The sequence below is a fragment of the Crinia signifera genome, chromosome 6 (assembly GCF_055691185.1).
Source record: "Crinia signifera chromosome 6, ASM5569118v1, whole genome shotgun sequence".
Lineage (NCBI taxonomy): Eukaryota > Metazoa > Chordata > Amphibia > Anura > Myobatrachidae > Crinia > Crinia signifera.
The window spans coordinates 39,189,030-39,477,387 of NC_139222.1; the positions used below are offsets into that span (position 1 = coordinate 39,189,030).

The 288,358-nt window shown below is 45.9% G+C and overlaps 5 protein-coding genes, 1 long non-coding RNA gene and 1 pseudogene across 7 annotated transcripts in view; 2 read left to right on the forward strand and 5 right to left on the reverse strand.

Annotated features, from left to right (window-relative positions):
* The window catches only part of LOC146006925 (uncharacterized), a 48,219-nt gene extending 39,382 nt beyond the window's left edge, over positions 1–8,837 (reverse strand). Inside the window, exon 1 of the long non-coding RNA XR_014444128.1 lies at positions 7,717–8,837. This is a non-coding gene — a long non-coding RNA (uncharacterized LOC146006925). The remainder of the gene's footprint in view (positions 1–7,716) is intronic.
* Positions 8,838–28,951: 20,114 nt separating this feature from the next.
* Positions 28,952–112,955, reverse strand: ANTXRL (ANTXR like). The gene is made up of 18 exons (XM_083146041.1): positions 112,761–112,955; positions 90,399–90,470; positions 89,068–89,139; positions 85,471–85,552; positions 80,988–81,021; positions 79,631–79,710; positions 76,202–76,270; positions 71,227–71,307; positions 67,059–67,119; positions 54,641–54,739; positions 54,345–54,414; positions 53,131–53,209; positions 51,363–51,458; positions 50,623–50,661; positions 41,003–41,101; positions 37,717–37,884; positions 37,368–37,448; positions 28,952–29,508 (listed from the first exon to the last, which is right to left on the reverse strand). The coding sequence occupies exons 1-18, from the start codon at positions 112,880–112,882 to the stop codon at positions 29,269–29,271; spliced, it is 1,644 nt and encodes a 547-aa protein (XP_083002167.1). The 5' UTR covers positions 112,883–112,955; the 3' UTR covers positions 28,952–29,268.
* On the forward strand, positions 32,543–32,662 carry LOC146011782 (5S ribosomal RNA; annotated as a pseudogene).
* Positions 88,159–161,346, forward strand: ZNF488 (zinc finger protein 488). 2 transcript variants are annotated; one of them, XM_083146043.1, is made up of 3 exons: positions 88,159–88,209; positions 159,985–160,191; positions 160,272–161,346. In XM_083146043.1, exons 2-3 carry the CDS (start codon positions 160,077–160,079, stop codon positions 161,006–161,008), a joined length of 852 nt encoding a protein of 283 aa, XP_083002169.1. In that variant the 5' UTR covers positions 88,159–88,209; positions 159,985–160,076; the 3' UTR covers positions 161,009–161,346. The 2 variants fall into 2 exon arrangements, with proteins under 2 accessions (XP_083002169.1, XP_083002168.1); XM_083146042.1 differs by lacking the exon at positions 88,159–88,209 and adding an exon at positions 146,315–146,391.
* A 16,856-nt stretch (positions 161,347–178,202) lies between these two features.
* RBP3 (retinol binding protein 3) lies at positions 178,203–204,229 on the reverse strand. The gene is made up of 4 exons (XM_083146045.1): positions 201,168–204,229; positions 193,604–193,794; positions 189,546–189,688; positions 178,203–179,092 (listed from the first exon to the last, which is right to left on the reverse strand). The coding sequence occupies exons 1-4, from the start codon at positions 204,168–204,170 to the stop codon at positions 178,764–178,766; spliced, it is 3,666 nt and encodes a 1,221-aa protein (XP_083002171.1). The 5' UTR covers positions 204,171–204,229; the 3' UTR covers positions 178,203–178,763.
* Positions 204,230–220,342: 16,113 nt separating this feature from the next.
* On the reverse strand, positions 220,343–239,951 carry LOC146007581 (dorsalin-1-like). The gene is made up of 2 exons (XM_083146046.1): positions 239,455–239,951; positions 220,343–223,770 (listed from the first exon to the last, which is right to left on the reverse strand). Exons 1-2 carry the CDS (start codon positions 239,774–239,776, stop codon positions 222,857–222,859), a joined length of 1,236 nt encoding a protein of 411 aa, XP_083002172.1. The 5' UTR covers positions 239,777–239,951; the 3' UTR covers positions 220,343–222,856.
* Positions 239,952–259,699: 19,748 nt separating this feature from the next.
* On the reverse strand, positions 259,700–277,255 carry GDF10 (growth differentiation factor 10). The gene is made up of 3 exons (XM_083145361.1): positions 276,485–277,255; positions 270,760–271,667; positions 259,700–260,840 (listed from the first exon to the last, which is right to left on the reverse strand). Exons 1-3 carry the CDS (start codon positions 276,735–276,737, stop codon positions 260,649–260,651), a joined length of 1,353 nt encoding a protein of 450 aa, XP_083001487.1. The 5' UTR covers positions 276,738–277,255; the 3' UTR covers positions 259,700–260,648.
* Between the last annotated feature and the right edge of the window lie 11,103 nt (positions 277,256–288,358).

Below are 288,358 nucleotides of genomic sequence, written 5' to 3' on the forward strand. Positions count from 1 at the left end.
CAGGTTATCAGACCTCGGGACTTGTGTTCAGAGCACAGTGTTCTGGGAATGTGTGACCGCATCCTCTTCAATGGAGATGTTCTGATAACTGAACAATTCATCTTCATCAGCTATCTCTGCTACTAATTTCAATCATAACCGAGTCTTCCCTTAATGAATGTGCAGTTAAACGCATGGGTGGTTAATATGTTTCCCTGGAGCGAGCGATTTCGAAGTCATTAAAGTGTTCTGGACAATGTAACCATTTGAGGATATGCAACATCTGCTCCAGCACAATAACCTTATCTGTAAATGTGTCCACCTGCACAATATGGCCTACTCCAGCGGTAATAAAATCTCCAGAAATTCACTCAATGACTTTATTCCTGAACCGGTTTCATTTACATGATTTATTTTAAACCAAAGGATTCAGAATTTTTCGGAATTTTTTTTTAAACAATAAATATTCGTTTGCGGTGTTAAGTGAAACATTTTTAATTTGAATTTGCTGTTTAAAAATAATAATAATAATAATAATAATGTAACCCTTTGTGTGCCAACATCTCTGTGAAAAAAAATGCCAGCGTCGCTCACATTTGTTATATAAATTCAAATAAAAAATGTTGTGTAAAAAAAGATTGTGGGTGAGATGCCTGAGTTCAGCGGCAGTGCGAAATGTCGGTTGTTTTTTTTAAAGTGGAATTAGCTTACAAGGCAAAACCATCCCTTGTAAGTTAATTCCCCTTTATAAAACGTCAGAGTCCGGCGGACATCTTGCACTGCCGCTGAACTCAGACGGCATTAAATCTCGCCCCATATTTCCTATATACTATAATGTAAACATTACAGGTCATTGTATTGAATAACAATGTTTGCTTGGCAATTTTCTTACCTATTTAAATGTTGCTGGAAGATGCATGTTGGTTACTGACACTCATGACTACTGTTGTATTCTGTAAGGTGCTCTGTATGTAAATAAACACAGTACGCTGCAGCATACAGTACCTCACCATGGGCGGGATTCTCTAATCGAAATATGCATGGTCTTATTTACGTGACCCACACCGCCCTGCACTGACCCATGCCGACATCCCCCCCCCCCCACCTGTGTCCTGGAACTGTGACCTCCTCCGCCCAGCACTGTAAATCCTCTGCCGGGTGCAGGGAGGAGGAGGAGAGCCCGTCTGCAGCAGGAGCACATAAGCCGGGTAATGGAGGGAGGGGAGAGCCGTCGGCACCCGCTGCACATCGCATCTCACCGCAAAGGCCAGTTTTTAACGCAAGAGCTGTCCTTTGACATAATTATTGCATATATTAGTGCATATGCGATAATTATGTCTGCGGTAGCCGGTGATGTTAGAGCATCCTGCCCATTGTGAGGAGAATGAGGGGCTTTCATCAGAAAAGGGGGTGAGGCCTCCTGCAAATGGTGCATAGACTAACGTGGGAGCGCGTGGTCTTAGAGCATGTCCACCACTCTCTGTACAACATGAATTAATAAAACATATTGCTAGGACAGAGGGTGCTGGGAAATGCTAAGATGAATCTCCTGTCACATATTCCTGCTATTACTGCCCCATACCTCCCAACTGTCCAGCTTATCGCGGGAACGTCCCGATATTTTGGGACATTCCCACGTCCCTCCCGCCGGCAGTGTCCCGCGGCGGGGGGGGGGGGGGCAGTTGGGAGTGTGCCTGGTATGCTGAGGCATCAGATTTCCCTTTACTGGAGATAAGGGGCCTAGCCTTAAGAATCAGCCCCATACCATTACGCTTAATGTGTATCTACCAAATAGAGAAGCGTGATTCGTCACACCACAGAACATGTTTCCACTGCTCCACAGTCCAGTGATGGTGCTTTACACCACTCCGTCCGACACTTGGCATTGGACTTGGTTATGTGAGGCTTGCATGCAGCTTCTCAGCCATGGAAACCCATGACACTAAGCTCCAGCCACACAGTTTGTGTGCTTACATTAATGCCAGTGGAATTTTGGCACTCTTCAGCTATGGAATCAGCAGAGCGTTGGTGATACCATGCACCTTAGCAGTCGTTGACGCTGCTCTGTGATTGTATGTGGTCTTACAGCTGAGTTGCTGTTTTTCCAAAACACTTTTTTATTTTCAATAATATCATTTATGTGACTGTGGTATATCCAGCAGGTATGTAATATCACAAAAGAGAGGGGGGGGGGGGGGGGGGGCAGCGCTCTTTTAATGATTCAAACAATATATTGTACAATACATATTTATTAATAGTGAAATGTAATAAAAAACAGCAATAAAAATACAGTGTGGTAATTTATGATTAAAAACAGTATGAAATATGGACCTGCCAAGAATAATAAATTGTATAACCTGCTCTGGTCACTCAAAAGTCCCAGCACAATTGGAGAGAGATAAAGTAGGAGTCCAATTGGTATAATCCTTATGTGCTGCTGGAGGTGTCCCGGTCCTTTAGGAAGGACTGTATTGGCTTGTGGGGATCCTCCCTACAGTGCGGCTGTGCTTGTTAGGAAAGGGTCCTCCAATCTGCAATCTCCATACGTTTTCTGGAGGTGTCCCGGTCCGTCAGGACTTCATTGGTATGGGGGTCCTCTCTAAAGTGCGGCTGTGCTTGGGGTGAGAGTTGTCCCAAAGGAAGGGATTAAAGTGCAAGTCCAGATAATTGGGCAGGAAGAGAAATGGCAGGTCTCAGTCAGGTCCTGGGAAAACACCAACGCGTTTCACTGTACAAGGACAGCTTTATCAAGGATGTAATATGACAAACTGTCTTATTGCAAAGGTGGCATCCTATCACAGCACCACACAAAGGTGGCATCCTATCACAGTACCACACACATGTGGCATCCTATCACAGCACCACACAAAGGTGGCATCCTATCACAGTACCAAACACATGTGGCATCCTATCACAGCACCACACAAAGGTGGCATCCTATCACAGTACCAAACACATGTGGCATCCTATCACAGCACCACACAAAGGTGGCATCCTATCACAGCACCACACAAAGGTGGCATCCTATCACAGCACCACACAAAGGTGGCATCCTATCACAGCACCACACACATGTGGCATCCTATCACAGCACCACACAAAGGTGGCATCCTATCACAGCACCACACAAAGGTGGCATCCTATCACAGCACCACACACAGGTGGCATCCTATCACAGCACCACACAAAGGTAGCATCCTATCACAGCACCACACAAAGGTGGCATCCTATCACAGCACCACACAAAGGTGGCATCCTATCACAGCACCACACAAAGGTGGCATCCTATCACAGCACCACACAAAGGTGGCATCCTATCACAGTACCACACACATGTGGCATCCTATTACAGCACCACACAAAGGTGGCATCCTATCACAGCACCACACACATGTGGCATCCTATCACAGCACCACACAAAGGTGGCATCCTATCACAGTACCACACACATGTGGCATCCTATCACAGCACCACACAAAGGTGGCATCCTATCACAGTACCAAACACATGTGGCATCCTATCACAGCACCACACAAAGGTGGCATCCTATCACAGTACCAAACACATGTGGCATCCTATCACAGCACCACACAAAGGTGGCATCCTATCACAGCACCACACAAAGGTGGCATCCTATCACAGCACCACACAAAGGTGGCATCCTATCACAGCACCACACACATGTGGCATCCTATCACAGCACCACACAAAGGTGGCATCCTATCACAGCACCACACAAAGGTGGCATCCTATCACAGCACCACACACAGGTGGCATCCTATCACAGCACCACACAAAGGTAGCATCCTATCACAGCACCACACAAAGGTGGCATCCTATCACAGCACCACACAAAGGTGGCATCCTATCACAGCACCACACAAAGGTGGCATCCTATCACAGCACCACACAAAGGTGGCATCCTATCACAGTACCACACACATGTGGCATCCTATCACAGCACCACACAAAGGTGGCATCCTATCACAGCACCACACACATGTGGCATCCTATCACAGCACCACACAAAGGTGGCATCCTATCACAGTACCACACACATGTGGCATCCTATCACAGCACCACACACATGTGGCATCCTATCACAGCACCACACACAGATGGCATCCTATCACAGCACCACACAAAGGTGGCATCCTATCACAGCACCACACACATGTGTCATCCTATCACAGTACCACACACATGTGTCATCCTATCACAGTACCACACACATGTGGCATCCTATCACAGCACCACACACATGTGGCATCCTATCACAGCACCACACAAAGGTGGCATCCTATCACAGCACCACACAAAGGTGGCATCCTATCACAGCACCACACACAGGTGGCATCCTATCACAGCACCACACAAAGGTAGCATCCTATCACAGCACCACACAAAGGTGGCATCCTATCACAGCACCACACAAAGGTGGCATCCTATCACAGCACCACACAAAGGTGGCATCCTATCACAGCACCACACAAAGGTGGCATCCTATCACAGTACCACACACATGTGGCATCCTATTACAGCACCACACAAAGGTGGCATCCTATCACAGCACCACACACATGTGGCATCCTATCACAGCACCACACAAAGGTGGCATCCTATCACAGTACCACACACATGTGGCATCCTATCACAGCACCACACACATGTGGCATCCTATCACAGCACCACACACAGATGGCATCCTATCACAGCACCACACAAAGGTGGCATCCTATCACAGCACCACACACATGTGTCATCCTATCACAGTACCACACACATGTGTCATCCTATCACAGTACCACACACATGTGGCATCCTATCACAGTACCACACACATGTGTCATCCTATCACAGCACCACACACATGTGTCATCCTATCACAGCACCACACACATGTGGCATCCTATCACAGCACCACACACATGTGGCATCCTATCACAGCACCACACACAGGTGGCATCCTATCACAGCACCACACAAAGGTGGCATCCTATCACAGCACCACACAAAGGTGGCATCCTATCACAGCACCACACACAGGTGGCATCCTATCACAGTACCACACAAAGGTGGCATCCTATCACAGTACCACACAAAGGTGGCATCCTATCACAGCACCACACACATGTGGCATCCTATCACAGCACCACACAAAGGTGGCATCCTATCACAGCACCACACACAGGTGGCATCCTATCACAGCACCACACAAAGGTGGCATCCTATCACAGTACCACACAAAGGTGGCATCCTATCACAGTACCCCACAGAGGTGGCATCCTATCACAGCGCCACACAAAGGTAGCATCCTATCACAGCACCACACAAAGGTGGCATCCTATCACAGCACCACACAAAGGTGGCATCCTATCACAGCACCACACAAAGGTGGCATCCTATCACAGTACCACACACATGTGGCTTCCTATCACAGCGCCACACAAAGGTAGCATCCTATCACAGCACCACACAAAGGTGGCATCCTATCACAGCACCACACAAAGGTGGCATCCTATCACAGCACCACACAAAGGTGGCATCCTAACACAGCCCCAAGTTAGAAGTCACTGAGCTCTTCAGAACGATCCATTTTGTATCACAAATTTTAGAAAATGGAGACAGCATGGCTGGTTACTTGAAGGTTATATTCCTGTGGCCACGGGTCTGATGGAAACACAAAACTTCCATAATTAACAAGTGTGACCAAATATGTTTGCAATATACTGTAGTGTATGTCAGGGTATAATCCCACCCAAACCTCCATAAAATGTACAGCTGCCTCAAATCATCTATGTAACCATAGCCAGGATAAGCTGCCGAACATTCTCTGCTCCTCTCACTGTATTTATGTTTAATGTGTACAAATGAAGCTGTCTAACCAATGTAATTAGCAGCCTCCAAATGAAGCCGTAATGATGTTTCACATCATTCCAGGAGTATGCCATACGCCCCTCATTTTCCTCATTACAGGATAGGGATAAATTGAACTAATTAAGAGACATTAAGATGACAGATTGGGAGTGTGTGGTATAGACTGTACCTTAAAACTTCTGTCTTTTGTTAAAGAAAATTACATTTGTGAGTAGATAATAATAGGGCAGAAAAAATTAACCATAGACTAAAAGTAAATTATATCCTTCATTGTACATTTGTTTTTACTACTGTATTTTGCACTGTATACTTAAAACATGTCACATAGAGAAATAGGCTTACCCAACTTGCAGCCAATCAGACACTTATCCAACTTCCAGCCAATCAGACACTTAGCCAACTTTCAGCCAATCAGACACTTTTCCTGCTGGTATAACGGCAGCTTTGCAGTAATTTCAGGATAGGAATAATCCTCCTGTAAAATTAGGGTCCAAACTCCAGCAGTAGAACAGTCTTTCAGTATCGTCCAGATAAGTAAGGCTCCCAGTCAAGGGCGTAACTACCATAGGTGCAGGGGGTGCAGTTGCTATGGGGCCCAGAGCTGAGAGGGGCCCACTTTGCCTGTCAAAGTATCATGTGTTGTATACATTTTTCAGCCTTAGGTGATAAATAGGGGCCCTTACAAACTTTTGCTATAGGGCCCACATGTATCTAGTTACGGCACTGCTCCCAGTAGTGCAATACATCACATATAGATCAAGGTTGCCAACTTTCTGGCTGCCCTCTCCAGGAGAGGGTAGCCAGCTCAGTAAGGCAGGGGGGCGGGGCCATTGCCGGGAGCAAAAAGGGGTGGTGTTGGGACGGAGCCACGGCTGGCTTGATGTGTGGTGAGGGCGTGGCTAGAGTGATCGTGTCATTTTAGCCACGCCCCCGCCGTACAATGCGGTATTTTATGCATTGCACTGCGATTGCGTCATTTGACCCACGGACCCCCCTGACGAGGGGCAGCTTGATGGAGATGGAGGGCAATGTGGGAGGGTTGTCCCCCTTTCCGTTGGGGGCGGGAGGGGGACCCGATTTCCGGGACCCTCGTGGCCATTCCGGGAGGGTAGGCAACGCTTATATAGATGCTCACGCTGGGTTTGACGGAAATGCATGTTACTGCTTTATTTAACTTTGCTGAAACAAAGGGCCTGATTCAGACTTGTTTGCTATTCTGTGAACACTCGCAGCCTAGGGAACAGGTCAGCGCTGCACCGCCGCTCCGCCGAACACCCGCAACCCGCATCCCATCTCTAACATGCGAGGGGTCATGTACAAGAACACATCCCCTCGCAGGCGGACGAAGGAGAGATGAATCCTCCATCAAATAAGTTTTCTCCCCTTGAATATAAAGCAGAGAACGGAGGCAGAGGTGTCAGGGTAGAACAGTTCAGTATAGTATATAGTATGGCGGCATCCGGATGATAAGTTGACAGTCAATAGGTCGGCCATGAAAAGTCTACACAGGCAATAGGTTAGAATTGGCAATATTCGATGCATTTAAAAGGTCGACATGAATTTTTCACAATTGTTTTCTTTCTTTGGATCCACTGGACTGCCAATGGGAACGGTAAAGTTTCCTGAGCGCAGCGAGGCGCCTTGCCCAAAACCAGTGGCGTAACTATAAATTTTGCTCCCCCCAGCCAAAATAATTTCTGGCGCCCCCCCCCCCTTAATACAATTGAAAGTTGTTTCAATTGTATTAAGAAAGCATGTGCATAACAAGTCGATGTTTCAGGACGCAGCTGTCCCTTTATAAAGACTGTTCATGTTATATCAGATACAAAATATAAATAAAAAATAAGTGTAAATGTCTACCTTAGAGAGGAACAGTCGTGGGAGCTGCAGGCTGGGGTAGGTCGGACACCCTGGGGGAGACTTCCATGTTCTCCCGCAGACTCTCCTCTGTGCAGATGATGACAGTAATCCAGTGTCAGGTTGAGGCCTTAATGATAAAGATGCTGCGATGGTGATGCTGCATCTGTCTCTAGAAAGTCTATTATTAATAGGGCCCATCAAATAAGCTATAGCTCACACATCCAGAAATATGCACGAGTAAGTATAAACTCCACACAGAGTTACTAAACTGCTGTGCGACTGCAGAGGACTCCATGCTGGGTAATTAGGATACTGGACCAGAAGCCAGTTTAACAGGGGGATTTAACAGGAGTAACCAGAGCTGAGGGAAGCATATCTGGTAAAAAGGGTCATTTTAGCAACAATGCAAGGCTGTGTAAAAGCTAAAAAGATAGGGCCAGAACTAGGGGAGTCACAGAAATGGAACAATGGAAACTTTATATACATGTACAGAAGCCCCTCTATTATTAGGCAGAGCAGAGTAGTCTGCCATGCTTTAAAAATTATCTTTGAGTCACTCTTCTCTTCCACTGGAAAACTTCAGTACCCGCGATTCGCGGGTCTTCGGTAAAGGGGCGGGGCAAAATATCAGGGGGAGGGGCTTAAATCCCGGCCGCAGCAGGTGTCTTAATTAATTTTTTTTTTTTTTTAATTGTCCATCAGGCTGCCTGCGCCACGGCCACTGCACTAACAACTACTGTGCTCGAGGTTGCTGGGTGCTGCTGCCTGTCAGGCACTGAAATGTAGAGCAGCAGCCGGCTGTAAAGCAGGGAGAGTGCTTCCCTGCACAATCACTGCATCGTGCATCCTCGCTAGTGCTGACTCCTCCCTATTCCAAGGCCCATGCTGGGCTTATTAGCAGTGGAGGAGAGCCGGAGCTGAGCTCAGCATAGAGGCAGGGGTGGAAGGGACTGCCAGGAAAAAGCGCTGGGGCGCTGGTTGGTCCTCACTAGCAGCTGGCTATTAAACAACAGGCTGCCGCTGAATTAATAAGATGGGGAGGAGAGGCAGACAGACGGAGCACGCAGGCATGGGTATGGAAGCCGCTGAGCAGCGTCAGCATGTCTGTGCACGGGGCGGGTGCCGGCGCCCACACAGACCCCGCTGCTGCTTGCTTTTCCAGGCAGCAGCGGGATCTGCCTTAGTAGTTACGCCACTGTCACACGCATAGGTGATACTACTGAGGCAGAGACAGAGTAACCAGCAGTCACTGCTACTGCCTTACCCTGTCACTCCGTGCCAGGTCACACCCCCGCCTGCCCACCCGCCCTCTCATTCGACAGCGGCACGCCCGCCTACCCTCCCATTGGACAGCCGCACGCCCATCAAGGCTAATGTGACAGTCTGACACTGAGTCTGTCAGACTGTCATGGCTGCGCCCGTGCCGCGGCCGACTCTCCTGTGCAGGAGCGGCAGGCGACGCACGGTCACCAGCAGCACATAATGTCAGTCTGACTGACACAAACCAGCAGCTCGCCTCACACAATGCGCCGGGCGGGAGCCAGCGCCCACGCAGCCCCCGCTCCCCCAAGCAGTGGCGGGGGCTGCCTTGCGCAATTTACGCCACTGCGGCCAAAACATAAGAGGGTACGTGTTACACTAATTGTGGGCCCAATGTCGACATTGACATTAAAAACTGTCAAAACTCATGTTGACCTTTTCATGTGCTGATCATTCCGATGTCGACCTATTGCTTGCGGTAACCGTTTGGCAATGTCAGCATAGGGCATGTCGACCAGTTTCACATGTCAACTTTGCACCTCTCGACCCTATAATCCACATCCAGTAGGACTGCCAGTGACACATTGACAAAAGGACGGCCAGGAGGGTTGCCCACAGGCCCATTCACATGAGGCGGCCCCTACACACAGGGGCCCAATTCATACCCATTCTTTCTGGTTTGGATTCGGTCCCTTTCCCTATAGTGGGGGGTCTGCACATGTGCATGCGCAAATATACGCATGGGCAGACCCTCGGCAGGGCGGCGCTGGCCTGTTAGCTGGGCTGCGAATATACGCAGCCAGGCCCCTAGATACAGCATAATATGAACTGGGGGCACTACCGTGTGTTGTAAACATGTGTGGTGCTGGCACTAGCTGCACATTCTACTCTTTAATATATTTAATATAATAATAAAACATTTTTGCAACTGTGATGCTAGGGGCCCAAACAAGTTACATATGGGCTACATATGTTTAGGTCGCTATCACTTGTGAATTTTAACCATTTGATACAGAACAGCAATTGGATGATTGTTTTTTTTATCTATTTTTAGATATTTCGCATATGTCTGTCTTATGCAGTAACATCCGCAGCCCCTCTCCGGCAAACACATCTCCGTCTATCGCATAGATCAGGCCTGTCCAAACGATGGCCCTCCAGCTGTTGTGAAACTACACATCCCAGCATGCCTTGCCATAGATCTAACATTCTCTAATAGGAAAACTGTGGCAAGGCATGTTGGGACTTGTAGTTTCACAGCAGCTGGAAGGCCATAGTTTGGACATGTATGGCATAGATAATAATCACATATGTACTAACATATGTGATTATTATCACAAAGGACAGCTCTTGCGTTAAGAGCTTCCATTTGCAATGTGCCTGGTAATGTGTGAGCAGTCCCCGGTGGCTCCCCCATAGTTACCTCCCCTCCTGCATTCTGCAGGAGACTCCCTGAAATAGCAGCAATCTCCCTCTCTCCCTCATCAGTCTAGCAATCTCCCTCATGTCACCTAGCCCACATTACACTGTTACATCATAGTTACCTCCCCTCCTGCATTCTGCAGGAGACTCCCTGAAATAGCATCAATCTCCCTCTATCCCTCATCAGTCTAGCAATCTCCCTCATGTCACCTAGCCCACATTACACTGTTACATCATAGTTGCCTCCCCTCCTGCATTCTGCAGGAGACTCCCTGAAATAGCAGCAATCTCCCTCTCTCCCTCATCAGTCTAGCAATCTCCCTCATGTCACCTAGCCCACATTACACTGTTACATCATAGTTGCCTCCCCTCCTGCATTCTGCAGGAGACTCCCTGAAATAGCATTAATCTCCCTCTCTCCCTCATCAGTCTAGCAATCTCCCTCATGTCACCTTGCCCACATTACACTTACATCATAGTTAGCTACCCTCCTGCATTCTGCAGGAGACTCCCTAAAATAGCAGCAATCTCCCTCTCTCCCTCATCAGTCTAGCAATCTCCCTCATTTCACATAGCCCACATTACACTGTTACATTTTTTGGGAAAAAAGGAATGAGAGACAAATACATTTACATTGAATCATCAGCACCATTTCCCAGCACTTTACCAGGTATAGTAGCTCTTACTAACTGCTTTGGGGCTCATCTACATTTGGATATAAATCATTTAAAAACATTCCTCTCAGATGTAGCAGTACACACCCACGCTTCTAGGTGCCACAGTAGGAATCTCTTTTCACAATCTTTCCCTATCTGGAACTAGACACGCCCTTTGGGTGGAGCATGACACGCCCCCTCAATGGGGTGCTGTGCAAAATTTTAATACCAACTATAATCTCCCTGAAACTAGATTTTCAAAAGTAGGCAAGTATGCTTCCCCACTTCCTCCTGCTCGGCAGCCCCCTGCTCAGAGGTTCTGCAGGGGCTGTTGGGCTCCGCCTCCTCCCTGCAAGAATTGTATGATTGTCAAAACAGTCGCACAAAAGACCAATCACCATCACACATTAGCACTTGCAAATCCAATCCATTGCAGATTGCCCTCAATCACTTTTTGATTGCAATCGTCAGTTGGGGAAGCTCAGACATCAGCAATGGTTTACTGGTGTATGGCCAGTGGTTGAGAGCTAGTAATTGTCCCTTTCTCACTGCCACCTGCCACAAGTGGATAACAATCTTCTCAATAATGGAATCCTTTGAATTCCCTGCACAAATATGTATTATCTCCATTCAGAGGCAGAACTCTGGGAGGCAATGCTGGACTCCTGCTCCCAAGGGGGCACCTCTCCTCCCCTGTAAATTTGAATCAGTTAATTGAATGCCGTCAATATCACTTCTGTGGCTGACACCCCTCCTAACAACATTTTTGCAAGTGTCACCCTGTATTATAACCCATTATCTGTCTTACTGGAGACAGACACCTTACTGATTGAACTATTGGGGGGACCAATATTTATCTTGCCTCCGGGCAACTGAGACGAACTTACGCCACTGTCTCCATTTCATTATTAGTTGCTACGGCTTATTAATATGTTTTGCTCTAACTTTTGGTTTTCTTATGTGCATTGATATTGCTTACATTCTAGTGAGTTTAGCACCATCTAGTGGTGGTTTGTTTTATTGCATCGATGATAGGGCGCTCTCTATGCACAGTAGGCACAATTCAGACCTACAAATTCCCACGGCGCCCGATTATTGTTACACTGCGCATGTGTATGGTTTGCCGGCATCCTGCGACCAAATCCTGCAAATATTTCTATATGCACGCAGTTCACAAGGTGATTGACAGGACGTAGGCATCTGGAGTTTGAAACCGGCCGTTCAGTGGGAGTGCTAAGAAAATCGCAGGCGTGCCAAAGAAAATGCCTGGGAAAATGCTAGATGTACCTGAGCATTTTAGGGGAAGTGTGCCGTCAGCTCCAGGCCGGATATGTCTTTTTCCGTCGCAACGCTGTGTAAGTCCACTTTTTGAAGCTTGATACATCTGACCCTAACTCAGGTGTGCATTAAAGGGTCAATGATATTCAGGTCAACAGTCAATAGGATCAGCACCAAACGGTCGACAGGAACAAGGTCTACCCTGACAAAAGCTCAATATGGAAAAGGTTGACATTGACAAAAGGTAGACACATGCATAAGGTCGACAGAAAATGTTGACACATGAAAAGTTTGACCTCAGTTTTTCACGGTTTATGATGGTGGGGGCGAGACATCACATAGGAGGAAGTACAGGTGGCTTGGCAGATGTGATAGTGTCATTGTTTCCATGTCCAACAGTGCACGGCTAAGACAATGAGCTTCAGCACAAATCAACAGGCTCCTGAAACGCTCGCTTCATTCAGTAAGTGGGCAGCTGGATAGCGGGTAGCGGACAGCCACAGGAGACTTGCCCGCTGTTCAGGGCGGCCTGGAGCACCATGGGATTATCAGTAGTCTCCTGATTGTTCTGTGAGAGTAGGCAACTATGTTTTGTCTCCACTCCCGAGACGGTCCTGCTTATATACATTGGAACATTTCGAATAGTGGCTGAAGAATTGGCATTTACTGCAGTTTAGTAGCTTGACTCTATTCTTGAGGATAGTCTCTTTTATGCTCTTCACAATAGTCACCTGCTTGTATCACCTCACGTCACACGCAGTTTTTAGAGTATATATATATATATATATATATATATATATATTGTGTAGTACAAGATCGCACTCCATCCACCATAATGCAACTCCTAGGGTGTCATCCAGAATTGGCAAGCAAATTCGTATGTATAGACGAAAAAAAGGACGCACTCTCCAGGTTTTTTTAAATGCAAGATAAAATCAGCTGTGTATTTGATAAATCATCAGGAATAAAGTATCATGGTATACTCAACGTTACGTAGCGTTTCAGTCCATCTAGGGACCTTCATCAGGAGCTGATCAACATGGGCATCCAATAGTAAGGCACAGCATAGACCACACAGCAGGTTCCTACAGCAAGGATATATATATATATATATATATATATATATATATAAATAACACCCACTTATGGTATGGCGCCTATTAAAAACGGAAAACCGTCCATAAATATGTAGATCCAATGTCAAGTGAAGCCAACAACGTGTATTCATCCAGAACTTGTTTATTAATCTTCAAGTTGTCACTGGAAACATGTTATACATCCCAACGCGTTTCGTCAATCAAGACTTCATCAGGGGAAACAATGTATAAGTCTTCAATGGGTAAATTGTGTATGCCAGATGCTTCTGGACAAAAGGTTGATGTCACCTATTGTTTATTAGGAGGTGATCCAATATCGTGTGTAGTGAATTATTTTGTGTAGTAGTCGATGTGCATTCGATCATATGTTGATACGATACCAATAAAGAATTAGGGACTGCTTATCCTCCCCTGTAGTTCTATCCCAAATGTGACCAATGGAAATGATGTGGTGATCACTCTTCAGAACAAAACCACTGGCATCAATATCTCTCACTCTGATGTTTTTCTCCAACTGGGGAAGGCAAACCCACCCCCCCCCCGCACGACCCCCCTCCAGCAATTCGCGGCAACCCCCCCCCCCCCCGCGACCCCCCCCTCCCGCGATTCGCGGCAAAAAAAAAACCCCCCTGCGACCCCCCTCCCGCGATTCACGGCAAAAACACCCCCACTCTCCCGTGACCCCCCGCTCCCGTGGCAAAAACACCCCCCCGTGACCCCCCCTCCCGCGATTTGCGGCAAAAAGACCCCCCCCGCGACCCCCCCTGCGCGATTCGCGGCACCCCCCACGACCCCCCTCTCGCGATTCACGGCACCCCCCCCGCAATTCGCAGCAGCCCCAGGATAAAATGGCACATGCAAAACACTGACATGGCTATGGTCGACAATGAAAAAGGTTGACATGAGTTTTTGAAAATTTATTTTTCATTTTTTTAAATGTTTTCATATTCATTGTCATGTGTCGACATGGACACCAATGAAGTGCCACACTTATGTCAACATTTACATGTGTTGACCTTTCTGTGTTGGTTTATTCTTGTGGCGATTCGCGTCACACCCCCCGCAACCCCCCTCTCGCGTTTCGCGGCACCCCGCAACCCCCCCTCCCACAATTCGCAGCAACCCCCCCACCGGAACCCCTGTGAACCCCGCCCTCCCGCGATTGGCGGCACCCACCCCCCGCGACCCCCCCTCCCGCAATTCGCGGCTCCCCCCCCCCCGTGATTCGCGGCAGCCCCAGGATTAAATGGCACATGCAAAACACTGACATGGCTATGGTTGACAATGAAAAAGGTTGACATGAATTTTTGAAGATTTATTTTAAATTTTTTAATGTTTTCATATTCATTCTCATGTGTCGACATGGATACCAATGAAGTGCCACACTTATGTCAACATTTACATGTGTTGACCTTTCTGTGTTGATTTTTTCTTGTGGCGATTCGCATCACCCCCCCGCAACCCCCACTCCTGCGATTCACGGCACACACACACACCCCCACGCGTCCCCCCTCCCGCGATTCCCGGCACCCCACCCCGTGCCCCCCCACCCGCGATTCACGGCACACCTTCCGCGAGCCCCCCCCTCCCACGATTCGCCACAACCCCTGCCCCAGCAACCCCCCTCCCGCAATTTGCGGCAACCCCCCCCCCCGCCACCCCCCTCCCGCGATTCTCTGCAACCCCTCCCGCGATTCGCAGCAACCACCCCCTGCAACCCCCCCTCCCGCAATTCGCGGCACCCCCCGCGACCCCCCCTCCCGCATTTTGTGGACACCCAAGTTGCAATACAGGCATCTTTCATAAATTCTAACCATATTTCTCATATACAAACGTTCACAAATTAAGGGGGCGCAGCCCCTTACGATGGTGTGAAGAGCGCCCGTAGGGCGCAATGAATCACCTAGTATATATATATATATATATATATATATATATATATACACACACCAAACAGGTGACAATGATGATCATTTTTTATATGTAGGTTGAAACACAGTCATTAACTGAAACAGAAACAGCTGTGTAGGAGTCTTGGGAACTTGGGAGGGTTATTGGGATCTGAAGGCTGTTCTGCTAAATTGCAAAGCCATCAGGTATCCGCCACCCAGCTAGAGTGAAATCCCACCCCGTCCAAGCCTATGAATTGCTGGATCCATGTGCAAGCTGCTCACCATCTCTCCAGTGTGTACAGTCTGGGCGTAGCCCAAGACTTACTCAGCACCGGCGGCTGTAATAGAAACAGGCTGACCAGGGCCAGAGCCGACGTCACATGACTTCCCCTCAAACGCCCGGGCACGCCTGCATTTTCCATGTCACTCCCACAAAACGGATGGTTACTACCCCCAGACGCCGGCTTCATGCCAATAATCTTGCTTACGGCCAGCGACTAAAAAGTATCAGGATTTTTCGGCAGGATGGCATTGTGCATGCATAGTATGAGCCGTCCGCATGCACAGTCTACTGATTACCGCGTGGCCTGCGATTTCGCAGCTGTGCGATCAGGTCGGAGTAACCCCCAGGGTGAGTAACAGCCAAACTCTGATACAAAGGTGAGGGAATGAGAATAGTGAGTTCGGGTGTGCACCCCATTGCTAGGATTTCTGTATGTGTGTAGCTTATGTATTTTATCTGTTGGCATGGGCACAGCGTCTATTCATGCCACCAAAGTGGTGAAACCGGGGTGTGGCCTCGAGGGAGCTTCACGAGTATAGGCCACGCCCTTCCCACTAGGCCACACCCCCCAACAAATTGGTCCCTCCTCCTCACTCTGCAAGGCTGGGAGGCATGGTGATAGCAGTTGCCAGGTCTGCAATACTCAGGGTGGTAGGGTGAGGACTTGCAGGAAAATGCAGCTTAAATACAATGATCACTTAATGAACCAATGGCACGATTCAGAACGGGTTCAATAGGCTGCATATACTTGCAGCCTAGCGAATAGGTTAGCGCCGCCCTGCCAAATGCCCGTCCCCCACCGCCTGCAAGGGGAGAAAAATCAGCATGAAAAACCACCTTTAAAAAAACATGAAAAACTCATGCATGTCTACCTTTTTCATGTGTCGAACTATTGACTGTCAACCTATCGATTGCATCCTATAAGTACCATATTTTATGCTATTATCCAACAAGTATCTGTGTTTCTGCCTAACTTCAATAAGATGATGTTAAAAACAAAAAAAATGGTTGCAATTAGTCTTTTCACCGGCTGTAATCTCTTTCTGGCCAGCAGGTGGCTGTATAACACAGCAAAATTGTTATGTTTATTAAACCCATTAGCAACTTAAGCTGGCCATACATCTACAGATCGATTGTCAGATTGGGCTGGTCGGAACAAAAAGCTGGTAATGGATGAGAGTAAATGACGGTTGACCATTTGCTTTGAAATGCTGGAAAACTGCCAAAAACTGTCATTCAGATATTACCAGGTTTTTGTTCCAACCGGCCCAATCTGACAATCGATCTGTAGATGTATGGGCACCTTTACTCACTATGTGCAGTCTGTGAGAAATACCCCTTTCACACAGCAAAATAACCTGGGTCCGCCCCGGGTCACTGCGTGGTGTGAAAGGGCCCTTCGAAAAATCCTGGGTCCAGCAACCCGGCAAGCTGACCCGGGTTAAAAGAAGTGTTTTACCCGGTCAGACCCAGGCTGCTGGACAATGTGAACGAGTTTCTCGGGTCCCGTTTACTTCTGTGGAGGAGGCAGCAGCATTACCTGAGTGCTACCTCCTCCCCCACCACCGCCTGACGTGCCGCCGATCTGCCCAGACCCCGGATGACATCAGCGACCTGGCAATAAGCTGGGTTTCTGTGATCCGCAGTTAGCGCAAATGCCGGGAGGGACCCATGATCAAATCCCGGGTACGGCGCGGCATTTGCGAGGTGAAAGCGCTATCACTCTAACTCTTCAACAACTCTGCAATAGAAACAGGCTGATTGAGGCCGTAGCTGATGTCACACACCCTCCATGAAAACGCCTGGGCACGATCGTTTTTTTCCTGGCATCCACAGAAAGTGTCCGAATACCACCTACAAACTGCGACTTTCTGTCAATCAAACTGTGGCCGGGTTGTTAATAAATGAAATTACTGATTTTTGTCACTGGTGTTGCGAATGCGTACCTTGATTCGTATACATGCGCAGTCATTCCATATTCAGTCACCGTGCAAATTCATACAATAGTGATCAGCGCTGCTTAACCCCAATATACAGTAAATTCAGTTGACTTATTGTGTGAAATTCACCTTATGCCACCCAGACTGAGCTAAGTAGCACATTATACCACCCGGATTGAGCAAAAATTCACATTATGCCACAGAGACATGTCAAGGACTCAGGGACAGAGATGGCGGGACGCAGAGACAGAGAAAGCAGGAATTCATTTACAGTGTCAGTGGGGATGCAGGGGCACTGGCTGCGATGTCCACGGGGTCCCAGGAAGGGGTGTGGATTGTATGGTCAACCTGAAGATGGTCGACAGTCATTAGGTCGACACCACTAGGTCGACATACTGCAAGGTTGACAGGGGACAAGGTCAACATGGCACAAGGTCGACAGGTCGTGAGGTCGACACAAGCATTAGGTTGACATGGTCTATGTCAACAGTCAAAAGGTCGACATGGGTTTTTCACAGTTTTTTACCCAAATGTCGACACAGTCGACATGGACACAGTTTTAAGTGCATCGCGTCCCCTCGTCATTCTTCGGGCACAGTGCCCCGCTACGCTCGGCACACTATTTTATTCTCACACCACGCCCTAGTGGATGGTAGGGCATGAAATACTGCCTGTCGGCACATGTCGGCTCAAAAAACAGTGAAAAACCCCATGTCGACCTTTTGACTGTTGACCTAGACCATGTCGACCTAATGCTCGTGTTGACCTAACGACCTGTCGACCTAGACCCCTGTCGACGGTGCATTATTTCGACCTAGAGGTGTCAACCTAATGACTGTCGACCATCATTCGGTAGAGGGAGACGCTGCCCTGGCAATTAGCTGCCGCGGTGAAGGGAACAGGTGCCACACTGGGGGAGCTGCACATTCCAGGCTGCGGCTTCTGGGATGGAAATGGCCGTGGGACCCCAGCTATCCAGAAAGGAGGGAAACAAATATGCCAGCAGCGGTGCCTTGTAGTCCGCGGTCATGGGGCCCATAGAGGGGGGGGGCATCCCCCTATTCTCGACTACGGTGGAGGCGTGAGATGCCGTGGGGGGGGGGGGGGGGGGGTTAATGTTAGAGTGACCAGATAGAGAGGGAGAGTGTTGGGGCCCCTAATGTGTTAGGGCCCTGGGATGACCGCTACTGATTCTTAGATATGGGTCTGACTACTACTAATAATAATAGTGATATTTAATAATAAGAACTGTCCCCATGGTCACCGGTCTCTCTAATGTTCCAGCACAGTAACTGAAGCTGCAGTGTGGAGGAAGGTATGAGCGGCCCGTGCACTGTGCACAACCTCACCCTTGTCTTGAGACGCTCCATAAAACACTGGCTGTAAGTCATCTCTAAAATTGGTCTTCTGAGGCGAAAGAAGCCATCGCAATGACAAAGACAGGAGCAGGGCCGTCACTGACAAATGCTATGTGGCAGGCGGGTGGCCCGCGGTTACAGGGGTTGGTGAAAAGTCAGCCAGTGTTTGTGTTATTCCACAGTGACAGGAGAACAGTCCGCGTCCTTCTCTTCACATGACGCTTTCAATAAAATGTCACTCTGGCGATGGCCATTTCTTAGCAGCCGTTCCTGGGATGCAATCAGCCATCCAAATAGTATTAGCAAGTAAGTGGCTGTCCCTTCATTCCAGACAGTCTCCTATCAGGCTTCCACCCAATCGCTTAATGCAGATTCATGACTGCAGCTCATGCTAAAAATAAAGAGATTGGAGACTGATACGCCACATTACAGTTATAGCATCAAACTTTCCTAAACAAAGGGGTTATTCACTAAGACGGGAGGTCAATTTCAGATGGGATGTTGCTAAGGGCAACCAATCAGATTGTATCTATTGTCTTCTAGACGGTGCTAAATAGAAGCTTCCGATTGGTTGTCGATAGCAACATCCTATCGGAAATAAAACTCCAATCTTAGTAAATAAACCCCTACCAAACCCATGCACATAGAGGGGTTATTCTACTTTACTCAGTCCCCTGCTGGTTCGCACGGGGAGCTGATGTTTTCTTAATCTACATGTGCATATGCTGGGCGTTCCCATGGAAATTGAGCAGTGGCGCTGGTGCCAGGGGCGGGCAGCTGGCATCACCGGATTCCTGTTCCCGAACAGGGAATGCGCAAAACTAAGGCACCTAAGTAGGGATGCCAATCCCGGGGCTTTTTTTCAATCCCGGGATTCGGGGTTGAAAAATGCCTAATCCCGGGATACCCGGGATTGAGTTTGTCAATATAATGACGAACTTTAGTCCCCCCAAACCCAGTCTAACTCACCCGGCCATTGCTGCGGGAGCTGGGCAGTGGTGTTCAGAGGCCGGCGGCTTTGATTGGGGGCTGTGTGGGGGTGGTCTGGAGGCGGGCAGATGTGCGGGAGCCGGGCAGCGGTGGTCTGGAGGCGGACTTCAGAGTAGCCGGGCGGCAGTGATGGCTCGGGTACCAGGCGGTGGGCAGGCATGGAGCTGCAGACAGGCTGCGCAGCGTGACCTCTGACATCAGGCCACGCTGCACGCAGCCATAGAGCAGCGCTCCAGGTTTTGGGAGCAGACGGGCAGCGTCTGAGCTGGTCGCAGCGCTGCCTGACATTAGATCCACACATGCGCAGGACAATCCCGGAATCCCGGGATTGGAAGCTCCAATCCCGGGATTCAAATAGTTTTTAGGGCCAAATCCCGGGATCCCGCCGATCCCGATCCGAATATCAGGGGAGAAGAGACGCAGAAGGATTGGAATCCAAAAGCATATGAGGTGACAGTCAGTCCTAAACCGTATCTGTGAAGAGAAATCTGCCTCAGAAATTAGCACATTTTTGGCGTAATTCAGGAATAAATGTAATTATGTGCGCAGGGGAATATTAGCTGCTGCAACGGCAATTAAATGCAGGCAATAGCCTGGGTTTAAAGTGATCCTGGAGAGGTAGATGCACTGTTTTTATGCCACCTACCTCCGCCCTTTCCAGAGCCTATGCTGCCTACCTATTCTATAAAGGTGCAATCCAAAAAATGGGTTTGATATCACAAGAAAGGAGCATGGCCATATGATAGTACCCCCAGTAGAAATTCCGCCACAGATTAAACAATCTTTTTCACATTACACCACACGTAGAGTCCCTTATTCACATTACACCACACGTAGTGTCCCTTATTTACATTACACCACACGTAGTGTCCCTTATTTACATTACACCACACGTAGTGTCCCTTATTTACATTACACCACATGTAGTGTCCCTTATTTACATTACACCACACGTAGTGTCCCTTATTTACATTACACCACACGTAGTGTCCCTTATTTACATTACACCACATGTAGAGTCCCTTATTTACATTACACCACACGTAGTGTCCCTTATTTACATTACACCACACGTAGTGTCCCTTATTTACATTACACCACACGTAGTGTCCCTTATTTACATTACACCACACGTAGTGTCCCTTATTTACATTACACCACACGTAGTGTCCCTTATTTACATTACACCACACGTAGTGTCCCTTATTTACATTACACCACACGTAGTGTCCCTCAATTACGTTAGGAAACATCAGTGTTCCACATTAGTGCCCCTTATATGTCCACAGTAGTAGTGCCCATTACAAATAATAACAACAAAAATAAAGAGAGCGCACTGTGTTGATCTTGGTTATTAATTTTTACTTAGTAATTATTTTTAATACATTAAATGCACATTAAAGTACAAAATTATAAATACATACATATACACATTTAAAAATGAATAAAATTATATTCCGACTAACACCACTTTTGGCCCATATTATTATTAAATTGCCAACCATATAGAGTGTACCCAAATAAGATTTGGTAAAGTAGATGTCACTTTCAATTAGGGTTATTGTAGTAATCCGGTTTATTTAGGAAGCAATGTTTGTATATATATATACTGTATTTGCTGGCGTATAAGACTACTTTTTTCCCCTGAAAAACATGCCTCTAAGTGGGAGGGTCGTCTTATACGCCGGGTGCACTTATATAACAAACTCTATATTTTGAGTGGAAATGTTGGGGGTCGTCTTATACGCCCAGTCGTCTTATATGCCGGCAAATACGGTATGATATACCTCTCCAGGAGCAAGGGGCTGAAGGCGGGTGATGTCTGGTCTGCTCACTACCAGCGTAGCCCCGAGATGGAAGGAGCCGGCGCTGGGAGCTGACACAGGTAAAAATGCCCTGGTATCTGCGGTGGAAGGAGCACCTCTATGGCGTAGGTGTGCCGCTGTGGATCGATCAGCTGAGCGGTGGAATAGTTCAGTCCGGCCGGATGGAAACTGGGCAGCAGTTGAATTACGATTATTGCTGGAAACCGTCAAAACTAACAGACGGAGAAACGCGTCAAGACTATCTTTATTATTCCGACTCCCACTATTAGGAACAGCAATAATCGTAATTAAACTGCTGCCCAGTTTCCAACCGGCCGGACTGAACTATTCCACCGCTCAGCTGATCGATCCACAGCGGCACACCTACGCCATAGAGGTGCTCCTTCCACCGCAGATACCAGGGCGTTTTTACCTGTGTCAGCTCCCAGCGCTGGCTCCTTCCATCTCTTGGCTACGCTGGTAGTGAGCAGACCAGATACCACCCGCCTTCAGCCGCTTGCTCCTGGAGAGGTATATCATTTACATCTGTGTCAGCTCCCAGCGCCGGCTCCCCCAACATCGGGGCTACGCTGGTTGTCAGCAGACCAGCCTTCACCTGCTTCAGGAGTGTCTGCTCCCGGTATCGGCTCCCAGTCCATCGGAGCAACACCGGTGGTAGTGGACATGCAGCTGCCTGATCTCTGCCGCCCTCATCATCCAAACATCAGCTGGTAATATATATTTATACAAACATTGCTTCCTAAATAAACCGGATTACTACAATAACCCTAATTGAAAGTGACATCTACTTTACCAAATCTTATTTGGGAACACTCTATATGGTTGGCAATTTAATAATAATATGGGCCAAAAGTGGTGTTAGTCGGAATATAATTTTATTCATTTTTAAATGTGTATATGTATGTATTTATAATTTTGTATTTTAATGTGCATTTAATGTATTAAAAATAATTACTAAGTAAAAATTAATAACCAAGATCAACACAGTGCGCTCTCTTTATTTTTGTTGTAATTTGCTTCGCCAGAAAGACTTATTAGCCTTTTTTTTGGGAGCAGCACTTAAGCTGTGGATTGGAGTTATATTTTTTTGGTATAAATGACCCATTTGCATATATAAGCAAAACTGCGCCTGATTCACCCATCTGGGTAATCCTTTTCCATTACAAATAATGCCTGCAGTACAGTCGCATACACATCTGATTCTCCATGCAGGATTGCCTCAGTTTGATATAATACAAACATGCCCTTAGGGCTATTTCACACGCTCCGGCTCCTGCCGGGCGGCAAAACCCCACACAGCCAAGAAGCCGTGCTGCACTCAGAAGTTTTCAATGGTGGGGATGGTCACAGCCCGGCAGCCATCCCTTCCAGTGGTGGGATCCGGCTGCAACCGGGCGGCCGGGATGCGGTCTCATAAGAAAAACGGGAGCCCAGATATTACATAAGTACCGCCACTTGTTCTGACAGAAAACTTTGTACAAATTGAGGGGCAAGGCACTACCATGGTGCACTTGATAAATGAATGAATAGTAGGGTGTGTAGTGGTTGCAAAGGGATATAGGGTGTATTTGGGGGGACTATGGTATGCGCGTTGTGGGGGGATTAAGGTACAATAGGTGCATGTGGGTGTGTGGGAGTTGATAAGGGGAGTCGATTGTGTGGTATTATGTGTATTAGTTGGCACTACTATTGAATGATGATGGTCTTATTCTGCTGAGCTCATACGTTATTCTCAGAAGATAATCACGTTTGTGTTTATTTGGACATCCTAAATCTGGATTGTATTGAATACACTTTTCTGGATGTCATTTTTGGATAAACCTATAGTTACTGTATATCGGTTGCACTGTTGCTACCTGATGAAGTCATGGTTATGACGAAATGCGTTGGGATTTTTACTTTGACCGAATCTAACAATTCACCAGAGTTGTCATTGTATTGACTTATTATCAATAATGCACATGTAAAATTTTGTGTAAATCTGTTTACCCAAAAGGGAGATTTTTTATGTCATTTTTATCAATTTTAGGGATATTTCGGATAGGGGATAATTCTGTATTTCGGAATATCTTTTGTATTTTCATACTCACCTGGTCCCCAGGTTCCCCCGGCATCCACTGCTTCTATCATGTCCATCTTTTGAGACATCCCCAGTATCAATGATGCAATGCGGGGGTGCACGGGTGACGTCATTGACACACCCGCACGAAAGCATCATTGGGACAGGGATTGCCTCCAATGAGAGAAACCATGGACGCAGGTGGACCAGGTGAGTATGAAAAACAAAAAATCTAGGTGCGTGGGGTTAAAAGAAAACAAAAACAAGATATTCGGAATATTTTGGTTTATAAATAACCTGGAAGGACACATTTGCTGAGGCAGAACTGACGTATGTGCCATGTATCCACAAATGAATCATTTTCCTTTAGTATAAGAACAAGTGTGGCTCAGTAGTGTGTCAGTTCCCCGCTCAGATACAGATGCCTGATAATGAACGAGGACCAGATAATGCCAGTGATCATCAGCAAACACAAGAAGGACGTAAAAACGGCCATTTTTATTGACACCTTTTATTGACTGTCAGATAGGAAAGGATTATACCACGACTTTATAAAGCTTGTATACACATGTACCTGAATGTGTGTCACAGAGTATGCTATAAACATTGACTTACAGAAACGATAACACTACATGTAAATGCTGCCTTCCTGATAACTCCCTCCTGGTAACCTCGTGAAACCTGCAGCATAGGTAAGACAGGAACAAGCGGATGTAATAACAGGGCACAAGTCACAGAAACATGCAGCCATCATATATTACAAGAGATTCATTAGCTCTAGGCTAACGAGCACAACCTAATAAAGGGTTGACGGGCTTACCGTACGTTTGTGCTATTTGCTGCGGGTTATTGAAAAAGTCAAAAGACAGAAACAAGTGTTATCAAAAACATAACGGTCAATTGAATTTTATCACAGACAATGGGCCAGATGCGCTAAGCTTCAAAAGTGATAAAATGGAGACTGATAAACAACCAACCAATCAGCTGCTCCCTGACATTTTTCAAACACAGTCTGTGACATGGCAGGTAGGAGCTGATTGGCTGACTGTTTATCACTTTTTGAAGCTTTTAGTGCATCTGGCCCCCAATGAGAGCTATGAAAATGAATTTTACAGCAATTTTGACAAAAAAAAAATAGATATAGCGGCTAAGAGGCTCATTTACCAACTTATAAATGATAAATCTTGCTGCATATAGTAAATAGTGCTCCAGCCAATCAGCTCTCAGCTGACATGTGCTCTGCTCCTAGCTGTCACATGTTAAAAAAATGACAGGAGCGGATTGGCTGGAGCACCATTTATCACACACGATGAGTTTTATCGCTCAGAAGGAGTTTTATCGCTCTTTGATAAATGGGCCCCTGTGATGCAAAAATCTCATTGCTGCCCACAACTCGCAGGCTATTCTCTGTGGGCCCAGGCTGTGAATTGACGCTGGTGATAATCTGAGCAAGTTATGGTTGTTTGGTTATTTTGGGCAAATTTTCCAGTTTACAAAACAAAAAAGTGAAGGGCTGAAGCAGGAAAACAGCGATTCTACATACAAAAAGCATTATGGGTAATTTGGAAGCAAGCAAGACATATACTGCTGCATAGGAAGGGGTGAGTGATGGGAAGGGAAGACGTTTTGAACACCTTGGAAGGGCTTTTGTAAAGATAATAATAAAGTACATCTTACATAAAGAGAGCACATAAAATATCGAGGGACCCCCATAGGAGACTTTATGTCAAGCAGTATATTAACAAGTCGCTTGAGATAACCTAAAAGCACCTGAAAAGGTAACAAAACCTGCATTTCAGATCCCAACGCTAGTCTGTGGGTAGAAATAGTGCAGCCATGAACCTCATTGCCTAACAGAGCCAGCATCACACTGCTCTGCTTATATTGTATGTCCACCAGCCGGAAGCCTTCCCTCGGAGTGTCAAAAGAAATGTGGCATCTGATTGGATGGCCATGGTACCCGCCCCAAATATTTAAGATAGGTTGTCAGATCTCTAGACAGATAAGATATGGGTGGGTGATCTATGTTAATCTAATATCTATGGATAGAGAAGAGGGTCATGGGAGGAATTTGTGGATCTCTCCTCAAATTTGACTCCCCTCTCCCCCCCATATCAGACTTCCTGTCATTCTTTTTTGTATTGTAATACCTGAATTATCAAAATAGACAAAAAAAATATAATTTAGTACAAAATCCCTTCATTTCTAAATATCAGAAAAAAATCAACGTAAAATATTTACGCTACAGGAAGATGTAAGTATATATATGTATGTATACACCTATTATAGTATATATACCATATATATATATTGAATAACATCCACTAGACAAGATTGCTTCCTTGCCAGCTTTGTTTACATGTTGTGGAGATGTTTCCTGATTCCCAAAAAGAAAAAAAGTTTAAGGCTTTTTAGAAAATTGTATAAACTATAAGAAAGCTCTGAAGGTACTGGGAGTCCATTCTTTGTTCAATGATTTAAGCCAGGGGTCCTCCAACTATTTTGCTCTGGGACCCAATCAGACAATAAAAATAATGACAGGACCCCAGCAAGTTACTGCAGAAGGTCATCACATCACATGTGTGGTCAGCAGACAGCACATACATGGCAGCATTGTGGAGGCACGAAATGATGGGAGGAGTCTAAAATAACTGACAACTCAACAGATTTATCAGACTCCCTGAATCACTGACTGAGATTTGAAAAGTCATCCGCCTGATGGTCAGCAACATGGAGTCACGACCCCATGCTGAGAAGGTTGGGACCCAATTTGGGGTCAGGACCCACAGTTTGAGAACCGCTGGTCTGGTCTAACCACTTCCTTTCATATACTCTCATCTGTCATCATGAGTATGGGTCATAGGGTCGATTGCAAGAAGGATGACATGCAATACGTCGACCACTGAACATCGACATGGCTAAGGTTGACAGGGTTGGAAGGTCGACAAATGGGAAGGTCGACAGTCAAAATGTTCACATGAGTTTTTCATGTTTTTGTTGTCCTGAATGTCCACATGTACAGCGTCACTCTCAGTGTGACGCGTCCCCTCGCATGGCTTGGTGCGGCACATGTCGGCAAAATGAAAACTTTCCAGTGGCGACCTACTGTTTCCACCTTCCGACCTTAGCCATGTCGACCTATGAGGTGGCAACTTAAGCTTTGTTGACCTTAACGCATGTCGCCCTTAATAAAGTCGACCTAGTGACCGTGTCCCGCCATCATACCGTGGATTCATCAGTCTATTCTCAGTGGATGGGGGTCCCCCGCTGTTCTATACGTCACCTACTAATAACACTGACCCTGCAACTCCTCATTTCCCTTTCATTATAATCCCCTATTTTCAGAGCATTGTTTAGCAAAGACCCATGGACAAGGGCGTATTGGAAACTAAAAGTGGCCCCTTGTAGAAGTGGCCCCACAGAACATGCCATGGCATCACCACTAGATGGCAGAATTACTGTATTGCAGAGATGGAGTAACAGAATGAATGGGAAGTAATGAATACGCCGGTGGGGCCAAAGGTCAGCAAGCCAAACGAGCATTGCAGATATGCCGGCCCACTGGGAATCTTCCCAGGTCAGCCGTATGACCAATCCACCCCTGCCCATGGATTACAAATAAACCATTCTGAATTGCTTTTTAGAACTACCATCAACGCACATTGTAAATGCCTTTTTTAAATGATACATAAAATAAGAATTTCAATGATCTCATTACAAATTGCAGCGTACTATTATAGTTTTCCATTATAGTATTCTTCCTTGCATCCTCAAGCCTACTAAAGTGCATCTTTTGTTCTCCTGTCTTATTAAACCAGAACATTTCCGCTTCTCGATCATACGTCACTGATAATATAATGCAAACAAGGCACTGATACAGTGTATGAGCTTCCCCACTACCTCCCAGTCTAATCTAATCTGTTCCTGAATGCAGGGGTAAAAGTACAGTCTGTTCCCATCATATCTGAACATATCGGCCTTTCAGCGTGTATCAATCTAACCTCGCATTTCCTTTTTTGTACAGTGGTCTCTTCCATCTGTTATATTAATATTTTTTGATTAATAACCCCAGTAAAGATCTGAAGAGATTATGACCTGTGTCATTCCTCCCATCACATACAAAGCACGGCTTTCCTCTAGCGTAAGAAATAAGAGTTGACCTCCCTAATCCATCGTGACTTCCAGCTATACTGGTAATGAGGTCGAAAACAATTGTCAGTACATCTTATAAATTATTCAAACTGCCCAGCAGTGCCACATGCTCTTAATGTTAGGTTCTGTACAGAAGTAATAGAAAGAAAAGCAGTCATTCAGTATTTCCCTGTCTGCAATCTCTATAGATGCAGAAAGACCAGTCCATAGGCAAATCGTAGGCTCGGTAACCTCAGCAGAGGCAGAGCTACCATTGGTGCAGCAGGTGCAATGCACCGAGGCCCCTGAGGACTAAAGGGCCCACTGCTACCCTGTATTTTTCCCTGTCACCCTCTACCTCCCCCTGTCACCCACTCCCGTGTTGCAAATTGTGACCTTGGGTTGGGGCCGGGGAGGGGGGCCCAAATTTTTGCACAAGTTCCACCATTGAACCATTGAACCTAAACAACGTAAACTAGGTGTAGCTTGTCTATAAGAGGGCTCCACCCTGTACCTCTCCTGCACTGATAAGACACAGGTACTTTACATGGATCATTACATGGGAACCTGTGCAAGCATTGCTGCAATCTAACCAACTGAGCAATGTACTGAATGGGCCGACATGGCCACGAGGGGTAGCCTGCGGAGATGTCCCCAACACCTCGACAGCCAGTTCAGCTGCATTGATGGCATCTAGTTTGAAATGACTCTGAAAATGCCAAAGGTCAAGGGGTTGGAAGCGGAATACGGAAACAGGAAGTGTATACAACATACATTACACCGGGTTAGAGCAGAGATGGCGATTGTGGAATGTACATAGGTCAGGTTGTCATTTGAGCACAAATGGAGCAGATCTTGCTGGCCAGCAACAATCTCCATTTGTCTATCCTTTAAAAAAAAAATACAGAATAAATAGACTGGGTACATATAACCCTTTGGTTGCCAGACCAACATGGCATTTCTAACTTACTGTAGTATAAGGATACTCTGGCAGCCAAAGAGTTAAAGGCAGCTGCACGGTCAGGGAATAAAGAAGTGGGTCATCTGTGTCGTTTTTTTATTTACTTTTTCAGGGGGCGGGAGCGGCGAGGTGGGAGGGAACACATCCACAACCAATTAGGATGTATCCAATGAAATGACTGTTAATAAGCCATTTAAAAAAAAAATAAAATTATTCCAATGCATTCTATATTCTATAACGGAACACATTTGTTTTCAGAATGAGCAATTATGCCAGTGCCCATTGGCAGGACGCATCGGGCACCTGATATATGGGGTTTCTGGGTGTTCCTGTGCTGCCGCCGTGCAGTTGCTATAATAAAGTCAGTCAGTCCAGCATACAGAAGCCCGGGGCATGGGCTCAATTCATGGGCTGCGGGGGAGGACGAGCAGGAGGAGGTCCTGGAGGCATCCGCGGAGGAGGAGGGCCAGGTGGGGGCTGCCGCTGCGGAGGCTGGTTTGGTGGCTGGCTCGGTGGCTGGCTCGGTGGCTGGCTCGGTGGATGGCTCGGTGGATGGTTCATTGGAGCATTGTTAGCAGGAGGCTTATAGATAGTATGACTCCCATCAGCCTTCACCCTTGTGAAATTAATACAGCGTCCCTGAAAAAAAAAAAAGAAACATTAAGTAAATATTATGAATAAAATCGAATATACGCAGCTTAGCGAACAGGTCCAAAATGGGACCTCTGTCTACACAGCTCCCTCTCTCCATATTCAGGAAGTTTGAAACATATCATTTGGGTTTCACTTTCTGTTAAGGAGTAATTTGGTCCGTCAAGTGGCCTCTAGTGGTCACCGGCGGTACTTCACCTAAGAAAGGTGAGGAGGCTTTAGTTATTTATATATCGTGATAGTTGAGATGGAAATCTCCCACTGACATCATTTGGACAACATATTGGGGGACATTTACTAAAATAGGAGTTCTAGTTCACATGAGATGTTGCTCTGGGCAACCAATCATATACGATCTATTATCTTCTAGGACAGTAAATAAGATTTTAAAATTGCCAAGAGATCCCCACAGGGCAAAACACATTGGCCCCCACAGGAAAATAAAACCAAACCTATTGGCCCCCATACACAAAAAACAATCACACTGGTCCCCACAGGTAACACAAACACAATACATTGGCCCTTTACATGAGAAGAAGAGACCAGTTAATAACAGTTGAACTGGTGGTGGCTGTAAACTGGTTTGGGCATCTCTAGATCTGGAGGCACACTTTAGAACAGCTCAATGCACACTAGTGTGACACGACACAGTGGTTGTAAAACACTGGTCTAGGAGGTGCTATATAAATAAGAAGCACATTTTGATTGATTGCCCATGGCAACATTGCATGGGAAATAAAACTCCCATCTTAGTAAATTTCTCCCATTGTCTACTGACAAGCCATAGGTATTCCATCACCCTTATACTTCAGAAAACACAGCAGGTTGGTAACACCAGAACATACATATCCACTAGCACCTCGTATACCTCGTATGGTCTGGGGGAGATGCACCACACCTTGGAGAGATAATGTACAGGACATTTATCTAGTGCAGCCTTTGAAATGAAAGTGGCTGATTAGTTGCTTTGTGCAATTTCTCCACTTAATCTCTCTCCAAGGCTAATAATGATAATAATTATAACAATTGATTGATATCTGTAAAATATTTATAATCCCTATAATTAGCGACTATGGGGGAAATTTAATAGAATGAGAGATTTAGAAAGTGAGAGGTCTGGGAAGAAATCTCCAGTTTTTTTTTAAAGCGGCAATCATTCACACTTCAAAATCAAACTAGATTTGCAGTGTAAATGATTGCCGCTTTAAAAAAACCCTGGAGATTTCTTCCCAGATCTCTCACTTTCTAAATCTGTCATTCTATTAAATTTCACCCAATATCTCATGACTCTGCACACATTGCTGGATATACCTTAATAGAAGTTAAGCCACTTAATTTAGCCACTCAGTTTAATCGTCTGACCGGCTTTCAGTGTGTACGGGGCAGCGGTGAGCCCAGTGTGACTGTGTATGGACCTTTAGTGCCAGAGGCTGCGTTGATTGCATGCAGCCTGCTGACACACACATGTACTGAAAGATCTATTCTGGTGAACAGAAATATTTGTTTGGTACTCATTGGGCGGTATTCAATGTGAATACCGGCGATGTGCAGCGAATTCTGTTTAGGATTCGCTGCACATTCGCCACTGGTCGCCGCGTTCCGGAGCCTCGCCGGCTCCGGTATTCAACGAGTCAGGGGCTCGCTGCCCCTGACCGGTGAATATGAGCTCCTGCGGGAGCCTGAGGACGGTGGCAGGCAGAGAGATGGAAGTCTCCCTGCCTGCCCCACAACGTTTGTGGGGGGGAGGTGGGCTCCCCGGGTGCCAGGCAGAACAGGCTGCCCCCCCGGGGGTGCCAGCAGGGGACCGGGCATATTCACTACACCCGATCATGAATATGTAATGATCGGGTGAAGTGAATATATGAATATCTAATGAGCGGCTCGGCTCCGGCCCCCTGCTGGCTGGTCTGTGTAAAAAAAAAAAAAATAATTAAAATTAAATATATATTCATGTGCTTACATCACATGAATAAAAATAGCATGCCCCTCCTCAGAATAAAATTCCTGATTTTTTTGACACCAATTGTAAAAAACAAAACACTTTATTTTAAAAGTTCACCTTCCACTTCTCCATAAAAAGATAGCGATTGCTACTCTGTGAATCATGGCGATAAAAACCTTGAAATATATTCGCCATCTGGTCATTGAATAGGGTGATTCACCGTTTTAGTCAGAAATTCGCCATACAGCACAAAATCGCCATAAAAACCTGGCGAATCAGCCTCTTTGAATACCTCCCTATGTCTATGCTACGAGCAGCGCCTGATCGCTCCACACCTGCGCAGCCTAATTTATATGTAGTTCCATTCAAATGTCTGAGGAATACTCACAACCTCTATGATCAGCAACTGTATCTTATGACTTTGTACACACTGCTGAAATAGTATCAGAAGATTTGATACAAAATATCATTGGAAGTGTTTTTCTAGTGTCTACACCACAATAAATATCATAGACTATGGAGGTCATTTTGGTTGACACGGTAAGCTGTGAAACTACCCCCTCCATCCCTCCCATGCAGCACACACCTACAGCTTCTCACTCACAACTTTTGTTTTGGGGGCGTGACCTAATTGTGCATGGTGGCCACGCCTCCCGTGATTAGGCCACACCCCAAATTTTTACTGGGGCCCGCTATACCTCTCGGCTGCCCTGGCGAGCACCACGGAAACTATGATTTATAGTATAGCAATGCAATTAGACCCTGCACTGCAGTAGCATCAGGGCAATTTTCTTTCAGCTGAAAGGGCATTTTCTGACACCCTCCCCCCCCCCCCGCTTACTTTTATACCCAAATCGGCATATCCACTCTCTCATTTTTGTATGCCATACCTACTGACATGAGCGAAAAAAGCAGAAGTGGAGAACTTGCAGTAAACGACAAGGGTGCGTTTCTCTTATACCATAGCGATTGTTACAAAAAGGCCATCAAGGTGTGCAATAATATTATTTTTCTTCCATGATTGTTCCCTATAAGTGCTTACAAGTTGTATTGAAGCAGCTTAACCTGGGGTAATATATTTTATACTGTCCTACCACACTGGATACACCCAAATTCTTATGACCTTGGAAGCTAAGCAGTATTGGGCCTGGTCAGTACCTGTGTGGGAGACCACCAGGGAAGACTTAGGTACCGTATTATACTAAAACCCTATTTCTGTCTGCCAAACAATATCCAAAAAAGCCCTCAGAGGAACACAAGAGAGATACTATATTATTCCCATGATGGGCCAATGATTCCACTGTTTTCGTACAAAAATGCAGGGATGAGGCAGAATGTATGATGTTATTTCCATCTTTCCATATAATATTCTTATGTGCTGTGATGTTATAAATTGATTGTTGATATTTAATTGACATAACCCTAAAACATATTCGCATATGCTATTTAAGTAACAGCCTCAAAGGGGTTGGGATCATTTGGTCTACAGCAGTGGTTCCCAACCCTGGTCCTAAAGTACCCCCAACAGTGCACGTTTTCCAGGTCTCCACACAGAATCACAGGCAACATAATCAGCTCCTCCTGTGGATATTTTAAAATGTGACTGAATAATGACTGCACCTGCTGGGTGACCTGGAAAATGTGCACTGTTGGGGGTACTTGAGGACCAGGGTTGGGAACTACTGGTCTAAAGCATGATGGTTGACAGTCATTAGGTCAACACCATTAGGTCGACATGGGAAAAGGTCGACATGGGAAAAGGTCGAAAGGTCATTAGTTTGACAGGTCCTTAGTTCGACAGTCAAAAGGTCAACATGGGGTTTTTCACTGTTTTTTTTTTACCTGAATGTCAACACAGTCGACATGGACACAGTTTAAAGTGTACCGTATCCCCTCGCATCACTCGTTGCGCTCGGCACACTATTTTATTCTCCCACGGTAGGGCATGAAATACCGCCTGTCGGCACATGTCGGCTCAAAAAACTGTGAAAAAAAACCATGTCGACCTTTTGACTGTCATCCTAGACACTGTCGAACTATTGACCTATTGAACTAATGACCTGTCGAACTAATGACCTTTCGACCTAAAACCATGTAGACATTTTCCATGTCGACTTAATGGTGTCGACCTAATGACTGTAAACCGTCATGCTGTAGACCAAATGACCGCATCCCCCTCAAAGACTTTTCTTCTAATTATTTTAATGTAATAAATAGTTCTTTTTATACAGCTATTGGAAAGCCATTGTTCTCCTGCTAAGTGTTCTCCCACACAAGAGTTTGCTTTTCTCTACATACAAATATACCTACTCTTGGCAGTACCCCTGACTGCTGCCGTATAGGCACCAATAATGCCAACTGAGGGTTGCTAGACGACACACTTTTTTGCTCTACTTTTTAGTAATTAGAAATCCTGTAAGTCAGTACAGACCAGGACACTTTACTCTTTTCATCAGAGGAAATGAATGGAGTTCGGGGGCAGAGAGCTTAGCCTCGCCTACGCCCCCGGTCCCGCTGAGAATATTTATTATTTACAGTATCTTATATAGCACAGCAAATTCTGTTGCACTTTACACTTGGAAACAGTGATAACACAAACTGGGTAGTAACAATGGACTTCGCATGAGCAAGTCTGGAATTAACAGAGGCGGGGCTTGAAAGGGAGGCTGGTAGGGCTATGTGCGAACGAACGTTGCATGATACATTGGTTCCTAGAGAACCAAACCCACCCGAACTTCCCTGCTCTGAGGCCGGCTCGCAGGGCTCAATCCTTGGGGTGCTGCCCTATGTGCCATATCAGTCTAGGAGTACTGCTAAATTTGCCATATCAGTCCAGGGGTGCTGCTAAGTCTGCCGTATCAGTCCAGGGGTGCCGCTGTCTGCTGTATCAGTCCAGGGGTGTTTCTAAGTCTGCCATATCATTCTAGGGGTGCATCAAAGTCTGCTGTATCAATACAGGGGTGCTGCCCTTTCAGTCATATAAGTCCAGGGGTGCTGTTGTGTGTGCAAAATAAGTCCAGGGGTGCTGCCCTGTATGCCATATCTGTCGATATGGCATACAGGGCATTAGTATTAGTACAGGCATTGGTATTAGATGTGCGACCAGTACCGCCATTAATGGAGTGGGTTTTAGTGTGAGATGTAGTAAGCTGAAAATTCGGTAAAACTTCTGTTTTACCGCATTTTCCTATTTATTAAAACCCGGCCGCACCGATACCGCATAGTAGGGTATCGCCACCATTGGATGGCGATACCTTATAAAAGCCTATGGGCTTCTTTTTGCTGCCTCCGCCGCAACCCCGCCGACCCCCCTCTCCCCCTCACTCCAGCTTACCTTCTTGCAGGTCCTCCTGGACCCCGGAAGGTAAACCCCTCCTCCCCCTAGCAAGGCAGCCGGACGTCCTTCTGGCTGCAGGGGGGTGGAGGAGGTGCCGGGGACAGCCACGCTGAGCTGTCCCGGCTGCAGGGGAGCAGTAGGCGGCTGGGAGGTGACAGAGACCCCCGCACACCACAGTTCAGGTATCAGGGGGGCCTCCGTCACCGCACCGAAATGCCAGCCGCATATGTTAGTACATATGCGCTGGCATTGCAAGTGGAATAGCCTCCCATCAGAGGTGGTAGACGCAAATACAGTAGTACAATTTAAACATGCTTGGGATAAGCATATTGATATCCTTACAAAGCAATAAGGCTCAAATATGGTTTGAGGTAACATGTTTAAAAAAAGGGGCAGCCAAGTGGTTCTTATTTACCGTCAAATTCTATGTTTCTATTGCGGTGGGGGCGTGGCGAAGGGCGGCGATGTATATGAATACATCCTGCCCTTAAACTGTTAATTGAGGTGCTGTGTCCCCGCTACTAAATATCATCTAGATGGTAGAATATGAGAAGAAATAACCTACACAATGATGGGTGTGAGGAATCGGAGGATGATGATGATATTTTGCCTACAGTATGTAGAGCCGGTTTGTGCAGGGAGAGATCATTGGCAGCTTGTATTGTGGGAGCCCAAACAAACCAATAATTTCAGTCACAAGTGTGGCAGTCCCTGTTGCTGAAATGATTGGTTTGTTAAACTGTGCATGTCCTGTTTATACAAGGGTGGGTGAGAAGGCCCAAGGACAATTCCATCTTGCACCTATTTTTGCATTATGTGCTCTTTGGAGCATTTTTTCTCATAGTTTATACAACTGCCATCCTGTCTGCCGCTGCAGTGCCACTCCTAGATGTGCCACATGTTTGTGCCACCCACTTCTGTTACTTAGCTTAGTCATCCAGCTACCTCTGGCCTAAAAACAATATTGGGAGCTGTGGGGTGTTCAGAATAGACTGGAAATGTGTGGAAATTAATGTTATAGAGGGTAATAATAGCGTAGGAAGAAAAACACCCCCACATTCCGTAATTTTAGCACTTTTTTATTTAAAAAAATAAATAAATACAGATCCAAAACAAAAACCACAAAGGTGGTTTGGGCAAAAACTGGCCTGGTGTACACCCCTAAAATATACACATACCCACACTGTGGAAGGAGAGTTGTGGCCATTGGGGGCAGTGGCGTAGGGTGCAGCCAGGGCACCCGGAGCAAGCCCGCACTCCCACCCCCACATTTGAATGGCTGAGGTTTCATACCTGAAACCCCTCATTGTGCTGCCAACAAGCCCGCTGTTACCTGGAGGGGGGTTCCCTTTTGTCCCTTTATTCTGTCGGCAGCTCTGCCTCCTCCTCAACCCCCCAGAGCCGAGTTCAGAGGTGTGCAACAGACAGGCAGGCGGGTGGGCACGGCAGGTGATATACGGTCCGGAGTGACTGTGAGCAGGACACAGAAGGGGGGCGCCCTGCAAACCTTTGGCGCCCGGAGCATGAGCTCCACCGGCACCACCCTAGCTACACCTCTGGGAGGGGGGGGCTGAGAGAGCTTGTGGCCAGGTGCTCCAACTCCCCACCTTCATCAGCCCGAGCACACAAGCACAGGGCGCTGCGGTATGCTGTAGCCTCTCTGGGCCCGATTACAGGGATCAGCGTGCCCTCCAGCTACTGATCCCATGTATACCTCTCAGGACACAGATACAGAGAATGGAATTTGACCAAATCATTTGGAGGCTATTGTTTGTTCCTGTCCGGATGAACCATTGGCCTACATGTACATGTAATGAGCCGATACGTTAATGTCAGCAACTACTATTCAGTGCGTAAAGGGAGAGGGCTGCCTTTAGGTCAAGGAGGATAAATATAGAGAAATCACTGAGTGCCGTAGGGGAGGAAGATAAGATCAGTATGTGCTAGGCTACTCCTCTGCCCACCCTCTTCCACACCACAAGTGGTCCCTCCGGCCCCCTCTCACCAAACCCCATGCTGCCGAATGCGTTCCCTCCGCCCCCTACGTGTGAATTGCATTAGAACGATCGCTCGTGCAATTCGATAGATATTATGTGCAGCACATACTATCTATCGACTCGACATTGGATGGCGCGCCCGCGCATTGCGCCGAATGGTCCCTTAAAAATGAATACAATCATTTGATTTATCGGCCAGATGTGGCCGAAATTGAATGATTGCATGCAATATCTCACAAGTGTATGGGCAGCATTACACAGGTTTTCTTTTCCTTCTCATGGCCTAGTGCCCATTCATTTCTGTGGACCTATTTATTTCATCGGTTTTATATACTTTGTGGATACATCGGAACCATTGAAATCAATGGACAATGCACTATACATAAATAAATGGTTTTATGTGGGGTTTTTTTTATCTCACTGGTTTTGACGCAATCTTGCTTCCAAAGCAATTTATCTGTTATGTGATTATGAATGGGTGATAGAAGTGACTAGTCCCTGGTATAAGAAGACATGTGACATGTTTATGTGTAATGACAGTTATATTCAGTGTGCATCTGCAGTCTCTTACCTTGTCTCCTGCCTGCGGCCTCATCAAAGACACCTGGTCATATCCTCTCCTCAGTAGAGCCCAAATTGCATCCAATTTACCCTGCAATACAACATACAGTCAGGCTGTTCCCATAGAGCTCAGCGTCATTATGAGAAGGTATTACGATTAGCCGTGGCATAACTATATATCTGTAGGCCCCATAGGAAAAATTTGTAAGGGCCCCTATGTACCACCCAGTGGTGAAAAAATATATATAGCACATGTTACTTCAACTGGAAAGGTGGGCCCATATCAGCTCTGGGCCCCATAGCAGCTGCACTCCCTGCACCCACTGTAGTTACGCCATAGATGTCTATCTGCACAGTACCTTGATTGGGCTGTACCATTTCCTTTCCTGCGGACCCCGTCGATGTGAGTTTTTCTTCGGTTTGGGCTCCCAGGGCTCGAACTCCTGTTCCGGTAGCTTAATAATGGCATTTTTGGGTTTCTCTAGCTTTGCTCCTTCTTCTGTGGAGCCTTTACCTCCCCACCTCACCTGCAACAAAAATAACATGTACACTCAACAAGATAGCATCAACACTGTAATGTATACTTCCCAACTGTGCTGATTTTAGGGGTTTTGCAGTACCAAACGAGGGTCACAGTGTCACACAGTGGGGAGGGGGAGTTGGGAGGCCACTTCTTACTAGCTGGGAATAGCAGCTGTACACAGCATCTATTCACTGGGAGAGAGGGAGTGTGGGACTTGGCCAGCAGCTCAGAGAGTGGGCATGCCCCACAGTGACACAAATAAAAGGGACATGGCTAATGCTTATGTCTTTTCCTTATTGCTAGGCTGATTGGGAGTGTTAAGGCCCCCATACACTAGACTGACTGTCTTAAGGACGTCGGATCCAATTTCCCCTGAGCCCCCCCCCCCCCCCCTCCCCCTATGGAGAGCTCACTTATGATTTGGCAGATGATGTACCAGTTTTACATGCGATAAATGAAATGCAATTTATCGCATGTAAAGCCTGCGGGGGGGGGGGGGGGGGGAGGGGAAGGAGATTTTTTTTTAAACCAGGTGAGTGGCGGGGTGGGCAGTGGTAGATGCCGGGAAGCGACGAGCGGCAGGTGCTGGGTGGCCAGTGGCAGCCAAATTTAAAAAAAAAATTCAAAAGTCAGGCTAGCCTTTGATTGGCTGAGAGTGCTTCCCGGAACCCTCCACTGCCCGGCACCCACCGCTGCCCGGCACCCACCGCTGCCCAGCACCCGCCACTCAACCCTGTCAGCCCCGCCGCATATACCTGCACAAAGTTGTGTGCCAGCGGTGCTTCAACCCTGGCACACTCCTACGGAATTGGACCTATATGCGATCGGGGCTTTTTTTTTATCACATGTAAAAAAATGGCACATCAAGTGCTAAATCTAGTGAGCTCTCCCGGGGAGCTGCCGTGGGAGCTTAGGAGAGCTCGGGCTGACTTGTCCTTAGGACAAGTGGGCCTAATGTAGAGGCCTTAAGTCAGATCAGGCAGAGGAATTTGCAAAGCTCCAATGTGATCCCAGGACCTATCATGCACATGTGTAGAATGGGTCCTGCGCTTGCCAATTCAGTCCTGAATTACACCATTTACTGTATCTCTTCGGAAGGCTTTAGTAAATACACCCTACATTCCTGTGTCAGACATGTAATCTCATTAAATAATGAAACAGATTTCTAAGCACCAATACAAGGATAAAAGGGGGTTTGTTAAGTCTGGAAAAAAGAGAATCATTGCCTTTAGAGAAGGCTCTGTCATCAGCAGCACAGAAAGGGGCCATTGTAAGGGTATATTGAGGCTATATACCAAGGAGATGGTGTTCCAGAGTTGTATACTGTAAGTCAGAGGTTCCCCAACGCGGAACTAAAGGCATCCCTCTTATCAGAGGAGCTTTCATTTGCATTCATAATCGCATATGTTAGTACATATGCGATTACTAAAAATGAGATACCCCGCGATGTCTGGCGGGATGCACCAGTGGAGGTTAGTGCATCCCGCCCAGAATCTGGAAGCTGTAAACACCAAGTAGATAAATTATTTGGGGCCATAAGTGGAATGTAATAAAAATTCATCCTGGCGGATATTTATCAGACTAGCCCGTGGGGTTGTTGTTACTTTCCATTGGTTGAGCCCAGGAACTGTACATGGAGAGCTGAAACACCTCTGTTTGTATCCCCTCCTTCTTTGCTGAGTCTGAACACCAGAGGGCTCCGGAAAAATGTCACGATGGCCATTTTTCCTGCAACTCCAGAGGGGAAAGTATTGGGACTTAGGTATATATAGGTATGAAGCCTCTGAGAAAGTAGAAAGTTGCTGAAAACCCCTATTTTAAGGTAAAAGTATTGGGACACATGAAGGTTTTTAATTTTTCTAAAAATGATGAAATTTTGGGGTGATTTTGGGGTGATATTCTTGAAAATTCCGAGAAATGGGTTATAACACGTACGTGATAAGTCAAACATGTACCATGCAAAGAACTGACCCAGTAATGTTACGCTATGAGATGTAGCCATTTAGAGTTAGGAGCACAGCTGCATGTTTGCGTCAACCATTGATGATTCATAATTATCACTGGTTAATGGTTGAAGCAGAATATTTTTGCCAGCGATGGTTTCCATACATCGATAGCACAGCATAACTGAATATTTTTTCATTTCCCAGAGGTGCTGGGACATGGAACATAGCTCCGCCTCATGACCCATTAAGCCCCACCCCCAGGTTCTGATTGGCCAACAGGCCAGTTAGTCAAGGAAAAGGGATGTCCATCGATAAGTGGAAACAGGGATGGTCATCTATTGAATATTATGCTGCCATTGTTTTTGGCCACTTGTACTATCAACATTGATGTCAACCATCGATGGCGAACACAACGATAGCCATGGAGAGCTGTAATGGGTGGGCTATCAAAAGGCTTCTGGTGTATGTTCATGCAAGGAGAGCAGTACAGCCAAGAACAGGATGGCTGGCTAAATAGGAGGAGGTCAATTTTTCTTCCCAGACTGCTCGTGTTACAACTGTTTTCCTGTGTGTGCACCTCTTACCATTTACACATATACTATAAAGCCAAAGGAAGGCCTGACCATGTAATTTGAAATTCCACAACACCCCGGGCCAATATGAATGACATGAGACTGCGGGATTGAAACTCTAATTGTCACAATGGGCACCTGATCTGCCTGTACACTTTAGAACAGGGGTGCCCTCGATCTACCAACAGTTCAGGCCACCTGTTGTATGTATAGTAGGAATGAATGCAGCAGGTTTGAAAATGTGACAGTTAGTAATGACTACAGCTGTGCGCCAGCTAGGTGATTTGGAAAATGTGGACCGTTGGTAGATCTCCAGGACCTTCCCCTGCTTTGGAAGGTTTTATACATGTCTCATGAATGAGACTGCTTGGGATTGGGTACAGAATAAGGGGTGGGGACAGGGACTTTCTGAATGATCAGATTTAAGGAATGTACTAAGCCATGGAAAGGGATCAGCTCCTTAATGCCATGTTACAGACTGTTTAAAAAATGACAGGAGCTGGTTGGTTGGTATTTTACCTCTCTACAATGCTTAGTACATTAGCTATAATTGGTACTTAGTACATTAGCTCTAGTTGGTGTATGCAACAATCCTTCACTTTACCTCCATCCTTTTTATACCCCCAACTCCTCTTCCTCCATAGTAAGACGCATCCACAGTTGGCCATTTCTTCTTTGGTAAACCGTCCTCATCATCAGATTCCTGGGATAAAAACAGGCAGAGAGAAAGTATATGATACGTTTCTTTTCCTACACCCTTACCAAAGGAATTCTTACTACTACTATGTAATATACACTAAAAGCCACTGTTGATTTGCAGTGCCATATAAAATCCCAAAGCTACAAGCTGGCCGCCATCATAAAGTTCAAATAACTCTGAGGTGAAGTACCACCAGTGACCACTAGAGGCCACTCAACAGACCAAATTACTTTTCAACAGAAAGGGAAAGCAATTTTTGCAGGGACATTGATCGGTTTCAAACTTGCTTGATATGAAGACAGGGAGCTGTGAGGACAGAGGTTGGAGGTAGGAGCAGATAGGGACTGGGGGGGGGGGGGGGGGGGAGAGTTTGTGGGCTAAAAAACGCTTAGGAAAGTACATTGCAGAAGCCACCATTTTTTATATGACTTTCTGGGAAGCACAGATGGTGTAATGGTTAGCATTACTGCCTCACAGCACTGAGGACATGGGTTAGATTCCCACCATGGTACTAACTGTGTTGAGTTTATCTCCCCGTACATGTGTGAGTTTCTTGTGGGGGGTACCCTTGTTTACTCCCACCAGGCTTGCCTACCCTCCCGGAATGGCCGGGAGCCTCCCGGAAATCGTGTCCTTCTCCCGGTCCCCCGGGAAGGTGGGCAAGTCTCCCGCATTCTGGAGATAGCCCCCGCTCCCCCCTTGCCCGCTGGTCTAATTACCTGAAATCGCGGGTCCGTGGAGAGGGGGTGGGGCTAAAATGACGTGATCGCGGCATTCAGTGTAATTTAAGTCCCGCCTCCTCTCCACGGCCTGTGAATCACAGAGTTTTTCGGCGTGGGGGGCGGGGCCAAGTGATGTCAGCCTTGCTCCCGCCCCCCTGACGTGTTGCCTCTCCGGGCTTCTCCCGGAGAGGTGAAATGGAAAGTAGGCAAGTAATTCTCCCACACTCCCAAACTATACTGTTAGGTAAATTGGTCCTAGTGTGTCTATGTAAAATGTACATGGGCCAAGTGGCACTTATTTGCTAATTCATCGCTGGTACACACCTACTGATTTGCTCAGGACTTGTATTAACGATATATCGGCCAGTGTGTGAACCCAACATAAAACTTCAAATTATACTTAATTTAAAAAATACGGATAAATAAAAAGGTTTTTCAGTATGGTATCTTGGTATCTTTTTAAAGATTCTGTCCATTATTTCTCTATAGCATCAAGGAAATTAATAGACAAAATCTTATTGGTTGCTATGGGTAACCACACCTCTTTTTTTCATTTTTAGAAGCTGTAGTTGATTGCATTTTCTCAAGTAGGTAAAAAAGAATAATAAAAGATTCTACATGAGTAGACATTCACACAAAGAAAACAAGAAGTTTCAATGATCCATCACGGAAATCCTAGAAGAACACTTCGATCTTTGCCCTGATAATACAACGGTTCTTTAGAACAGCAACCGAGAGCCATTAATCACTTCCACCATTCCCTTTATGTACTGGCCTGCAGCTGGGAACGTCTAATAAATACCCTCTTGTGTGTTCTACATCATGGGGACGCAGCCTGACATTCATGCCCAGGACAGCCAGAAATATTCCAGGCATTTACAAAACAGAAATGATCAAGTCTACAAATGACTATTTATTTCTCAGCAAAGATGACAGGAAGATGGTCAAACATTTCTTTGCAGCCATGGTACCAAAACACAACACAGATAAGTATCTCCGTAATGCAAAACCTGACATATTACATTTTGATCTGTATAGGAAATAGAAGAAGACTCTTTCTCTGGGGTGCTCTTTAGTAAACCAATTTACAATAGAGTACCCCAGAAAAAGAGTTGACTTCTCTTTCATATACAGAGGGAATTGTTCCTTTGACTCCTGGGTGCACCGCCAACTTCCAATTATTGGGAAGATTTGAGTTCAGCGGCTGCGGCCAAGTTCAAAGGCCCAGTAATTACCCAATACAGCATTGACCCAGCCGGACTCATTAGGGATGGCCATTGGTGGGCTCACATTAGTGGATGTTTTTTCTCTCCCATCGATGGCAAAAGCATTCCACATCAGTCATAAACCATCAATAATTGTGAATCACCGATGGACAATGGCCCTCTCTAGACCCCACTGCCTGCTGCAGCTACCACCGCCAAGTTCCTTCTCTGGGACTCATGGGTGATAAAGGGAGGGGAAGTGAGTCAGAGGAGAAGTGGCCCATGGAAACCAATCAGCACTGAAGTATCATCTATAATTTGCATAATATACAATTATACAGAGCAACTGATTGGATTCCATGGGCCACTATTCCCTTTTCATCGCTTCATACATCTACCCCTTAGACTCTGAGTCTTGGGAGCCATCTGAGTCTTGGTGCCCAGGATAGCAGTCCCCTTTGTCCCCTCCTGTCGCCAGGCCTTCCTATTGAAGCCTATCGGCATCTTAATGCAGAGTTCCCCGGAGACAAATGGCCATGCCAACGCTAAGAGACCTATTTACTGATTAATAAATTGAATTTCTTTTTGCGGCTGTTCTGGCAGTCAGAAATTAATTTGCACCAAGATGTATTAAAAATCATAACCAGGGACAGACACGCCAATAACAGCCCATCCCAGCAATGTGTAAACTAAAGTATTCACAACAAGGATCACTTTTCTTCATGGACGGTCATTACGCAGCGTATATGCTAGTGGCTGTTTCCAAGGAGGGACCTAAACAATCCCTCTCCCGCTAAATTGTGCAAGATGTAGCCTATAGACTACTGTGGCTGAGTAGGGCCTTGGAGGCAGGAGAAGGGCTTTGGAGAGGGAGGAAGTGGAGCAGCCAGATAGAGCATTATCCTTGCACTGTTCATATTTACTGTAGATGGCAGCCACACTGTGCCCGTTACACAGTAATTTGGAAAGTGTAGGGGGGGTGGGGTAAGCCGCCCCCAGCCCCAGTGCCTATTAAACACATACAGTTGATTATCTGTGTGGATGCACCAGGGTATGTATTGTATCAGTGGTTGTATACTGTTTATCAATGTTTGCTGCACTCTAGATATAGCCACGCAGCCACAAAGATGACGGTGGCTACATCTGTATATTGCGGTTCTGTTTGTAGATAGAATTATTTGACACTGTTGGAGATACAAATGTAAGCGGTTACTGAACCATGGTGACAATACATACAGTATATCTTATAATTATTACTGGGGCTCCCTGGGATATTACTGTCAGAGATGGAGGTAGTGCTGAAACAATGTATGTATTACTTATTTAAAAATTATTTCACTAATTTCTTGAACCCAAATTTTTCAAGGATTAAGGTACCCATACGGTTATGGTATTTGGCCTACTTTCATCAGATTCGTGTGGACTGAGTCGATATATCGGATGAAATCGTAACAAATCCGAAGCGTTTCACAGCAGGTCGGATCTGATGCGTGTTCCTGTGCGCATTGGATCCTGTAGATCATACGTGCAGCACTATCGGATCGGACCCATTATTGGCACATCGCAATGTATCACATCCAATCACTGTGGTACAGATGAAGCGTCCCTTGTTCTTGCTCAGCGCCCGCCAGAACGCCCCCTCTGGCGATCGCCGGCAGACAGGGACTCCATTAAACTGGGATCTCACGCGCACGCGCGTCACAGACTCTCGGCGGCTGGGCGCCGGGACCCTGCCCGTCTCCGCTTCAGGGAGATGGGCAGGGTTAGGGGGGGTGCGGGGAGGTGGGGGGAAGCGACAGAACAGGGAGTCGAGGCGGCGGGGACCCGGGGTGAGCTCCGTCGACACGGGGCGCGCAAACTTCGCCTGTGCGCGCGCCCCCTGGCAGGAGCTGGCGGCTGGCGGGGCTGCACTACTGGCACACACTTATAGCTGGACGCAGCATTTCAAAAAGAAACAAGAAAAAGGATTGTCCCTGGTGTGGTGCACCTATTACAGAAATAATCAAACAATAAAATGTAACCTTTATTTGTTAATTTAAAACTTGCGAAATATAAAACACACATGAAACAGTCCTGTGCAAGTGACAAATACTCCTGTCTCTACACACCTATAGCTGCAGAGCGGAGAAGCGCCAGACAGGAGAGGCTCTCTCCCTGCTCTGTGCCCCCAATCCTCCCCCTGCTGCTGACAGGAGTGCAACTGGAGAGAGAGGCTGTGGTAGCTATGCGGGGGCAGGAGATTCAAAACTACTATTTAAATTAATAGGCAGCCGCTGAGAGAGCTCTCTCAGCCAATCATCAGCAGCCCATTCATTTGAATAGGAGTTTTAAAATCTCCTGCTCCCCATCGCTACCGCAGCCTGTTTCCCGCTGGCAGATCCCAGGGAGTCATTTACATGCGATGTGATTTATCGTATGTGATTTATCACATGGCATGTGATTTATCGCATGTAAAAAATGGTACATCTAGTGCCGAATCTTATGCAGCCCTCCCAAAAATCTGCCGGGCAGGTTGATCGGAAATCAAGTCGGACCTGTGTATAGGGGCCCTTACAAATCAATTGCAAAAGATACAGTATGTTGTTGCTTTGATATTACAAATCATAGCAACTGTGCTTTAGTGCATATAGCTCAATGGAACAGAGAGTACAGTATCTGAGGAGTTAACACATAAGGGGGTGAATGAAAGGAAGCCTGTGTATACCGAGCCACAGTGTCCAGCTGTATCCTGATGGAAGAAGGGGCTCAAATGTATGGAGGCATGAATGAGGGGTTTGTTAGATGGGCCATGAACAGCGGGAGGGTAGGATAAAGGTTAACCCCTTACGCTCCAACACGGACACTTCTCAATGGTTCAAACCTTTTTTGTCCATTACAGGTACAGTATGCAGGTCTTTGAGCAAGTAACTTGCACTGTTTTAAATAACTATATATATTTATATATTGATATGCTGCGGATATTATTCCTAAAATAAGAGTATGAGGTCAGGGTAAACACTGGGCCCCAGGTATAACTTATGCTCTCGGATCCGAGGGCTTCCTGTTAGGCCTGTGCCAGTATTGTAAGCTACATTAGTGTATGTGTGTAGCCTTCCTGTGGGGGATATCATCATTACAGATGGAAGCGCCATCAGCCAGCCTGCTCAAATCCCTGTCAACATTAGGCTGACAGGAATTTGGTTACACATGAAATAGGTTGACACGCCTAAGGTCGACAGGGTCAGACGGTTGACAACGGGAAGATCAACAGTCAAAAGGTTTTTATGGTTTTTTTTTTCAAAACCAGGCGGTATTTTTGGCGTGGAGGAAGAATAGAATAGTGTGCCTAGCGCAGCGAGCGATGCGCGGTACACTGACACGGTGCCCATGTCGACATAGACATTCGGGACAACCCCCCCTGAAAAACTCATGTCGACATTTTCACTATCGACCTTCCCTATGTCGACCTAATGTTGTTTCAACCATCCGACCCTGTCAATCTTAGCCCTGTCGACCTATTTGATGAGTCGACCTAAGCTCTGTTGACCTTTAGTAGTCAACCTAATGTATGTCGACCATACTGTCGACTCTATGAGGAGAGTGATAAAGTGGTAAGAAATAAAGTACCAATGTGCCAGAGTCTAATTGTCATTTTGCAGCCTGTTTTTGAAAAATAATGGGAGCGGATTGGTTGGTACTTTGGGCCCAATTCAGACCTGATCGCTGCTGTGAGGCCACTCAGAGCTTGTGGTCACTGGTGACCAGTGGGGAATGATTTCCCCACTGGTCACCACTGATTGCAGGCTCTGAGTACCCGTGGACTTTCTTGGTGGCTGGAATGAAATCAGCCTAATCGGGGCTGGACTTGACGTCACACGCACCCTTCCCTCGTCACACCTGTGCTTATTCTGGAACTCCCATGTAACGGCCAGTTACCACCCCCAAATGCTGACTTCCTGTCAATCACCCTGTGAACGGCTAGCAAAGGAAAAAAGAAGCAGATTTCATTGCTGCATGGCGTGTATTGTGGCCTAGAGCCATGTGCAGTCTATTGATAATCGGCTGCTGTACAAACTCACACAGCAGCGATAGGGTCTGAATTGGACCCTTTATCTCTCTAGAATAGGCATGACCAAGCTGTAGCCCTCCAGCTGTTGTGACGTCCCATCATGCCTTGCCACAGTTTTGCTATTAGGGAATGCTAAAACTATGGCAAGGCATGCTGGGATGTGTAGTTTAACAACAGCTGGAGGGCCACAGTTTGGTCATGCATGCAGGCCCATAATACACAGAACCAACTTCACTGTAATGTTCTATTTCTTATTCACATATAACGGCAGTCACACACTGAATAGACAGTAACGTATTGTTTTAATCAGCAGAAGCTGCTTGTGCATCCTATTTTTGCAGTTTTTCAAACAACACACATTTTCACACAAAAAGTCACAAAAAAAATGCCCAGCACTAGAGTCACATGGTATGTGGACACATCTGTATGGTATTTATAATCCATTTAATTGCACAATATACAAATGCACAATAGATGACTTCAAGTAGCAACCACAAGAAAGTAAATAGCATGCTGATTCTTTTAATGCTGTGTACACACTGATACAATCTGCATAAGATCCAGATAAGATTTTGACTATATAGTCAAAATCGTATCTGGATCTCATGCAGATTGTATGGGTTTTATCCCAAGCGATCCAGATGCGTTCAAGATGCGCGCTCCCATATCTTAACCAGAAAGTCTTGGCTGCCCTGTCTATATAGTGCAGATCTGCACTATATAGTCTAAATTGAATGCAGATAGTGTAAATTGTATGCAGATAGTCTAAATTGTAATCGCATCTGGATCTTATGCAGATTGTACTAGTGTGTACACAGCATAAGTTTGAACTAAGAACGTTGTATATGTGCATTATATAGACATATTACTTAGGAGTAATATGCTTTATAGTGTTTTTAGGGGTATTCACTGCTAGCGGTGTAACTAGAAGCCAACGGACACTGGTGTCTGGAGCAATGACCGATGCAGGGACAGTAGTAATTGCTTATGGAACATGACTCCACTTCCTGGCTGTAACCCTGTAGTGATGCAAGACCCATAAGCACACTGTACACACAGACACCCTTGTCTTTGTGACCTCTACAACCTTGAAAGTTATTCCGATGGGTCCCATCATTGTTTATGATGACATATCCCGTTACAGCACTAATGTATGGATGAAACTAGTTTCTAGATGAAATGTCATAAAGCTTTACCCTGACTAATACCCCTTTCACATCGCACTTATAACCCGGGTTATTGCCGGGTTGACCCAGATCGAGGTGCAGTGTGAGCATGCAGGAGGTTTGCCCACGTTTCTGGGGGGCCAGGAGGGGGACCCGATTTCCAGGAGGGTAAGCAAGTATGATATATTATATCAGTGGCATAAGTTTGTCCTAGTTGCCCGGAGGCAAGATAAATAGTGGTATCCCCCTCCACACGAACACACCACCTTAAATAAATATATGTACTGTATACATGTGTGTATGTATGTACAGTATGTATGTATGTATGTTATGTACATTATGTTTAAAATAAAGAAAGTGTGGTGTCTATGGCAGGGTTGCCGACTTTCTTATTCAGTAGCCGCTCAGGGGGCGGGACATCCCTAAGCCCCGCCCCCATGCTGGTAAACCAGCGAATTCAGGGATCTCTGTGGAGGGGGCGGGGCTAAAATGACGCGATTGTGTCATTTTAGCTCCGCCCCCTCCTCTGAGACCCGAGGATTGCGGCATTTTAATGCCGCGATCCGGGGGACAGCGGGGGTCCCCCTGAATCCGGGAGGGTTGCCCACCCTATCGGGGGGCCAGGAGGGGGCCCCGATTTTCGGGAGACTCCCGGAAATTCCGGGAGGGTCGGCAACCCTGGTCTATGGTCCTGCTAGGAGTGGGAGTCAGCCACAGAAGCGATATTGACAGCTTTCCATTAACGGATTCAAACTTGCAGGGGAGGAGAGGTGCCCTCTTGGGAGCAGGAGCCCGGCGGCAGGTGACTCCATTGGCTCCCAGAGTTACGCTTCTGTAGTATATTCTGTACAGAATTATATATACCCTATAATTTATTCCGATCATTTGCTAAGCGGTAAAAATAAATAATATTTTAATCTCCCTTCAGACAGTGGTCACTGCTTTCTGATTATAACAGTCATTGAGGTATAGAATACATAATAGATTGTATATTGATATGACAGCATCAATTGGTGCAATTTTAAAATAAATAAAAAAAATGGTAACAAGTTTTCAGTCAGATTTAGTACAGGCCGGGGTCCCATTACAGTTCCTGCTGCCCAACCCTGAATGCGGCGCTCCCTGCTCAGCATGTGCTCAAGTTACTGTATCACTGATGTCATCAGAAGTCTCAGAGCCAACTGTGTACAGCAGCGGTTACAGCTTGTATTACCTCAGACAGGCTGAAAAGCCACTTTGGCTTATTACAGTATAACAGTGTACTGTATATTATTAAGGAAAAACAGAAATGGTGGAGGCATATTTATCAATGGTTTCAGACGCAAATACCATACCTCCCAACTGTCCACTGTTTTCATGGGACAGTCCAATTTTTGGGAGAAATGTCCCGCTGAACCACCCGTGGTCAGCAGTGTTCCACAGTGGTGGTAGTGGGACAGATGGGCCCTGCCACTTGCTGCAGCGGTGAAATAGATGCTGTGTTGTCTATTCACGGCAGACAGAGGGAATGGGGGCATGCTAGCAGCTCACTGAGCGCAGGTCAAGGCCCCTATAGTGACAAAAGCATTCCTGTGAGGCCACGCCCAATTTTGTAGAGGCCACGCCCCCTTATTGGGAGCATGCCGGAGTCCCGCTTCTCCTATTCAGAATGTTGGCAGGTATGCAATACAATGACAACAATTGTAAATAATTAATGATAATAATTGTAATTTCTTAATTTCATATCGCTGCTATTTGTGGCAATACAGAGTATATACCACCCGGATGTGTTAATTACTGTACCACATGTATGTACAGATGCTCAGGGCCAGATCTATCAAGCTTCAAAAATGGAGAGTGATAAACAACCAGCCAATCAGCTCCGAATTGTCATGTCACAGGCTGGGTTTGAAAAATGACAGGCAATCAATCAATTCCTCAGGGAATCTTGCACTTGCGCCATCTACTTACTATACTGTATATGTGCAGCGACCATAGCCGAGGTGGAGGGTGTTATTTGCAATGTGTAGCCCATAGGCAAAAGCGGATAACGCCATCTTCAGATGGCGGCCAGATGAGCGGATACCAGCAGATGAGCGGCCGGGACATAGATGATGTGGGAGCGCGCAAAAGGGATCCCGGCTTATTGCTGCCCCATACACACTGGGCAGCTTTCAATCTGAAAATGTCCCAGTGTGTATGGGCCTTAACAGTGTAGAGTTTGTATAATCTCCCCAAGTGTGTGCATTTACATGTGTGTGGGGCAGACTACATGGGCCAAGTGTTTTTTATCTTACTTTAAAATTCTAAATATCAAGATATCTACTGTAAGGACATATTTTTGGATATTTGGGGCATTCACGGGGGATACAGGATTAGGAGATAAGAACGTCTGTATACTTACTGGCTCCGGAGGCGGAGGTGGTGGTGGCTCTTTGATCACCTATCAAGAAATAAATAAAACACCTTAGTAAAACAATATAATGAGTTTGTATGTTAGCAATAATACTATGTTAAAAAAAAAATAATAAAAAATAAAAAGAATTGCTGGTTTTTTTTTTTTTATTTTCTTTTCCATCCATACATTATTCGACTTTTTTTTACATTTTTATATTTTTTTTTCTTTTAAGAAATTAAATTAATTAGCAGAGTTAGTATGTTCCCACAGTATTATACATATAAGTATGTAATACTATATATGTTTAATGCAGATTCCTAGGTTTTCTCCATCATTTGGAATGTTGAATACACACATTTTTTATATTATAATAAAACAGGGCTGTGGTGAGGGGTGGGTGGTTGTTACCTCGATGGCACCCAGCCACCCTGTTCTCCTGTGCGGGGGGGGGGGGGTTAAGCACCGCTAGGTGCGTACGGAATGGCTAGTCCGCCGCGCCCGCTCGCTCTGAGCTTCTGTACATGCGCAGACACTCGCCACCGCTCCCCTGCGCGAACATGCAGGGGAGCGAGGCAATCACAACAGGGGCCTATATTTCAATAACTAGTCCACAACCCAAGTTTACCATTTTCTATACATCTTTCTGTATTACCCTACCATGAGTTAATAATCCTACCTAGCTAAACCCCATCAGTAAATATAGACACCCTATTGTTTAGGTCTTTAGTTGTACTCGCAGTACTCACCACTGTGCAACAAAGGGGCCAAAACCACCAGAGTAGTGCGAGGAGCAGTAGAAGAAACAGTATCAGCAAGGCGATGAACAGGATTATCCCAGTGGGCTGTGGAATACAATGAACCACATCATTACAGTAGAAATAGGTATAGGGGAGAAAAGGCATTGTTTCATTCTGTAACTGGGAAGGATGTACTAAAGCAGGCATGTCCGACCTTGGCCCTCCGGCTGTTTTGAAACTACACTTCCCAGCATGCCTTGCAATAGTTTTAGCATTCCCTAATAGCAAAACGTTGGCAAGGCATGATGGCACGTGTAGTTTCACAACACTTGGAGGGCCAAGGTTGGACATGCCTGTACTAAAGGAACCATTTTGGGGTTTTAATACATATCCTTATGTACTAAGCACAGCAATGATGGGCTTCTGTGCAGTGTGTAATGCCAGCTTTTGCTGCCATTATCCTGTAGAAGCCTATGAGCTTCTTTCTTCATTCTTACAGAGAGGGATCTGATTGGATCCCTCCCAGAACCCCCTGTGGCCACCCGCGTCAATCTGCAGATGCGCAGACAGACTCCTGGGTCATAATCAGTGACAAAGGACAGCTCTTATCGGAAGCAGTACTAATCGCATATGTTAGTACATTTTAGGGATGACCATTGATGATTTGAAATCGGTTTATGACCGATGTAGAATAGTTTTGCCATCAATTGGAGAGAACCAGATGGTTTTCCTCCATCGATGTCAGGCATAAACAAATTGTTTTTTTTTTGTTTTTTTCACAGAGCACCAGTGATGCCCCGCCCCCATGTTTTCATTGCCCCACAGGCCAATCAGTCAAAGAAAATGGATGACCATCGATAGGTGAACACATTGATAGTCATCCATTGCTTAGTGTGCCACTATCGATGGCCAATGTACTATTGCCATTGATGGCAACCATTGATGGCAATGGCAACCATGGCCATCCCTATTACATATGTGACTAGTAACAATGTCGGTATGTAGCTGAATGTATCAGGGATGCTTAGTTCTGCCCTCTGCCGCTATTGACTTCAACAGCTGCAGGGTGGCAATACCTTATCCGATGTCCCTTCCTGTTCCCCCTCCTTGATGAGGTGAAACAGGAAGTGATCACGCCTGTTCCTCCTCCTTGATGAGGTGAAACAGGAAGTGATCGCGCCGCTATAATGCATCTACCCCATTGACTAAAATGACAGATGTTGACTGGATGGTACTTTATACAAGTCTGTTTGACCTCTCTCCAAGCTATTACAAATGCCCCTTTCCCATGTGCTGCACTAAGCTTCTATATTACTCATTACTAATATAGCACCAGCATATTCCTTGGAGATTTACAATTGGCAACTGGGAACAACACAGGAATGGAATGGTAATACAAGACCAGTGGTGGAACTTTTGAGTGGCGGGCCAGGGCGCAAAAATATAATTTGGGCCCCCTCCTCTACCCAACCCAAGAAGTCATTTCTGGTCTGGGCAGCAATGGCCTCCTAGACCTCAGGGACCTCAGCGCAGTGCACCGGCTGCACCAATGGTAGTTCCGCCTCTGTAGAAGACTGTGTAATAACTAACTGTGCAGACTTCTGATGTTGAGAGGTCTGCTAACACCAAGACACAAATGCCTCCAAGTGCCCAGAGACACATTATATATGGCCCAATGCTTCTGGGCATGTGCAGAGCGATTCCACGCTAGATTCACCCCTGGCCTAGTAGGACTCACTCTGCATCTGTCCCTCGGGGGGGCTGGCGAGATACTTACACAGTGTGTGCTGGTGATGCTCACTGAGCTGGAGATGTAGGTAAGACCCATGTTCATGCTAACCTGTAGATACACCACCCTGGGGAAGCAACACAAAAGGGAATTAGAAACAAATTATATTTTTTTCATCTGTTTTGTTCTCCAACACTAGGAGCCAATGTCTTTTGTCAGTAATGCGTGAAAGAAGAACATTGTCCTGGAAGACCCCCCAGAATGGCCCCCAGGAACCAGAGAGTGCTCATGCATACTGTACCATTACACACGAGTTCAAAATAGCCACTAATAAATGGCCACTACTGTGTCGGTTTCCACAAGAACACTACATACTGTAGGAAGGCCCGTGCACTTGCATATTATGTGACAGCAGCTGCTCATAAACCTCCAATCACAGAGCAGAATGCAGCCCAGCACCATGGTATGAAGACTGGACAGTGGAACAATGGCGGCAAGTGACGAATCACAATTTACACTTTTCGGGTCAGATGGACGTGTTTGGGTTTGTCAATAGCCAAAGCGTTCACTACCTACAGTACAGCAAGGGGGTGTTGGCTTTTTTTTTGAGCCGATGTGTGCCAACAGGCGGTATTTCATGCCCTACCATCCACTAGGGCAGGGCTGGGCAACACTGGCCCTCCAGATGTTGATGAACTACACATCCCAGCATGCCTTGCATCAGTTTCAGCATGGCCACATAGCAAAACTAATGCAAAGCATCCTGGGATGTGTAGTTCATTAACATCTGGAGGGCCGGTGTTGTCCAGCCCTGCACTAGGGCATGGTGGGAGAATAGAATAGTGCGAGGGGACGCGGTGCTATGTTTCAGTGCCCATGTCGACTGTGTCGACATTCGGGACAAAAAAAGGGGGGAAACCCATGTCGACCTTTTGACTGTCGACCTAATGCTTGTGTCGACCAAATGACCCTGTCGATCTAACCTATGTCGACATTCAGTCATGTCGACCTTCAGTCATGTCGACCTAGTTCATGTCAATCCAATGATCCATACAGGTCTGAATCGCAGCCTATGTTTGGTAGTGCCCCCAATTGTGATAGTCATCAGGAGCTTCATAGTCATGCGAACCAGTCCTATTTATGGCATATTGGCGCGTAAACACTTGGAACTCAGCTGCTACCTCCAGTGGAGTGCCCTACACATATTCTAAGTACATTGTACATTCCAAAGCGCAGATACAAGATTAAAAAAGAAAACATACTGTCCAACTTCTTCAATGACAGGGGCCGGGCACAGCAGGTAGGTGTCTTGTAAGTCGGACGGCTTTTCATCTGGAAGACAGTAAAACGGAACGGAGATAACAGACAACTCTCTAACAGGCGAATGAAAGGGATTGAACAAGGTGAAAGACAAGTAGGCTTCCAAAACAGCGCTCCAAACACACGTAGCACTGCTGTCCAGTGTTAGCGAATAATACTTATTGGGAACATCGAGTTATATACGTTACTGCAGTGTATATGATAAGTTACGATAAACAATCCTTTTAATTGATCTTACTTATAGTGATGCTATCATTCACTTTGAAGCTGCACAGCACTTGGTTAATATTTCGGGCATGGTAGAAGCCGTTTCCTCGCACCACTACCTGGAAGGACTCTGAAATAAGACAATAATAGACAGAGGCGTAACTTGTAAATGGTCATTAATACTCAATACATTGGCAGCAAGTACACAAATAAGGGGGTTTACATCAATAAAATCATTTCACTTCATGAGGCTCCAAGCATCGATATAGACAAGGGATCAAATGCAAAAGTACAAATAATGTTGCAAAAGTGACACATCAAGCATATGTGCCTACTGAAATGATTGGGGGACACCTCCGTATATGTCTCAGGGAACCTCAAAAAGTAGACAAGTGATTTAAAGAAAGTATATGTGGTCGATTCACTTAGAAATGAGTTGGGTCATCTATCTATCTATCTATCTATCTATCTATCTATCTATAAAAAGCTAACTACTCCTCGCCGCTATAAACTGAAGTACCACCATTGACCACTGGGGGCCACTCGATGGACCAGATTCACAGCTTAAAGTGACAGTACATTGCAGAAGCTGTCATTTTGATAGGCTTTTAACTAGTACTACTGTATATATGTACATATATATACATATATATATATAAACATATATATGTACATGTACATATAAATAAACATATATATGTATATATATATATATATATATGTATATATATATATATATATATATATATATATATATATATATATATATATATACGGCTAATGCTGCTACTCGCCTCTGCAGTGCAGGTGCTATGGCATAATGAGTATGGGGCAGAATTACTGTGTGGGGCATAATAGGGTGACAGGGGCATAACTGTATATATATTTTATGATTTTCATCTGTTGTCGCCACCTTAAGGTGCATACACACTGGGCGATTTTGCCCAGGGTGTATGGACAGCAATGATGCAATATTGCTGCCCTGTATATCGCTCAGCGCATACACACTGAGCGATTTTCCCCTGACCAGTGATTTTCACATGCGGTGAACGGCTTTCCATAGCGTCTGTCTGACCAGCTGGCGAATGTCGGCTGCCGGCGAGAGTGCGGGAGCGCGGAATCAGCCTTCACATACACACTGGGCGGCTTTTGAGCTGAAAGTAGTGCAAACGACAGAACTGAGCTGCTTTCAGCTCAAAATTGCCCTCGAACTACAAATTTGTTCTCAAAATGGGCACAACCATGTGCACTGCAGGTGGGGCAGATGTAACGTGCAGAGAGATAGTTAAATTTGGGTGGGTTGTGTTGAAATTGAAATCTACATTGCAGTGTAAAAATAATGCAGCCAGTATTTACCCTGCACAGAAACAAAATAACTCGCACAAATCTACCTCTCTCTGCACATGTTACATCTGCCCCACCTGCAGTGCACATGGTTTCGCCCATTTTGAGAACAAATTTGTCCTGCGATCTGGTCTGAATAAGGGACAGTGTGTATGGGCCTTTAGAAAGTTTTGGATGAGGATAACAGAACTGGTAATTGTGCTTGTTTTGGTGACAATGACGCCTTTCACCATTAAATAACAGCCCTTATGTGCTGCAGATTACAAGTTTTCTTGCCACGACTTCCAATCTGTTTTTTGCAGTTATAAGCGAGGCTCCCACACTCGTTTCCCCGGTACTGTCCCTGCTTCCCGGCCAGCCGGCTGTGACACATTGAGAACCTAGGAACAGGATTTAAACCTTTCTTTGTCCTACTCGGGAACAGCGGGAGGTGATGCACGGTCTATTTACAAACACCACATACTCACTGGAGGAATGTGAAACTCACCACAACTTCCTCAACATCATACAAAGACGCAGAGCTGGCATAACAGTAAAACAGCGCAGTCAGCAGCAAAGGAAAACAGCCTGATCCTACCAGAGGATGCTGCCCATACCTTTCTTATGATTATATGACCACAGGGTGCTCATAACTCATACGTTGGATTATACAAACATCCTTAATAGGCCCCTGTCCTTGTATAGAAGCATATCTGTGTTTTTATAAGCCGGAGCCATTTAACACGCCAGATATTTGCAGATTGAAAACTCTGCGAAGTTCATTGTTTTGTTTAATGAGGCGCTTGAAGGAAATGATTGTAAATGTCAACACAGGTAAAAGACGTCTTGGGGAGTTTTTAGCTTTTTTTCCACTTATTGGGGGTCCACTTGGTCAAATGTACATCAAAAAAACTCGCCTCCACACTACCCATGCCACCATTTTTTATACCTCCCAACTGTCCCGCTTATCGCGGGAACGTCCCCTTATTTTGGGACATTCCCGCATCCCTCCCGGGGCCGGCCGTGTCCCGCAGCGGGGAGGGGGGTGGGGAAGTTGTGAGTCCCCCCCTGTCACCCTGAATAGACGCTGTGCGCATTCCTGCTGACAGAGGGGCAGGGGGCAATGGCAGCAGCTCACGGAGATGCTGGCCATGCCCCCACAGCAGCGAAAACGGGATGTGGCCTCGCACGGGAGCCGCGGGTATAGACCACACCCCCTCTCGGTAGGCCACGCCGCCTATTTCTTTTGCCGTGCCTTCAGCGCGCATGTGAATGTCCCTCTTCCTCCTCGCCAAAAGTTGGGAGGTATGATTTTTCCATCACTGTTGGGGGCATGACCAGCGCTCTGTGACCTGCTGGCCATGCCTTCTGCCCCTCACTCTCCTGTGAATGGATAAAGTTAATGACTGTAGGACTCCCAATTGCCCCCCACCCCAAGCGGGTCTCAATAACCGCCTATATCTGACAGCTGTACATTACCACCAAGCAAATACAACTATTCACTAGAACAGACGGAGGCACCTGCACCAAGTGTCTGAAGGCAATTCTGTTCTTTGCCTCCTACACCCCCAGGGCTGGATGGCACCCAATGACAGCAATCTAAAGCACTGCGATGGGCTGTGCCAAAACGGAGTATGTTTGGTCTACATTTATCATATCAAAATGCATCAGGTTAAACTGAGAATGTCGACAAGGTGAAGATGTCGACATACAGCAGGTATACATTTTTAGCATAATGGCAGTGACCATGTTGGCATTCATCATGTCTACACGTCAACTACAGCATTTAGCGGGTGCGGGATGACTCGCGAAAGGATGGGCAGTATACTGACGCAAAATCCTGGCTGTTCGACTATCAACAGTTGGGATCCCGACCAATGGAGGTTATTCTCCCTCGAGGGGGTTCATGATCCCATAGAGAGAGAACAGAACCTGTAGTGAGCGAAGCGAGCCACCATGCCCGTAACAGGCATTTTTGCACCCCTATACAGACAAAAATCAGGCGCAGACCAAAAATCAAGTTAATAATCTGAAGGTTGTAGGATAAGGTGGCAACTGGTATGCTGCTCCCAGCAAGGACTAACGGCAAAAAATACACAAATTATTGAGAGCGCATATGAACCAGTAAAGAATTACACATTTATTAAAAACAACAATAGCATTAGACACTTGAATAAAATACGGTATATTAAAATGGGCAATATTCCCTTGTGATATGTAAAGTCCTAATGAACAGAGTCCTCGGACTAACTAGATCTCCAATGAAGTTCCATTGATTAGGGAATAAACATTAAGTTCCAGATAAAGTTATCTCACCACTCGCGGCAGTAGCGCATGAATGCCCTTGTAGTTCCACACCGAATCCGGAGCTTACCGGGTCAGAGGTTCAGCGGCTGGGTTGGATGGGCTCCAAGAGGGGGGGGGGTCTGCAACTTGCGGTCCTCGGACACTGCAATCGATGTTGAGGTTGCTGTGTCGGGAGGGGATAGTGGCCGCCTGCAGCTTGGGAGCCCTCAGCATCACAGATGTTAACTTCAGGTCAGAAAGTTCGGCTGCCGGGTTGGATAGGCTCCAAGGGGGGATCTGCAATCTGCGGTCCTCGGACACTGCGATAGATGTTGGGGTCGCTGTGTCAGGAGGAGATGGTTACCGCCTGCAGCTTGGAAGCCCTCAGCGCCGTAGATCTGACAGGTGCTGGGTGTCACAGCCCGCCGCTCAGGTCCTCCGTTTGTATGGGATTAAGTAGCAATATGGTTTGATCCTGCAGGTGTGGTAAGGTGAGAAAAGGAAATCTGGATAGCCCAAAATGATGGTGGCTCAGGTCCTCCGTTTGTAAGGGATTAAGTAGCAATATGGTTTGATCCTGCAGGTGTGGTAAGGTGAGAAAAGGAAATCTGGATAGCCCAAAATGATGAGTGCTCAGCTCCTTGACGCGTTTCTCCGTCAAATAAATCGGACGGTTTCCTCAGAAGGTCCTTCTGAGGAAACCGGCCGATTTATTTGACGGAGAAACGCGTCAAGGAGCTGAGCACTCATCATTTTGGGCTATCCAGATTTCCTTTTCTCACCTTACCACACCTGCAGGATCAAACCATATTGCTACTTAATCCCATACAAACGGAGGACCTGAGCGGCGGGCTGTGACACCCAGCACCTGTCAGATCTACGGCGCTGAGGGCTTCCAAGCTGCAGGCGGTAACCATCTCCTCCTGACACAGCGACCCCAACATCTATCGCAGTGTCCGAGGACCGCAGATTGCAGATCCCCCCTTGGAGCCTATCCAACCCGGCAGCCGAACTTTCTGACCTGAAGTTAACATCTGTGATGCTGAGGGCTCCCAAGCTGCAGGCGGCCACTATCCCCTCCCGACACAGCAACCTCAACATCGATTGCAGTGTCTGAGGACCGCAAGTTGCAGACCCCCCCCCCCCCCCCCCCCCCCCTTGGAGCCCATCCAACCCAGCCGCTGAACCTCTGACCCGGTAAGCTCTGGATTCGGTGTGGAACTACAAGGGCATTCATGCGCTACTGCCGCGAGTGGTGAGATAACTTTATCTGGAACTTAATGTTTATTCCATAATCAATGGAACTTCATTGGAGATCTACTTAGTCCGAGGACTCTGTTCATTAGGACTTTACATATCACAAGGGAATATTGCCCATTTTAATATACCGTATTTTATTCAAGTGTCTAATGCTATTGTTGTTTTTAATAAATGTGTAATTCTTTACTGGTTCATATGCGCTCTCAATAATTTGTGTATTTTTGCACCCCCACTGTCGGAGTACTGGGGTTCCGATGTTGGTAAACTGACCACCGGGATCCTGACTGTCTACCAGTCATACCACTCCCCATTTAGAAAGAAATTGCAGTGATTTATATTTACCTTTCCGCTCGGTATCTATAGGGCCTCCTAGGCACCTCAGGCGAGAATTCTCTAAACCAATTTTATTGTAAACCATCCCTGCATTTTTAACTATTTTTATATTACACATTATGAGGTTATTCAGGCCTGCTCACTAAGCGGCGTTTATTCAGAGCCTAAGTAAAGTTACACTAGCACGAACACCAGGAAGAGGTCACAATGTGGAACACTATAACTCACTACAAGATCTGGTAACTGAGACTCAAGTCATCCTGCAAAAGCCAGAACCGCCTTCCAGAGTAACGTTCCAAAGAATTACAGAACTGGAACACTTTATGCATTAAACACATTTACAGAGACACTTGCAAGCAAATACTGCTTAGGCTGATCCACAGGCCGTGCTCCAGAGAATGGGCTTGTTAATATACATTTTTCTAGTGCCTCAAGTACATTTGTTGTTTAGCCTCTCTTTGGAGATTAAACATTGTTTAAATATTTTCTAATGCATGTAAGTGTAACATGTTTTCCTCTATTCCCTCTCCACTTGACCATGGGGAATCACTCTGACCCGTATACAAACGTTGTAACTCAGTGTGATCGTAATCAGAGTCTGGGTCACTGGGGATTTGCTTCTGGTCCATTTATGCACCATTGACATCACAGATGCAGTGCAGTGCAGGGAAGCGGGTGCCTTTATACATTGTACTGTCATGAATGGACCAAAATGGACCCTGGTGAGGAAGTCCCAATCTAATAGTACTTACTCCTTATCACAGCTTAATAAATGTATAACAATTTCACTAATTACAAGTCTCCAAGTAACACCTTTCCAATTTTCTGTATGTTTGGGGGCTTTTTCTCCTAATAGGGCACCTTGGAGGGAGCTATCCATATTAGGAAAGCTTGTGGGCAGAGGGGCATATTAGGTAAAGCTGGTGGGCAGAGGGGCTTGTATGGGAGATGTTGAAATTTTCATGTTATGAGGATGCTAAATAAATCAACAAAGTAATCATACAATTTGTCACAAAAAGTGTCTGTTGTCAGCTTATTGCAACAAATTATATTGGTGTTGTATTTAGCTTGCTTTATTTTTTTCCCAGCAATATTTTTGTGCTGAACTGCAATTTAAAAAAAATAAATAAATACCACAATCAATGTATACTGTACTATACTGTACTGTACTATACCGTACTGTAGTATATTATACTGTACTGTACTGTACTACATGTTTACCTATAAATCATTTGGCTCATCGTCTTATTTATGCACTGAGCACTGCTTCTCTAGTACTGTTGATTTCAGCCTTCGCCAAATGGCTAATCTCATTCCTTCCCATCACCGTGTCCTTTTCTTCCTCAGTTACTGTCACCCTGGCCATCCTCGGTAATGACAAGACAGCAGGAGGGGCTGGAAAAGGTCAGTGTTTGGATTAAATCTGGGCAGTGCTAGCAGCAAGGGGAGGGGGACAGGTCAGACTTAGAGTGGTTGACGGCAATGCTGCAGGACCCCTTCCCCCAAACTATAATTAATTCATCAGCACTCCTCAGCAGGGTGAGCGGCCTATTTGTCTCTCTGCATGCAAGGTGCCCATTTACATTCTACAAGTAGACGGGTGATGAGGCTGTGTAGTTGTCATCTGTGTCAGCAACATGCTGACGTGCTAGTGGAGCGGAAACAGACTGCTGTCCTAGGCAGCAGGATACTTCTTACCGCTACAGTCCAATGGCCATGCAGAGGATACAATGTCTGAAGCCCCGTACATATGGGGGGATATATCGCCTAACGATATATCGTTCACGATGAGCGATATATCACTCAGTGTCCTGTTTGCATCAGCGACTAGAGACCGCAGGGATGGCTGCACCCCCCCTCACACGTCATGAATCCCGGCACGGCTGCGAATGGAGGATTTGGATAATCCTCCATTTGCAGTCTTGGGTTCGGGGTAGAAATCATTCGATAGTCAGCAACCATCGAATGATTTCTCCAGCGCTCGCAGATATGAGACACCTCTGTGGTGTCTCAGATCTGCAAGCGTCCTGTGCGCACCTGCGTCACCAGCCATTTGAAGGGGAAGACCCAGCATTTTCTCGAGCTGTGCCCCCCGCCGCTGCCCCATACCCACACTGCCAGGTTCCAGTGGGACAGTGAACATGCGCAGAGAGGCGCCTGCGCAGACGCAAAAAAACGGTCCCCCGTGTGTGACGTCAGCTCCGGACCGCATACGCCTTTTCCCATCACGCCACCCTGTAAGTCCAGGGCTACGCGGTACCTGCGATGAGTTGTGCCCAGTGTCAAAACCAGTCGACGTTGAGCCTGTTACGATGGGTTTTGGGCATATTCGCATGTCTGTGAATGGATGTGTGGCCGTACACCTCCCTTTGCACAGCGAGCACATTCATTTGCAAGGCGGGATCTCACTCTAGTGGGGCGGCTTCTTAAATGAACACTGGCAGTGCGGATTCACCGCCGTGCGATCAGGTCTGAATCGGGCACGCATAGAACCGTCCAAATCACCATGGCAACTGAGCGTCATACAACTGTCCCATTACGGTTTTGTAAAATTGTGGCAATGAGCGATCACCAAAATCAGCCTTGTAACCCAGTAATAAGTCAGTCACTTAGCAGTGAGGTCATAGAATATGTAAGCGATGTACACATACACCGATCCCTAGCATACAGCAAGCAATCTCTTCCTGACAGATATCTGCTCCCCATAGATGAGACACTCCCTTTGTATAGAATTGGTTCAACTCCAATAGAACATCTGTTGCTGCCCCACCTGTCCCTAATGCGCATACATCTGCATCTCATTATACAGCGGCAGACAAGGCGATGCTCAGGGAGCTGCTCATTAATGCTTCTTTCTGCCAGAGCATTACAAGCCTGAACCAGGGGGATTGTGGGAGATCCTACAATGATGCTATGCTGTTATACAGTGGGTTCTATAAAGCTATACATACAGAGGTCACAGCCTACCGAGTCCTTGTGACGCCGCCCACGGCGAATACGCGCCCCACCCACCGTTTCCCCTCGCAACCATGCGTGGGAATGTGTTACGATAGCACACCCCCTCGCATGTGCCCGCAGCAGGAGAAATCATTCGATGGTCAGTCGATAAATATAAGTCAATTATGAGCAGCGAGACAAAGATAGGGCAGGCGGTTGACGTCATGTGATCTCAGCCGCTTGCCCCCGGCACACCTCGTCCCGCCCGCAATCCCATGGGAACGTCCGGTGCTTTCATGGGGACGCCCATGAAACGCTGGGCATTCCCATGGGGCCTACCCGAGCCCGCCGCCCCACGCCCCCAGGCCGCATCGCTCCGTGTGAACTATGCAAGTCACCGAAGCCATTCGCAAAAAGAACCCTGCACATGCGCATAAGCCATGATGTGCATGCGCGTGCACGGGGGACCGAAGCAATTAGAATCACCTCCACCGTACATAACAATTGTATACATCATGACCTAGCCCTCTGCATGCTACCCTATATTCAGAGGCTCACACTGTTCTAGGGTTCTAGTAAAACATAAAAATATACTTTGCTACAGAACCACAGCCCAAGAATTTTCTTTTCAAGAAAGGACATGGCAAATGAAACATTAGTGATGTCACTGATTGTTTAAATGGATCATTTCCAACACGGTCTATGACATCACCGACATTGCATACATTCAGCTGTTATTACATCACTGATTACAGCAATCACAAAAGGATAGTAACATATCATTGCACTGAGGTCACGGATTTGATTCGCTGCTTCAAAGAACGAATGGCCATGCACTGCACCAGCATCAGACAGGCTTTGGAAGGGAAAATGTCAGATGCACAACATTTTACAGCAGGGGGACATAATCTAGCTAGTCAAAAATACAAAATGATTGACTCAATCATGCCTTCAGTTATACCAATTTTACACCAAAATCCCGGATCCAACCTGGTACTTGGAACACGGTTCCAATCCGGGGAGGAGCCGGGATTTGCCCCTTTTACATTGCAGTGTCGAACCGGAATATTCCCGGACGGGCACCGTTTACACTGCAAATGGGTGCAGGAGGCGTCTCTTGGAGATGACATCATCTCCAAGCACCGGGAACGCCAACCGATGCGCTGGGCCCACAGATCGCTACGCTGAGGGCAAGCCCAGCACCAAGGTTACCTCCGTGTACCCCTAGCCATCGTCCGCGAGGGGTATAAAAGGCATGCTGGATAGCGAAAAGAAAGAAAATGGTGGAGCGCTTAATAATGTGGCTCAATTAAGTATTACAATAGTTATTAGGCATATATTAAAATATTGGTAATAATCTAGCAGCAAGTGTAATCAACAAAAAAACAAGATAATTGATAAAAAGTGATACAATATAGTAAAATAAAATAAAAAAGGACAAGGAGAGGTATTATACTTATTAGTTTGGAGTCCCAAGGGCAGTGGCGTAACTAGATACATGTGGGCCCCATAGCAAAAGTTTGTAAGGGCCCCTATTTATCACCTAATGCTGAAAAATGTATACAGCACATGATAGTTGGTCAGACAAAGTGGGCCCCTCTCAGCTCTGGGCCCCATAGCAGCTGCACTCCCTGCACCTATGGTAGTTACGCCATTGCCCAAGGGTTATAGTTTGCTTCGTGGTTAAAGAATCATACGGTCCCTGGTATAGATCCGTGCTGAACTGTGTATAGCTTGAGGGAGTCCATGTACCTTGCAGGATTTTGAGTTTCACCTATAACTGAAGTTGCAATACAGGCATCTTTCATACAATTCTAACCATCTTTCTCATATACAAATGTTCACAAATTAAGGGGGCACAGCCCCTTACAACGGTGTGAAGAGCGGGCGCGATGAATCACCTAGTATTTAAATATATGCCTAATAACTATTGTAATACTTAATTGATCCACATCATTAAGCGCTCCACCATTTTTTTTCTTTTCTATATTCGTAGTATTTGGGGACTAGACATACCCCTAGTGGGAGCTGATTTTAGGCGCCCGTTCTTTTCTAGCCCAAGGGATAGCGAATCTCAATATCGTACATTCATACGGGCTAAATGAACAGAAACCTTTTAGCTGGTTTTTTTTGTAAAACTATTTGATTTGTTAACAATTATTTTCCTAGCTTGTTTATTCTTGGCTAAATGTGTTGTTTCTGTTTGCACATTTGATTTACTGTTTATATGATTTACTACCTCCATGGCAACGCACGGAGGAGATGCCATCGCTGTTTGACTGGCATCGGTGGATGATGTCACCAGCACAAGCCCCTCCTACAATGCCGAAAACCCTTGCACCAGCCTTCGGGGGGAGAATGGTACAGCTATAATTACTGCTGATACCTTCCTACAAAGTGCTGTTGCTACAATGTCAAAGGGCTATGGGAATGCACTTAAAAAATAGATATAATGTATCTAATACAGTCTTTTAAATGATAGCTGTAATCTCATTGGTTGTTATGGTCAACACCCCTACTGTCCTTTTTTTAGAAGGTTTAGAAGATCTACTTATCTATTATTCAGAGTAGTAATACAGTCTTTCATATAAAATAATTTAAAATAATGGCTATGTGCATAGGGTGTATCTTTTTGAATCAAGGTCACCATGTTAAAATTGTACAGAGACACAAAAATAACCAGGAATAGATGTTGGAAGACAGCAGGATGAGAAGAACAGGATGCATACAGTGGTCATTTACAATTCACATACCCAGTACACAGAAGATCTAGAACTACAACATCACTAACACACAATAAAATAGAACCCATCATAATAACGCACATTAAATAAAGTACCTATGCACAGACTTGTACCTGTCATATAAAGCAGAAGCAGAGAATAACAGAGCAGCCAGGTCAGAGAATAATGCAGCATATAAATGCAGAAACATCATATGCCACTATAATACAAAACCATAATCTGCACATTATATTATACGAGCAAAACATAGGTAAAAATACTGCTGTACCCACTAAGGGCGAAATGTAATAGGGGTCGATTTTTTTAGACATGTGCGATTTTTCGTAAAAAACCACACTCTCTACCAGGAATTTGCACAACCGGGCCCAACCAGCCAGCAGGGTAATGCCCCATCCGGGGGAAGACTTTTTATACAAGCCCCTCCCCCCATCCAAAACATACCTGCAGGGACTTGGAGAACCACAAGTCCAAGCATGCAGGGCAATATTGGGCCCACTGGGACTAGTAGTCCCCCAGCAGTACACATAGTTAAAAACACACACACACACTTTCAGTAAAACTTTATTACATACAGAGCCCATTCATTCAAACTTACCAGATGATTGAAGATCGGTCCCCTTGTCCAGTAGAATCCATGGAGATGTACCCATGGAAGAAAATTATACTCACCACTCTCATCTTCGGGACTTCTCCGGACCCTTTGGTTTGTTTACATCTGGAGCTCCGCCCCCAGCCTGGGAGTTAGCCAAGCCCAGCAGCCAATCATGGTCTGCATCTGGATTTTTCCGGACCATGATCGACTGCCGGGCGGGCGGTGCTACCTCCCAGTCTGGGGGTGCAGCTCCAGATGTAATCAAACCCGCCCCCAGACACCGGACAGCATTGCCGGGGTCCGGAGAAGTCCCGAAGATGAGCGTGGTCAATATAATTTGCTGCCACAGGTACAGCCCCGTGGATTCTACTGGACAACGGGACCGATCTTCAATCAAGTCAGGTGAGTGTGAATGAATGGGCTCTGTATGTAATAAAGTTTTACTGAAAGTGTGTGTGTGTTTTTTAACTCTTTGTACTGCTGGGAGACTACTAGTCCCAGCGGGCCCATTGTTGCCCCGCATGCTGGGACTTGTGGTTCTCCAAGTCCCTGCATGCGGTGCTAGCTTCCTGGAACTTGTAGTGCCACAGCAATACACAATAGTTTATCCTATTTTTAAACATGGCCAAACATTACCAAAAATCGCCACCTATTACATTTTGCCCTAAATTTTACTTTGGGGTGCAGGGTCCCGCACATGATGAATGACACCCCCCCCCCCCCCCAGGCATTACCAAGCCCCCCTCAACCTCTTATCCCATAAAGGACAACCCCCCCGGGTTTAGGAGGGGACATTGTGCGGCAGTTTTTATATATATATATATATATTTTTTTTTTTTCACATGACTATACATGAAGTACCCCATATGCATGCATATAGAAAATAACTGAACAGACATGTCCACTTTAAGACCATTAAATGCCTGCATTGTCTCCACTGGCCCTAAAGGCTTGCAATTCCTGTGGTAACTCACCTCCAGCACAGACGCTGGACGGCTCTACAGCCAGGATTTCAATGCAGGATTTCTTCAGGATCTGAAAGAAGAAGCAGTTCTCTGTCTGAATTCAAGTTTTAGTCAAGCAAAGTGGGTGCCAGGTTATTACTCCTAGTGCTGACCAAAGCGCCACAGTTTTCTCCAACTGGTGCTGACAAGAACAGCAAGTTTAAATGCAATTTCTGATATGATCACATAAAATATACTTTACATTACGTACATAGCATCAAAATTATGCAATCTACGTACATCCCAAAATAGCCCAGGGGTGAACTTCTGAACTTATGGTGCGTCCACACAGTACGATATGAACTATCGATTTTGACTACATAGTCAAAATCACATAGCACATACAGTAGTGCAAATCGCACAGTGCTATGCGGCACCCGATCCCAGTTCGATCCCCATGCTCCGCCCCGCAGCATTGGAATCAATGCAGCATGACCCCGCCCCCTGTCCTCCCTGCCAGCCAATGGCAGCACCCCGCCGGGTCCCAGCGATTGCCAATATCAAATCGATAACGGCAGCAGCTGGATCAGCTCATGTGGACTCAGCATTAGATTTATCCTTTGAGCAGTTTTGGAAAAAGTGGGTTGGCTGCTCCTCAAAGAAGAAATGTCATGTGTGGTCCCCACTGGTAGACTAATCTGCCCACACTATTAACATTCACGGAGAACATGCCAAACACGCTCAGACAGGGCCATCTTAACAGCATTGTAGGATCTGGGCAAAGCAAAGCTTCAACACACCCATTCATGGGACTACATTAAAACAAATTCTCTTTCTAATGGATAAAACCATGTGCACTGCAGGTGGGGCAGATGTAACATGTGCAGAGAGAGTTAGATTTGGGTGGGTTTGTACCTCAAACTGATATCTATATTGCAGTGTAAAATTAATGCAGCCAGTATTTATCCTGCACAGAAACAAAATAACTCACCCAAATCTAACTCTCTCTGCAAATGTTACATCTGCCCCACCTGCAGTGCACATGGTTTTGTCCATTAGAGAGAGAATTAGATTTTGCAAGTGAACTAGAATCAGGCCCTTTATGTGGCCGCACTGCAGGGGGACACCGGTGTCTAATCTGGCAGGGTGTAGGTGTAATCCCACCCACACACAGGAAGAAACAGAGGACAGGCTGCTGCCCCTCTTCCCTGTACAACACACAGCACTGAGCAGTATGTGCAGGTATGGGGGAGAGAGGCTGCTGCAGCGACAGTCATGCTGGCCATACACTAGAACGATTTGAGGTGATTTTGATGGTTCTTATCATGAGGTGTTTTAATACGATTATGATCAGACGCCCGGGCCCGGGGGTCATAAGATGGATCATATGATCTTACATGCTGCACATATGAGAGTGGGTGCAGACAGTGAATACATCATTAGCACATCATGTGTCAAAATGCGCCCAATCATGAGCATGGGACTGCCAGGGAGCTGTGAGGGAATTGCTGTCACAATGGTATCACCGGTAATAGCTGTCACAGGTGGATCACCGGTAATAGCTGTCAGAGGTGGATCACCGGTAATAGCTGTCACAGGTGGATCACCAGTAATAGCTGTCAGAGGTGGATCACCGGTAATAGCTGTCACAGGTGGATCACCGGTAATAGCTGTCACAGGTGGATCACCGGTAATAGCTGTCATAGGTGGATCACCGGTAATAGCTGTCACAGGTGGATCACCAGTAATAACTGTCAGAGGTGGATCACCGGCAATAGCTGTCATAGGTGGATCACCGGTAATAGCTGTCATAGGTGGATCACCGGTAATAGCTGTCACAGGTGGATCACCGGTAATAGCTGTCACAGGTGGATCACCAGTAATAACTGTCAGAGGTGGATCACCGGCAATAGCTGTCATAGGTGGATCACCGGTAATAGCTGTCATAGGTGGATCACCGGTAATAGCTGTCACAGGTGGATCACCGGTAATAGCTGTCACAGGTGGATCACCAGTAATAGCTGTTAGAAGTGAATCACCAGTAAAAGCTGTCACAGGTGGATCACCAGTAATAGCTGTCATAGGTGGATCACCAGTAATAGCTGTCACAGGTGGATCACCAGTAACAGCTGTCAGAGGTGGATCACCAGTAATAGCTGTCACAGGTGGATCACCAGTAATCGCTGTCACAGGTGGATCACCGTTAATAGCTGTCACAGGTTGATCACAGGTAATAGCTGTCAGAGGTGGATCACCGGTAATAGCTGTTACAGGTGGATCACCGGTAATAGCTGCCACGGGTTGATCACTGGTAATAGCTGTCACAGGTGAATCACCGGTAATAGCTGTCACAGGTGAATCACCAGCAATAGCTGTCACAGGTGAATCACAGGTAATAGCTGTCACAGTTGGATCACCGTTAAAAGCGGTCACAGGTTGATCACTGGTAATAGCTGTCAGAGGTGGATCACCAGTAATCGCTGTCAGAGTTGGATCACCAGTAATAGCTGTCACAGGTGGATCACCAGTAATAGCTGTCACAGGTGGATCACCAGTAATAGCTGTTACAGGTGGATCACCAGTAATAGCTGCCACGGGTTGATCACCGGTAATAGCTGTCAGAGGTGGATCACCAGTAATACCTGTCAGAGGTGGATCACCAGTAATAGCTGTCACAGGTGGATCACCAGTAACAGCTGTCAGAGGTTGATCACCAGTAATCGCTGTCACAGGTGGATCACCGGTAATAGCTGTCACAGGTGGATCACCAGTAATAACTGTCACAGGTTGATCACCGGTAAAAGCTGTCAGAGGTGGATCACCGGTAATAGCTGTCACAGGTGGATCACCAGTTATAGCTGTCACAGGTGGATCACCGGTAATAGCTGTCACAGGTTGATCACTGGTAATAGCTGTCAGAGGTGGATCACCAGTAATAACTGTCAGAGGTGGATCACCGGTAATAGCTGTCACAGGTGGATCACCAGTAATAGCTGTCACAGGTTGATCACCGGTAAAAGCTGTCAGAGGTGGATCACCGGTAATAGCTTTCACAGGGGTATCACTGGTAATAGCTGTCACAGGTGGATCACCGTTAATAGCTGTCACAGGTTGATCACTGGTAATAGCTGTCACAGGTGGATCACCGGTAATAATAAGTGTCAGAGGTGCATCACCAGTAATAGCTGTCACAGGTGGATCACCGGTAATAGCTGTCACAGGTTGATCACTGGTAATAATAGGTGTCAGAGGTGCATCACCAGTAATAACTGTCAGAGGTGGATCACCAGTAATAGCTGTTACAGGTGGATCACCGGTAAATAGCTGCCACGGGTTGATCACTGGTAATAGCTGTCAGAGGTGCATCACCAGTAATAACTGTCAGAGGTGGATCACCGGCAATAGCTGTCACAGGTGAATCACCGGTAATAGCTGTCACAGTTGGATCACCGGTAAAAGCGGTCACAGGTTGATCACTGGTTATAGCTGTCAGAGGTGGATCACCAGTAATAGCTGTCACAGGTGGATCACCAGTAATAGCTGTCACAGGTGGATCACCAGTAACAGCTGTCAGAGGTGGATCACCAGTAATCGCTGTCACAGGTGGATCACCAGTAACAGCTGTCAGAGTTGGATCACCAGTAATAGCTGTCACAGGTGGATCACCAGTAATAGCTGTCAGAGGTGGATCACCAGTAATAGCTGTCAGAGGTGGATCACCGGTAATAGCTGTCACAGGTTGATCACCGGTAAAAGCTGTCAGAGGTGGATCACCGGTAATAGCTGTCACAGGTGGATCACCGGTAATAGCTGTCACAGGTTGATCACCGGTAATAGCTGTCACAGGTTGATCACTGGTAATAATAGGTGTCAGAGGTGCATCACCAGTAATAACTGTCAGAGGTGAATCACCGGCAATAGCTGTCACAGTTGGATCACCGTTAAAAGCGGTCACAGGTTGATCACTGGTAATAGCTGTCAGAGGTGGATCACCGGTAAAAACTTCAGCATATGGATGCAAAATATAAGCCTCAAAGCAAGCGAAGGAGTCACCGCTAGTGTGTTGCATCAGGCCCAGTAATATATTTTGTACAAACGGTTCTTTATCATTACCAGTTAATAGTTAATTATGTAGCACTTGAATATATATCACATATGTACTGTATGTCTAGTGTCCATGAGGCTCCGGAGTACTTACTGAGTCAATAACACCCTGTAGAGCTTGAAAGCCACCCGTCACTGGGAAAACATGGTCAATGCTGTCAGCAATTGTAGAAAGCTGTGGAATAGAAAGGAGAGTCTATAAAATGCTCCCTAAGGGGTTCTAAACACTAGGAGATCAATCGTATCAGTGGGTAGTTCCCTCTCATATAGAAGAAATGGATCACACCTTCTAAGAAAGACAGATAAAGATGTTGCCCAGAGCAACCAATAAGCTCTTAATTAGTTGCCTACACTCCTGCATTCTGCAGGAGACTCCCTGAAATAACAGCAATCTCCCTCTCTCCCTCATTAGTCTAGCAATCTCCCTCATGTCACCGAGCCCACATTACACTGTTACATTTTTTGGGAAAAAAGGAATGAGAGACAGATACAGTTACATTGAATCATCAGCACCATTTCCCAGCACATTACCAAGTACAGTATCTCTTACTAACTGCTTTGGGGCTCATCTACATTTGGATCTAAGTCATTTTAAAAGATTCCTCTCAGATGTAGCAGTACACACCCACGCTTCTAGGTGCCACGTTCACAATCTCTTTTCACAATCTCTCCATATATGGAACCAGACACGCCCTTTGGGAGGAGCATGACACGCCCCCTCAATGGGGCACTGTGCTAAATTCTACTACCAACTATAATCTCCCTGAAACTAGTTTTCAAAAGTAGGCAAGTATGGATAGGGGGTTTCGGGAGGAATGTGCAAAGAAATAGGGGGCGACAATAAAAATAGGAAGAGGTGGGAAAAATAGTGAAATAGGCTGCAATAGGAGGAATAAGGGACATTGGGGCAGATGTATTAAGCCTTAACAAGAGATAAATGCAAGGGTGATAAAGAGAGATAAATGTCCAGCCAATCAGCTCCTTACTGACTTTTTTCAAACACAGTCTGTAACATGGCAGTTGGCAGGTGATTGGCTGGACGTTTATCTCTCCTTATCACCCTTGGATTTATCTCTTGTTAAAGCTTAATACATCTGCCCCAATGATTGGTATTAAATAGCTATAATGCAAGAAAATGTCCCACCTTATTTATATCAATCGCAATGGCACGCCCCTACTTTAATTGGACACAACATAAAATACTATGGGGGAAATTGACTAAGATGGGAGTCCTATTTCACATGGGATGTTGCTTTGATGGCAACCAATCAGAGACTATCTACTATTTTCTAGAACGTGCTAAATAAAAAATAAGTAGATTCTGATTGGTTGCCCACAGCAGCAATAAATACATGTTCACTGAATTAAAACCCAGAATGATGTCAGGCTTGCTGGGATAACAAAAGTACATTTTTGTATTAAAATCTGATCAGCCTATATTTAGATGAACGTTACCAAATAATATTCTTACAAGTGCAGCCATTATATACAGTATATAACTGCAGGTTTGTGTTGCATTTTAGAGGCCGAGTTGTAGCAAACAGAGATCTAGTCCGCGCATATGTACAGTAATATAATGCCAACGGTGGCCGTACTACAAATATCTGTTTTTGACATTCTGGCTGTTTCCATCCTGTCTCTGTCCATGTAAATCTGCCTCACAGCCCAGGGCTGCCTCTGTCCCTCTGTTTCATATCATGAGTTCTGACTCCAGGATCTATTTAATGTAACAGAGAGCGAAAGCGCATCAGGAAAGATGGGGACAAATGAGCAGTAAGGGGACTCCTGCAGCGGAAACCAAAAAAGGGAGCAGAAATGTGTAAAAAACTTTGTAGCAAAGAAATATATACAGTTGTAGGGGGTTTTGTTGTGTGGCAGAGTTGCTATTTCTAGGACTTTGGGTTGTACACACTGTAAATCCAGCTACGAGGGCCCCTGTAGAGTCAAAAAGAAGTTCACAGACATAGGGTAGAGCAGTTGCCCATAGCAACCAATGACATTCTAACTTCCATTTATCTAGAACAGTCGATAAAACTACTCCACTAAAGTTTGATACCTAGGTTTGATTTTGTCCATTATTAGGCTGCGTCTACACATTGCGATTTGACAAGTCCCCTTTAAAGGGAACTGTGTGGCAGAAAGGAGCCTGCACATTTTAATTTATTGCTGCATCTACACATTGCGTTTTAGCAGGACGCAGTGTAACAGGAGCTGTTTAGCAGGATGCAGTGGAACAGGAGCTGTTTAGCAGGATGCTTACTCAAGAGGATATATATATATATATATACAAATCTGCTGCATCCTGCTTAACAGGATCATGTTCAACTGCATCCTGCTATAACCCAATGTGTAGACACAGGAAGCTGCATCCTGCTAAACAGGATCATGTTCTACTGCATCCTGCTAAAATCCAATGTGTAGACAAAAGAAGCTGCATCCTGCTAAACAGGATCCTGTTCTACTGCATCCTGCTATAACCCAATGTGTAGACACAAGAAGCTGCATCCTGCTAAACAGGATCTTGTTCTACTGCATTCTGCTATAACCCAATGTGTAGACACAAGAAGCTGCATCCTGCTAAACAGGATCCTGTTCTACTGCATCCTGCTAAAACCCAATGTGTAGACAAAAGAAGCTGCATCCTGCTAAACAGGATCCTGTTCTACTGCATCCTGCTATAACCCAATGTGTAGACAAAAGAAGCTGCATCCTGCTAAACAGGATCCTGTTCTACTGCATCCTGCAAAAATGCAATGTGTAGACACAGCCTAAGCCCCATACACATTCGATGATTAGCTCCATGCATAGGCGAATCTAGAATTATGGTAATGGGTGGTCCCAGAACTAGACACAACAGGAGGGGGGCCTTTGCGCGGCTTAGCCGCGCTGGAAAAGGGGGCGTGGTCTCATGGGAAGGAGGCGTGGCATCACAAAAAGGGGTGTGGTATTACACTTTAGACCATACACAGTAATGCCCATTACACATTTTAGCAAACTCCGTAATACCCATTACACATAAAGCCACACGCCGTAATGCCAATTACACATAAGGCCACACACCATAATGCCCATTACACATTGTGCCACACATCATGATGCCCATTACATACTATATAACAAACCGTAATGCCCATTACATATTTGCCACATAAGTGCTGCTTACCTACGTGCTCATTGCTAGGGGGTTCTTGCTTGATGGCACCATAGTACCCATTACACATGATGCCGCACACCATAGTACCCATTACACATGATGCCGCACACCATAGTACCCATTACACATGATGCCGTGCACAATAGTACCCAATACACATGATGCCGCGCACCATAGTACCCATTACACATGATGCCGCGCACCATAGTACCCATTACACATGATGCCACGCACCATAGTACCCATTACACATGATGCCTCACACCATAGTACCCATTACACATGATGCCGCACACCATAGTACCCATTACACATGATGCCGCGCACCATAGTAGCCATTACACATGATGCTGCACACATAATGCCCCTTACACATGATGCTGCACACATAATGCCCCTTACACATGATGCTGCACACCGTAATGCCCCTTACACATTAAGCCACACATTATGCGTAATGCCCCCACATACCGCCACTTGTAGCGTCCCTTAAGCAATGCCCCCAAAAGTGCCACTTACTGTAAATTTTTATATGAGCCTTCGCTGCTGCTGCAGGGAGAGATGGAGAGTGGTGCAGCTGCTTCTATGGGGAGAGGAGCAGAGCGCAGCGCAGAGCATGCTCCCACTCCCCTCCTGGTGTCCCCTCTAGCCGAGTGGACATTTGAACTATTATACGCGCTGTTGTTGTGCGCGATGGTGGGGGAGCACGCCGGGCGCCGGCACCACATGATTAAAGGGGGGGGGGGCGGGCAGAGGTGAATGCGGGGAGAAGAATTGGAGCGGAAGCTGCAGGGGTGACAGTCATTGACAGCTGGGCAGAGAGCAGGGGGCTGCCCGGCTGTATTCAGAGCACTGCTGGTCACAGCTGTTTGAAATAATACCCCTTTCACAACAGAAAATGCAGGGATTTACCCGGGAATATGGTCCCAGGATCATGCAGGGACATTCCCAGGCTGACCCCTTATACACCAGACTAGTCCCTGCATTTTCTGGTGTGAGGGGGAGAGACAACCACTCCCCTCTCCCTACCCCCCTATAACCAACCAGCTATATCTTCGGAACCAACTGACCTATTTACATGAGACCAGTATCATATTGAAGAACTTTTGCGTTGGCTTCGAATGATTTTGGTCCCGTGAAACTGGGCTTTTTGATTCCAGAGAAATCTGCCCTCAAAGAACATAAACAGTCATGAAATTACATTTAAGAAATGAAAAAAAAAAAACAACCGGTTTAACCTCAATATCCCTGGAACCAATTAACCCATATGGACCCAGCCTGGTATCAGATTGAAGGCCCAGCGATTTGGGTTCGACTGAGATCAACCTCGAGCTTCAGTGATGCCGAAGGGGGAACTGGCAGCCGTTGAACTGGGTGGGGGTCGGAATTAGCGGGTCCCATGTTATCCTATAGTGAAAATGTTCCAGCTTTGCCTGGCAGTATCTCTGGTTCCCAGGGGGCTAGAGACACGGGGCTGGGCTCGTTGGAAAGCCCCATCCCTCAGCTACAAAATGGGCTAATGGGTGGTCCTGTGCACCCCCGGACCACCCCCTAGATTCGCCTATGGCTCCATGATATTGTTAATGATTCCCTTTGAAATCCCAGGCAAACAATATAGTGCCAACACACTTGACGATATCATTCAGTTACATCATCCTGTCCCTGCTCTGTACATACAGTTAAATTGAGGTACATATACAGATGACGAAGGACATCGTTAATGACCCACGGGAGTGCATATCGTTATTGATATTGAGCGTACACACTACACGATATTACAAACGTGTGTATGTACCATTACATTAAGCATCCTAATTATCAGTTCCTGGAATGCAGCTGCGTGTTCACATAATACAGTATATCCCACTCCATTACTCCAAAGGCCATTATTACACTTTATTACCATCACACTTACCTGCGTTTCATTAAAGTCTTTGACTCCTACACAATACACAATAGCTCCCAAGCTACGAGCTCTCTCTGCCTAAAATCAAATAAAAAATCATTACAATATTAACAAAGGATATGCATTATAAATGCACTGAATGTAATTAGACAGCCCCCCCCCCCCTCCTTCTGCATCGACAAACACCCACAATCATACTGTATACAACATTATCGGGTATTATCATGCCCTGTGATTATGACAGCTGAAACTGGCATTATTATCTCACTGTGGTATTTTTTTTTTGCATTTTTAAAATTTTTAGTAAGTTCAGTCAGATCGCATTTCCACATATAAGTATGGGAAATGCCATCTGATTACTAAAAAAAATGCAAATGAAAGGGTTTGGAGCAGTTTTCACAAAAACTTTAATGCATTCAGTTGATGTAAAAAAAATGCAAAAAGGTTGTGAAAACATCCCTTTTCACATTACTTAAGTAAAAATAATTTTAATAAATCGGCCCCTAAGGGATATGAAAATATGGATCAGCAAGATACTGAGAAATTAAGTCAAAATGTGGCAGCAATAATAAACATAATGTAAATTTATGGCAAAATCTAAGAATATCAGAATGCACAATTCTGTGAACTGTTTTTGTACAAGTCATAGTACACCAGTGTACACACAATATACATATACATTGCTTTTCAGCATAGTATCAGAGGATTCACAGTACAAGCAAACACCCTCACACACATTGCTTTTCTACAGAGGATTCTTCACAGTACAAGCAACCACTGACACATTGCTTTACTACAGAGGATTCTTCACAGTGCAAGCAACCACTCAAACACATTGCTTTACTACAGAGGATTCTTCACAGTACAAGCAAACAACCACTCACACACATTGCTTTTCTACAGAGGATTCTTCACAGTACAAGCAAACACTCTCACACACATTGCTTTTCTACAGAGGATTCTTCACAGTACAAGCAAACACCCTCACACACATTGCTTTTCTACAGAGGATTCTTCACAGTGCAAGCAAACAACCACTACAGAGGATTCTTCACAGTACAAGCAAAGACCCTTTTACACTCATTGCTTTTCTACAGGGGATCCAAGGATACTTCACAATACAACAAATTACCCTCTTACACACATCGCTTTTCTACAGGGGATCAGAGGATACGTCACAGTACAAACAAACATTCTCTTACACACAGCGCTTTTCTACAAGAGATCAGAAGATTCTTCACAGTACAAGCAATTACCCTCAGAGATAATGTTTCCTCATTCTGTGAAGAATCCTCTGGTCTCTGGTAGAAAAGCAATGTGTGTACACAGATTGATTTTGTACCGGAGATCAGAGGATTCTTCACAGTGCAAGCAAACAGTCTCTTACACAAAGCGTTTTTTTTTTTTTTTTACAGGAGACCAGAGGATTCTTCACAGTTCAAGCAATTACCCACTTACACACATCACTTTTCAAATTAAATAGTGTTCATGTTTGAACTGCATTGTGTGAGGAAAGTCATTTAAGAGTTTGCTGTTTCGCTACATGAAAACCATCTATTTTCTTGTTTTCATTGTCAGGACCATGCACTGAAGTGCTGGAGAATGACGTAGCAAACAAACACTGTAACACCTAGCCAGGAGTACCTTATAGTTGGTGCCAGTTACTATGCTAATTTGACTTGGTTTAAAAACATTTCATTTCGTTATCAGAAACATTTGCCCCCAATGAGCACATTATTTATGCAATGAAGGTTGTCACCTATGCAAAGAACTGTTGTGGGCCTTATTTTGGTTCACTCTTTCTGACAAAATACTTCTTAGATGGACAAAACCATGTGCACTGCAGGGGGGCAGATGTAACATGTGCAGAGAGAATTAGATTTGGGTGAGTTATTTTGTTTCTGTGCAGGGAAAATACTGGCTGCTTTATTTTTACACTTCAATATAGATCTCACTTTGAAGTAAAACCCCACCCAAATCTAACTCTCTCTGCACATTTTGCATATGCTCCCCTGCAGTGCACATGGTTTTGTCCATCTAAGAAGGATTTTGTCAGAAAGAGTGAACCAAAATAAGGTCCTGTGTGTGTTCATTGGTTGATCAAACATGTTTTTCACATGTGCAGGCTATAAAGATCCCCGGGTGTTTAGCCAATTTACATGTCCGACGCGCGACTGTTAGCCGGCTGTCACATTCAGTAAGGAGACCAGGAATAACACTCTGTGAGGAAAATCACACTTGCTGAGAAAGTAAACAGCTGTTTGCCTGCTGCCGCCTAGGATGTAATTGCAGGAAGTCATACACGGAATAACAGTCTGCTGCATTGGCTCATAGGTGTGTAATGCCACATACAGTAAGACAGGCTGGGTCGGCCAGGATGCCAAACAGATGAGATTCATTTGAGAAAGATTTGGCTTTTACGATCAACTCTGAATCAGGCCCTGTGTACAAAGACGTGGACATTGGATACACATCTATTGATAAAAGACCTACCTAGTAACTGGTCTGGGAGCATGGTGGCAAAAGTAATGCTGCCCATACATATGTGAGATATCGAATGCAATCATTCGATTTCGGCCACATCTGGCCGATAAATCGAATGATCGCATGCATTTTTAAGCTGACATTCGATGCAATGCGCAGGCACGCAGTCGAATGCCCCATCGATAGATATTATGAGCTACACATAATATTTAATGAATTGCATGAGCAATCGCTTGTGGTTTTTAACCACATGCGATTACTCGAATGCAATCAGCGGCGGGTTCAGGAGCAGGGCCGGGATGGGCACCAGAGAGCGGGCGGGGTGCCGGTACCTTAATGCTGGGGACCGGAGGGACGACCCAGCAGCAGGGGAGGCATGGCGGCTATGTAGCGGGGACCTGAGTGGTGGAGCTTTCAGGCGGCGGGACTCGGCAGCGGCAGCAGATGACTTTGAAACACTGGACGGCCCTCTGATTGGCTGAGGTTGCTGAGAGAGAGCTCTCTCAGCCAATGAGAGGGCCGTCCCAGTGTTTCAAAGTCACTGCTGCTGCTGACAAGTCCCGCCACCTGAAAGCTCCATCGCTATGGTCCCCAGCTCCGGTCCCGCCTACACAGCTCCACACCACCATTCTTCCAGCACCCGATGTCCATCGCAGGATGGCATGCGACATCGGGTGCTTCACTGGGCACCACTTGATGCGATCAGATGCGATGGGACATCGCATTGCTATGTCCCATCGCATCTGATCGCACATATGTATGGGCAGCATAAGATGCTGAAGTATCTTACATGGAAATAAAGTTGCAAGCTGCGTCTCAGTCACTAACTCACAAGATCACTGCAGTGTACTGTATGTGCAGTGAGACTCTGGCGCATGTGCAGTGGCAAAACAAAAATCGCAATGAGCGGATGACTGCGATGTGCTTTCTCAGACCAGTAAACCTTTGACGTACCTCTTTTTCTGCATTGTAGAACTGGTTCTGTTGCAGCTCTCCATCAGTCAGAGCGATTATAACACTTGCTGCTCTCGCACCTGAGGGTTGGGGGGAAAATGGAAATCTCAGTTGAAACTCAAGAATAACTGAAGACTGCAGGGTTGCCTACCCTCCCAGATTCTCCCACACCCTCCTCATCTCCCCGGCAGCAGCCCGGCCACCTCGTTGAATTACCGCGATTCGCGGCTTTTTCGCGGGGGGAGGGGGCAGGGCTAAATATGCAAATCGTGCCATGTAGCCCCGCCCCACCTTGGAGGCCCCGCAAATCGGGGGATTTTCAGTGCTTGGGGGCGGGGCTTGATGACGTCTACATCAGGCCCCCACCCCCAGAAGTGATGCTGTCCGTCTCCTCTCCGGGTTTCTCCCGGTGAGGAGAGTTTAAAAGTAGGCAAGTATGCTGAAGAGAAATGTTCTTTTGGACATAAACAAATAGGCATAACAGGAAGCAGTGACTTACAGTTAAATAAAATGGAGGACAAGTACAGCGTACATAAACCTAGCTGCATCGGCAAACAAAACTGACATACGTATCAGGTCAGAAAACCGCAGGATTTGGTGCTATCCATGATGGTTTAACCCTTTGAGTGCTAACGCCTCTGTGAAATATGTGCAAAATATCCAGTAAATAATGCCAGCATCGCTCACATTTGTTATATAATTTAAAATGAAAAATGTTGTGTAATAAAAGTGTATGGGTGACATTTAATAGGATGCGATTTTTAGTAAGGTTCTGAAATTGCACGTTATCCTATTTTCTGAAATCATAATTTTTTTTTTAAATCGACTATTTAATGGGATGCGTATTCAAGGGTGAAAGATGCCATATGGCGTGATTTTTAGTCATGAAAATGTGCGAATTGTGAAAAAAATAAAAATACGGCGTGGGGTCCTCATCTTGAGCATAACTAGCCCCGAGCTCAAAGAACCGGTCCTGGTTTTAGTAATTCAGGGGTCAAAAAGCATGAGCATCGCAATGTGAAGGCCACGCCCCTCATTGAGAGGCCACGCCCCAACATTTTGCAGCGCACGAAGGTCCCGCTGGACCACCAATGAAAGTTGGGAGGTATGGGGATCTTATTTGTGTTTTTGAAGACTTGTACCCCTCTACAGCAGTGATGGCTAACCTGGGCACTCCAGCTGTTGTTGAACTACACATGAATCTGATTGGCTTCTTTGGGCAGCATCTCTTAACACAGTACCCCCTAGAGTTACTGCATTAATTAGGTTGGATAATAATGACTCAAAATGACATTTATTAATTCAATCTGTATGCTAAGTAATGTCATTATTGCTAATGGCAACAGCAATAGCTTACCATCACTGTTCTCATGATAGATTTGTTCGTTAGCCTGTAAAGAAACATTTAGGTACAGTTACCATCCCAACGACAAGTTGTTACAAATAATAAGGCAGATGTATTAGCCTGGAGAAGAGAAATACTGTACAGTAAAGTGGAGATAAGGTAAAAGGAGATAAAGCACCAGCCAATCAACTGTCACCTGTCATTTTCAAACACAGTTCTTTGGCTGGAGTTTTATCTCCTTTTACCTTATCTCCAGTTTATCTCTTCTCCAGGCTTAATACATCTGCCCCCACATGTGCACGCCAACATATGCCAGTAGCTTTATATGCTTGCTGTGCTAGTCACCACCTCTGTTCAATACTATGTTTGGGCAGTGCTGGTTATAATCTATTGGTAACTGCTAAGCAGTGGCGGATCCAGAGAAGGGGCTCATGATGGATTGACTCTAGGTCGACACTAATTAGGTGGGTAGGTCAACACCTTTAAATGGTAGACATACTCAAGGGCGACATTGGCAAAAGTTCAACGCAAGCAAAAGGTCGTCACTGAAAAGGTGGACGTGAGTTTTTCATGTTTTTTTGGGGGGGTTTAGACTGACTTGGTTCATTCTTTATGACAGTGAGAATAGAATAGCGTGCCAAGTGTAGCAAGCCATGCGAGTGGACGCGGTACACTTATATGGTGCCCATATTGACATATATCAACATATGTCGACATAGACACGCAAAACGTGAAAAACTTGCATCGGTCTTTTCAGTGTCGACCATGTCTATGTTGTGTACCTTTTGCTTGTGTTAACCTTCTGTCAGTGTCGACCTTGAGTATGTCGATCATTTCAAGGTGTCGCCTACCCACTGTCCACCATTAGTGGATGACCTAATGACAGTTGACATAGAGTCACTCCATCATTTATACCATAACCCTGCAGCACAGTTCAAAATTCAAATAGGGGAGCCCCACCAACTGCCATTCCAAACTGACTCACTGGCAGCCAATGCTGCTTCCCTATTTGAAATTTGAACTGTGCTGCAGCCACCAACCCCCCCCGGAGCCGCCACTGTATATTCTGAGTAGCGATGTGGTTACATTGTACAATACATGACTTCTAGGAATAATGTGGTGTTCTTTTGCTGGGTATACATAATATTGGGCTTGTTACGCTTCTCACCGCTCAATATAATATGATTGTAATTACAGAGGATATAATAAAATACAAATATTTAGAGAACAAGACATTACCGAGAGACCACTGCTTTGTATGGTCATGCACACTTTAAATGTAAGTAGACAATAAAACAACGCAGCAGCTGTGAACATATAACTTTTACAAATATATTTGTATTGTGTAAACGATTTAGCAGCCTTTTAATACATAGCAACATGCAGGTGGGGAAGCGGGACCTGGACGAACAGGGGGGGGCGGAGTGGGCTGAGACCTCGGAAGGAGGGCGAGACCTCACAACACAACCCCTTGCATTACTATTTTGAACTTAATATAGTATAATATAATAAATATACCCCAATAGGGGGGATGTTCTAACATCCGCACCCCAGCTCGGCCCCATATTGCCGCCCATCGCATTCATAATTATCGCATATGCTGTAACATATGCGATAATTATGGCAAAGGACAGCTCTTGCGTTAAGAGCTGTCCTTTGCGGTGAGTTAGCGGGTCCCATCGGGACCCGGCGGCTCCCCCCTCCCTCCCTTACCCGGCTGCTGCTGCAGGGGGGGCTGGCTCTCCTCCTCCCTGCACTGATCCTCTTCCGGGAGGAGGTCACAGGTCCGGGCAGCACAGCTCTGTGCTGCCCGGACACAGGTAAGGGTTGGGGGGTCGCGAGGCAGCGGGGGTCCGTGCAGGGCGGCGGTGGGTCGGTGCGGAGCGGCAGGGGGTCACGTTAGAAGCCGCAGTAACCAGACGGGGGATGCTTAATGCATCCCAAAATGCGCGAAAAACTCAGATAACTCAGATAACGCATTTTTAGCTTAGAGAATTCAAAGTCTTATGCAAGTTACCAGAAATGCAAATAATAATAATAAAAAATTTATAACTGTAAATTGACATAAAATGGTGTCCGATGGGTTAACAGGATTGGGGCCATGGATTGGATTCCCAGCAGCACACTATCTATCTTGTGTGTCCTTTTCAGTGCGTATGTTTCCTCAGGGTGTGATCACCCCGAATTTCTCCCACACTGCAGAACTGGAAGGCTTTCTAGCTAAGCTAAGCCAGTGTGTGTAATCGTTTAGTGGGAAATAAAGATTATTATCTCCACTGGGAAGAACCTGATATGAATGATTAAATACCCAGTGTACCATGCAATGTAACATGCTGTCACTACTTCAATTAAGATAAATAATTGAATAAAATAAATTTTAAAACGGTCACAGATGTATCTGAAAAAGGTCCAAATCCTTGGGCTAATCTTATCGTTTTCCATTATTGCATAGATCTGGATCCGGATCAGGATCCGCTCCTGGGTAATCTCTTGCAGGAGTGAGATATATAAACCTTCTCCTCCTATTGTGGGGACAATGCCAGAGGATAACAGCTGGACTTATGGTGGTGCAAGCAGTATCTTTTGGGAGGAGTGACAAGTATTTACTACATGTGGTGAAACATGAGCACATAAATATGTATTTGTGTCAGTTTTATACGTAGATTTTTCACCGCTATTGGGGATCTTTATCAAAGTATGCAGGGAGATGAAGTGAAGAAAGATGACATACAGATACGCCCAGCTTGATCCTTCACATACTGTATACCCCTTTCACACTGCAGCTCTTAACCGGTATAATGCAGATTTTTTAGCCTTTTACAACGGTTAGAGCTGCAGTGTGAAAGCGCCAGTCTGCATTTACAGGTTACAAATAACCGGTATTTACAAATGGGTAAAAAGACCTACACCGTTCAGAGCTGGTTTTTTATGCAGTGTGAATAGCTCTGAACCGGTATTTAGGACTCGGGCAGGCAGCAGTGAGCACTGAGCAGGTCCCGCTCTGTGCATATATAATGAGCGGGACACAGCACACTGAATATTTAATGAGCGGGACCCGCTCATTAAATATGCGCATATGTAATGAGCGGGTCCCGCTCATTAAATATGCACTGCGCTGTCTCATAGCTACTGTCTGTCCTGCTCTCCTCCAGCTGCTTTCTCACCGCAAACCTGCTTGAGACCCAGTATTTACATGCGGTGTGAAAGGGGTTAAACTTGCTCTGACCCATTTTAAGAAACGTTTTAAATACCGGGTCTTAGCAGGTTTTGCGGTGTGAAAGCAGCAATATTCGACTGACGAGTGTATGCAGCCGGCAGTACGCTACATGCTGCACTATAGAAGTGGATGTGTACGCAGGTGCCCACGGACTTTCACTGCTTTTAAACCAAATAGCTGGGTCGCACCTGGAAATCTGGACTAGGGATGGCCATTGTTGCCATTGCCATCGATGTTAGCCAATAGTGCAACTGGCCATCGATAGTGGCATACTATGCAATGGATGACCATCAATGTTTTTAACCAATCAATGGTCATCCATTTTCTTTGACTGATTGGCCTGTGGGGGCGGGGCTTCACGGGTGTCGAGGGCAGAGCTATGCCCCTTAGGAAAATGGAAAAAAAAACTATTCACTTATGCTTGACATTGATGGAGGGAAACCATCTGGTTCTCCCGCATCGATTTCAAAACTATTCTACATCGACCAGAAACCGTCAATGATTTTGTATCATCGATGGTTGATGGCCATCCCTATTTTGTACATGGATCTTGTGCTTGTGACCCTTTTCCACTGGTGGCTGGACCTGCCATAGTGATGTCAGTGGAAGCGGTTCCTGCTCTCATCTCTCAGCACCGGCTATTTTATGGCAGTGAACGGGTCCTGCGTCCCATCGACCCGAGTTACTCATTTGCATATCACAATATCCAGGGTTGCTGCATGTTCATGTGCAATAACCTTGGGTATTTAGGGTGGGCAGTATTAGTGACATCACACTGGGCACATCTGTACTAACCAATCAGCTTTAAACCGCTCAATCAGGGGCTTATTGGTTGCTAATTTCTCTCTACACTTTGGGCCTAATTCTGGTTGATTTGCAAAAGCAAACTCCTTCTTTTATGGACAAAACCATGCTGCACTGCAGGTGGGGCAGATGTAACGTGCAGAGAGAGTTAGATTTTGGGTGCGGTGTGTTCAAAATTAAATCTAAACTGCAGTGTAAGAATAAAGCAGTAAGTATTTACCCTGCACAGAAAAAAAAAAATCACCCAAATGTTAATCTCTCTGCACGTGTTACGTCAGCCCCACCTGTAGCGCAGCATGTTTTTTTCCATTAAAGAAGGAATTTTCTTTTGCAAACCAACCTGAATCACCCCTTTTATCTCTTGCCAACCATCCAGGCAGAAGGGATCTGGATGAGCCCATTCTGTAACCTGTAGAAACAAGGTAAAAAAAAAACCAAAGAATATTTCATCACATACAGTAACGCCATATTTACCCTTTTAAATCCCTCGTGCATGAATGTGTCACCTCCAGGCACCTCTGAATAAAGGATCTGCAGACCTTGGCGAATCAGTTCTCTGTGAAGGACACACCCAGACTTAATATTTAACATGAATAATATGACTCTATTCATTTATTGCTAATCCATCAAATTATATCCGAGCGCCTTTTAATGACAATGAAATGAGCTCTGTTGCTTTGTTAGACTCTCTCCGAACTTGCAAAGCTTCAAACGAGCATTAAAACATCAAAGCGTAACCTTCCACGTAACCTAGGCCTTTCTCCCTACCTTCCGCCTCGTGTCCTGGCCATCCCTGCCTTGCTCACATGCTACTTCAGGTCTTCTTGCCTGCACATCATGGGTACTATTTACCATTACCCATCCGCCCCGTTTTCGCTTGGCAGGGTATCGCCACCTATGGGCTTCTATCGCTGCCCGACGTCCGCGCCCCCCTCACATCCTCCTGATCTCCTCCTCCCCCAGCAGGTGTCACAGCCGGGAGGACATCCGGCTGCAGGGGGGAGGAGGAGACGCAGGGGGACACTGCCAGCCGCCGGGATGTGACGGAGGCCCCTGCAGACCACATCACAGGTATCGCGGGGGTCTCCGTCACCGCAACCCGATGCTAGCCGCATATGTTAGTACATATGCGGCAGCATTGCGGCGGCTGGCAGGCGAAGGGCGTCGATGTATATTAATACATCCCGCCCCATGTCTCCTGTCTGTTTTCCCCTCCCTTTAGACTGTAAGCTCTTTGGAACAGAGCCTTCTCCCCTCCTGTTCTATTAACAACCATTTTCTCTTGCACTTCAATTACAGCTCTCTCCTACTCAGCTGGCATCTATACCTCGCCCCCCATGCCTTAAAACTTGGTGATTCGCGGGCCGCAGAGAGGGGGCGGGGCTTAAATTATGCGAAATTATGCTATTGCTTCATTTTCACCCCACCCCTTCTCCGCGGACCCACGATTTGCAGTAAATAAACCAGCGGGCATGGGGAGAGCGGTGGCTATTACCAGAAAGCGGGAGACTTGCCCACCTTCCCGGGGGGGCCGGGAGGCGGACCAGATTTTTGGGAGGCTCCCGGCCATTCCGGGAGCGTAGGGAAGCCTGAGTTACTTGTGTTCTCCTGTACTTTTCAGTTTACTTAATGTTTAAATCTGAGTACCCTTTATTTGTCTGGTGTTGTTAACCACTTGTGGCGCCTTATAATAAAACTGAATAATATAAATAATAATATACATGCAGTATACAGGGCCACCGACAGGGGGGGTCTGGGGGTACTTGAGTCCCGGGCCCCGCCAGCTTTGTGTACTCAAGTACCCCCGGTCCCCCCCCTGGGGACTCAACTCACTCCGCCCACCCGCACGCTGCCGTCCGGCTCCCGGCTCCAGAGCCAGCCCTATGCATTTTGCATGCCTAGGGGCGGCTCAGTGTGAGGAAGCAGCATTTTTCTGGCCAGCGTCGGAGCCAGATTAAGGTGGAGGCTTAAGGCCCCCATACACTACACGATTTGGGCCCGATTTCACCCGATTCTGGAGGATCGGGCTGAGAAATCGGGTGAAATTGCCCAAATCGTGTAGGGTATGACATCCAATCTGATCCGATGCGCGGTCCCGTGCGCATTGGATCAGATCTGGATGTCGGACGGTCTGCACATAAGATAAATCTTATGTGCAGCCGGCATTGAGCTGGTCTGTGGGCGTGGGGACCGGAGAGCAGGGTCCGGTCCATGTGTGATGAGAGAGGGTAGTCACCTAGCGGCAGGAGAGGTGGCGGGCTGTGGGGTCCGGTTCAGCTGCAGGAGGGGTAGTGAGCTAGTGTGTGGACTGGAGACTAGGTAGCGGCAGCTGCAGGCGGGGAGCACAGAGCGCACGGCGCATAATAACAGAGTCCGGGTAGCGGCGAGCGGGAGAATAGGAAACATCCTATTCAAAAGACTGGGCGGACGCTGATTTGCCGAGAGCTCAGCCAATCAGCGTCCGCCCTGCCCGCCCAGTCTTTTGAATAGGATGTTTCCTATTCTCCCGCTCGCCGCTACCCGGACTCTGTTTAATGCGCCGTGCGCTCCGTGCTCCCCGCCTGCAGCTGCCGCTACCTAGTCTCAGCTGGACGTGCTCCCCTCGTGCAGCTGGACTGGACCCCGCTCCCCGCCACCTCTCCTGCCGCTAGGTGACTACCCTCTCTCATCACACATGGACCGGACCCTGCTCTCCGTTCTCTGGTCCCCGCTCCCCCAGACGGACCCTGACGCCCCCCCCCCCCCCTGCAAGCTCCCCCAGACCCTGCTCTCCCACAGCTCCCCCGGATTTACATGTGATAAATCGATCCGATTTATCACATGTAAAAAATGGCACATCAAGTACCAAATCATATCAGGAGCTGCCGGGGGAGCTCAAGGGAAGTCGGGGTCGACATTAGGCCGACTTGTCCTTAGGACAAGTTGGCGTAGTGTATGGGGGCCTTTAGAAGGAAGTTACCCTGCTCTCTGCTCCTAGGGGAGCCCAGCAGCTTTCATTATAGCGGCAGTGCAAAAGCACACTGACTAGTACAGTAAAGTAAACTACAGGCAGAATGGAGGGGGCGGAGTCCGAGCGGGGGGTGGAGCTACACGGCACTGTGACTGTGCTCTCAGCAAGTGCTGCTGCTGCAGCATGGCATGTGAGGAGGAGGAGCTGCTGAACGTTCACCCAGTCAGTGTCCACGCAGCAGGTCAGCAGCCAACCTTGATCAGGTATTGTACTGCAGGAGAGGGGCAAACTATCTATGTGAGTGTATGTGGTACATGTATGTGTTTATAACTATATGTCAAATGTATATATGTGTGTGTGTGACTGTGTGTCTATAACATGTATGTGTATAAGTGTGTGTTTTTGGATATATGTGTGTGACATTATGTATGTGTATAAGTGTGTGACTATATGAGTTTACAGGGACTTTTCAAGAGAGGAGAGGACCCACGCTGGCCCCCTCCCCCTCTATGCCAAAGTCTAAAAGGCCTAGGGGGGGGGCACTGCCCACTAATGTGTTTTTTTTTTTTTGGGGGGGGGGGGGGGGGGGGGGGGTCTGTCTGGGTTGTCCTGACAGTATATAAGCACATTATTCCTAGTGTACAGACAAACTTTCAATAAATGTTAGAATATTGACCCAATTACCTTATAAAGGAAGCTGCCACTTTAAATGTTTTTGTGCATCCACTATCAGTTCAAGTCCAGCGTTCTAGGCTCACTGGGCAAATCTGTTCCCTGTATGTACTCAGCTAGCAGAATCTGACCATACAGCAATAGCTGTGATCATCATTGTGGTGCAGCGGCGTAACTATAAATTGGGCACCCCCTGCTGGAAATTTTGGCCGCCCCCCCTCCCCCTTAAAATAAAGCATGCCGTCTGCCTCCAACCCCCAACCCCGCTGCTTACCCCTCTGCTCGCCACCGCCGCAGCCTCCTATATTGTGTGAACAATATCGCTTGAAAGCCCCTTTCTGAGTGATATTGTTCACAATATCGACTAGTGTGTACAGGGCTTTAAGTATCAAAACAAGATACAACAAAAACTACAGATGTGCAGGATTGAGCCATAGGGGCCGCCATACCTTTTTTCTGTAAGCTTCATGATGGTAGTTCCCCGAGAGGAGAAGACGATAAATGACATCCTCAGCATAGGGCTGTCCCACAGAGAGAAGAGAAGGAAAAAAATACAGACAGCAGTTGATAAGGAATCACGAACTAGCCCACAACTTCTATAAGACAATACATTGCTGTTGAATTTTCGAGGATTCTCTCTGGTATTTTTTTTTTGTTGATACTAAATTCAACCAGATCACATTTCCCATTACAAGTGTGGGAAATGCGATCTAATTACAAGGAAAAAATAACAAAATAATATCATATCGAAATAATTAGCACAGTCTCCTCATATCTTATTGTATTGTGACTAAGACACATTTTCGGCAATAAAAGACGCCCGACTTTAACAGAGTTGCACAGGACCTGGTAGCTCACTCACGCCAGGCATCGTGCACTGCATGGTATATTGAGGCTAAACGTATGAGGACACATCTGTAAGTACAGCGACCTTGAAGCATTGTGGGTAATTCAGACCTGGTCGTCTGTGCACGAATTAGCATGGCCAGCGTACAGTAAAGACACTGCTAGAGTGAAATTCCGCCTTGCAAATCAATGTGATCGCTGATTCGCTGTGCGTATGGATATGTACGGCTACACACTCATTCACAGCCGTGCGAATATGTACAAAACCCAACATAACAGGCTCACCATCTAATGATTTTTACCCTGGGCACAAGTCATCGCAGGCTCGGGCAGCTCATTTTGCCCACCGCAACCCCCTTCGCTGAACAAAGCAGGTCCCGGAGCACAGGCTTATTCATCCCAGAAGGCCGGCGGACAATTAAAATGCTGCACGTGTACTGGCAGCCAATCAGAGCGGCTGCCAGTACGAGAGCTCTGATTGGCTCGCCAGCCGGTGCTACATTTTAATTGGTCGCCGGCATCCTGAGTCAAGGGAGGAGGGGGGGCAGGATCCAGACTGGAAATGAGTCCCGGGACCCAAAATTCCTGATGGCAGCCCTGCTTAGCACTCCCGCTAACTGGTCGGTTACCACCCCCAGATGCCTGTCAATCACATTGTGAACAGCAAACAGAAATAATGTAGCAGAATTTCATTGCAGCACAGCCTCACACATGCATACTGCAAAACGTACATGTGCAGTGTATCTATAATCGGCCACCGTGTGATCAGGTCTGAATCGGGCCTATTGTCCTCATGATGACATTTATAAAATATCAACACACATCATTTAAGTAAATGCATTTTAAAATGAAATAAATATATATATATATATATATATATATATATATATACACACACACACACACACACACGTTGCACACATTTATTACACACCTTGTGAATTTTTCAGTAAGACTTTCCACAAAATGGTAAATCTCATGCCAGTGGTTCTTCACGCTGCCAGACCTGGAATAACAATGAGAATAATTAACATTCAGTAATTAAAACAACAAAACCAAAATAATTCTTTACAAACTTTTTTTCCTGAAAGAAGCATTCCACACGTTATTCTTTATGTTCGATCCCACGGATGTCCCCAAGCTTCTGTCTCTGTGGTTTCTCTTCTATTACTGTTTGGGGGTGATTCAACACCGTTCTCTAAGCAGCGGTCCTTCGCGGCTTATCGAGCGGATTATAGGCAGCTTGTCCTCCCTGTGTGTGTGTGCGATCCCACCCGCACCCTGCTGTCCGTCAGTCAGCCCCTGCAAAGTTTTTTTTCTTATAGGGACGTGACCATGCCCCCCTCCCGGGCCCCCTCAATCTACCGGGGCCCGGCAGTGCTGTCAGTACCCCCTGCTTCTACCCCCTGTTAAGGGAGGCTATTCCACTTATGCACTAACCTTTCTGTTCCTTTACATTTCTCCAGAACAATCTTCCTCGTGTCACCTAGCCCACATTACACTGTTACATTATGGGTTACCTCCCCTTCTGCATTCTGCAGGAGACTCCCTGAAATATCAGCAATCTCCCTCTCTCCCTCATTAGTCTAGCAATCTTCCTCGTGTCACCTAGCCCACATTACACTGTTACATCATAGTTACCTCCCCTCCTGCATTCTGCAGGAGACTCCCTGACATAGCAGGAATCTCCCTCTCTCCCTCATTAGTCTAGCAATCTTCCTCGTGTCACCTAGCCCACATTACACTGTTACATTTTTGGGGAAAAAAGGAATGAGCGATAGATGCATTTACATTGAATCATCAGCACCATTTCCCAGCACTTTACCAAGTATAGTAGCTCTTACTAACTGCTTTGGGGCTCATCTTGGATATAAGTCATTTTAAAAGATTCCTCACAGATTATAGATTATAATCTGAGATTATACACACCCAGGCTTCTAGGGGCCACGTTCACAATATCTTTTCACAATCTCTCCATATATGGAACTAGACATGCCCTTTGGGTGGAGCATGACGCACCCCTCAATGGGGCGCTGTGCAAAATTATATTACCAACTATAATCTCCCTGAAACTAGTTTCCAAAAGTAGGCAAGTATGTGATAAAGTCTGTTGATGGGATCACCTATTGCAATGCGTTCTAAGGCGGTAAGATCTCGCCCAATGGGTCCACCACTGAAGGTCGACAGGGCTAAGTTCAACACCTGGAATGAGGTACCAGGCTAAGGTCGGCACAAGCACTAGGTCGACAATGGGAAGGTCAACAGTGAAACAGTTTTCATGTTTTTTTTGAGCCGACATATGCCGACAGACAGTATTTCATGCCCTACCATCCAGTACGGTTTTGTTGGACAATAAAATAGTACCGAAGCATGGCGAGCGCAGCATGGTACACTGTATGGTACACTTTGATGGTGTCAACCTTTTGATTGTCGACCTAATGCTTGAACTATTTCAGGCGTCGACCTAAGTTGGGTCCATCCAATGAGCCATACCCGAAAGGGAAGTGCATAGCGCTCTCACCTACATACCGCAGAGCTGAATCCAATGTTAAATGAAACCCGAGGCCATAATGATTTGCAGAGGAAAGCAACACATTGGTTCACAGACTACAGTTTGGGGTCAATTCAGTGAAGTGCCGGTTGAGCCGCTCTCATGCCGATCTTACGCAGTGAGTTGCATTCGCAATTTGATTACAAACTTGCATTGGTTTTTAGAAGAAATTCACCTTGTTTTGTGTTGACTCCCCTGAGCAATTCTAAAGGCATTGCTACGTAAACATATTGGGCACCTCAGTCATGTAGTCAATCATAAATTAGCAAAAGAATAGAGACATGTCTGTCTCCAGGAGAAGTTCTCCCAAAAACTCATAAATGCGGCTCACAGCCACATCCCTCATAGGTTTCTAAGGGGGATGCGATGCTTCCCGATGTATCAATTTCAGGAAGCATCGCACCAGGTCCCTGGCGGCCACCATTCTGAGATAAGATTGCATATTGCAATGCGATCCTGGGTGGTAGATCCCCCCCCCAGATCACATTGTATATGCAATCCTATAGTAAATGGGTCCCTTTGTTTGCTGAGAAACACTTGATGGTTATAGTTTTTCAATCATTAATTTACAGTAAAGTGTAAAAATCAGCAATTTGACACCTTTTGAGAACCTCCAGTACTTTCTTTATGGTCACTAACCACCTTCTTTATGGTCCTGCTAGCTCCATTGCCACCTTTAAGGGTCCAGGATGGTTCCTCCCCCTTTTCATGCAATTCTCCCGAGTCACATTTGTCCAATAGCCACACAGCCCAGCAGTCGCTACCACCAATTGGCATTTCAAATTAAATCTCACATTTCACTGGAGCACCCATTCATGTATGGCAGGCAGAGCCAGATTAAGCCTTCGGGGGGCCCGGGGCACTTTAGAAAGGGGGGCCCCCTCCTTCTTGTGATTACTGGCTGCAAACTGCACAGTAGAATATTACACTGTCAAAACACAGAGTAATGGCAGTATAAACGTGGTCAATGGGTAACTGTGGGGGGGGGGGGGATTTAAAAAAATATATTAAAAAAACACATGAAAAGCCTGTGTTTGTTCCTCTATACCTTACTCTGTAGGAGCCCTGACAGGCACAGCACTGCCTCTGATTAAAAACCCTCCCATGACAAGGCAGCTGCTGCTGCTATCCTTCATGGGCCTGAGTAACATATGATGAACTCCACCAAGCAGAGCTCAGCACAAGCCTCTCAGCCTCTGACCTCTTGTGCAAAGTCTTATGGGGACTTCCAGTAATGCATTGCACACGTGTGCAGTCAGTGTGCCTTGACTCCTGATGCCCAGCACCATTAATAATTGTCACATTGGCAGATAGGTGAAGCTGCAGCACTACCCCACTCCCATGCACAAAACCATTAGCTAAAAAAAAAAAAAAACACAGGGGGCCCCTAGATGGAGGGGGGCCCAGGGGTACTGACCCCTTGTGCCCCCATTATAATCCGTCCCTGATGGCAGGTTTGTAAACTCGCTCCTAATTAATTTAACCCAAGGTTGCCTTACCTTTCGGGAAAGGCCAGGAGGCTCCCGAAAATCGTTACTACAAGAATTTTAGATCTAAATCGCTTCCTTTTAGATCTAAATACCCAGGCAGCCTCTATTGATCCAATTATTGTAAAAGGATCAGGGTTTATTGCTGAGACGGAACCTGAATTAAATAGAGTGGTTTTAAGAGCCATTCAATAAGGGTAACATCCCTATAATAGTAATGAGAGGGCGTTATCTGCTCTAGTACAGGAATCCATCCGCTACACCGCAAATCACCAATATTACAAAACCTATATAAACAATATAATAAAACTGATCAGACTAACTACAAAGGCTGCAGTACATCAGTGACCAACGGTTTGTAAATGTTTATTCAGGAAGTAATGGTATACCGTAATCCGGCCCTGCCGGTCACTGTGCTGCACTATACAACTGAGACAAGACATCCATGAATGTTCTATCCTATAACCTGGTGTGGTATAGCTCACCTACAATGTCAACATTAACAAAAGGTTGACGTGCAAAAAGTCGACACATGGAAATAGTGAAGCTAAGCTGACTCATTTACAGTACTACTGGTGCCAAGCTGGAGGCATCTGACTTTATCTAGGAGCAGTGGCGGCTCCAGACGGGGGATTGTACAATTCAACATTCAAATAAGGGAGCCACGCCCACTTCCTGTTGGACAAGTTTGAATGGCAGTTAGTGGGTGGAGCCTCCGTATTTGAATTTTGAACTGTGCTGCAGCCCCCCTCCACTGCATATGGGTATCAAGAAACTTCTGATGGTGGCTTTTTAGATATTTAGGGGTACATTTACTAAAATGGGATGTTGCCACTAGCAAACAAACAGATTCTATATCTTATTTATTTAGCATATTATTGGTTGCTATGGGCAACCTCCCATCTTCAATAGAACTCCCATCTTAATAAATTTACCCCTTACAGCCTATTTTACATGTGTCCAACTTTGCTCCCCCCCCCCAAATCCTCCCCAGTCCCCATCGTCACCTTTGCTCCAGCGATCGGTGCGCTGGAGCTCCCCTGCCCTGACCACGCCCACCAGCCGGTCTGTCACTCATTTTACAGTGACGTCGGCAACAGGCTCGGTATGGTCGGCGGGACTCGGGAGCGCTCAGGCACCGGAGTCCTTCCGAGCCGCCCCGAACATCCCCCAGGCCTGCCGACATCACTGCAGTGCTGAATGTGACATTCGGCTTAGGCAGGGGTGAGAGCGGCAGCAGGGAAGCTCCGGCGTATTAACGCCAGAGCGGAGGTGAGAGGAGGGGGGGGCTTCCAGCTTTCTGTGGAGGGTTTTGCTGGGGCAGGACAAACCTGCCCTGGTAGGTTTGTCCTGCCCCAGCAAAACCCACCACTCAAGGGGTTAAACAAGCTACTATTTCCAAAAAACAGAGACTGTTTAGGTGGAAAGATGAGGCCAGGAATGTCCCTGGTTGCGCAGAGATTTCCTGGCCTCTGCGACAGGCGGCTCTTGCGGCACCAATAAGGAGTGGTCCGATGCCTTCGTCCAAGGAAGCAGCAGTGATAGCAACTCCAACCACATCTGAATTCGCTCCCCCTGTGTATGGATGCAGCATGGAGCGGTAAAACGAACTTAGAGAAAAAAAACAGCTCAGATAAATAATGGTACAATAAAGTTTCTTCCCGACATACATCCTCATTTGATATATGTTACAGGAGCCAATGTGGTTTTATGTGGCAATAACAGGTTTACGTTAATTACAAAACATCTCCGAGCTCTCTTGGACCGACCCGCTGATTACCATTCAGACAAAAAGTTGCAGGGATTAACACTTTTTTGGCAACGTTAACAAAATGTTGAGGTTTTTGCAAACCAAGGAATGATGTTTAAAAGTGCTTATAGAAGGAATCCGGGAGGAGGGAGACCAGTAAATAGACAAAAACAATCTTTTAAAAGTGGATCTGTCAGCAAGTACGGGATGAACTTTTCTTTTATTCATCAAGCGCTAACGACAGAGAAAAGGGACATCATTTTTATTATTGTTAATTTCTGGGATATTATGAACAGTGAACTAATAATTATATAGGTCAGATAAAGGCAGCGGATGACCAGCACGCCCACCGTGCTCCACTCCTGAAATAAACTGGAGACTCATGAATTGGGGAGATGCCTCCTGGGACAGTGGGTCGCCTTCTTGAGTTCCGCCACTGTTTTCATACAAAGTCAGTAGGGTGCGCTCTAGATGACATGGGGGCAGTACGGATGGTGTAATGGTTAGCATTACTGCCTCACAGCACTGAGGTCATGGGTTCAATACCCACCATGGCTCTAACTGTGTGGAGTTTGTATATTCTCCCCGTGCTTGCGTGGGTTCCCTCCGGGTACTCCGGTTTCCTCCCACAATCCCAAAAAATATATACTGGTAGGTTAATTGGCTCCCAAAAAAATTAACCCTAGAAGGTCTGTGTGTGCGTGTACATGTGGTAGGGAATATAGATTGTAAGCTCCACTAGGGCAGGGACTGATGTGAATGTTCAAATATTCTCTGTAAAGCGCTGCGGAATATGTGTGCGCTATATAAGAAACTGCTAATAAACAAATAAATTATCAGGCTAAATCTCCACTGAGCAAGTATGCCACGGTCCAGTGGTGGGTCCAATCATGCCATAAACCTCCACCTGTTCCACAGCTTCTCGGTGGTGCAAAACATACAAAGGCAACTAGGCCTGTGTTCCTTCACTTGTGGCCCCTGTCTCATCATTGGTCAATCTCTCAGCTTCATGAGGCTGATTCAGGGGCTGATTCAGGGGCAGATGCAAATATCATCTGTACTGTGATCACGCACGCAGTGGATCAGCAAAAGTATGCAAGCGCCACAACGGCTGTCCACTGAAGGTGAGCATTCCCATGGTTGTGCAGAATGTCCAATGTAAGTAAGCGGCTGGAGCATTTACAACGGCGTACAAAGTTACAGGATCAGGAGCACCACCGAAGCGTCGCAACATGTCTGTATTCATGAAGTCAACCTCCGTTACCCTTCCACAAATGGTCAATACCTGTCAACTAAATCTTCAGAGGCCGCCATCACTAATCATTTGCCAGACGGGTGCATTGCAGCATTTTCAAGATTACCATACTCAAAGCCCTACACGACCAAGGCCCAAGGAACCTGAAGCAGTTTCTGATTCCATACTGTCCCACCCGATTACTGCGATCTGTAGATGAAGGACTGTTAGCAGTACATAAAATCTCCCATAATTCATCTGGGGGTCGAGCTTTTAGCCATGCGGCTCTGACTCTATGGAACGCACTTACCAGCACATTTCGAAAGACCCCCCACTCTAGAATAATTCAAAAACAGACTAAAGACTTTCCTGTTGACTCCAGCATTTCCATATAGTGTTCCTCCATGAAATCATGGTGGGAAGGGAGCCACCCGGGCAGGAACCAGCATAAGGGGGGTGGACCTTGCCCACCGACGTCACTGTTGTGGGCGGTCCTAGGCCACCAATGTCACAAAATAGGCGTGCCCAGGGCACGCTGTCACAAAAAGGGGCGGGCCTGACCTCCACCATCACTGAAGGGGGTGGGCCCGGCCCCACCAAAGGCTCTGAACTGCCAGGGAAGCGCCAGGCATCGCCATCTATGGCGGAGCTGGGCTTCCCCGGTCACACCAGCGGGATCGGAGGCAGGCTTCTTTAGCCGGAACACTACCATAATTCCTTTAAGTATGCTGTAGCTAATATAAAGCTTTTCTGTACTTCACTGTTCCTGCACTTTATTACACTCATTATATCTGTTAAGCACCAGGGTTGCCCACATCCTGCAACTCCTGCAAATGCTTACCTTACAGCTGCCTCAGAAGAAGTCATGCATGATAGAGAAATCACTGGGAAAATGGAGCGGACACCATTTTCTCTGAGAAATGCAAATGCACGGTAGGCACGTCCTGACCTGCACATGTCCCCTCTACTCCCATAGGACACACCACAGCCCCAGCTTATGGAAAGCTCTGCCATCATACACTAAAACAGGCTGAACTTGGTATTTTTATTCGCCACTTCCTCACCACTATATACCAGCACGAGGAGCACATCTAAGGTCAGAGCAGGCAGGCGAGCAGTCTACACCACATGGTCTTGGGAATGAGCTGTGTGATTCCTGCTTTATTCATTAATGCAAGCTAAGGAATTCTGAGGCATAGCCCTGCTGCAAAGTTGTCTGTGTCTATTTTTGGTTCCAGCGGCACATGTGCACAGACGTACTCACAGCGCCCAATAAAATCAACAAGTGCAACAGATTGGCGGTAGGAAAAGCTCTGTACAGAACTGCACACTGGCTCCCATCCAGCCTTCTACCTAACTCTGCAGGTGGTCACCCAGAGGTTACGCAGAATTGTCAGACTTGTTTCTTCTAACTTTTAATACTGGATTATTTTCCAATAAAGCTGTCTGCGTATGTACAGTATTATTACAGATAGGGGCCTCTGTCTTGAATTAAATACATTGCTTCACATTAAAACTAAGATTTAGGGTAATGCATACCTCACAACTGTCCCGCTTTTCGCAGGACCATCACGGTTTCTGGGTTGTTCCTACATCCCGACCGAGGGCTGACAGTGTTCCGCAGCGGGGGACAGTCAGGGCCGTCGACAGGGGGGTGCCAGGGGTACAGCTGTCCCGGGCCCCAGCCTCTGGAGGGGCCCGGGCAGCTGCCCACAGTGGCACGGCAGCACGCCCCCCTGCACCCGCACAAATCCCCCCACCCGGGGGCCAGGCGCGCACAATACACAGTGCAGCCTGAAGAGCGCCGAGCCTAGGATACAGAGGGGCTCAGCGCTCTGCAGGCTGCACTGTGCAGTGAGTGCTCCGAGTTCCGAGTCGGGGTGCCGGAACGTGAGGGGGGGTGCCGGCGCACAAGGGGGGGTGCTGCTGGGGGCCCGGGCTGAAGATCAGTCACGGACCCCAACATTACTAGTGGGAGCAGTTGGAAGTCCCCCCTGTCACCTGTGAATAGACGCATCTACTCCTGCAGCCAGAGGGTCTGGGAGCCTTGCTAGCAGCTCACAGAGCTCCTGGCCAGGCCCCCATAGCGGTGAAAATCAGACGCCCCCAAAATTTCTGGCACCCGCAGTGTACTGCTTCGAGTCCAGGCAAAGTTGGGAGGTATGGGTAATGTACGGCCTTTCTAAAGGTTACAGTCCTGAATCTGTTACTCTTGGGGAAATTTACGGTATGCAGTTATTCGATTTACAGTGTCTACAGTCAAAAGGTAGACAACAATTGGTTGTCAAAAGGTTGACATGGTTAAAAGGTTGACAGTAAAAAGGTCGGTACTTATGTAGTATCTGGGCGTCCGATTTAGAAATCGGGTCGGATCGGGCACATCGCATCGCATGCGACCATCGGATGCGATGCGATGCGATGACCCGATTTTTCCATAGGAATCAATGTTAAAATGGACTGAGTCCATTTTAACATGGAATTCAATGTGAAAAATGGGTCCTTTTCATACCCCTACTATCCAAGTGGGCATGGAGTTGAATATAAACCTGTGGCGAGCGTAGCGAGCCACCGAGCCCGAAGCGTGGCGAGCGGACACAGAATACCGTCCCCTCGCGGGGCTCGCTTCGCTCGCCACGCTTCGGGCTCGATGGCTCGCTACGCTCGCCACAGGTTTATATTCAACTCCATGCCCACTTGGATAGTAGGGGTATGAAAAGGACCCCTTTTTCACATTGAATTCCATGTTAAAATGGACTCAGTCCATTTTAACATTGATTCCTATGGAAAAATCGGGTCATCGCATCGCATCCGATGGTCGCATGCGATGCGATGATTGTATGCCTTAACTTAAGGCATACAATCAAAAAATCGGACGCCCAGATACTACATAAGTACCAAAAGGTCAAAAGGTCGACATGCTTAAAAGGTTGACATACAAAGGATCGTCATTTGGAATGTCGACATGGTCGACATGAAAAAGGTTGACATGAGTTTTATTTTTTAAGCCGACATGTATCGACAGGCGATATTTCATACCCTACCATCCACAACGGCATGGTGAATATAATAGTGAGCCGAGCACAGTGATGCACCGTGCCCAAAGCATGGCGAGTGCAGCGGTACACTTAGATGATGTCCATACTGACCTATGTCGACATAGACACAAAAAAACATGAAAAACCAACGTCAACATTTTCCATGTCGACAGTGTGATCATTTCAACCTTTTGAATGTCGACATTTTGACCATGTCGGCCTTATGACTGTCAAACTTTTGACCCTATCAACCTTTTGACTGTCAACCTTTTGACCCTGTCGACAAATTCGGCTAGTTTGACATGGGGTTTTTCAAGTTTTTTTATCCGACATATGCCGACAGATGGTATTTCATGCCCTAGGGCGTGGCAGGAAAATAGAATAGTGTGGCGAGCGCAACATGGCGAGTGCATCGAGCTGTGTCGACATTCGATATAAAAACCTGAAAAACCACATGTCGACCATTTGTCTGTCAACCTAGCCCATGTCGACCTAATGCAGGTGTTGACCTAGTGACCTGTCGACCTAAGCCCATGTCGACCTTCAGCTGTGTCGACCTTGATGCATGTCGACCTTCAGTCTACCGACTCTATGATCCGTAACCATTTTTACTTTTTGTTGCATGTATTTAAAATAGAAGGGTACGGACTTGCATCTGATCAGATAGTGCACGTTCCTATAGTTCTCTGCAGTGTGGGGGGTACTGTTAATCTGGAGCTGGGCTTGTTAGGGGGCCCCAGCAGCATCCCGGGGGAAGTTGCTGAGGGGGATATTGCCCCCCTTTGCCAAGTGCTGCACCCACTTAGCACGTATAGTATCATTAGTACTTTAGGAGGCCTGGCCATGTAGCCTCATGATATTTGTCCACTCCCTTAATACCTGGGCCTATGTCTGCTCTCATTGGCCCTGGTCCTGTAGTGTAAATGGTCTACAGTACACAAATCTTGGTACTTGTTTCCAAGAATGGTGCCCACAATATTGATCTTAGGCATCGCAAGGAAAAAAATCGCGTAGGTCGCATCGCATGCGGCCAAAAAAATCGCATGCGATGTGACCGACGCGATTACCACGATTTTACATAGGGAACAATGTTAAATGGCCCAATTGACCCGATTTAACATAGGGAACAATGTTAAATGGCCCACAGACCCCAAATAGCCATCCTGAAGTGTGAAATGGCCCCCCCAATTGTTAACGCCACCCCACGATCAACGTCAACCCGAAGCGTGGCGAGCGCAGCGACCCCGCGAGGGGCGGCGGTACGCGTCCTCCAACCTTTTCATACCCCCACTATCCACGTCGGCGTGGAGTTGAGAATAGAAAGTGTGGCGAGCGCAGCGAGCCACCGAGCCCGAAACGTGGTGAGCGCAGCAAGCCCGGCGAGGGGACGCGGATACCTGTGAAGCCCGCGAGGGGACACGGATACCTGTGAAGGTATCCGCGTCCGCTCGCCACGCTTCGGGCTCGGTGGCTTGCCACACTTTCTATTCTTGACTCCACGCCGACATGGATAGTGGGGGTAGGAAAAGGTCGGAGGACGCGCGGTAATCGCGTCGGTCGCATCGCATGCGATTTTTTGGCCGCATGCGATGCGACCGACGCGATTTACATTTTACTATGCATTTCTATGTAAAATCGCGGCCATCGCATCGGTCGCATCGCATGCCAATAAAATGGCATGCGATGCCCGCGATGGGCGCCGTTCTAGGAAACAAGTACCCAAATCTTAGATGTCTACAGTACACAAATCAACATTTACTCATACTTGCCTACTTTTAAAAACTAGTTTCAGGGAGCTTATAGTTGGTAGCAGAATTTTATACAGTGCCCCATTGAGGGGGCGCGTCATGCTCCACCCACAGGGCGTGTCTAGTTTCAAATATGGAGAGATCATACCTCCCAACTGTCACGATTACAGCGGGACAGTCCCGATTTCGGGTCCTGTCCCGCTGTCCCACCCGCGGCAGGCATTGTCCCGCTGCGGGGGGTGGCAGTTGGGAGACCCCCCAATCTAGTAGAATAGACGCTGTGCGCATGCGCACAGCGTCTATTTTCGTATGAAAATGAGGTCGCGGCTAATTAGCATAAGCCGCGCCCTCATTTGCATACGCCCCGCCCCATTTTCGGGCGCTCGTCCCTATTTCATCACGGCAGAAGTTGGGAGGTATGAGAGATTGTGAAAAGAGATTGTGAATGTGGCACCTAGAAGCGTGGGTGTGTACTGCTACATCTGAGCGGAATCTTGTAAAATGACTTATATCCAAATGTAGATGAGCAAAGCAGTTAGTAAGATACTATACTTGGTAAAGTGCTGAGAAATGGTGCTGATGATTCAATGTTTCTCATTCCTTTTTTCTCCAAAAATGTAACAGTGTAATGTGGGCTAGGTGACATGAGGGGAGATTGCTAGACTAATGAGGGAGAGAGGGAGATTGCTGCTATTTCAGGGAGTCTCCTGCAGAATGCAGGAGGGGAGGCAACAATGCATTTACTTCTTTTATTACTGGTAGCGACTTATTTTCCAGTAACGACAATTTACTTTACCAAAGCTAGCAACTACAGTCCCACCATGATTGTACTGAATCACGTGACTGTCACACATGGGGGAGTTATATCAAATTTGCAAGATAAATCAATTTTAGAAGCCTCCCATAACTACCAATACGCTTCTGACAGTCATTTTACAGTCTCTGTGCTAGATAAATAGTAGCAAGAAACTGACCAGCTTTATCTCTCTGGAAGATTTGATACATCTCCCCTACAGTCCTCAACCATCAAAATCACATACTGTAGCTGACATTAACTCATAACAGGGTTCACTGCGGTCTGTTTTTCACATATTTTTGTTCAACTCAGCCGGATCCCATTTCACATTCTAAGTATGGAAAATGCGATCTGGTTACTTAAAAATGTGATTTAAAGAGTTTGGAGCAGAAACATTTTTTTTTGTAAACATAATGTTAATAAATGGACACCCGGGGTCCTCCAATGGGGTTTTGCAATGGCTCATTTTGACCAGGTTTCTATCTGTTCTCCATGTTTGTGTAGCATGTTATGCTCCCCCATTTTTGTGTAGCTTTCTTCTGGGTTATTCCTTGTAATTTACAGCTAAAATCAAATGAGAGATGTTACCGTACCACATTCTAACCCTACCCCTCCCGGATAGCCTAGCCCTAACCCCCCCTAACACTCTCTCCCTGCAGCCTAACCCTAACCTTCTCACTCCCCCGTCCCCAAACCTTAAGTCCCCCCCTAGTGCCTAAGTCTAACTCCCCCTTCTCACCGGCCTAACAGTACAACACATTGCAGGGTAAAGATACTGGGTCATAGGGTCAACAGTAATAATGCGAAAAAATGTTGACATGCATTAGGTCGATATTGAAAAGACTGACATGAAAAAAGTCAGCATGGGTTTTTTACGTTTTTGTCTCTATGTCAACATGGACGCAGTGTAAGGGTACCGCGTACATGCTTCGGGCACGGTGCCTCTCTATTCTCCGCGTGCTATTATAATCTAACTCTATGTCCACTTGGATAGTAAAGTACGAAAAAAACCTTTTTTAATAGGTTTTTTTTTTAAACTCATGTCGATCTCTTTCATTTTGACCTTTTCCATGTCAAACTATTGCATGTGTCAACCTTTTAACTACGTCGACCTAACGCCTGTAGACCGGGTACGTTCCTGCATCCCACCCTGGGCCAGCAGGGTACCACGCTGGTGGGTGGGGAGGTTGGGAGTCCCCGCTGCCAGTGGTGAATCAATGCTGTGTGCATGTGCACAGTCGGCAAAACAGGGGCGTGGCCTCGCTTGAGTGATGCAATTTGATGGCCATGCCCCCTCGTCGTGAGGTCACACCTCCAAATTTCCCTTTTCAGCCTCATAGAAAGTTGGGAGGTATGATAACGTGTTCTATAAAGACACGTAACTGTACACTGAGCATTGCTAGTTACATAGTCAATAGTAGCTTAGAAAAGAAGTAATTACATTTCCTGCCCATTTCACCAGCGACATTCTGTTTATCTTCCACAAGGATCACATATATCAGATCACATTAATGAAGGAGTGCAAATAATTCTAAAACATTCCTAATCTTTCTCTCACCACGGAATATTAGTCTGCCATATTTATAAGGCGATTACATCGGCCTTAATCTGTATATACACTCAGGGCAGAAAGCTGATATGATAATGGTCCTGTCACAATGGAGAGGAACATTAACAGTCATGGTGGAGTCTGAAGATGGCTGCTGATAACCCCAACCCTTTTCAGAAATCCCAGCAGAGCAGGTGCCAATGTACCCAGAACAGATACGGAACCATAATGACAAAATGCATTGTTTAGGGTTAACATGATGGCAGTCCACTGCAGAACATGGAAGCAGGTTTTCCTGGCAGCCATTAATCTAGTCTGTCCTTTGTGGTTGTTTGCTTAGTGTTTTGGTGAGCGTGGGACTTGTTTTGGGGTTCCTGGGAACCTGCTCAGCTTGCTGAATAAGCCCCATAGTATGTTTTTATGCCTCGATAGGTTACTTTTCTCTTCATCTATATTTGCAGCCATCAAGATGCCAAGTCCGGCAATTTTGCATTAAATTCGGGTCACCCTTTATATAGAGGGCGACCCGGGTTTAACCCTTTTTAAAACTCGGATGGAATATGTGTGTATGTATCGGGGACGTGCAGTCAGAGGAGGCAGGGGAGGCAGTGCCTCCTCTGTCATTAATGATAAACATAATAAAATAATATAAAAAAAATACTTATGACACATATTATGTGCTTTATATCATCCTATTCATTTTTACACCATCCTTTTTTTTTTTTTTATTGATTTCAGAGGCACTGGGAGCAGTGCCGCCGGCTATCAAATGTTCAGGTTCCAGTAGGAGGAGGCGGGCTGGGGGCGAGGCCAAGCAGCAGGCTGAAAAATCGCATTAAAAAAACCTGTATAGGCGGCACCTATAGCGGTGCCTCAGTGACAGGGGGTGCTTTCTGCCTATATTATAGCACGCCCCTGTCACTGAGGCAGCTATGATTGGTGTCACTCTGCTGCCTGTCAGCGCAGCAGAAGCAATCCAGCTGCACCCTCCACACTGCACCCCCCCGCCTTCCCCACACTGCAGGTGCAAAAACCTCTGCACCGCCCTCCCCCCCTCTTTCCCTACCCGGCGGCAGCTACACGTACCGACACACCGGCTCCCCCCGTCCCCGGCTGGTGCGTGATGGAACTTTGAAAGTACCTCCTTCTCCGCCCGGATCTCCGCACCCCAGCCCCCGTCCACGCATGTCCAGCGTAGATGGCTCCCAACCCCGTAGGCGCCATGCCCGGAGCCTGAGCATAAGTGGTAGCCTCAGGGCAGGGATGACGAGGGATACAGGAGAAAGCCAGAGGCGGGAGAATGTAGGTGCCGGGCGCCACATGTCTGCAAGTTTGATCCCAGCTGCTGATGAGTAAGAGGATGCCGGACGGCTCCCCGACAGTCGGGATTCCAACAGTCATTACTCCGACGTCGGAATCCCGACTGCTTCTTCATGGGGCTCCCATAGAGGGAGAATAAAATAGGTGGCAGTGTGGCGAGCGCAGCGTGGCGAGCGCACCGAGCCCGCTAGGTGCTTCATTGCGCTCCCCCCGCTGTGCAGTCTGGATTCCGACGTCTGAGTAATGACTGTCGGTGAAAGCCGGGGAGCAGACAGTGTGGATATATGTAAGGTACATTATGTGTATATGTGCATTTAATCATGTGGGGCATATGTGTACGGTGCCTTATGTGTATATGGGCATTAATCATGTGGGGCATATGTGTACGGTGCCTTATGTGTATATGGGCATTAATCATGTGGGGCATATGTGTACGGTGCCTTATGTGTATACGGGCATTAATCATGTGGGGCATATGTGTACGGTGCCTTATGTGTATATGGGCATTAATCATGTGGGGCATATGTGTACGGTGCCTTATGTGTATATGGGCATTAATCATGTGGGGCATGTGTGTACGGTGCCTTATGTGTATATGGGCATTAATCATGTGGGGCATGTGTGTACGGTGCCTTATGTGTATATGGGCATTAATCATGTGGGGCATATGTGTACGGTGCCTTATGTGTATTTGGGCATTAATCATGTGGGGCATATGTGTACGGTGCCTTATGTGTATTTGGGCATTAATCATGTGGGGCATATGTGTACGGTGCCTTATGTGTATTTGGGCATTAATCATGTGGGGCATACAGTATGTGTACGGTGCCTTATGTGTATATGGGCATTAATCATGTGGGGCATATGTGTACGGTGCCTTATGTGTATATGGGCATTAATCATGTCTGGCATATGTGTACGGTGCCTTATGTGTAAATGGGCATTAATCATGTGGGGCATATGTTTACGGTGCCTTGTGTGTATATGGGCATTAATCATGTGGGGCATATGTGTACGGTGCCTTATGTGTGTATGAAGGTTGAGCGCAGTGGCAGGTGCAGGATATGCAGCTGCTATGGCACCCCTGATGTTTATAGGACCTGCCGCTCCCCTGCACCAAGTCATTCTGCTTTCTGCTGCCAGTGCCTCACCAACCACTGTCCTCACCGCACGTCACTGGTATGTATGTGTGGGTAGCTGCTCCATGTCCAAGATTAATAATTAACAAAGAGTTAATGAATATAGGCCTGATGCAGGAGTATCTCCTGAGTATTGGATCTGGGAAAATATGCTGGAAAGCATCATCCATCTCACATGCCATCGGACCTATGAGTAACCCTGTGGTTGCTCAGAATGTCCAACACAAGAAAGTCAATGGAGCCTGTACAATTCCATCAGACAGCTCAGTTGTGGGCTCAAGCCCACACCTCCAATGGGTGCAACATGCCTGCATATGGCAAGCCACCTCCTATCTCCGGCAAGCACTCACTACCTTCCACTCACCACTACCGCTGTTGCTAATAAAGTGTCGCAGGTCTGCAGCAAGACGCATACGCAGTACAGAAACTGCCCAGCTGTGCAAAGATCGGCATCGCGTCCAACTCGGAACAAGGCCTAATTTGTGGAATGCTCTAGTGGTCTCTACCATAGCCCACACCCCGGCATAACACTTGGGCAGCTACCTTTAAGTCATCACTGTTTTCTATGAAAGTTTTGGTTGATGAGATCACTTTTCATTCAAAAAAACAGAACTAAGGAGGGAGGGGGAAGGTTCAACTACAGTATGTGTGATGTCATCTGCCTGGGCGAATCAATGTACCAGCAATACTGCTCCTTAGGACAGCCCGGTCTGGAGCAAACTTACTGTTTACTATCCCATATAGTAGCGAGCACTATTGTGCTATTCAGTATTCGCCCAAAATCCCCCCAAAGAATTCTAACTGTGTATGTACAGTAGATACTTTTCCATGTAAGAAAGTTGATCAGAGGATTCAAATTGATGACTAAGGCGAAGGCTTTCTGAAAAGTGGATTCCACGGTCCTGGAAATCAAACAAGCCAATGAACACATGCACTAGATCCACGCAGCAGAGACCATGCATAAGGCAAGGAAGAGCCTCCACAGCTGGATCCAGTTACCATGTGCAAGCACTGTACACGCCACTCCCTCCCTATTTGTTAGCTTTGATCAGACATAGCGAGACCTCATATTAACTGAGTCAGTAAAAAAACATAGACACTTCTTTTTACTGGACTAATTTTTGTCTTTGGCTGCGAGATAAGCGAGATGAAAGGGATCCCTACTATTTACAAATCGCTCTCTACCGTCAGGCAGAGGAAATGGAAGCAAGATAGGATCGGCCGAATGACTTGGGAATGTGTGAATCCTAGGGATTTTTTATGTAGTAAGAAGCACACAATACTCCTCTTCTACTCGTGTCCTGAAATGCAGCAGCAGAGACTTCAGTTCCCTGTGGTAAGAGTGGGCAGACACATGAGAAATCTTCAATATGCACTACCGGAAGCCTGGATTGCACAGGAGAGCGAGTAACCCTTGGAATACTTAGGAGACATTGAGGAGAGCGGAAAAGAGAGCGGACTGGACAAAAACACTTTGATGCTGTCAAATTATTGTGGTGATGGTTTGTCGTCTCTATCTTATATCAAGGGATGTGCAATGGATTCAATCAAAACAAAACTTTTAAAATAACTTTTATGGTTTGAGCAGGGTTAAAAGACATTGAGGCTGTTGCAGAGTTTAGACTATGACTGTTGGGAGCAGATTCAAGAGCAGCCTCCGAGAAGGCCTCACCTCTCCCACCAGCTCAAGGCCTACAGGGATATGGTACCACCATTTTCCAAGAGATCACTGTACTGTATATGTGCAGGTCTCCAAGAGAATGGAACCAGCACCATTGTCCTTGTGATTTCTGCAGAATTTAATGGATGTTTAAGTAGCATCCATGGGTGCAACATTTGCCTACTTTTAAATACGTCACTCTGGTAGAACCCAGAGAGAAGACTTTGAGCAGCACTTCTGGGGGCGGACCTGATGAAGACGTCATCAAGACCCGCCCCCAGCAATGCAAATCCCGTAATACCTACGTCTACAAGTAGAGGGTGGGGCTAAAGGGTGCAATTTAAATACTTAGCCCCAAGCCCCCCCCCCCCCCCCCTGTAAAGCCACAAATCGTGGTAATTTTAACGTTGCTGCCACAGAGATGGGGGTATCTGTGAGGGATGCCCACCTCTCTGGGGAACACAATTTTCGGGAGCCTCCCAGCCATTCCGGAAGGAACCCTGCCATTATGCCTATTTTTACACTGAATTTGGACCAAAACTGAGTTTGAGTTTTATATACATGAATCACATCTTCAGTTGTGGACCCTATGTATGTCAACCTTAATAGTGTTGACCTAACGACCATTAAACGTCTACACATGGGGAGATGTTGCTGTGCGATTTGAGCAATGTTTATCGCCCAGGATCACTCAGCAAGATCGCTCAGCACACAGCGATGTGTCAGTGATGTGTGCTGTGCGATCTGTCAGGGCCCGTGTTCTCCGGTGAACGGTGATCCAGCATGCTGGATCTTAATCACCGGGCGATAGCGATGCGCGGGGCCCCTACACACGTAGGGGTATTTGCAATGCCCTTAAATCAATCCAATGTGTAGGCTCCATTAGGTAAGATCGTCCTAGAGGAATGTATATGCGCAAATGATCTGAGATTATACAAAGTTAGTTACAAAGCATATGATACAGTTAAAAGGTGCCCGGCTTCCCCCTCCTGGCCATCCTCTCTCAGCATCACCTAGATCAGGCCTGGCCAACCTGTGGCTCTCCAGATGTTGTGACACTACACATCCCAGCATGCCTTGGCACAGTTTTAACACTACCTTATAGCAAAACTGTGGCAAGGCATGATGGGTTTGTAGTTTAACAACATCTGGAGAGCCACAGGCCTGACCTAGATGGTGAATAGTCATCTTGCTAAACTGGTAGCTATAGGAATACACATGTGGTTGGCCAGTGATGTTGTCAAGTTACATAGATGCATAGAAAAATATTTGCTGTCGAAAGCCCAGCAGCCTGCTTTTAGTAATGGTGCCTTAACATGCCCATCCACTAGTACGATAATGCCCATTTTCACACCATTTGGAGCCATGGGGCCGATAAATCGGGTGAAATGTGCCATATCGTATGTGTTTTATCTGCGATTCTCCGACCGAATCTCTCCCAGCATCCCCTGTGGGGATAGATCTCCAGGTCCTAAACCTCGAAGCCCTATCATCACAAAGGATGTTTCTTAACACCGAAATGTTGCCAAAATCTTCATGCATATGGTGTTTTTAGATGCCGGTACGCATGCGGAGACTGGCGGCAAGTATCGCAAGTTGCTTGTGAAGCTTTCTGCATTCTACCCATTATTGGTCCAAGCAACAGGAACTGTATTGGAAGCCATAACCATATAGACCAAGAGCCAAGATTTAAACCTACAAAGTATACAGCAAACTGGTGTACTGGTGCAATAATAATGTTGTGTGTCATAATCCCATGTGTTGTACACTATTATTCCAGTGTATATGGCGTGCCCCGGTTCTCTCCCTGGACTGAGGAGATGCCAGGCACTTGCACACTACTTCTCTTCAGCAACCACCGGAGTCTCAGAGCAGCGGTTATCTCCGGCTCCCTCCAACTGCCAGCCCCCAATGAGATGAGTTTTTCATGATTTTTGTTTTAAACCGACTTGTCCATACGTTCCCATCCCAGTGGGCATAGAGGGAGAATACACTGTGCACTTATACGGTCTACATGTCGACCTATGTTGACATAGACACAAAAACAAAAAACTAAATTCGACCTTTTTCATGTGTCAGCCAATAGTGGTTGACCTTTTGACCATCCTGGCCGGGTTCAATGATAAATAGCCACGGTAATCGGTTCTCACTGCAAATGGTGGTGATAGCCAATGATAAGCAATGTACCAAAAATGCAGACATTAATAAATAGACCACAAATTACCATATGTTACTATGACATAAAGCCACAAAGACCTATAAGAAGGGATATGTCAGTGCCAGCCTATACAATAACATCCCAGCAAGGAAACATTTCATCCAAAAGAGCAACAAGAGGATTTAAGCTACAAAATATTTAGTAAAATATACAAAGTTTATTATTAGCTAATGGAGGGTTGCCGACATTTTAAATCTCCTCTCCGGGAGAAGCCCGGTGAGGAGACTTTCAGCTGGAGTTCAGGGCGGGGCTTGAACGTGACATCATTAAGCCCCGCCCTCCATGATGAAAAATGGCCCGATTGCCGCCGAGGGGGCTGGGCTAAAATGATGCGATTCTGATCCCCGCCCCCTCACCGGAGATTGGCCAATCCAGTTATTTAAACGGCGCAGGCAGGGGTGAGGTAGCCAGGAACAGGGGGCGAGCGGGGGTCCCCCAGGGTTTCCTACCTTTCTGGGACCCTCCCGGCCATTCCGGGAGGGTAGGCTACCCTGAACTAATGTTACCTGTGAAATGGAAAATATCAGAGGGGTATGGGTCATAGGGCCGACCCATATTAGGTCGACATACGTTGGGTTCACCACAGAAGGTCGATATGGCTTAGGTCGACACAGGAAATAGGTCGATGTGACTAAGGTCGGCACACCATTCTATCCTCCCTCCTAGTGGATGGTAGGGTATGAAATACAGTATGTCGGCATATGCCGGCCCAAAAAACGTGACCATTCATGTCGACCTCTCGATTGTCGACCTTGCCATTGTTGACCTAATGCTTGTATTGTCCTTTCAACCTTAGCTATGTCGACCTATTTCACATGTCGACCTAATCAGAGAACCCTATTTCTAAAAGTATTGTATTATTCCCCTCTGTGCAAATATATTCTTTATTAAACCCCCCTATACCGGCTCACAGTGATGTACTGAGGTACATTGTGCAGCGTACAGGAAGGAAGCGCTGTATTTTGTATAGGAGGATGTAAACAAAGTCACAGAATTAGCAGCATCCTTGACCTCTGCAAACAATATAAATGTGTATGTTGAGGGCGTACTGTATATGTGTCTGGACCAGAATTGCCGTTTAAATGTACAAGATCCAGGTACAACCTCCCTAGACAATGAGACACAATCCATCGTTAAGCTTAACATAACGTTACAAAATGAGCAATCTCTGGAAATTCAGGCAATCTCAGCCGCAGATTTAAAGCGGCAACAACTGAAATGGTAAATCCAGCCTAGTTTTGCCATGGAAATAATTGCCCCTTTAAGTTTGCAGCCAAGATTGCCGGTACCGCGCTGCTTCTGAAACCCCTATTACGTAACCTTCCCCCGTGGATACAAATAAGCACAAATAGTGTTAACGATAAAATACAATCACAACTTAACAACTTTTTCATATTTCATAAAAAACTTGAAGAAATGCACAAGTATTGGACTGATGTTCTTGATTATGCTCAGTTAGTGGCCTCCCGTGTCTGGGGTGGACACAGAGACACACCGCAGCATAGGCGCTGACGCAGCACCAGGTCACTAGTACAGGAATCTAACAAAGAAAGTTCTATGCTGCCTGTCCCAAGACCAACTCTGTGTGGCTTCCGCAGCCGGTCTCACTGCAGTGCCGACCACACTGGCCTTCAGCGGGTTAAATCGTCCCTCACTGGTTCATGCAATAACGATATTACCCCGATAAATTACAATTGTGTCACATGTCGCTCAGCCAAGTCCAGACCCAGCATTGTCACTATAACTGTGTTGTCTTCTTCAAAGCGAAGTACATTCTAACAATTGCCTCTATTTATATACATAGTAATACGCATCTGGACACACAGTTGCACTTTGATGTTTTGTCACCTTCTTCCAAATGACAGCAAACAACAAAGCTTATGACCCCACCATCCCCTGTGCTACTGAGGCACTGAGGGGCAGGCCTGGCTGCTGACAGTCTGTCTGAGTCTAACATCTGTGCGCCTGCACTCACTCCTATTGAATAACATTGCACTATACATAATGGAAGTCTCAGGAGATCTTCCTTGGGTGGTTACTGTTGCTCTACGCATAGACCTCAGCAATGACCAGAATCTGCTTTTCTGTTTGCGCTTTATCATGTCTTGTATGTGAGACCTATATCTGGGAAGTCGTTGCTAGGTCGACACGAAGGCTGTCGACAACCGATATCCAGGGGGGGGGGTTGTTGCTATGGGCAACCAATCTGAACCTACTTCTTATTTAGCACCTTCAGATTATAGATATCCAAACCATGACTTCTATATCTATGCTACATGTCCCAGGTTACTGTATTGGACCTCTACTGCACTCTGTGACATCACAACCTAGGTCTCTCGCAGCCTACTGTGTATCCTTATATATTTCTATCATATATAACTTGTGCCCGTTCTCAGTGCCACTTTAATAATGAAGTGCCAGGAAGCAATTAATTGCAGGAACAGCCACAAGAAGCGTCCGATGAAGAAAGAGAACAAGCAAACTTTTTAGACAGTTTCTTGGTTGAAGTTAAATATTATGTGCACACATTGCAAACGGTATTGAGAACATAGTTATATTGTCCATAGAACAAACTGGCCATGTGCAAATTATCAGTATACAGATGCTAGGAGCGATATCACTTTAAGCTTGTGAATGACACGTGTTTATTGGTTCCTGCAAGGGTAATATGCAGAATATTACATCTGGAGCCAGCACTCAAGTTTGTTACACTTTCTCCTACTCTCATCCCATGTCTTGCGAACTCTGCCTTTGTTGTGTCTTGCTGTTTGCACGCCTTCCCCTCACACTCACTCGCTCCGCCACTCACTTGTCAAGGATGAAGTACAGATCAAATGCCCCATCGCAGGATCTCTGCTCCTCATTCTCCTGAGCCTGGCACAAGAGGGGCAGCAGGAGGGCCACAAAGGCGAGCAGGATCCTTGTCTTCATGGCCCAGCAGTTTCCCTGTGTCTCTTCATCCAGGACTGAGGGAGAGAGGAGGAGGAGGAGAGGGGGTAGCAGGCAGGGGTGGGAAGGAGGGATGGTGGAGGAAGAGGATGTAAGGGAGGAGAAGAGGAATGTCTATGCAGCTCAAACCCCAGAGGGTGGAGAGGATATTAACTCATTCACTACAAAGAGACAGCGATACTCTGTGCTTTACAGCTTAGGACAGTCGCCTGTGGGGGGAATAGCGAAAAACCAACAGGAAGAACTTTATTGTAGACAGGGAACTTTATTAAATGAAGGAGTCACATCGTCATTATTATCAGCCAGCAGATTGTTTAAGTGCTTTACAGGGAATGTGAATCAATTCACAGAAGTCCCTGCCCTAGTGGATCTTGGCAGTGTAAATGCTCTAGTACCACACAGGCACAAACTTAGCACTATGTCCTCAGGTTGTGGGAGCAAACATAGGAAGCCATGCCCACAGACAAGGCCCAGCTGGAATAGAACCCAGAGACTTAGCACAGAGAGCAGCAATGCTGACTGTTCTGCCGCTGTGCCCCCCGAAAGCTGGCTACATGTTAGATGATGTGTACCCAGTCTGACATCACTACCAACGGGATCCGGCATGCTGCAAGTGCATACACAATTGCAAATTCCAGGTGCGATGGCGTGTCATCACTTAAGGCCCCCATCCGCAAGTCCGACTTGTCTGAGGTACAAGTCGGACCTGATTTCTAATGAACTTCCGCAGCAGCTCCCCTGGTGGGCTGTATCCGATTTTGTGCCATTTTCACATGCGATTTATCCGGTCCGTCAGAATTTGGTGAAAAGTGGACAAATCGCACAGTGCATCGGCACCTTTACGACATGCCCCATCAGCCCTGTAGCAGTGTCAGAAGCTGATTGGCTGGTGGTTTGTTATTCTCCATTTTATCACTTTTCAAGCTTAGTACATCTGGCCCTAGATGATGTACCCGATATGTCAATCTTCATTGATGTTACAAATAAATGAAAACCAATCTAAATCAATTTGGTTGATTCAAGACTGAGTAGCGTAGTTTTCCCATGGCATGCATAGGACCTGTTCTACATATGTGCAGGATCGGTCCTGCGATTACATAATAGTTTTGCAAATGCCTCTGCCTGACAGGCAGGTAGGGGTGTTCGGGGGGAGGGACGTGCCAGAATCAGGGAAAGAGTTTTACTTATTTCCCAGGAGTGGCAAGGCTGAGGTGAGTCCCTTGGGGCCTACTTACTACACACACTTGAATATTAATTACCCTCCAGAGTCCCACAATAAAAGCAGCAGCATTGCTAGAATCGACGGAAAAATGGCCGCCATGCCATTTTTCCGGAGGTCTTGTACTCAGACTCTACTGCATTGGGCAGTGGGACGCTGCAGCCAGCAGTGAGGAGGGTCCCTGAATGATGGAGGCTGTACACGGGCCTCCTCCTCTCTTAAAGCTCCACTGAAAGGAGCGTCACAATGTTCCTCTAGAACTGCGCTGCGATCGCAGGTTTAAGTGACGTAAATGCTAACAACATGGTATGCTCCTCCTCCTGCATTTGCATTGCTATGGATCACATATGCTAAGCTTCTGAGAGCAGCTTATCATGTGCAATCCATTCTGAACCAGGCCCTTTATTATTAAACATAATTGTCTAATCTTTCCAGCAGAATATCTGGAAAATGTGTTTTTTATGTTTTCTCAAAATGTAAAAAAAAAAAAAAAAGACTCCCCATGGTACCTGCTCATTGTCACAACCATTCTCCGGCCGCCAAGTCTGATGCTTCTGCTCCCATTAAAAATGTTCTGTCCAAAATGGCCACGGACTCATCTAGCAATAATTGTCTCCTGTGAGGTGGTGGCCATTTTGGGAGGGACATTTTCAGTGGGAGCAGGCATGATGGGTCCGCAGACAAGTATCTGAAGGTCCAGACATGGTTGTAGCAATATCCCCTGCAGGCCGTCAGCTCCCACAAGCCACTCAGCATCACCAAACCACCACAGGGTGGCTATTGCTATGCCACTGTGTGAATGCAGGATTGCACGCTCATGTGGGTCGCAAACAAGATCTTTTCGAGGCATTATCATAATCATATGCGTCAATGCAGTGTATTGAAGGATGGAATGAGGTATTGTTCCATCATTAATTACATCTCATAGTGTGTACGGGCAATATTGCATGATCTGGGGCAAAGGGAATTCATCCTGACCATCTGCAATATTGCTCTAGTATGTACCCTGCCTAATGGCCTGATTTAAACTTATTTGTCTTAGCGAATTCACAAATTGAGCAATTATGGAATGACAGCGCATGCATACGTATGCACTAGGGTGGCCAATCCCGGGATCGGCGGGATCCCGGGATTTGGCCCCCAAAACGCCGGGATTTCAATCCTGGGATTGGAATTTCCAATCCCGGGATTTCGTGATTAAACTGCGCATGCGCAGTTTAATGCCGGGCAGTGTCTGAGCACTCAGACACTGCCCGGCTTCTCCCATACCCCGCAGTGCGCAGCGTGACGAGGTCACGCTGCGAGGTCACGCTGCACAGGGCACAGCCGCACATCCGCCTCGGCCACCGAATCGCCCGCCCACCCAGCGCTCTCGGCCACCCGCCCGCCCACCCAGCGCTCTCGGCCACCCGCCCAGCGCTCTCGACCACCCGCCCACCCAGCGCTCTCGGCCACCCGCCCAGCGCTCCCTGCCACCAAGCCCTCCCACCCAGCACTCCCTGCCACCCCGCCTTCCTACCCGCCCATTCAGCAACCCAGCTCCCGGCTGCACCAGAGACCAGGCTACCGGCCGCCCGCTCCACAAATGTAAGCAAATATGCGGGCAGCCAGGGTGTTTTTTATTATTAAAGAAGCCAATCCCGGGATCCCGGGAATCCCGGGATTGAGCATTTTTCAATCCCGAATCCCGGGATTGAAAAAATGCCCCGGGATTGGCATCCCTAGTATGCACTGTGCATGCATGAGGGTGAATAGCGGAACAAAATGCTTATAGAGCTTGAACGACAGGAGAATGGCATTTGGTAACCAGCCATTTTCTGGGAGTGTCAGAAAAAACACAGGCAAGCCCATGCGTTTTAGAGGAGGGTCTGTGACGTCAACAACGTCTGTGACATCATCGATGACCACTCTTACCCTGTCTACACAGATGACAAAAACATTTGATGGTTCCGAAATTGCATATGGATTTGTGAGGGGATAGCGATTAGCAATCCCTTCGCAATTCTCTCACAATTTAGCATGGGGCGTTTCCTTCCCGTCTTGCTGGTAGCTTTTCCTCGCAGGCCACTGCAAATTCTCTAGTTAGCAGGCAAATCTGAATCAGGCCCTAAGTCAGAACCCAGCCAGAGTGACATCTTACCATGTGCATTCCTGCAAATTCATGTGCATGACTTGTGAACATTTTGCAGCCCTACAATTGGCAGCAAATCCATTTGCAAGACGCTCACCATCAAATGATGTTTTCCAGTGTGCGCAGTGTTTGCATAGCCCAGGACTTACTAACCGGCTGCGACAGAAACAGGCAGTTTGGGGCTGGAGATAAAGTCACATTGTCATGACTCAGGGTTTGAGACATACTTACCTCCGTTCCAGGTGCCTGGTCAGGCTCGCTCAGAGACTATCATCCAGGTCAGTGCTGCGGCGTCCCAGTGTCTGGCTGGCGCCGGGTGCGCACGGTTAGCGTCTCCCACAATATCATCTCAGCGGGCACCACTTAACACAGCCTGTGGCCCTGTTGCTCACAAATGCCCAGCACTGGGCTTGCTCTCTGTTACAGGCCTCAGGCCTTTCTACATGCACACCAAACATGGTTTGTGTCTCCAACATGGGAGCGGCCATATTGGTTTGACTCCCAGGAGTTCACCAGCCAATCCGGGAATGGTTATTCTGACATCATCCTGCAACGGCCACAGGCTCTGCTTATGTATACCCTGAGACAGGAGCCAGAAGTCAGTCAGTACAATTATGTCCTATGAGTAGCAGCACTTCTAGCTCTCATTACTAATTCAGCACCTGCAGCATTCCACTCCACCAGCATCCTGACTCCCTCCAGTTTCCAGTCCGGGACATTGCATCCACTGTTAGAATACCTGGTTTTCTGATTGTCTTCTACACCTGCTGGTCTATCTGGTCTATCTACTGCTATTGGTACCTGCATTGCTACATCCTCACTACAGCTGTAAAGTCACCAGTCAGAGAGACAAACATCAATATCAGCACTAAATACAGATACCTGCTGTTGCTGTTATCATCATCGGTGAACCTCTCCTGTGACAACCATACTGATACCCAGTGCATACTTACCTGCAGTGACCTCATTCAGCAGCTCTCGTCATTATTCTACTTAACCTGAGTCTATGCATACTTACCAGTTATTCCCTGGCTCCAATGTTCCCTCTAATTTTACGAAGGCTGTGTGCGGCAAAAGATTTTGGCTGTGCAACTTTGGAAGGAAATTTTCATTTTTGTGCGTCACTTATATATAACTGGAAAATTACGTTCAGCATTTGTGTTAACTTTACTTCAAAATGATATTAAACATTTAAACATTCAAAACACAGCACACAATGTAGTTATTGGGTGAAACACACATTAATTGAGTCCACAACTGCAAAAAGGGACCACTGCTGCTTTGTGCGCTCAGTTGTAATGTCTGTGCGCACGCTCGTCGAGTTGTGTGCGCGCGCACGTGCGCACAGCTTAGAGGGAACACTGCCTGGCTCATCCCGTCTTCCAGAGACTCTACCTTCCCCAGTGAGGGGTTCCTGCACAGATTTTTAGTTATATCTATACAGTCTAAGTTTATTAAAGAACCTAGCTTGGATCTATGGATCCACCCTCACGACAGGATCAAAGTCTAGCTAGCCGTCCATGTCGAGCATCTGGAGGTCACTCAAGGACAGGTTTACCAGGCACTTCAAGAGCTGTCATTGTAGCTGGATACAATCTAGACTGGCTTGCAAGGAGTTCATGGTACTGGAGCTTCATCAGCTCATAAAGAGATTAAATACCACCAACAACTAACTCCACTTCTCATCTCCAACTGTCCACGCCTGCGAAATTCGATGGGACTCCGAATAAATTAATTTTGAGTTACAGTCCAACTACTTCCCATCCTATCGCACCAAAGTGGCCTTTGTTATATCCCTGCTATCAGCTTCTGCCGTGAACTGGGCATCACCCCTCTGTGAGAAGTCTGACGTGATGTTGGCCGACTATCAGAAATTTATACCGGCCTTCCGTCTCATTTTAATGAACCTGGGTGAATCATGTCGGCCACCACAGATATCCTTTGTGTACGGCAGGGAACCAGAATGGTGGGACAGTATCTCGTACTGTAATTCTGCCATCCAAGTTACCCTGGAATGATGAAGCATGACCTGCGCTTCAGAGAGAGAGCTCAAGAAAGAGGGCGGTCTATATCCAACAGATTGATACCGATGCCCAAATCATCTCCCTTTCCACAAGGCGATGAACTGATGCAGATCAACTGGTTCAAATTAACCCCAGAGGAATGTAGATGTCATCATTATTAAATCCTCTCCAACTATTAACGATTGCATACTTCAAGTGTCCTTACAAGTGAAGCAACACTTCAGAGACTTCCCAGCACTTCTGGACTCAGGAGCAGCTGAAAATGTCATTATCGCGGAGATGGTCAGATGCTGGTCTTTCCCCACAGATACCTGTATATCTTACTGCTTTAGATGGTAGCCGAATACAGGGTGGATCTGTTACTTTACAAACTCAACCCCTCTCCCTGTGGGTTGGAGTTCTTCATTTTGAACATATTCAGTTCTTCGTTATTCCAAAGGCATCTCACCCCATAGTCCTAGGGCTACCATGGCTTTGGCTGCACAACCCCAAAATTTACTGGATCATGTCCCAAGTCCTGTCATGGGGCTTCTCTTGCTCTGAGATCTGTCTGCAAACAGTGGTACTCACATGCCAACTTGTTGTCAAGTTACCTGAAGGCCTGCCAGTACCCTATGCCGAGTTTGACAATGTCTTCAGTAAAGCAGCAGCCGATGTTTTGCCACCTCATTGTCCTTGGGACTGTCCACTTGACCTTATCCCTGGCCAAAATCCTCCCAGGGATCGAATCTATCCTTTATCATTGCCTGAGACACAAGCCATGTCAGAGTATATTAAGGAAAACCTGACTAAGGTTTTTATCCGTCCATCCTCTTTACCGGCAGGTGCCAGGTTCAAGAAAAAAAGATGGTGGCTTAAGGCCCTGCATCGACTACAGAGGACTCAATGATATCACAGTAAACAATCGCTATCCTCTACCTGCTGTAACGCCATGTTGTAATATATTTAGATGATATCCTGATATTTTCCAACACTCTTCCGGAACATCATATCATGGTGAAAGAAGTACTATCACGTCTTTGGGTCAACCATCTCTACTGCAACCTCGAAAAGTGTGTGTTCGAGGTTAGGACAATCCCCTTCCTCGGCTATATCGTTTCAGGTTCAGGTCTGGAGATGGATCCTTCCAAAGTAAAAGGCATTCAGGAATGGCCTTTTCTGCATACATTCCGAGGGGTATAAAGATTCCTTGTCTTTGCCAACTACTATAGGAAATTTATCAGAGACTTTTTGACTATTGTAGCCTCCATCACAAGGGGTGAGTGTTCTAATTGGTCTTCTAATTGGTCAGATGCCATTAAAGCATTTCACAGGTTTAAAGAAAAATTTATCTCAACTCCTGTTCTCAATCAACAAGATGTCTCCCTACCATTTACAGCAGAAGTAGATGCATCTTCCATAGGGGTCGGAGCAGTGCTCTCTCAAAAGGGTCCTGACGGTCATCTACATCCATGCAGTTTCTTTTCCCGGTGATTCTCACCTGCCGAATAGAAGTACAGTCTCTGCTGGAAGGAGCCACCCACGTCATTAATATCATCACCGATCACAAGAATCTATTATACCTGAAATCACATTGCCTCAATCCTCACCAGGCAAGATGGGCCTTGTTCTCTTCGCAATTCAAGTTTAAGTTGACCTTCTGTCCAGGAGTAAATAACCAAAAAGCTGATGCCTAATCCAGTGCATGGGAACAAATCCAGTATGACAGAGAAACGTACTATCATTGATCCTGTAGCATTCACAGTAGTAGACGTGAATCCTATACCTCCACCTGGGAGGTCATTCGTCAAACCTGCTCTACGGAAAAGAATCCTTCATGGGGCACTTAATTCTAAATTCTCCAGTCATTCCGGAATCCAAAAGTCTTGTGAGTTCCTGGCTAGGTCTTATTGGTGGCCTTCATTAAAGTAAGATGTCAAAGAGTATATTGCATCTTGTCCCAAGTGTGCCCAACATAAGATTCGTCGCCAAGCTCCAATGGGTCAACTCATGCCACTAGCCACTTATAGTCCGTGGACATACTTGTCCATGGACTTTATTACTGGTGGTCGTTGATCGGTTCTCAAAGATGGCACATTCCGCTTTCTGGACTTCCATCAGCATTGAAATTAGCCGCATTGTTTGTCAAAGAAATCTTCACAATTCATGGACTTCCTCTAATTAGCCGCATTGTTTGTCAAAGAAATCTTCACAATTCATGGACTTCCTCTAGAGATAATTTTCGACCGAGGTGTACAATTCGTGGCCAAAGAGGGCTGGAGAGGGTTATATAAAGCACAGCAAGTTCAGCACAACTTCATTACAGCTTATCATCCTCAATCTAACTGTCAAACCGAAAGAGTCAACCAAGATGTAGAAGCCTTTCTTCGTTTGTACATATCATCTTCACAATTGGGTGGATCTTCTACCTTGGGAAGAATTCTGTCACAACAACCAGTACCATACCTCATCTTCTTCCACGCCAATTCTTGTTAATTATGGATTCCATCCTAAAGTGCCAGAATTTCAGGCACTACCAGTCCCAGCAGTAAATTTAACTCTTCAGCAATTTCGGAAAAATGGATGATCCGAGCTTCATTGGTGAAAGGATCCAATAACTACAAAAAATTTGCAGACAGGAAAAGACTGTCTACACCATTGGTCTTCAACCTGTGGCCCTCCAGATGTTGTGAAACGACATGTTCCAACATGCATTGCCACATTTTTCATATAAGAGCATGCCAAAACGGTCAGGGTATGCTGGGACATGTAGTTCCACAACATCTGGAGGGCCACAGGTTGAAGACCTGTGGTCTACACCAACCTTAAAGATTGGATATAGAGTGTGGTTATCCACTCAAAATATAAGACTTAGCGTTTCCTCTATGAAGTTCGCTCCATGCTTTATTGGGCCATTTCCAGTCATACAAGCTATTAACCCAGTGGCTTACAAGCTGAAGTTACCGTTATTTTTGAAGATTCCAAACTCCTTCCACATTTCATTGCTGAAGCCGTTAGTATTGAATCGGTTCCATTCTTAAATACCAAAATCTCCCAAAGTCAGTACTTAGAGAGGAGGTGAGTATGAAGTTTCACAGATCCTAGGTTCTCATATCGGATTAATTGTCTACAATATTTAATCGATTGGAAGGGATATGGACCTGAGGAATGGTATTGGACAAACGCTTCTGAGGTTTCTGCTCCTAAACTCATTAAAGAATTCCATAAGAAATTTTCTCTAAAACCCAGGAAGTGTCCTGGGGCCACTCGTAAAGGAGAGGGTGCTGTCACGACTCAGGGTTTGAGACATACTTACCTCCATTCCAGGTGCCTGGTCAGGCTTGCTCAGAGGCTATCATCCAGGTCAGCGCTGCAATGTCCTGGTGTCTGGCTGGCACCTCTGGCAATGAGTATGTAAACCCCTGGCAACGAGCATGTAATCCAGTGGTAACAATCAAAAAACACAACTAGAAATGAATAAGAAACCCATTGAAACAAGCATGAAACCCCTGGCCGTGAGCAGGTATTCCCTGGCAATGAGCATGAAACCCCCTAGCAACGAGACTGTAACCCCTGGCAATGAGCATGAAACCTCTGGCAACATTTCATGTAACAAACATGTAACTCCTGTCAATGAGTATAGAATAATCCCTGGCAATGAACATTTAGGTAAAATAATAATAATGCATGGGGACACATTTTTTTTTGGACAGTGGGGCGCAAAATTTCTAGCGACTGATGATATACAAAATTACTGATGTTGAAAAAAGACCTACAGTAGGTCCATCAAGTTCAACCTACAGTATAAGGTCTTCTGAGGTGTAAATGCCATGAAAAAGGTGTAGATTACCTTGATAATGTTACTGCCTCTCTATAATAAACCAGGAACCCAAATGGTTATCCCATACCTCCCAAGTGTCACGATTTTTGCAGGACAGTCACGCTCTTTCAGGATGGTCCTACGTGGGGGTGCAGTTGAGAGTCCCCTCTGCTACCCACTGCTGTACTTAGCATTCACTGCAGAGAGGGTTTAGGGGCAGGGCCAACAGCGCTGGCCATGCCCTCAACTGTGGAGAAAATGGAGGGTGTGGCCTCATGGAAGAACTCCCTGACTAGTTGGCCATGCCCCCTCCTCCACTGCCACCAATGTTGTGAGGTATGTTATCCTATTTACTGCTGAGCATTCTATAGCTCCTTATTAATTATATTTATATCCCTGTACTGTATACTATTTTTGTGCTAGAAATGTATAACTTTTTTAAATGTATTCATTGAGCGTACCAACACAACCTTCTCAGGCAGAGTATTCCATAAAGTTCCATAAGTGTTGGGGTATTGCTTTAACCCCTTCCTAGCTTTCAACCTATTGGATTGCCCACCACCTTCCATAGTGAGCTGCACAGAGAAATGATTCCGTTTGGTAAATCTTTACATCGTTCCCACAGTGGCCGAAGCCTTTCACTTCTAAAGCTAACTACTGTGCACCCACACCTATACCTGCAGTGTCCATCTACAGAGGACGGCTCGCTCCCTGCAGAATCTACCAGTGGCTCTCCGTCAACAGGCGTCAGAGCGGGCAGGTGCAGCTTGAGCCGCCTGAACGCTACTTAATATCATTGCTGCCGGACTGCCTTACGGGTATGGGTAAAAACTGGACCAGGACAAGACCGCCGGACCGGACATAAAAATCTGCAGTCTGTCGCTTGTAGCGTCCGGGGGGTGTCCTGTCTCGGGGGGCTGCCTGTGACAACTGTCACCAGGGAGAGGAGGAGGGAGAGAATAAAGCCTCCCTGTATGGTCTGGGCATGTAGCAAAAACCGGAGGGGCCGGACCACAGTGTGAGGCTGTAATCTCCCCTCCCCCATGTCCCTGGTGATAGCTATTACAGGAAACCCCCCCCGGATAAGACACCACCTGGACGATACCCCCCCCCCCCTCGGACCGGACACTACAAGCTCCAGGCTTCAGATTTTGATGTCCGGTCTGGGGTTTAGTCCGGGTCCGGTTTTTACATAGTCCCCTGCCTTACTACTATGATCCACTAAGGTACAGTAGTATCAAATATCTCCAGTCGCGGGGCACATTGCCTGAAAAGGATATTACCAACTGAAAGTCGCTTGATTCAATTTGGACAATTATTATATATATATATCTCCATAAATAACTTCTGCACTACTGGAGCACTTTGGAAAGTTTCTTTTTTTAAATACTAGGTGCTATCATTCAATTAAGCACAAGTCACTTTAATGAAAGGCGGTGTCTACAATTATATAACATTCTGGAGTTGGACTTATTGAATGCTGGGAGAAATGTATTCGTTAGGAATTTCCTTACTTATTAATGGCGCTTGTTGATATTATGAATTGTATGGTATTTTTTTAATTTGATCTAATTTGCACTTTTTATTATTTTTATTACTATCTAAACAATTCAATTAAATATTTTTAATAATAAAAATTTGGTAGTTCCAATTGTGTGGTGCTCTCTTATATGTATACATATCATTAGTGAATTAATTGTATATATATTATTCTCATCATTTATTCCATAACGTAACTGCCGCCCTTACTATAAAGAAACCCGTCCTTTGCAGGGAGCAAAACTTCCACTCCTCTACCCTTAATGGGTGACCAGGTTGCCTGTGTACAGACCTGATCACCTGATAGTTCTCTGTACTTACCCTTTATATATTTATATACTGTATACAGATGGAGACGGCCTCATTTTTGCAGGGGCTGGCGATAACATCCCTAGCCCGCGCCAGCGGCCTGCTCTCGCCAGAGTCCCCGCCGCCTCCCCCGCAGCCTTCCCTGGTGCCCCATCCCCCCTATCCCTGCCCATCTCCCTGAAGTGACAGTGGTCGCCAGCGGAGACATTTTGGCGAACCGGCCAAAGAAGAGAGGCGCTCCATCTGTATATAAACATCCTAGCAACTGATGTGTGGCCTTGTGTTTGCATGAAAGTTGACAATTAACTAAACCTGAAATAACGACTCAGAGACTTAGGTTTGGCAGAAACTTTAAAATAATTTATTTGATTGTAGTTGATTAATTAATGGTGACCAAGGAAGAACGACTAATTATTTAAGCACCACCCACAACTATCCTACCTAATCAATAAATATCCTAACAACAAGCGGTATCCGCTCAGCCTTCTACATTGACTGCCCACCCATCCGGGTGGTGTCGCTGTCCCTGACCCGGTGATCCAGCAAAGGCCTAAAGTCAATGAAGGAGAGCACACTGAAAAACAGCTATATACAACGAATCTTCCTTTAACAAAGACCTTAAATTAACTGCCGTTCTTTCCCGCCAAACAGCCAGCGCTACGAAACTCCCACCACATCCGAAAAAATGGGGGGGGGGGGGGCTCAGGGGAAAAAAAGGAAGACGACTCCTCTTCCTGCAGCTCATATCCCCAGCTAACTTTGCCAACCCTACATCCTTATTGGATGCTGAGTCACATGCTTCACTAAGGTCATCACAGCCTTAGATGTTTAACCCACTATATGTCTATTTCAGTCATTCTGTTGTTCTTAATCATATCCCCTTTTAAACGCCTCTTTTCTAAAATAAACATATCTAGCTTGACTAACCTTTCCTCATAGTTCAATGACTTCATACCCCTTATTCATTTAGTTGTTCTTCTCTGAACCTTTTCAAGTTCCAAGATGTTTTTTTGTATGGAGTGGTGCCCATAACTGTACTGATTATTCCAGATTAGGACATACCAACGATTTATACAGTGGCAAGATTACACTATCTTCCCTCACCTCTGTGACCAGTACCATTTTGAGAGGTGTACACCCAACCCTCCAGTTTACTTGAGTCAATCTGTATAGAGTCCACATCCTGGTCTGATTTAATTACCTTACAGAGAATATCATCATCTGCAAAAATGGATACGCTCCTTGTGGGTCCTATACAAGGGATGATTTCAGGGCATTCTCAAATCGATCTGACTAGAATAATTACAAAATCTAGGTAATCGCCGGTCATGGCCAGTGTTATCACCGGAGCACACATTGCTGACACATCACTGTGCAGCATTGTGTGCTGAGCGATACTGAGCGATTACATTGCTCAGATTGCCCAGCAACATCTCCCCATGTGTAGGCCCCTTTAAACCATATCCAAGGTCATTAAAGAATGATTTGTATACATTTGCCAGCTGTAAAGCAATCTTTCTGTGCATATTCTGGTGAAATGAGTAATTCCATTAGGCAATGTATTTTTAGAGGTAATAGTCACGCATCTATTGTAGATGCAGTTTCCAATCAGGGGCACAAGATAAGAGAAAAAATAAAGAGGGGTTTTGCCAGTCGCACTGGAAATATAATGTAATTGCGTTTAGTTGAACTTTCTTATAAGGGATACGAGCATTGGGTCACCAGAAAGTTGTTAGACAGTCATTAGGTCGACACCATTAGGTCGACATGGGTTAGGTCGACAGGGTCATTAGGTTGACAGGGTCATTAGGTCAACATGGGTTAGGTCGACAGTCGAAAGGTCGACATAGGGTTTTTCACTATTTTTTATTGAGCTGACATGTGCCGACAGGCAGTATTTCATGCCCTACCATTCACTAGAGAATGGTGAGAGAATACGAAGCATGGCGAGCACAGCGAGGGGATGCGGTGCACTTTCACCTGTGTCCATGTCGACTGTGTCGACATTTGGGTAAAAAACAGCAAAAAAAAACATGTCAACCCTTTCACTGTCGACCTAACCCATGTCAACCTAATGACCATGTCGACTGTATGACCCTGTCGACCTAACCCATGTCGACCTAGACTCATGTCAACCTTCTTGCATGTCGACCTAGACACATGTTGACCTTCTTGCATGTCCACCTAATGACTGTCTAACAACTTGCTGGTGACCCAATGACCGTATCCCTTATATAAAAAACTATACACAATTAGATTTCCATTACGACATCTGGGAAACTCCAAACCCTAGCTCGTTGGAAAGAGGGACGACTGGGGGTGATTACCACATCTTCATCGAGCACTTCAAGCTGTTCTTCAAGCTTCTTTACAAGTTGCCCAACACTTCACGAAAGTTTCTGCCTTACTGGACTCCAGAGCTGCTGGACACTTTATAACCTTAGATCTTGTTCAACGGTTGAAGTTACCCACCAAGAGTCTCTTAAATCCAGTTTATCTTACCATCGTGGATGGTAGTAAGATTCTCGGAGGCTCTATTCCCCTCAAAACTCTGCCTTTACATTTAAAGGTAGGGATTCTTCATTCAAAACTTTGAAGTTTCCTAGTGATACCCAAATCAAACTCCATTGTCTTGGGCCTTCCTTGGCTCCACCTACATAGCCCCAAGATCAATACCTCCCAGATCACCACTCGGGGCTATGATTGCTATAAGACCTGTATTGAGCAGGTACTGCCTGCTTGAACTTCTACTATCAAATCATCTGATGTGCCCTCTCATCCTTACAAAGACTCTACTGACATTTCTTGCAGAACAAGTTCTGCTGTTTTACCTCCATATCGTCCCTGGGATTATCCCATTAACCTCATTCCTGGAAAAAATCCTCCCAGAGGTTGGACTCATCCACTATTTCTTCCAAAGCCATCCAAGATTGGGCGTTACCTACTACACTTCACAGTGTTCAACGCTTCCTTGGATTTGCGAACTATTACCATAAATTCATCAAGAACGTTTGTACCCTAGTGGCCCCTATTACAGCATTCACCCACAAGGGTGCCAACCCTTCCAAGTGGCCAGATGAAGCCTCTCAAAGCTTTCCATCTTCTCAAAAAGAAGTTTATCTCTATTCCAGTCAAATGTTACCTCGTTTACTTTGATGGTTGATGCCTCCTCCGTGGGAGTTGAAGCGGTATTATCCTAGAAAGGTCTGGACGGTCATCTACATCCCTGTGGTTTCTTTTTCTGCAAATTCTCGCCTGCTGAGTAAATTATGCCATTGGGGACCAAGAACTGCTCACCATTAAATTGGATTTGGAAGAATGGCTTTATCTTTTGGAAGGAGCTACTCATGAGATCTGCATTATTACAGGTCATAAGAACCTCCTGTACCTTAAAACCACCCAATTTCTCAACCCACATCAAGCCCGCTGGGCTCCCTTTTTCTCTCATTTCAGATTCAAGCTGTCGTTCTGGAACAGCCAATCATAACGCTGATGTACTCTCACGATCCTGGGAGCAAGATACAGAATGAAATTTGGTAGGTAAACGTGCTATTATTGATCCCATAGCTTTCTACCTATTGAAAGTTTGTTTGGCTCCACCTCTGGGAAGTCATTGTGAAATCATCCCTCTGCAAAAAAATTCTTCTATGGGCTTATGCATCAAGATTTGCTGGCCATTCCGGCATCTAAAGAATCTGTGAGTTCTTTCCAGGTTCTATTGGTGGCCAGCATTAAAAAAAGATGTTCAAGAATTCATTGCTTCGTGCTCTAAATGTGCTCAGCACAAAACACTGCGTCAACCTACTGCCAGACAACTCATCCCATGCTCCATGGACCCATCTGTCCATGGATTTTGTCACCGATTTACCAGAATCATCCAAGTATAATACGATTTGGGTAATTATTGACGATTCACAAATATGGCTCATTTTGTCCCACTCTTCGAAATTCCATCAGCTTCCAAGCTGGCACAATTATTCAATCAAGAGATATTTAGGTTGCATGGACTGCCCCAAGAAATTATTCTCGATTGGGGGGAAGGGGGTTCAATTCATAGCCAGATTCTGGCACAGCCTGTGTTCGCTCTTCAAGTCAAGCTAAAATTCAGCACTACTTATCATCCACAGTTGAACGGCCAGAAAGAAAGACTCAATCAAGATTTAGAGACTTTTTTTACGCTTGTACGTTCCCTCACCCCAAGATGATTGGGTGGAGTTATTACCCTGGGCTGAATTCTGCCACATCAACCAGTTCCACACTTCATCTTCTTTTACACCATTCTTCACTAACTATGGGTTCCACCCCAGAGTTCCCGAATTCCAAACTTTAGTCTACTGAGAGCTTCTGAGAATTATTAAAGGTTTGCAGATCGGAAGCAAAGAGCTATGCCATCTCTGAAACCTGTAAATCATGTGTGGCTTTCCACAAAGAATCTAAGACTTAGAGTTCCTTCAATGAAATTCGCCCCATTAAGGGAATGACCGCTGCCTAGTGAGCCAACCTGAATTGATACACAGAACAAATATGCCAGCCGATGAAGATGCATACTTTTCAATTATCTTCTCCAGGAGAAGTCCAGAGAGGATGGACTGCATGGAACTGCAGCTATTTTACTGGCCTCAGGGCTGTGCACCCTGCACCTGATTCTGGTTGGCTCGGTAAGTTGTGAAAATCACAGTCAGTGACATAGTTTATAACTTGTCTTAAATGATCCCTTTCTTTTGTTTTAATATGGATTTTTAGAAATTTAGCACAAAATTGTGGTAAATACTGTAAACAAGCAGTTATATGTTGAAAAAAAGTAAAAATGAGATACCTACCTTTTGAATAGACTTCTCCATGCAAAGTCAAAAGTGAAAGATCCTACCGCTTGTCGTATCCCTTTGATGTATTGGGCACCGTCCCCCAAAAAATGGGGCTGTTGGGAGTGCCCCCTGCCTGGCGCTGCAGAGCGGGGAATAGATGAGCAAGCATCTATTCCAAGAGGAGAAAGAACGCGGTGGTACACCTTCTACCACCCACCGCTTCTATCCATTGCCCCTTTGGAGATCCATCTACAGGACCACCACATCCAGCTTGGGACCCAACAACAGAAATCCATCTCCAGGTTAGCCCCACCATCTTCAGGCACCTGTGGAGACTCCCCCCCCCCCCCCGGTACACAAGTACAGGACCTCTGACAGAGGTACATCTCCAGGTGTGGCATTCACACCACAGCCACCTGTCCCAGTCAAGTCCCCCCAGGTACCGACCTGAGGACCACTGCCACCCCTCCAAAGAACTGACCTCCCGACTTATCAGGTGAATCACTATCATAGTCACTCTAAAGAGGTCACCCCACGGGGATCCATCTGCCCCTCCATCAACTGGCACACCGGCCTCAGACTCTTCCGGCCATTGGATCTACAATTGTCCCACCTCCCATCCACTGACCTCCCTTGCGGCTCTCCATTTAAACACCCCCAACTGAGTGGACACAACTTCCTCCCCAATCTGCCAACATCCCAAGTAGTGGAACTGTAAACATCGGCTACGTCAAAGTGCATATACCAATTGGACCATAACCCAAGCCTTGAGCCTGGGTGGCTCCACCATCCATCCTGACAGTGAGATTTTATTATTTTGATTTTATACCCGGTATATGTGATTGTCAATCCATTTATTATATGTGTGTTTTTTATAATTAAAACTTTTCATTATACATCCCATGGTGATCATTCCTCCTCAAAAAAGCGCTGTACCACCGCGTTCTTTCTCTTCTTGTTTGTTGGACTAACTACCCACTTTAGCACAGCAGCTGGGATCGGAACCCATACCAGCGCCTGTCTGTCCCCGAGGGGACATCACTTTCACAATCTATTCCAAGAGGCTGGGGCCATGCCCCCATAGTGGCAGAAAAATGGTTACGTGGCCTGCAGCCGCAGCATACCCACGAAACCACACCCACTATGGCACAGGTCGCACCCTTTTTTCAGCCGATTTCTTTAATAAATATGTTGGGAGATATGATAATGCCATATCACACACTGATAAATCAGCTCACAGGGGCCCTTTTACCATAGGATCGCATTTGCAATGCCAGCTGGGTGGGATTTACCACCCAAGATGGCATTGCATTGTGCGATCCTTTCTTCGGAATGTACCTCCCTGCAGGTGCAGGGACAGGGGCTCAGAAAGTAGCCCATCCCCGCAGTCTGCTTCGCCCGATGCTGGGGCGTCTGCACATGTTCCCCCGCCGACCCGCCTACATGGGGGGATACTTAATATTTGCGGTTAATCCTATTGCTATGAGTATGTGATACTTAGGGGTACATTTCCTAAGACAGGAGTTCTATTGAAGATGTGATGTTGCCCATAGCAACCAATCACAATCTACTTGTTATTTATATAGCACCTTCTAGAAGATAATAGATAGAATCTGATTGGTTGCCCGTAGCAACATCTTCAATAGAAAGCCCATCTTAGTAAATAAACCCCTTAGTCACACGTATTTTGGCATCTCCCTATTATTTGTTAGATCTACTCTTTGGGCCAAATTCAGACCAGCCAGCTAAGCAGCATTCTTTCACTGCTTAGTGAGCGAGTGAACGCCTGCCCCCCCCCCCCCCCCCCCCCCCGCCGCCGCTACGCGAATGTCCACGCCTGCATTACACATCCATTCCATTCGCATGCAGGCGAAAAACAATTCGATGGTCGACGATCATCAATTTTTTTTTTTACCCGTTCGCAAATAAAAGTCAGTCTAAGCTGAAGAAATGGCCGAGAACGGGGAGAGCGCTGATGTCATGTGATGTCAGACGCCCACCCCATGCAGGCTTGGACATGCCTGCGTTCGCATGGGCAACATTTTCTGGGCACACCTATCATTTTTGTGGGCACGCCGATGAAACGCTGGGTGTCCCCATGCGGCAGCCTCCTGCCCGTCCCCTGTCCACCCCGCTCTGTGCGAATGCCTCAGCGGCGTTGGCACAGCAGGTCTGCACATGCGTGTTTTCACCGACCGAATTTGCAAACAAGCGTTGGTACTTGTGTAGTTTCCCGGCGCCCGATATATCGGATGCGATATTGGCCGATATATCGGATGTGATAGTTGGCGATATATCGATGCGATCCAAAGCGGTTTTTTTTACCTGTTCATAACCCCACGATCCACTACACATGGAGTTGATTTTATATAGTGTGGCGAGCGCAGTAATCCGCGTCCCCTTGCGGGGCTCGCCCTATGCTCGCCACGCTTTGGGCTCGGTGGCTCGCTGCGCTCACCACACTATATAAAATCAACTCCATGCAAAGTGTATAGTGGGGTTATGAACAGGTAAAAAATCGCTCTGGATCGCATCGATATATCGTCCGTCCGATATCGCATCCGATATATCGGGCGCCGTGAAACTACAAAGGTACCCAAGCGTTCAAACCTGAATCACCCCCTTTTACCAACCGTACCTGGAGGCTTCTTTTTGAGACCTTGCTAGGTCCTGATGACCTCATTGCCTTTCCCTGTGTCCCTCTTGTGGCTAAGAAGGGTAATTAGCTCCATAGATAACTTTTAATGTACTTCTAGGGGTATATTTACTAATGCTTTTAAAATAGACAGTGGCAGTGTTGCTTATAGCAACCAATGGTATTGTAGGTATTATTTCTTTATTGTATTCTACAAAGTGAAATAATCTGATTGGTTACTATAGCATACCGCCTAACTTTAGAATCAATCCCGGAGGGAACCTCGCAGGACCGAAATCTGGGGATGTGGCCTGTCAACAAGGGGGCTTGGCCCACAAATCACCCCCATTTTGCAGCTGTGGGGGCATGGCCAGCGGCTCTGTGGTCTCCAATGAGCCTCTCGGGAGCTCTCCTTAAGCATCCATTATAGATAAGCCCATGGCGCATACCACTCAACTGTCCCGCTTTCCGCAGGAATGTCCTGTTTTTTAGGGACGTTCCCGCATCCTGCCAGGTGCAGGCAGTGTTCTGCGGGGGGGGGGGATTGGGAGTCCCCCTGTCACCCGCTGAGCAGAGGGGCTGGAGGCATGGCCCTTACAGCTGCAAACGCGGCGTGTACTCATGGAATTACGCATTTTGTAGACCATGTGCCCTTTCTGACAGGCCACACCCCAAATTTTGGGCGCGCAGATGTCCTGCATGGAGGATTTAGAAAGTTGAGAGGTATGCATGGTGCATTGTACTGCTCCCCCATGCCTTTAGCTCCTCCTTCCTCCTGGGGCCTGTGTATTCCATCAGAGAGTTTTCTTTTCACAATTATCAAGAGAACTGTATTGTATGGTGGCAAACAAACTCCTTCACATGTTATACTGTAATTAAATTTTAATTTTCATTCTAAGCAGCTGGTTCTGTTTAAACCATGATTACTCCATGTGCTGAACGCAACTCATCCGTAGGCTTAGCACTATCCATAGCCAAAAATGATAGACAAAAACTGGAATAATAGAAACCCCATCCAGGACTTGGAGATGGAACAGTGTCTGTATGACTATTAATCTGTTGTATCAAAATAATTGTCGTATGAAAAGCCCAAAAAAAGGAGTGGAGGATTGGCTATAAAGCTAACAGGGAAGATTCCAGGTGGGCTGACATGTGTCCGAGGCCTGTTTTGTTTGCCGATATGTTGTCCTTCCCTTATTCACATCTAGAGAACATACTGCAGCCAACACTGCTGCTACAAAGCTGCCTAGAGTGCTCGGGTATTGTTCAACTTACTACTGCTGATGGCTCCGCCCTCTTGTGTGAGACATCGTGACATCACTTGTTTGTGGGAGGGGCCGGTCCAGGGTGGCAAAATGCTCCAAGGCTCATGCAGTACATTTGACATGAAAATGATGACTCCACCAATGGTGTTGACCGATGCCGATAGAGTAAAGTGAGAATTGAGATTTTTGGAAATCCTCAATTTTAACACAAATTCTGACACTTAAATTCAAGATTGAATTGTGTATTTTTTCCTTTTTTTAAATGCATTTATATTACGTAAATCCAGAGACCTACTGTAAAACACTCCTAGAGATTTACTTTAGTCACATATAGTTTATTTTATAAACCCATATACAGTATACTCTTTATTCAGTAATGTCTCTACTCAAAGCCTAATGTTAATTGATGCATATGTCAGCATTGGATAAACTTTGTAAAATCAAGTTATTTTTTTATTTCAAATTGTCCATTAAAAAAATGATACATATTTCTCAATATCACCTTTTGGTATATAGGATACAAATATGCAGTGCATGTGCACCATTGTCACATCACTTATTTAGGAAAGATTCACTAAAACAAAAAAAAGAAAGTAATTTTTATATGCAAGGAGAGCAAATGCATTTAGTTTTTTTGTACAAGGTAGATACTGAGTAAGTAAAGCACACCCTGCACCTAGATATAGCGCTAGGGACCCCCAATATACAGAGAAGCCTTGACGTGGCTTGGGGGCATATCATACACATGCGCGGGTATATGTAACCAATATCTCTGAACTCTATTATCATGTAGTGTTCAAGATTGGTTACTAATACCATTCAGTGTGCCGGTGGAACCAATGGGCGGTATTCAATGAGGCTGATTCGCCAGGTTTTTATGGCGATTTTGTGCTGTAAGGCGAATTTCTGACTAAAACGGTGAATCACCCTATTCAATGACCAGATGGCGAATACATTTCAAGGTTTTTTTCGCCATGATTCACCGAGTAGCAATCGCTATCTTTTTATGGTGAAGTGGAAGGTGAACTTTTAAAATAAAGCGTTTTGTTTTTTACAATTGGTGTAAAAAAAATCAGGAATTTTATTCTGAGGAGGGGCATGCTATTTTTATTCATGTGCTGTAAGCACATGAATATATATTTAATTTAAAAAAATATATATTTTTTTTTACACAGAGCAGCTAGCAGGGGGCCGGAGCCGAGCCGCTCATTAGATATTCATATATTCACTTCACCCGATCATTACATATGCATGATCGGGTGTAGTGAATATACCCGGTCCCCTGCTGGCACCCATGGGGGGGCAGCCTGTGCTGCCTGGCACCCGGGGAGCCCACCTCCCCCCCCACAAACGTTCTGGGGCAGGCAGGGAGACTTCCATCTCCCTGCCTGCCACCGTCCTCAGGCTCCCTGCGGCGTCCGCCGCAGGATCTCAAATTTGCCGGTCAGGGGCAGCAAGCCCCTGACTCGTTGAATACTGGAGCCGGCGAGGCTCCGGAACGCGGCGGGCAGTGGCGAATGTGCAGCGAATCCTAAACAGGATTCGCTGCACATCATCAGTATTATCATTGAATACTGCCCAATGTCTTGCTTTACTTACTCAGTATTAACCCCTTCCTTGCATGCACCTGAGTGGTATTACTGAACTAATTTGAGCATCTACCACTATCTGCAAGGTAAATACTGGCTGCTTTTGCATGTAGCCCACATATATTAGACCGCTTTATTTGTACACTAATAATTTATACTTTTTGCTACTGAACGGTTGACATGAAATTCAAAAACAAACCTTACCTTACAGTATATGATTAAAATAGCACCTTTTTGGTGCTTATTTATACACTTCAATCTAAATAAAGATAACATTTCTTGTGCGGATATATATAAAAAAGGGTATATATTATTAAAAAAAATTCAACTTAATTAAGAAAGGCAGATCAAGTAGTTCTCAATGGCTGCACAATCCATTATGATAGTTCTCGGTACAAGTTAAAAAGTTTTTTTTCAAAGTAAGGTATCAGACATCTCCATATTAATATAATCCATAATATAATATAATCAATATAATCGTGGCCAGGGGCGAATTTAGGGGGAAGGCCGCCCCTAGGCACAACATTATTGCCCCCTCCATTTAGACCCAAAATGCCATAGGCTTAATTGTTAAGACCCGGAGTGATGCTCGTTTAAGGCAGAATATATATATATATATATATATAGTCCAAGGGTATCCACCACTGCTTCGGTGGAGGATGTCAGGCACTCGCCTTTATAATACAGAAATCAAACTGTTTATAAAATCCAATTTGGGCTTTATTGTATCCAATGCATTTCAATCAGCGAATAATCACAACATTTCTGTTCCATATGTGCCCCGACGTTTCGGTCCATTAGTAGCGGACCTTTATCAAGGAGCCTATGAACATATGGAAATGGCATTTTAGTAACCTAAACACAAGGTACCAAATGCCAAACAGAACATTGCTTATACACAAAAGGATAAAAAGGTTGTACATTAGTTGGTCAGGTAAATGCTTCAGCAATCAACGGTGCAATAAATGGAGACCCATGGTGAGAGGAGCAGCAGCTACCTCATATTGCCCGGGCCCGGCATTTATACCCACCACACTGATTAAACAAACGAGGACGCCGCCTCCTGCTCAGCTGAGCCGCGCTTCCGGAGTCACGGGAAGTTAGGGACCCGGAAGTGCCGGCTTTTGACACGCATAGGTGGAACGCACAGGTTTCCGGGTTTCCCGGCTGCTGTGACGTTGCTAGGTTACACAGACTCTGCAGCTGAGCCGCAGCTGAGCCGCAGAAAACACAGATACTACGTTATGATGCAGGGGGTGTGCGCGGAGAAGTTAATCTTTAAACTACACAAATAACGGGACAAAGGCTTTATATTTTTCATCACTAAAGCTGTGTACACACGGGGGCGACATGGGCTATAACCGCTGGGAATATGGTCGCAGGCGACCATATTGCTAGTGATTGGAGTGCGCACCAGCGATAAATCGCCGGGTGCGCGCTCCCGTTTTCTGCCAAATTGTAATCGCTGGTAGCAGGAGCTTGTTCCTGCGACCAGCTAATTACCTCTGCGGCTCCCCCAGCAGAGGTTCCTTTTCATCAGCGACCATCTCTGGTCGCTGATGAAAAGGAGACACTGAGCAATATATTGCAAGCAATATATGGCGGAGCAATATATCTCCCCCCGTGTGTACGCACCTTAGGGCTTCTGTTTACTATATGCTATTTGCTAAGGCAGTTTTTACAGTGTGTGGGTGAGCTGGGGTTGTGAACCTGGCACCTGGTGGCACAGTACTTATCTGCAGAATACTGCAGACAATTTAGGGGTTAATGATCAACATTTGTTAGAATGCACTATAAGAACAACCTAAAAGAATACAGTTACTGTGCCAAACTCTGGCCAGATATGGGAATAGGGTAATCGGACATATTACTCCTTAAAGGTATAAAGTATTAACCATGGATGGAACATTTTAATTGGACCCTGTATCGGGATCTCCCACGGTTTACAGGAGTATAGGTTCAAGTAATCTATCTTTCTCGAATCTGCTTTTATTTCTATTTTGATATTGTATTTTATTTTATTTTTAGTTTATTATTTTTTATTTTTTTTGTTATTATTTTTATTGTTTCTTTTTATTTTTATTATTTTTATTTTTTATTATTTATTTTTTATCTACTCTGGAAGAACAGGTGAGTTTTTTGAAAAACAACATATACTAACAAGGGCTTCTGAGAACACACAGAACATTCAAAAGGGCGTATATGAAAAAAAATGTATACGTACATATTTGAGTGTGTTTACAAAAAAGTGCACACACATGTACATGTCAAAACAATTAAAGAAATATATATACAGTATATAAATATATATATATAAACACACAAGGTTTTGTTCTTTACATATATACAAACAAGACCTCCCTCTTTTTACACAAAATGTATCAGTATGTAAAAAATAAAAATATTTTCATAGAAAAATATTTCTATAGAAAAATATCCTTATATATGAAAAAAAATCCTTTTGTATATGGAAAAAATCTTTTTAGCATGGAAAAGATCTTCTTTATTGCAATAAACCAAAAAAAAATGAAATAAAATTGAGAAAAAGTGAAAAAACTGAGAAAAAAATCGCAATTTTTTTTTTGCAAAAAGATAACAACATGGCAAAAAAGGGGGACAAAAGAAGTGGAATAGAGACTCCATTCTAGGAGAGCCATAGATTTAAAACAGGGTATCAATGATCCATTATTTGTGCAACGAAAGCACCCTGGTCTTTTTGAGTGCAACCAGGTGGTGTTTTGTTTGATGGTTAGGGTGGCCATTGGCCTCATTAATATTTCTTTCAAATTCGGGCCTTTCCTGAATGCCATCATAGGTGGTCCATATCTTTACAACTTCAGGGCATTGTCAGTTGCCAAAATAGGCCAATGCTTCTTTATGCTCTTTTGGATATTAGGTGAGGCATGATCGTATGTATTCACAAAGATCATTCTCTGTGCTGTTTTCGGTCGTACTGAGGCATCTACTACATGTTGGTCTCTATCCATGTTTCATCGTGCTTTTTGAAGACATCTGTCACGGGCCTAGGCCTAGTCAGAAATCCGGCCCTGATCGTGGCGGCTCCTATCTTGGTGTTGGAGGGGGGCTGCCGCTGGCTGCAATGCCGTCCCCCTTTGCTGCTGCTGGTCCCAGATGGTCCCCACTGCGTCCACCTCCACTAGTCTCTGCACATGCGCAGTAGCTTCCATGGTACTGTGCATGCGCTGGCCCCCAGCTTCTATGGGCTGCTTAGGCAGCAGCCCATAGAAGTTAAACAATGGTCCCGGCACCTGTACACTGCAGATGACAGTCACTGGGACCAGCTCATGCACAGTATTGCCTCGGCACAGCAGATGCGCAGACCCTGGATCAGTTGCGGAACTTGTGGTTGAGTGGTTGGCCCAGGTGCAAAAATATCATTTGGGCCCCCCTCCAACACTCCAACCCAAGTTCACAATATGCTACACAGCCGTGGGTGGCACCAATAGGCCCCTTAGTCCTCAGAGGCCCCAGTGCAATGCACCTGCTGCACCAATGGAAGTTCAACCTTTGCCCCAGATTAGATGGGCTGCAGCTGTAGCAGCCCATAGAGGCATCCCAGAGGGAGGCAACACCTCCCAATGAGACTGCCTTGGTTGACTGCCAGTCACAATGAAGCCAGTGCCGCTGGGATAGCTTGGCGCTAGCGTGTACCACCAATTAGTATCGCCGTAGACAGTGGATAGAGTTTCCTTTCCACCCCCAGTATCCCAATTACCATTATTCGGTATAGCTGGATGGCAGTCCAAAGTGTCCACTGATGCGTTTCTGTCTCTTTGATAAAGCCCCTTAAAGAAGCGAAACCAGTGGTGTAACTATGCCTCCGCAGCCCCCGCCGTGGCGGGGAGGCGCAGAGTAACTATGGGCGCCGGGGGGGCTGCGGTGCTATAGTTACCCGCTGCGCTGCTGCCCGGCCGCATCTGCGATCACTGTCCCGTCACTCGCTCTCGGCGCCGGCTCCTGCTGATAATGAAAACTGACACTTAGAAAATGGCTGCCCCCGTATTGCAGACAGTTTTGGCAGCCATTTTCTAAGAGTCATTTTTTATTATCAGCAGGAGACGGCGCCGGGAGCGAGTGACGGGACAGTGACCGCAGATGCGGCCGGGCAGCAGCGCAGCGGAGACTGGAGCAGCGCAGCGGAGACTGAGGGAGACTGGACGGGACAGTGACCGCAGATGCGGCTCTGTCAGGTATGGGGAGGGGCGCAGAGGGGAGGGAGAGAGAGAGGGGGAGGGGGGCGCCAAAAAAGTTTGGCGGGGGGGCGCAAAATATATAGTTACGCCACTGAGCGAAACGTGTCAAGAGATACTTTGGACCCCACCCAAATCTAACTCTCTCTTCACACGTTACATCTGCCCCACCTGCAGAGCACATGGTTTTGCCCATTTGTGTGCCTATTTGCATTGCTGTCAAAGCTGAATCAGGTTCTGTGTTCATTATTTGCACAATTAAAACAGTCGAAAAATGATATAAGTTTAAACAAAAATATTATAGAAGTTTAAACATTAATCTTATTTTTTTTACCAGACTATTAAAAAAAAAACAAGAACAAGACTGTACTGTAATGCTCAGAATTATTAACACTGGTATTAAGGTGAACTCTGTTACAAATGACAATACATAGATAATAGCAGGCTCATGCCTTAGCTCTCAGTATCAACAATGCTCTGGGATACACAGGGACTTCCAATGTTGCTGACGGAGAGAGCCTGGAAGATGGGATTGGGGAGGGGAATCACACTGCCACGTGTATGTGTTTCGGAACCCGCAAATGTAGAAATCTTGTAGCCTACAGTCCCTGAACGGAACAATGCGCACTGGAATTAGTCTGTTCCTTATAACTCAGACAGGTATGGTAGATTCCCTGTTAGTGATCTTATAACATCACATGCACAGCAGCGGACGTTACAGACTAATCTGATTATAGTTTTATTTTTCCATGTTTATAACATCATTGTGTAACTTCATGTAAGCTCCGGAATAAAGGAAAGAAGTCATAGGGAAAGATGAACCGTCTAGTCCTGTAACACAATGAATCTTTGTTGCTGCGGTATGTAATATACAGTACAGTATACAGTGTAGTATACAGTGTACAGTATACAGTACAGTATATAATAAGGGTGTTTTTTTACCTCCCATTAGAATGTAGTTATGTACATCTGTAACACATCATAAAAAAACTATCAATTGACATATTTGGCCAAATGTTATACCGCCCATGTTTGGCGTCCGTGTAGGATGCCTGATAAAAGTAGACTTTTTTTTAAAGGGGCAATCACTTACAAGGAATATTTTTGCCATGTAAGTGACTGTCTCTTTAAATGACATTTGGCCCTTTGTATCAGGAAGCAGTGACCGTGTTCTGAAGAAAAAAAAACTTTATTTATCTATGTAATGTTTCAACAGAACGTTACAGAGCTCCTACGACCTTAAATATGGCAGCCCGGGGACTGGCTTCTCAGCTAGGCCGCGCTGCCAGGGGGCTATCCATGCACACCCCCCGCACCCGCGTCACCGAGCAGCTTGCATGGGAACACCCAGCATTCTCATGGGAATGCCCATGAAACGCTGGGTGTTCCCATATGCAAATTGGCTGGCCCACCGCCCCATGCCCATTCGTGCACAGCGGCTGCACATGCGTATAAAAACCTATGCGCATTCATAGTCGCAAACAATCGGTCCCCATGTGCGAACGCGTGGGGGACCGATTGAATCTTAATAACCCCCAATAAACTTATAGTGAACTATAAAGTAAAGCCCTTGCACAATAGCGATGTATGTAATCATAGGCGAATCTAGGGGGTTAGTCCATTTTGTAGCTGAGGGATGGGGCTTTCCAACGAGCCCAGCCCCGTGTCTCTAGCCCCCTGGGAACCGGAGATACGGCCAGGCAAAGCTGGACCGTTTTCCCTATAGGATAACATGGGACCCGCTAATTCCGACCCCCACCCAGTTCAACGGCTGCCTGTTCCCCCTTCGGCATCACTGAAGCTCGAGGTTGATCTCAGTCGAACCCAAATCGCTGGGCCTTCAATCTGATACCAGGCTGGATCCATATGGGTTAATTGGTTCCAGGGATATTGAGGTTAAACCGTTTTTTTTATCTCTTAAACCATTATATGACTGTTTATGTTCTTTGAGGGCAGATTTCTCTGGAACCAAACAGACCAGTTTCACGGGTCCAAAATCATTCGAAGCCAACTAAAAAGTTCTTCAATATGATACTGGTCTCATGTAAATGGGTCAATTGGTTCTGAAGATATAGTTGGTTGGTTAAAGGGGGGTAGGGAGAGGGGAGTGGTTGCCTCTCCCCCTCACACCAGAAAATGCAGGGACTAGGCTGGTGTATAAGGGGTCAACCTGGGAATGTCCCTGGGACCATATTCCCGGGTAAATCCCTGCATTTTCTGTTGTGAAAGGGGTGTTATTTCAAACAGCCGTGACCTGCAGTGCTCTGAATACAACCGGGCAGCCCCCTGCTTTCTGCCCAGCTGTCAATGACTGTCACCCCTGCAGCTTCCGCTCCAATTCTTCTCCCCGCTTTCACCTCAGCCCGCCCCCCTTTAATCATGTGGTGCCGGCGCCCGGCGTGCACCCCCGACGTCACGCACAACAACAGCGTGCACAATATTTCAAATGTCCACTCGGCTAGAGGGGACACCAGGAGGGGAGTGGGAGCGTGTTCTGCGCTGCGCTCTGCTCCTCTCCCCATAGAAGCAGCTGCACCGCTCTCCATCTCTCCCTGCAGCATTAAGTGGCACTTTTGGGGGCATTTTTGGGGGCATTGCTACAAGTGGCGGTATGTGGGGGCATTACGCATAATGTGTGGCTTAATGTGTAAGGGGCATTACGGTGTGCAGCATCATGTGTAAGGGGAATTATGTGTGCAGCATCATGTGTAAGGGGCATTATGTGTGCAGCATCATGTGTAAGGGACATTAAGTGTGCAGCATCATGTGTAATGGGTACTATGGTGCACGGCATCATGTGTAATGGGTACTATGGTGTGCGGCATCATGTGTAATGGGTACTATGGTGTGCGGCATCAGGTGTAATGGGTACTATGGTGCCATCAAGCAAGAACCCCCTAGCAATGAGCACGTAGGTAAGCAGCACTTATGTGGCAAATATGTAATGGGCATTACGGTTTGTTATATAGTATGTAATGGGCATCATGATGTGTGGCACAATGTGTAATGGGCATTATGGTGTGTGGCCTTGTATGTAATTGGCATTACGGCGTGTGGCTTTATGTGTAATGGGTATTACGGAGTTTGCTAAAATGTGTAATGGGCATTACTGTGTATGGTCTAAAGTGTAATACCACACCCCTTTTTGTGATGCCACGCCTCCTTCCCACGAGGTCACGCCCCCTTTTTGACGCGCGGCTACGCCACGCAAAGGTCCCCCTACTGTTATGTCTAGATCTGGGACCACCCAATACCATAATTCTAGATTCGCCTATGTATGTAATTGTATATTTTTGCAATTGCATCATGGGGAGGAACCTACAATACTTTAGGCACCTCTCTGATTACTCTGCCACTTCAAATGAGGGACTGTTCAAACCCTTTTGCGGTAGTATTGCTCCGCCTTTTTTACACCTGAGCACCTCCTTGCCCTGGTACAGTGAGAAATACAGTTTAATTTGGCTTTTGTCTCATGGGTAGCACAGAGAAATAGGAAATAAGAATGTCACCTTTGAGGAATATTTTGTTTTTAGAAATGTGCATAATAGCTTTAGGAAGGCAGGTCATCAATTACTTATATTATTGCGCCAAAGCACTGAGGTCCTGGGGTCAATTCCCACCACAACTGTGTGGAGTTTGTATATTCTCCCTGTGCTTAAGTGGACTTCCTCTGATTACTCAGGTTTTCTGCTACAACCCAAATTAATATTGTTAGATAAAAATTTCGAACAAAATTACGATTTCGGACGTTTTTGACCAAAAATCGCACATGTCTAAAAAATCGCACCCTATTACATATCGCCCCAGGTGTCAATGTGTGTGCTCAGGGTCTGTGCTAGGTGTTTGGTGCTTCACACTGAAAAGAAGGAGTAATTAAGGCCTGTAGTAGTAGTGCCTCATACACATAATGTGCCCAGTATCAGAAGTGCCATAAACTAAACATATTGTTACCCTGTGCCAGAAAAGGAATTGGTGCCCCCACCCCCACCCACTAAAAAGAGGGCTAGTACACACTGTAGGTGCACAGCAAAAATTTACGCCACAATGCTCATTACTCATTATGTCACACACCGTAATGCCCATTACACATAATGCCACACCCACAATGCCTATTACACATTATGCCACATACCTTAACCCTTTGAGTGCCAAGTGCATTTCTCAATATAGGTGGGAAAATTGGAAAGCAAATACTTTTATTCATCATAATGACCTGTACTGATTACCTTAGAAATATAATCTTTTTTTACAAAACATTTTTATTTGAATTTATATAACAAATTTGAGGGCCACTGCCATTTTTAGCGTATATATTGAACATCTCTCAAAGAGATGTTGGCATTCAAAGAGTTACTGCTCATTACACATTATGCCACACACCTTAATGCCCATTAGAAATTATGCCTCACACCTTAATGTCCATTACACATTATGCCGCACACCATAATGCCCATTACACATTATCCCACACATCGTAATGCCCATTGCACATTATGCCACACACTGTAATGCTCATTACACATTATACAACACCATAATGCCTATTACATATTATGCGACACACTGTAATGCCTATTACATATTATGCGACACACTGTAATGCCTATTACATATTGTACCAAATACTGTAATGCCTATTACATATTATGCTACATACGTGCCGCTTATCTATAAGCTCATTGCCAGGGGTTACAGGCTTGTTACCAGGTGCTCTTGCTCAATGACAGGAGTTAAATGCTAGTTGCAAGATGTTACATGTTTGTTGCCAGGGGTTACGTACTTCTTTGCAGGGGTTTCATGTTCATTGCCATGGGGGTTACATGCTTGTTGCCATGTGGGATAACATGCTCATTGTCGGGGGGGGGGTTTATATGCTCATTGTTAGGAGTTTACATGCTCGTTGTCAGGGAGGGGGTTACATGCTCATTGTCAGGGGGTTTAAATGCTTGTTGTCCAACAGTAGGTGCAAAGCATGCCAGCAGTCCCAGAATTAGCACTTTCTGGGTGCCATCACAGACGCTAGAGGTGCAGGGGGATCTCTAGTGTCTGTCTCCTAGGGTGCGGAGAAAATTTTTTGAGGGTCGCAGGTTCTGTAGGTGGACAAGGACTCCGAGTCCCCGATGTAAGACCCTTTGTGTGACTGTCTCATGACAACTGTGGAAACTCTGAACAACACTTTTATTACCAACATCTATTTCAACTTTTAAAAGTCTAATCTGCTTTGTCAAAAACAGCCGCTTTATTATCAAATCCATGGCCGTTTTTGACAAAATACATGTGTATTCCGACTGTCGGAAACATTTACGTCAATTTAATTTAGAATGTCTCACTGCCTATCGCATTGGCCGCTATTCCAACTGTCGGAAACATTACGACATTGGGAATCAACATTGAATACCCCCAGAAATGGGGAACAGACATTTATTTATATTATTGTATTACTGCGGGAGACCAGTCAGTACTTTCAGGGGTTTTACCTTTCATTTTTCAAATAAATTGCAGCAAGTGGGCACCGTCTGTACCATACTAATCAGCTGCCATCACCTGTGCACAAATCTGCTCCGTTCCAATGAGCATCTGTCCCCGGGCACATTGGAAAGGAACATGAATGTCCAGTTCAACATCTATAAAAAGAAAATGCCGTGACTGCGCTTCATTGATGCGGAAAACAGGTCGCCAGGGTGGCTGGTGGGCAGGCGGGATGTCAGCGAGCAAACAGACAATCGCTAGGATTTCTAGATGGATTTCTAAACACATTTCAATAGTGTTTAATGGTACAATATTCATGCTATACTTAACCCTTTCAGGTCCAACATCTAGTCAGGCTCAACAGCCCTAGCGCCAGTAGCAGGTCCACTGGTGAACCAAGTTCAAATAAGAACCTTAACATTGTTCAACATTCAATGTAGACCATTTCTAAATAATAATAATAATAATAATAATAAAAAATGACAATTAATTTAAACATTTAAACCAGACTGTTTGAATTGCAAAAAAAAATGTATAATATTTTTGAAAAATTGTCCACATCTATTTATTGTATAGTTCTATGATTTAAAAAATATATATATATGTCTTTATCATTAAAAAATGGCATTTTGTACCTTTTACCTGTATTTGCTGTTTGGCTGCAATGTTTTATGTGGAATACGGTTGCTAGGTTGACACTAGGAAGGTCGACATATGTACATTAGGTCGACCACTAACAGTCGACACGTGAAATAGGTGGACATGGCTAAGGTTGACAGGGTCGGAAGGTTGACACAAGCATTAGGCCGACAATGGGAAGGTCGAGAGTCAAAAGGTCGACAGTCATTATGTAGACCACTATTGGTCCACAGGCAGTAGGTTGACACATGAAAAAGGTCGACATACATTAGGTTGTCATGGCCAAAAAGTTGACATGAAAAAGGTTGACGAGTTTTTCATGTTTTTAAAAAAAAAAAAAGGGACTTGTTCATACCTTACCATCCTAGTGGACGTGAAGGGGGAATATAATAGTGTGTTGAGCACAGCGAGCCATGCCGACCTATGTCAACAAAGACAACCTAAAAAATACACGTCCACCTTTTTCATGTCAACCCTTTGCATGGCGATCTAATGATTGTTGACCTAATGATCCATACCCCCTTGGTATGCCTGTTTTAGATGCGGTCGAAACGACGATGGTTTTGCAAATGAGATTAGTGGTAGGCCGTGCATGAGTTAAGGCCACAGTGGGCCCCATGCCAAGGTACCATTGCAATGTCACTCAAAGCGAGGAATCCATCACAGAGAGATAGATAAGAAGAGCCTTAAGGGCCCGCTGCTTTAAGCTCAAAAACCGTCCAGTGTGTGCAGGGCAGCGATGAGCGGTGAGTGCTGATGCGCGCTCCTGCATCATCGCCGGTGGCCGCTGTTCATCTGATGGTATTACCAGGATATGAGCAAAGGGGTGGATGGCTCTCCATAGCGTCCTGCTATCGGAAGTCGTCCTACCCTGGGAAAATCGCTCAGAAGGGCAAAAATCATTTTCAGCCACGCAATATTCCCCATCATCATTGTCCATACATGCTGGGTATCGCGGCTCCTGGGGGGCGTTTCTTTTCACTTGGGGATGGCTGCCATGCAGTTCGATCACTAAAGAGGATCACCGCTGCATCGGCATTGGGAATGCATCCGAATCAGTCCCTTGTGTGCGCAATCATGGGTAATTTCTTCACCTCTCCTGCTTTTTAATTCCATCAATCTATATATCAAAAAAAAAAAATGATAATGGTACATGTCTTAAAGTTGTATTTTATGTAGCATTTTCGGCATACATTAACCTTCGTCTTAAATAATAGGAATCCCTTAAACGTTCATGGTGAGAGATGATTCACCCATCCGCACCTCTGGGATATATCTTGTTCTGCTGTAAAACATGTTCTCTGCTAATGATCTAATTTCTATGGTTTCTATAGAAATGTATTCCATTTTAATTGTTTTTATGCTCATGTGTTCCTCAGTCATTTCCAGAATGTATACAGGTGGTCTGCAGTGTAGATACGGCATATTCCCCTTGTAATCTTATGAGCTGTAGGAACACAGACATATTAGTGTGGATTATTGGACGTGTTCTCTCATCCCGCTGTTCCTTCAGGAAAAGGTTAATAGGGAGTCATTTAAACTTGACCCAAGAGCCCTCTAGCTTAGGCAATTTCATTGTTGAAGGTCATCTAACCTTTTATCAGCTTTAACTATTGCTGCACATGTTGAAAAGGAACAAGATGTATCATCCAATCTGCCCCTGGGGCTATTAGATTTGTAACCCCCCATTATTGTGTCACTGGTTCTTCACCCTCTCCCATGAATGGCTGTGCCTGCTTTTGCCCCCTCCCTCCGTCTTCCCTTTAAGTCCTGTGTCAGTGTCACAGTTTGTCTGTTGGGTGCCTTAAGCGGATGATGGTCAGAACTCCGGCAAGCTGCCATTTGGCTCTGTAGCAGGTACAGTAAGCTCTTGTTCCTTCTGGGATTTGGCTGATGCAGCTCGGGGACAGAAATTCAAGTTAGCCTCACTGCTAGAGCACGTGAAATGACATTTATAAGTATAGCAGGACAGAAGAATACAGACATGCAATGGGGTAATGATTAAATAAATGGCATGCCATAGTTTGTCTATTATCTCTGCAAAGTAGATATTTTCTTACTAGGGAAAAAATATATGGTGACATGAATAGCATGGATACAGTGCTGTAAGTGTGTCCAAATATTACATTCAGTCATTATTATTATCAGTATTTTTTATTAGTATCATTAATATAATAATTATTGTTGTATAATTATTAGTACTATTATTATGTAGTATTATTATATTATTACTATTATTATTAGTATTATTACTATTAGTAGTAATAGTGATACCATTATTATTACTTTTATTATTATTAGTAGTAGTAGCAGCAGCAGCAGCAGTACTACTAGTTCTCATCCAGGTAACCAACATTCTAGATTCCTGATCTGGACTGCAGATTATTGCACCCCCTGTCCTGGATTGGTTTGATATTGCCATAGGTAACTGATCAATCTACTCACTGCTTTAGATATCAGAAAAGTGTTTTTGACTAACTTAATTTTGCAAGTTAACTATGAAATCTCTTTTGCTTCTGTGAACGGAGGAACTTTATGTTAGCCACTTTTATTACTTCTCATTGTAGTGTGGGGGGGGGGGGGGGGTGTTTGGATGGTAGAGTCCAATTAAGGAGAGCACATGCATTGTCTCAGCATTTAAGGATCATTGCATAGGCTGTGTGCATGGTATAGCTGTGTGCACAATATTAGATCATTTTAAAGGGCAGCTTCATTTAAACATAACTGCAGCGTTATATCAGCGTTATATCAGCGTTATACCGAAGTGAAACTGAAGGAGAAACAGCAACCACAACTCTGAAAACCAAAGGACTACTTTCAGTGAGTTGACTTTATCCTCACACCATACAACTCCTGCCTGCTTAATCTGGATATTCTTCCATAATAACATCACCTTTTTGACATCAGTAAGAACATTCACTGTAACCGTTAATGCTTGTATTTGCACTGTCAGTCTTGAAAATGCTCCACCTGTCCTGCACTTCCACTGAAAGCAATTGTCTCCCAAGGTTCTGTGTCAGAGACACCATATAGGTGTCTCTGAACTGCAAGTGCTGGAGAATAATTTCTCCCCGTCTGTAGATCATCCATTCTCAGCCGTGTGTGTGGGGGGGAGGGGGGGGGGGGGGGGGGAATCAGAGATTCTAATGATACACTTCACTTAATCTTGTCTCCTATTCATGCTGATGATAATGGTGAATACATATTCTGCCATTTTAGGATTAATTACGTATTTATATATTTATATAAGATAGAACAGACTTCCGTTTGCGTTCTGTGTGTAACAGCTGCACCCTACAAGACCTCCCTGTTAGTTGAGTACGTTACAGTTGAATAGAAATGGAAATAGATGTAGAGTGCGCTCAGTAGTAGCCACAACCTTTCTGCATAATGTATCAGTGGATTGATTTAAAAAAATGTATTAAAACATAACAGAAGACAAATATACATCAGACACGGTGTCCATTGATTAGTTCTTTGAAGATGGAAAAGACCCAACGCGTTTCGTCATAAATTACTTCATCAGGGTTAATGATTCAGAACCATTATTATTATAAGCTCCTTTTTAATGGACGTTCGATTACGTCCAATGGAATCAAAGGGAAAACGTAGGCGTTGGACCGTCCATATATTGTAAAGTAAACCAGAAACCGCAAACCAGTTCTTCTAGTGTCTGCATGCAGCCAGCCTTTGCATATTGACATCATGACGCAACAGCGTATGTGATGTAAAATACTGTGTGGCCACAGCAGGTGGGCCTGTGTACTCAAAATGCCAGGGCTGATTTTTGGTCCCCGTCCGGCCCTGCTTTGTATTATTTTGGAATTCTTGTATTCAATTACTGTATTCCTCCAATATATTTTGGAGGATGTCTATAAAGTCTACTGTATAAAGGGTCCAAAGGTCGATCCAAAATGGTTAACATAGACAAAGTTGACATAGGCGAAAGGTCCACACAAGAAACAGGTGGACATGGAGGTGGTCGGTACATGAAAAAAATTGTTGTCAATTTATAGATTTCAGTACAAGGACTCCAGTTTAGTGTAACGCATCCCCTTGGGGACTTTACCATTTCCAGTTGGAGACCAAGTGGATGATAAAGTATGGAACTGTAAAAAACAAAACAAAAAAACATATGTTGACCTTTTCATATGTCGACTATTTCCAGTGCAGTCAACCATGTGCTGTTTACTGTCGATTTAGACACTGTCTATAAATACTAGACTGATTATTTATTTATTTATTTATTTTAGTTTCCCAATTCTAAAAGTAAAGGTTGCCAACTACTCTACTCAAAGTAATTAATATTGTGTTTATGACTGGAACGAAGCATTGTTTTTAAATGTATCACATATGTCAAGAAAGAGAAAAGACTTCAGCCAGAAATATTTATACCAATTACCAATTGTTTTCTTATGCTGTATCCATACAGCATTGTTACTATAGTTAATCCTCAATTAGTGAAATCATTATACTGACCTCATTCAGCGCTCTTTGGGGGCGCTCAGTTTGGTATTTTGTGTATAATACAACTACTTTGGAATGTGGGACCATTTCTCCAGCATATTTTTATGCATCCAGCGCATTCAGTGGTGGAACTTGTGGCTGGTGAGCCCAGGTTCAAAAATAGAATTTGGACCTTTCTTCTTTACCTCAACCCAGGTGGACAATATTCAGTATGGCAATGGGTGACAGGGAGTGGCAGATGATGGCAGGGGAAGGCAGAGTGTCACAAGTAAAAGAGTGGGTGACAGGAAGAAGGTGACCTGCTGCATCAATGGTAGTTCCGATAAGCATTTCTTTTTAACGGTCATCCATAAATATATATATTTTTTTACATTTGCATTTACACATCTCACTAATACAGCGCTTTACAAACATTGGGCCTTATTTTGGTTCATTCTTTCTGACAAAATCCTTCTTAGATGGGCAAAACCATGTGCACTGCAGGTGGGGCAGATGTAACTTGTGCAGAGAGAATTAGATTTGGGTGGGGTTTTACTTCAAAGTGAGATCAATATTGCAGTGTAAAAATAAAGCAGCCAGTATTTTCCCTGCACAGAAACAAAATTACTCACCCAAATCTAATTCTCTCTGCACATGTTACATCTGCCCCACCTGCAGTGCACATGGTTTTGTCCATCTAAGAAGGATTTTGTCAGAAAGAATGAACCAAAATAAGGCCCATTGTCTTTAGTCTTTATTGCTGTAAAATAACATTAACGGCATGTTCACACCAATCACCTGTTAATGCTCCTTCAGCGGTCTGAAAAGCAGAATACAAACAGGATGTACTCGTGGGTGCGCCCACCATGTAGTATGGCCTATTTTTGTGCTGACGCATTCCACCAGTAGATTGTATTCTTAAAGGTGAAATGCGTGTAAGGAACATGGAAAAAGTGCTTCAAATCGATCACTAGAGCCCCTTTCATATGTAATTATCAGTCTTCAACCTAGGCTCAGAGTCAAGACACAAAGCTCGGGTTGAAGCCAGGGGTAATCCTTTCAGATGTGGATGATGAACCTGATTATTCCTGGGTTGTCACCCTTTTGCACCGGACCTGGGTCTTCCACTGACCAGGGGCTTCCGGCATTCAGTGGACTCTCGGAACTAAATCTCATCTCCAAGCGCCAGTTCCCTATGACAATCAAATTCTTTTAGGCATTACCCAAGTTATCAAGACCCAGGTGGCATCTTACAGACCTACAGATAAAGTTGATAATTTTTGTTCCAACCAGCCAGATCTGAAGATAAATCGATAAGTGTATGGCCACCTTAAGTTAGATCATATAACTAGGTTGCAAGTTCCGGGAAAAGCCGTGCTAGATCACTTTAGGTGGTTGCAAGATGTCGCTGAAATGGACTGGGGCCATAGTTGGAGGGGCTGGAGCATATGGCGGAGGGGTGAGGCCTCCATAATTTTGGGGTAATGCAGAGTGCTCCCCGAGCAGCTGGGCAGGCCCTGACTCCCCTCCCCACACTGTTAGATGCGCAAAGCATCTAATCCGTAATCTCCGGCTCCTCGAACTGCCCTCCCCCCTCCGGCAAATACTGCGGCCCGCCGGTGGGACAGCGGGACAGTATCCAAATGGTGGGACAGTTGAAAGGTGTGCAACAATGTGTGGAACAGGAAGTGACAGTGGCACAGTGAATGCAGGGGATCAGTGAGTTCACCATTTCTGAAAGAACCAATACAGTCCATGATAGTATACTGGTCCCCACAAATTCATGATGAATTAAGCCATTTGTGCTTACCAGTCATTTTGTGTACATATAAACATAGAACTTACCAGCAACCATTGTCATCATACTGTATCACAGTTAAACCTGTACTCTATGTCAACAATTAGATTGATATATATAAGTTGTCTACTCAGCGTATCATTAAATAAGCAGGCTTATACTTATACCTTAGACTGAAACCTAGACGGAAAGGTAATCGGAAAAACAGAAATGAGCGGTAAACAGGTCATGGTGACAGGATGGGGCACATTCTTCCATAAAATGTCTCTGCGTGTTGATACTGATGCCGCCTCACATAAGCTATAATTGAGTTCTCTGCTTTGCAGACGAGAACAATACTTGGAAGTGATCTTATGCTGCAGGAAGTAACTAAGATTCTTAACTGCATGGCATAGGAAATTATTAACACAGGGTCATAGATAAGGCAGCCTCCATACACTCAGCTTAAAGAGGTACAATCAGAGCCGAATTTCCCATTAGGCACGTGAGGCACCGGCCTAGGGGTGGCACATGTTTGGGGGCGGCACTTGGATGCCTGTGATAGTACTGTCAGCCCAAAATGTACCAATAACTGCAAAATATCCACTGTACTGTACTATATTCCATCTTAAATAGAGTGTAAATGGATAGGACATGCAGATACTGCCCCTATAAACTGTTCTACTTAGTAAACATTATTGTTGTGCCTAGGGGCGCCCTCATCCCTAAATCTGCCCCTGGGTACAATCATAACTTAAATGAAGTATGAGGTGCATTGGTTTCTTAACCCTTAAAATGTATGTGGATTAAACCATACCGCATGCAGTTTAGGGGAATAGGAAGGTCCCATACTGTATATCTTCCACCTCCCATGGACTGGAGAAACGGTACCAGTGACGTTCCAAATTTGGAGCCGGTATTGTGATTGTGGACCTGCAGCCAATCAGGAGCTACCACTGCAGGCGCACCTGAGTGACTGTCAGACTCCATTTGGTTCAAAATGCTGCTGGTTCTGTTCTATGACTTCCGGTGGAGCCCAACAATCCACATCACTGACTGGTCCGGTCCCAGGAATCCAGACCAGACTTTTTTTGAGCAATTTGGCCTTTCGTAATTGGGGGCTTATTCTGTTTCACTCTCAGAGGCAAATTCCTTCTCAAATGGACAAAACCATGTGCACTGAACATGCCAGGTGTAACATGTGCAGAGAGAATTAGATTTGGGTGACTTATTTTGTTTCTGTGCAGGGAAAATACTGACTGCTTTATTTCTACACTGCAATATAGATCTCACTTTGAAGTAAAACACCACCCAAATCTAATTCTCTCTGCACAAGTAACATCTGCCCCACCTGCAGTGCACATGGTTTTGTCCATTTGAGAAGGAATTTGCCTTTGGAGTGAACCAGAATAAGGCCCTTGGTGCTATTAAGCAAGGTACCAGGTAAATCCAAAGTGTATTTGGTATGGTTAGTATGTCAAATATTGGTACTGTATACTTACTGCAATCTACAAGTGAAGAGTTTCATGGATTGCTATATCAAGGATCACACATCTACTGTGCAATGTATATCATGACACTCCATATTATAGATTGCCCCATGTCCTCTATGTATTCTTATCATGAATCTTTTCCATCAGGTTAACTAGTGTCCTCCTCACTATGTCTCCATGTACTACCACCACATTTGACAATATTGTCATACCTTTCTCCAAAGGTCCCTTCATGCCATTATAATACACTATCATGTCATCTAGAGGTTGCTCATATATCCAAGGACTGACCCACAGGGGTACAGGGGAAACCCCTGGTGGGTCCCACTGTTGTGGGCCACACTCCTCCTGTGCAATATAATTATACATGTGTTACATTATACAATACATGGCGAAATGTCTGCAGTACATTGTTGTTATTTTGGTACATTACCTTGCATGCACTAGCAGTATTTAATATATATACATTTATGAAAGGGCACAGACCATACACTCTCTAATGGTTAGTAAAGCCTTAGTGTTGTCTGGCCACATCCCCTCTGGAGACTGGTCACACTCCTAAGCATGGGTCCCTACCATAGCATTGTTACAGTACCGTCATGTCATCAGTAGGTCCACTATTCCATCATATAATCCCATCATGCCTCCTTACAGTACCGTCATGTCATCAGTAGGTCCACCATTCCATCATATAAACCCATCACGCCACCTTACAGTACCGTCATGTCATCAGTAGGTCCACCATTCCATCATATATCCCATTATGCCTCCTTACAGTATCGTCATGTCATCAGTAGGTCCCCTATTCCATCATATAACCCCATCACGCCACCTTACAGTACCGTCATGTCATCAGTAGGTCCAGCATTCCAAAAAATATACCATTATGCCTCCTTACAGTACCGTCATGTTTATCAGTAGGTCCACCATTCCATCATATAACCCCATCACGCCACCTTACAGTACCGTCATGTTATCAGTAGGTCCACCATTCCATCATATAACCCCATCACGCCACCTTACAGTACCGTCATGTCATCAGTAGGTCCACCATTCCATCATATATCCCATTATGCCTCCTTACAGTACCGTCATGTCATCAGTAGGTCCCCTATTCCATCATATAACCCCATCACACCACCTTACAGTACCGTCATGTCATCAGTAGGTCCAGCATTCCAAAAAACATACCATCATACCATTATGCCTCCTTACAGTATCGTCATGTTATCAGTAGGTCCACCATTCCATCATATAACCCCATCACGCCACCTTACAGTACCGTCATGTTATCAGTAGGTCCAGCATTCCAAAAAACATACCATTATGCCTCCTTACAGTACCGTCATGTTATCAGTAGGTCCACCATTCCATCATATAACCCCATCACGCCACCTTACAGTACCGTCATGTTATCATTAGGTCCACCATTCCATCATATAACCCCATCACGCCACCTTACAGTACCGTCATGTCATCAGTAGGGGCACCATTCCATCATATATCCCATTATGCCTCCTTACAGTACCGTCATGTCATCAGTAGGTCCCCTATTCCATCATATAACCCCATCACACCACCTTACAGTACCGTCATGTCATCAGTAGGTCCACCATTCCATCATATATCCCATTATGCCTCCTTAGAGTACCGTCATGTCATCAGTAGGTCCCCTATTCAATCATATAACCCCATCACGCCACCTTACAGTACCGTCATGTCATCAGTAGGTCCACTATTCCATCATGTAACCCCATCATGCCATCTTACAGCACCATCATGTCATCGGTAGGTCCACCATATAACCCATCATGCTACCTAACAGTACTGTCATGTCATCAGTAGGCCCACCATGTGTCTTAAAAGAGTGATAGTCTATAGAAAGACCGTCAATAGGTCATCTCCAGATGTTCAACAGGCAATACTGTAGGTTGATATGGTCAAAAGGCTGACAGTCAAAAGGTTGACATGCAAATGGCTGATGGAAGAAAGTATGCTAAATGTCTTTGTTATTTTAGACCTAAACCCAACCCTCCCCCTGGTGCCTAACCATTAGCCTCCCCCCAAGTGCCTAACCCTAAAATTAAAAACCATGAAAAAGCATGTTTTGACCATTTGCACTTCCTCCTTTTGAACCCATCTACCTAAATCCATGTTGACCATTTAACTGTCGACATGTTGACCATGTTGACCTTTTTTACCATGTTGACATATTGCATTTTGGCTATCTGGTGTCGACCTGTTGAATTTCTATCTATGGTATCCATCCGGATACCATAGGAATAGTCATACTAGAGCACTCTTTGTCCAAACATCATTTCCCCCCATATAAACATTACAGTCCTGCCACCCTATGGTGCTGCTGATACAGGAAGTAGACATTGGGTACTGCCGCTTCCATGATGCTCACTGGCTGGGCGGCCCTTCCATAAACAATGCTGCAGTGGTCAAATTGGGCTCCCAGGGCCAACAGCTTCCCATAGAGAGAGCCCATGACGCAGTCTCCTTTCTTTAAAAAAAATGGGTACATCTGTTTAAAATATAATAACATACAGTTTCCAATAAATTTGTAATAAAACAAAATGTGCTGGATTTCAATAAAGAAGCCAATGAGGACAAGAATCAGCTGTGTCCCATTGTGCAGAACATCCCAATAGCTTTGCTTTCTTTTTTTTTCCCCATTAGCAAAATAAATACATAATAAAAAACTAGCAAAAACTAGTTATCAGAGAGGGGATTGGGTAACTAAAAACTGGAATGGGCCGGACCCTGGAACGCATTAAGTTCCTGTAGTAATCTTAGCCAATGTGGAGATAGTTGAGTGCTTACCAGTGGCGGCTCCAGAGGGAGAGGGGGCATTTTGAATGACAGTTGGTTGCAGCTGGTCCAGCTTCCTTATTTTTATTTTAACTGTGCTCTGGAGCCTCCCCTGGGGCTTACCCATCCATCCCTGTTTGTGGGGGTGTCCCTTTGGGGGGGGGGGGGGTGTATGAGACACATAGACCTCCGATTAAGCAGAAGTTTGCAGCAGGTAGACTTTGAACATTGCATAGTCATGGTGGAGATTGGGGTAGCAGTGGTGGCAGAGGCGTGTATATAATGGGTGCAGTGTGTGGCGCACATGACCTCCTGAGTCCAGTGGTGGGGGCACACCACACAGGCTACCACCAATGTTTTTTAATACTTATTTCTCTGGAGGCGAGCGATGATGGCAGCAGTGCTGCGGAAATCACTGGAAAAATGGCCGCCGGAAGTCTGCCCAAGGGCATTAGAGCCTGAGTCCTCAAGTGCTCAGAATCTACAGCGTGGGAGGACAGAGGATTCTGCAGACTGGCATCTTCCTTTCTTAACATCTCTGTGGTGGTGGTGGTGATGGGGGCTGGGGGTTGTCCTTAGTAATCAATTTCCAATAATAGGCTATGCAAATCAAGTTTATTTGGTTATTTGTTTAATGACTCTCCAGCATTGTAGCCCATAGCAATTATATTCACATCCTTCCTTTAAAGGCCAATTGACCTATCAGTGTGACTTTAGGGTGTGGGGAGAGTCACACTTTTCCTTGTGTCGACATTTGGTCGATGTTGACCCATCAGCATGTTATCCTATAGACTTTGGAGCTATACTGTACATAGTAGACCTGGAAAGGGGGAGGGTGTGGGGAGTGAGTCAGTGTAGGTTGGAAGCAATAAAAAAATCAAGAAGAAAAAAGTTTGACATCAATGAGCTAAAAACTGGTATAGCTAGAGAGGGGGCGTGGCCACATGGAAAGGAGGCGTGTCCCCACAGCATTGCTATAGAAATCTAACAAAATCTGGAGTCACTACATCCGGTACAAAGCCACTGCTTGCCGGTACAGACCATAAAAATAAAACAGTACTGTACCTGCTAAAATGGTACAGGTGTGTAGTAGGGGTTCTGAGTTACAAGGCAAGGTCCCAAATGTCCAAACTGCCATCTCCCATTTTTTGGTACTAAAAGCAGCACCCATATAAGTTTCTAATGTGTACTGCTTTATTATGGAATATACCAAGTTCTAGAATGCGTAGGTAACCCTATATGTACACAATTATGCCTACTCCAAAACTTACTGATATATTTTACTTACTGGCATATATTGACAAGTGCTATGACAGCACAGGAGCTAGAACCTGAAATATATATATATATATATATATATATATATATATAACAAAAGTGGGAGACTTTCGTTTGCGCTGGTTGTTATAGCAGCACTCTATAAGTCCTCCCTGTTAGTGGAGGATGGAATAGATAGATAGAATAAAAATATATAGGGTGTGCTTGATGTGATCCACCACCTGAATCAACAATTAAATGGTAGACCATACAATTAAAATCAGTAAAATTTATTAGATCAAAACAGACACGGATTCCATAATCCAATTCTTCCAAAAATGATACCCGACGCGTTTCGTCATAAATGACTTCATCAGGGGTTATGTTCTCTAAACCATTTGAAGTTCGGTTTAAAGATTTCTTGATAGTGTTAAAGATTATGGAAAATAACTCTTTTCCCACAGGATAAGAGAATCTCAAGTAGGATTAAAGGATGATATTTCCACTAGGTATAGTGCAATAACCTGGATCAATGATCTAGCTCCTGTGCTTCCAGTGTCTGAATGCATCATATATATATATATATATATATATATATATATATATATATATATATATATATATATATATATATATATATATATATATATATATATATATATATGCTTTTCCCTGGACACTGTAATGTTGTGAGAACTTATATAATGTAGATGTTTTGTCATCGTTATGCTGCACATGTTTTTCCTTAAAATAAACTGATATTTATTCAATTATTATTATTATTATTTTATATGATTAAAAAAAATGGATGTATGAATACAGTAAGCAGGTTGTTCTATATGAACTGGGAATATGACAAATACAGCATAAGAAATGGCCTGGAAGGTGGGGGGTAGGGTGGTTGGGTTTTCCGCTCATTCATAAAGAGGTTAAGGGTGAATACTGCACAAAAGGGGGCAATTCAAACCTGTTTGCTAGGCTGCGTATGTTCACAGAGTAGCGAACAGGTTAAAGCCGTCTGACCGAACGGCTGCCCCACCGCATTTGCATGTAAGGGGATGTGTACGCTTACACAAAACCCCTCGCATGCGGCCACACGGAGGAGTAACCATTCGATGGTCACTGACCATCGAATGATTTCTGCAATTACTTTTCAGATGGCTGCTGATCTCCAAATTTGATGGCGGGGGGCTGACATCAGGTAATGACATTCCTGCGTTTCCAGGGGTCCTCAAACATCGAGGAAGGGGCTAATTTCGGACCCAAATAAACAGGACTGAATCGGCCCCCACATAGGGTTTGGTGGGGGTGAACAGCAGAGAGGGCATGTACTGCAGTGTAGCATCTGTATAGAGAGGTCCGTGCAATGTGGTAGTTTCCTTGATTGCATTGTTCTTGACCTGGCTGTCACTGTCTGTCTCTCGCTCATATGCACAGCAGCCTAGGGCCGCTGTCACCATCAACTGGCTCTTTCTGCAACCTGACAAGAGCCAGGAAGCAGGGAATTGGCTTGACAGGGAAAATATCAACATGTACAATAATAACCGCTGCCTGAACCGAACAATGGGGGAAGCAATCAATCAAAATTGTAGTTTTCCAATTCACACAAAATAGCAAATATTCTATATAAACCCTGCTGCTTTCCCGTGGAATTATTGTGAATGATGGACAAAATGGACTTAGAATCCTTTTTAATTAGAACAATGCTGCTTCATTTGATCTGTATTTAATGCAGAGTTCTTCCTAGTGACTAATTTACAGTACAACGAGCATTCTATGACATCTGTGCAATACAGATAGCATTCTGTGGCTTCTGTGCAACACAGAGAGCTTTCTAGTACAAAACAATACAAAATATTAATGATTATGTACAAATGCTTATCTTATTATTGCTGCAAGAGGCTTTACACATGCAGACCCCCAATTTCTTAGTGGTTATGCAACGCAGTCCCCCAGATCTGTACCTGAAACATAACACAGATCTCAATAGCATGTAACACTTGAACTCACCCAGCAGCTTCCCGGGAGGAGTTCCATACGATTTGCGGCGCAGATCGGCAGGGGTCACGCAGTGTGGCGGGGGATGTGAAAGGAAGCCCATAAGCTTCTATGGGGTAACACCAGCAATAGTTGGCGTATCCCCCGTGGCGAAGCCCTGGCGGTGGGGCTTTGCTGCATATGAAAATGCGTTATTACCGCCTTTGTTGTTTAGTCCAGGGTTGCCGACCCTCCCGGAATGTGCGGGAGTCTCCCGAAAATCGGGTCCTTTCTCCCGGCCCCCGGAAGGGTGGGCAACCCTCCCGGAATCAGGGGGACCCCCACTGAGCCCCCCGATCGCGGCATTTATATGCCGCAATCCACGGGTCTCAGGGGAGGGGGCGGAGCTAAAACGGCACAATCGTGTCGTTTTAGCCCCGCCCCCTCCATGGATATCAGTTAGTTCGGCTATTTGTTGTAATGGGGGCGGGGCTTAATGACGTCACCGTTAAGCCCCGCCCCAAAAAATCGTAATGCAAGATTCCTCTCCGGGCTTCTCCCGGAGAGGATTTATTGAAAGTCGGCAACCCTGGTTTAGTCCATCCCGCCCATAGTGAGTAAGATTGCAATATTTGCGGACAACACAAAATTGAGTAAGGAATTGAACTCAGGAGAGGATTTGGAAACATTACAAAGTGACTTATTTAAACTGGAAAGGTGGCAAATGCAGTTTAACGTTGATAAATGTAAAACAATTCATTCTGGGAACAAAAATGAACAAGCTACTTATAGGCTAAATTGAGTTATTATAGGGAATTCTGCTGTAGAGAAGGTCCTATTGCCAGTGGGCGTGTTTACAGCAACTACTGTTAATGAATTTAAATCAAAACTGCATGCATTCTTGGCCACTAAGGGAATCCTACAGATATAACTCAAGCCAGCAGTTACAAGTCAAATAGGTTGAACTCAATAGGTTGAACTCAATCTTAATTACAATGTTACTATGTATGAATGTATGTGATCTTATGATGTATTGTAGTACAATATATATCATGAGATCACACTGACTCCCACAAGTAGGTTGAGCTTTTACCACCTAAGATTAGAGACTCCTAGACAGGAGGTTGGACTGGCCCACAGGGGTACAGGGGAAACCCCCAGTCTGTCTGTAGACCCACCTTCTCCTTTAAAGACCAAGTTCCAGATTGTGAACTTGAATTATATAATTATACATTTGTTAACTTATATTGCACAGGACTATGGTTTGTTTTCTAGAGGGTATTGCTGTCCTATATCTGGAACATTATCATGTATGCACTATCAGTATTTACTATATATATATTTATTATGTGGTCCAGACAATGCCCTCTCTTATGGTTAGACAAACCAATGTGGTGGCTGACCACACCCCCTCTGGAGACTAACCACACCCCTGAACATGGCCCCTCCCGCTTTATTCCCCCTCCCCGGTGTGCCCTTCATGCCCCAGTCCGACACTGCTCCTAGAGAGCATATTATACAGTATATAGCTTTACATACACTTCCTATATAATTTATATTCCCATTTGTCATTTCTATAATAACTTACTGGTGTTTAAGATTTTTCAGTTTGTATATTTATACGGTATATACTTTCTATTCTATTTCTAGTTGTTCTTAACTATTGTTTATCACATCTTCCAGGTGGACACAGCAAAGGGCCCTGATGTAATGTGACTAAGCTTGTTTCAAGCCTCATCTGATTCCGGTGAGCAGAGGCTGGAAGACTACTGTATATGCAGGGAGGCGGTACCTTTAGGGCTGTCCAGAAGGGAGAGCAGCTGTTGGTCTGGTATGATGGACCAATCACCAGAATGCTAGCTTTACAAGAGCTCAGAGCACTTAGCCATGGTAGGTCAATTCCCTTTATCTCTCCCCTATATCTCCCTATTCCCCTTATCTCTCTCCTAACTCTCCCCTTTGCTTTACAGAAAAGGACGGGTCACCAATGAAACAACCAAAACATGGCACCAACTTTCACAGCCTGGCAAGGGATGTGGAACAAGAGAGGACTGACCAATCAAATGAGGAGAAAACAGTACTTCATGAGAAAACCAACCTCTTGGGTGAGACCAGTAGGCGAGAAGAACTGTTAATGGGAATGACATCAGAATGCAAAGGGGAAATGTGGAGAAAGGTGAAAGCTGAGCTACTGGAGCAGAAGCGCAGCGCATTCACAGAAGTGTATAGAAGGAAGAGCATCTATAGCACCGGGGACAGGAGAATAGACTTATCAGGCAGTGCCTTTTCACCTGTGCCTGGCAGACTTGGCAATAAAATAAGCACAGTATTCAGATCTGGAAAGAGTTTCAGGGTCACTGCCCCAACTCATTTTCTAATGCCATGTGAATATTTTTCATTACCTAATTCTTTGGCTGTCCTGCCCCTTACAGAGGTAAGGCCGAAATCCGAAACCCCACACTCACCCCAGGTGCTTCCACCAACACTCACAAGCCTTGGGTCTACCGCCCAAATCTGGTGTGCCAAATGCAAACTCTCCTTCCGCATGACTTCAGACCTGGTCCTCCACATGAGATCACGTCATAAGGAGACAAGATTTGAAACGCAGGGTAAGAGACGAAGAGAGTTACAGCTGTCATGTCCTGTTTGCTACGCCAACTTTAGAGAGCGCCATCACTTGTCTCGTCACATGACCTCTCACTGCTGAGAGTTTTACGCATACTATATGCTGGACAAAGAAGTCAATGAATGCACCATGTTTATTTGTAGAAGGGACTTCTATACAGATATGGCCTTCAACAATTCCAGTCAGCTAACTTTGACCGAACATACTTGGACAAATGTATAATAATGCCGCGTAAGCATAACTGACTAGAATGAAAGTTGATATTGTATAATGAGTTCATGGAGGCTTTGTTTGGTTTTGGGGCGGGATGTGGGGATTAATTGTTTTTTGCATGTTTAAGGTAAAATAGATCTTAATCATCAGCACAATTTTGGAGTCATACACAGTGGAAAGCAGACACAGTGGGGTTTCAAAATAAATAAAACAAAGTGAACTTTAACGGACCGCTTACTAGTTTCTTCTTCCTCCAGCCTCCAATATATTCCATTCCATCATGTTTCCTGCATATCTATGTACTGGTTGAGTATCCCTTATACGGATATCCCAAAATTGAAATATTCAGAGCCGGCCCTAGCCTAAATGACGCCCTAGGCAAGATTTTGGCTGGTGCCCCCTAGCACCGCCACTAGTTGCGCCTCTGATCCTGCTCCCCTTTCCCAGCACCATCAACCCTCATCATAGCAGTCATCATTTTGGTGCTCCTACCCGCAATATTTTAAATAGAAACAGCGCACACATTTGGTGCGCAGCCCAAACAGGGGTGTGTTCTTGCTGGAAAGGGGCATGGCCACACAATAGTACCCCCAATTGAAATGATGCCCCACAGTAGTGCAACTTTATTCACATTATATCATGCGATGGTGTCCCTTATTCACGTTACATCACACAGTAGTACCACTTTACCTTATGTACATTACTCTTCACATTATTCACATTATACCCTTAGAAAAAAATACTGAGAAAATATTGTATTTTAAGCACCTCCATGGCCACACTGCAACCCAGCACAAAGCAGTGTGTTCTGGGCAGAGGAGAAGAGCTGCAGCTGCTGCTGTCACTTAAGGGGAGGGGGCCCGGGGCCCCCACTGGGCCCTTCCATCAGACTTTGGCCTGGGTAATTTGTACCCCCTACCCCTTTCTCTCGGCACCCCTGATAATACCACACAGTAATGCCCCTTACACATGACACACATTATTAATATCCTTATTACCATAATGCCCCTTACACATTATGCCAACCTTTACTAATGCCCTTATACACATAATGACACATGTAATGTCCCTTACACATATGTCGCACATTATTAATGCATTTATACACGGCACATATATGCCCCTTACACATATGCCGAACACTATTGCACAACCAACCCACCCGCAGACAGCACAGCCGCTAACACTGTGACCTCTGCCTCTGCTTGGATACAGATGTTTCCTCATACATCTTGCCTCAATAGGCCATGCAGCTCCTGGCCAGTTCTGCTAACGTTGGGTGCCTTTTTTGCTGAAAATTCGTTTTATTTGCATTGTTATGACCAGCACACAAAGGAGCTTCTGATGATTAAAATGATATGCGGCATGCCTATATTCTGTGAGCGACTCTGGCTGTACCTGCATACGGAATGCTATGTTACAGTGATTTCCATGAATACACTATACAATATACAATATAGGTATTGTAGTACAATATAGGCATGCTGCATATCATTTTAATCAGCAGAAGCTGCTGGTGCCCCTAGGCATTCCAAATGCCCTAGGCGATTGCCCTGTTTGCCTATGCCTAAGGCCGGCTCTGGAAATATTCTGAAAACCATAGATGGCCATCGGATTTGTCTCTAGGTCTTAATCTACTATTCATATATATGTAAACAAAGGTATTTGGTCACACTTGTTGATTCATGAATTAATTCAGGGGTTTAAATGAGACCTGTTGAAAAGGTGTATAACATCAAGCTGTGATAGAATGCCACATTTGTGTGGTACTGTGATAGGATGCCACCTTTGTGGGGTACTGTGATAGGATGCCACCTTTGTGTGGTACTGTGATAGAATGCCACCTTTGTGTGGTATTGTGATAGGATGCCACCTTTGTGTGGCGCTGTGATAGGATGCCACCTTTGTGTGGTACTGTGATAGAATGCCACCTTTGTGGGGTACTGTGATAGGATGCCACCTTTGTGTGGTACTGTGATAGGATGCCACCTTTGTGGGGTACTGTGATAGGATGCCACCTTTGTGTGGTACTGTGATAGGATGCCACCTTTGTGTGGTATTGTGATAGGATGCCACCTTTGTGGGGTACTGTGATAGGATGCCACCTTTGTGTGGCGCTGTGATAGGATGCCACCTTTGTGTGGTACTGTGATAGGATGCCACCTTTGTGTGGTATTGTGATAGGATGCCACCTTTGTGGGGTACTGTGATAGGATGCCACCTTTGTGTGGCGCTGTGATAGGAGGCCACCTTTGTGGGGTACTGTGATAGGATGCCACCTTTGTGGGGTACTGTGATAGGATGCCACCTTTGTGGGGTACTGTGATAGGATGCCACCTTTGTGTGGTACTGTGATAGAATGCCACCTTTGTGGGGTACTGTGATAGAATGCCACCTTTGTGTTGTACTGTGATAGAATGCCACCTTTGTGTGGCGCTGTGATAGGATGCCACCTTTGTGGGGTACTTTGATAGGATGCCACCTTTGTGAGGCACTGTGATAGGATGCCACCTTTGTGTGGTACTGTGATAGGATGCCACCTTTGCAATGAGACAGTTCATAAGATGCCATCTGTGCTGGATATACCACGGTATATATTTAGTATTATTAGAAAGTTGATTCATTTAGGAAGAGCAGCAATTCATCCATGAAGAGACCATGTAAAATAACAGAGCGGTGTCAACCACTGCTAAGGCATAAAAGTCACCAATGCTCTGCTCATTCTATATTGTAGCTGAAGCAGGGCCATTTTAACATACTGTATAGGGCGAAATTTACTAGAATATAAATGGCTGTGAATGCGCCTATTCGTAGCGATTCATACCCATATACGGCTGTAAATTCGTATATTGGAATTTACAAAGGCCGGTATACAGGCATTTGTATTTGTATTCCAGGCATATCCGTATTTCTGAATACAAATGAATACGCCATCAAAAGAATACGAATACCAATCACCATTCATCCAAATGGTGATTCCAAATTTACTAAATGGCCGTATGTAAAATGTGACCGGTATGGGACCCGACTATATGCCTCATTTTCAAGGCGTATTTGGCTGAAGCCTGCAGTCAGATCCATGCAGGCTTCAGTGTGTAAAATAGAAAAAAATAAAAAGACCCCCCTGGATATAACCAGCTCTGGGCTGAAAGAGCCGGTCTTGGTTTTAGAAATTCAGGGTCCAAGCCAGATAAGGGGTCCCCACAATTTCTAAAACCAGGCTCAAGGGCCGGTCCTGGTTACCAAAATATGACAAAATGAGTAGGGGTAAGCCAGCAGGGTAATGCCATAGCCGGGGGAAACTATTTATACTAGTTCCCTTAGCCAAAGCATTAATGCTCCTTATTCATCAGCCCAGGCAGGCACCCTGGGGGAGTGGGGACCCCCCAAAAAAGAGTTCTCACTCCAGATTTAACCCTGCCCAGGCTGAAACCCGAGGCTGTCAGCGGTGCCCTTGGGTGGTGGGCACCGGGCTGATGGATTTTGTGTAAAAGAAAGAGTTAACCTATTCTGTTATGTTGGGCAACTACAAGTCGTGTAAGCCTGCGCCGCATGCAGGGACTTAGAGAACCACGAGTCCCAGCATGCGGAGCATTAAAGGGCCCACGGGGTCTTATAGTTCTACAACATAACAAATAGTTAAATAATACGCACAAATATAAGAAAATTAAAAGTTAATTATACACTACAATCACTCGCACTATACTTACATATTGGTCCAACGCTTCTCCAGTAGAGTCAGTGGGTACCTGCGGAAAGGAAATTATACTTACCGAGGCCTCTGGCGAAGATCACGTCCTCTTGGTTCCCTGTAGCATCCAGGACAGGTAAAATAACAAGCGACAATAAGTATTGGCCATAGCATACTTGCTGACTTTGTTTTTCTCCTCTCCGGGAGTTCAAAGAGCAGAGTACCTGATGCTGCAAATATTCATCTACGGTGAGCCTTCTTCTATATCCATTGTGACATCTGTTATAGAGACAGGAGTGGGGGCTGTATGGTCATGGATCCCCACAAGGGAGAATAGCCGGTGGCCGCCGGGAACCCGTCTGTCGGTATTTTAACAGTCGGAATACCGAGGTCGGGTAAATGACTGTCGGGACACCGTCCGGCACCCATTGAAACCAACAATTTCCAGTCAGGTGTAGTGATGTATTCATCCCATCTATTTTGGTGTTAGCTCCGCCTGTATTTTAATTGGTGCCTCCCACATGAGGCCACTTCTAGACATTTTTACAGGGCCACTTTTAGTTCGCATTCCATCCCTGAGCATGCTGATTGGTGGATGGCTGCAGATATCCCCCAATCAGAGTCCAGCATTCTGTTCTGCCTCCCAACTGCAGCCAAACAGTGAATAGCTGCCAGTATGCTTATTGGTGGATGGCTGGATCTATCCACCAATCAAAGCGCTGACAGCTATTCACTGTATGAAGGCAAGTGGGGAGATGGTATGGGACAGCAGGAGGGGCGTTTTATGATTTTCTGTTTACATTTTTTCCTCTGAATGAGTTTGGAGGGGCAACAAATGCATTGCTTTGCCCAGGGCCTACAGTGCTGTTAAGACAGCCCTGAGCTGAAGAGTTCCGACATTCTACTTGCATTAGTGTAAGCACAAAAACTGTGAGGCGGGAGCTTAATTTTATCGTTTTTTCATGGCCGAGCAGCTGCATGTAGCATCACATCACCAAGTCCAACGCCAAGTGTCGGATGGAGGGATGTAAAGAGCACCAACACTAGAATGTGGAGCAGTGGGAACATATTCTGTTAGGAGAGTAATCACGGTTCTCTGTTTGGCAGGCACATGGGCGAGTTTGGGTTTGGCAGATGCTGGAAAAACCTTACTTGCCTGACGGCATTATGGCAGCTGTGAAGATTGGTTAAGGAGGGATGGTGGTATGGGGCTGTTTATCAGGGATTGGCCTAGGCCCCTTATCTCCAGTTGAGGGAAATCTTAATACTTCAGCGTACCAAGACACTTTGAGCCATGCTAAGCTTCCACCTTTGTGGTAACAATTTAAGGAAGGACATTTCCTATTCCAACATGACTCTGTCCCAGTACACAAAGCAAGGACTATAAAGACATGGTCAGTGTGGAAGAACATGACTGGCCACACAGAGCCGTGACCCCAGCCCTATCAAGCACCTTTGGGATGAACTGGAAAGGAGATTGCAAGCCCCAGGCCTTCTCGTCCAACATCAGTGTTTGACCCTATAATGCTCTACAGATGAAATGGGCCCAATTTCCCACAGAAACACTTTAATATATTATGGAAATCCTTCCGAGAAGAGCAGAAGCTGTTCTAGCTGCAAGGGGACCAACTCCATATTACAGTATATGTATTTGAATACAATGTCATTACAGTCCCTGTTGGTGTAATGGCCAGGTGTCCAAATAGGGGGTTATTCTGGTTCACTCGCAAAGGCAAATTCACACTCAGATGGACAAAACTATATGCACTGCAGGTGGGGCAGATGTAACATGTGCAGAGAGAGTTAGATTTGGGTGGGGGGTGTACTTCAAACTGATATCTATATTGCAGTGTAAAAATAAAGCTGTCAGTATTTTCTCTGCGCAGAAACAAAATAACTCACCCAAATCTAATGCAGGGTACGCACCAGAACGATTTGGCCTCAACTCACCCAATTTCGATACAATCTTGACCGATTGTATGTAAATTGGGCAGGTTTTGCCATGTTTTAGATCCTAATGCGATCCGAAGTGCGTCCCCGCTGGTTGTTTGGTCGTTTTGCAGATCCTACCTGCTGCAGTCAGGATTTGAAAATGATCGAGTGAGCTGGGTGCAGATCGGGATGCAGATCATGAGCAGACCGTGTGCTCCAGCAGATCGAGCGACCATCATATGGTTGTCTCACAATCTGCTCACAGTCAGGATCGTTCTGGTGTGTAGCCAGCATAACTCTCTCTGCACATGTTACATCAGCCCAGGGCCGGTGCAAGCCCTGCCAGAGCCCTGGGCGAGCAGCCCACCGCTCCGGTCCCCATCCTCACCCGCTCCACCCCCCCTCCTCCTTCGCTCCGACCGGGGGGGTAGCGGATTGCTGCTGTCCAGCAGGGGGGGAGGGCAGCGGGCGCCGGGCACTGACTACCGCGCTCCAGGGGGGAGAAGCGGATTGCTGCTGTCCAGCACAGGGGGGGGGAGGGCAGCAGGCGCGCCGGGCACTGACTACCGCGCTCTATCCATGGGTAGGTTCCAGTTAGGGGTGGGGGGCGAGGGGTGTACTCACCTGCTCCTTGCTTCGTTGAATTGGCTGGGTGTCCCATACTTGGCAGCTGCTGCAGCTTGCCAGCTTTCTTCCGACTTCCTGGTCTCCTCGACGGCTCACTACCGCCCTCCAGTGGCCGGCGCCCTAGGCAAATGCCTAAAGCTGCCTAGTGGTGGCGTCGGCCCTGCATCAGCCCCACCTGCAGTGCATACGGTTTTGTCCATCTGAGAGTGATTGTACCTTTGCGAGTAAATCAGGATAACCCCCATAGTGTATCCTTAATGTCTACATCTGCGATTTGTAAGAGGGACCAGTTCTAATGAAAATGGGCAAAAAAGGTTTATATGTAGGACTGGAAAAGATTATGCTCCTGCACAACTATCTTCGTGTTCCCCACTGAGGATTGTGACTTTACAATTATAACCATGTAGGATACTAGGAATGGGAAATGGGACAGCAAATGGAGTTTTAACCTTTAACTTTAAAATTTAACTTATATTGCTGGAGATGTATCAAACAGAGAAAATAAGTGGATAGACAAACAGCTCCTAACTGTCAGTTTACTGGCTGTGGGGGACATATAGGAAATCTTGCAAGAGCAATACAGTACTAACCAATCAGCTCCCAACCAGCATTTTACAGGCTGTTTTTTTTTTTAAATGACAGTTGATTGGTTGATTCCTTTTCTCTCGCCAAGGCGTGATACATTTCCCCCATTATGAGAAGCATGATAAAAAAATGATGTAAAACAATATCAAATATAATAATCGTATATCATTAGATCAGCTGCTTGTCAGTCTCTGGCTTTTTGCACCGCCAATCACGACTTTATTGATGCTTGCACTCGAAAGGCCCATACACACTGTACAACTTTGAGCTGAAAGTCGCTCAAAACACCCAGTTTGAGCGTCTTTCAGCTGAAAGCCGCCCAGTGTGTATGGCCCAGCGATAAGCGGTGAGCGATGCTGCGCACTCCCGCAACATCGCCGGGAAAGCCGTTCATCTGCATCATTGCTGTTCATACACGCTGGGCATAGTCTCCCAGTGTGTATGGACCTTAACAGGGAGAATAAAATGAACATTTTTATTTAAGTAAGTAAAAAGGTTTTAAACGTAGTCTAGAACTCACAAGTCTCAAAGTAAATTGTAGTAAATTGTGTTGTGCCGGATTGTGAAGAGTGACTTAAATGAAAATCATTTTCTGGTTACATCATTAAAATGCAATTAGTGAATTAACCTGGTTTTAGGTAGTTTCAAATTATGTGGGGTTAGTCGGGGGATATAAAGTGTCCCATCTCATTTTTGAGTTTTAATATTCAATTTTCCTAATTGAAAAATGCAGAAATTCTCTGTAGAACCCCAACTCATTAACCATGGCTAATTAGCACCATGACTTAACCTCTTAGCTAATTGGGGATGAAGGTCAATGAATTATTCATTGTAATTAATAGGAAACTTGCCATATTCTTGATAATGTGTTATAGGGGGAGGGGTAGTAAAGAGTGATAAATTAGAAAGATATAAAGTACCCACCAATGTGCTTCTAACTGACATGTTACAGGCTGTGCCACAAAAATTACAGAAGCTCATTGGTTGGTGCTTTATTGCTCTCCCAGTGGCGTAACTAATATGGGTGCAACTGCTATAGGGCCTGGGCTGATACTAAGGCCCACTACTCTCCCTGAACCCTGTCAGGGGAGGCCTCCATGGCCCGTCGCTCCACCTCCATAACTGCCACCGGATCCCTCTCTCTCTCTCTCTCTCTCACTATCTCTCTTTTTCCCTCTGTTTTTCTCTTTCTTTCTCCCCCTGATTCCCTCATTGTGGGGCCCAGGACTGGCAAAATAGACAGGGCCCCCTTCCCTTTCCCGAACACCTGGTGAAACAGGACTGATCTGCAGCACTGGCCGCACTACTCCACCCCTACATTGCTTTAAGGGAAATGTGAACTTTGTTTATGACAAATTATACTTTATAAACTCCAGTGCTGGGCCCCCGTTCTGTCTGGGCCCATGACTGGAGTCCCCGCAGTCCCCCCCCCCCCCCCTTGATGGCTGCCCTGTTCGGCTCTGTTAACTAACTCCACTTTTATTTTAGTGCTATACATTGAAGCCTATAGGCAATATTTAGGTGTCTCTTCTTTGTCGAATAGGATCCAATGACCGTGCATCCACAGCAGACAATCTGGGCCTGAATTCCAAAGTAATGTGCCCCTCCCCTGGGACGTAGTCTTATCGAGCCCATGTCCCGATATCAGAACCATCATAAATAAACCAATAAATACCCCACGATATGTGGCAATAAGAAAGGTTCATTTCTGAGGTCGCTCAGCAAAAGTTAACAAATATTCCATATTGTCAGGTACATCCAGTCCAGTCACCTACAGTACAGTACCTACATCCAGTCACATACAGTACAGTACAGTACCTACATCCAGTCACATACAGTACAGTACAGTACCTACATCCAGTCACCTACAGTACAGTACAGTACCTACATCCAGTCACATACAGTACAGTACAGTACCTACATCCAGTCACCTACAGTACAGTACAGTACCTACACCCAGTCACATACAGTACAGTACAGTACCTACATCCAGTCACATACAGTACAGTACCTACATTCAGTCACCTACAGTACAGTACAGTACAGTACCTACATCCAGTCACCTACAGTACAGTACAGTACCTACATACAGTCACCTACAGTACAGTACCTACATCCAGTCACCTACAGTACAGTACAGTACCTACATCCAGTCACCTACAGTACAGTACAGTACCTACATCCAGTCACCTACAGTATATCTAAATATGGTACTTGTTTCCTGGCAGGGTGTCCAGTACGCATGTAGCGTACTGGGCTATTCTCCGTAGGGAAATTGCATCAGATCGCACAGTGTGTATAGTGCCGTGCGATGCGATGCGATGTCCATATAAAGTGCACAGGAGTGCTTATACAATAGAATATCGCATGTGATCAGAGGGCACCAAAGACAGGGTGCGATCCGGTGCAATGCGAAGCGATATTTCATTGTACAGGCACCCGTGCAATGAGATGTGATGTGTGCTTACGGTACTTGTTTAGTTTCATGGCCAGAGGCGTAACTAGAACTTTGTGGGCCCCATAGCAAAATGTATGATGGGGCCCCCCACCACCACCACTATTACACATTATGCGACACATGGCAATTTCCATTACACATTATGCAACACACCGCAGTGCCCGCCATTACACATTATGCAACCCACCCCAATGCCCATTACACATTATGCGACACACCGCAGTGCCCGCCATTACACATTATGCAACCCACCCCAATGCCCATTACACATTATGTGACACACCGCAGTGCCCGCCATTACACATTATGCAACCCACCCCAATGCCCATTACACATTATGCGACACACCGCAGTGCCCGCCATTACACATTATGCGACACACCGCAATTCCCACCATTACACATTATACAACCCACCGCAGTGCCCGCCATTACACATTATGCCACTCACCCCAATGCCCATTACACATTATGCGACACACCGCAGTGCCCGCCATTACACATTATGCAACCCACCCCAATGCCCATTACACAATTTGTGACACACCGCAGTGCCCGCCATTACACATTATGCAACCCACCCCAATGCCCATTACACATTGTGACACACCGCAGTGCCCGCCATTACACATTATGCAACCCACCCCAATGCCCATTACACATTATGCGACACACCGCAGTGCCCGCCATTACACATTATGCGACACACCGCAATTCCCACCATTACACATTATACAACCCACCGCAGTGCCCGCCATTACACATTATGCCACCCACCCCAATGCCCATTACACATTATGCGACACACCGCAGTGCCCGCCATTACACATTATGCAACCCACCCCAATGCCCATTACACATTATGTGACACACCGCAGTGCCCGCCATTACACATTATGCAACCCACCCCAATGCCCATTACACATTATGCAACACACCCCAATGCCCATTACACATTATGTGACACACCGCAGTGCCCGCCATTACACATTATGCAACCCACCCCAATGCCCATTACACATTATGCAACACACCGCAGTGCCCGCCATTACACATTATGCGACACAATGCAGTGCCCACAGTCAGTCTCACAAATCAGCAGCTCTTAGGTAAATAGCTTCAAATCAGTCAGTTTTTAATAAGTGAAATAATGAAAATGTATGCAGACAAATACATTAAATAATAAATTATATATTGCTCAACTGAGCTCACCAGCGATATTATATGATGATGATGCTGCAGCAGCAGGAGTTCTCCCTCCATCGGCTGGCCTCACTGTCTGACTTGTCTGGATCCCTCGTGGCAGCGTGTGTCCGCTTGGTCCTGAGGATGCGTGGCCTGCCTAGCCTTCCAGAAGCGTCTCTCCCTCCCATGCAGGAGGACCGCGTGGATGGGGGTCACACGAGCAGCAGCTGCCGTGCGCACGAACTCGCGAGATGATGACAGTATCATCTCGCGAGTCAAAGGTCGCGGCAGTGGTGGCGTCATCATTCATCTGCCTCCGTACCTGCCCAGCTTCTCCCCCAGCACAGCCAAGCCGGCACAAGCTGCTTAAATGGCAGTCGCGGCGGCGGCGGCTTTTAAGGGATCACCTGCCCGGCTTCTCCCCCAGCACAGCCAAGCCGGCACAAGCTGCTTAAATGGCAGTCGCGGCGGCGGCGGCTTTTAAGGGATCACCTGCCCGGCTTCTCCCCCAGCACAGCCAAGCCGGCGCAAGCGGCTTTTAAGGGATGATATATTATATTACTGGTCATGGTGCAGGGGAGTGCTTGGGGTCCGGGCCCCCCCAACCGCCGGGCCCCATAGCAGCTGCACCCCCTGCACCCACGGTAGTTCCGCCACTGTTCATGGCGCCCGATATATCGATGCGATACGATTTTTTTACCTGTTCATAACCCCACTATCCACATGGAGTTGATTTTATATAGTGTGGCGAGCGCAGTATTCGCTGCCCCGTGCTGCCTCGGGCGCCGTGAAACTAAACAAGTACCGTAGTTTATAAAGTATATTGAGTAATACAGTACCACCTCCTCAATGAATTTCGCAAAAACAAATAAGTTGAACAGGATACTGGCCTGTAGGGGTATGGAGACTGAAATGTAATTATGCCTCTTTGCAAATCATTGATTACACCACATTTAAAATATGGAGTACAATTCTGGGCCCCACACTACAAAATAGACATCATAGAACTGGAAAACATCCAAAGATGATAGTAAAAGATTGAACAAATTGGGAATGTTAACGCAAGAAAAGAAACATTTAAGGAGGGACATGCTTAACATGTAGAAATCTATCAGGGGCCACGTTGAGGAAGGACCCTAGGACATGTGGGCTAGTTAACCCAGAAACGCGTAGGTGGGGTGGAGGATCCTTTTTTGTGCTGACATTGTTTTTGTGATCTACACTTACTGAAACCCATATACCTCATTTTTTCCATCTTGAGGTACCCACCCCACTTCTTGCCCGGGTGAGTGTGGGTGGAGTTAATGTTTCCAGTGTGTGGATTTGTTTGTTATCATTGTGATCTGTGTGGAAAAACTTTTTATCAGGAGTATTTTTATATTATGTTTTGGAATAAATGAATTTGTCTGGAGTCACCTGGAGTCTGGAGTTTCTCATTATCAGAGACGTGGATAAAAGAAACCGTTACGGGAATACAGGGCATTGCTTTAAGGTGAGATGCTTTCCTTATGTGTACAGAAGCAACTACGATCAAGTTGAAAGATTTCTTTATATGCACATAGGGAGCTAAAGAAAGGTCAGTAAGGAGGTCATATATCACAGTATAAAAGCAGTGTCTAATGGTGTGTACACACGGTGTCAAGTGCCGTGCGATGCATCCCTGTCGCGATCGCATCGCACGGCAAGCGTGCGATGTGCATACAATTTTAACTGTATGGTGCAGATCTGCACTATATAGTCAAGGCAGCCAATACTTTCTTCCATGCGATACGGGAGCGCGCATCGGGATCGCATTGGGATCACAAGGGTTAAAACCCTTGCAATCTGCGATACCAATGCGATTCTGACTATATAGTCAGAATTGCAGGGAGATTGTACCCGTGTGTACACACTATAAGACTGTGACTCTTACTGGTATCTTTTTTCTCCCCTTATCCGGTCTGATGTGGATTCAACCATGCTGGAAGTGAGCGTCAAAACTGACGAAGGATAAAGCTAAATGATCTCCTAAATCCAGGAACAGCGCATAAGTGTTCACCATTGTTGTAATATACACGTGGGCATGCGTTTAGACTAGAGGAAAGAAGATTTCGCACCATTAGACCGGAAAACATTTTTACGGTCAGGGCAGTTAAATTGCGGAACTCTGTTCCTGTAGGGGTGGTGTCGGCAGACACAATCAATACATTTAAAATAAGGTTGGACAATCATTGATTGAGCAAAAACATCCTGGGGTACAAACAACAATCATAATCGGTCTATTAAATCAGAATACACATCATAAATAAAGGGATGTAACAAATAGATCAAACAAACCAAAGTTTTTTTTCAGCCTTAACTACTATGTAACTATGAATAATTACCAGTTCCTCAATGGTGGGCGATAGGCCTTACCATCATTGAGGAAGTGGTAATTATTACTCCAGATCTAAAGTACCAGAAATTGAGTAATTCAGGGTATTTATAGGAACGGACACTCGCCATGTCTCCCTCCATAAGCGAGGCGGTACTTTCCATTGGCTAAATTTTTTTTTATGAATTTACACTGCTATATTTATTTATTTATTTTTTTTTACATTTTTTTTTTATATTAAAAAATTGTGAAAATCATCCAATCACGGTGTAATCACTTAGTAGCACTCAAGCAGAAACGGGTTATATCATTTTTTAAACAAATATATATAGCTTCCTTAGAGCCTAATTAGCCAATCCGGTGTGGTCCATCCCGTTCTCAGATGGATATACGTCAGGACTCCTTCTGGTCAGCGGTAGTGACCACCCCAATCAGCAATCGGGCCCATCGGCATAGCAGCAATAAAATCTAAATAAAAACATAATACAAAGAAATACATGTTAAAAGTACAAACAATAATTAAAAACATAGGATGAAATTAAATGACTGTTATATGACAGGTATCCATAATATATTCAAACATGATTACGTGAAAACTATACCCTGGTCTTAGAGATACCACAGTACCCATGAAGACGGTAGTACGTCGTACAGTGAATCAGATTTCCAACAGCCGTCTACCTCAATGACATCTCATCCTTTAGGGGCCACCATGAGGGCTGGAGGAAATCACTTGCCAGGGGGCGTAAGAGGAGGGTATGCCAAAACTCGAGGATACAGAAGCAGAGGGGGAAGAGGAATTAGTATTTAATTTTTCTAATACCGCTTAGTCTCTTATGGAAATTAGTTTTGTCCCCACCACAAAATGTAACCATTTCCAACATTAGGTGGATATTTTTAAATTGTACAGATCCCAAGACTTAAGGAACATTTCAGTAAAAACCTTTTGAAAATCTTTTGACCATCTATACCCGCAGTTCTATTCCACAACAATTAAACCTTATTACCAAGCTCTAGGTTTGATCAGATAGGAGTGAGTCCATCCTTTAAAACCTCTACATAGATCAGGGGTGTCAAACTCAAATTCATCGGGGGCCGCATCAGCAGTTTGGTCACCCTCAAAGGGCCGGTTGTATCTGTAGGTCCCCCTGTATAATTATAATGACATGACACCACAGGCTGCTCCCCCTGTATAATATAAAATGAATGCCATGACACCACTGGCTGCTCCCCCTGTATAATAATAATGCCATGACACCACAGACTGCTCCCCCTGTATAATATAATAAAAGTAATGCCATGACACATAAATGATTATACAGGAGGAGCAGCCTGTGGTGTCATGGCATTATTATTATTATTATACACGGGGACACCTCAGGAAACAGCAGATATATATATTTTGTTTATTGTGAGTGTGATCCTCATCCTCACTTACTGTTTCTCCGTCTGTCCTGCAGCTGCTGCGGCTTCCAGCTTTTCATCACTGCTTGCTGCGGCCACACTGTCCCCGACTCCCGGTCCAGCTTCCCTGCCTGCTCCTACTTCTCTACAGACGCATGGGCGGGCGGCGTCATCGTCATGACATCCCCACCCAGTGTCTGTCACTGCCGGGCATCAGAGGGAACAGGCGGCCGGGCCCTACTCCACATAGCCCGCGGAGGCCGGTGGCCATGTTTCTGTAGCCGCATACAGATAAGGCGGCCGCGGCCCGCAGCACTCCTGTTTTAGATACACTGCCCCTGCGTGCTATCTCCTCGCGCGGGCCACATGACGAGGTCTGGCGGGCCGGATTTGGCCCGCGGGCCTTGTGTTTGACACCCGTGTCTACATAGATGTTGGACTATACTATATTATTAAGTTTAAGCATACAAATAATTTAACACCAATGGAATTGGCAGCTTTAAATTAATTGAAGAAAAGAACTGACATCAGTCAGACACTAAGGTATACAGGAGAATTGAAAGGTATCCAACTGTTACATTTAAAGGGCCACCACGGATCTGCTTAACATATTTAATGCATTGGATATAAGTAATGACACCGTAACCTTGTGTACTGCTGATGTACTGTAATAGCTTATATACCTGTATTCCACTCAAGGAAGGTATGTAAGCGGTAGAACATTTAATCTGCAAAATTCAGGCATACCAGGGTACACTTATTCCCTATTTCTTGGAATTAACCTTGTCGTGTAATTATTTTATGTGCAATTCCAGGTAATTATATCCAACAACCAGGGTTGCAATGGGTACAAACGTGGCACCATCATTTACGAAGGCGTACATTTACAAGGTGGAAACGCAATTGTTTAAGGATACTGATATCCAACGCTATTTAAAGTTATATGTTCATTTCATAGACAACTTACTGATCATTTGGTCAGGTCCAGAACATCTACTACAATCCCTCCTGGCTCATCATAATAATACAAAACATGCAGTATAGTTGACTTAGTATTAGCACCAGTCAGATGCAATTTTTAGATGTTAACATTCACTAAAAGTCTGATTCATTAACCACATCTATATATCTTAAACCTACATACCACAGTACGGTCTTAAGACTAGACAGTTACCATTCAATTTCCCTTAGAAAGGGACTTCCTTCTCTCAATTCCTCTGAACTAGGGGAATCTACAGCAGCGAGGAACAGCTGCTGAGAATTCAAGCAAGCACATTTTTACAAAGAGGTTATAGACTGCAGGACGTTACAGAAGCAAAGTGTTAATTATTACTAGAGAAGAGAAACTTAATGATGTTGTTATGATGCCTTGGGTTCACCAGTACAGTACGGGCAGTGAACAGATCGTATACAAAGCCAAAAATGACTGGCCAATAGTAAACAGACAGGTCATTAACAATGTTGAAAGATTCTAAACTCATGTCCAGAGAGGTCCGAATTTAAGAATTCAGTTTGTAAAATATGACATTACGCCACTCAAAAGGATGGTACCATCACACTTCCTTTCTCATAAGAAGAGATATTAACTTTGTCGCAGAAGTATCACTTACAGCAATGTAGCTGATACATTTAATCAATCCTCACAGAGGGAGAAAGTATCATATTATTTACCCAGTAACTTGCACATCAAAATATCTAGTTTACTTATTGACGTGTCCTTGTGGATTATATTTTGTGGACAAAACGGAGTATACCATTTAACATTAGAGGGGGTGACTTTGGATGTAAACTTTTGCAATTAGAAAGTGAATGGGTATTTATTTTAAATACCATAGCACCGTCCTAAGAGTTTGAATAAGCACCTGAGATTACAATATTATCTCTAAGATTAAGGTATAGTTTTTCACGTAATCATGTTGAATATATTATGGATAGCTGTCATATAACAGCAGACAAAGTAGTGTTCTGTCATCCTTTGTTTTTAATTATTGTATGTAATGTACTTTTAACATGTATTTATTTGTATTATGTTTTTTCTGTTTAGATTTTATGTTTGCTATGCCGACAAGCCGGATTGCTGATTGGGGTAGTCACAACCACTGTCCGGAAGTAGTTCTGTCATGTATCTGTTTGAGAACAGAATGGAAGGCATCACTGTACCAGATAGGGTAATTAGGCAGGCAATCCACATCCAAGCATGCCTTACCATAGTTTTAGCATTTCCTAATAGCAAAACTGTGGCAAGGCATGATAGGACTTGTAGTTTCACAACAGCAGGAGGGCCATAGGGATGGCCATCGTTGCCTTTGCCATCAATGTTTGCCACCGATGGCAAAAGTGCAATTGGCCATCGATGGTGCATAACTATGCAATGGATGACCATCAATGTTTTTACATATCGATGTTCATCCATTGTCTTTGACTGATTGACCTCTGGGCCATGCTCCTTGTCCCTGACACCTTGGGCGAAAAGCAAAAACGAAACTATGTCAAAACTATGCAATATCGGCCATAAACTAGTAATGTTTTCCAAACATCGCTGGTCGATGGCCATCCCTAGAGGGCCATAGTTTGAAAATGCCTGCTCTAACTTATATGCTTGTTTTAAAAATTGTATAGCCCATTTCTGCTTTATGACTCATATTCCCAGCACTAGCTCATCGTTTTTCCTCAGAATCCCCCGTAGCCTTGATGTAAGGAATAACCGCAGCCCATTCCCCACATTGGGAAAACATTACATGAAGGACAAGAATCACAGATGTATAGAAACTAAACGAGCAATTACTGGAAACATTATTTTATTTGAGGAAAAAAAATGCTTCAGATGAATTAACAGTTTCATTGGTGGGATGTGGTACACAGACAACGCACACAGGAAATATATCTATCAAAGCAGGTACTACTGCCATAGCATAGACAATGACTACAGTGCTGGAGGCACAGGAGCACTGACTGACCACAACATGAATATTACACTACAGGAAATTCCTTGTACAAGGCCAAAATCCATATTGCTTGCTTCTAAGAAAAAATTATATTAATACAAATAAATGTTTCTGACAGGCTTTTATTTGACTGTATAAGGTTTATATTCTAAAACGAGAGTTCTGTTAAATATTGGATGATGCTATGGGCAACCAATAAGATTCGATTTATCTTCTAGAAGGTGCTAAATAAATATGACGGACATTCTGATTGGTTACTATGGGAAACATCCCGTTTAAAAAAGAACTTCCATTTTAGTAAATAAACCCCAATATGTGTTTTGTGTGTGTGTGTGTGTGTGTGTGTATAGTGCATATATACTACCTTTATAGTGTATATGGTGGTTTTAAATGGTTAGATCTTATTTTGATGCACACAGTGCCTCAATATAAAGCAACCATCTCCTAAGCACTGTCCTGTATCTGAGAGGTCAGTATCTGTTTTGCTTGCAGCAGAGCTGTCTCTGAAGGGACCTCCAGGTCCGGAGATATCCCTTTCCCTTCCCATGATGCTCCGGGTTCTGCGCTAGCTGATCGTAGCGTTGGGATGGTGAGGTACAGGTGGGTGTCATCCACGTGGTAGGTCTGGGGAGGATGGCAGCCTCCGCTGGTCTTTTCTCCCACAACGAGCGCCCTTCCCAACCTCTTCATGATGTACACAAACTCTTCTGCTGCTCCCTCGGTCACTGAGCTGGTCAGGAGGATGAGAGGCTTCTTGGAGCCATAAGAAGTGCCTGCAGAAGAGCAGATGTAATAATAAGTAATGTCACAGACACTAGTAGAGTCCTCTTCCCCAATATAGGGACTATGGGGCAGACCTATTAAGCCTGGAGAAGTGATAAAGTGTATGGAGATAAAGTACCAACCAATCAGCTCCTAACAACAGTAAGTTACAGACTGGGGGGGAGATTCTCTAAGCGAAAAATGTGGTAAAAACCCCGTTATCTGGGTTTTTACCGCATTTTGGGATGCTGTAAGCATCCCCCGCCGGGTTACTGCGGCGGGGGGCATCGCCAGAAAAATCTGGCGATGCCCCATAGAAGCCAATGGGCTTCTACCGCAACCCCCGCGCCGACCCCCCGCCGCCCTGCATCGCCCCCTCACCTGTGTCCGGGCAGCACAGAGCTGTGCTGCCCGGACCTGTGACCTCCTCCCTGCACTGATCCTCTTCCGGGTGCAGGGAGGAGGAGAGCCCGGAGCAGCAGCAGCAGCGCCTGTGAGGGAGGGAGGGGAGAGCTGCCGGGACCTGCTGGGACCCAGCGACTCTCACCGCAAAGGACAGCTCTTAATGCAGAAGCTGTCCTTTGCCTTAATTATCGCATATGTTACAACATATGCGATAATTAAATATGCGATGGGCGGCGAAGGGGGGCGGAGATTCTTAGACCCCCCGGGTTTGAAAAATGGCAGATGTGAGGTGATTGGCTAGTGCGTTATCACTAACAATTTTTCCAATACCAATTTAACTAAAAAGCAATAGACTATGGGGTGAATTTATTAAACCGTAAAACAACGAAAATAGGTGATGTTGTCCATAGCAATCAGATTCTGCTAATTATTTCTCTATAGCAATCTAGCAAATATGATACCTTTTAATGGCTAACATTTGCTAGATTGCTATTTTGTTTTTCTCACTGAGGAACAATAAAACTTTTCTTATCAACTGGCTAACACGGTACCAAACTTTTTTCTTTTTATTTCTCTATTGCATTTAAAATATGTACTTATATGTTAGTTGGGTGCCCACTACAGTTAGTACGCTCATACCCCCACTATCCATGTCGGCATGGAGTTCATTTTATATAGTGTGGCGAGCGCAGCGAGCCCGAAGTGTGGCGAGGGGACGCAGAAAACTAAGCAAATAGCTTAGTGGGCGCCCAACTAACATATAAGTACCAAAATGGCAGACAGAATCTGATTGGTTGCGATCAGCAACACCACCTCTCACCTCTTTGCATTTATAGAAGCTGTAGTATATTTACCCCTATGACTCATTTATGTCCCATATACATATCATTAGATTCTGAAGGCTTGGGCTGATATATCAGATGAAAACTGGCCAAATCGGAGGTGTTTGACATCAGATGCGAATTCCAGTGCGCATCGAATCGGAACATGGAGATCTTATGTGCAGCACATGAGGTAAATTGGAATCGGACCATCAGCAGCAAATTGCAAATGTTATATCCCCTGTGATGTATTGCACCTGACTTTCCTTGAATTTCCCCCCCGGGAGTTCAAAGGAGAACAGGTCCAACTTGTGCCTTAGGGCGGGATGTACCAAGCATTTGCAGTACATCCCGCTACACTTGGAATTGATACTAATCTCATATGTACTAACATATGCAAAAAGTATCACAAAGGGCAGCTCCACCCGTGCACCCAGGAGGGGGATATTTCGGTGCTAGGGAGGCGGAGGTCACTAGTCTGGGGAGCACAGCAGGAGGCTGCCCGGATATCAGGAGAGGTAGGCGGCGCACCTAGTGTGGGGTGGCGGGGTCGGTGCAGGGTTGCGGGGAACACGAAAAGAAGCCCATATGCTTCTACGGGGTTACCCCAACTAGACCTGGCGATGCTCCTGTCGGTGGCGTTTAATTCATCCGAAAATGTATCCGCATTTTCTGTTCAGTACATCCCGCCCTTAGACGGACCTGTTTATGGGCACCTTACTAGTGAAATGGGCTCCAAATGGAGCCGGTCCCTGCGATCTGCTTCCACGGGGTTTTGCGCATGTGCGGTCAGCACTGACCCCCAGGTGACCCTGTTGACCACACTGCCCCTCCGACAGCACGATCTGAAGCCCATGGGTCCCTATGTGATACATGCAGGGGGGCACGTAAACAGGTGTTTTCGGCAATTAGCCACAAAATGTAATACCTTTGGAAGGTGAAGAGTGATCGGTGTCTTGTGAAAACATTGATATGGTGCCAGATTATTCATATTAACGCCCTTGATACTATGAATAGATATTTAGGATATACATAGGGTCAAAACAGGAAGGAAAGTATGATATTGGGACTGTGGTGGATATATTTTTAAAGCAGTGACTGATAACCCATTTGTTCAATGAATTTATACTGTTTAGAAACAAATTAACTGAAGAGAAATTGTTGATTTCCCACACGGGCCCTTAAATAGCTATCAGTCGCTAACACACAGTAGCAGTAATAGTAGTACGATATGGTTTAGGGCAGGAATGTCCAAACTATGGCCCTCCAGCTGTTGTGAAACCACCAGTCCCATCATGCCTTGCCACAGTTTTGCGATTAGGGGGCCAGATGCACTAGGCTTCAAAAATGATAAAATGGCTAATAGCTTCCTTGACGGCCTGAGAGAAGGCTCTGGTATAGCGGGACTGCATATTCACACCGTTTATAGTACCTGTAGAACTGCGCCTAACACCCCATTTCCCAAAAGTTGATAAAAATCCTCTCTTTTTTGAGAGTCGGCAAAATGAGTAAGTCCGGCAAAACTGGGGCAGCTGCCAGACTTGAAAGGTATGCCCGGGCACAGGGCGGGAATCCGCCGCAAACCCCAACAACAACCCCACAATCCACACCTACAAAAAATAAAAGCCCAGTTGGGAGTTCAGAAATTACGCTTCAACAGGTATTAGAAGCCATAAATAATAGTGAACTACGTCTGTCTGAGCAAATCGCTACAGTACAAACCGAAATGGCTACTATTAAAACGGAATTAAAAAATACAGTGGCAAGAATCACAGAAACAGAGGCAAGGATATCAACAATAGAGGATGTGAATAATCAATGGGTCAATAAAGTAAAAGACCTATCCCAACAAATGACGGTGATGAAGGCTAAAATAGTGGATATAGAGGGGAGATCCAGGAGAAACAATCTCCGATTTGTGGGGTTGCCGGAGAAACAGGAGGGCTTAGACGCACCGAAATTCATGGTTAAATGGTTATCAGAGAAATTTGGTAAAAATGCATTCACAGACCATTTCGCTGTGGAGAGAGCTCATAGGGTGCCTCTTCGACCTTTGCCACCTGGGGCTCCCCCACGGACATTAATCGTGAAATTCTTAAACTTCCAAGATCGGGATGCGATACTTCGATTAATCCGAGTGGCAGTTTTTCCAGACTTTGCTCTAGAGGTCCAAAAGGACAGAGCCAAATTCAGTGAAATCAAAAAACGATTAAGGGAATGTAACTTTAAATACTCGATGCTGTTTCCCTCAAAGTTACGGATTGTGGCCGACAACGAAACTGTATTCTTTCATACCCCCGATGAAGCGGCAAGATGGCTGGACAATCGGGCTCCAGGGAAGAGGCAGTTGGCAGTGGCTTAGGGGGATGATATATGGATATAATTTAAATAAAAAAAAAAAAAAAAGAGGGAAAAAAAAAAAAATAATAATAAGTCTGCCGGGGAGCTCACCCGCACATTGGTGGCACATTGGTAGCCTCTGGGCGAGTGAGAGGAGTCAATGGCGTCATCTATGTTTGTTTTTTTTTTTTTTATATACATGTATTTTCTTTTTTTTTGGTCTTTTTTTGTTGTTGGTATTTGTTGTGAGATATGCTAAGGGGTATGGTACGGGTGGTTGGGTTCAGGTATGCCTTGGGCAGGATGGTATACAGGGAGGGGGGCGGGCGGTTATCAGAGGGTTTTTTTATGTGTTGTTTAGGATGTATGGTATGCATGATAATTGTACTAAAACAAATTTGTCAAGGTGGAAGCTTAGGAAGATAGAGGCTCTTAAAGGAATAACTTGTGTATATCAATATTCTCACAAGATACATATTGGGTTACCGTATGTAGATAGATGATAAAGGTGTTAGCGTGGAATGTGAGGGGCATCAATGAAAAAGTGAAACGATCTTTAGTGTTAAATCAATTAAAACAGTATGGGGCAGACATTGTCTGCTTAACCGAAACCCATCTGGTCGGGGGGAAATTGATGACCCTTAAGAAGCCCTGGGTAGGACAAACGTATCATGCTCCATTCACCTCCTCTTCGCGTGGGGTATCTGTCCTGGTCAGGAAAACACTAGCATTTAGCTGTAAAAGGGTAAGCATAGACCCCGGCGGAAGATTTATATTTATTGACTGTATAATTAACCTAAGGCCTTTCCTCCTGCTAGCAATATATATTCCTCCCCCATTTTCTTTCGAAGTTTTGATAAAAGCCTCTGACTTTATGATATCTTCACCAGAAGCAAGTATTATAAGCATGGGGGACTTTAATAACACAATAGACCCTATATTGGATAGATGGAGGCAGGGACAGGTGGGCACTGCCCGGAGTAATATGGGGTTTACAAAATTTGTTAAAGATATGGGGTGGTGTGATCCTTGGCGGGAGTACAACCCGAACTCTAGGCAATATTCTTGCTATTCAGCGACACACCAAACCTTTTCCAGAATAGACCTTATGTTGATCTCCAGAAACCTAATGCCCCTAATTAAAAAAATTGAATACAAACCAAGGGGTATATCCGACCACTCGCCTGTATGGTTAGAACTGTTGGACGCAGAGGCACGGGGACAAGGTTTCTGGCGATTTAACGCGGGTTGGCTACGTTATATAGACCAGGAGGGGGAATTGGTAGAGCAATGGAAGGAGTGTTGGGAGATGAATAGGGGGACGGCAAGCCCAGCTACAACATGGGATACGTTCAAGGCCTATATGCGAGGTACATTAAAAAAACGCATATCCAATATTAAAAAACAGAGCAGAAAAAGGGTGGAGTTGAAAGAAAATAAGTATATAGAGGCGGAACGGAAATATTTGGTGGATAGTACCAGGGAAACTCGTGAGGCATGGAAGATTGCCGAAGCTGAATGGCTGGACATAGTGAAGGCAGAAAACTCAAAAATGATGGCCTATAGAGAGCAGAATAAATATCAAAACTCAGACCGTACCGGGAAATATCTTGCCTTTATTGCACGCACTGAATCCCCCCCCAATAATATAAATACGATAAGGGACGAGGCAGGACATCTAGTAACCTCTACTCCACAAATAGGAGAGGAGTTTAGAAAATATTTCAGTCAAATATACGCCAGCAGACTAGCGCGCGATGACCAACAGATTAAGCAGTATCTAGAACAGATTAATCTGCCAATCCTAAATCCAGTAGATAGTCTTGCAATGGAGTCCCCTATTGATATTGAAGAGGTTAAAGGCACAATTAGAGACCTTCCAGGAGGCAAAGTGCCCGGGCTGGATGGAATTCCAGCCGAGATATACAAAAAATTTGAACTAGTCTTGGCCCCTATGTTATACGAAACCCTGAATCAGTGCTTTGCAGGGAATAGCATCCCGGATTCAATGCTCGAAGCTAAAATTGTGGTCCTACTAAAACAGGGTAAAGTGGCGGAAGAAATGGATTCATATAGACCCATTTCTCTTCTAACCACCGAAGCCAAGATCCTGGCCAAAATACTGGCAAATAGATTGAATAAGAACATTCTTAAAATTATTCATACAGACCAAACGGGCTTTATGCCCGGGAAGGCCACCGCCATAAATTTACGCAGATTATTCAGCCATTTGCAGATGATCGGGCCCAGGGATAAAGATCCAGTGGTGATATCGCTGGATGCAGTAAAGGCCTTTGATGCCGTGGAATGGCCCTTTTTATGGGCAACACTGGAGGCATTCGGTATAGGCCCGAACTTCATAAAATGGTTAAAATTATTATATTCTAAACCGATGGCACGGGTATCTGTGAATGGCTGGACCTCTGCACCTTTTCAACTTGCCAGGGGGACAAGACAGGGATGTCCGTTGTCCCCTGTCTTGTTCGCCCTGGCAATTGAACCCTTGGCGTGTCTTTTGAGACAAAACCCTAATGTTAGGGGGCTCGGCACAAAGGATGTGATATCATTATACGCTGACGATGTGCTGATATACTTAACAGATTATAAACACTCTTTGCCAGTGGTCATGGACCTCATCGAAAGTTATGGCGAATATTCAGGTTTTAGTATTAATAAAGCCAAGTCTTCTATCTTCCATGCCTCCGGGAGAGATAATCACTCTCCTCTCCCCCCACTGGCTCTAAAATGGTCCGAAACTTTTAAATACTTGGGGATCTGGGTGAGTAAAGACCCGAAGGAGTATGTTACTTTGAATATTCTGCCAGTAATTAAATAGATGGAGGGTAAATTTAAAACCTGGGGTAGACTGCCAGTAACGGTTTCCGGCAGGGTTGGCCTGGTAAAGATGATCGTTCTGCCAAAACTTTTATATATAATACATCAATCTCCGATATTCTTGCCGCAGTCGCTCTTCCGGAAACTGAATGGTATGCTTTCCTCCTTTGTGTGGAACAACGCCCGCCCGAAAATACTACTGGATAATCTGATGCGTGATAGGGGCAAGGGGGGTCTGGGGTTACCAGACCTTAGGAGATATTATCTAGCCACACAATTAACCCAAATAAGACCCTGGCTGGTGGATGAAGAGGGGAGTGAACTGGTTAGAGAACTGGTGGCATCTACAGGGTGCACCAGCAGCCCGTTGGGCAGACTACTACAGGGCCATACTCAGATAGCAGACCCACCCTTGCTTACCCAAGCCGTCAGGGTATGGAAGGAAGTACACAGGAAGGGAGAAAGTAATATTATCGATGAGGAACACCCGGTGGACGATGGAATAACGTTTACCGAGCTGGCAGAACTCCAGATTAAAAAAGTATGGGTACCCTACGCGATTAGGACCTTAAAACAACTATACAATAGGGAGGGCCTTAAATCCTTCCAACAGCTAGAAGAGGAGTATATGGTTCCCCGGACATACTTCTTCAGGTATCTACAGATTAGACAGGCCCTGGAGGCACAGTTTTCTAATGGTCCCCCAGCGTTCGGTGAATCAACAATTAAGAAAACGATAAAAAGAGGGGACAGAATAAAGCTGGTTTCCAGGGTATATAAAGATCTGGGAGAGATAAAATATATAGACCAGTTGGAAGGGCTAAAAGAGAAATGGGAGGCAGATGTAGGGGCTATTAGCGAGGAAGACTGGAAATCAGCAATGAGAGCAATCACTAGGGCCACAAATGGGATCCGGACGCAGCAGGTTCAACTATTTGTTTTGCACAGATCTTATATGACTTCAGTTAGAATGGCTAAATTTAAGGCGAGAACATCAGAGGAATGCCCGAAGTGCAGGAGGGAACCCGGGACATTTTTTCATCTCATATGGGAGTGCCAAGTGGTCTTTACATTCTGGCAAAAGGTCAGGGATATAATAGAAAGCACGGGTGTCCCGGGTGATATTCTCACGGTCAGAGGGTGTATCTTAAATATTTGGGAGGATAAGGGGGATATAAGGTACAACAAAGATTACATTAATAGTCTGTGCGCTCTGGCCAAAGTAATAGTGGCCAGACATTGGATGGACAGCAGGGCCCCAGAGATTGGCAAATGGTTGGCCCTGGTTAATTATACAGTAACGCAGGAGAAACATATATACTGTACATAAGGTGTAATAACGTATATAAATATACTCAGATGTGGACCCCCTGGTTGACATCTACATATTTTAAAGCTAGTGAGAGATAATTGCTATCAATATTAAACACGTAATGTTAGTTTCACAGATGCACGAATAAGGAATGGTAAAGAATAACATTCAGTAAAAATGAAAAAAAAAAAGGAAAAACTAAGGGGGAGAAAGGTGGGGGAGCATATTTATTATTTTACACTTAGACAGGTCACTAGAAAGAATATACAATTAGAACGATAATCACTTGGTCATTTTATTGGCGAGACTTGATTCGGACAAGCCCATGTAAGAATGCACTAAGAATTCACTATGATAGATAACCACGACCCATTTTTTGGTCTTTTTTTTTTTGAATCTTCACCACTGATGTAATTATCGACACAAATATTGCTGACATTCAGGAGGCATAACATAGGAGGTTCCATATCTATTGTATTAATATATTCCCTTTAATTCATTAGTATAGGTACGAGTCATTGTTGACCCCAGACAACTGGGGTAAAACTTATATAAGGTAGATCAATAGGTACTACATGGTGCTCTTCCTTCTTTCTCTGCGTATCTGACGGTCCCTGCACCCGTTTCCGTTTAGAGTTGTCTTGTCACATAGGTATGCTATTTAGCTAAAGCTGGGTACACATATGTACAATTTCATTTTTCTTGCGACCGTTCGATCGACCGAATACACGTTCGGCCGTCCAAAACATACGACCGTTCTGCGCGTACACATATGTACAATTTTACTTGCGACGTCCGATGTACTCCCGTCCAAACAATCGCAAGAAGAAGAATATGAGAGACCCTGTAACCCTTTGCCTGCTGTTTTAACTAATGTGCTTTTAATGCCTCACTGCCCAACACTTTAGAGGCATCACTTTAAGACATTAATCAATGTTGAAGTTTTAATAGTGTGTTATGGTGCCCTGCAAAGAGCTTCCAGCAAACTCTATTAAAACTTCAACATTGATTAATGTCTTAAAGTGATGCCTCTAAAGTGTTGGGCAGTGAGGCATTAAAAACACATTAGTTAAAACAGCAGGCAAAGGGTTACAGGGTCTCTCATAATGCAGCATACCACCGTGCTTTGTCAAACTGTCAAGCATATCGATCGAACGTGCGTACACACTTCACTTTTGTTCCGATATGGAGCCGTCCTGTCGGATGAAATATTAAGCAGCAAAGAACCTTCGACCGACCGACCGTGGACGGCCAAGAGCGTTTTTGGCCGTTTATCGATCGCACAGCAGCAATTGGGACAGCGTACACACCTATACAATCGAACAACCGTTTACCCCCAGATTGGAAGAACGGCCCGACGATTGTACATATGTGTACCCAGCTTAACCCTGTACAGAGATACCCAGGTCATGACATAGGAGGGTCTACTATAGTGTGCTTTTGTTTCTTCTTAATCTTATCTTGCTATCCTTTACCCATTCTCTTTAATTATGTTGTCCCTCCTTATTGAAAAATTGAGTTACCCGCTTCAAATGAAGCTGAGAGGTAGATGGAACCCAGTTGATTCCTATCGGTACTCCGTCAGTGCCATGAGAATACTCATTTAACGACTATAGTGTGCTTTTGCTTCTTCTTAATCTTATCTTGCTATCCTTTACCCATTCTCTTCAATTATGTTGTCCCTCCTTGTTGAAATATTTAGTTACCCGTCTCAGATGAATCCGAGAGGATGATGAAACCCAATAGACTCCCACTCGTATGCTATCGGTTAATCCCACAGAGAGATATCCAGGTTATTCTACGGGTGTACCTATGAAATAACTAGAGTGTGCTTTTTTTTCTTCTTAATCTTATCTTGCTATCCTTTACCCATTCTATTTTATTGTGTTGTCCCCCCCTTATTGACATATTCTGTTACCATCCCCATAGGAAATTGCGAGGTCGTAGTAAATTAAGTTGAGTCCCGCCAGATCAAGAGGTACAGCACGGGAAACCTCATTACTAAAGTCTCTAAGGAATAAGAAATATTGTCGTGGGTAGGGCAAACAGAGATGGGGACAGTACAATGTATGCATGAATGGTGTTGTTGGTATAGTGTCGATTTGCGACAAGGCAGCAAGAGGGAAACTGAGAAAAAAGGACACAGAAGGAAACCAACGCACTGAAAGTGATATGTTTTTTTTGTATTTGAGTGTGATGTAACGGTATGTTCAATGTAATGTATTGATGTATGAGAAGTGTGTCAAATTGCAAAATCAAATAAAAATGAATTATAAAAAAAAAAAAAATGATAAAATGGAGAGTGATAAACAGCCAACCAATCAGCTCCTGACATTTTTCAAACACAGACTGTGTTTGAAAAATGTCAGGCAAGAGCTGATTGGATGGTTGTTTATCACTCTCCATTTTATCACTTTTGAAGCTTAGTGCATCTGGCCCATTGAATGCTAAAACTATGGCAAGGCATGCTGGGATGTGTAGTTTCACACAGCTGCAGGGCCACATTTTGTCCATGCCTGGTTAGGGACTGCATTGCATCTGTGTGTACTTTAATTTACCCCACAACAAGCTAGGCGTTTTCCCAGAAGTGTATAACAATAACCTTAGCCGTACTTGCCAACTCCCCAGGAAGGTCAGGGAGAGTCCTGAATTTGGGTGGGTTCTCCCAGCCTCTGAACAGAGTTGCTAATACTTTGCTGATTCTGCACTATAAAAGTACATTATACATCACACACAACCTCGGCAACATACCTGCGAGCTGAGACAGGCTCCACACATCAGTAATGGCATTTGCTGTTCGGTTGAAGACTTTATCCAGGAGGACAGGACTTCCCGCATCAAAGAAATATGAACAGAGTCCTGGAATGGAGTTCGTGGGACCTCCAATGTTAAATCTATGGGTAAGAAATAGTTAATTAAGAAATCAATTAATTCATCTTTTCATATAGTGAACTGAATGTGTCCAGGGCTTGCATGTGACAGGAAGAAAGTAAAGCAGTGGTACTGTAACTCTGGAGAAGGAACAAGGTCACCCTCTGAGAAGTACTGAATGGGCACAGCCCACCATCTTGCCCCCTGCAGGTAGGGATGGTCATCATTGCCTTTGCCATCGATGTTTGCCATTGATGGCAAAATTGCAACTGGCCATCGATAGTGTATAACTATGCAATGGATGACCATCAATGTTTTTTACATATCGATGGTAATCCATTCTCTCTGATTGAATGGCCTGTGGGCCAATCAAAATATGGGGGTGGGGCTTCACGGGTGTCGGGGGTGGAGGAAAAAGCAAAACTATTCGTTTAAGCTTGACATCGATGGTGGGAAACCATCTGGTTCTCCCCCATCTATGGCAAAACTATTCAACATCTGCCATAAACCATCGATGCTTTCTAATCATCGATGGTCAATGGCCATCCCTACCTGCAGGTGTAGGTCCCTTCACTGCTCCTATACATCCTCTTTCCCTTGCTCGGATGTTCTGGCTGGTAATATGGCAGCATAGATGGCCTAGATATGATGTGACTGCTGTCTGGGGCCTGTGTTTTCCTCATGAAGCCTATGAGTATTCCTGTATCCCAGCCCTGCTTGGGGTCCCTGAGACCCAAAATGCATATTCAGGCACAGACGGGATTGCCATCACAGCTACAGAACAGGCTTGCCTACCCTCCCGGAATGGCCGGGAGCCTCCCGGAAATTGGGTCCTTCTCCCGGCCCCCGGGAAGGTGGGCAAGTCTCCCGTATTCTGGGATTTGCCCCGCTCGTCCCTTGCCCACTGGTTAAAATTACATGAAATCGCGGGTCCGCGGGGAGGGGGTGGGGCTTAAATTACGCGATCGCGGCATTTCGCTGCATTTAAGCCCCACCCCCTATCCATGGCCCGCAAATCCTGGAGGTTTCCATCATGGGGGGCGGGGCCAAGTGATGTCAGCCTTGCTCCCGCCCCCCTGATGTGTTGCCTCTCCGGGCTTCTCCCGGAGAGGTGAAGATGAAAGTAGGCAAATATGCTACAGAATACTATATTCAAGGCATATTATACACAGCATTATTATATACATATTATTATATACACCGTGCACTCACAAAATATACTTAAGCCTCATGAGTCCCATAGCGGCCAACATTGCAGACAGAAATCACAGAGGAAATGGTGGAGTGGCCATTTTCCTGGTGATTTGGGCATGTGAAATAGAGGGGATACCGAATCTGAAATAGAGATGTCCCTGGGAACAAGGCACAGTCGCCATGTTCCTGTAGACCTGTGAATGTACAGTAGGGTATCCAAACGACAGTGTCTAGGTCAACAATGACTAGGTTGACCACTATTGGTTGACAGTGAATTGGTTGACAAATGGAAAAGGTCAACATGCCAGTGGTCAAAACAGGTAACGGTCGACATGAGTTTTTCATGTTTTTTTTTAACCAACTTGTTCCTACTTCACGATCCCAGTGGGCATAGAGGGAGAATATAATAGAGTGCAGCAAGGCACCGTGCCGCGGACGATCGACGGTGTCCATGTCAGCAGATTTCAACACAGACCCCAAATAAAAGGACCTAGACACTTTCTACCATTGAATCCAGAACCGAACAGTAAACTCTAGCACAAATGAAAGGAGGGAACCCTCATAGGGGTTCTTTCCATTTTATAAAATGCTCCTGGCTAATGCAATCCCTGATTTCTGATCTCAGGGTAACTTGTGAAAAGCTGAGATGACAACTCTGAAGAAAGGCCCTTTAAGAGATTTAACTCCAAAATATGTGAATGCAAGGTAATTAGTTATGCAAGCACATGCTCACTTACAGTAAGTTGTCAGTGGCATTCATTTTTAGATGACAGTTGCACAACTTTGAATACCCATTGCAATCATATGGGGCCATCTAGTGGTTGATTGGTAAACTGCAACAATGGCCTTTCACCACTTGCCATTTGAATGTAATATGCAAAAGCTAGGTTGCTATTTTTTGTGTGAATAAGTCACGTTTTTCCCTTATGGTTACATTTTGATACAACATACAGGGCTAAATGTGATTACATCCGAGATGCCGAAGGTATGGGATTTTGGGACTAATTCAGCATGGATTGCTAATGTGGGTAATTGCGGCGGACTGCGAGGAGAAAGCCGCCACCCAGACTGAAAGAGAACATGCCCCTTGCTAAATTCTGAGAGAATTGCAAATGTATCGCTATCCACTGGCAAATCTACACGCATTTCTGAAACATTGAAAGGACTTTGTCGTCTGTGCGTAGCTCTAACCCTCCCATTATCCTGTGACTGAGACGGGCTGCTCGAGGCCAGTGCTGACGTCAGAGACCCAAACTTAAGACGCCTGGGCAAGTCTGCGTTTTGTCTGACACACCCAGAAAACGGCAGGGTATATACCCCAAAACGCTGGCTTCCTGTCAGTCAAGCTCTGACCACATTGCCTTTATGATACATATTCATTTTCAGTTGCCATTTCCCCTCGCGCATGCGCTACATGGCATTGTACACATGTGCGGTCGTTCAATATTCACTCGATTTACGAATTCTTTAATGAGCGAAATAATTGACAAGATAAACCCTGTACCTCCGCTAACTCAGAGGCTATTACATTAAGGGGGTTATTCTGATTGGTTTGGTAAGGTACGAGGATAGCAGGTTACCGAGCACCAGAGAGAGCCGCCCGCCCCCACCCGCCCAATGACGATTCCCTTCCCATGGACGACCCCACTCCCCACCGCTGTCCGCCCTCGGCCCACCCCAATCCTTGCGAATGGCTCGGCAACTATGCAAGTCGCCCAAGCTGTTCACAAAGAAGACCTGCACACCTGCATAAAATACCATAGAGTCCCAACCATCGGAACAGGGTGACTTTTAAGTCAATTACATACGCGTGCACGCTGGCACAGATATGGGCGGGCATCCAGTGATGTCAGCTGACCACCCCCGCGTCACTGTCTCATTACCATGAGAACACCCAGCGTTCTCATGGGAACGCCCATGGAACGCTGGGCGTTCCTGTATGGTATTGGGGCAGCCCGGCACCCCCGCCCATCTCCACCTCCTGCACGCCGTCATGGGTGCGTGCACTCAGCGAACCGAAAGTTCGCCGTGGTTGACGCACAGGAACAGGACCGAATTAGCCCCGTTCCGAACTGATTAGCATAAGGGCCTTAGTACCAAGGTCAGCACAATGCCCACGGTCATTTTCAAAAAGTTGATAAAAATAAGTTCCCAACAATGCAAAATAAAGCTAAAATATCAGAGATTCCTGCCTTTGTATATTTTTAAGCAGAAGAAAAGCAGAAATAGAAATATACTTTCGGGTGCTTGTGGCCAGTAAATACAGTAATACAGAAAAAATAAGAAAATAGTATTCTCCAAATTCAAATAAAAAAAATATAGAATAGTTTGTGATGCCATACAAAAAATCAGGGCTGTAAAGAGGGGATCGGGCCCAGGTACTTTAGGGGACATGTCCTTATTATGTGGGCGTGGCCACACTCCAAAAATATAAAAAAAGAAAAACATATTATCCCTCAGCCCCATGCCTCTCAGCCACAGACAGATCTGGGGTTGGGAGTGAGGACCAATCAGTGCAATCCCTTCCCACCACACATTATGGAGGACCCCCCCCCCCCCAACTTGGCTGTGTATGGGTATTTCCGAGGACCCTTCAACTTGGCTGTGTATCCCCATTTTCGATACTTGTACAGAAGATGTATCTATAAATGTAAATGTTTTATAATATATTTAATAATCACAATAAAAATGATAAATACCACATTTGGTAAATTTCACACATTGAATGTAATGTCTCTACCTACCTCATGTCCACAATTAAGGCATTTGTGCCCAAAACCTTCTTCCACACATGTTGAACCAACAAATCCGATACTTGGTAAAGAATATCACAGTCAGCAAACATATCAAATCTCAGGTAGCCGATGTTCTTCTCAAACACATCTGTGTGGAAGGAGTACTTGATGAGCTCTTCAAACATCTCAGGCGATGGGATCTGAAACAGCAAATGATATAGGATACGATGGCTTCATGTCTGCTTATTGTTCTCAACTGCCCAGAGGTGGATTTAGACCTCACAGGACGGGTGTGGTATAGGGTTCCGACAGTCGGGATCCCAACACTCATTTTCCTGATGTCGGGATCCCAACTGGCCGGACTCAGACAACATGGTGAGCACAACAAAGCCACGCTGCGGGCACGGTGGCTCGCTACGCTCGCCACCTATTCTATTCTCCCTCTATGGGGGTCGTGTACCCCCACAAGGTCGACACAAGCTTTAGGTTGACATGGTCTAGGTCGACAGTCAAAGGTCAAAAAAATTTTTTATTGTTTTTTGAGCCGATGTGTGCTGACAGGCGGCATTTCATGCCCTACCATTTACTAGGACATGGTGTGAGAATAATATAGTGTGCCGAGCGCAGCCCAGCGAGGCACCGTGCCTGGGCCTTGCGAGGGGACGAGGTGCACTTAAAACTGTGTCCTTGTTGATGGCGTCGACATTCGGGTAAAAAAAACGCGAAAAACCCCATGTCGACCTTTTGACCATGTCGACATAGTGGTGTCAACCTAATGACTGTCGACCATCTTTTAGGTCGACCATACAATCCATACCCCTAGGCAAGTGCCTTGGTTGCCTTGTGGAAAATACACTTCGATACTTGTTTCCTATCTGGGCGCCCATCGCGGGCATCGCGTGTACATCGCATGCCATTATAATGACATGCGATGCGACCGACGCGATTACGGCGATTTTACATAGGGACCAATGTTAAATGTCCCAATTGACCCGCGATGACCACGATTTACCATAGGAAACAATGTTAAATGGATCAATTTCCCCAAATTATCATAGGGAACAATGGGAAATGGGGCAAAAACACCCCTGAACATAAAAATGTCCCCCCAAAAGTAGTTGACGCCACCCCACCATCAACGTGAACCCGAAGCGTGGCGAGCGCAGCGAGCCCGCGAGGGGCGGCGGTACGCGTCCTCCGACCTTTTCATGCCCTACTATCCACTAGGGCGTGGAGTGAGAATAGAATAGTGTGGCGAGCGCAGCGAGCGTAGCGAGCCCCGCGAGGGGACGCGGATACCTTCACAGTTATACGCGTCCCCTCGCGGGCTTCCCAGGTGTCCATGGCGACGCGGACACCTGGGAAGCCCGCCAAGGGACGCGTTTACCTATGAAGGTATCCGCGTCCCCTCGCGGGGCTCGCTGCGCTCGCCACGCTTCGGGCTCGGTGGCTCGCTGCGCTCGCCACACTATTCTATTCTCACTCCACGCCCTAGTGGATAGTAGGGCATGAAAAGGTCGGAGGACGCGTACCGCCGCCCCTCGCGGCCTTGCTGCGCTCGCCACGCTTCGGGTTCACGTTGATGGCGGGGTGGCGTCAACTACTTTTGGGGGGACATTTCAATGTTCAGGGGTGTTTTTGGCCCATTTACTATTGTTCCTATGCTGATTTGGGTAAATTGATCCATTTAACATTGTTTCCTATGGTAAATCGTGGTCATCGCGGGTAAATTGAGGCATTTAACATTGTTCTCTATGGGAAAATCGCGGGCATCGCGTCTGGCCCATCGCACCCGATTTTTTATCGGCCGCGATGCCCGCGATGGCCCCGATTTTACCCCCGATGCCCGCGATTAAAATCGTGGGCGCCCAGATAGGAAACAAGTACCTACACTTCTGTAAAAGGATAGATAGATAGATAGATAGATAGATAGATAGATAGATAGATAGATAGATAGATAGATAGATAGATAGATAGATAGATAGATAGATAGAATATGCATGAAACATTGCAGCACAGCTGTGGCAGACAGGATGGCAGTTTAATTACCTACACAACCCCATAGAAACCAAGACTCTTTTCATTAATCAAAAACTAAATTATAGGCCTGAGGGTAGTACAGAGAAATGTAGGTGGAGTTTGTATGTAATTAAAGGAAAATAAAGGATTAATTGACTGATTAATTGTTTGATTTAATAATTAATGTAATTGATTAATTAAGAAAATGTAATATGGTTGATTCATTGATTTATTAATTCATTTAAATGATTTACTGATTATGGGAAAACTAAAACAGGCTGAATAGCTCTGAAACAACTTTTAATGATCTATTCTGGTTACAAATATATTGCAAATTAGTAATGTACAGAATAACCAAGACAAACGTTTGTCTATGCAAAAAAGAAAATCACCTACAGTATGCCCCCTCAAAAATACAGCCCATAGTGAAAGGAAAAGATGTGCAAGATGGTATTGTCTTTGGGCCCTGTCAAACACACATAGGTAACGTGAACACTCGTAGAGGCTCCTCCTGAATTAGTGACATATTGGCAAATTTGAAGTTTTTTTGGCAGTAAACATTCTCTATAGTATTAACCTTTTGCAGTCCAATTTTTTTTTGCAATTCAAAGAGTCTGCTTTAAATGTTTGAATTAATTGTAATTTTTTTTTATGTAAAAAAAATGGTCTACATTGAATGTTGAACGATGTTAATGTTCTTACTTTAAAGTGGCTCCCCATTGCATCTGCTACTATCGCTATAGCTGTTGAGCCTGACTAGACGTTGGACTTTAAAAGGATTAAAGGTAATGTTTTCTTTAATTTTGTGTATAAAAATACATTTTTAGGTTTCCTTTCTTAAACTTTATGTGATCTGGACCACCATTAGTAGACATACCAGTAGTGCTACCATGGCTGCTATAACCAAAGCACTAGTACTAAGTTGTTGCTCCTGCTCTCTTTTTTATTATCAATATCGACTCATAGGGCGGTATTCAATGAGAATACCTGCGAGGTGCAGCGAATCCATTTTAGGATTCGCTGCACATTCGCCACGTTCCGGAGCCAGCGGGCTCCGGTATTCAACGTGTCAGGGGCTCGCTGCCCCTGACTGGCGAATATGAGCTCCTGCGGCGATTGCCGCAGGGAGCCTGAGGACGGTGGCAGGCAGAGAGATGGAAGTCTATCTGCCTGCCCCAGAATGTTTGTGGGGGTTAGGTGGGCTCCCCGGGTGCCAGGCAGCACAGGCTGCCCCCCGGGGGTGCCAGCAGGGGACCTATATTCACTATACCCGATCGTAATGATCGGGTGCAGTGAATATATGAATATGTAATGAGCGGCTCGGCTCCGGCGCCCCCTGCTGGCTGCTGTGTATTTTTTTAATTAAATATATATTCATGTGCTTACAGCACATGAATAAAAGTAGCATGCCCCTCCTCAGAATAAAATTTCTGATTTTTAGACACCAAATGTAAAAAACAAAACACTTTATTTTAAAAGTTCACATTCCACTTCTCCATAAAAAGATAGCGATTGCTACTCGTGAATCATGGCGAAAAAAACCTTCAAATGTATTCGCCATGTGGTCATTGAATAGGGTGATTCACCGTTTTAGTCAGAAATTCGCCAAACAGCACAAATTCGCCATAAAAACATGGCGAATCAGGCTCATTGAATACCGCCCATAGAGTTATTGATAACAGTGGCACCTACTGAACAATATTTTGTAACAGTGCCATACTTGTTCTGAACTGAGCACACACTTTTTTTGGATGATAATTTACCTAATACTGATATGGTTTGAACCCTCAGAATGGGGCAGCGAGGCAGCGGGGACCTGGGGGGAACTCCGTCACCTGCAAAGATGAGCCTGGTTTCATCTGTAGTGTGCTGAGTGCAGTGAGCCATGTGAGGGGATGCAGCATACTAATACTGCTTTCAGACCGCAAACGGTTCAGTCCCAGTGAGACCCTGCATATGCAATCTGTTCAGATCGCATCAGCGAACCGGCAATATTGCCAGTTCGCTGATGTCATGTGGGGGCGCGGCAGAGCGTCAGAGCGTCATCAGGGGCGGGGGAGGAGGCAGCGCTTAGAGCTGGGGCTGCTCCAAGCACTGCCTCCTCCATAGTGTGAATGGGAAACATTCCTCACTGAAAACAAGCCATCCTCGCCATCAAACCCCCTCGGCAAGGCTCGCCACAAATGCAGAAAGTCCAACGCATGTTGTGGCGAGCAGGGCCGGCAATAGAAATCTTGGGGCCCCATACACTTATATCTCTGGGGCCCCATTCTTCCCCAAATACCCTCACTGTGCCGCGACACTGCACCCCTTTGAGCCTTCATCTCCCAGTCGGTTTAGGCACTAATTGGTGTGGGGTAATAGGATGAGTGGGGACAAGGATCATGTGGTGACAGGTTGTGCGCAAGAAGGTGGGGGTAGCATGTGTGGTTTGACAGGATCAGTGGAGACAAGGAGCATGGGGTGACGGACTGTAAGCAGGAAGGTGAGGTAGCATTTGTGGGGTGTCAGGATGAGTGGGGATAAGAAGCATGGGGTGACAAGCTGTGTGCAGGAAGGTAGGCGTAGCGTGTGTGGGGTGATGGGATGAGTGGGGACAAGGTGTGTGGGGTGACGGGCTGTGAACAAGAAGGTGGGGGTAGCATGTGTGGGGTGTCAGGATGAGTGGGGATAAGGAGCATGGGGTGACAGGCTTTAAGCAAGAAGGTAGGCGTAGCGTGTGTGGGGTGATGGGATGAGTGGGGACAAGGAGTGTGGGGTGACAGGCTGTGAGCAAGATGGTGGGGGTAGCATGTGTGGGGTGACAGGATGTGTGGAGACAAGGAGCGTGGGGTGATAGGCTGTGGCCTGTGCCAGGGATAGAGGACATGGTGGGGAGAGGAATCCCAGATAAAAAATATACTCAATAGAAACAACTGACCCACTCTCTCCGCTGGGGTCTGACAGCTGACAGCAGTCCATCTTTTTCATTGGGCGTGAAGATGTGGGATTCGGGAGGTGAAGCTGCTGGTAGATCACTGGGACTTCATGCTGCCAGTCCATGTGGCACAAGGTACATCCTCCCCCTATTCCGAGTAAGCGTCGGCGACCGCGTCTCAGTGCAGGGGAAGTGGCGGGTATTGCACTCAGAGACAGTCAGTGCAGAGCCCAGGACCCCTTAGCATTAGCAGCCGCATCTCCCTGCTCCAGTCATTACCCCCTGCTGTCTTACACGCTGCACCCCGGTGCTGCACTTCTCTCCTCTGGCGCTCCAGGACAGTCACGGCATGATGATAGCTGTGTGACCCCCGGTGCTGCACTTCTCTCCTCTGGCGCTCCCGGACAGTCATGGCATGGAGGGCAAACCCCTCCATGCCGTGACTATCCAGGAGCGCCAGAGGAGAGAAGTGCAGCACCGGGGGTCACATAGCTATCTTCTTCAGCGGAGAGCAGCGTGAGGGTAAGACAGCAGGGTGTAATGACTGGAGCAGGGAGATGCGGCTGCTAATGCTAAGGGGTCCCGGGCTCTGCACTGACTGTCTCCGTCTCCGAGTGCAATACCCGCCGTATTCCCCTGCACTGAGACGCGGCCGCCGATGCTTACTCGGAATAGGGGGAGGATGTACCTTGTGCCACATGGACTGGCAGCTCTGGGGCCCCCCTGTCGCCGGGCCTGGTGGCGAGCCCCGCCGTTTTATTGGCCACACTCGCCGTTTCCATCTCACTTCAGGGAACAGGCGAGGTGGAAACAGCGAGTGAAGGGGAGTGAGTTGAATACACGGCGAGATATCAGCACTTTTTACTGTCAGAGCTCGCTGTCAGGGCATTGAATATACCCCAAGGTTTATCATGCTCACAGGGACTGATCAAAGGTTCCAGGTGCACCTAGGCTAATACACACGTAGCTCTCATTGTAATGCTGCTAAACAGACATGTATGGGCACTCAGGGACTCACCAGTCATACTGCCATGTGCATGTAATGAAGGTTAAACAACTGGTATGTAGGATCTAATGCTTGTGGTGTGGGAAGGAGACCTTGGCTTTAGGCTGCCCGGCTGGCGCTGTAGCACAATGCACATAAAGTAATGGTTCCAACAGTAACATTGGCACATCCACCTGGCAGTCACCTGTAGAACTTTACCCCCACAGTACATCGGGACGGGTGATAGCTAACAAGCTTGGAATAACTATGGACCTTATTGCTTCATTTTATCTTCTGGCTGTCACCCCCTCCCCCCAGTCTTGTGCCCTAGGCTGCAGCCTAGCCAGCCGATTATTTAATCAGAATCAGGCACTGCTGCACAAGACATTTAAAAGCTAATCCCTGATTTGCGGCTATTGAAGATTTGCACTGCATTAAAGTTGCAAATAAAGCTCATTATGTAGTATCCCCCCCACCCCCCAGGAAGGTGGGCAAGCCTCCCGCAATCCCCCCAAAGGGACCTAATGATGCTAAATACATCATCGTGACCCCACCCCTTTTAAATACCGGCATTTCACAGTGGGAGGTGTGGCCACGATGATGCGATCACAATGGCTACGCCCCACACAAGACTCAGATGTTAAGCTCCTCCTCTGGCCCTGCCCATTTCACATCATGCCTGCTGGCCCCGCCCCATGGCTCCTCTAGCAGTCTGCCCTCTCCCAGAGAGGACAAGCTTAAAGTAGGCAACCCTGAGTATGGGTCTTTAGGGTCAACAGTCTAAATAGGTCATACACTATTGGTCGACAGGCAAAAAAGATCGCCACATGAAAAATGTCAACATGCATTAGGTCGACATCGAAAGGTCATCATGAAAAAGCTTGACATTTGTTTTTATGGTTTTTTTTGTGTCTATGCTACACTTCCGTTGAACAAGAAGTATAACAGCTATAGAGGTCTGATTCAGCTTTGTTAGCAGAGCAAAAAATGCACACAATTGGGCAAAACCATGCTGCACTGCAGGTGGGGCAGATGTAACATGTGCAGAGAGAGTTAGATTTGAGTGGGTTATATTATTTTCTGTGCAGGGTAAATACTGGCTGCATTATTTATACACTGCAATTAGATTTCAGTTTGGGCACATCGCGCTCAAATATAAATCTCTCTCAACATGTTACATCTGCCCCACCTGCAGTGCAGCTAAGAAAGCTGCATCAGGCCCTAGCAAATATACCAGGTGACATTTACAGAATAACTGTACTATGTAAGATATTTTACTAGAACAATTTGATACATGGATGTAATAGAAAAGAAAGTAAGTGAAAAGGGGAAGATATATCACGTTTGTGAAGGTGATAGTGGAAGTTGCACGTAGCAACCAGCTTTTATAGAATGTGCATCCTAAATTAGATTTAGAAGCTGATTGGTATAGGCAAATTTTCTCTTTGGTTCAGATGTATCAAGCTTCAAAAAGAGATACAATGGAGAGTGATAAACAACCAGCCAATCAGCTTCTACCTGACATTTTTCAGACCGAGCCTGTAACATGACAGCTGATTGGCTGGCTGTTTATCATTCTCCAGGTTACCACTTTTTGAATCTTGATACATCTGGCCCTTTAGGTTGGCTACATCTTCCATTATATGTCCTACCTGCATGGGCACAACTCCCGGTATGCGATCCTTTAAATTCTCTGGGATGTAGGCAGCTTTCAGATGGACATCCCCGGATAGTGTCTGAAGATCATGGTTGAGTTTCTCAGCTAGCTCCATTTCAGATTTAATCATTTTATAGTCCACTTTCTCCAGCAGTGAAAGTAGTTTGGAAGCCACCTCTCCCCCTGTTTCTGCAAAAGCATAGTTATCCGCCACCAACTTCCCAACCGTCTGAATGACAGACGGAATCTTGGAGCGCAGTCTAATGATGCGATGGGCAACATTCATAGCCTCGTTTGCTTGAGTGACGACGTGAGGCTCAACGCCTGACACGCTCCACACTTTGCCAGTCACCGAGCTCATCACAACCTGGTTAGGAATTGACACGTACAGGTGACTTTCCCCTACTTTGTACATACCGACGGAAAGGGACACGGCACCAGTCGGCTCGCCAATGATGGTGGCCCTGTTCAGATCTTTCATTGATCTTGTAAACGCCGCAGCTGCTGATCCTGTCATGTGACTGGTCAGAACATAAATGTCCTTAGAAGAGCCATATCTTTGGCCGGCCACTACTGGCAGTGTCCAGATTTCAGTACTAGCTGAAGTGCTACGGTCATACACGGTGTACAGGTGCTGCAGAGGCTCTGCGTCAAAAAAATAGGAACAGAAAATGGGGATCGCAGTGGAATACCCACCAGTGTTGAATCTCATATCAATTATTAAGGACTTTGTGTCAACAAGTTTATTCCAGACCAGACTGACCAGCTGAGGACCAATTGCTTTAATTATCTCTGCATCAGCCATCATGTCAAATCGTAGATAGCCTACATTTTCCGGCAGGACCTCAATTTTAAATAGTGCCTCAATAATGTAGTTTAGTTCTTCGGGAGAGGGGATATTTTCTGGCTTTTCTTCTAAGACCTCCGGTTCGACGTTACTGAAGAAGACATGAAGTCGTTGATCGCCTGAGATCTCCTGAATGTCAGATGTAAGTTGGGAAGCCAAGGATTCCAGATCCACCACTGAACGGTACCCACCTTCAGCCCACTTACTCTGGAGAGTGTGGCTGACTTTGTTTGCCACCTCTGGGATGGCGTAATGGACTTCTAGGAGAAGCCCAGTGCCCTCTACCAATGCGAACACTTCTGGGTGAAACCCAATGATTTCTTTGGCTTTGTCTAAGGCTTCATCTGCTAGGACTATAGCATCTGGAACTACTCCTCCCCCAAGCCAACACTCACCATTGTTATCGATAAAGTTGATTACTGGTACGGTGAGAGCCAAATCACTGCCTTCCAGATTAAATGATCGGGAGTGCATCAGAGTCCCGGATGTGATTTCGCCAATGATTGTTGCCCTGCTCAAGGATTGCATGAGATATGCAAATTCCTCTGCTGCTGCTGCGGTTCTGTGACTGGTCAAAACATAGACCCCTCTTTTAGCGCCATAGGGTTTTCCAAGAAGCTCAGGGAGGCTATAGAACTCTTTGGTAGAGTTCAAAAGCCGATCGTACATAGTGAACATGCGGATCCTAGACTCTGGTTCTTGGAAGTAGGACAGCAGCATAGGAACACCTGCAGATGGCCCACCAGTGTTGTAGCGTAAGTCTATAATGAGATTTTCTGTAGTGGTGAGTGGGTCCCATACTTTGTTTACAATGTAAGGTCCTAATTTGGCAAGAACAGAAACATCGGCAAATTCATCAAAGCGGAAATAGCCAATGCTTCCTGGAAGGATGTCCACTTTGAAGACAGTGTTCACCAAAGCTCGAAGAATGTTTTCATCATCTGGTAAATTCTCAGCAGATGGGTACACTTCTGGTATTGTTGGGGTTTCTGATTTGCCCCGTAATACCAGTCTTGGATCCTCAGTCACCAAGTGGAGCTCATAATTCAATTTGGCAGCAAGATCTTCTTCGGAAACGACTGAGGAATAGTCTATGGTGTTAAGGTGCTTTAGTAAGCTTGGGATCCGGTCGTAGAAAGCGTAGAATTTTCCTAGGATCTCAGTGAGCTGATGTAAGACATTGGGAATTTTAGAACGGACGGACAGAATGGTTAAAGCTTTATTTAGCGCATCCTCTGCATTGACGACCACACAAGGGAAAACTCCGGCCACTTCCCAGCTCTGCCCAGTCAGAGGACTTATAGACCTGGATACCGGAACAGTGATGTAATAATCTGACTGGCCGATCTTTAGCTTCTGGATGTCCAAAGACCCACCTGCAGTTTTCTCTCCAACCAGTATTGCCCTGTTCATGTGCTTTAGAATGTAGGCTGCATCTTCTGCCACACCTTGGGTGAACTTACTTGTCAACACGATCACATCTTTGTCTTTGCCGTACCTTTCTCCTATCAGTGCGGGCAGGGTCCACAGTTCCGTAGTGGTATTGGAGGGCCGGTTGTAAATGGTATCAATGTGGACCACCGGATCACGTTCACATAAATAGGACACGACAAAGGGAATTCCTGAGACCTTACCCTGAGTGCTGAACCTGAAATCGAGGATGAGAGCGGAACTTGACATTAGCTTTTGCCAAATGTTTTTGACCAGGAAGGGTCCGATTTGTTGAACCACATCTTGGCCTATGATGCAGTCAACTCGGAGGTAGCCGATGTTTCCAGGCAAGACCTCGTACTTAATAGCATTATCTACCAAGAACTGCAGAACTTCAGGACTAGGGATGGCTTCCTCCTCTTGCTTCGCCACAGGCGCAGTCGGCTCATAAGACACTATCAGGCGAGGGTCATTTAGGGACCCCTGGACCCCAGCTGTGAATATATTGGCTAACGTCTTGGAATCTGTGACATGTAGGCTCTCCCCACTTTTTATTGCCTGCTCGATAGTTTGTTGCATTCCTACCAGATTCTCCGGAAAGCAGTAATTCTCCAGCAGGACCTGGGCCATGTCCAGCACCAGGGAAGGTTGAAAGACAGGGTTGCTGCAGGCATTGTAAAACAGTAGCATCCATATCAGTGTCTGATAGTGCGGAGACATATCCGACGCAGCTCCCGAGTCACTGGTCCTGTGTCCACTGTGCCGCGTCTGGTGCTGCTTCTCCGACTTACAATGAAAAAGTAAACCAGGGCAGGGAGCAGGGAATTCTCTTTTATCTCTGCTAAACCTTTAAGCACATTAATGAAATTATGGGCATCAGCACAAGGGTAAACACAGCCATGCCTGGAATTTAGGCATCTGTTCCCGTAACATGAATTAATACACACATCACATGTATACTGACAAGTTCTGGGAGTTTATAAAAGTAAAACGCTGAAATGATATTACTTTGGGGATATTTACTAAGATGGGATATCTATTTCACATGGGATAAAACAACCAATCAAATACTATCTATTATCTTCTAGAAGGTTGATTGGTTCCCTCCTTCTGGAAAAAAAATCCAAATGAATTAGGTAGGACAGATGGTGTAATGGTTAGCATTACTGCCTCACAGCGCTGAGGTCATGGGTTCAATTCCCACCATGGCCCTAACTGTGTGGAGTTTGTATATTCTCCCCTGCTTGCGTGGGTTTCATACGGGTACTCCGGTTTTCTCCCACAATCCAAAAATACACTGGTAGGATATTTGGCTCCCAACAAAATTACCCCTGGAATGTCTGTGTGTGTGTGTGTACATGGTAAGTGGTCATCTATAAGAATGAACTTAGGTCTACAGTCATTAGGTCGACCCCACTAGGTTGACTGGCAGGAAGGTCGACCTGACTTAAGGTCGATTTTGCATAAAGGTCGACATGAGGAAGGTCGACTGGTCATAAGGTCGACATGGGGTTTTTCACTGTTTTTTGAGCCGACATGTGCCGACAGGGCGTGGAGGAGGTTATTAAAGCTGTGGCGAGCGAAGCGAGCCACCGTGCCAGATGCATCGCGAGCGAAGCGAGCGATGCGAGGGTCCGATTCTCATTGCCAACTGTGTCCATGTCGACTGTGTCGACATTCGGATCAAAAAACAGTGAAAAACCCATGTCGACCTTATGACCAGTCGACCTTCCTCATGTCGACCTTTATGCAAATTCGACCTTAAGTCATGTCGACATTGGCCCATGTCGACCTTAAATCAGGTCGACCTTCCTGCCAGTCGACCTAATGGGGTCGACCTAATGACTGTAGACCTAAGTTCATTCTGACAGATGTACCGATTCCGTGTATATGTGGTAGGGAATATAGAATGTAAGCTCCACTGGGGCAGGGACAGATGTGAATGTTCAAATATTCTCAGTACAGCGCTGCGGAATATGTGTGTGCTATATAAGAAACTGCTAATAAATAATAATAGGTGGATATATGGCTTTAACAGCAATCTACAAGAAGTGTTCATTTAAGCACCATAGGAGTTCTTCAAACCAGATCACATGGCTGGAAATTCGCATTATCGTTAGACTGCACGCGTGTATGGATCATAGTGCGCATGCATTATACCCGTCTTGCGATAAAATAATGCAACATTTTTATCGTTGGCCAAACACAAGTTGATTGGCAGGAAGCTGGCATTTGTGGGTGATAACCAGCCATTTCCTGGGAGTCCGGGCGTATTAGGGGAAGTTGTGTGACATCAGCTCCGGTCTTGATCCGACTCCTTTTATCGCAGCCGCCCAGTCCGGGGCTGCACACAGACTGCACACAGTGGAAACATCATTTGATGTTGAGCGGCTTGTGAATGGATTTGCAGCTAATCGCCGATACAGCTAATTTACGTAAGCCCTGCTAAACAATTCACAGGCTTGCATAGGGCGGGATTTCATAGACTAGACAATGGCTATCTAATTGCAGGGTGATCACAGGCTAAATTGTGCCATGGAGATCAGGTCTGAATAACCCCCATAGATACAATGATGTATTAAGTAATAAATAGCCTGTTGGGATTCTGTGCAATGGTGCCTAGGTGGCTGCGATGTTATATACAGATGGAGCAGCTCTCATTGGAGTGGCTCCTGGTGATTCCATTGCCAATCACCGCCTTCTGCCATCCACCACAAGGGGGCTCGCATGAGACACTCGCGCGCCCCGTTCTGACGGAGCCTGCTGCTGCTTCCGACGGTCATTATACAGACACCCATTGACAGTCAAAATACCGACGTGGTCAATATACCAATATTCATATGGCAACATGTTCAATTGACTGACATAGTCAAAATGCCATCATTTAACATGCCGACGTGTCAACATGTCGACAGGAGTTTCCAGGCAATTTTAGCCCAAAAACAGACTTCTTCATACTGTACCCTCCGAGTAAACCTGGAGGAGGAATATAATAGTGCACCGAGCGCAGTGAGGCTTCGCGCCTGAAGCATACCGAGCGTGCGTCGACAAAGACACCACAGAAACACATGTTGACATGTCGGCATGATAAATGGAAACTCACATCTTTTTATGGTCGCCGATGGTGCTTGCACGCATATATAAAGTGACTCTCAGGTCATTTATATATGCGTGCACATTCGGGTGGAAATGGGCGGTCAGCTGACATCAGGTGATGTCAGCGACCCGCCCCCCGGCGCATACGCCACCCGGTGATTTCCATGAGAACGCCCAGCATTTTCATGGTAATGCTCATGTAACGCTGGGCGTTCCCATGGGCAAGAACCCCGTCACAGCCCCCCCCCACACACACTGCCCGCTAACAGTCTGCAACCAATCAGATACTATCTATTATCTTCTAGAAAGTGCTAAATTAATAAGAATAGATTCTGATTGGTTGCCCATAGCAACAGTAAATCCCCCCCCCCCCCCCCCCCCCCCCCCCCCATGCATGTATGTAGCAGTTTTGATTTACTGGTTAAATCATGAAACGTAATATGGGTTACCAAAGTCACTAATTGTAATGAATTCTGGTAATTAGGATTTGCCTGCTTTATCCTGGTGTTACTCAGGGACACATCTGACACCATTGTTCTCGGCCAATAGAATTCAGACTAGGTTTAAGGTAGAGCACGAACTTTTCAACCTGTCATACGACGTAAAGCCGATAAAGGATGCGCCTGTAATCCTATCTGCAGACCTACGGAGAGCCGGTGGTTTACCTCTGCATGAACTGAGGATGAAGGGAACACATGGGAAGGGATGTTGGTTGTTTTTTTTTGCTAAATAAATGTAAGATAATGATAGGAGCACATGGCAAGACCCAGGCTTTCTGACTTCTACCACTGGCAAATGGCCTGATATTTAGATATGATATGACAGAATCTGATTGGTTGCTATATGCAACATAAGAACATGTAATTTTTAGACGCATTAGTTAATTTACCCCTATAGTGTGATATGTTCTGTATCGTTTAGTTATATTAGTTATATATATATTACTAGGTGATTCATCGCGCCCTACGGGCGCTCTTCACACCTGCGTAAGGGGCTACGCCCCTTAATTTGTGAACATTTGTATTGTGAGAAATATGGTTAGAATTGTATGAAAGATGCCCTGTATTGCAGCTTCTGGCAGTGGGTGAGGGTCCAGCGTGGCAGCACAGGAGTACCGGACGGTGGCCCTGAGTCAGTGTCTCCTCCTACTGGGTGGGAGTTAGGGTGCATGAGAGCAGGAGGCTGGGATATGAGGCATGATAGGGGTATGTGGGCAACACAGCGTCAGCGATTACCCAGTGGTGGAAGTTACGGTTCAGGAGAGCAGGAAGCTGGGTAGTGATAGGGGTGTGTGGGCATACGGGGGACTAAAGAGGGTGGTGGACACTGTGCAGCTTCTGCCAGTGGGTGAGGGAGGGGGACAGTATGCAGCTCCCGGCAGTGGGTGAGCGTCTCCTCCCACTGGGAGGGAGTGAAGCGTGCATGAGAGCAGGAGGCTGTATAATAGTGGTATGTGGGCAAGACATTGATAAAAGTTGTGGCGCTGGTGCAGAGGGCAGTGGGGAAACCTGCAGTGCGGCAGCCAGGGCCGGATTTCCCACCTAGGGGCGGTACCTGCTTGTGGTGGTACAGGATCCCCCATTGTCACGGGGGTAAGTGAAATGCGGGAGCGGGGGCCGGGGTGGTCCGCTGGGGGGTGGAATTGCCGGAAGGGGGTCTGGGGGGGTCTGCAAATTGCGGGAGGGGGGGTGGTGTGTGGGGATCCGCTGTTAGCGGGAGGGGGCGGGGGTCCGCAAATCGTGGGCAGGGGCGCGGGGGGGCTTGAATCGTGGGAAGGGGGGTCCGCAAATTGTGGGAGGGGGGTTGTCGGGGTTAGTGAATTGCGGGAGGGGGGGTTGCGGAGGTCCGTGAATTGCGGGAGGGGCGCGTGGGGTGCCGTGAGTCAAGGGGGGGGGGTGCGGGGGTCCGTGAATCACGGGAGGGGTCATGAATCGCAGGAGGGGGGGTCGTGGGGGGGCTGCGAATCGCAGGAGGGGGGTGTGGGGGGTTGCCGTGAATTGCATGAGGGGGGCGTGAATCAAGGGAGGGTGGGCGCAGGGGGGTGGTGCGGGGGTCCGTGAATCGCGGGAGGGGGCATGAATCGCGGGAGGGGGGTCGTGGGGGTTCCGAATCGCAGGAAGGGGGGTATGGGGTGTGCCGTGAATTGCGTGAGGGGGGCATGAATCGCGGGAGGGGGGGTCCCCGAATGTGTGAATTACGGGGCGGTGGCAAATCGCGAGAGGTGCCGAGGGGGCCCGCAAATCGCGGGAGGGGGGCGCTACGGGGGGTTTCGTGAATCGCGGGAGGGGGGGTCGTGGGGGGTTGCGAATCGCAGGAAGGGGGGTGTAGGGGGTGCCGTGAATTGCGTGAGGGGGGCATGAATCCCGGGAGGTGGGGTCCCCGAATGTGTGAATTAGGGGGCGGTCGCAAATCGCGAGAAGTGCCGAGGGGGCCCGCAAATCGCGGGAGGGGGGCGCTACGGGGGGTTCCGTGAATCGCGGGAGGGGGCGGCGCGAATTGCGGGAGGGGGGTCGCAAATCACAGTAGGGGGGGGGGTGCCGTGAATCGCGGGAGGGGGGGGTCGCGGGGGGCCCTTTTAATGCCGGGAGGGGGGGTCGCAGGGGTCCGGCGAATCGCAGGAGGGGAGGATGCAGGGGTCCTGCGAATCGCGGGAGGGGGCTCGCGGAGGGAGGGGTCGCTGGGGTCCCGCGATTTGCGGGAGGGTCGCGGGGGTCCCGCGTTTCGCGGGTGGGGGTGGTCGCGGAGGTCCAGCGAATCGCGGGAGGGGGTGGTCGGGTCTGGGACGGATATTAGACAGCACTTACATCGACAGCCATTACATCGACACCATTAGTTCGACAGCTCAATAGGTCGACATGGTTTTAGGTCGACATACCATTAGGTCGACATGTCATTATGTCGACAGCTCATTAGGTCGACAGCTCATTAGGTCGACAGCTCATTAGGTCGACATGTTTTAGGTCGACACTGCCATTAGGTCGACAGAGTCTATGTCGACAGTCAAAAGGTCGACATGGGTTTTTTCACTGTTTTTTTGGCCGAAATGTCGAAACAGTCGACATGGACACAGTTTGAAGTGTACCGCAGCCGCTCGCTATGCTTCGGGCACGGTGCCTCGCTGCGCTCGGCACACTATTTTATTCTCCCACCACGCCCTAGTGGATAGTAGGGCATGAAATACCGCCTGTCGGCACATGTCGGCTCAATAAACAGTGAAAAAACCCATGTCGACCTTTTGACTGTCGACATAGACACTGTCGACCTAATGGCAGTGTCGACCTAAAAACATGTCGACCTAATGAGCTGTCGACCTAATGAGCTGTTGACATAATGACATGTCGACCTAATGGTATGTCGACCTAAAACCATGTCGACCTATTGAGCTGTCGAACTAATGGTGTCGATGTAATGGCTGTCGATGTAAGTGCTGTCTAACAATAGTCCGGATACCGGGGTGGTCGCGGGGGTCCCGCGAATCGTGGGAGGGGGGTCGCGGGGGGTCCCGCGAATCGCGGGAGGGGGAGTGTGGGGGGTGCCGTGAATTGCGTGAGGGGGGCATGAATCGCGGGAGGTGGGGTCCCCGAATGTGTGAATTAGGGGGCGGTCGCAAATCGCGAGAAGTGCCGAGGGGGCCCGCAAATCGCGGGAGGGGGGCGCTACGGGGGGTTCCGTGAATCGCGGGAGGGGGCGGCGCGAATTGCGGGAGGGGGGTCGCAAATCACAGTAGGGGGGGGGTGCCGTGAATCGCGGGAGGGGGGGTCGCGGGGGGCCCTTTTAATGCCGGGAGGGGGGGTCGCAGGGGTCCGGCGAATCGCGGGAGGGGAGGATGCAGGGGTCCTGCGAATCGCGGGAGGGGGCTCGCGGGAGGGAGGGGTCGCTGGGGTCCTGCGATTTGCGGGAGGGTCGCGGGGGTCCCGCGTTTCACGGGAGGGGGTGGTCGCGGAGGTCCAGCGAATCGCGGGAGGGGGTGGTCGGGTCTGGGACGGATATTAGACAGCACTTACATCGACAGCCATTACATCGACACCATTAGTTCGACAGCTCAATAGGTCGACATGGTTTTAGGTCGACATACCATTAGGTCGACATGTCATTATGTCGACAGCTCATTAGGTCGACAGCTCATTAGGTCGACATGTTTTTAGGTAGACACTGCCATTAGGTCGACAGAGTCTATGTCGACAGTCAAAATGTCGACATGGGTTTTTTCACTGTTTTTTTGGCCGAAATGTCGACACAGTCGACATGGACACAGTTTGAAGTGTACCGCAGCCGCTCGCTATGCTTCGGGCACGGTGCCTCGCTGCGCTCGGCACACTATTTTATTCTCCCACCACGCCCTAGTGGATAGTAGGGCATGAAATACCGCCTGTCGGCACATGTCGGCTCAATAAACAGTGAAAAAACCCATGTCGACCTTTTGACTGTCGACATAGACACTGTCGACCTAATGGCAGTGTCGACCTAAAAACATGTCGACCTAATGAGCTGTCGACCTAATGAGCTGTCGACCTAATGAGCTGTCGACCTAATGACATGTCGACCTAATGGTATGTCGACCTAAAACCATGTCGACCTATTGTGCTGTCGAACTAATGGTGTCGATGTAATGGCTGTCGATGTAAGTGCTGTCTAACAATAGTCCGGATACCGGGGTGGTCGCGGGGGTCCCGCGAATCGCGGGAGGGGGGGTTCGCGGGGTACCGCGAATCGCGGGAGGGGGGTTCGCGGGGGTCCCGCGAATCGCGGGAGGGGGGGTTCGCGGGGGTCCCGCGAATCACGGGAGGGGGGTCGCGGGGGTCCCGCGACTCGCGGGAGGGTGGAAAGCGGGGGTCCCGCGAATCGCGGGAGGGGGGGTGCGGGGTCCCGCGAATGGCGGGAGGGGGGTCACGGGGGTCCCGCAAATCGCGGGAGGGGGGGTCGCGGGGGTCCCGCGAATCGCGGGAGGGGGGTCGCGGGGGTCCCGCGATTCGCGGGAGGGGGGGTCGCGGGGGTCCCGCGATTCGCGGGAGGGGGGGTCGCGGGGTCCCGCGAATCGCGGGAGGGGGGGTCGCGGGGGTCCCGCGAATCGCGGGAGGGGGGTCGCGGGGGTCCCGCGATTCGCGGGAGGGGCGCGGGGGGTCCCGCGATTCGCGGGAGGGGGGGTCGCGGGGGGTCCCGCGAATCGCGGGAGGGGGGGTCGCGGGGGGGCCCGCAAATCGCGGGAGGGGGGGTCGCGGGGGGTCCCGCGAATCGCGGGAGGGGGGTCGCGGGGGTCCTGGCAGAGGGTAGGGATGTGCAGGAGTAATGGTGGATGGTGGCTGTGGAGTAATGGTGGATGGTGGGCGTGTACTGTAGCCCTGGCTGGGCGGGGGAGGTGATGTCAAGGGGGTGGAACGTCAGACACATGAAAGTGAAACTGTTCTACACAGGAACGTTCTCCACAGGGGTTGAGTGACAGATCTGGCTAAATATATAAGAGATTATACAGTGTTGTTAACAAGAAGACTTTGGGAAGGGTGAATGAACAAAAGAGGCTCTGTAGCAGATGCATCATTGCTGGGGAAAAAAAGGGAACATAAATAAATAAAATGAAATAAACAGCTCACAATAAATCAATTTTTATTGTCCTAATTTAATTAATTTCATCCATTCGTCAACAATAAATTAAATAGCTATCTATTTATTTATTTGTTTATTTCTAAATATTTAATTAATTTAATATATATCTATTGAATAAAATTATTGACATTTATATTCAATCGAACGTAAATTTTAAATTTTTTATTTAAAAAACAAAAAATGTATTTAATATAAGTTTAAGTATCCAAGATGGGGACATGAGAGAAGTAGTATATATATATATATGTTATATGATTTTTCTATATACATATATCTATATGTTCTAATAGCTATATAATTGATTAAAATAACTCCCTATGTGGGTAGGTAAAATAATAATGGTACTTGTTTCCTAGCACGGCGCCCGTCGTGGTGCATCGCATGCCTTAAGTTATGTTAAGGTACTTAAGGCATGTGATGGACGCGATGGACCCGATTTTCTGTCTTTAACTTTAATAAGGGGCCTCGATGCGACCGATGCGATCAACGCGATTTCCCCATAGGGAACAATGTTAAAGTGAAAATCAGGTTGATCGCGTCCGTCGCTGGCCATTATAATGGCCCGCGATGCGATCAACCCGATTTCACATAGGTGACAATGTTAAATGGGCCAATATGGCCCATTTAACATTGAATATGTGTAAAAAGCATGGTTAATGGCCCCCCCCAATTTTAAACGCCACCCCGCTATTGACGCAAACCTGAAGCGTGGCGAGCGCAGCGAGCCCGCGAGGGGCGGCGGTACGCGTCCTCCGACCTTTTCATACCCCTACTATCCACATTGGCAGAGTTGAGAATAGAAAGTGTTGCAAGCGCAGCGAGCCACCGAGCCCGAAGCGTGGCGAGCGGACGCGGATACCTGTGAAGCCCGCGCTGGCCGCTATACCTGTGAAGGTATCTGCGTCCGCTCGCCACGCTTCGGGATCGGTGGCTCGCTGCGCTCACCACACTTTCTATTCTCAACTCCACGCCGACGTGGATAGAAGGGGTATGAAAAGGTCGGAGGACGCGTACCGCCGCCCCTCGCGGGCTCGCTACGCTCGCCACGCTTTGGGTTGGCGTCTATAGCGGGGTGGCGTTAAAATTATGGGCCATTTCAAACATCAGGGGGGGTTTCTATAAAAATGGGGTGTTTTGGGGCATTTCACATTAAAATCAATGCAAAATCGCGTTGATCGCATCGCATGCGATTTCCGACGCGATGGTCACAATCAAAATCGGTGGCGCCGTGCTAGGAAACAAGTACCATAATAATAATAATAATAATAATAAAAACTATTTCTTTACAATAAAAAAATAAAATAAAATAAGATCTAAGTATTTCAGCTTATGCTGGACTCAAACTTGCAAAGCTGTGTAGCTCACTTTGTGTGCTGGTCCGGCACTCTATCAATTGAGCCATAGCTCCATATACGTAGGTGGAACTAATTGTTCTATTTGTTCCCCATCATGTGATCCGTTCTCAAGCGAAGACATTTCTTCTCAATTAATTAAATTGATTAATGTGTGAACAATTGTATTATTCGTAATGTCTTTATCTGTATATTTTGTAATGCCTCATTTACTTTATTATTATTGGATACCATGCCCAAAGGGGCTTCCGGAAAAACAGCACATTTATGCTGACCTATGAATTTATGCTCCACCATACCTTTTAGAACTCCCAATGAGTTTTAAAACACACCTGGACAGACTAATGGGTTTTTGAATGTGACCCGACTGATTGGACAACATGTCTGTTAAATATCACGCCCAAATTAATTCCTTCTAAAGAAACCACCACAGTCTTTCAGCGGAGAAACGCGTCAAGGTTTTTCTAAGGACCCAGACCACCTTATTTGCTACCAGCCTGATTATTCACCATCTTCCGGAGACGGCCGTCTTCTCTCTGCCCCAGCCTTACATCGTTGACAGGCTCCCACCTGTATAATCTTTGGAAAGCCGCGTACGGAGAAAACCTGCATAAACACCACAGGTTAGTGCGGCTCACTCCCTGCCAGTGGCGTAACTAATGCCCCGCGGAGGCGGGGAGGCGCTGAGGGTTTGTGGGTGCCGGGGGGCTGCGGGACTATTATTAGTTACTCACTGCCTTCTGCCTGTGCCTGGTCCCAGCTCTCCCGCCTACTTCTGCAGCGCTGCTAATACAAAAAGAGACACTCAGAAAATGGCTGCCCCCATACTGCAGACACTTTTTCGTCTGCTGTATGGGGCAGCCATTTTCCAAGTGTCACTTCTCAGTAGCAGCAGCAGCCGGGAGAACCGGGACCAGGCGCAGACGATTGGATGCAGCAGGAGGTAAACCCCCCCTTCCGCCGCACACCCCCCGCACCCCGGCTCCCCTCCGCGCTCCCCGGCTCCTCTACACTAGCAGCACAATCGCGGCTGAGGTAACGGCCGCACGGGGGTGGCGGGCGGGGGAATTTGTTTACCCTAGGGGGGCGCCCCCTGCATTTTTGTCGGGGGGGGGGGGGGAATTATAATACCCCTTTCACACAGAAAATGAAATACCCGGTTGAAGCAGTTCCACCCGGGAATTTCATTAAATACACGGGTCCTTTTTCTGTGTGAAAGGGCACACCCGTGTCGTAAATCCCGTGTCTCCGACCCGGGAATTGACCAGGGTCGAGGACACGGGATTTATGACCCGTGTTGACCCTTTCACACAGAAGAAATACCCGTGTTATTCAGCAAATTACCGGGTAGAAATTTTCAACCCGGTAATTTGTTCTTCTGTGTGAAGGGGGGTCAGGCTGCTCCCGGCAAATTGACACGGCATTTGAAATGCCGTGTATTTGCCGGGATTTTCAGACTTTTCTGTCTGAAAAGGGTATTAGTTACGCCACTGCTCCCTGCCGATTCTTAAACGGCGGCCAGCCGGCTTATTCCTGACCATGCGGGTTGTAGTTAGAGCCGCACCAGAGACATCCTCCACTGGCTACCGCAGGTTCCAGAGTCTGGGCAGATTAAAGGTACTATCACTCATACAACCAATGGTTGATATCAATCCCTGCATCTGATCGTGGATGTTACAAATATTGGATGAGTATCAATTTTTACTAATATCTGCGACTACAGACTACTGACTAAATATAGTCGCTTCGTGCCGTCATCCTAAAGACATTTTTGGCAGATAAACTATTCCACAGGCACTTTATCATTCCGGAGGTGGTCCAGTTTAATTTTATCTATTACCTTTACATATTTTTATCAGGAGCTAATTATGCTGTACTGAATAATATTTTATGTTTATTGATTTTTATACAAATAAATTACAGTAGAAACTGTTTATTATCCTCAATCTATCCAGGTGTGTGGCGCTCTCTTTGTATTTATATACATACTAGGTGATTCATCGCGCCCTACGGGCGCTCTTCACACCGGCGTAAGGGGCTACGCCCCTTAATTTGTGAACATTTGTATTGTGAGAAATATGGTTAGAATTGTATGAAAGATGCCCTGTATTGCAGCTTCTGGCAGTGGGTGAGGGTCCAGCGTGGCAGCACAGGAGTACCGGACGGTGGCCCTGAGTCAGTGTCTCCTCCTACTGGGTGGGAGTTAGGGTGCATGAGAGCAGGAGGCTGGGATATGAGGCATGATAGGGGTATGTGGGCAACACAGCGTCAGCGATTACCCAGTGGTGGAAGTTACGGTTCAGGAGAGCAGGAAGCTGGGTAGTGATAGGGGTGTGTGGGCATACGGGGGACTAAAGAGGGTGGTGGACACTGTGCAGCTTCTGCCAGTGGGTGAGGGAGGGGGACAGTATGCAGCTCCCGGCAGTGGGTGAGCGTCTCCTCCCACTGGGAGGGAGTGAAGCGTGCATGAGAGCAGGAGGCTGTATAATAGTGGTATGTGGGCAAGACATTGATAAAAGTTGTGGCGCTGGTGCAGAGGGCAGTGGGGAAACCTGCAGTGCGGCAGCCAGGGCCGGATTTCCCACCTAGGGGCGGTACCTGCTTGTGGTGGTACAGGATCCCCCATTGTCACGGGGGTAAGTGAAATGCGGGAGCGGGGGCCGGGGTGGTCCGCTGGGGGGTGGAATTGCCGGAAGGGGGTCTGGGGGGTCTGCAAATTGCGGGAGGGGGGGTGGTGTGTGGGGATCCGCTGTTAGCGGGAGGGGGCGGGGGTCTGCAAATCGTGGGCAGGGGCGCGGGGGGGGCTTGAATCGTGGGAAGGGGGTCCGCAAATTGTGGGAGGGGGGTTGTCGGGTTAGTGAATTGCGGGAGGGGGGGTTGCGGAGGTCCGGTGAATTGCGGGAGGGGCGCGTGGGGTGCCGTGAGTCAAGGGGGGGGGTGCGGGGGTCCGTGAATCACGGGAGGGGTCATGAATCGCAGGAGGGGGGGTCGTGGGGGGGCTGCGAATCGCAGGAGGGGGGGTGTGGGGGGTTGCCGTGAATTGCATGAGGGGGGCGTGAATCAAGGGAGGGTGGCGCAGGGGGGTGGTGCGGGGGTCCGTGAATCGCGGGAGGGGGCATGAATCGCGGGAGGGGGGGTCGTGGGGGGTTCCGAATCGCAGGAAGGGGGGTATGGGGTGTGCCGTGAATTGCGTGAGGGGGGCATGAATCGCGGGAGGGGGGGTCCCCGAATGTGTGAATTACGGGGCGGTGGCAAATCGCGAGAGGTGCCGAGGGGGCCCGCAAATCGCGGGAGGGGGGCGCTACGGGGGGTTTTGTGAATCGCGGGAGGGGGGGTCGTGGGGGGTTGCGAATCGCAGGAAGGGGGGTGTAGGGGGTGCCGTGAATTGCGTGAGGGGGCATGAATCGCGGGAGATGGGGTCCCCGAATGTGTGAATTAGGGGGCGGTCGCAAATCGCGAGAAGTGCCGAGGGGGCCCGCAAATCGCGGGAGGGGGGCGCTACGGGGGGTTCCGTGAATCGCGGGAGGGGGCGGCGCGAATTGCGGGAGGGGGGTCGCAAATCACAGTAGGGGGGGGGTGCCGTGAATCGCGGGAGGGGGGGGTCGCGGGGGGCCCTTTTAATGCCGGGAGGGGGGGTCGCAGGGGTCCGGCGAATCGCGGGAGGGGAGGATGCAGGCGTCCTGCGAATCGCGGGAGGGGGCTCGCGGGAGGGAGGGGGCGCTGGGTCCCGCGATTTGCGGGAGGGTCGCGGGGGTCCCGCGTTTCGCGGGTGGGGGTGGTCGCGGAGGTCCAGCGAATCGCGGGAGGGGGTGGTCGGGTCTGGGACGGATATTAGACAGCACTTACATCGACAGCCATTACATCGACACCATTAGTTCGACAGCTCAATAGGTCGACATGGTTTTAGGTCGACATACCATTAGGTCGACATGTCATTATGTCGACAGCTCATTAGGTCGACAGCTCATTAGGTCGACAGCTCATTAGGTCGACATGTTTTAGGTCGACACTGCCATTAGGTCGACAGAGTCTATGTCGACAGTCAAAAGGTCGACATGGGTTTTTTCACTGTTTTTTTGGCCGAAATGTCGAAACAGTCGACATGGACACAGTTTGAAGTGTACCGCAGCCGCTCGCTATGCTTCGGGCACGGTGCCTCGCTGCGCTCGGCACACTATTTTATTCTCCCACCACGCCCTAGTGGATAGTAGGGCATGAAATACCGCCTGTCGGCACATGTCGGCTCAATAAACAGTGAAAAAACCCATGTCGACCTTTTGACTGTCGACATAGACACTGTCGACCTAATGGCAGTGTCGACCTAAAAACATGTCGACCTAATGAGCTGTCGACCTAATGAGCTGTCGACCTAATGAGCTGTTGACCTAATGACATGTCGACCTAATGGTATGTCGACCTAAAACCATGTCGACCTATTGTGCTGTCGAACTAATGGTGTCGATGTAATGGCTGTCGATGTAAGTGCTGTCTAACAATAGTCCGGATACCGGGGTGGTCGCGGGGGTCCCGCGAATCGCGGGAGGGGGGGTTCGCGGGGGTACCGCGAATCGCGGGAGGGGGGGTTCGCGGGGGTCCCGCGAATCGCGGGAGGGGGGGTTCGCGGGGGTCCCGCAAATCACGGGAGGGGGGGTCGCGGGGGTCCCGCGACTCGCGGGAGGGTGGAAAGCGGGGGTCCCGCGAATCGCGGGAGGGGGGTGCGGGGTCCCGCGAATGGCGGGAGGGGGGGTCACGGGGGTCCCGCAAATCGCGGGAGGGGGGGTCGCGGGGGTCCCGCGAATCGCGGGAGGGGGGTCGCGTGGGTCTCGCGAATCGCGGGAGGGGCGCGGGGGGTCCCGCGATTCGCGGGAGGGGGGTTCGCGGGGGGTCCCGCGAATCACGGGAGGGGGGGTCGTGGGGGGTTCCCGCGAATCGCGGGAGGGGGGTCGCGGGGGTCCTGGCAGAGGGTAGGGATGTGCAGGAGTAATGGTGGATGGTGGCTGTGGAGTAATGGTGGATGGTGGGCGTGTACTGTAGCCCTGGCTGGGCGGGGGGAGGTGATGTCAAGGGGGTGGAACGTCAGACACATGAAAGTGAAACTGTTCTACACAGGAACGTTCTCCACAGGGGTTGAGTGACAGATCTGGCTAAATATATAAGAGATACACCGATACAATTGTATTTTTAGTTAAAGGTTATTAAGTATATAAATAAGTTTTGTTTCCAGCTCACAATAATGCTTATTTGAACCTAGAAGAATAGTAAATTTCCCAGGCTGCACCTGTCTACGAATCACAGGCATTTACTGTATTAAATATGCCCCCATCAAACATAATACAGTACAAGTTCAGTATCCCTTATCCAAATTATTCAGAGAACCATAGTTTCCAGAATGTACTTTTCTTTTTGCTAAAAACCTACTGGAGACTGGCACTACTGGGGACATGATATGTAACTGGCACTACTGGGGACATGATATGTAACTGGCACTACTGGGGACATGATATGTAACTGGCACTACTGGGGACGTGATATGTAACTGGCACTACTGGGGACATGATATGTAACTGGCACTACTGGGGACGTGATATGTAACTGGCACTACTGGGGACATGATATGTAACTGGCACTACTGGGGACATGATATGTAACTGGCACTACTGGGGTCGTGATATGTAACTGGCACTACTGGGGACATGATATGTAACTGGCACTACTGGGGACGTGATATGTAACTGGCACTACTGGGGACATGATATGTAACTGGCACTACTGGGGACATGATATGTAACTGGCACTACTGGGGACGTGATATGTAACTGGCACTACTGGGGACATGATATGTAACTGCTACTACTGGGTCCATGATATGTAACTAGCACTACTGGGGACATGATATGTAACTGGCACTACTGGGGACATAATATGTAACTGGCACTACTGGGGACATGATATGTAACTGGCACTACTGGGGATATGATCTGTAACTGGCACTACTGGGGACATGATATGTAACTGGCACTACTGGGGACATGATATGTTACTGGCACTATTGGGGACATGATATGTAACTGGCACTACTGGGGACATGATATGTAACTGGCACTACTGGGGACATGATATGTAACTGGCACTATTGGGGACATGATCTGTAACTGGCACTACTGGGGACATAGTCTGTAACTGGCACTACTGGGGGCATCTATAACTTGCACTACTGGGGACATGATCTGTAACTGGCACTACTGGGGACACGATCTGTAACTGGCACTACTGTGGACATGATCTGTAACTGGCACTACTGGGGACATGATCTGTAACTGGCACTACATATGTATGCATACACCAGACCAGACACTCTGGTAACTTAACGAAGATGGGAGTTCTATTGAATATATGGGAGGTACCGCTAGCAACCAATCAGATTCTATCTATTATCTTCTAAAAGGTGCTAAAAAAACATGCCTGTCCTTATACCCTCCAACTGTGCCTTTTTAGCAGGTACAGTGATGTTTTTTTTTGGCTTGTACCGGCCCAATAAGGGCTTAGTACTGATTTTCTGGGTCTCTAACTCTTCATTGAAAGTATAGTAAAGGGGACATGACCACGCCCCCTTTACCCATGACCATGCCCCCTTTACCCATGACCACACTCATTTGCCCACGGTCACGCCCCCTTTACTCATGGCCACACCCCTTTCCAATTTTGTCCCGGTTTCTGCCCTTCAGATGTTGGAGGCTACTGTATGTCCAGGATAATTGATCACCCCTCCATGACGTACGCACGTGTATTACCTGAATGGTGTACAAGCATATCACAAATTCAGTCTGCTGCAGTTATTGACATTACAAAATATAAATAGAAGGGCACTTATCAAGTTCATAACAAAATGATTTTAATTCATTACAAAACACCAGTAATTAAGACAGATACCGTCTTACATACAAAACCCCGACGTGACCAGAAACAATATTTGATTTGCATTATGGAGAGAGAATGCCACAATTGTGTTTGGTGTGTACTGGATTGTACTGGATGTGCAAAAAGGCAGCTACTTGGAGGAATCATAAATGACGATTAAATGCTGTTTGTTCTATGCTTTATACTCAGAGTAAAGGCACATAAAACTGCGTAAAGTCTCAATAAAAACTTTAAAAATGGGGGTGTAAATTGATAAAGACTTACAGGTAGACAAACACACAGGCCAGATCAAAAATTGGGGGACAATAGCTCCGGGCCTCCAATGAACCATGATCTAAATACCGCCACAGTTATACATTTGGATTTAAATATATCTATCAAAAGATGGAATTGTTCTACTTTTATGATATTGGAGCTGATAGTTTAGCAGTGTACACTCCCACTCAGCACTGGCCACACCCATATAGCACTGGCCACACCTCCCTCACTTTCTACAATAGGTACATGATCGTGAGGTGGTTAATCTGGCCCTGACCTGCATACCTGCTTTAGTAAAACATTATACAGTATAAAACCGCTTTTCCTGGAGTCTCCGCAATTCTCATTCATCACTACAGGAAGTATCCGGCACAGCTGACTGAACCTGCTCTAGAAATGACCACCTGCATCTTTTAAATCCTTGTTGTGAATGAAGAACGTTGATTTCAATAAATACTTGATAAATGAGGGTATTCCAGATGTGGGTTTATTTACTAAGCCTTGCATGTAGACCATACTTGCTGAATTCTCATCTTCCCTTTGCTGGGAGACCAGGGAGAGGACAGCTAATTACAGTAAATAAGGGGGCTTGGGAACTCTGAAAATTAATTAGGATAGCTCTGCCCAGGGCCCCGCCCCATTTACGGCACAAAAATGGGGCTTGGTCATGGGCGGAGCTATCCAAATTAAATTTTGAGAGAGTACCGTAGCACTATCTTTAAAGGAAGGAAGGAACCCTATTAAAGAAAAACCAGCTGGGAGCAGAGGGAGAGAAGCAGGAGGAAAGCAGGAAGCAGCCAGCCGCTAGCTTACCATCTCATCTGCGGCGCTGCCTTCTGCTGCTTGTGCCGCTCCCTCTGCTGCTCCTGCTCCCATGGCTGCCCCCTGCTGCGCTGCCGCTGTGGCCACTGCCAACAGAACCTCGGCCGGCAGCCGGACAGCCGCAATGTCACTTTTTTTTTTGCCAGGCAGGCTGATAAACCGGGAGGATCCAACACATTCCCGGGAGACCGGGAAGAAGGATTAAAAAAAAACCTGATACTCCTGCTAAATGCGGGAGGGTCGGCAACCCTGATGTAGACAAAGTGGATGAAGATAAAGGGCCTAATTCAAGTTGGCTCGGTAAGCAGCAAGATTCGCTGCTTACCTAGTGCTGAAATACCGCCCTGGCGGACGACTATCCGCCCAGGGATGTGAATGGATGTGTACGCTGAGGGGCAAAAAATTATTCAATGGTCGCCGGCCATCGAATGATTTTTTTTGCACCGCTTGCAGATAAAACTCAGTTCCATCTGACTTTTATCAGGGCCGGAGATGGCTGAATAGGGGGTGGAATCGGCCCGCCTGTGTTCCTCCCCTCCCTATGCAAATGCCCACCAAGTGTAATGCTCACTGAAAGCATTCGCAAATCAGGTCTGCACATGCGCATTTTCGCCCATACACATGCACAGACCCGCAACATCGGCCCCTGGACCGAATTCGCCTCACAGCGAGCCAACCAGAATCACCCTCAAAGTACCAAACAATCAGCCCCCAACTGCCATGCTATAGGCTGCGTGTTTGGAAAGATTACAGTTAGTAACTGATTGGCTGGTACTTTATCTCGGTCCACTTTATCACTCACCAAGGCTTAGTAAATAGATCACATAATATAGTATTGTGTGATCTGGTCACCATCACAGTGATCAAGCATTATATCAGAAACAAACAAAATGTAGCATCCCCCTAATTGTAATGGGTGCCGGATGACTGCCGGACAATCGGGATCCTGACATTCAGTATACCGACATCGGAATCCCAACTGCCGGTGCTCGGACAGGGGGGATCCTGACTGACAGGGTACCACAAGGGGCTTCTTTGCGCTCGCCCCCATGTCAGAGCCCCAGCAGTCGGGATTCCTAAGTCGATATACTCACTGGGCAGTCATGCCACACCCAATGTAATCACTACAATAATAATTATAATATCTTTAAATATACCGTTTTATGGCCACATATAACCTGCCCCCACCTTGCTCCTTATTGAAGAGCAGCATAATATATTTATTGTATATTCTTTAATAAGTTAACACATTTCAATTTCAAATTGTTCCAGGACAACAGTCCATTCGCAGAATAATTGTCATCAGTATTTTTTGTCCCGCCCTCCAGCCCTGATTGGCTTATTGTCTTTTGTAATCGACTACCTGCAGCCGCACTCTACTACTTTCATGTCTTCATAATTAGTCTTTATGGTTGGGACACCATCTAACAGTAAGAGAGCCTGGATAGCGGCCAGCTTAGTTGGCACGCAACACGCACTTGCAACTTCTTCTTTCTTGTTATTGTGCATTAATGTCTGTATAACGGCATGTGTAGTAGGGGACACATTATCGGTCAGCGGATAGTAGCATTCACCTACGCATTGCCCGGCATCATAAGATGGAGGGTGCAGGACAAAATTAAATTTGATGTCTTTAAAGTTAACCATTAGAGATTTCTTTGTACAGTGAGTTCTTCTCGCTACGCGTTTTACCCTTCTCTTGCTCGCCGCTATTGTTTTCCCAGTCACATGATGGTTCCCGCTTTCCTCCACCAGCTCGGATGTGCTGTTTCGAGCAAATATTCCAAGGTTTTCTTCTTGCTCATGAAGTATCATTTGATACATCTCCATCCTTGTGTCTTTCACCCTACTGTCCTGATCATCTGAGAAGATTATTAGGACCGGTAGGTGGTTGTCATCAGAAGATATACCAGCCCTGGTGGATTTAATGCAGGGATTTTCAGGTTCATTTGATTCCAAGAAAACCTCCAATTTATTTTTTTCCGCTTTAGAATCCATCCATCTCTTCACAGCATTGGTGACATCGATGGTTACAGATTCGCCTTCCTCAACGTCTTTTGCTGCCAAGAAGGAGTTTGTGTCTCTTAGATTCTCAGAAGGCTCGATGTGAATGACATCAAATAAACTGAGATGTCCCAGACTCCAATCCCCACCCAAAGATATTTTCATCTTGAGCTCAGCCTTTGTTATCTTCTCATGTACCGGGATGGTGACATTAAACAGCAAGATGTGACTTTGTATCGGATGTTCCTCAGAAGATGACAACGTAATATCTGCAAGAGATTATAAAACTTGTTATTTCTTGGAATATATATGTGTAGACCAGTGGTTCTCAACTCCAGTCCTCACATAGCCCCAGCCGGTCATTTTTCGAGGGTTCCCTTAATCATGCACAGCTGAGTTATTGTAATTAGTTATGTCATTATTTATCCAAACCTCTTTTTGACAGACAGAAATACTCAAAACCTGTTATTATGAATATTTAAGGGTTGAGGTCGAGTACCACTACTGGCCACAAAGCAATTATAAGACTTGGATAAAAACGTTCCTTGTAATAGGCCATTCATTGGTTGAGCAGGATGTAGTTGTCATCCCGACAGACAGAATGCTGGTGGTCTGAAGACCTGGAATCCCATCACCTGTTGGAATGCCAACGCCGTAATCTTGACAGCCATTAACTTGAATGTAAGTATGATGAGGAGGGTTATTATCAGGAAGCGGTGGGTTAGGGTTAGGCACTAGGGGATGGGTTAGGCTGTGGAAGGGGAAGGTTAGGTTTAGCCTGCAGGGGATTAAATGTTAGGGGTAGACTGTGGGGATGGAGAGTTAGGGTCAGGCGGTGTGATTCTAGCCAGAATCACCGGGGATATGGTTGCTGAGCTCCTACGACCAGTCCTGTAATGGTCGCTGGTCACTGATTAAAACAGGACACTCAGTAAGTTGGTCTCTGAGCAATATATATCGCGCAAACATTGAATTACTTCTACATACCTCCCAACATTGCCGGGTAGGGAGGAGGGACGCTTTGCGCGGCGAAGGCGTGCGGCAACATTTAAGGGGTGTGGTCTTGCGGCAAGGGGATGTGCCATATTGTCACGAGGCCACACCCCAATTTTGCCGCTGTAGGGGCATGGCTAGTGGCTCTGGGAGCTGCTGGCTATGTCCCCAGGGGCTGCATGAATAGACGCTGTGCGCATGCCCACAGTGACTATTCACAGGGGACAGGGGGGGGCTCCCAACTGCCCTCCCGCTGTGGGACACTGCCGGCCACGTGAGGGACGCGGGAACATCTCAAAAAAATGGAACGTTTCTGCGATAAGCGGGATAGTTGGGAGGTATATTTCTGGCAGCGAGCATGTAACCCTCCCTGGCAATGAACATGTAACACCCCCCCTCCCGGCAGCGAGCATGTAGCCCTCCCTGACAACAAGAATGTAACCGCTCTAGCAGCGACCATGTGACCGCCCTGGCAACAAGCATGTGACCCCCCCTGGCAGCGATCAGGGGCACCTAATGTGTGATAGCCACAATATGGTTGCCCTGGTTGAAAAATTACTATATTTAATTAGACATATCTTAAACTCTCTCTCTCTCTCTCTCTCTCTCTCTCTCTCTCTCTCTCTCTCTCTCTCTCCCTCTCTCCCTCTCTCTCATAGTCGTAGTTTCTGATAATCAATGTTATCAATTGTACATATCACCACAACAAACTTTTTTTTATTCATAGCCTTTTATAGATGTAATCTACGTATTGTGCTTGCTGGAAGTTTACCATTGAAACAGCAGATGGCAGTAGTCTGCAAATAATTCTTCCAATTTATGAAGCTACAGTAGGAAGAATTCTGTACCTTTCTCTCAGTGGTCCGTCAGTGACGTGTGCTCAGGTAAGGCAGAGGGGCCCATTTATCATTCAATATTTGCGGCTAATTCCCCAAAACACCAGTTTCGAGTCTAGCCACGAATATGCCCGAATGTATGTAGAAGGGAACGCAGCAGGAACAGGGCCAGCAACAGGGGGCCTAAAGGTGACCCCTGTCACGGGCCTCAACTTTTTGAGGGGCCCCAAGCTTTTGAGGGATAGAGGGCGGGATGTACTAAAGGGAAAATGCGGTAAAACAGGGGTTTTACCGCATTTTCCTATGTACCATTAGCCGTCCGCCCCGTTTCCGCATGGCAGGGTATCGCCACCCTCTGGGCGGCGATACCATATAGAAGCCTATGGACTTCTATCGACGCTGCCGTCCGCGCGCCCCCCCTCCCATCCTCCTTTGATCTCCTCCTCCCCCAGCAGGTGTCACAGCCGGCAGGACATCCGGCTTTAGGGGGGAGGAGGAGACGCAGGGGGACACTGCCAGCCACCGGGATGTAACGGAGACCACCGCAGACCACATCACAGGTATCGCGGGGGTCTCCGTCACTGCAACACGATGCTAGCCGCATATGTTAGTACATATGCGGCAGCATCGCGTCGGCTGGCAGGCGAAGGGCGGCGATGTATATTTAATACATCCCGCCCTAAGCAAGGCGCCGACTGCCTGCATACCTCCCAACATTCTTGTGGCCCAGCTCCGAAATAGGGGGGTGGCCTTGGGGGAGTGACTTCACTGAATGTCTGTGAGGCCTCGCCCCAGTTTTCTCTGCGTGAGGGGCATGGCCAGCATTGTGTAAGCTAGCTCCAAGGCAGCCAGCTAGTGGAAGAAGGGGGTGGGACCGGCTGACGTGCCACGAAAGGGGCTGGACCGGAGGTGGGGTTTAAAAGCTGTGTCTTGTGTAGGGGCATGGCCATTGTGATCATGACATCGTGGCCACGCCCCTGCATTGCAATGCCTGTGTTACAGTGCTAGCTCCTGGCTCCAGTGTGCATGTGCAGCAGGACTTCAGGTTCTAAAACCCCAGAAGTCCATTGCTCGCAATATAAATTCTTAATGGGGCCTTTGCAAAACTAGTCACATTTATTGTTAATTCTAGTATGTTCCTGATAAATGGCAGGATGTGTCACATTGCACTTAAATAAACTTAAATGGACAAAACCTGAAGTAGCAAAGCAGATGGGCACAGTAGCTGGCATGATAGGGGCAGGAATAAGTAATGGAGGAGATATGTGGCTGGCTCAACATCATTTAGAACAGGCGTGTCCAAAGTTGGCCCTCCAGATGTTTTGAAACTACTCATCCCAGCATGCTTTGCAATAGTTTTAGCATTCTCTAATAGCACAACTGTGGCAAAGCATGCTGGGATGTGTAGTTTCAAAACATCTGGGGGGCCAACGTTGGACATGCCTGATTTAGAATAATACAAGGTCAGCACCTTTGATCCTACTCTCATTAAATAAATGAAAGTAAAACCACTGACTACGTTGTACAGTAAGATTATGGATACTTGCTAGGACATAGTCTTTTGATTGATTGATTGATTGATTGAACTGAGAAATAATGTGCTAATATTACACTGGGAACACTGTAGCAGTAATGTTGGTAATGCTAGCTCCCCCAATCTCCCTTTGCTGTAGGACTACATACTGCTGTGGTCTTCTAGCTGCATGCGATATATTTCATGTAGAAGACCCACATACTATATATTGCATGCAATCCTGTCCCCCTGGACCCTCCAGGGCAGTTTAAGGGAGCACTACTCCAAGGGTAGAAGTCGCCGCAGTGTATAGGGTCCTTTAGTCTACAAAGAAATAATCACACTACACCAGGGTTGCCGACTTTCACAGTCTCCTCTCCGGGAGAAGCCCGGAGAGGAGACTGTCAGCATTACTTCTGGGGGCGGGGCCTGATGGAGACATCAATAGTCCCTGCTCCCAGTGATGCAAATACCGCAATATGCGGGTCTCCGATGAGGGGACGGGGCTAAATATGCATGAGTAGCATATTTAGCTCCGCCCCCTTCCACCGAAAATCCGCGAATCGCGGCAATTTATAGCTTCTACCCACAGGTACGTTAGGGCGCGGAAGGGGGTCTGCCAGAATCCGGGAGGGTGGCCCACCTTTCCGGGGGGCGCGGGAGGGGGACCCGATTTTCGGGATCCTCCCGGCCATTCTGGGAGGGTTGGCAACCCTGCACTACACTATCAAGTATCTTCAATGGGCATTACTGTTTAGCTACTTATGTGCAAAAAGGATATTCCTCAAACTCTTCACAAAATGACCCAACCTACTGTAGATTTATTTACTCTAGATAAGCAACATCTGAAAGAAAAATACAACACAAACAGTCACATTCATCAGCAAGATTTAGCAATGTAAATGTGATAAATGATTCTCCAGCCAATCAGCTTCTGTCATGTGTCTGAAAAATTATAGTTGTGATCTGAATGGTTGGAGCACTATTTATCATACATATCGCATATCAACCTGCTAAAACTTGCTGATAAATGGGCCCCAAATTTCTCATTTGTAAATATGAACCAAGAAGGTAAAATACATTTACCCAAGCACACATTTCTTGCAGACCACTGATATCACTCCCACCATAGCTTAATGGCATCAAACAAAATCTGCATTTCCTGTTGCAGAGAAGTGAAAGAGAGAATGGCAGCAATCCATAGCTAGGTATAGTCACTTCATTGAACATAACAGTTTATTATATAGCGCAGCAAATTCTTGTTGCACTTTACAATTGAAAGCAGTGATAAAACAAAACTGGGTAATAACAGACATGTCGGCGCAGAAAACAGTGAAAAACCCCATGTCGACCATTTGACTGTCGACCTAGACACTGTCGAACTAATGACCTGTCGAGCTAGCGACCTGTCGAACTAATGAACAAAAAAGAGAAAGTTGTGTCGCTGGGTGATGCACCTGAAGAATGATTAATTTAAAATTTAACCTTTATTAGTTATATTGTTAAAAAATGTAGCAAAGTATTAGACACACAAATCACACAACACAAAGTGAATTTAAAAGGGATAATATACCCCAACTCTGTATTCTCCCCTTTCTGCTCTCCCACTAATATCAGTATGGTGTTTTATTGTGTCATGCACCCACTGGTATATGTAGTAATAATTGTTAGTGACAGGTGTGGGAGCAGACTCAGCTGTCAGCCTGGCCGTATATATCCAATGTAGGGATTATACCCTTGTTAGTGGGGTATTGGATATTTCAATAATCCGCAAATATAACAATGGCGGGTAGAGGGTGGGTGCGCAGTTCAAACCTGTGCCCGGGTGCGGTATCAGGCTTCTGACGTGATCTCTCACTTCACAGTCAGTTCGCCTTACAGCTACCGCCTAGGCGCACATGGTTCCTCCTGCCGCCCGCTATATGACAGACTGGGCTGAGGCGCATGAGATGAGCACCAGCAGTCTCAAATCGGTCACGAGGATCAGTGTATCTCGGTGTAGACGCCACACACCGTGACCTCTGACGCGTGCCCAGTGGAGACTGGCGCACGTGCTGTACTGCGGCTCAGGCTGAATTAGTTTCACAAATATTTACACATTGGTATGTGGGGAGGGGAATAGGGGAGTCATAACAGATGCTAACAGGGTCAGCGTACGCTTCGCTTAGAGAGCTTCATCAGGACCAACCTGACCTGCTCCTGGGCGCCCTTGATATACCTAGTTTCTCATGAATATTCATGCCCCATGCTGGAGGTGAGCAATTGGAATCACCTGGTTATCCTTAATTGGAACTTATTAGTTATTGTGTCAAGGAGTCCATTGTTAGTTTATCTATTTGGCATATTAGCCTCCTATTTACTGCATCTACCCAAACTCTAGCTGTCATAATTCGATTCACAGGGAAGGGGGGAGAAAAAAGGTACTTTTACTTAATTGTGCACTTCTGATAATTGTTTCCATCTGCAGTGCCAGGTGATACTTGCTGGATACCGTTTCTTTCTCTCATGTTTGGAGATCCATGTGCACTAATTGCTATACAAGTTTTTATACAATAAAAATAAACAAATAAAGATAACGATGTGAAACAATGTAGATCTTATCACTTGTATCCATAATTCCATGAGGAATGTGAGATTCATGATAACAATAAAAATAAAAAGAAGGATAGGTTTTGCTAGCTACCTAATTGCTACATGGGTTAATGCCTGTTTCATTCATTATTTAGGATATACATGGGAGTGTTATATGCTGTAACTTATAAATGATGTGATAATATAAAGTGTGCAATATGTATGTGTGATGTGAATTAAGTGCTGCTGAATTAGTTGAAGGAAATAAGTGATAAAAAGAATAGAAGTAAATAATGTGGGTGTGTATCGACTTTATACACCGTGTCGACTGGTGACTTGCTGGCACTTTAATGCTCACTGTGAAGTGAGAGATCACGTCAGAAGCCTGATACCGCACCCGGGCACAGGTTTGAACTTCGCATTCATCCGCTACCCGCCATTGTTATATTTGCGGATTATTGAAATATCCAATACCCCACTAACAAGGGTATAATCCCTACATTGGATATATACGGCCAGGCTGACAGCTGAGTCTGCTCCCAGTGGCGGATTCAGGGGGGGGGGCACCCGGGAACGTGCCCCCCTGTCATTAATTTTGTAGCTGAGGACCAGGGCTTTCCAACGAGCCCAGCCCCGTGTCTCTAGCCTCCCGGGAACCGGAGATATCGCCTGGCAAATCTGTAATGTTTTTTTCCCCATAGGATAATATGGGACCCGTCAATTCCGACCCCCACCCGGTTCCAGCGGCTGCCAGTTCCCCCCCTGGCATCGCAGAAGCTTATGGTTGATCTCATTCCATTCCAAATCGCTGGGCCTTCAATATGATACCAGGCTGGTCCATATCGGTCAATCGGTTTCAGAGATATTGCATGTAAACCAATTTTTTTATTTTTTAAATGTAATTTCATGGCTGTTCATGTTCTTTGAGGGCAGATTACTCTAGAAACAAACGTTCCAGTTTCACTGGACCAAAATCATTCAAAGCCCACTCAAAAGTTCTTCAATATGATACTTGTCTCATGTAAATGGGTCAGTTGGTTCCGAAGATATAGCCGGTTAAATGAGATAACTGGTTAAAGGGGGAAGGGGTAGTTTTCTCTCCCCCTCACACCAGAAAATGCAGGGACTAGGCTGGTGTAAAAGGGGCCAACCTGGGAATGCATTTTCTGGTGTGAAAGGGGTATTTTTTCAAATAGCCGGGACCTGCAGTGCTCTGAATACAGCCAGGCTCTGCCACTGTCAGTGGCTATCACTTCTGCCTGGCGGCAGCTGTCCCCGTTTACCGCGAGCATGTATTCCCCCTTGGCAAAGAGCATGTAATCCCACATGGCAACAAGCATGGAACCTCTAACAATGAGCATGGAACCCTTGGCAATGAGCATGTAGATAAGCAGCACTTATGTAGCATAATTTTTAATAGGCATTATGGTGTTTGGCATAATACATAATGGACATAATGGCGTGTAACTTAACGTGTAATGGACATTATGGTGTAAATGTTTAATGCGCGCCTTTGGCGCACAATGTCCCTGTTTGTGAAGCGTATTGTGAATTTTGGCTTAATCTGTGTGGCATTATGTGAATTCTGGCTCAATCCATGTGGCATTATGTGAATTCTGGCTCAATCCATATGGCATTATGTGAATTCTGGCTCAATCCATGTGGCATTATGTGAATTTTGTCTCAATCCATGTGGCATTATGTCAATTCTGGCTCAATCCGTGTGGCATTATGTGAATTTTGGCTCATTCCATTTGGCATCATGGGGCAAGTATAATGGGGTGTAGTATTTTGTTGCATAATGTGTAGAAGTTGTATATGATGTTGTACACTACACTCAAGGACACGCCCCCTGTTGAGTGACCACACCCCCTTTTCTGGAGCGCGCCTTCGGCGCGCGCACAATTACATACTTCACATTTGTCGCCATGGTGGGTCTGCGTACTTTAACTACCAGGGGCTATTTTTAGTCCCATTCCCACCCTCTCTCTGCCGCTCTCTTAGCATGTACACTGGCACCACTAACACTGCCCCTCCCCCACCTAAACCCTCTTTTATCATGGTGCCCCCCCTGTCATTTTATCCTGGATCCGCCCCTGTCTGCTCCCACATCTGTCACTAACAATTATTATTACATATACCAGTGGGTGCATGACACAATAAAACACCATACTGATATTAGTGGTAGAGCAGAAAGGGGAGAATACAGAGTTGGGGTATATTATCCCTTTTAATTCACTTTGTGTTGTGTGATTTGTGTGTCTAATACTTCGCTACATTTTTTAACAATATAACTAATAAAGGTTACATTTTAAATGAATCATTCTTCAGGTGCATCACCCAGCGACACACCTTTCTCTTTTTTGTAAATTTGTGTCTTTTGGTGTCCAGTGATAGCACACGCTCTCTCATCTAAGAAATATTTCCGAAAATAATATATGAGGGTCCACTAACAAAATTTAAACTTTATATATATCCCTGTGCGACCTTTTCACCCCCTTTTTCCAATAATGTCGAACTAATGACCTTTCGATCTAGAACCATGTCGACCTTTTCCCAAGTCGACTTAATGGTGTCGACCTAATGACTGTCGACCATCATGGTGTAGACCAAATGACCGCATCCCAATAAGCCATGGTGAGCCAGAGAAGGCTAGTAGAAGAAGGCTCCACTTTGTAAGAGGGCCCTGCTCACATTCTTACAATCTAAAAGGAAGTAGGCATCGAGACACAAGGATTGCTGATGTCTATTGCATAATGATTCACCAGGTTGCAAAGGTTTTTGGTGGGCTGTATGATGTGGCTACACAGCAATGTTGGACGGAGTCAGGGCAGCCAGCTTGGCAAATCGAGGGAACATGGGTGGTGGAAGTGATGCAGAAAGGGGCGGGTTCACTTTAGGAGGATGTACATGAGGCGTGGCACCCATGAATGCATCACCCTGGCCACGCCCCCAATGCACAATGACGATATCACAGCCATTGTACAGAGAGGGGGCGGAGCCAAAATTACACAAGTCAGCATGATCTGGTCCCTTCAAACAACCCCCCCCTGCTAAGGCTGATCTTAAGAGCTTGGTCGAATGGCACTCTGCTTGGCCACCCTACAACAAAGATCATCGTGCTGCGATGCCAGGTCCTGTGATTCGTAGCACCCTGTGACTCCCGACATATTATTATTATCGGTATAATAATTGCGCAGTAAGCATGCCACCTCAATATGTCCTGTCTCAGCACCAGAGATGGGACAAACCACCACGAGCAGAGAAATTTTAACACAGGCAATGGAGGCGATTATAGCAGGGACCAGAGTAATGCGGTGGTGGGCCCATTTCACATTATTAGTGACCTGATTTAGAGATGGACTCAGCACGGGCACTCAAATAGCAGTAGCAGGATGCGTTGGCATGGGTCAATAAAAAGCAGCCTTCAATCACATCAATTGTTACAACCATTGGTCACCTCTGGGTAAGCCATAGCCTCTCAGACTGGCCTCCAGAAATGTTCAGCTGAGGCAAGGAAGGTTGAATCTGAGGAAGCAGAGAGAAGCAGTCCCTGCATGGTAGGATTTGGGTTTGATCACTTGCAGCTTTATAGGTCTTTTACAGGTCATGAGGCACCTACCCACTTATTCATGGCAATACATAAAAAAAAAAAACATTATAAAGAAGATGATAGTCAACAAATAAAAAAAAAATTCCGGGAGTCTCCCAAAAATCGGGTCCCCCTCCCGGCCCCCCGGAAGGGTGGGCAATCCTCCCGGATTCAGGGGGGGACCCCTGCTGTCCCCCGGATCGCGGCATCAAAATGCCGCAATCCTCGGGTCTCAGAGGAGGGGGCGGAGCTAAAACAACACAATCGCATCATTTTAGCCCCGCCCCCTCCACGGAGATCCGTGAATTCGCTAGTTTAACATCATGGGGACGGGGCTTAGTGATGTCACGCTTAAGCCCCGCCCCCTGAGCGGCTGCTGAAACTCTCCTCTCCGGGCTTCTCCCGGAGAGGAGAATAATAAAGGCCCTTATTCTGATCGGTGCGGCCCGATCAGAATATGCGGCCACAACCGTGCAGGCGAATCCCCGCCTTCCATACGGATCGCCACCTGCCGTCCGTACGCGGATATGTGGCGATCCGCATGAAATTGGACGGGGATACGCCTCCTCCGTCTTGGGAGCTGCCCCTGCATTCGATGGTCGTCGAACATCGAATGCAGGGCCGCACGCTCCACCAGGTCCCGCAACACAAGACCACACGGACACTTGTCCGTGTGAAATCATGTATGGGGGCGGGCAGCTGACATCCGGCGATGTCAGATGCCCGCCCCGTACCCACGCGTCACGGCCTCATTACCATGCATACGCCCCGCGTTTGCATGGGAACGCCCATGAAACGGGGGGCGTATGCATAGGGTAATGAGGCTAAGTAGCCCCTCACGCCCCTCTACGCCCCCTGTGCGGCGTATAAAGAATCCATGCGGCAAAATCGCCTGCACATGCGCAGAGTGACCTCTGCACATGCGCAGACGATAAACATCGGCGGGCCGTACGCAAGCGGGAATATCCGCACCGATCAGAATAAGGGCCAAAGTCGGCAACCCTGATATATATATATATATATATATATATATATATATACATTACATATAAAAATATACTAGAAAGAGAATCAAATTGCAAAACACATTGGGGGAATCTTATGCCTGGTACACACCAGAACGATCCTGATTGTTAGTAGATCGTTATCAGATTGTGTGATGGTCGCACGATCTGTTGGAGCACACGATCTGCTAACGATCTGCATCCAATCCGATCCCAATCTGATCCCAATCCGATCTGAGTCTGTATCTTGTTGAATGGGTCTTTTACAGATCCTACCTGCAGCAGGTAAGATCTGTAAAACGACCAAACGACAGCGGGGACGCGCATCGGATTGGAATCAGATCTAAACATGCAAAAAACATGCCCAATCTACATCCAATCTGCATCCAATCGGTCGGAATTGGATCCAGATTGATGGGATTGAGCCCTAATTGTTCTGGTGTGTACCCTGCATTACTAAAATTGGAGTTCTGTTTCACATTGATGTTGCTATGGGCAACCAATCAGAATCTACTTCTTATTTATTTTGCATCTTCTAGAACATAATTGATCCGGGATAAAAAGCGGAATCGGGGGGAAGCTGCTGACAGGAGAGTATCTCGTATGGTGAGGGGATCTGCCAGTTAGTATTAGCCGGTGAGCAAATTTGGTTTCTCTCGGACATACTCAGTTCTTTTCACCAAAATATCGCAATTTCGGATTTTCTGATTGGCTATCGGCTGTCACGTGTTTTGAATAGGCAATATGATTCGCTCACCCCTAGTTAGTATAGACTGATAAAAAAAATATATATATATAACTAAAGGTGGCCATACACTAGGGCGGCTTCTCCGAACCACGTTTCCCCGTGAACCTTTTGCTGGGCAGGCTCCCGGGCGCACCGCCGCACACCTGCCCCACCCAAGCCACACCACCCACCCAAGTAAGTAAATGTGCTGGGCGACACCGGTTTAGGGGGGCAGGGCGTGTTTTTTTTTAGGGAGGCCAATTGTGACCAGGAAGGTGCTTAAAGTACTATTTTTTCTGTATAAGAGTGCATGGCCATGACTCCTACAATAAGGCCACGCCTCCTGAAATGTACCTAGGCCCAGCTGTCTACTGCCCTGCAGGCTGCTGTGACCACTTTGTCACCTTGTGGCATAGCCACTTCTGTAATTTTGTGCTAGCCCTGGTATCAGCCCCTCCCCTGCTGTACAAGCATGCATCTGAATGTGCAAAGACTGAGACACCCGGTTTGAGCCACTCAAGATGCTGTAATACTGTTTGGTGCATCTTTACTAATTATAGTAAATCCTTATAGTAGATCCTTGCACCAACCTGGAGGTATATGCAGATTTTCCACCGGAGTATGGAATTCAATGTACTCAACTACTACAGCAATGCCTGCCATATTCCCATAAATTGCCCCATGGCCGAATCCAAGGAGGGGCAACAGGGGCCCCCACACTCTCGCCCTGAATCACAAATCAGAGCTCAGCATGTTGTATATCCAATTTCCTTACTACACAGCTGCTGCAAGCACTGCCTGCTCCCGCACAGTGCTGCTCAAGTCACTGTCAGCCTCTCGCAGGATTTCACAGTCATCACCGGGGCCGCTGGAATTTCTGTGACATCCGGGAGCTGATGTCACTCAGTCTCAGCTCCTTCCTCAGCGGTGCTGGCAGTGTGTGTGACTGACTGGCAGCGGTCTATGAGCTGTGTGGGCGCCGGACCACCCTGCTGCTACCCTCTGTGGCGCAGGCAGCAGCCGCAGCATTCTTGGACCGGTCCTGTTTATAAAAATACGGGTGACCAGTACCAGCCAGTGGGGGAGACTTTTTAAACAAGCTCCCCCGACCAAAGCTCCAGGGACCCCAGCCAGGTCTGACCCCTTTTAATTTTGTACCCTGTATTTCTAAAACCAGGACTAGCTCATAGAGCCTGAAGCTGGTGATGCTCAAGGGGGTCACACTGGGATTTTTTTTAACATACACAGGAAAATTACACATTCCCGTTACTTATAAATCGCCCCGTGTCTAAAAACTGCATGTTTTCGTTACTAAAAAACTTGAAATATAAATAGGATGTGAAAATCAGAAAGTGAGAGATTTTGGAAGAGTTTTCCGATTTTTTTAAAGCGGCAATCATTTATACTCCAAAACCAGGTTGATTTTGCCATGTAAATGATTGCCGCTTTAAAAAAAATGGGAAAGCTGTCACAATGGGCCTGATTCATCTTCAATCAGTGTCCCCAGTGTATTAGCTCCGGGGAGCAATTGTGCGGCTGTGCGCATGTACGTATTTGCGCATGTTAAGGGTCGCTGTACGAGCGCCTTCGGCGACTATCATAAAAGGGGAGGGAGGGGAGTGGGCAGGGGGTGCCTGTGGGTGAACGCCCACCGTTTAATGGGTGTCCCCATAAAAATGCTGGGAGGTCTCCCGGGAACGCAGGCGGGCTTCGCGCACCCTATTACATTTGACCCCTGATTTCTGACTTGTTCTAAAAAATCGCATCCTATAATGTGTGATTTTGGGCGCTTTTTTGTAACTGCCATTATATCACATTGATAGGGGCCCCCACAAGTGTGTTGTACAGGGACCCCACAGACCTTAATCTTGTCCAAAAGTCAACCTATTTGTGTGTATCTTCCAGTCAACACTCAGGAATGCCTAACACATTTCCAATACATTTCTGTTACCGTGCATATTAATAGTAATTATGCCTAAAGTATTTAAGGATATTCACACCATCAGCACCATCAGTGGCGTAGCTACGTTTTGGGCGCCGCCCCGCCGAGCACCCCTACCCCGCCGCCCCACCGCCCATGCAAACCCCCCCTCAATCCCCCACAGCCTTACCTATCGCGCTGGTCCCGGCGGCTCCGTTCTTCTGCTGAGAACCTCCAGAAAATGGCCGCCCCCATACAGCAGACAGTTTCAGAGAACTGTGTGCTATATGGGGGCGGCCATTTTGTGGTGGTCCTCAGCAGAAGAACGGAGCCGCTGGGACCAGCGCGATAGGTAAGTCTGCGGGGGATTGAGGGGGGGTTTAACTATAGCACCGCAGCCCCCGGCGCCCCCACATGCACAGCGCCCCCCCGCGGTGGTGGGGGCTGCGGTGCTATAGTTACGCCCCTGAGCACCATCAAGATATGACTCAGCATTGCGCCCTGCGTGGTAGGGAAGATCATACACAGGTGGCAGGCGATGTTGTAGGCGGGAATGAGGTAATATGATTCTGAGCTGAGGTTTGAGACGTGTGAAGAAGAGTTGTTGAGAGTTTCTGCAGGAACCAGTGTAAAGATTAGCATGGTATAGTGCAGTGGTTCTCAAACTCGGACCTCGCACAGTTATCGATTTCCAGGTCACCTGGCGGGTGCAAAGGTGCGCTCATCACTCACTGACACATTTTAAAATATCCACAGGTGGAACTAATTATTTTACATGATTCTGTGAGGAGACCTGCAGCACATGCACTGTGTGGGGTCCTGAGGACAGAGTTTGAGAACTTGTGGTATAGTGGATGTGGATTGGTGTGAGCGGAAGACCAGTCTTGGTGCTGCCTTAGGGATAGATCAGTGAGGTATCTGATTACTTGAGTAAGAAAAGTATGTATACAATCATGTGTAAAAGTAAGTCACGGACGCCCATATCCTGTGCACGTGACATACATGCAGCATGGGCTATCATAATACAATGGACGGTCTGCGTTGCGAGTTGGCTGGGGGCCAGTTTAACATTCTGGACTCCATGACACCTTCTTCCCGCTCTGACTGCCATAAGCAAACATATTGACAAGAAATAATTGATCCTTTCACGCCGGCTGTGGATTATTAGATAGACAGTGTCTAGATAGAAAGTCAATAGTTCGACCCCAAAAGGTCAACATTTATTAGGTTGACCCCAAAAGGTCAACATTTATTAGATCGACAGGGTCAAAAGGTCAACATGGGTAAATGTCGACTGGGTCAAAAGGTTGGCATGAAATAGGTAAGAGCATTGTGGACATGAGTTTTTCACATTTTTTTTGCTGTCAATGTCGACATCTGTTGTCATGGACCCCCAATTAGTGTAACAGACACCCCCGCATGGCTCGTTTTGCCCGCCATGCTTCAGGAGTATGGTGGCAATGTGTACGGGGACTTCTATATCAAACTCTTCAGTGTCCACAAACAGCTGCAGCATGTGTCTGTCCCTTAGCGTCTGTTCCCTGCTGCAGTGGCTGTGGCTGTGTATGCCCCCCCTCCATATTGCAATTTAAAAAAATCCTATTATGGGGTAAATTTACTAGAGGGGTTGTTGCCATAGCAACCAATCCGATTCTGTCTATCATTTCTGAAAGACAAAGTCTGATTGGTTGCTATGGGCTTTAGCTTTCGTGAATGTACTCCTAATAGACATATATAATACACACATAGGGGCAGATGTATGAACGGTCGTTATGGGGGAGAAGGGGTATTAGCGCACGTTATGTGCACTGATACCGCTTCTCCCCCATGTATGATCGTGCCGGGATGCGGTAATGGACAGGGGCGCTATGCGCCCCTGTCCATATCGGCGCTGCTATCAAAATGATAGCAGGCCGAATGTATGAACGGTCAGCATCGCTGACCGTTCCGCACGAAGCCTGCTTTGGCTTCGCCAGCATCAGGCTGGCGAAGCCCTATCTAAACAGCAGGGACAGCGCTGTCCCTGCTGTTAGGTCTGGGCTGCGCTGGGGATCTCGCGTGAACAGCGAGATCCCGCGCATGCCCAGTGCTGCCGGCCGGGGGACAGGAGATAGCGCATCAGTATTAACTGATGCGCTATCTCCAGAAAGGGACATCGCCGGAGGGGGGAGTTAACGCTCCCCCGCTTTGGCAGACAAGATGTTAATACATCTTGTCGATGTCCCTTCCTGCTTCGCCTCGCTATTGAGGCGAAGCAGGAAGTATCATAGCGGCGCGATAAGCGCTGCTATGATACATCTGCCCCAGTATCTATAAAAATATTTCCACACATGGCTGTCATATTACATTTTCGGTCCACCTAACATCAGCCATAATAAACTAAATAAACCAATTTCCTTCAGATTGATCGTTAACGATATTATCGTGCATATCGTTTAGTGTGTACCCGCTATATCAATATCATTAACGCCCCCACGTCATTTGAACACACAGTCAAATCTGACTACTGTATATCATCAACTGCATGGTCAGTGGGGTCCCGGTGACATCATTGAACTACAGTATATAGTTCAGTGTTTTACCGATCGATTACTTGTTCAGCGGCACCGCCAATATCAATGGTGCCGCAAATCACATAATGTAGTCATTACTTCTTTTAAATGACTCTAACTACAGATTATAATGTTCAGTAGCTATATGCAGTCATAACGGGTTAGTACCGGGAGACGTTTTTTTCTTATGTATATTTGTGACTGAAAATAAAGATTGATTATACAAAAAAAATAACGAACCTACCTTGAGCGGTAAAACTGCGAATTACATTGGACATTGGGAAGGACGACCTGTTATCTGCATATTGGTTATACAGATCAATCATATACTGAGGGAGCTGCATGGCGGGTTTCTCCGGGAGCAATCCTTCAGACACATTCCGACTTTGGATAAGTTCCTCATTTATCCTTCCCTTTAATGAGTCCAGAACCCGTTCTGCTTCTTCTTCTTCTTCATAATTCCGTACAAAGTCTTTTTGCTTCCAATCCGGCAACGGTTTGGTGAGAGCGAACCTGGCTAGGGAAACAAACAGAACACAGGCCAATGGGATCCTGCAGTACCACATTGTTATTAAATTTCCTGGAGGTGCCTGAGGAACACCACTAAGATATAAAAGGTTCTTGTAAGCGCTGATGATACATTTGGCTGGAATAAGAAAGCAGGGCTCTCCTTTGAGGATTTTTTTTTTAAGTGACTAGCCTGTCCGTTATGTACCAGACCAAAATATTCACTGCCTCTTATCTAGGTCTTGGGTTGCAATGTATCAACTCAGCTTATCGCAATGAAGTCCTTAGTTAATGATGATTCTGTAAACATGGTACGCTTGTGTCGGGCTTGAAGGGAGGGCCTCCATATATTGTACAGATGGGGCTACTGCTTAATTAACTGTACTAAGGAAATATGCACATTCTTCATTTGTGAAATTCCCAAAACATTATTTACCCCCCCACCCCCATTCAAAAAAAAAACCCCATAACACAGCCTGACTTTATTTTTGTTAGGATAGTATCCGGATATAAACATGCAGGGCTATTTATGATGGCTAGAAACTTTCGGTCTGGATCAGACCTGTTCAATTGCGTATGTTTGCAATCTAGGGAACAGGTATCCGCCGCCGCCGAACACCCTGCCACCTTCCTGCCCCTCCTGGAGCAAGCGGCCGGCTAGTCTGAAACTCGCCAAATGCGTGCGCTCCCAGTGTTTGCATATGCGCATATTCAAGCATGCACAAACCCCGGTTAATGGGAAGAGGGATTCGGCCCACTACGAAAGGGTCTGTATCGGCCACTGCGGGTGGGTACCGCTGTGTAAATGGAGTAAATTCCGGATCTGACCCGGCTTGGATCCTTCTTCCAAATGCCGGGTCGGATCCGGGATTTTTGGTGTTAAAGGGGTATTAGTAAATTTCCCCCTCTATATCAAGAGGCACGGACTGTGCACTGCCCCAGCCTAAATCTGGGGGCAAGGATACATATATTGGAGTGATTTGCGGCAAGTGTAAATGCAACGGGTAAGGTTGATGGTTGACCCGTACAAAGCTGGAGTCTGGGGCCCTGACTCAATGTGGCAACAGCAAAGGTAGCGGATTTAAGATAAGATTTATTCATGCACTTGACTAGACAGTATCAGAGCAGTGTTGGTATCACAGACTGGTAAATGATGAGTAGTTGAGAGAATGCAGGCCAACTACTATAGATTCTGGATATTCTGCACTGCTGGGAGAATGCAGGCCAGTCACTCAAGCACTAAGTACTAGCGGTGATCTGAAAGAATGCAGGAAAGCTATGGTGTAACACAGAGTGCTGGGAGAATGCAGGCCAGCTACTATAGACTCTGGATATTCTGCACTGCTGGGAGAATGCAGGCAAGTCACTCAAGCACTCAGGGGTACTAGCGGTGATCTGGAAGAATGCAGGCGAGCTATGGTGTAACACAGAGTGCTGAGAGAATGTAGGCCAGCTATGTTGTAACACATAGTGCTGGGGAATGCAGGGCAGCTATGGTGTAACATAGTGATGGGATTGACTGATGAGCAGACATGCATGTCAATAGTCCAGGATAAACTGATGAGCAGAAGTGCAGTGCAGGTAACCAGGATTGACCAATGAGCAGACATGCATGGCAGGGGCCCGGGATTAACTGATGAACAGAGTTGCGGTGCAGGTTACTGGGATTGCACAGCAGGAGACCAGGATTAACAAATGAGCAGAGGTGCAGTGCACGTTGCAGGCATTGATCAATGAGCAGAAATGCACGGCAGGAGACCGGGATTGACCGACAAGCAATGGCGTAGTGCATGTTACCAGGATTGACAAATGAGCAGATATGCACGGCAGGAGACCGAGATTAACGATGAGCAGATGTGCAGTGCAATTTACCAGTATTGACTGATGACAGCAGCGGGTGCAGCTACTTAGGATAGCTGCTGAAGCCAGGCGGTGTTATGGATGAAGGTAGCACAGGGGTCTTTAGACAACCAATAGCAGGATAGTAGACTGCATGCAGGGTTTGTGCAACAAGGCACTGAAGATTCCACAATGCTGGGAAACTGGTTTTATACCCCGGTCTGGATTGGGATTGGCCATGATGTTCAGCTGATCATAGAGTATATGGTAATTAAGTTCTGAGCTGTCAGCTGATTAAGAAGTCATGGTTGCATCCCGCCCCCTAGGCACAACAGCAACCCACTACCCCCATGCCTAATTGTATTATTTTGACTGATTGGTTATAAATACTCATTTGAGTTTAACAATTTAATAGAATAATACAAATAAAGGCCACTGTGATTTTTTTTTTTTTAATTATGTATACATGATTACTGAGTAGGACAGCTTACAGGGGCAGTATGTGCATGCCCCACACCATATGCCATCTTGAATGTTGTTTACACTCCATGCCTCACTATCCGGTGTCTGAGAAACACTTATTTACCCTCTAAGCCAGGTATGTCCAAACTACGGCCCTCCAGCTGTTGTGAAACTACACATCCCAGCATGCCTTGCAATAGTTTTATCATTCCCTAGTAGCAAAACTGTGGCAAGGCATGATGGGACATGTAGTTTCAGAATAGCTGGAGGGCCATAGTTTGGCCATGCCTGCTCTACGTGTTTCTCCGAGCTTGCTCTGAGACTTTCTACTGCAGCCACGTCCAGCCCTAAGGTATCTGACCGGCACTGACCGCAAGTGACTAGCGATACTCACATCATCCTTCTGGCTGTCTGCTCTCTGTCAGTGTTCCACAGCATCTCATCGCTACCAGGTATGCAGGCCTCAGGCCTATTCCACATGCACTCCATATTTCCTCAGGTTCCCAGCATGGAAGCAGCCATCTTGGATTCATCCACATGGGGTTTTCCAACCAACCCGGACCATGCCATTCTGACATCACTCCACAGTGTCCAATCCGCTACACTCACTCCCTATAAGTTTGCTGGGAAAAGAACTGGCAAACAGTTGGTGTAATGATGTCCACAGAGTAGCTGTGTCCTTGGACTCTCCAGTGCTCCTGTTGTTGCATCGGTGCACAGCCTGACTTCCTCCAGTATCCTGACTGGGAAATTACCTTGGTTCCAGCCAAGCCTTTATGTTTGCTTCACCAGTTACCTGACTATCATTGCATCATCATCATTATCCCTTTGTTCATCTGCTTTCATTGCTTACTACTTCTACTACCTGCTCATCTACTCAGTACCAATCAAGCCACCATCTCAAAGTGTCAACATCGATATTACCACCAGTGGTGTTTAACATCGATTGCAGTCATCATTCGGTGGACCTCTCCTGTGCCAGTGTTAGTGGTATCTGCCAGAGCTATATACTTTCCTGCAGTGCTCCTCCGTGTGCTACATACCATCGATGGTCAACATTGGTCAGAACCGACTTCAGTCTCCAAAGACTCAAGCCTTGTGCTACCATTATACTTACCTGATTCTCCTGATTCCAATCCAGAACTCTCTCCTGCTATCTTCATCCGATCCCCTGAGATTCGGTGTTCATCATTCAGTGTGCACCCACTCTATTGTTATAGTCAAACCTGAGGATATCGTCAGTGACTGCGTGTTGGGCGGTGGTCCCATTAATATCACTGAACGATATTGTTAACAATATCGTTCAGCATTTTCAAAGGGCATTACGTTCCTTTTATAGCACCACCATAGGTGCCGATTTATGTTTTTGCTGGTGGGTGCTCAAGCCAAAAATATAGAGGAGTGGCTTCATGGGGAAGGGGTGTGGCCACAAAATAATTCCAATTTATATTACGGAGCACAGTTGTCTCCAAAATTCAAATTACAGCAACAGAGTTCCATATACATAAATGCCCCCACAGTGCAGGTACATAAATGCCCCCACAGTGCAGTACTCCACGGACAGAATATACTCTTCCCGGCTTACTGTATCCCAGGTGGTGGGTCCGGCAATGTGGGTGCTGCAGCCGCAAATTAGCAAGTTAATATGGCGGCCCAGCAGCGGGACTCAGGCCCATGGGTGCTCATCAATTTCCGTGGGTGCACCTATGAGCACCACCAATATGGTATAGTGTCTACCGTGCTTAAGTACTCAATAATCGCACCAGAGAGAGTTTGGTAGGTGGCTCTCTGTAATCAAAGAGTGGCATTTAGGGCGCTAGTCAAAACTTCTAATGGGCACTGCACTCATACAATGGGTGCCGGATGGCTCTCCGACCATGCAATATATAACCCCTTAGTCCAGTGGTTCCCAAACTGTGTGCCGTGGCTCCCTGGGGTGCCTCGGGAAACTTGCAGGGCTGCCCCGTTGGTGGTTCAGGACCAATTAAACTTATTAATGGTTAATTATTGATGAGCAAAACCAGTGCTGGTGGCTGCCAGTCATATAATGTGTGCAAACAGAAGCAAATCCTGCCCTTTACCACATAACTGACCCTAAGAATCGCGTATAAACCCAATCTGCTTAATGTTACTGTATATGTATTCTGTTTTTTTGTTTTGGCCTAGGGGTGCCGTGATTCAAAAAAGATTGGGAACCCCTGCCTTAGTCAGTCACGGACTGCTGATCCAATAACTAGGCTGCTGTTTCATAATAGACCATTAACCAACAAAACACAAAGAATATGGAGCCTTGTCTGCACTAAATAAATGGTTTTATTACACAAATTTAACTTTTTCTTTATATTAATAAAACATTGTGGCCGTGATGTATTAAGAGGAAAATGTGGTAAACTCCCCGTTATACCGCATTTTCAAATGTACTAATACCCGGCCGCCTCGTCATTGCAGGGCAGGTTATCACCACCTTTGGGTGGCGATACCCTATAGAAGCCTATGGGCTTCTATCGCTGCCCACCATCCGCTGCAGTCTCCTACCCCCCTCTCCGTCCACCGTGCTGCTCCTCCTCCCCAGGCAGCATGTCACAGCCGGGGATGTCCTTACATACAGCTGCAGGGGGGATGAGGAGACGCTGGGTACCGCCGCAGAGCCCAGGAGGTGACGGAGACCCCCGCAAACCACATTACAGGTATCGCGGGGGGCCTCCATCACCGCACTGTGATGCCAGCTACATATGTTAATACAAATGCGCTAGCATCGCTGCGACTGGGCGGCGAGGGGTGGCATTGTATATTAATACATCCCACCCTTAATCCACAAATAACTAATTTACACACATGAACAATACTACTGTATATGCTAAAAACACTTTATCAACACAACCAATCCGTCACTGAATTTTTGATAATATAATTCATTTTCATGCAGTCCGATAAGCTGCTATAAAGAAGTGTTTAGCCGGCAGATGGGTTGCTCTATACATAGCTATAGGAAGATTATTGAAGAAATGAGTGCTCTAATTGCATGCAGTTAATTGAGGTAGGCTCAGCCAGCAAGCAGGAGTGAATTGAAGATGTTAATGCTGGATTAGTAAAAGCAATTAAAATGAAAAAGTAGTTCTCCAATGAATCCCTAAATCGGGACTGTTATTGCAGTGTTTGATATATAGAGCCGGACAATTAGGTTTAGACGGCAGGTACATTTGGCGGATGTTATATTTACCGGTTATCTGTGTTGTGGACCAGGGTAGGACAGATGTTTCCTCGCTTGGTATTATCCCGTCCATATTACAGCAATACACAACGGCTACGGGAATCACCAGCCCTTCCTAACCTGTATGTGATGGTAACAGGGTGCTGATAAGGTGATGGAAACCGTGATGGCTTCCCATCTAGTGGCTGCAGCTCCCGCTTGGAGGAGCGGATGCTGATGTCAGAGGCGGCCACTGGTCCTGATGTCACTGGCCACTATAGTATGCAGTGATATAATCACTCCAAGAGGCTATGATCTCGCTGGGTCGGCCCTGCTCGCTGGGCTGCATGTGTGAGTCCCTGTGCAGGGCTGTGAACGGATGTGTATGGGTACCTAGCCATTCGCTAGTGCTGGCACAGAGAAGATATCCTTCAATGGCCACTTACCATCAAAGGATGTCTCCTCTCCCGCGCACTCGCAGCCACCGCATAACCCAGGAGTCACTAGGTGGCTGCACGCATGGAAACGAAATCGGGGCGGGGGCACTGACGCCATGCACCCGCCCTGAGCAGGCAAAGGAACACCTGGGGTTCGCTCGGGCCCGCCCAGCATTTATATGGGCGCGCCCTCCACTCATGAAATGCTGGGGGACCACCCCGCCATGCCCCCCACCTTTCAATCAGGCTGTTAACGCATTGACAAAGGAGAAATTGGCCAATGGCGATCACAGCCGGGGCCTGCACATGGGGGTTATTGACAATGCGCATGTGCAGTAGCCCCACCATCAGAAGAGGGGTCGAATTCGGACCTGTGCATGCAGGTCTGAATCGGACCCTAAATGTCAAAGTCTAATGGGCCGATTTATCACCATCCACATCCAGAGATGCCTAATATCGGCCCATTTTGCAATACAATAATTCATAATATTACATAGATGTATCAATCATTGCATGCAGGGACAGAGCTTGCGATCAATTATCGCATTGAGAATTGGGCCAATACTATCACAGCACATCCGCATCTGAAGCTGGCGTTATTGTCACAGGGCTCAATGCAGTTTTATTTTCACCGTTTTTTAAGAAAATTCCGCAAGATCGCATTTCCCACTAGAAATGTGATCCGATTACTAAAAAAATGGGTTAAAGGGTTTTATTATTATTATTATTATCGTTTATTTATATGGCGCCACAAGGGTTCCGCAGCGCCTGTCAATACATGGATGAACAAAGAACAATACAAGAAAGATTGTGATTTACAGTACAAATGCATATTTGTACATGGTAAATAAAAAAGACAGTTGCAGCAGTGGACACTGATGCAATTATAACAGTGGCAGAGATACATTCTAAGAAAACACACATGGAGAGAGGGCCCTGCTCGTTAGAGCTTACATTGGAGCAGTTTTGTGAAAAACCCTATAATGCATTTAGGGGATACAAAAATAATGTGAAAAGGGTAGGGATACTCCCTTTTCACATTAATTTAGGAAAAAAGTTAATAAATGGGTCCAAAAATGTCCAATTAATCTGAGACTACACTAATAGATTGAGGTGAGATGGATGATACTGCGCTGATGCTGATTGGTCAGGTCAGTCGTGATGAGTCGTCAAGGCTAACATTCAGTCATTTGTATTTTTTAGTAGCTAAAAATCAGTATTCTGTAACAATTTATCCTAATCTGGTTTTTTTTAATCAATAATTTGATAATAGTTTGAAAATATCAAAACAATTGATATATCGTTTGAATGAAGTCATCCATTAACAATATTCTGTTCTAATTGCCAAACAAGTTGTCTTCCCTCATAAAAGAGAAAGAGGTGTACTGTAAATAATAAAGGCCATTTTGGGCAGTAGATTTATCTATACCTAGCCTTCAACATTAACCAGATGGGGGAGATTTAGTACTAACCAATCAGCTACTAGGTAACTATGATGTCACGGGTGATGCTTAAAAAAAATGTCAAAACATTATAACTTTATCTCTCTCAACGCACAGCGTCTATTCCCGAAGACAGAGGGGCTGTCGGAGTGGCCAGCTGCTCACAGTGCCGCTGACCATGCCCCCACAGCAGTGAAAATGGGCTGTGGCCTTGCCGAAGTGAGGTCACAATCCCTGAACCTTAGGCCACACCCCAAAATTTGGGGAGGGCTCCTAAGGGGTGTGCAGAAGTCCCAACTTGGTCAACTCAGATGTTGGGAGGTATAGAGGAGGAGGTTTCCTCTGTCTGGAGAGTAACATTCTGAAACTCAGATTTGTTAAATGTATTCTTTAAATGAAGGAACCTGACAGAGTATTCAACCTCTCCAAAATGGTTGATTATTAATGTATTTATGTTTTAATAGTATTTGTATGATTTTAACATATTTCCATGTATTTCATGTATACTTCTTGTGCCTGGTGATAATAATTGCTTGTTTTTCTAAATGCATCATTATTTCACCAGCATCCCAGGAGCACAATTAACAGTCTATCTATCCACACATTCGTTTTTAGAATAACATAGGATTAGTACACAAACAGACAAGTCTCGCTGCAGGGTGTGATTACACTGGTGTATATATAAGTGTGAGCGTGTGCCCACTTCCTGCCACAAGGCTGTTATTTCCTACTCATTGTTACGGCTTTGGGGCCAGAGAAATTAAACAGAGAGTCCGTTAAACCAGGAACCATAGGCACATTTTTTGTATGGACGTTATTCTAAATGTTTAATACTATAAGGGGATATCTTATAATACTAGCAGGACTGCTTGTATAAAATGACCTTGACCTTGGGTTTAGGTCATAGTTATAACATTATGGGTCGTTAGAAAGAATAACAACAGTAACATGATGGTATGGGATGACAATCCTTTTAAACAATCTCAAATATTTCCTTGGGAATTGAGAACGGACAACATTCAAACTCACTGTAATTTAAGAGCGCGTTACCATTTATTATAGTGCATGCTAACCTGCAACTTGAGATGTGCCTGTCTTCATTTTATACCAGGGTTGCCTACTTTTACAGTCTCTTCTTTGGGAGAAGCCCATAGAGGACATTGTAAGCAGAACTGCGGGGGCCGCGGCCTGATATCAGGGTCATCAAGCTCCGCCCTTAGTCGGCAAATACCGGAACTCACGGAACTACGATGAGGGGAAGGGCCAAAAATGATGGCATTTTAGCCCTGCCCCTCCTGAAAAAAGCTGTGTATTGCGGTATTTAAACATGGGACTGATGGTGAGTGGGTGGACGTGGGGGAAACTGGGAGGTTGGAAGGGGGACCCGATTTCCAGGACCCTCCTAGCCAATCCGGGAGCGTAAGCAATCCTGTTCTATACACCCAATTCAAAACTGTCAACTCTTGTTTTTTTGTGTCTATCTCCACATTTGTTGACATGAACGCCATATAAGTGTGCTGTGTCCCCTCGCATGGCTCGCTGCACTCAGCACACTATTATATTCTCACTCTATACCCACTTAGAGTATAGTATGAAAAACCACTGTTAAAAAAATTGGGAAAAACTAATTTGGACCGTTTCATGTCCTTGTCCTTAAGCTTGTGTCGACCTATGGTATGTTGACCATTCTTAGGTGTCCACCTGTTGACCATTAGTGGTCGACCTAGTGCAGTGGTAGCCAACTCCAGTCCTCGAGAGCTACCAACAGTTCACGTTTTCCAGCTCACCTCACAGGTACACAGGTGCACTTATTACTCAGTGACATATCTTCAAAGATCCACAGGTGGAGCTAATTACTTCACTTGTGATTCTGTGAGGAGACCTGGAAAACGTTAATTGTTGGTAGCTCTCGAGGACTGGAGTTGGCTACCCCAGACCTAGTGAATGTCGATCTAGACATTTTCGACCCAGGGATCACATACCATCCAGATCCATAACTAGGCATTTTTGTCCAGAACATGATAAGTACAGTTTAATGATAAAAAAATGCTAAATCATTTTTCCAATAGGCATATAAGGCGCATAAACTCGTGGGGAAGGGGTGGGACAAAACTGATCAAAGAAAAAGCCCAAGGTATGATGACCTATATTTATATATGTATATTACACATTTATAGAACACACATTCATGTACTTAACTTGAGAGCTCTTTTTCATTCAGTTGGAATATCCTAGTAAATAACACATTGCAATACACTGCCATCATTAGGATTCAAACCCATAACTTGTTGCATACCAGTCAAACACCCTACTTATTAAGTTATTTGATCATGCATAAAATTATGATATTTAACTAAATGAAGCTACTTGTCCTTTATAAAAAGAATAATCAAACTGCAAAAAAAATTCAGCAAACTGAAGGCTACTTTAAATTAGTTCCAGTACCTTATAACTCCTTTAGGCTAAGGGGGTACCTTGTGTTAGTCAAATAATTACTTCAACACATTCAATAACCCATACTATTATGGAACACTAAAATAAAGATGCAGAGAGAAATTTGGCAAAGATTTGTCAGCTATTTTATTGTAGGACTCGCCCCGCTGTCTGAGTCCGACCAGTCGGGATCCCGACGTCGGGCTAGTAACTGTCGGGACCATATATTACACCCCTGATGATATTGGTGGAGGTTTATTATCCCACATTCACAAGCATGCCTCTCACAGATCCTTATGTGTGCTCGATATTTTCAAGAGCTCAGGACTTCTAGAGATTACCGTTCCACTGGTGTAGCTGGTTAATTAGGAGCAGATGATGTTTGTCCTATATGCATAGTACAGTATTGATGAAAGGAAAAGTTCTCAGGATGGACCAGCCAATAGATGGTAAATGTAGTTGGAAAGGAGAGATGCTCCTGAAGAAGCCGGAGTGTAACATCCGAGGAAACGCGTTGAGCTTTTACCTCTCCTTTCCAACTACATATAGGGGGTTATTCGGGTTCACTCCTTCTGGCAAATTCCTTCTTAAATGGACAAAACCATGTGCACTGCAGGGGGGCAGATGTAACATGTGCAGAGAGAATTAGAGTTGGTGAGTTATTTTGTTTCTGTGCAGGGAAAATACTGACTGCTTTATTTTTACACTGCAATATAGATCTCACTTTGAAGTAAAACCCCACCCAAATCTAATTCTCTCTGCACAAGTAACATCTGCCCCACCTGCAGTGCACATGGTTTTGTCCATTTGAGATGGAATTTGCCAGAAGGAGTGAACCCGAATAACCCCCATTAAGCACACATAAGGATCTATGAGAGGCATGCTTGTGAATGTGGGACAGTAACAACCTCCACCAATATCATCAGATCCTCACCTATTGCATCAATAAGGAATGGTAATATAAAACGCAAACAGTTGGAGAGTGTTACCTCAATTGAACAATACTGTACTTTACAGATAATACAGCTCATGTTTTCAATTGAATGACAACCAGCTTTTATTTATAGAGTTTTATTGTGTTTCACATGTTGTTTGTTCTTCTTTTTTATTATTAAATCAATACTGTTTTAAATTAAACCGTTATGTAGTACTGTCAGCCAGCGCTGGCACATTCTTTCTTTTTTTCACAAAGCCAAAGGAGCATCATAATGTAAAACAGGGGCAGAACGTGTGGGATGTGAGCCCAGGTGCAAAAAGATAATTTGGTCCCCCCTCTACCCCAAATTAAATTCACAATATGCAACACGGCAGTGGGTGACAGGGAGAGGCAGAGGGTGACAAGGAGTGGCAGGGGAGGCAGAGTGTTACAGGGAAAAACTTTGGGGGGACAGGGGCAGCTGTGGCCCCCTTAGTCATCAGGGGCTTTGGTGCACTGCACCTGCTGGGCCCCACTGCCAGTGAGCCTGCCTCCTCCTCTCGGGATCTTTAGACTTTTCTAGTACACTTGAGCTATACATTATACATATGTTACACGATACTGCACAGGACTATGGGTATTTTCTATAGTGCAGTGCTGTAAACCAGGGGTGGCCAAACGTGTATTCAAGATCCACCAGTATTTCGTGTTTATCAGGCCACCTGTTGATCTATAGTAGGAATGAATGCAGCAGGTTTCAGTGGCAAACGCAGGATTTTCAGAAGGGGGTTTCCAGAGGGGCGGAGCAAAGCACGGAGATGGACACTTAGGTGACCCAGTATATGCCGGGTCAATTAAAGTATTATAGATAGACCAAATGTATATAAATAATAATAATAATAATAATAATAATAAAAAAAAAATATATATATATATATATACATACACATGCAGGGGCAGCAACAGCAGTGTAGACCCCTGGGCATAGCAATGTATTGGGGCCCCTACCGATCCTCCAGTGGTAGGGGTGGGGGAAGCTTTGATGTCCCACGGGTGGTAGGGGGTATTATATCAATCGCTCAGCATGTAGGGCCTGGATCAGTAATTTCCACTAATTTCCCCTTTACTGCACAGATGGTGGGAGATGGGGTGGGAGAAGGGGGCATTGGGTTGAATGAAGGGGCCCTGATACATAACTTCGAGGGTGGTAGAGGATGTTTAATATGCAGAGGAGGGGTGTATAGTGGAGTGGGCTTATTATTCATAATTGCAGTAAAGCAAGCTGTTTAGATATCTCCAGTTCCCGGAAATAGATTTCCTAGATTTTAATGGAATTAAAAACTAGAGAATCCCACCTACCAAATGGTATTATGGACTAGGGGATCAGAGTTCAGTAGGCAGAGCAATCTGCCCACGAGTATATAATACTACATACCAGGTGTGTGGAGCTGGAGCAGTAACCAGCTGCTGGAAGGCTGATATCTCTGGTTCTGGGAATAGTAGAGATAAGCTACTAGTTTCCCTTAAAGAGGGAGAGTCCCAGCTTTTGGAATATGCCCTCAAAAAACTACGTCAGACAGAACCTGAAATATCTGACTGGGAAGAACAATTAACAGGCTTGAATGGGGACCACTGCTTTGAAGTCAGATATCTCCGGTTCCCAGGGGCCGATTTTTAAAATTCTTGTACCCATGGAAAGAGGGGACCCTCAGCTTTCAGCCTAGGGTCCTTAGAATCCTGGGGGGGTTTCTGGGTACTCATAAACCCCCCCTGCGTGCGCTACTGGGTTTGATAATGTGATAGTTAGTAATGACTACAGCTGTGCAGCAGCTAGGTAGGTCTGGAGGATAGGTGTGGCCACCCCTGCAGTAAATAATGTGGCACATTTCCATGCATATACTAGCAGTGTTTACAATATACTGTATATATTTATCAAAGTTAAACAAAACCAAACCTCTGTAATGGCTGGCCAACCCCCACAGGAGCCTAAATCACAACCGTAAGCATGGGCCCCTACCACTTAATTCCATTGGTGGACCCTTTATGTCTCACTCCGACATTGGCTGATCAGTTCTGGTCATGTGGTACAGTAGTTACTTGGAAATCAGACCAGTCTTCTTTTCCTTTTTAATGAATGGGCAATTTTCACCAACCTGTCAAACAAAACTTTTGCGGTCAGCCGAATGTATGTGCTGCAACAGTTGCTTTGGGGAGGTGCATCGAACCATCTAAAGAAGCCTGAAGTAAAAGTTGCCCACAGCAACAAATCAGATCTGAGCTTTCATCATAGCTTTAATCTGATTGGATGCTTATGGCAACTTCCCCAGCTGCCCTTTTTAGAATATTTGCTGCACCTCACTGTTTGTTACATATTCTGTCAGTGTCAGCTTTTGACAAGGAAGACAGTAGAGAAGACCAGAACATAGATTTATTTAGAAACATTGACTTCTCTAGTGGCCGCTATCCTTCAAGGATCACAGACTAGGACCCACTGCTATTAGTTGCCTCATTGTGACCTGTAGCTGTCAGCAACAACCCGGTCAGCTTATTTCCTGTCTGCAAAAAAACAAAAACTTGCGGGGACTGGAACAAGTAAGATAAACACTGGGTTATAGGACATCGTTGTCTCATACGTCACTGTTCGTGTGTTTTCATTTTCAAAGCTGAATGACCCTGTGCATCCATTCTCCTAGGCTTCATTGATGATGGATGGTGTTTGAGATGTTGTGTCAGTGAGGACCATCGCTAATTAACCCATTAAGATAGGCAGAGTGGGATCCTGTTGGATGTGAGTCTCAATATTTTCTAAAATGTAATGGACTGTGGACTGTAATGGACTGTGGGCAAGATACTTATTATTCCTTTGGTGTTACCATACCTCTCAACATGACCCATTCCAGGAGGGACAGAATGCTCTGTTCCTGGACTTCCTTAACAATGGCAGCTGCAGAGATGGGGCTGCAGCACAGACTCCCCATTAACTACAGATTCCTTCAGAAGATTGTCTACAACCATCTCACTGAATTTTTTTTTTACTCCCTGCTTGACCCATTTTAATCTTGCTTTCATTGTCAGGACACCACGGAAACTGCCCTCAGTAAAGTAAGCTTCCAAAACCAAGGACTACTAGTCTCTGCTTGATTTATCTGCTGCTTGTTACACCATGGACCACTCACTCTTCCTGCAAATCATTGACTCTGCCTGATACTGCCCTCTCTTGGCTTTTCTCCTACCTGACCATTCTATCTCTGTCTCAACTCATGATTCCTCTTCTCCCCCACTTCCTCGACCAGTAGGTGTCCCCCAAAGTTCTGTTCTTGGACATCTTTTCTCCCGTTATACATCCTCTTTAGGTAAAATCATCATCTCCTTGGGCCTCTCAGGTCTATCCATCTCAGTCCCTCAGATCGATCTCTCCTCCCTGAACTTTCATCTATCCATACTCATATCTCCATCTCTCTCTCTGCTATGTCCTCCTGGATATCCCCGTGCTTTAAACTTAACATGCCAAAGATTGAGATGATAATCTTCCCAACCTTCTGAATAAACTCCTTTCCCTCAATGTCCTTGTCTATTGATAGCACCACCATCTTTATTAGCCCGCAAGTGTACTGTCTTAGTATTATTCTTGACTCCTACATCTCCTTCAAACCTCACCTTTAGTACAGTACCTTTCACAGTCCTCCTGTTTCCATCTCAGAAATATCTTCAGCATCAAATCCTTTCACACCCTGGAGTCAAATAAGAACCTAAGCACATTCACTGGTGATCTCCAGGCTTAACTACTGTGTCCTCCTCTTATCCCTGTCTCCCACCTCTCTCCACTCCAAGAACTTCCTAACACTGAAGAAACACAGGGGAAACCAGAAACCGCTCTTCTGCAATGGACAGATGCGCCCCAGAAGGAAGGTCTTGTTGATAATAAATGCGGGACAGAGATACTCACAGAGATCTGGAACCCAAGACACAGAGCACACCATTTACCGAACCACAGTAAGTAGGGAATGCAAAGGACTGAAAACTGCAGAAGACACAAATAGGACCAACCCTCCTAAGGGGGTTAGAACTGGGGGCACTAAGTGGTTTCTTCAGCAGCTGCTTTAGAGAACAGGGTAGTTAGTCCTGTATATACAATATAGGTAACAAAAGAAAATGGGCAAGCAGCACCATACAGTGTAAAATAATCTAAATAAAGATTGGATGGTCTTTACAAAATTGAATAATATACAGTAAGACATATAACAACACTAAGTAAAACACCATGGTACAGTGACGGGATAAAATAACACGCACAATATTAGGATCATTCAAATGGCCTGGAGAGTCCATTCCTATGTATACCCAGGGCAGCCGAGAGGGGGGGGGGGGAGCGGGTACTAATTACCCGGCCCAGGCTTGCTGAGAGCTCTTGCTGAGCCTGCTGTCAGCACAGCACATGCTGTAGGTGTGCGCTGCTGCTGAGATTACAGTTTGAGTTTTCTTTCACCCTCCTCTAAACATTTTGCGGGCGTGGCCTAAGTGTGGGAGGTGCCCACACCTCCCACACTTAGGTCACGCCCCCAAAATTCTACCGGGGCCCGGCATTCCTCTCGGCTGCCCTGTGTATACCCCAGAGTGAATGATAGGGAAATAGAAATGGAATGTGGATGCAGGCAAGACGGAGTCCTGTGGGGTTGGTTTATCAAAGCTACCTAGTGTAGCATCAGGGATTGCTGCTACACCCGCCAGCTATCCTGGATTGAAGTCCCAACCAACCCCACCAGCAGTGAACATGGTTTTGTCCAATAGCAAACCAAATGTGCTTTGGGAGCCAACCTGAATCACAGCCAAAGTCTCAAATCCAACTTTACACAGTCTATTACACTCCCTTTCTAGTATAGGGTGTCAGCTATCCCCTAAGTATAAAGGAGCGGTGAGTTACGTAGTAAAAGTACATGTAAACAATGACAGGGGTTCAGTGATCAAGGTGTTTAAACATGCATTGTAATAAATAGTAGGAATGGCTATTAAAACCAGGTAATACATCAAACATAACACATGTAGTTTAAAAAAGACAGGTCATTTATTAGGAATAGCTGTGCTTTTAAATAGCATTAAAATCAAAATAAATATGGCATGTAAACAAGTTAAAAAAAAAAAACATTTAAAAAAGAATATAGATAAGGTTTTTCGGTAGGTTTCTAATTGTTTTTTTTTTATCATCATCATTTATTTATTTCTATTCTCATTTCTATTTTTAATATTTTTTTTTATTTTTATCTTTACTGATCTGTACGTCATGTGACCGGATGGAGAATAAGAATGAAATATATCTATTCCCGCCTGTCACTTCTATTACACCGTGAGTTGTTCTAGATACAGTAGTAATCCAACATGACCGTATATCTTTTCACTATCTATACAATTGGCAGTAGATTTTCTGAAACAATAGCAGACAGACTTGATCATTTGACTAGCATGAATTATCGATGCCCCATTTCTGGACCGTGATGGCGACTCCACCAATTAGAACACCATTTCCATGCCCCACTTCCGGACACATGTGACGGCTGTTCACCAATCGGAGCTCTGATCCTCTTTTTCTATATAAGTCGAATACCTTTGAAAATTATACTTGTATGTTATTTTTAGACGACACAGGTTATCCATATATTTATTTACTCCTTCATCACATTTTCTGCCTTCTTTTCTTTCATTTGTATCTTTTTAGATATAATTGGACTGATTAATGTGTATCATGTGACCAATGTCCACCATATTATTCCGGTATAAAAACTCTCAAGGGTACAGTATGCATTTACCTTTGATTAAGCTGCTTGATGCGGTGAAACGCGTCAACCCCTTCCATTTGCACTACTTGAACCTTGGATCTATTTCAACCAGCTGAAGCCCACGACCTTGGCCTGCCACAACTGATTGAGGGAATCCTTTGTGGTGGACTGGACTCTATCGTAGACCAGCTTATATACCTAGCTAGGGGGGTAAAAAGGAGCACTATTTCACATCTTCAATTACGGTGGTCGGTAACAAATATATCCAGTTTATTCCATCTTGGCATAATTAATATAGACTTACTGGGGCACCATAGGAATGAACAGACACAAGTTTAATATTTTATTATGTGTTTTTAATATGTGCTTTGATCCATATATTGATTTTTATTGTGTGTTATTAAATTACTATATATTTTGTAAAATCGGTCCAATTGTTTTTTATATATATATATATTTTTTTTTTTTTTTTATTATTCAAACTTTTGAGTGCAGCTGTTGCTTTTGTCTTAGTGGCCTAATGTGAACCTAATCTGGACCTATTCCAGCCACCTCGCGTTGGTTTAATACAATGTTGTTGTTTTTAAAAAAAAGTGGAATTAGCTTCTCAAAAATATTTTTGGTGGGCTTAATGGGTAAAATTACTGAACTGTAACAAAACATAAAACTAGTTTGGAAACAACATAAATATTACAGGACAAACTTATATGTTATATTCAGACAAGCTTAAAAAATCCTTGTTGAGTCTCTGCTTTGAAATCCAAATCTGGCACCACCAACAACCTTGCCAATAACATTTTGGGTTCTAAGAACTAAATTTCTACAAACTTTATTTAAAAACAAAATACACTTGGGTTTATTATGGCCAAGAAGCACGCACTTTGATTTACTATACCATACATAGAAGTGTACATGCTAGAAGTGTAAGGTACAACCAAGATTTCTGACCGTAGAATATACCCAACATGGTCTACTGCACAGGTTCTCAAACTAGGTCCTCAGGACTCCACACAGTGCATGTTTTGCAGGTCTCCTCACAGAAACACAAGTGAAATAATTAGCTCCACCTGTGGATCTTTTAAAATGTGTCAGTCAGAAATGAGCGTACCTGTGCACTTCCCTGGTGACCTGGGAAAACACGAACTGTGTGGGGTTCTGAGGACCAGGTTTGAGAACCCCTGGTCTACTGTAAGAGTGTGTAGTATGTCAAATAGGAATACTTCCATAGAGATTTTTTTTTAGGCTGTCTTAAGGCTTTGGATTTTTTGTGGGGGTTACTTGAATCACAAAAAAAAACAATGAATTCTCCTGGAGCCCCCCAAAAGCCTATTGAGTTATTGGCAGGAACACAAGGACTCCTGAAGCCTCGTTCCATTTACCATTCGTGTGGCTCATTTGAAGAGCAGATAGATAGCCTTTTTGCATCCTACAGTATTTACACATTCACTAGCTCAAATACAATTGAGGCGCTTAGCAAAAAATAAAATAAACACACAGCAAACAGATATTTTATGGTTATCTAATATAAAAATATTTCATAAACATATTAGTTGAGTTTTCAGACCATAAATTACATTCTCAGAGCAATGGAACACAGTATAAACATGAACAAATGAGATGACATCACAATAATTCTAGAGATATGACATCACAATAAATTCTAGAGATATGACATCACAATAAATTCTAGAGATATGACATCACAATAATTCTAGAGGGATTATATAACTATATTGGGCGAGTAGCGCAGATTTGCTCTAACCAGACGGAATTTATTACATTTTCGATGTATTAATCTGATTTGCACCGTACAAGAGCAGTTGCTCAGTGGTTAATACTGTTTACTTGTACATTCAGGGATGAATTTCTAACGGGAATGGGTTCCTGGTTAGTAGTGGCATTGCAGTGTATTATAGCTAAATGATTAGTATTACCAGATAATCATATTGCATAACAATTTCACTCTTATATCATGACATTATAGGATACAATTGGATCAGTAGGGGGGCAATATCACCTATAAAATCTCTAATTTTTCTCTATATAGTGCCATGATTAACATTATAAGAACATGGATTAATGAATCGACCGGGTTCAGGTCGACAATACCATGGTTGACCACTAGAGGTCGATGGCATCTAGTCAGACGTCTATACTTGGTCGACTGCGTTTACATAGACAGTGATGGGAGGAAAGCATCGACGGGAACCTGGTCAACAGTAGCAAGGTTGACATGGGTAATTTGGTGTTGAATGTCAGAGGGGTGAACGTGGCTTGCTGCGCTCACCATGCTTCGGGACACTATTATGTTCACACTCTATGTCCACTTGGTTCATAGAATAGGAACAAGTGTACCGGCACCCCAAAAAAAAGACGAAAAACTCATGTAGGCCTTGCTGCTGTCGTCCAGGTTCCAGTCGATGCTTTCCTCCCGTCGATCTGGAATCATTGTCTACCGAAACGCGGACAACCAAGTACAGATGTCTAATTAGATGCTGTTGACCATGGTATTGTGGACCTGAACCCGATCAATCCGCCGTCCAGATACCGAAGACGGTGGGTGATATATCAAGCAGTAAAAAAAGCGGCGAAGCTGACCATATCAACCAATCAGCTTCTTCTTTTCATTTTATAAAATGTACATGAAATATGTTACTTCAAAGCTGGTTGGTCACTCTGGGTAACATCTCCACTGGTCCACTTCTCCACTCTATTCACTGGTTATTTACCATAAGAAATGTCATGGGGTACATAGTGAGATTATGGCGATTTGGTCATACCACGTTAACACAACCCACACAGTGCGTCATGGCTGGAGACAAAGGTAGAATTCCCTTTTGTCTACAATAAATGTATTTAATTTGTGCTTTTTAAGTATATAAAAAAAAAATAATAGGTTTGGGGAACATATGCTAAAAATACAGTGGCAATACTACTGCCACAGCAGGGGCAAATGTAGAATCCAAGGTATTGGGAAGGCAGGAGAACCAGGGGGTTTTGTTCTCCATAAAAAAAATGGATACAATCCTTAGGTCGACAAATAAAGAGATTGACAGTCAATAGGTCAATGACACGCCATAGGTTGACACAAGAAAAAGGTTGTCATGGTCAAAAGCAGTGGCGTAGCTTTGTTTGGGGCGCCCCCCGCCGTTAATGGGGGGGGCGCCCCCCCTCTCCCCCCCCCCCCGGCTGCCCGTGCCCCCTCCCCCCATGCTTACCTGTCTGCGCGTCCCGGCTCCCCTCCTGCCTTCAAATAATTCTATGCAGACGGACAATGATAAAATGGCCGCCCCATACCGCAGACAGTTTCAGAGAACAGTCTGCTTTATGGGGCGGCCATTTTATCGTGGTCCATCTCCATAGCATTGATTGAAGCCAGGAGGGGAGCCGGGATGCGCGGACAGGTAAGCCTGCGGGGGATGGGGGGTGGGGGATTACTATAGCACCGCAGCGCCCCCGGCGCCCCCATATGCACAGCGCCCCCCCCCCCCGCGACCGCGGGGGCTGCGGTGCTATAGCTACGCCACTGGTCAAAAGGTCCACGCATGCAATAGGTTGATATGGGAAAGGTCGACATGAGTTTTTCACGTTTTTTCCCAAAAAGGTGGTTTTTCATACTTTGCTATCCAAGTGGTCACAGAGATTATAATAGTGTGCTGAGCACGCCCGCTCACCATGTGAAGGGACATGGTACACTTAAACGGTGTCCATGTTGATGTATATTGACATAGACACCAAAAAACATGAAAAACTCCTGTCCACCTTTCGACCCTGTTGGACTAAGGCATGTTAACCTTTTTCATATGTTGACCAATAGTGGTTGACCTTTTAACTGTCAACCTTCTTAAGGTCGACCCTTTGACCCATACCCAAAGAAAAAAAGTTGAAGTTCAATTATATTTCATTTTAAAAAATAAAATTAAAAAATATATTTATTTGGATAATAAAAAAAAGACCTCTACATAAATGCCACTGTAAATAATGGAAGCACGATGCTTTCGAACCATATCGATATATAAATCTATAGTTCTCCACATGAACAAAATATATATATTACACAAATACAGCACAATATTAAACACCTTTTGCATTTAAACATAAAATAAATTGCAAAGAAACATCCACTCCTTTAAAGAATAAACAAAAAAAAAAAATGCCCACTCAAGATTTATTCCTTGTGTGTTTTTTTTTGTCTTCATACCACAAAGTCACTGACCAGGAATGCTCCGGGACCAGTAGCTCCTGTATTGTCTATAAGTATCGTTTTCTCTGAGCTGCTTGTCTGTCTGTAATGCGTCCCCACGGACAGTTTAGCATGTACTCGCTCACAGATTCCTAGCAGTGTGGATAGTATTAGGAATAAAGATAAGATTTAAAGGCCTTGTCCATCCACAGCCTACTGAGATGTCTATAAAAAGTTCCGGATGACTTCCTCCTACCATTATCTGCAGGAGCAGCTTTCCACAGACATGTTGGGGTATACTTTTAGAACCACGTTTCGACTTTCATCCAGGAAGAGGACAGTGAGTGAGCTCATTCGGTCGGGTGTACAGCACGGCTCTGGGACGCCCGGGATTATCCCCACAGCCTTGACGATACTCTGTATGGTTGCATGATTCGAGGGTCTTACAACCTGTGATAGAAAAATAAGTAAAACGTATGAGTCAGATATATGTCCAGCATTCAACTGTATATGCCCTACAAAAGCATAGAGATTGACAGTGTTAGTAGTAAATACAAAAGTCAAAGTACCCTATTCATACACAATGTAATGTAGAGAAATTCCATACACTGTATATAAGGTGGAATAGTGCAATGATGACAGTTTTACTGCAAGGGTGGCATTTTCTTATTAAATTCCTGGGCGCTAGGATTGGATGAGATACATCGCAGGCGGTCCTTTCGCATGCGATGTTTCGCATGCGAGCCCTGTTCCTCGCCTCCGGGAGAGGGGTCCAAGGTCGGGGATCAGACCTGCATGCAAATCCAACCTCCGGCTCAGGTCTAATGCGCACGGGACTTAGCATCGGACCAGAGGGGGACATCAAAGGCATCCAATTTGGGCCTATTTCTCAGCCCAATCAATCGGAATCGGGTCAAATTGGTCCAAATCGAACTAGTGTATGGGGGCGTTAAGGCCTCAGCAATTATATCGCCACACTGCTCTCCAAGACTCTGGGATAATACGGTTTCAGTCTTATTGAATGAAAAAAATGCTTTATCTTCCAAATCCGTCTTTCCATAAAATGTTAGATACCTTCAACATGGTGAAGATTTTATATGGGCTGTAGGGAATATAGTTCATATCCCAGGACTCAGCATGATGATGATCAAAATCCCAGCAGTGGAACCTGAAGCTCAAAATCTTGCTGGTAAAAACATACAGGGATAGGTTTAGGGTTAGGCGCTACAAAAAGAGTTTGGGTTAGGCTGCGGCAGAGATGATAGGATTAGGCTGATGATGATGATAGGATCTTGGAATTGCAGCAGGGGTTGGGGGGAAAAAATGTTAAAACAAAAAAAAATTGGGGGGCTTAAACCTTTTTTTGTTATTGTTTAGAGATTTTTTTTGCATTAATGTTTTTATGAAAAAAAAATAATACTTCGAAACATTGCTGTGTATTGATGCTTTCTAAAATTAAGAATCCAAAGTTATTAGGCTTTGAAAACAAATTTTGGACTAAACATATTTGAATTAAAACATGCAAAAAACTTTTCAGAGAAATGCACAAACAAGAAAAAAAAGAAGTTAAGCATTAGCACTGGATATGTCACAAGGTTTTGAATTTAAGTAAATGCTGTATGAAGATTAAACTATGAGGTGTTTCTCTGTGTATTGCCTGTTAAAAGTGTTGGTGTTGTTTACTCTTTAAGATTGTGTTAACTGTGGCTTTTTCCTGTCCTATGAAAACGGGGAAGAAGCTTGATGCTAGGCAGATTTAGCACCTCGTTTATCTGATTCACATCCCTATATCTTTGGCGTGCATTTGATTACTGCATTGGTTCAGCTTACATATTCAAAGACCACAAGCAACAAAGTGTGGAATAATACCAGGGATTCCCTTACAATAGGCTTTTTTTTTTAAAAATAAGTCACGGTGTTGTGCCTCTAGCCACAGCATACAAAAAAAAAAACATTCGATTTAAACCAGCAAAACCTGAAATGCAGTATTAATACTTAAGGTTGAAGTGAAGTATTAAACAACATCATTTTTCGAGGAGCTAATTAACTTGGGTGTGGTATGTCGGTCCGACAATCGGAATCCCAAAGGTCAGTATCCCGACATCGGAATCCCGACTGCCGGTGGTCTGACAGAGAGCGAGCTCACTGCACTTGCCAAGCTGCGCTCGCCACACTGCGGGCTCAGTGGTTTGCTTCGCTCATCACAGGTTCGGTTCTCCCTCTATGGGGGTCGCGGACCCCCACAAGGGAGAATAGCCCCTGTCAGTCGGGATCCCAACTGTCAGGCATTTCAACAATGGAGATTCCGATGTCGGAGTACTGACCGTTGGAATCCCGACTGTCGGGCAGTCATCCAGCACCCACTTAACTTACAGTACCAATTACCTGTTTGAGGATTCTCGGGGGCCAACAGAAGACCCATAGGAAACCCAAAAACATGTGCAGAACATGAAAGCACACACACACACACCCATAGGGTCTGGTTGGAACCAAACCCAGGACCTCAGTGTTGTGAGGCAGCAATGCTGATCACTGTGCCACCATACTACCATACTGTTTCATATGCATACTGGGCTACCCATTATAATTTGGGTGGCCTGTAAGTACATCCTGAAATGCAAAACCGATACAAATAAGAGCCCACAAGGAAAATCAACCATGGACCTGCAGAAAGGAAGGGTTTACTGGCACATAGAAACGCTTTGGATACACTCCACAAATCTAATTTGTCAGGGGACACCTCTGTTGAGATGACGGCAGTTTGCCAGGAGCTTAATACTTGTTCCAATTACTCAATCAAATGCAGCTTAGCGTTCTGTAAATATAAGTTTTATGAATTTGGATGCAGACCTGGTAGACTACTGGCAAACGCCCTAAGGCAACAGAAAGGCCAGACATAGAGCGGACCTATACGGGATAGTAAAGGCTCCATTAAATAGTCTTCAGGGAAGAACTTCATTTCCTACAACACTTCTCTACATAATCGTTGCATAAATGTCTCCGCTCTTGCTTTCCATAGCAGAGGAGGTAGGGGTAGACTGACCAGGGACACTTCCTGATGAAGACGATGCTGGAGGCATCTAGTGAAATAGGAACTGGTTCCGATTGTTTCCTAGTCCAATATTGTAGAACATTTACAAGAGAATGACTCTCCAGCTGAGAATGGCAATGGTGGATTCTGGTCCATTGCTGCCCATATTACTATGATCCACGTGCCAACAAAGGACCCCCCCCCCAACTGTGTACAACCCCCCCCACCTGATTGTGCTTTGTGGAAGCTGTATGCAGAGTTGATAGTTAACAGACGGAAGAACCTTTTCAAATCACATAGGGCAGATGGGTATTATTCGAGATCATCAAGACCACCAAGGTTATCGATCCCATTTACCAGGTGGTTTCTAGATTAAGATCAATGGGGCGTTTACAGAAATCACCAGTGTTGTCCCTTTTCCCCACTTATCTACATTATCTGTATGGAGTGGTACTTGTGTAGTTTCACGGCACCTGATATATCAGATGCGATATCTGTCGATATATCAGGTGCAATATCGGTCGATATATCGATGCGATCTGAACCGATTTTTGACCTGTTCATAACCCCACTATCCACTACGCATGGAATTGATCTTATATAGCGTGGCGAGCGCAGCGAGGGGACGCAGATTACTGCGCTCGCCGCACTATATAAAATCATTATGAACAGGTCAAAAAGCAGTTCAGATCGCATCCGATATATCGGCCGATATCGCATCCGATATTTCGGCCGATATTGCATCCGATATATCGGGCGCCGTGAAACTACACAAGTACGTGGAGTTCTTATGGACTTGATTTCCAGGCTAAACCACTTTACGGTCCCCTGGGGACCGCCAGCGCTGATTGCAGTGCCCGGGAATCAGCATAATGCATTACACACTAAGCTCGTCGACTGGACTCCTATTGGCAGAGAGGGCTTGAATGTGTTATGCATTATATTGATTCCTGGGCGTAGTAAGTTGTTCGGGAAACAGCGCTACTACTGGGGATCCCCGCTAGAGATTGGCACTTGTGATCCCCCTCCCCCTCCCCTTGCAATCTCCCTCCCCAGCAACCATGCAAATTTAAAAATAACCCTCTGAAGGGTGTTTTGTTTTTTTAATCGCCCCTAAAGGGGTTTAATTAGCTGTGCTACAAATTGTGGGTCGACACAGGCTAGATCTGGATGTTTAGTCACTGGACGAAACTACTTTTTCATTAACCCAACTCTATTAAATAATGGCAGCCATAACCCATGCAGTTCCTCTTTCCTGCCTGGGGTGTCACTCTCTGCTCTGGTGCTTCTAGCACATTTTACCCTGTAGCTCAAAGCTGAGATACAGACTAGAGTGTGCTAGAAGCACGAGTAGAGCAACATCCCGTTCAGGAAAGAGGTACTGTACAGGCTGTAACAGGGGCAGGATCCCAGAATGAACACTATATAATATTACTTTACATCTCTAGTTTACACTGATGTCCTTAACTCACTATCCAAAAATAGATCATTTGCTCAGCTTCCAAAAAGATCAGTCAAAGAGAAGTATTTTTCAATACGAGACTCCCCTGGGGTTTCCCATTGTCGACCTAATGCTTATGTCAACCCTGTCAACCTTACCCATGTCAACCTATTTCAGATTGCATCATCCACCCACACCCCCCCTGTAGCGGCGCGACGGTGGGCGCCGGGGTGCTCCACATGGGAGCACCACATGGGCGCTCCACATGGGGCGCTCCGGTGCCTAGCACCGGCCCTGATGGTAGGGACTATGATTGTTTTAAAATAAGTAATGGTACAAGGCAGGAGTGCCCCTTTACTCTTAGGGGGGTATTCAATCCCTGGCGCTATTTACGATGAGGGAAATAGCAGCGGTTGCCTATTCAATGCTGTCTTGCCTGACAGTATTGAAGAGGCAGATCCACAGAACGGGCCCAATTAGCCGATAACGGCTGTGGATTGTCACCATCACGGCCAAATCTTGACAAACCACGGCTGTTTACGTGGACGCACCCTCTTTTTGCCAATCGCCAGGCAGGACAGTGAGTCCCACCTGGCGATATGCTATCAAGCAAAATAAATATCCAAGACAAAAAGCTACAACAAGTGATAACGTGAACAGTTATAAACAAGCAGCCAATCAGCTCCTATCTGTCAGCCTGTAACATGACAATGCCAGGAGCTGATTGGCTGGCTGTTTATCACTCTATATCACTTTTTGAAACTCGATACATCTGGCCTTACACTTTCCTAGGAGGTTCTGCTTTGCCCTTTCACAGACTTCAGTGCTTCGAAATATAGCCCATTTTTTGCTCCAGCAGCATAAGGGTTAACCAGCTACCCCTTTAAATTCCAGAAAGTATACAAAGCCCTGGAGGCGTTATCCCATAAAGGTCTGGTCACATCTTATAGACAGCGAGGATGTAACAATAACTAAACCCATCGTGTGTCACATCATGCCATCTTGTTAAAAATCTTCTACATGTTATTGATAAAAGGCCGATACATCTGGCTTGCAGCACATAAATGCACAACACGTCACAATTTGACATTGCAATGGTGGGAACAAGGCTAGAAAAAAAAAAACTGAATTCTATTGCTAATGTGTTTCTCAGGTATTATTGTTACTCTGAAAAGCAAATGATCAACGTAGTGGTGTTAACAGCCCTAAGGCTGATAATCAGTAGCCTCGTGTAAGCAGTACCCTCCTTTATCCACTTGGTGGTGCTGTTCTATGTTGTAATAAGTCCATGTATTGCACTAGATATGTGAAAAGCATTTTTCCATGTCTCCCCTGCATAATTCTTAGGGCAAGATGTAAGAGGAAGAGATTTTTAGACTTTTGAGATTTTTAGTAAAAAAATGGCAGAATTTGCCAGTTTTGTGTAATTCGCACATGTAACAGGATGCGAATTGCGGTAACAAAAAATCTAATTTTTTTGTGACAAAAATCGCACTTTTTGGTGACCAAAAATCGCACTAAATTGCATGTCATTGCATTTTTTACCCCCCCAAATCCCATTCCATTACATTTGCGAATTCTTCAAAAAAAATTGCGATTTTTAAACACGACTAATAAAAATCATATTTTATTATATCTAGTCCTCAGTGTTATTTTTTTATTTCAGGCAGAATTCCCGTTATTTTTTTATATTAACCATATTTTGTTCCTGTAAAGAGCATCATTATCATCCCAATTCTACAAAATGTAGGGGTAAATTTACAAAAACGACTAAAAACCAACAGCCTTTCATTTTCTAGGATGCAACAGAGACATGATAGACAGCAGGGCCATAGCTAGGTGTGTGCCAGCAGTGCCTTGCCTACAGCACCTCTAGTTTGCAAAGCGGGGAGAGGTGCACTCCCTGCTCTGCAAGCCGCTGGGACGTGCGCTGCTGCCGGTCACTGCTGCATCTGTCAAACTATGGTGTAGATGTATGAAGCAGTGATAAGGGAGAAGTGAGCTAGAGGAGAAGTGACCCATGGGCAACCAATCAGCTGCTCTTTATCATTTTATGTTATGTAACTTATAGATGTTACTTCAGTGCTGATTAGTGGCCATGGGCCATGGGCCACTCTCCTCTGGCTCGCTTCTCCTTATCACTGCTTAATACCTCTACCCCTATATGACAGGCAGCAGTGCCATTGACCCATGCAGCACCTCTCCCCACTCCCCTGCTGCCAGGGCCGGGCCGCACATTACCTATAGCGCTGAACCCCCTTTGCATTGATTCATTAGCACAGATTTTGAGCTTGGGGACCCCAGGATGCAGGCTGTGTAGAACGTGACAGCTGCAACCTCTGAGAACCCGGGAAGACTGAACATAGGGGGAGCTGTAGCGTGCAGCTAATCTCAAGTACTGCTCAGCTAGTGCGCTCCTCTGCTCCCTCACACCCTCCCACATTCCACAATCTGCATGGCTGTGTGACGCGAGTTCGATCTACCCGGCCAGCGGTCTGCACTGTGAGTGGAGGAGAAGGTTCCTGGCGCACGCCTGTGTTCGTGGAGGACGCCCGGCGTGGTGTGTGTGGACTCGAAATACCTGCGAGGAGATGCCTGCAGTATTGCCGTATCTGGTAGACAGGGGCTAAAGTGAGCCGGAACGGGGGCGGAACTGCGTCTGGTCACCTTGCCCTGCTGTGTCTGTCCCTGCCTGCAGCTAGAAACAGCCGGGAAGAGTGATGTAAACCCGGCTGTCTTGTCTATCCCCATCCACGACTCAGCAGCTGTTTAAAATGATGCGCCGGGCCCGGGTCATGGCCTGGCAGCCAATTAGGCAGCTTGTGACTCGCGAGCCAATCAGAGCTGCTTGATTGGCTGCCGGGCTGTGAGCCTTGCCTGGCGCATCATTTTAAATAGCCATGTGCACTTCCTGATGAAGCCTCAGCCTTGTTCTCATACGTGTGCTTATTTTGGGAGATCAGTAAATTTGAAACAACATCGCATGCGGTCCTTTTTGCACACAATGTTTCGAATGCGATCCCAGCCAAGGCTACCGATCTGTCAAATCTTGGTAGCAGCCCTTGCAATCTTGGGGTCCGATCCAATGTGTATGGGATCGTGTATCGGATCGGAATAAGACTGAGCTTATCATCTTCCCACCCTCCTGCATAACCTCCCCTCAAAGCAATGTAGAGCAGAGAGCGCGTTGGAGGTGCAGTGCAGGATGGTTCTGTCCATCTGCAAAAAATTGCAGCTTTGCTAAGAGGCCCAAAGTGCAAAAACCTGAATCGGAATACCCTGGGAGGCCCAAGCAAAACAGCGATGTTTGGGAGATGTGGCAGAAAGTACATTATGTGGTCCTACGATTAGTTTGACAGGTTGTGTAAACTGGAGGCTAGATTGTCAACAGGATCCATGGTCTGAGTAAACTGCACTAAATAGTTCCAGATGTGACTTCACTGTGTCGCTAATAATCTGTCAGCCCAGGTTTCCACCAGGTGCCCCCACAGGGGTGTAATAGACTTTGCTACACAGAAATAGATGGCCAATCATGTCACACAGAACTTGAAGCCAAGTTTGGCCTTTGCTATAATAAGACATGATTGGGAGGACCACTGTGTATATACATGTGATAGATATTAGTTATTAGTTATTAGTTGCCTGGCTATATCGTGTTTGTCCCACCTTCATTAACAATAGACCCATTAGGGTGGCCAATCCCGGGATCAGATGGGGATCCCGGGATCTGGCCCCAAAATGTCCGGGATTTCAATCCCGGGATTGGAGTATCCAATATATTTTGTCATTGTACGATTTATTGTGTAGTGCACTGGTTCTCAACCTCGGTTCTCAAGTACCCCACACAGTGCACATTTTCCAGGTCTCCACACAGAATTTCAAGTGAAGTAATTAGCTCCACCTGTGGATCTTCTGAAACGTGTTAGTGACTAATCAGTGCAACTGTGCACCTGCCGGGTGAACTGGAAAACATGAACTGTTCCGGAGACCAAGGATGAGAACCACTGGAGTAGTGCATAGGGTCTCAAAGTCGGTCCTCAGGACCTCACACAGTGCATATTTTGCAGGTCACCCGACAGGTGCGCTCATTACTGACTGACACAATTTAAAAGCTCCACAGGTGGAGTGAATTACTTCACTTCATTTTGTGAGGAGACCTGCAAAACATGCGCGGTGTGGGGTCCTGAGGACCGACTCTGAGAACCGATGGTGTAGTGTGTACAGTGATACAATATGTGATGCCGTGTTGCTAAGTCACACCATTGCTTAGGTGTGCACCCAGCTTAAGAAGGCAGAATCTACCAGCAATGGTGCAGCGGGAACTGGTGCTGTCACCATGTCCAGGCACAGAATGCTGTTAGCTCTGTCTCACAGGGGTATGCATCGTTAGGTCAACAAGTTATTAGGTAATTAGGTCGATGTCGACACAAAAAAAAACCTCATGTTGATAAGAGCATCTCCCAGCGCTGTTCCATTGCAGTGAATTGGTTACCCGTTTACGCTGCACCGTGAGCCAGGTTGAACTCGTGTACAACCCTACTTGCTTGCCGGGTTGAAATGCCTCTCTCGACCCAACAAATGGGCACATTTACACCCGGGTTTTTGTGTGCTCCCATGCAAATACCCAAGTTGTGGTAAAAGGGATATAAGCAGTGATGGTTTCTACCTATGGGCTGCAGGACTGCAGCACCTCCGCATAAAATCTGACACCTCCTCAGCATTAGTAAAGCCAGTAGCTTCATTGGACTGGCAGTGACTTCCTATTGGAAGTCCTACCTGGAGGTGTTCTTTCTCTTTCGGACTGCCAGTCCAGGCAGCGATAAGCAGAGAGCTGGCTTCCTGTTGGAAGCCACTCCCTGCCTTACCGTACAGCCTTAGCTGTCTTCTATGTGTACCGCCGATGGCATGGGCGCCTGACAACTGTATAATACAGGCAGAGACCCAGCGATAAAAAAGAGGGCGTGGCCAGAGGCAGCCCCTCCTACCACACGTAGAAGCCGCCGCGGGATATAATTGACACTTTGCATGTGTATTTACCTTTTGTTTACAAATAAAGTTATTTGTGGAACATTCTTTTTGTTGCTGTTGCTAGTGATTTAATGCAGCCAATTTATATATATCCTTCCAAATCCCCGGCACACTGCTCCCCCTAACCGGGGTTACCTTGCTCCAGGTGCCCTTCTCAGAGACTATGCACCCCTCATATCCAGAACATGACAAATTGAAGTAACTCAGGAGACTTGTAAGTTGGGATAGAAAAACGTGAAAAAACACTCCTTTATTCAGCCAACGTTTCGTGGCCAGTATCCACTTCCTCAGGACATTTTTCTATACCAACTTACAAGTCTCCTGAGTGCCTTCAATTTGTCATGTTCTATCTATCTATATATATTATTTCTATTTTATTGGCCCTTATTAGCAGTTTACTTGTTGCCACTCACACAATGATGTAACTGATGCAATGAGGTGGTGCCCAGCTTTCACCACTGGAAAATGAATGCGTGCCATCACTAATGATAGCACAGTCTGTTACAAATTACCGAGCCCAGCGCGGCTGATGCCTGAAACGGATCCGTATTCAGTTCTACAGAAGCACTTCAAAAGCATGCAAGCATTTGTGAATACTTTGAAGAACTTCCTTCCATTTGAAGGCATTTGACCTGAGTTCAAGAGGTCAAAGGTGCTTTTAAAATGCAATTGTTGAGCAGAGCTCCGTTCATTCACGAAATACACATATCACGCACCTGTGTATCATTCATAGTCATCACTGACCAGAGGGGATGTTGCCCGTAGCAACGAAGTTTCTACTTCTTATATAATAGATAGTATCTGATTGGCTGCCCATATCAACAAATAAAGTTAAGATGGAACAGTTGTTATTGATATGATTTTCTTACCTTTGGCATCGGAAATTCACAGACGCCGGAGCAGTAATACGCATCAAATGATTTTGGGGATATAATCCATTCACTCCAGCCAATATCAGCAAAGTCTACCTTTAAGTACCTACGGGAGCAGACCCTGGGTTCGTCCCATTGGCGCCTCCGGGCCTTCTTCATTGTCCTCTCATCAAAGTGCAACACCGGAGATTTGGGTATCGTATCCGCATTCTCCTGACCCTTCTTCTTCCGTTCCTTTCTTGAGGGCTTCTGCTTTAGAGACTTGTAGGTACTCTCCCACAGATCCTGTTTGCTATAGCGTACATACTTGACATCTGGAAGTTCGTTGTCATGGGTGGAAGAGGCCAAGGTGGCTTCCCTCCTCACTCTGCTCTCTGAAGATGCATTTGGCAGCTGTTTGGAGTCTCCAACGATGGGCTGCGATGGGTCGTACCTCTGTAAGGTCAAGGCCACGCTGTTGGGTTCTGAAATCGCTCTGTCGTTCGCGAATACTAAGATGTATGGCATCTCGTGCGGGTTATTTTCATGAATGGCAGAAAACTTGTGGCCAAAGTCAATCTCCACCGAGATAAACAGGTCCTGTTGGCGCTGGGCCTCCTTGATGATGCCAGTAATGTCTTTAAGATGCCAGGTCCCTTTTTTATAGGAAAGAACATTGCTGACATTCCCTTTCACCGAACCTAAGTCTGTGTGGTGGAGGATGCTTCTGAAGATCACGCTGACCCTTTGGGTTTGGGGTGGAAGCAGAAGACGGCAGGAGGCATTCTTAGAACGTTTACAGAATGAGTCTCTGGGAGCTCTGGGGCCTTTGTCAGGTCCAAAGTGTAGAGTCGCAGCCAAGACGACTTCAGACTCCTGAAGAGATGTCAAATTGAAGCGATAAGTAGGACGGGAAGCCAGGAAATCTGTTGGATAGAGAAGCATTAGTGTATAGAACACATTTCTGCCAGCAAATTATTTTTCATGGATGGATTAACCCCCTAGGCAACATGGGCATATGCATTTAAACCCACTGATGGGTCTGAAGGATTACTTAATTAATTTCTACATCATACCACGCCTCTTATACATCATATAAATAGGTTTTACAGTAGAAATGTGGTTTAAAGTGTAGTAGGATGAGAGATTCAGAAAGTGAGAGATTTGGTAAGAAATCGCCAAGTTTTTTTAAAGCGGCAATCATTTACACTGCAAAATCAAACTGGTTATGCAGTGTAAATGATTGCCGCTTTAAAAAAACCTGGAGATTTCTTACCAAATCTCTCACTTTCTGAATCTCTCATCCTATTAAATTTCACTAGTAATTCCTGTACAGCAAATACAACTGTAATGAAGACAGATTATGATATGTATTATTATTATTTAGATTGATATTATTGCAACTACAATAAATAGAAAAGCTACAGGTTAGAATAGCATTACTGATATTCATCTACAATAAAGTTGGGGGCTAATTCAAATACCAATGATGGGCACATAGGCCTTTATTCAGATGAGATAGCAGTATAAATTTGTTTGGGAAAATGGGCAAAACCATGTGCACTGCAGGTGGGGCAGATGTAACATGTGCAGAGAGAGTCAGATTTGTGTGAGTTATTTTGTTTCTGTGCAGGGTAGTTACTGGCTGCATTATTTTTACACTGCAATTTAGATTTCAGTTTCAGCACACCCCACCCAAATGTAACTCTCTCTGCACATGTTACATCTGCCCCACCTGCAGTGCACATGGTTTTGACCATTTTCCAAATAAATTTGTACTGCGATCAGATCTGAATAAGGGCCATAGTGGCAGAGAAAAGGTTGTAACCACCAACTCGCAATTGGCAGCATGACACAGTTTCTCTTGTACCCGACGGAGGGGTGCGGGAATATTTGCCAAGTATCATAAATCTCGGTGATCACCACACTTACTAGGTGAATCTATCAATTAAAAAAAATGCAACACAATTTGTCTCTATCGATTCATTCTTAAATAATATCGCAGGATATGGAGACAGCATGACGGGGCTTCTGCATGGGTATAGAGGTGTCTAGTAAGAGCCCAATTACTGTATGTATAAGGCTATATACATGCTGTATATAAACAATGGTGTAGCCTGTACAAAATATATATATATATATATATATATATATATATATATATATATATATATAGATATATATATATATAGAGATATAGAGTTTTTGAAAGGAGGGCACTCACCAATTCGCAGATAAAATTTCTTTTATTCAGTTCATTAAAATATTGAACTCACATAGTTGTCATCAACGTTTCGGTCCGCATTTCAGACCTTCGTCAGGACAGACATCAGGGCAACAAGAGATCTTACTCCAACAGAGACCTCTTGTTGCCCTGATGTCTGTCCTGACGAAGGTCTGAAATGCGGACCGAAACGTTGATGACAACTATGTGAGTTCAATATTTTAATGAACTGAATAAAAGAAATTTTATCTGCGAATTGGTGAGTGCCCTCCTTTCAAAAACTCTATTTGATGGTCCTGTGCCTTGGAGTGAGCACAACTGGGATGACCCTATGAATTGTGTGCGGATTCCAAAAATACATATATAGAGATATAGATATATAAATGTCCATCTATGCAGGCACTCTAATATTCTCATCTGCTCCGGTGCCACATCACAGGTATATACAGTACACGGTCCAAGAAGCGAGCACTCTGGAGACTTTGCAAGCAGTCACATAAACAATCTGTATTGAGGTAAATGAACGTTTTCGGGACTGCAGCCCCTTCCTCCAATAACCTACAAGCTGTATATATAGATATATATACACACACACACTTTGGTGATTGATTAGGAAAGCAGCACTTTATAGTACATACTGTATATGTAAAACTAATGGTGCGTTTTAGGGGAATGAAAAGACAATTGGGCCGGATGTATCAAGCTTCAGAAGTGATAAAATGGAGAGTGATAAACAGCCAGCCAATCAGCTCCTACCTGTCATGTTACAGGCTGAGTTTGAAAAATAACAGGTAGGAGCTGATTGGCTGGCTGTTTATCACTCTCCATTTTACTCGCTCACTATCAAATCATTTTTCCACCCTTCGGTCTATACTTACTGTTCAGATGGCTGCTTTCTGAAGAATTGGGGGGCGGCCACTGACATCAGTCTCCCGCCCCGAGAAGGCAAGAGCGCACTTGTGTTTACAGCGGAGCACCCAGTGTTTTTTGTGGCACCCCCGCCATTTTTGTGGGCGTGTCTATAAAATGCTGCGAGCCTATAAAATGCTGCCTGCCCATCATGTAGGCGTTCGGTCCAGGGGTGAGGACATGCGCATAATCTTGCATGCGCAAACACCCAACATCGCCTGGGGGAGCGAATTCGGACCACAACGAGCGGGACTGAATCGCCCTCAATGGTACAATGGAGGACAGGTGACTGAAATAATTACAGAAACCTCTGTAAAACATTAAAACCTCGTTATTTGGTGCGAAGTGTTCGTTCGCACGGGGCCGATGTTTCTTGTTTGCGCATGTGCATTTCTGCACATGAGGATGCGCTGGGTGCGTGTGGATGTGCTGGGTGCGTGTGGGCACCGTGAACAGACTGTTCGCTTGGAGCACGCACCCATCCTTGTGAGCAGAGGATGGGGGCGTGAGGTGGTGGGCGGAGTATGGGGATCTTTGATAGACAGATCACGGACACTTATTACAATGGTCATCTCACCTCCCTTCCATTATTTCCTATCTATAATCATCACTGTCTCTGCATTTCCAGTAAACCCTCCGCACCGCACTCTGTTCATCTGGCCTGACACGATCGTCCTTATTGGATAATGAATGCAGGCCTTACAGTTCCTACCAGAGCGCTTACTTATTACTTCCTGTATCCTCCATGACTTATGCATATACCTTCCCAGCCATGCAGCAGGACAGCCATGATCTGTTTTGTACAAGTAGATTATTGCCCAAACAATATAATACATTCCTATTTTTACTTACATATTGTTCAAAATACTATTCCTAAATGCTATTTGTGGTGTATCCTCGGCTGTGGTTACTGAAGCTCGCCTTACTAAGGACCTGTCACTTTCTGGGCCAGATTCTCTAAGCTTCAAAAGTGATAAAATGGACAGTGATAAACAGCCGGCCAATCAGCTCCTACCTGCCATGTCACAGACTGTGTTTGAAAAATGTCAGACAGGAGCTGATTGGCCGTCTGTTTATCACTATCCATTTTAGAGAATCTGGCCCTCAGTCTGCTGACAAACATCAGGCAGCAGCTGTATAGTCACTAATTAGCTAATCGCCTATCTGTAGCCCAGGCCACGCGGGTGTGATGGGAGATTCCCTGCTCTGCAAGACTCATCTGATTCTGATTTATTCGGTCACCTGCGCGTTCATGATGTTTGGCGACTGCGCATAGTTATTTATGCGCATGTGCAACCACTGTCCGGGCGTGGGGCGACGGGCCGGTGGATTTACCCATGGGAGCGCCCAGTGTGTCATGGGCGTTCCCATGGGGATTCCCAGGGGCGGGCAGCTGATGTCAGCGAATGTTAGCTGCCTGCCCGTTTCCCGCACAGGGCGCTCATTAATCTGGTACACCGATCTGCGAGCGCCGGAGAAATCATTCGATGGTTTCCCGATAGCTAGAGAGATACTTACATAGATAGATAGGGGTATGGGTAAAAACCGGATCCGGACAGAACGCCCAACCGGACAGGCTCCATTCATCAATATCTGTAATTCTGGAGCTTGTAGTGTCTGGTCCGGGGGGGCGGCATTGCCGGTGGGGCTGCTGTGTCGCCTGTCACCAGGAAGAGGAGAAGGGGGATAATAAAGCTTCCCTGCATGGTCCATGGTGTAATAAAAATCAAAATGGTATGGACCATACGAGGAGGCTGTAATCTGACCTTTCCCATGCTCCCGGTGAAAGCTATGAGAGGCACCCCCCACGCGACTGAACACCCCCTGGACAGGCACCCCAGGGACCAGCAAACATTATAAGCTCCGGAATACAGAGTTTGATAGTCCAGCGTTCCTGGGTGCAGCCCGGTTCCAGTTTTCACTTAGTCCCAATAGATAGGTGGATAGATATGTATACTGTACAGTATGTGCTACTGTATATACAGTACTGTATGTGCTATATATACAGTATGTACTATATATACTGTACAGAATGTGCTACAGTATATATACAGTACTGTATGTGCTATATATAATGTACAGTATGCGCTATATACAGTATGTGCTATATATAATGTACAGTATGAGCAGTATGCGCTATATACAGTATGTGCTATACAGTACTGTATGTGCCAAATATACAGAATGTGCTATACATACAGTATATGCTATACATAATGTACAGTATGCGCTATATACAGTATGTGCTGTATACATATAAACACCGTATACAGTATGTGCTGTGTGTGTGTGTGTATATATATATATATATATATATATATATATATATATACACACACACACACACACTGTATATAGTATGTGCTGAATATATATATATATTTATTATATATATAAATACACACACACACACACACTGTATATAGTATGTGCTGAATATATATATATATATATATTATATATATATATATATATACATACACACACACTGTATACAGTATGTGCTGTGTATACAGTACTGTATGTGCACTTTCCGGTGGGACCAAGCTACTGTCACTGTCCCCTCCACCAGCATCCATCCGCCCCCGGTCCCCGGTGTGTGCCCCTTACCTGGCTGTGCCCGGAAGCTCCGCACCGTGTTCCCCTCCTGCGGGCGGCTGCCCTCCCGGGTGTAGCGATCATACAGCCGCAGCATGTGCAGGGAGAGCGGGTCTGAGGCGGAGGTCAGCGCTCCGGAAGCCGGGCTGTCTCTGGGGGTCGGGGCAGAGCCTGTGGCCATGGACAGGAGCAGGACAAGCATCCAGTACAGAGCCTCCATCATCAGCATGGCTGGGTCCGGGGATCCGGCAGGACAGTGGTACATGCACGGGATATATGTATGCTGCCTTGCCTGGTCCTTCCGCTCTCTCTATGGCACTTGCTTTGTGAGTGCACCCTGGCTCCAAAGTCCTGAGGGTCCTTACACTTAACGCCTAGTGTCCCTACTGTGACTCCTGAGTGTCCCTACTATGACTCCTGAGTGTCCCTATTGTGACTCCTGAGTGTCCTTGCTGTGACTCCTGAGCATCCCTGCTCTGACTGCTGTGTACCCTTACTCTGTCTCCTAAGTGTCCATACTGTGACTCCTGAGGTCCTTACTCTGACTCCTGTCCTGTGTACTCTGACTCTTGAGTGTCCCTACTGTGACTGCTAAGTGCCACTTCTGAGTCCTCCTTGAGTGTCCCTACTCTGACTCCTGAGTGTCCCTACTGTGACTCCTGAGTGTCCCTACTCTGTGCAGCTCCTCTCTCTCTCTCTCTCTGTCTATGTCTGGCTATATGTCTACCCCTCACTCACTTTGCTTCTGTCTCCCGGGTGTCAAAATTCAAAGCTGAATTTTAAGCTGCAGACTCAGGAGCTGGGAAGGGGGGCAATGAATTGACGTGTGGTCCCCCCCTGTGCAGTCATAGGGCACCTCTGGCTGGCTATGGCCAATCAGGGCTAGAAGAAATCAGAGGCTTGGCTGGGACTATTTCATTATAGTTTAATGACTGTGTGTATTCCTGGTGTTCATAGTCAGAACAGTACTGTCTGTATATAGACATTATGGGGGAAATTTACTAAAGGAAATCTGTATAAAATATAGGTGTATTTGTATCCAGAAATACACTCATTTTTTACATTTACTATCCCGAAAATACGGCAATTCATATTCGTATTGATAGCACATCAATACGAATACAAATTGCCGTATTTTCGGGATAGTAAATGTCAAAAATTAGTGTATTTCTGGATACAAATACACCTATTTTTTTTACAAATTTCCTTTAGTAAATTTCCCCCTATATCCTCCTTGCATATACACCAGTGGAGAATCTGAGTGTCTGTAACACCTTCTTACATATGTTGCTACATACTGAGTTATCTCGGATACTGTATGTATCCAGTAAAGGTTTCTGTCTGGAAAGAAAAGGGATTAAACTCCTGTATCTAATTAGTTCCCATACACAGGTCTTATTTGAACCGATTTCACCCAATTTCAACCGATCAGGCCGATGTATCGGATAAAATCAGACCAAATTGGAAGTTTTGCCATGATATCAAATCTGATTTCCATGCACATCGGATCCTGAAGATCATAAGTAAGATCATAAGTAATACCTGCAGCACATATGATATGTTGGAATTGGATCATCAGCAGCACATTGCGGATGATTCTTCACACTCGCGATTTATCGCATAGAATTCACTGATAACTTATCTGGCAGCTCCCCAGGCGTTCTTTTACATGTGAAAAATTGCATGCGATTTATTGCATGTAAAAAATGGCACATCAAGTGCCAGGTCGGAAGCTTACGGGAAGTGTACGCAAGATCTAAGGTTTAGGGGGAAATTTACTAAGAATACGAATACAAAATTTCGTATTCTTAATACGAATGACTACAACTGCATACGGCTGTTTCAAAGTCGTGTTCTGGAGGGGAATTTACAAAGCAGTCAAATATGACTGTTTTGTAACCCTCCGATGGCGTAATGATTCGTATTAGCTGGCCGTATATACGGCCGCTAATACGAGTTCGTCAGATCCGTTCAAGCCCCCCTGAGCCGTAACCAGCACCAGGCTGACAGAGCCAGGGCCGATAATAGGAAACCCGGCAAATAGGGGTTCCCCGATTTTTTAAAACCAGCCCCAGGCTCCAGGTCAGGGGCTGGTCCCCAAAATACGGGGGACAAAATAAGTAAGGGTCCCCCGTATTTTAAGAACCAGCCCCAGGCCAAACCAGCCAGCAGGGTAATGCCACAGCCTGGAGACACTTATTAGATAAGGTCCCGCGGCCAAAGCATTCATCTCTACTGACCAGTCAGCCTGGCCAGGGGCCCTGGGGGAGTGGGGACCCCCCCAATAAAGGGGTCCCCCCCTCCAGGACTTACCTGACCAGGCTGAAGCCTGGTGCAGTCCCCGGTGACCCTGTACGGTGGTCACCGGGCTGATCTTTGTGTAAAAAAAAAAGAATAAAGTATTGTTTAATACTGTGGAACTATGAGTCCCAGCAAGCCTGCCCCACATGCTGGGACTTGGAGAACCACAAGTCCCAGCATGCAGGGCATTAAAGGGCCCGCTGGCACTTGTAGTTCCACAGTAGTAAAAATAGTCAAATAAACACACTGACACCCAAGAAAAATAAAATTTTAATACATCCAATGCCCATACATACTGATACTTACCTATCTTGAGCCCGTAGGTAGCCCTCGGTCTTGTCCGGTGTCCTGGTCCGGGTTGGAAAATCTGTGGCTGTGCCCAATGCAGCATTCAATGTAAGCCTATTTGCCAACCTTATCATGGGTATTATCACATAGTGCTAGCTATGACCATCAATGGCTTTGCCATAACTGGTGGATTGTTTTCCACCATTAGTACGAAATCATTGATGGTTTGACTACTGAAGGCGGAGAAGCTAAAGGCTCATAGTGGGACTTTACAGAAAAGACAAATATCGGGTGCATTTATATAGTTTATAAATTTTGCATCTATGTGCAATTTTTTTTTAAATATTAGTTTAATACTAATTATTTAATTAATCAAATAATGATTGACTGGACAGTCTAATCAACATTAATTTTGGGTAGCTCCCAATGGCAAACTGGATATTTGCTATTTTGACTATATAGGGATAGAAAAGATGTATATAATTATGTGTGAAATTGTAATCACACGTATATTCCTTTTTTTAAAGAGAGAGCGCCACACAGCTGTATCAATTTAATTAGAATTGAATTTATTTTCTGTTTATATATTTAATATTTATAAAAAAGAATAACATTTAGCAATAATATACATAAAAACATATCACAAATAATGAGCAATAGTAGCTGGAACCCACACTCCAATATAATTACACTCAGCTTTGTCCACTCTGTGGGAGATAGTGTCCCGTGCTGAAATGAATGAATGAGCAGAAATATGTCATTTGTGGCACCTGTTTGGTTATTATGAATATCCGCAGCTGTTTTAGGATCCTTTATCTTTTTTGGCAGTTATAAATCCACTTTGTGTACGTTTGTTATGGCCTTTATTTAGATGTATTGGAAAATCGGGCCAGAGAAATTGCCCTGTTTCTGGAGAGCGTCCTAGGACCAAGTTGGCTCCTGTGGACAGCTCTAGCTCACCTGTGCGGCTGCCGCCGCTTGATGTTATGTTGCAGGATGTTGTTTTGCAGTCAGGGAGCGAGCCGTCCATTTCTTTTAAATAGCCACTGTACTCGTGGACTCGCCTGGAGGATGACAGTAAGTTGTAGCCGCCGTGTGCTTTCTTGGATAGAGGAAGGCAAGATCAGCCGGGATGTGCCGTCAGATCACAAGGGCAATGTGCCAAGGAGTGTAAATGGTTCCAGATACCCCTTAACGCGTTTCTCCGCTGTGGGTGCAGTATAGCGGTTTCATCAGAAGTGATGTGTGTGTGTGTGTGTGTGTGAAATGCTTGTTGTCAAAGGGGGAGTTTAAGAGCATTGAGGTGACAGCGGTGGCAGGTAGCCGGCAAGTACAGCACAGCTGTATCAGAGCAGGTCCATGCTATTCCAAATCCTGTGCCAGCTCGCAATCCGGCAACCAATCAGGAGCCACCACTGCCGCTCCCGATTGGCTGCCGGACCACAAGCTCAGATTGGCTCGCAAGGCGGCACGAGATTTGAAATAGCCGGCCCGAAGAGTAAGTCTGCGGCTATATCTCTCCTGGCGCATCTCCTGTCTTACCCTACAAGTGGTGGCGCAGACTCTGGACACTGGGTTTAATTAGCGGACTGTCCGGAGTAATCCAGGACAGGTGGTAACCCTACTTCTAACATAATAATTATTGGCAATGCTGAGTTGTATACATTTCAATTGCATCTCTGCTTGCACGAACGGCCGCCCCTCCCTTCGCTCGCCAAGTTCTCCTTGGGTGCGGGGGCAAAATCATTCGATGGTCGCCGAACATCAAATTATTTGAAAGGTATACGCAAATCTAAGACACTCTCTGGTGTCAGTGATCAAGGTTATTATAACTGCATCTTTCACAGCACAGATGGGAAAAGGTGGGGTCTGGCCTGGCAGATAAATACGGTGGATGCTGACAAGTAATATGCAATGAAGTGCGTCAATTTATAATGACCCTTTTTCATCTTAAATTTTAAATAGATTCCTATGTTACTGTTCCATGGGCCTGATTCAGACCTGTGAGCAAGGCTGCAATTTTTGAAGATGGACAAAACCATGCTGCACTGCAGGTGGGGCAGACGTAACATGTGCAGAGATAGATTGATTAGGGGGTGTTATTTATTTTGTTTCTGTGCAGGGAAAATACTGGCTGCTTTATTCTTACACTGCAATTTAGATTTGAACTCTCCCCACCCAAATCTAACTCTCTCTCCCTGCGCATGATACATCTGCCCCATCTGCGGTGCAGCATGGATTTGCCCATCTGCAAAAATTGCTGCCTTGCTTAAAGGCATACTTGCCTACTTTTGAAAACTAGATTCAGGGAGATTATAGTTGATAATAGAATTTTGCAAAGCGCACCATTGAGGGGGGCGTGTCATGCTCCTCCCAAAGGGTGTGTCTTGTTCCATATATGGAGATATTGTGAAAAGAGATTGTGAACAAGGCACCTAGAAGCGTGGGTGTGTACTGCTACATCTGAGAGGGATAGATTTATATCCAAATGTAGATGAGCCCCAAAGCAGTTATTAAGAGATACTATACTTGGTAACGTGCTGGGAAATGGTGCTGATGATACAATGTAACAGTGTAATGTGGGCTAGGTGACATGAGGGAGATTGCTAGACTTAAGGCCCCCTTACACTTGTCCAAATTGTCTGAGGGACAAGTTGGGGGCATTGGGTCCTACAGCCTCAGGCACATCAGATTTTGTCAGATAAACTGGCCCAACTCATCTGAATTGAGTCAAATCTGACAAAATCTCACAAGTGTAAGGGGCCCTTAATGAAGGAGAGATTGCTGCTATTTCAAGGAGTCTCCTGCAGAATGCAGGAGGGTAGGTAGCTATGCTTAATAGTCTGAATCAGGCCCCATGTAGGGATGATTCGAAATCATTGATGGTTCATGGCCGATGTCGAATATTTTTGCCATCGATGGAGGAGAATAAGATGGTTTCCCTCCATCGATGGAACAGCAAAACAATGTTTTGCTTTTTTTTTTAATGTGCCGGGTACGGAGCATAGCTCCGCCCCCGACACCCGCAAAGACCCGCCCCCGTGTTTTGATTGGCCCACAGGCTAATCAATCAAACACAATGGATGACCATCGATATGTAAAAATATCGATTTTCATCCATTGCATAGTTTAGCACTATCGATGGCCAGTTGCGGATTTGCCATCAATGGCAAATCCCTATCCCCATGTGCAGCACACAATTCAGTTTCTATTGAATTCTTTTAGGGACCACCTACTGTACAACCTTTTTGCTAACATTTTATTAAGATTTGCTTGGGCACCTAACAGTTGAATCCTGATGTCAGAGGATCCTGGTGCCAAGAAAGTCTGATAGAAACCCATCTGCTGAATACAAATAGAAATAGATTTTAATGTGTGTCTGCAAACCATACAACATTGCAGAGAAATGGGTAGGGGGAACAGTGAGGAATATTTTAAAGTACAATTTGCATAAAGGCTTTCTAAGCTGGCTCCAGAGTTGACCTTAGTTACCCCATCCGGTCTACCACATGTCGTTAGAGAGAGGAGGATAATGTGGCAGATTATACAGCAGCTACCATGGGCTCTGAGCTGTCCTACAGCTACTAGACACCACTCAACTAGTGAAACTAATAATTCTTTGTAAGAACTGTGGCCTCACTATATATATACCTCAATGTAGGAATTCTCAATTAAACCAATGATGGTACAGTGCAGCTCTCCTCCGAATGACTGATCCCACGGCCCCAAAGTACATGTGAAAAAACAGGAGACAGGCGCACAATTGAGCGGTAAAATTCAATTTATAGAAAAATAGCAGCTCACATACAATGAAAGTTTAAAATGAAAAGCTTGCCAGCATATCAGTTCAAGGAACAACAGGTAGTCGTCTCTCACATCACGCTGTAGCCGCAGAGCTCCCAGTGTCCCGTCCATCAAATTCCCGGCTCCACAGATGCGTCACAGGAAGAACATGCCCAACCCGTTTCGTCACTCACCTGGACTTCGTCAGGGGGTGTAGCAATCACTGTTGGGTCTGTCTCCTGTCACAGTGGGTATGTCTGGTGCGGGCCGTCCTCTCATGCACCCCAGGGGTGTCCGTCCGACATTCACCGTCGGACTCAGCAATATCGTCCCCAATATGAAGATATATATATATATATATATATATATATGTAGAAGCAGTGGTTATCTAGCACTCACCCGTTGAGCAATAAAACTTGACCCGGTGCCCTCACCTGAGGGTGTAGATATAGTACATATGCGTGCGGCACTCTCGGGATTTTTATGAAAATAATGACAGTGCAAGTGCTGAATTCTACGTTTCAGTTTATTTAGAAACCGTCATCAGGAATGCATGTAATACAAGGAAGCAATATGGGGTCAGCACTAAAGTGTTGTCCCCCAAGAGCGCTTACTCACAGTTGCTTGTTTAGTGGAGCAGCTGCTAAAATGGGGAGGATCAGTCCCCACAACAAGAATAACAAATAAAAACACACAAAGGGAAGCAGCGCTCAAACTAAAAATTACGGTAATTAAAACTTGGGTACTTGTTTCCTATCACGGCACCCAGATTTTCTACGTACGGCACCGTAAGGAAATCGCATCGCATCGCATGCGATGCAATTTTTTTTTTAATGTATTTTTTTCTTTGGCCATTGTAGCCCAGTATATCGCATTGCATCGCATGTGCAGCAAAATCACATGCGATCGCATGCAATTTTATAGGGTGTGCGATGCCATGACATGAGGTATACAATAATATGATTGTATGTCCCAAAAATAGGTTTAACGCACCCCCACTATCCACGTCAGCCCGAAGCGTGGCGAGCACAGCGAGCCCCGCTAAGGGAATGTGGATTACTTACATGGATTCCGCGTCCGCTCGCCACACTATATAGAATCAACTCCACGCCGACGTGGATAGTGGGGTAATGATAACGTCGGAGGACGCGTTCCGCTGTGCTTGCCACGCTTCGGAGTGGCGTGGATAGTGGGGGGTGCATTAAACCTAATTGCATGCGACCATTAAAAAGATAGGATGCAATAAAAAAATCGCATCTGATCGCATGCCATACAATAATGGCATGCGATGCGATTGGATGCGATTTTTTATATCCTATCTTTTTCATGTATTCACTGACTTTTACCATTAAAAAGATAGGATGAGATAAAAAATCGCATCCCATCGCATCGCATGCCAGTAATGGCATGCGATGAGATGCGATTTTTTATCGCATCCTATCTTTTTAATGTATTCACTGACTTAGCCCATTAAAAAGATAGGATGCTAAAAAAAAATTTTTTAAACGCATCACATCGCATGCCATACAATAATGGCATGCGATGCGATTTTACTACCCTGAATAGCCCACTACGCAAATGGCGTAGTGGGCGCCGTGCTAGGAAACAAGTACCAAAACTTGTATATTTAACCTGCACTGTCCTACTACATTGTGGACAGTGCAGGTTATATTCACACCCTATGTTGGGATTTATCTCCCCACATGATCTGGTTACAAAGCCAATTAATATACTGTGTGTTTTGTATGCAGTGTTACATATTTATGACATGCAATTTCTAAAGTGTCCTATGAGACCAAATTTTTTATATTAAATATACAAGTTTTAATGAATGCATGTAATACAAACAGTTGTTGCTTAAATAAAAACTTACCCAATAAGTACAGATATACAAAACAGTGAAAGTTACATATAATACATATTTACATATTTATGCTTAATGTAAGACTCATTTGTAAATATGTATTATATGTAACTTTCACTGTTTTGTATATCTGTACTTATTGGGTGAGAACTTTCTTCACTTCTATCACTAATTGTTTAATTAACTGATGATGTGCAGAAAGCGGGTGGGTCCACAACTGATGATGTCATCCTGCACACGAGGTTCACAAAGGGTGTTATCTCTCTTGGTTATTTAAGCAGCAGCTGTTTGTATTACATGCATTCCTGATGACGGTTTGTAAATAAAGAAATATGGCGCCTAAAACATAAACATAGTGTCCATAATTTAGACGATCCAGTATTAGTGAAGCAGACCTGAAAAGTTCATCCAATATTTAGTTTATTAAGATCTTCAGCGTGTTGTCACAGATGAAACAGAAAGGATATAAACACCCCAACGCGTTTCGTCTTCGGCGACTTCATCAGGGGAACAGTCTTATTAATCTAGCTACCTGTTTCTTCAAGGGAGCTGAATCGGTACTCTTTACCTAGCACGGCGCCCACGATCTTGATCGTGGGCATCGTGAGGTAAAAAATCGTGTCGGTCGCGTCGTATGCGGGCTAAAGATGCCCGCACGCGACGTCCACGATTTCCCATTGAAAACCATGTTAAACATGGACATCGTGTCGGTCGCGTCGCGGCCGGCCATAAATGTGCACACGATGGCCGCGACGCGATGCCCACGATTTGCCATAGGAATCAATGTTAAAAGGCCCGATGGACACGATTTTAATGTTAAATGGCTGAATGGACCCGATTTTACCATAGGAAACAATGTTAAATGGGCCTTAGAGCCCAAATACTTACCCTGAACTATGAAATGGCCCCCCCAATTGTTTACGCCACCCCACGATCAACGTCAACCCGAAGCGTGGCGAGCGCAGCGAGCCCGCGAGGGGCGGCGGTACGCGTCCTCCGACCTTTTCATACCCCCACTATCCACGTCGGCGTGGAGTTGAGAATAGAATAGTGTGGCGAGCGTAGCGAGCCACCGAGCCCGAAGGGTGGCGAGCGCAGCGAGCCCCGCGAGGGGACGCGGATACCTTCACAGCTATACGCGTCCCCTCGCGGGCTTCACAGGTGTCCGTGGCGACGCGGACACCTGTGAAGCCCGCGAGGGGACGCGTTTACCTGTGAAGGTATCCGCGTCCCCTCGCGGGGCTCGCTGCGCTCGCCACGCTTCGGGCTCGGTGGCTCGCTGCGCTCGCCACACTATTCTATTCTCAACTCCACGCCGACGTGGATAGTGGGGGTATGAAAAGGTCGGAGGACGCGTACCGCCGCCCCTCGCGGGCTCGCTGCGCTCGCCACGCTTCGGGTTGACGTTGATCGTGGGGTGGCGTAAACAATTGGGGGGGCCATTTCAGAGTTCAGGGTAAGTATTTGGGCTCTAAGGCCCATTTAACATTGTTTGCTATGGTAAAATCGGGTCCATTGAGCCATTTACCATGAAAATCGTGTCCATCGGGCCTTTTAACATATATTCCTATGGCAAATCGTGGGCATTGTTTAACATGGGTTTCAATGGGAAATCGCGGGCATCGCGTCGGTCGTGTAGCGGGCAGACATAAATGTACCCGCGATGCCCGCGATGGGCGCCGTGATAGGTAAAGAGTACCGCTGAATCAAATTAGTAGTGTATTGTTATTTATTAGTAGAACAAAAACCAAGGAGTTTGTGGACTACTCCAATGTTCCTTCCCTATTATAGTTTATCTATGTGAACCAGATATATTGATGCATAATTGTGTATCCAGTGAAAGTAAAAAGGGTCTCTCTGTGTGACTTCTTTCTCTCACCAGATCCCAATGAATTGAAATGGGTCAATGCGTTATTTAGGACTGCATAGGCCAAGTGCGTTGAAGGCAGAAAGTTCAGCCCCCCTCTCACCCAATACCTGCTCATCAGTTCCCAGCTGCAAGTCTCCCATAGGGGTTTTACTCGGTGGCAGGGAAACCCCCCCTCCCCCCTCCGGTCATCGCAGGTGGGTCTGTCGCACCTGTTGTCATTAAAAAGTAACGGCCAAAATGATCACCTTCTCAATTAGCATCCTTAATAACTGCATCCTTAGAGGCAGTGGCCATTTTGGGAGGGACATTTTAAATGGGGTCAGGTGCAATAGGATTGCAGACAACTGTTTGTAAGCTATAGCCCCTGAAGACCCCCAGTGCCCACTGAATTTTGGTATATTCTGAGTTTGGGATGTGAGCCCCCTTGACCTAAGGGGCCATTATACTGTATGCACCAATTATATATACTATAGTGTACGCCGGGAATGGGCAATAAGCAGCCCTCCAGCTGTTGATGAACTACACATCCCAGCATGCCTTGCCTTCGTTTTGCTCTTTGGCCGTGCTGAAACGGATGCAAGGCATGTTGGGATCTGTAGTTCATCAACTGCTGCTTATTTGCCCACCCCTGGTGTATGCAGATAGAGGGAATGGCCAATCACTACAAATACACGTAAAACGGGCCTAGATGCCTTAGTATTTCCCACAAAATGCCTACATTTACTAGACCTCAAGAATACGGTGTTGGAAAGCAGCTCTACGTGTAGTCAGCTCATTGGTCTGTGTAAAGGTCAGGGCTTTTTAAAATGATGTCAATAACCAGCAGTATGAGGGGATATGTGCATCATAGGCTTTCCTACACCTGCTCCGTGCAACTCACATCATTACGCCCCACTCAGGTATTCTTTTTCAGGAAAAGTAGGTAGTACTGTATCATTAGTAACAGAAGTCTAAAGGTGCATAATTGTGCATATATAGGTGTAAGCTAGCCAGCACTTAGAAGGTGTGTACCGGCTATATGCACGCTCCTGCCGCGGTACGCGATGGCGCCAGATTCAATGTGCAGCACATCAAACCTGAACATACCGTTGCGTCCTAATTCATGTCTGAAAAGTCCGAAAATATCGCAGGTCGGAGATTAGCTGCAAATCCATTCACAAGTCCCTCACTATCGAATGATTTCCCCACTGAGTGCAGCCTGTGCTGGCTACTTTCTTTTTACACTGCAATATAGATATCAGTTTGAAGTACACAGAACACCCAAATCTAACTCTAACATTCCCCCCCCCCCCCCTTTATTAGGTGGAGCACGGGCCAGCAAACTATACATCTGTGACCAACCTCCAATACTTATAAAGGGATAGCAGTACCCAAAAAATTATGCCACACAGTAGCGCAATCATATTCACATTACACCGCATGTAGTGCTCCTGATTCATATTATGCCAGATAGTGCCCCTTATTCACACAATAGTGCCCCTTATTCAAGTTACGCTACACAGTAGTACTCCTTACTTATAATGTCCACAGTATTGTCCCTTATACGCTTAATGTCCACAGTATTACTGCTTATACACATCTCTGCCTCTGTCACTCACTACCCATGTCTCTTCAGCCGCTCCATGCCTTGTGTCCCTCCAGCAGCATCTCCACCTCTTTGTGTCGTCTTGTCTTCAGCATGCACAGAACCCCATTGTCTCAGTGTCTCACTTCTTAACTTCAGCAGCGTTGACAGCATTACATCATATACTTTGTGCCGGAAAAAGAAGCCCAGTGCAGG

Excerpts from the sequence above, each read along its gene's own strand:
- GDF10 (XM_083145361.1), bottom strand. The coding sequence starts at position 276,737 with ATGTACCACTGTCCTGCCGGATCCCCGGACCCAGCCATGCTGATGATG. Across the intron at positions 271,668-276,484 it reads GAGCTTCCGGGCACAGCCAG|ATTTCCTGGCTTCCCGTCCT; the intron begins GTAAGGGGCACA and ends TCTATCCAACAG. Across the intron at positions 260,841-270,759 it reads GTGAATTTCCGATGCCAAAG|GTTGTAAGACCCTCGAATCA; the intron begins GTAAGAAAATCA and ends TTTCTATCACAG.
- RBP3 (XM_083146045.1), bottom strand. The coding sequence starts at position 204,170 with ATGTCTCCGCACTATCAGACACTGATATGGATGCTACTGTTTTACAAT. Across the intron at positions 193,795-201,167 it reads CGGGAGTTGTGCCCATGCAG|ATCCCATCGCCTGAGATGTT; the intron begins GTAGGACATATA and ends TTGCTGTTTCAG. Across the intron at positions 189,689-193,603 it reads GCCTTAATTGTGGACATGAG|ATTTAACATTGGAGGTCCCA; the intron begins GTAGGTAGAGAC and ends TCTTACCCATAG.
- ZNF488 (XM_083146043.1), top strand. The coding sequence starts at position 160,077 with ATGCAGGGAGGCGGTACCTTTAGGGCTGTCCAGAAGGGAGAGCAGCTG. Across the intron at positions 160,192-160,271 it reads GCTCAGAGCACTTAGCCATG|AAAAGGACGGGTCACCAATG; the intron begins GTAGGTCAATTC and ends TTTGCTTTACAG.
- ANTXRL (XM_083146041.1), bottom strand. The coding sequence starts at position 112,882 with ATGAAGACAAGGATCCTGCTCGCCTTTGTGGCCCTCCTGCTGCCCCTC. Across the intron at positions 54,740-67,058 it reads GTCCAGCGTCTGTGCTGGAG|AGTCCTTCCAGGTAGTGGTG; the intron begins GTGAGTTACCAC and ends GTCTTATTTCAG. Across the intron at positions 50,662-51,362 it reads GGCCCCTTTGTTGCACAGTG|GTGATCAAAGAGCCACCACC; the intron begins GTGAGTACTGCG and ends ATTTCTTGATAG.
- LOC146007581 (XM_083146046.1), bottom strand. The coding sequence starts at position 239,776 with ATGTGGTACTGCAGGATCCCATTGGCCTGTGTTCTGTTTGTTTCCCTA. Across the intron at positions 223,771-239,454 it reads TCGCAGTTTTACCGCTCAAG|ATATTACGTTGTCATCTTCT; the intron begins GTAGGTTCGTTA and ends AATCTCTTGCAG.